This window comes from Ictalurus furcatus, chromosome 12 (genome assembly GCF_023375685.1).
Source record: "Ictalurus furcatus strain D&B chromosome 12, Billie_1.0, whole genome shotgun sequence".
NCBI classification, from domain to species: domain Eukaryota; kingdom Metazoa; phylum Chordata; class Actinopteri; order Siluriformes; family Ictaluridae; genus Ictalurus; species Ictalurus furcatus.
In genome coordinates this window covers 13,961,733-14,225,708 of record NC_071266.1, presented here as the reverse complement: position 1 = coordinate 14,225,708, position 263,976 = coordinate 13,961,733, and the positions used below count along the sequence as shown (strand labels likewise).

The following is a 263,976-nucleotide window of genomic DNA, read 5'->3' as shown; positions in this document are numbered from 1 at the left end:
AGCTCGAACCAGTCTGGCCATTCTCCGTTGACCCTATCTCGTCAACAAGGTGTTTCCATCTGTAGAACTGCCACTGACAATGTTTTTTCCTTATTGCACCATTCTGAGTAAATACTTGAGACCGTTTTGTGTGAACATCCCTGGACATCAGCAGTTATAGTTTTTTTTATTCAAATAGATACTCCTGACACTTTTTCCCCTTAGATTTAAATACTTATATTAGTGAAAAGTGAGTTCATATTGTATTTTTAAAAATGACAAAAGTTACATTTGTTGCTGATAATGGATAACATAAATGTGAAGTTGACTGTAGAAGATTATTCAGCTGGAGACATCCGTTGATCTTGGCTGACCTGGACTTAAATTTAGAAAAACTGCTGAAAGAGGAAGCTGTGTTTTTTTTTTTGTTTTGTTTTTTTACTTAAGGCTGGTGTTTCCAGTGAGGTAGACCAAGTGACCATGATTGCCATGGGTATGCCATTTGAACATAATTATTTTAGTTAATTATGCAGAATTTAACATATGGATTACAGGACCTTGATAGCATGCCATTACTGAGAGATGCACAAGCAGCTGCTTTTTGTGTCTTCAGAGAACAGTGTATGTGAATATAATTACAAATGGACAAGGTGATTTCACAACTCAAGGAGAAGTGTGATTTTCATAGTGTGGTGTGGGTCAGAATGTCATAGATTGGAAAATAAAAGAGGAAATAAAAGTTGTGGAAAGCCTGACAAAGGATTCTTCTTCCTGCAATCTTCTTCCTTACATGTTACATGTACAAGCTACTGAATATATAGTAGCACAGTCACATAGATGGTAGATAGTCCAATCATGGTTCAGTGCTGAGCTTGGGTTGCTATATATGGTGTTTTGCTATTTCTGTGCATTTTGGATGTGAAGTTAACTGCTACGCTAAGCTGAATGTTGGTAAAGAGAACTGTATAAAGAGTTTGGAAAAAGTGTACTCAGTACTGATAAATGTGTAACTAAATGTGCAAAACTGTAATTAGTGTATTTGGGATTTGCTGGAATAATCTTAAGGTTTGAGTCAGATCCCAACTGTGATATCACTAATAAACCTCTATGGTTATATATGGTACTTCAGTGTCAGGTATGTTACAAAATATCACTGCATTGTATAGTGTACCAGGAAAAGTGGAAGGAGAATGAATGAATGTGTGAATGAATATTTGTAAGATAGGACTACATAGTTTCATGGTAAAAATTCACATGGTCCAGGACAAAAGAAGAAAAAAGAATCTGTATGGGGATATTTTATACCTTTTGAAGGGTTTTGTTTTTTTTTGCAATGCCAACACCAGAAGAATAGAAAAAAAACGAGAAAACAACTGCTAAGTAATACAAAATGCAAGACACTGCATTTTTATTGCTTCAATATTTTTGTTTTCAGGCATGTAGAATCACTGAAGCAACAAAATGACCTCGATGGCACTGACATGCCTATTGATCTCTTGTTACATTTAGATGACTTAGACAAACACAAACAAACTCACATATAACATCATTTGAAAGTGCAGCAGTATATTATTGGTAAATTATGTGAAAGTCACTGTATTATGAAGACTTCTTTGAATGAATTTGTGATGGTGTAGTCACTGACATCACCCAGCAGTAATTCTCTCCATTAGGAAACCACAGTGCTGATGGCACCAATAAACTTGTGGTTCCTTTTCACAGCAACTGTAAAAAATTGTATGAATGCCTGTATGCAGGAAAAAAAAAGCAATATTTGTACACAAACAACAGTATGATTTTTGACATAATAAGGTTTCTCTATGGAATTTTTGCAAAGTAAATGGACATGTATCATTGTAATTAAAAAAGCCAAACAAGGCTAGTCAGCAGTTAGTATCAGACCCTTGTCTTTGTAGCAGAATAAAAAACATATTTGGTCTTAGAAAAAACCACAGTAATGATAGGAAAGTCCCAGTCTGGTCACCAGAGCACAGGGAACTCCAGTTTGCTGAAGCCGGGGTTTTCCCTCAAGTGCCAATAAGTGCCATTGCTGATCCATGAGTCATCTTCAGACCACCTAATAAAAAAAATTTTTAAAAAAGAGCGAGAGAAATGTATATGTTCTTTTGACACATACAGTCATGTGAAAAAATAAGTACACCTCATGGAAACTGTTGCTTTTTTTTGACATATTTGGACAAGCAAACATTTGATCATCTTTGAAACAGTGCCTATTAATAAAGCTGATATACCTGAACAAAACTATAAGGAAAATTAGCTTTTCAATCAATATTATAAATTTTTATATTATATTATATGTATATTATATATATATATAAATAAAATGTTTGTGTGTGTGTCAGTGACTTTGACTGTGGCATGATTGTTAGTGCCAGACGGGTTGGCTTGCGTATTTCTATAACCACTGATCTGGGATTCACACACACACACACGCACACACACACGCACGCACACACACACGCACACACACACGCACACACACACGCACACACACACGCACACACACACGCACACACACACGCACACACACACGCACACACACACGCACACACACACGCACACACACACGCACACACACACGCACACACACACACACACACACACACGCACACGCACACGCACACGCACACGCACACACCTCTACAGTTTACACAGAATGGTGCAATAAAAGTACATCATCCAGTGAGTGGCAGTTCTGTCCACAGAAACACCTCGTTGATGTGAGAAATCAACGTAGAATGTCTAAACTGGTTTGAGCTGACAGAAGGCTATAGTAACTTAGATGAGCACTCTGTACATCTGTGGTGAGCAGAAAAGCATCTCAGAATACACAACACATAAAACCTTGAGGTGGGTGGGCTACAACAGCAGAAGACCACGTCAGGTCCCAGTCACTGGATCTGAATCCAATAGAAGACATTTGGGATGTTGGTAGAACGGGAGGTTTTCGGGGCATGAAAGTGCACCAGAAAAATTGGCAGGAATTGCGTGATGCAATCATATCAACATGGACCAGAATATAAAAGGCATGTTTCCATCATCTTGTGGAATCCATGTCACAAAGTTTCGAGAGCAAAGCGAGGCCCTACCCAATATTAGTATACTGCTCCTAGTAAAGTGCTCAGTGAGTGTATATTCACCAATGGTGTGCTCACATTGTAACACCTTTTTTTTAAAAAAAAACAATAAAAACACTGTTAATATAAAAACTGCATTGGTTACATACTTGAAAAATCGGGGTGTGTGAGACGTGTTGTTCTCTTGTAGTAATCTCCTTCTCTCCCTCTGCAGTGACTCTATCCTTTCTTTCTGTTCTTCTGCTCCAGTAGCATCTCCTTCCTCCAGCAACCTGAAACGATGTCAGATGTGGTGTTTGTGCACTGGGCTAACACAGTAATTAATTTTCAACTGAACCCTCCCTGTAGATCACGGGCTCCAAAACTTGGGGTCTTTTCGCTTACAAATGGGGCCATGAGAGAAACTCACCCTCCATTGTTTTTCATTTATTTTATATATTAATATTAGAAATAACATTAATATTAGATTAAACTACAAAAATTAATTTTATATTTTGAAATGTCACTGTTAATCACATTCATCAAGCCTCATTTAAGTGGAGAAATGGACAAATGTTCTTGTCCAACTACCTCTGCTAAACAAACTGCCATTTCAAAACACACCTTACTTTTTCGAAAGCTGTATCAAGGCATGTAAGTTTACCCTTCAAACTAGACTGGTAAGCCAATGCAAGCATATTTATTTGGTTTTTAAACAGTTATGTTAACCACATGTTATTGCCAAAACAAAATGTTACAGGAGTTCTAAATTCTGTGCGTGTGTGTGTACCTCTGGTCTGGTCTGAAACGTGTATCTGTTGGAGGTAAGAATGGTCTTATGCTCTCATTCAACTCATTCAGTTCAATAGTAAATTGAGTAAAGCCATAGTATTGCTCATAGTCCTCGGGCATGGGGTCTGTTCACATCCACACACACACAAAAAAACAACAACGTGTTAATGTTATTGTACTCAGAATTTCAATAGATAAATCATTCTCTCAAATGATACCAGTACACATATTATTTTAAAACAGATTTATAATCAAACATCCCATTATTTACTTACTGGCTCTCCAGATGCAGATGGCTGAGGGTGGGTCCCCAAGGTACAAGGCCTCATTCCATTTACCAAAGAGTGAGTGAACCACATGCCCCTCTGAATCAGTAACCACCGCTTCTACATCATTAGTGTTTAAACTTCTAGACTTGGACTGAGAAACAACATACAAATAGATAACATCTAATAAATAAAATAAAAAGAGACTGTTGTGTGTGAAAAACAGGGAGATCAGCAGTTTCTGAAGAACTCAAATCACCCCATCTGGCACCAAAAAGCATGCCATGGTTAAAGTCACAGAGATCAACTAATGTTCACATCAACATCAGAATGTGGAAAAAGTGTGAAGCTCTTCTTGACCTATATCTGCAGGATTTTCTGCACTGCTCTGCTGCCACATGATGGGCAGATTAGAAAACTGCATGAATTTGAGGGTGTACGAATGTTCCTAATAAAGTGGATGGTGAGTGTATGTTTGACTACATACTACTACAGGTTCACTATATTTATTAAGGATGTCACCAATCAAAGTAACTCAAAAAGACTCCTTCAGTTTTCTGTTAATAGAGCAAAAACAAAGATTTGACCCAGAATGGTTCAATAACCAGACAACGAAGTGTCAAATCTAGCACTTTACAAATAACATTAATGGTGATGAGTGAGTCTAAGGGGGGGGGTCAGTATCGCACAAGCCTAATGTATACAAAGATAAATATTTGTTTTAATGTGCTCCACCAGAAAGGGTTAGGGTGTTGCTTTGGGGTTCTGATAATGCATTGTAGTAATAATAATAATAATAATACTACAATAATAATCCTTACGTTTATATAGCACTTTTTTTCTAGAAACTCAAAGTGCTTTACATATTATGGGGGAGAGACTCTCAGCAACCACCACTAAGCATGTAGCATCCACCTGGATGATGCGACGGCAGCCATAGTGCGCCAGAACGCCCAGAACACACCAGCTATTAGTGGAGAGGAGAGAGTGATGTAGCCAATTTAGACATGGGGATTATTAGGGGGCCATGATAGAGAAGGGTCAATTTTGCCAGGATACCGGGCTTATACCCCTACTCTTTTTTACGACAAGTGTCCTGGGATTTTTAACTACCACACAGAGTCAGGACCTCGGTTTAACGTCTCATCCAAAAGACAGTGCTGTTTTTACAGTATAGTGTCCCGGTCACTATACTGGGGCATTAGGCCCCACACAGACCACAGGGTGAGCACCACATGCTGGCCTCACCAATACCACTTCCAGCAGCAACCTTAGCTTTCCTCCATCCAGGTACTGGGCAGGCTCAACCCTGCTAAGCTTCAGTGAGAAACTGCAGGGAGATATGGCTCTTGCATAGTAATAGTCAAATTATTTAGACCAGTGTATACCATATACCATACACATACCATTGCTTCACTTTCAATATTTTTTGTATTTATGTTATTTCAAAGTAAATCCATTGTGGTGAAAGAACTTTAATTCATGAGTATTTCCACCCTATTCTACAAAAATTCTGGCCACAAAATAATTTATAATAATAAATAATAATAATTTGTAGTACAGCACCCCTACACTTAAACCACCTAAAGTTCAACCAGACCTTCTGGAATGAATGAATTTCTATGTAAGCATAGTAGGTCATTGTTGAGTAACAGATAAGAAGTTCAGTTTTACCTTAAGGAAGGTAACTTTGCAGATGCTGCTGTCTTCTATAGTCGCTGTGTTTTTGATGGTCATCTCACCATAGTGTTCTATCCAGCGCTGACCACTTAGGAGGTTATGGATACAGGAAGTAACCCTATTCAGCTCGTAATGATCCCCAAAACTAGACAGAGGGAGACAGAGAAATATGAAAATGAGGAAAACCCACAACTGAAAGAGGACTGATTAATAAGTAGGGGGAAACAGACTGATTACCATGGCAACACAATATGGGTGGTTCCCACTGGGACAATCTCCATGGACTTGCCCCAAAATTTGTTCTTCCAACGGACATCTAAGAAAGACCAAGCTGTATTTTACATCTAAACATATTTTACCGTAACATTTGTGTGTGTGTGTGTGTGTGTGTGTGTGTATAAATATATATTTTTTAAAAATCACACACAACAATCTTTTGTCATTCATAAATGCACGTTTTTGTTCTTCAGTGGAACAAACTGCTTATTTTACAAAGGTATTCTAAAATGAGCTAGACAATATTATTGATACCCCTTAGAAGCTTTAAGAAATATGAGACATAATACTGTTCTAAAATATCAGTGTACAAAATACTGGTGAGACAGTATTTTAATAGTCCTTTGCGACTCTTGCTTGTCAGACTGTATGAACATGATCCCCGCTGTAATCCATGTCACACTGTAGGATCTCAGTTGTCATTAATGTCAGACTGTACGACAGTCAAGACGTGAAAAACGGACACACACAAGAAGACTCATACAGAGTAGGAGAAGCCACACTACAGGACTCAAATCTTCTGACACTTCCAGAATTTAATCGGAGGAAAAAAGTGATCGCAACGGCCGTTAATCGGAGTATGTCAAACTAGTGATCAAAGACTACAGATTTTGGCCTAGGATTATAGGAATCTTTTAGGATTCTCTAAATTTGTCTCAGACGACCGAATTATGGCCAAAATCGTACAGTGTGAACTCTTCTTATACACTATCTCACAGCACCAGAGATAGTAGCATACAGAGCACAAAGTCTGCGAGTGGGAACCTAACTGCCTCCAAGTATGCTTATGTAACAGTCCAGATTTAAGCTAATCAGAAGGAAGCAAAATCTGGAAAAAATAATAATGAAATGGCCTATAGCACACTACTGCTCAACTGCACACTCTCATCTAAAAACAATTCAGAAGCACACGGTGTGTTGTGCTGGTAGTGGTGTAGCCAGAAACTAATTTCTGAGGGATGAGGAAATATACAGAAAAACCCACCATGATTGTTTTTCCTCATTTGTACAATTAAATTGGTAAGTGTGATGTGCTTGTGCACTTCAGGTGGATGACAGACAGAAGGAGCAGCGATGACACTAATTTGTTATTTGAAGCCCAATCTATTATCAATAATTCCATATTAAGTCCTGATGTACTTTGTCTTACAAAACAATGTATTCATATTGCATTGGTTTGATTTGTTCTAATTATAAAATAATTTTTTTTTGTCTATATTATCTCGTGTCAATATCCTCTCATCCCAAGATCATCTTGTGAAGCCTGTATTGGGATTTGTCTCTTATCGTGGCTTTGGTGTGTCGTCCCATGCCTAATAATGATATTTTAGCGAAACTTCAAGCACATACAGGTGTCTTCACTCTTATAAATAAACCAATCAGCCAGTTTGAAACTACTGTATAGAAGTACTCCTGCTGCTGCTTTGTGTCACTCTGTGCATCACATTAAACACAGAAAAGAGAAGGAAAAGCAGAGAGTTGTCATAGGTGGTTAGAAATAAGATAATAGCCAAGCATGGTCATCATAAAGACAAGACAATCTCCAAAGAGACTGATATTCCTGTGACTGCCCCACCTCTTTAGAGAAACTGGATTTTACCAAACTGCATACTGCAAAGACAGTCTTTTTGGTTAATCACACCAACCATATATTTACAGAATGAAATATGACAACACTTTCAAAGAACACTATCCCCACTGGGTACACTGAATCTGTGGAAGGCATGATGGAGTCAGAAGACTATCAAAAAGCTGTCTCTTAGTTGCAAATCATGGATCCTTCAGCAGGATAATGATCCAAAGCGTACCTCAAAAAGCACCCAAGAACTGATCATAAGAAAACGATGGACTATTCTGAAGTGGCATTCAGGAGTCCTAATCTCAGTCCCATGTGCTGAAACTCTCAGTTTTGAGAAGTAACCCAGCGAGCCTGAGAGAACTGGAGCAGTTTGCTCAAGGAGAGTAGGTCAAATAACCACTTGAGAAGTAGAGAAATCTTATTCAGATACAGAAAGTGCTTGACTGCAAATTTTGTTTCCAAAGGTTATACTACAAAGTATAAAGTTAAAAACGGTCCCAATATTTTACACCCACACCCGTTTTATTATTTGTAGTAATGTCTTCACTCATAAAACAAAAGCAATGTGAAATAATAAATTTTGAGGTTTTTTTTTTTTTGGAAGGGTATCAATAATTTGGCCGCGTATGTGTGTGTGTGTGTGTGTGTGTGTGTGTGTGTGTGTGTTTTCTTCTCACCCTGCCAAAGTGTGAAGCTTTTGGATTCGCAGTGGCATGCAGACACAGGAGGGTGGTGGCTTACCTGAGGAATGGGAAAACGTGTATGAGCAAGTACTTGTGACCTAGTAAATACTTGTAAGAAAAAAACCAAAAAACAATATGTGTGGGTAGGCTTGTGAGTGTTGTACCTGCTCAGAGATGAAGCGGAAGCCCTTTTCTGGACGCTCACACTCATATGTCTCTCCCAGTACAGGGTTGAAGGGTTTTTTCCCCGCTCTGGTGAAAGTACATGCATACGCAGACACTGCAAATGCTGCCACGTACACCTACACACACACACACACACACACACACACACACACACACACACACACACACAGACTTAAACACAATGTAATTTTTTATCTGTAATAACAGAGGTTAGAAATCAGTGTGTAATAGTCGACTCTGATCTCAGCTTTGTTTCGCACATCAATACTATTTTATCATATTTGAGGAACATTGCATTCTGAGATGCTTTTCTGCTCACTGTTATTATAAAGATTGCTGATTTGAATTACTATAGACTCCCTGTCAACTCAGATTAGTCTGGTCATTCTCCTCTGATCTCTCTCATCAACAAGGTATTTCATCCAGAATTGTCTTCAGGCCGTTGGCATGCTGAAAGGTTAACTTTGCCCCAGTCTAAAGTGGTGTACACTCTGGAGCAGGTTTTCTTCAAGGCCCTCTTTGTATCTGGCTGCATTCATCCATCCTTCAATTCTGGCTAGTCTCCCTGTCTCTACCGCTAAGAAGCACCCCCATAGACAACTGATTAATGCTGATTAATGGCTTATAATTAGCCTAATTAAATATATAATACAATAAAGTGTGAAAAAAGTGTACGGGCCGAAATACTTTCCAAAAACACTGTATATGAATGGTAAATTTTTTCCTGCCCATGCCCCTCGAAATGGGCACATATCTCACTGGCCACTTTATTAGGAACACCTGCATCCCTGCTCATTCAAACAGAAAATCATATTGCAGCAGTGCAATATATAAAATTATCCAGGCACAGATCAAGAGCAGATCAAGATCAGTTTATGCACACATCAAACAGGGGAAATTGAGAAAAACGTTATCTCAGTGACTTCAACTGTGGTGCCAGTTTGAAACTGCTTGAATTTTCATTCAATTTTCCTGGAATTTTCATTTACAACAATCTGCAGACTTTACATAAAACGGTGCAAAAAAAAAAAAAAAAAAATTTAAATCCAGTGAGCGGCAGTTCTGCAGGGGAAAAGCTGTGTTGTTGAGAAGAATGGACACACTGGTGTGAGTTGACCAGAAAGTAACTCAAATAACTCTGTACAATTGTGGTGAGCAGAAAACAACTCTGAATGCACAACACCTGAAACCTTGAGGCAGATGGACCCTAGACTGTATTAGTATGGTGTTCCTAAGAAAGTGACCAGTGAGTGAATATCTCAGTTTTGTTCTCACCATCCGCATATGTGGGTCCTGCGTGTGTGCAGCTGTGTCCAGAAGGTGACAGTACTCCATCTCCTCACAGAGTCTCTGCAGTGTGTTGACTGGCTCGTTGAGCTGCACTGGCATCGCCACCTTGGAGAGGTCCTTCCCAATGTTGGCTGAGAGAATGCTCCACACATTCACACCCCCACTGACACATGCACTTGGTAGCCTTATGCGCCGTTGTACCATGCTTCTGTCTGGACACACACACAAATAAATTAACAACATATTATATAGATCATAGAGAGATATTGATAACGCATGTATGTATGTGTGTGTGTGTGTGTGTGTGTGTGTGGTTGATTTACCCGTGTTGTCCTTCTCAATCCCTCCCTCGCTGCTGCAGAGCTCCACTGAAATAGTATCACTCACATCACTTAAGCAGGAGTCATTGTCTGAGACCTAATTGTGCACACGAAACACACACAAAATGAAGACACAGCAAGCAACATATTTTAGTCTGCCCTCTTATTGCATATTTATTATTGCAGATGTAATCACTCTACCACCCTCTGACCTCATTCTCAGAGGAGCTGGAAGAAAGCAGGTACTCTTTCGCATCAAAAAACTCCGACAGCGACTCAGGGATTGAGCCTCGCATTTCATTTGACACCTGTTGCAGGAGGTGCTGGGGCGGCCCATCAGTCATGTCCTGGAGGATCATATGAAACATGAAGGCAGGAAAAAAATCTGATTCAATACTCGACCCAGAAACTCATGTGTCACAAATCACTACCCACATTACACAATAGTTCTTTTATTACATTTACATTTATGGCATTTGGCAGATGCCCTTATCAGGAGCGACTTACATTTATCTCATTTACACAACTGAGCAATTGAGGGTTAAGGGCCTTGCCTAAGGGCCCGTCGGTGATAGCTTGTTCAACTCCTGACCTTCTGATAAGAACCCAGAGCCTTTAACCACTGAGCCACCACTGCAAATGGTGGCCCGTTTATACTGTGTTATTTAAATTTTGCTCATGGCTTATTTCAGTAAAAATCGACCAGTGGTGGTATTCTGCAGGTTTCTGTTATACTTCACTGTGTGTGAAAGCAAAGCTTTATAATATACATTTCATTATTATTGTCATACCAAAACACATACATCAGTCACATACCTTATCAGGAACGCTCTTTAATTCCAGAGTGCATCTAACTCTGTCTCTCTCTGTACACAGAGAAGTGTATGCAGATTTCAAGGTGGCACACACTAAAGGGAGAGACAAAGAATGTGGCAGAGGAAGAGATTGAGAGTGAAAGAAATGAAACATATACTTAACACCTCTAGTTGAATGCTAGTTTGATTAAATAGCAGGGGGGTACTGTAAAATGTTCTTGTTGCTGTTTTGTTCTTCACAGTAAAAAAACAAAACTGCAGGACTCACTAGTACTGGCCATCCTGCAGAAGTCCTCCTGTAACTGCGAGGCATCAATGGGTGAATCTGGCGTGTCTAGATGTGACTCTGGACAACAAGGCTCAGAATATGTCAGGTTTGGGTTTGAAACATGCAGATGAGCAGATGAAGGTGAGCCAGGAACCTGAGTCAATGAGACTCAGTTGGTCAGATTATTGTTGGATTCACAATTATGAATAAAAACCATGTCACACCCCTCTTCATTTCCCTCCACTGGCTTGCTGTAGCTGCCCGTATCAAATTCAAGAACTTGATATGCTCTCGTACAAGACCTTGTCCGGAACAGCACCCCTCTACCACAACACTCTCCTTGAGGTTTACGTTCCCTCATACAATCTGCGATCGATTAACGACTGGCGCTTAGTAGTGCCTACTCAGCGTGGCTTAAGGTCCCTTTCCAGAACCTTCAAACTAGCTGTTCCTCAGTGGTGGAATGAACTTCCAACCTCAATCCGGACCACAGAATCTGTCACTATCTTCAAAAAACAACTAAAGACCCACTTCTTCCATGAGCATTTAACTAACCCCTAACCTGACAACTCCAACATTATTTAAAAAAAGAAAAAAGAAAAAAAAAAAAAATACACTGGCTCTTACACCTCTACTCTGCACACTTTGCTTCTCTAGGACTTAATAAAAAATCTTGCATGGTAGCACTACTTGTATTGTTCTCCGCTTGATATTTCACTTTGTTTGTATTTCCTCATTTGTAAGTCACTTTGGAAAAAAGCGTCTGATAAATGAATAAATGTAAATGTAAGAACCCATCACACTGCTGCACCAGCTAATATAACTGTCTAGTTTACCTGTATGATGTTTTTGCTATTTTTTCTGTAATGTTTGGACCTCCATCTCCTTGTTCTTTTCTTTTCTTTCTTGGGACCTTCAGTCTGTCAGGGCAAAAGCACAGTGAGAATTAGACTGTATGCTAGACAGCATGCAAGCTGCTCAGGAGGAAACACCTATGAACAGATGTGAGGGAAGTAGGTATGCATACACAACCTGCAATGTGTTTATAGCAGGGGCAGAGAAAGTGCGATGCAATACTTCCATATTCTTCAACAGCAGATTTAGTTCTAGCAGAGATGATTCACACTCTGACAGATCTATGAAAGGAAATCAGAAAAGGTTTAAGGTATAGCAACATAAGAAAGGCTAATGAAAAGATGAAAAAGGTACAGTGAGGTACATGTTGCTTTGTGTTGCTCATACCTCTATAGCATTTCTTCATGTCTTCTGAGCTCTGTAGCCAACTGTTCTTTGATAGGACAGATGGTTGTTTAGAAAGAACAGCTCGCTGTGTAGAGAGAGAGAGAATGGTAGAGAGAAGTGAGGTGACTAAAGCTGTGATTTTAATGTCTTTACAATGATTATGGCACACTGTACGAGATAATCTATTCTATGACAGACTGCCAGTTCTCCATGTCAGATTATATGAAAAAGATCCTCTAACTATAGCCCTGCAATTAAAGAAATTAGGTCACAAACAGAAACAAGCCCTCAGTATAACAGCAATGTTGTGCCTAGAAGAAATGCATTTTCTTCAAATCCATTCAAAAGGGGTTTGTTACCTTTAATCATTTTTACTAATGTGAATCTACCACATTATCATCATTTATACCACAGCACTGTTGAATTCTCAAATCTAATTATTCAAAAAACAGCACAGTATTGACAGTAAAGCACTTGCTTTAATACATTACTGTTTTATGGTAACAGCTAAGTTATAGAGGACACTCGCATATTCTAAACTTAGTAATAAATGGATTTAAAATCCATGTTAATTAATAAAAAAAAAGGTGTAATCATTGATATGGTGAAGCTTTCTGTAGAAATTAGATCTCTAGAAGTTCACTAGGTGGAGTTCAACTACATTTAATTAATTTTTATTTTTAATTAATTCAGCTTGCCCCCCATTCCTGCCCATGTACACAAAGCTCTGCCCCTGTACCTATGGTGGCTCGTAGAGTTTAACTAGTGTTAGCATGCTAACTAAGGTTGGGTTTAGCAAGGATTTTCATGACATTAATTTCTAGTGCACTTGACCATTCACATGCTTGAAAGCCAAGTTATAATACTATACAAATGCAAAATTTGGCTCATACTGATTGTTGAGAATGGTCAAGAGTGCAGTTGCTTTCTTGTTTTTCTTTGTAATTAGCTCTCATGAGCATGTAAGCTTCAGTATTAGTATCATTATCTGCACAGGAGTTAGCTAGCATTAAATACATTTTTATGAAGGTTGTTCATCCAAAGCATTGCCTCATCTGGCTCTCTGAGTGATGAAAACACACCTACTTATTTATTATGTGAAGCTGAACATTCAAACATTAAAATCTTTACAAAGATTGCATACACACAGTGCCCTCCACTAATATTGGCACCCTTGGTATATATGAGCAAAGAAGGATGTGAAAAATTGTCTTTATTGTTTAACCTTTTGATCCTTTGTTCACAAAAAGACTCAGAGCTGTTATCTTGGCAAAGGGAGGTAGCACAAAGTATTGACTAAAAGGGTTCCAATAGCACACCTATATTGAACAAAGATCATTTTTATAAACCTGTGTTTTGTTTGCAGTTGTTTGATATCCATGAAAGCAGAGTATTTTTGTGAAAAAAAAGTAACAAAAGATCAAAAGGTTAAACAATAAGGACAATTTTTCACAGCCTTCTTTGCTCATATTATCAACGGTGCCAATATAAGTGGACGGCACTGTGCCTACTTACATACTTACATACATATCCAGGAGCAACGCCACTAATTAATGTAAACACAAACTAGCACTATGGCCTGCAACACTATTTCCCAAACGAGTTTAATCAGCCACATGGCCTTGTGCTGAGCTCATGGAGTAACATCTAGTTGTATCATGTTCTACATATTTTTCAGGGCATTTGTACACGTAAGAAGAAAAAAAATTAAATTATATATAAATTATAAAGTTTTCCACTCCAGGAAAATCTGTGTACAGAGGACTTCGTGCTATAAAAAAAATGCTTTTAAAAAATGCTTTAAAAAGTATGACAGTTTGTTCTTCAAAACTAAAACACTGTAATCCTGTAACACTGTAAACAGCATGAACCATCATGTTCTATACCTTACATATCAGTTATTTTGGTTATATATGGTAAACTAGTCCTAAGGCAGGCAATGACTGAACAGAGAGGACAAACAGCGGTACTGTGAGGAAGTAAGTACCCTTCTGAGTGAGGCAGAGTCTGAGTGTAGATGGTGCTCTTGAGGATCCATTACTATCTCATTCTGACGGAATATGCGGTGATTTCGTAGCTGTGACACCCATTCATCAAACTGATCCCGTGACTTTACCTACCAAAACAATATTAAAGAAGAGGATAGTCACTTTGTGTGCGCGCCATAAATATGGTGTTAGTAACAGTGTGTATGTGTGTGTGGCTACCTTTAGATGGTAAATGCTGTCCTCTGTGTCCAGATCAATACACATGGTCTTTTTCTTGATGGACATGACAGAGAGACCAACGTCAATGCGGCCGCGGAGTTTCCCCTTCTTCAGCTTAACATAAACAACAGACAGACAGAAAAGTGTTCAAAGTCTTAGAAATGTTTATTTAATCGATCCCTAGCTCCCCAGAACATTCTTTTTTGTACCCACTTCTAAAATGCTTGCATTAATACGGTAAAAATGTTGGCAATGTGCATGTTTGACACAGGCAGGTAAATCCATCATCAGTCAGTAAAACACAGTGTAGTTATGTTTAGATTGTATTGGTACTATTACACACTTTGACAGTTGGTTAATATAAAGACATAAAAACAGTGACAGAGGGAATAGTTTCATTTTCAATTTAAATGTAAGCTACATTACAAAAGTTTGGTTTTGTATTTGAATGCATACAGAGAGCCAGTTGAAATCAGCGAGACAGAAAAAAATCAGTAAGACAAATGTTTTCAAGACTCGTGTTCTACCTTCATCATATGAGCAAAATTTTCCTAAAGAGCTCCACACTTTCTTTCAGTAACCTGCGTTATATCCGGAACAAACCGACACTGAACAGAAACAGGATGTGGAACAGGACACGTTTCTGCACCTTAACAGCAGATCTACACCTTAGTAGAACCTTGAACATACAAAAACCTAAAACATATAAAACCTATATACCTACAGTACATTTAGACTGTTATGTACTCTTTATGTACTGTACGTGTCTGTGTGTGAGATACTCACATCAGCTAATGTTTTGCCGTACATTAGGATCCCCCCTTCCAAAATAAAATATCTCTGTCAGAAAATAAATACAGAGCAAGTGTGATTAACAAAACAGTCTCTCAATCTAAACTTCTAAACACATTTCTGCGATCAACGCTTGTAGCAGGAAGAGTTTCAGAATGTAAAATAGTATCATCATACAACCAATATAACTGAATAACCATGAAAAATGGCAGTGGTGGTAGTGGTGAAAAGCATTTTTTTAATTCTCTCATTATGACCAACGGATTAATGATTAATAATTTCTGCTCGTCTCATCTGGGGGGGGGGGAAAGTCCATAAATCATAGATTTAACACTCAGGCTAATGAGTGGTGCAGCTATCTAAGGTTTTATCCTATTGTTAAGAAATCCTAAGTTCAAATCATGATAGTGCCACATGCAGCTTTGTCTTTAGCAGAACTATCGCACTGCATGAGACCCTCCTTGGCTCTTAGCTGTTGTGACATTGACACTTATACACCTAGTGAGTGATAAAGGGCTATGTATAATTGAAAGAAAATTAAATAAACCTTGTGCCAGCCTTTCATCGGCCACTTTCTCTTCTTCAGCAGGAAGCTTTCTTGCTTGTTTGGTTTCTGCACATTGCCCTTTGGCTCTTGTAGGCTTTCCATTATCTCCCAGCCACCTTTCTGAGAGAGACACAGCCAAAAGACATGTCTAAATTTATGTCACTGGCACTACCAAAGATTCCCCAGGTTAAACTACTGAGGATTGAGGATAACATTGTCAGTCAGCCAGTTCAAGGCTGGGGTGGGAAAGATTTTTTCTTGGAAACTGTTAATATGTAGTTTGTCAATGTGTCATATTTAGAACTATAAACCAAAACTCTGACACACTGAACTGTAGTTTCAGCTATATAAATACCATAGCCATCGAGTGCCAAATTCAGTAAAGAAGGAGAGACTTCCACCTTACCTGTTCAGCATCTTGACTATTTTCATCTGATGTCACACTTGGTGATGTAGGCATGGGAGAGAGTTTAAGCGATGTCGTCTCTGTCGCTGATGGCACGTTTTGCTCCTCCAAGTCCATATTTGTACAGTAGAAAAGTCTCTAAACAGCCATTACCATAGCAAATGGTAGAAAGAGAAACAGAGAAGGACAGTAATCAGATGCCATGCCAGCAGGCAAAGATGGTTCAAAGATGGTTCCTGCAAGTGTGTGTTTTTGTGTGTGTGTGTGTGTGTGTGTGTGTGTTTCCCGAACTCCCAGTACAATCTTTTTCCTGTGCTCTACAGCTTTGCTTTCTACATCTAAAAATTACACGCATATCTAACTGGCTATATTAAACCCTACTTTAAACTAGCACCGATAATACGCTGTAAACGTTTATCTCTGCTTCTGAAGTCATCTGTATGTTCAGTGTTGCAATGTCTGTACTGATAGAGGGGACAGTCAGACAATTCCTCCACACTACTCAGAGTCATATTCAGGATGTGAATCATCAAACCAAAATATATGATGTGCTGTAAACTCTCACTCACACATACACACACAAAAGCATGTGCAAGATCCCCACAAGTATAAGAATCTGTTAACTCTGGTATAAACATGATCATGCTTAAGCCTTTCACAAATCCAAACACGGTAATGCTTAAACCGAACACAAATCAAATGTTCCCACTGCTATGCAAAAAAAATTTGTGTGTTGGCATGTGTAAGTGACTGTTTAACACGAAGTGAGAAAGTAAAGAAAAAAATATAGGACATTGAGCTATGTTGGTCAAAGTCCCTCACAAATTTCCTGCAACAAAGAATGTGTTGGACAAGTTGGACAAATGGCACGTGCTTTTACTGCAACACATTTTCATTTGGCAGATCATTAGAAAAAACAAAAACATTGTAAGGTTCTCTCATAAATGCAACTTGTCTACAGCTATACAAGATAAATGAACTGTAGGGAAAAAACAACAACAAAAATCAAGAAAATCAACCTTAAGTTGACACACACACACACACACACACACATACATGCCCAAATCTGAACCACGAGAGGTAATAGGTATATGATTTCATTATTTTACTGTGTGCTATTGACTTGAAATATAACATAATGGTTGCTGAAGGACTTGCTAACACCATGAGGTATGACAAAAAAAAAAATGTTAGACAGAGCATGTCTGATCTTAAATTACAGCACTCATTTATGGAAGTGTTGTTACCATGTAACTAAGCACTCCTTAATGAGATTCACTTTACTACAGTGCATGGGTGAGTGTGAGTTCAAGAAACTAGATCATGTAAACACAAAACAGTTTTGTATACAAGGATTTCTTAGAAACCAATTTCTGAAATGTGTATAAGAAGCGAGTGCGCAGGGCATAAGCCAAGAGTGCACTCCTACTTGGAGTTCTCACTGATATCCTATCCACTAAACAAACATGTGGGAAAGTGAATTCAGGTATGACCTGAACTTATTACATAACACTTCCCATGTGAAAACACATATTCAATGTCCAGCTTATATAACTGCTGTTAATCATTAATAAAAGCTTAAAGGAAGTTCCCTTGTGAACAAGACTTGTGTTCATTTGTAATTTGGTTTTATCTATACTAACTTACAAATGAGGCAGAATTACAATCCATACGCAAATCTCATCAGGTATGAGTTATGATACTACTCATTGCCCCAACAGTGGCTCGTGGCCATTCCTAATAAAATTCACAACCTTCCAGTCACTGGAAAAGAACTTTAACCACTCAGCTAGGCCTGTCACGATAACTACTTTTGTTGGACAATATATTGTCCCTGAAATAATTGTGATAAACGATTATTTTCATTTTAAGACCATTTTATGCCAATTATTATAATTGTCATTTATTTCCAAAATTCTAATTGAATTTGAATTCTAAAGACATTATTTCAGTTACAGGAAAATACTAGTGAACAACAGATTATTTATTTATTTATTTATATTTAAATCAACAGTCCACAAGAGGGCAAAACAAATAAATACAAACCAAACAGCACCGTGTTATATTGTTTATTGCAAAGAATAAACCTGGCTGTTAAAGTGCATTTATTTTTAAACTAAAGTGCATAAAATTATTAAATCTAAAAGATTTAACCTAGGCTCTCGGGCCACATGCAGTGTTTCGCATTGTTTTTTAATCATAAAAAACAATATTAGTCAACAGGACATCATGTGTGATGTCAATAGTACAAACCAGTGTTTTTAATTTGTAAAATAAATGAATGAAACAAAGGAGAAGATTATGACTTTTGGGGTCACGACTCCTAGTTTGGGAACCCCTGGGGTAGAAATTCCAGCTACTGCTTTTCTACCCATACAACATGGACTGATGAGGACTCAGCAGGCTAAACTGCATGATCCAGGACCATGGGAGCCAACCATGCCTCAGGTTCATGTTTAAAACACTGTTAAGTTAGCTTGCTATCCTATGAAGGTAAGCATAAGTATTATGGTGTGAGATATCAGGGGAAAAAAAGAAAAAAAACCATACCTTAAACATCAAGATGCCAGCTCAGGAAGACAAGGCTGTCTGGAGGGGTTTATTCCCCCCACTTTCCTCGTTCAGGCGCTAAGGGACAGGTGAACAAACGAGCTCCATTGATTGGCCAAAAGTTCTCTGATCTCTGAACAGTGCCCGCCCCCGGCTCTACAAATGCACAAATCACTTTTGCTCCATATTCCATAGAGATATGTGGTGTAAAAATGAGAGCTTGCGGAACTTGTCATTTGTGAGTGAAAAAAACAGTATCTGAGACTCATAGCAGCCAATTCAAGCAGTTGTAGTTACTGACTTGTGTTTGTGGTAGAAAAATATCCAGGAGAAAAAAAAGTAGTGTATTCGTGAGAAAAGATTCTACAAGTGTGCAACTGTCATTGCATGAATTCACATACTGATCTGTGGATGTGCAAAATTTGTCCATGACTTTTTTTGATGCACATGGGAATGTTTTACAACATATTCACTGCAGCAAAAATGTGAGTTTACAAGTTTCTTAATCTGTGATTCACAGAATAGTATTTGTGCATCTGCGACAAAGTATCTGAGAAGGTGTAACTGTTGTGATGCGTTTGTAGGAGAGAGAGAGAGAGAGAAAAAATCTACAAGTACAAATACCAGTCACAGGTGCTCGTTTGTTTTGCTCCAATAATACCTTCATAAAAACTTTGTTACAGAGCTGCACTCTTCTTTTCAGTAACCTGCATTATATCCAGCCATAAACCAGAGACCAAGCACCTTAAAAACTAAAAAGTAGATAGCTACCTGGTCTCCTACTGCATTAAACCTTTCTCTCTGAGCTCTGTAAAGATTTTAAATATTTGCCCAAAGTGACATGGCTGACAGATGTGATGGATGTTTCTACGACTGACCTCAGGCACATGTCTGTCTATGTTTCCTTAGAGGCATGCGGGAAAATGAGCAGAAGTTAGTAGCACCTGAAATTCACTGGTCCTGGACTGACCTGTGTGTGTCTCTCTATCCAGCTCTTCTGGAACAACCGAGAGAAAAACAAACACACCTCGACACAAATAACAGAGGCGTTTACAAGATTCCTTTGAACTATTCAAAGTAATTTTACAGGTAGTTTCGGTCAGCCTACGTGGCGCAGCCTACACCTTTAACACAGGCCACTACAACGGCATCCTCATCCAATTTTACACTAGTTTTTATTTATTTATTTCTATTTATTTCAGCAAAGTAGCCTACATGGCGTAACATCGGGGAGTTTACCCACATTTAAGTTCATTTTATTAACTCAATGTGTGAAAAGGATTACTCTAATTTCTTTGAAGCAGAACTGAAAGTTTCCCTGGGACTAGGTAAAGCTACATAAACATACCTGAAGCGCTTTTGTGTTAAAGTCTTCTTGTTATTTTTAACATCATCATCATCATCATCATCATTTACTCCTCCAAGGATATTCCATCTAGGATAGGTTTCATACTTCTACCTCGCCTTCAAATCAGTGTCGCCAGTGTCCTTGGCTACTTCCTAGTACTGACACACAAGTTTTTAAAATGGAATCTCTGCAGAACACAGTGGGCGGGGACAGGACCGAGTCGAATACCTAGCGACCAATAATACGCAAGCAAAGCCCGGTATGGCCCAATCAGAAGCCAAGAATGGACGCAGAGTCGGTATAACAGGTAGGAGTGATGACAATTCCGAGTCTTTTTAGTGAGTCAGATCATTTGGTTCAGCTCACCAATAAGAGCCGAGTCTTTCGGCTCCCAAACGGTTTACTGCCACTCTTTCTAAAGCTACGTTCACATATATACATACATACATACATACACACAACCATTTTTTTTCGCTGCAAGTCTCCCGTCGCTGTATTATGAAGTACCTGTATATGTGCCTACTACTGGTTGCCATAGTAACCTTTATCGGTGGGTGGCGCAAGTAGAATTCCACCTTTTGACAACAAACCGGTTTTCCTGCCGCTAAAATTAAACATTCAGGAAGGAGAGCGACTGTATATAAAATTCACCTGGGTATATATGCATCATATCCTACGAGATGAAGGAGCAGCAGTGTGTGCTCATAGCCTCTGCGGTGAAAGCACAAGCGCCGGACTGTGCGGGTCCACAGAACAGCTCGGACCCGCAGGCAGCATGGCGGATCACGGATCACGTGCGCTCCACTGTCTTCACTCCCATTGGTAGTTCGCTTAACCAAGTCGCTCCAATTTGCATAAAGTTAAACTTTCTCAACTTTGTCCAACATCTAGTCGCCCACGATCGCTCATGTCGCTCCGGAAGTCTCCAGCTCTCATTGAAAATGAATGATCTCCAATCGCTTCTGAAAAGCGATTAATTGCAGTTATCCAATCAGCCAATCATGTGGCAGGAGCACAATGCATAAACCCATACAGACACCTGTCAAGAGCTAGCTTCAGTTAATGTTCACATCAAACATAAGAATAAGGAAAATTGTGATCTCAGTTACTTTAACTGTAGCATCGTTGTTGGTGCCAGATGGGCTGGTTTAAGTATTTCAGAAGCTGCTGATCTCCTGGGAATTTCACATACAACCATCTCTAGAATTTACACAGAATGGTGTGGAAAAACAAACAAACAAACAAACAAAAAAACATGTGTGGAGGGTCTGTACTTTAGAGTCAGTGCCTTTTTGCTCTTGATACCAACCAACTCAGCCAAGTCCTAAGGAAATAAATGTGGACCTCTTCAAGTTCCGTTCCTCTTTAGTAGTAATGTAGGTACCATGAGCACCTTTACAAACAAGTATATGCAAATTTTAAAAAGTTTTGTAAGAGTATGTACATCCAAATTGGGTAAACGGAGTAGTAATCACAGTACTTTTTTTATATGTGGCCATTTTAAGGAAACAAAAGTAATCAGACAAACTAACATAATTATAAATTAAATTGTCATTTTTAATACTTGGTTGAAAATCCTTGGCAGTAAATGTCTGCCGGAAGTTTGGAACCCACAAACATCACCAGATGCTGGATTTCTTCCCTGGTGATGATCTGCCAGGCCATTGCTGTCTTCACTTCCTGCTTTTTCTTGGGGTGTTTTGTCTTCAGTTTTACCTTAAGCAAGTGAACTGCAGCACAGTTGGATTCAGATGACTGACTTGGCCATTGCTGAACATTCCACTTCTTTGCCTTGAAAAATTCTTAAGTTGCTTTTGAAGTATATCCTTCGGGTCATTGTCCATCTGTACTGTTTCGGGGGAACCACATATAAAAAGGTTTGGATTTGGATGTAAATACCCTCAAATTAAAACAAAAAGTTTGCACTTTGAGCTCTTATTCATTATTTAATTTCAACTCCATTATACTGTGGTGAAAATAATAACTTTTTTCAGTGTTCAACTATTTATGGATGTGACTGTATGTGTTAAAAATCTAGGGCAGCGCATACGTATCTAATTGGATTTACAACATCAAATTGGTGCATATAAAGGGATTTAATCTCTAGGTAATTTCAAAATCAGACTGAATTACTGTCTTTTGCATTAGGTGGAAACTGCAATTTCACACTGAAATTGGTGTGTAATGAGTATTTCTGAGATACTTGGCACATTTTGTAAATATTTGTTTGCATTAGCTTCCATTTTTAATGCAGATGATGTTTTCCTTTGTAAATGGTATAAAGCTGTGCAGTTCAGTTACTTTACATTTTTTAATTCTTTTATTTTTGTTTGCTTTCTGTTATTAATGATACCAAGATTTTGTTTTCTTGGTGACTGTGTAGGTCTGCAACAGCAACCACATTTACCCAGGTTTATATAATAATCTCTGCATGTAACAGACATAACCATTTGTGTTATATAGGGTCTTATATTAAACAGGTGCTCAATAATATATATATATATATATATATATATATATATATATATATATATATAATAGTATAATGTATTTGAAGCTCTGAATAAGCAGCTCTGAAGCTGCTTATTCTTCCAATATTAGCTTACTTTTATGGTTCTGATTTCCTGTAACAATGTAGAACTGATGACTGTAACAAATATTTTGCTATAGTCTGAGCTTTTCTGAGTAATATCACTATGTAGGAACATTTGGTGGTGAGTTTCGCTACTTGTAAGGATTACAGCATTTGTTGTTGCTTGCTTTGCATTAAACATTTACAAAATTAGAATTAAATGTAGGAAGAAAGTTTAATTAATTCATTCATTCATTCATTTATTCATTTTCAGTAATTTATTTTTCGTTCTGACACATTTTGGTATGTTGAAAAAGGCCCTTACTCATGTATGAAATTGTGAAAGTTGAGCAGTAGTCTAAGCTTTTGTTTCTTGAAAAACAGACATACATAAATACACAACTATCTCCATGGTTACAGAAGTGTGTACCAAGTGAGCAGAAAGCATCTCATCTGAAAGATGACATTTCAATGTCATTGGACTGTTTGATTTGATGTTATGTATGTAATTGCATCTCCGTGTATGTTATTGGGTTCAATTTATGTGAAGACTACTTCACCTGTCTCAAACAAACACACAATCAAATCACTTAACTCATTCCCTCTAGTAGTAAAAACCTTATGAGTCAGTAGGTCAGGCAGATCAAGTAGGATGAGGGAGAGGCAGAGATTTGATTTAGCATAATTGTACTCCTGTGGTTACTCCTGTTTTCTGTGGACAGGAATAACGGTGCTCTGCTCTCACCATGATGTAGTGTTTGACAGTTGATTCAGAGGCTATTATAATGGCACAAAGCTGTGCTCAGTGAGTGAATAAATCTGTCCAGTATTAAACACTTGCTTGACAATACATGCCTTCAAAATGCTGAATTTGGCATGTTGTTATGAAGGCATCTCAACAATTGGTTCCAGAATCATTGTACATAACTTTTATTTTTAATCTTCTCCATTGGTCTTTCAGTTGTATTTTAATGGATACTCAGTTAACTTCATTAATTAACACAATACACACACTGTAAGTGAAATTTAACATTCTGCTAAGAGTAAATTTGCATAGCCATTTGAAGGGATGTGATCTTATGAGTGTCTTTGTCATTTCAATATGTGAAAAACAAATGAACAAACCCATTCCCTCTCTAGTAAATCAATTTCAAAAGGAAAATAGAAATTTATGTTTAAGTCAATTATAATGATCTACAATTGAGCCCAAAGATTTGTATACACTTAGGCATAAGACATTCAAATTCAGTTTTTCACAACTATTTCCTGTTACCATTTCCTATGTTAAACCAATTACTTTATTTCCATGAGAGGTCATTTCAAAATAATAGCTACCTGACTTGAGCTTTTAATGATAAAAGCATTAAGTGACTTCTGAGCTGTAGTCACTCCTGTGATAAAATCATTAATTGACAACAGCTCAGAAGTCACTTACTGCTTTTATCACAGATGAAACAACACCACAGCTCTGTTTATAACACTGTTCATCATTAAAACACCCAACTGAACACTGTACTTCCATATTTGGATAAAATCTATGCACACATACCAATTGTACACCTGTACCAATCATGATAGAGCAGGGTTCTTTCAAATCTGGCCCTCGAGGTCCACTGTCCTGCAGAGTTTAGCTCCAACCCTAATCAAACTCACCTGAACAAGCTAACCCAGGTCTTCAGAATTACTAGAAAATCACAGGCAGGTAAATTTGGAGGTTGGTGCGAAACTCTGCAGATTTGAAGAAATCCTGTGAGAGATCATGCTTGGCAAGCATAAGATATTGTATGTCAATCATAAACATAATTACTGTAAAATACTGTTCATTTTAAAATCAAATATTATGTATCTGTATTGCGCTTCAAACATTTCCAGCATAACGGATTAATTATTCCCCTCTCCCAAACACAGCACAGATAGCAGTGTGGATGCACATTCATGACTCACAGTGAACATAGTCATATGACAATGGAAAGCACACACACACATTCACACAGTTACCCACAACAAAAGGCAGATTAGTACAGTATGTTTATGGACATAAAAATTGAAAATTGCACCGACAGTAACCTGAGCTCAGGATCGAACCCAGGAGCTGTGATCCAAGACACATTTGTGGGGACTATTCTATTACACATTCTTAATAAGGGAATATTCGAGTATAATAAAACGTGACAGGATATCTGACCTTATCTCTTAGCATGTAATTATAAAACTACTTTAAAGACACACCAACTGTATCTGTCCCATTGAAAGACACCTGTGTTTATCTGCTGACAAAGAAAGGCTTTTTATCCATAGTCTCCTCTGTTTCAGGAATAACTCGTCATCTTAAACAAAAGTTTTCTGTTTAGTATTTGGTTGCACAACTGCATGATATCTGTGACTCATTTGTGAACTGGATTCAAGGTATCTTTGCTTCACTTTTTGGTCCTCCATACTCGTGTCATGAGTGTTTATGGGTTTATTGTCTTGCTCTGTAATTCAGTAGGTTTCAGGGGAATTTGGTTAGATCTGAACAGTTCAGATGCTTGTGACTCATTGACAGCAGTTATATATCGATTAAAAACAAATTCCCAAACCCATGATACTGCCTTCATTATGGTTCACAGATGAGGTATTTCGCTTTGGAGTTTTGAGTATTTAAAAAAAAAAAAAACCTTTGTTTCTATTAGCATGGGCAAGTTATTCTCATAATCTACAGAGATTTATATACTTTAGGAAACTGTAATTTACCACTAATGTTAAATTTAAGTGTATTTTTAATGCAATAGAACTCTTCATATACATGTTCTTTTACATCTGAAAGTATTTTTTATATAATTGAAGCTGTTAATCATCCAATAATGTGGTATTCCATGGTGTTTCATGGTGTTTACGATGATTTGCTATTTCTAAACTGACTTGTGTGTTCCTGCGTCTTTAAAAATTCAAAGCAATATAAATTAGCATCATTCTGATCAATAAAAGTCAACGCTTGTGCATTTTGAATACGTTTGCTGAAAAAAAAGCTGAAACAAAATTAGTATAATGTATAGGCCTATCTATATTTATATTTATGTATGCTGTACAGGGTTCCCGACGCAAATGGTTTTAAACGAGCCTTTTTTTCCTGCATTCAGAGTAGCTATAAGAGTATAATCGGATCTGCGTCAAAGCTTATTCTTTCATGCGCTGCTTCAAATACAAGCTAGCTTGTTATTTAGTCTATCTGACTACATAAAAGCTTTGCAAAAAGTCTAATCCAAGTAGTAACCATTTCTAGAAGCTCGTCACACCGACGTAAACGACAAGTGACGTGTGCGCGCGCGTACTGATGGAGCGCGTTCTCGTCACCGCACGATCCGCGCTATACTATATAAACCCAGCACATACCATCAGCCCCCACGAGGCACGACTCCCAGCTTCACAGTGTTCAACTCTACACCCAGGAGCTGAAGAAGGGGAGAAGACAACCAGAACATCAACTAACTGTGAGTAACTGGATCCAACATTAAACAGGAGCCATATATATATATATATATATATATATATATATATATATATATATATATATGTGTATATGTGTGTGTGTGTGTGTGTGTGTGTGTGTGTATATGTATATATGTATGTATGTATGCAAAACGTATTCAAAACGTACAAGCGTTGACGTTTATTAATCAGAATGATGCTAACTTATATTACTTTGAATTTTTGAAAGACGCAAGAACATGCAAGTCAGTTTAGAAATAGAAAATCATCTTAAACACCATGAAACATCATGGAATACCACATTATTGGACGATTAATAGCTTCAATTACATAAAAATACTTTCAATTGTAAAACAAAATGTACATATATAAGAAAACATGATGGCTTCAAGAGCACTTTTTTTTGCTTGCGCAGAAGGTGAAATACTTTATTTCCCATTCCCAAAATGTTTCAGTGAAAAAGTTGTGCACTTCACTGCACTTTTTGCTATACACTCATCTACAGATATCCTCAGTGTCTTAAACGAAAAAGTGATTACAGTGCACGCATATTTTTTTTTTGTTCTTCACCCAAATCCCTTTAATGGTTTTATTTTCATTTGAATCCCATTTTCCTGTTGTAATCTCTTCAAAAGATTCTATTAAACTTTCACGAGAATGTTTGTGTGTGTGTGTGTGTGTGTGTGTGTGTGTGTGTGTGTGTGTGTGTGTGTGTGTTCCTTCTAAACCTGTTTACTGAGTTATTTCTACTGGCTTACTGAATGTTCTTTTTTATTAATTATTATTTCTCAGTTACTCTGACATCTGTGTTTCTCGTTATGGTTTGACTTTAGATGCGTCCTTGTGCAAACGTGTGTGTCGGCTGGGCCGCGTGCATTTTGCTTGTTGTGTGTTTGGGCGTGCTGGCTGAAGGATATCCAACAAAGCCGGAGAACCCAGGAGAGGACGCACCTGTTGAGGAACTAGCCAAGTATTACTCCGCATTGAGACATTACATCAACCTCATAACGAGGCAGAGGTGAGCTGTGCAGATTGTCTTTCCCTGACTTATGGACAAGGGAAAAGTATGGAAAAAGTCTAGTGTTGCATCTTGAGAAACAGGACGTTTTGCATGGAAGCCATCTGTGTTCTGTAAAATGTAATATAGACTTTAGATATAAGATGTTTAATATAGTCCTCTAAACCAACACATGCCCAGTGCACAATGTTTCCAGAAACACATACACACACAATATGTGCATAATTCCCAGGAACCTTTGGAACATATAAGCCTGCTATCCCATGCTAGCACAGTGTTTTGTATTCTGAATATGAATCACTCCTCCTACATCCTTTATCAAATGTTGTCATTTGAAGGACTGTAATCTACTGAATGAATTGCTGTCACTGTACTATGACTTATTATGCTGCAGGATAACCAACAGCGCTAAAAGAATTTTTATTGAATTTGGAGGAAGCAATGGAAAAGAAATTCTTTGCATAAGTGATTCTTGCTTCTGTAAAAAAATTAGGCTACTTGTCTTGCCAGTGTACTCTTCAAAGACTGGTATTAATCTATGAAGAATATGCCACTGATTGTGTAATTAAGAGCCTTCCACTCATTGCCTTACAGATTAGGTTCTGTCTGACGCAGTTCTTTCACAGTGCAAAGATGTGCCAGCTGTGATGTAAAGCTGCAGCGGATTTATTTTAATTGGGTTCCTTGACAGAAGAAAAAAATACTCTAATAATATTTGATTATGAAAAATACTTATGTTTTTTCAGTCTTCAAAAAACAGACACACAAGACACTGAAAAACCTTACAGAGAATGTGCCAAATGGCCATTTTTGTCATATTTACATTGAACAAAATCATGAATAAACTCAAATGGATGTAATAAATGCTGAATGGTGAATAATTGCATAAAAAGTGTTGGCCAGACAAAACATTCTTCATAGCTAAACTTCTTCTGTCACCTTCCATCTGTCAGGTATGGCAAAAGGTCCAACACTGATGTATTAACCCCAGACCTGCTGTTTGGAGAGGCAGAGATACGACTGCAGTCCAGGTAAAATGTAGAAACCGACTCCTGACCTGGTGACATACTACTTATGGATTCACAAATAATGTAATTTGACCCTTTATTTTCTCAGTTTTGTTATTTGGACCTTATAAAATAAACAGTAATAAAAAAGTGTTTTGCTACTGCATTAATTTATTAATTTGTATATATATAAAAGTATATGTGTGCTCTGACTTTTTTCCCATTCAGATATGATGACCCTTTGATGTGGTGATGTCAGTGTAGACAAATATGTCTATGCTTGTTCAGTCAACATTTCCATCACTCTTAGAGGCAATAACTTATGACATCAAAAATGGCTACTTCCACCACTCCATTGCATTGAACTTTTTTGTTCTCATATGTGGTAAATCTCTAGCAAGCACAAGGATACACCAAACTTGTTAGTTAAAGAGTTTGTAACAGTGTTAGGTCTGTTTAGAACATAACTGCATGGTTTCATCTACTGCTCATGAGATCATAAAACATCATTGATTTGCATGTAATCCCCAGCATCCCCTATGTATATATACAGTAGATATATAGACTTCCTGTATTTATGTTTGTTGTCTGCACTGTAGCACTAATAAAGAAAAAACATTACTGACTGGTGTGGTATAATTGTGATATTAAACCACTACATTTCGAAGAGGTGACTGATTTTTTTAAAAAATGTTTTATACACACTGAATTATTGGACATAGCACATGAGAGTTCACTTAATGTCTCTAATTATTTCAGAGTAAGCAGCTAAAGTCACCTTGATTATTCTGTTATTATTCTAATGGCTAAAATGACACCTGTTATTTTGTGTACAGAAATCTTCCTAATGAATAATGAAAGTTGAAGTATTGTTCATGCAATAGTTAAACTCACATTTGGTATTTGTCACCAAAAAGCACACAAATTATGTCTCTTCTATTCTTCTATGGTCAAACTGATTTATTATAATGAATATTTCTTCAGTGGGACATACATCAATAAAATCATTTTGACAGTTATATGCACAGATAGCTGTTATTTTCAACCAATATACTACTACACTATATGGCCAAAGTTTCTGGACACCTGGCCACTGGCCGACAGACGTGCTGAGGTGTGCAATTATTTTTCATAAATGCACAGCTAAAGTAGTTCCAGTCAGGTCTTGACCGCCTTACAGTTCCATATCACTTCGCCAAATTAACTGAAACAACGAAAAAGTTTAGCTTACTGTCCATTGCAGCACACACATTTAACAAACAAAATGACAGAACATTTCGACTTTCCAGAAATATGTAGGTAATAATTGACGGCGGGCCATTCAATTATTAGAAAAATAATGCGCACCCGAGGTGGTAATGCGGCCACGAAGAGAAGCGGCTTGAGCCATTGATATGTAGTTATTGGGAGAGAGAGTAAGAGAGAGCGTGAGAGAGCGGGCGCAGGTGTGATAAACCGGTGAACAAGTATCAATATTTGTTTATTTATTCGTTGTATTTTCTGCAGTAGGCTAATAAAAAACGAAAATCCCTGTGAACAAGTAGGCTTATCGATATTTCTTTCTTTATATGTTCTATTTTTATATCATCATAACATAAACAAAAACAAAAGTTCTAATAATAATAATAGTAATAATAATAATAATAATAATAATAATAATAATAATAATAATAATAAAACAAAGAAAAAAACTCTCTCTCTGACAAATGTCTTGCAATAAAACATCTGAACCATGTCCTGAGGTGTGGTAAGTGTGGTATAAGCGGAATAATTGACTCCGGTCCGTTGAATTATTAGAGTTATTGATATAATGGACTAGTCTGGTGAATGATTAACAGAATAAAAGGGGGGCTGATGGGAATGTAAAGGCAGTACTGGTTTGGGAGAGCTATGAAGCAAGAGGAAGCTCCTTTCTCAGAGGCAGGAGCATGGGCTTAATGAAACTGAAATATTCATTACACCTCGTGTAGCAATATCAGCGGTACTTTATGAAGAATAACCAACTTCATTATGCAGTCTGTTGAATGTATTGTTAGATACGCAGACATATCAAATCGAGAGCCTTGTACCGAACAAAACAATATGATATGTCGTATTATTATGACACTAGCAACTAAGTGTTTTTCATTGCTGTGACGCCATTGGAGGGGGCGTGGTGTATCTTTAATGGCTTTCTGTTCAAAGTAATTACAGTGAAAGTGTGGTCATTTGTTTGTGTGTGTGTGTGTGTGTGTGTGTGTACATACAGACACACAGTGCCCTCCACTAATACTGGCACCCTTGGTAAATAAGGCTGTGAAAAAAATGTATTTATTGTTTAACCTTTTGATCTTTTGTTCAAAAAATTTACAAAACTACTCTGCTCTCATGGATATCAAACAATTGCAAACTAAACACAGGTTTATAAGAAAAAATCTTGTTATTGGCAATTATTAGCACCCCTATGAATTCATATGAAAAAAATATCAATGTAATATACTTCAAATATATTTAAAATTTTTAGTACCCCTGGGTGACTAGGAACAGGAATTGTGACTTCCTGTTTCACAGGGGTATAAATATGAGGTAACACATAGGCCTAGGCCAAATTCCCTTAGTCATTCCCAACAATGGCTAAGACCAAGGAATATAGCTGTGATGTGCGTCAAAAGGTTGTTGAACTTCACAAAATGTGAAGTGGCTATAAGAAAATGCCCATTTCCACCATCAGGGCAATAATTAAGAATTTCCAATCAACTGGAAATGTTATGAATCAACCTGGAATTGGACGTGTGTCTATATTGTCTCAACGCACTGTGAAGAGGATGGTTCGAGTGGCCAAAAAATCTACAAGGATCACACTTGGAGATTTGCAGAATTTAGTAACATCTTGGGGTCAGAAAGTCTCCAAAACTACAATCTGAACTCACCTACATCACCAGAAGTTGTTTGGAAGGGTTTCAAGAAAAAAGCCTCTACTCTCGTCCAATAACAAACTCGAGCGTCTTCAGTTTGCCAGACATTACTGGAACTTCAAATGGGATCGGGTTCTATGTTCAGATGAAATCAAAGTAGAGCTTTTTGGCAATAAACACCAGAGGTGGTTTCGGCACACACAGAGGTAGCCATTTGGAAAAGTACCTCATGCCCACGGTTAAATATTGTGATGACTTTTTAATGTGTTGGGTCTGTTTTTCTGCCAGAGGACCTGGACATTTTGTTAGGATACACGGCATCATGGACTCTATCAAATATCAACAGATATCAATTGAACACCTAACTGCCTCTGCCAGAAAGCTTAAAATGGGCTGTGGTTGGATCTTCCAGCAGGACAATGATCCAAAACATACATCAAAATCAACACAAAAATGGTTTACTGTCCACAAAATCAAGGTCCTGCCATGACCATCCGAGTCCCCTGACTTGGAACTCATAGAAAATCTGTGGGGGTGAACTGAAGAGAAGAGCAAACTAGCGTGGACCTCAAAATTTTAAGGATCTGGAGAGATTCTGTATGGAGGAATGGTCTCAGATCTCTTGCCATGTATTGCCCAACCTCATCAGGCATTATAGGAGAAGACTCAGAGCTGTTATCTTGGTAAAGGGAGGTAGCACAAAATATTGACAAAGGGTGCCAGTAATTGTTGCTCACCTATATATAACAGATTTTTTTTTAGAAACCTGTGTTTTGTTTGCAATTGTTTGATATCCATGAGAGCAGAGTATTTTGTGAATGTTTTTAAAGAAAGGATAAAAAGGTTAAACAGGATAAAGGATAAAAAGGTTAAACAGTAAAGACTTTTCACAGCCTTCTTTGCTCATATTTACCAAGGGCAATATTAGTGGAGGGCACTGTGTTATATATATTATATATAGTTTTTTAATGTCATTTTTTTATATCTGGATCTGCAATTGTAAACATCTATACTACTTCAATTTCAAGTTTTCCATTACAATGTGAGCATGTCTGGCATTGCCTGTTGCTACCGGTAGGAGGCAGTGTTACTGGAGAATTCAGAGGCATTCGTGAACGCCAGCCACGTTTTGTCTCATCCTTTTAATCCTGTTTTCTCAGGTGAATTGATCTGTCCAAAGGGTCTCACGCCTGGGACCTGTAACATAAGTTTAATGACAAATAAAATGAAACTTTTAAAACATAAGGCTGTTGAAATTTAAATGATGAATATATTGTATCTGCCATCATACCATCTGACCATTCAGTAACATTTTATGTATTTGAAGTCTGTGAAACGGGGCAAAGCAAACAAAAACAAAATAAAAGTTCTAAATAAATAATAATAAAAAATATATATAATATAAAATAATGTTAGTATTGTTGCAGAACACAAATGTTCAATAGAATACCCCAAAGTGTGAAGGTGTGCATGTTCTAAATAATTATGTATTAATTTCAACATGAAGAAAATAATAAGGATTAATATTAATTATGTACACTGGTTAGCCAGAACATTAAAACCACCAACCTAATATTGTGTAGGTCCCCCTTGTGCCACTAAAACAGCTCTGACCCGTCAACCCATGGACTCAAGATCTCTGAAGGTGTGTCCTGGTATCCAAATGGTAAATGGCGCACTTATATAGCACTTTTATATAAAAAAAATTACACTGTGTCTCATTCAAACACACACACACAAGTGGTAGCAGAGCTGCCATGCAAGGCCCTAGCTTGCCATCAGGAGCAACTTGGGGTTCAGTGTCTTGCCCAAGGACACTTCAGAATGTGGAGTCATGTGGGCCGGGAATCAAACCGCCAACCCTACGATTAGTGGACAACCTCCTCTACCACCTGAGCCACAGCTGCCCCTGGCACCACGACTTTAGCAACAGATGCTTTAAGTCCTGTGCAAGGTGTTGCAAAGTGGGGCCTGCATGGATTGGACCACTACATGTTGTACAGTCATGTGAAGAAATAAGTACACACCATGGATTTTTTTTTTTTTTTACACATATTTGGACAAGCTTAAACATTTGATCCTCTTTGAAACAGTGCCTATTAACAAAGTTGATACACTATCAAATGACACATAAAATTGACTTTTTTGTACTAATTTTCATAATTTAAATGAACAAAAAACAGATCAGGCACAAGGAAAAAGGAAGTACACCCTACATTTATCACACCTTCAAATCTATAAAATTAGTATTAAGTGTTCAAGATTGGATGCCAATGATTAGAGCCTGCGTAAGGAGTTCAGGTGGAACCTGTCTTATTTATACCCCTCTCTATACACCTTGATTTGTTTTTCTCTGAAACCAATTGAGAGTTTCCTTTGCTGTATACTTTGGATCATTGTCCTGCTGGAAGGTCCACACACGTCTCATCTTCATCATCCTGGTGGATGGCAGCAGATTCTTCTCAAGAATCTCCCGCTAAAGGGCTCCATTCATCGTTCCTTCAATTATATGAAGTCTGCCAGTACCATGTGATGAAAAACAGCCCCACACCATGATACTTCCACCTCCAAACTTCACTGTTGCTATAGTGTTTTAGGGTGACGTGCAGTGCCATTTCTTCTCCAAACATTGTGTGTAGTATAAAAGCCAAATGTTCAATTTTGCTCTTGTCTGATCAGACTACACTCTCCCAGTATTACATAGGCTTGTCCATATGAGTTGTATCAAACTTTAAACGAGCTTCGACATGCCTTTTCTTTAGTAATGAAGTCTTGCGGGTGAGCGTGAGCGGTGAAGTACATTGCCTATTGTTTTTTCAATGGCACCTGCTGCCTCCGAGTGTTTCAGGAGCCCTTTCCAAGTGGTCACTGGCTCTTGGGCTACTCTTCTAACTATTCTTCTGACTCCCTGGTCAGAAATCTTGCAAGGAGCTCCTGTGCGTGGCCGGTTGATGATGGAGTGATGTTGCTTCCACTTGCGGATAATGGCCCCAACGGTGCTTACTGTAGGATTCAGAAGTTTTGAAATACGATTCCATCAATATGTTTCACAACAATAAGGTTGCAAAGGTCTTGGGAGAGCTCTTTGCTTTTACCCATCATGAGATGTTTCTTGTGTGACACCTTGGTAATGAAAAGCCACATTGAAAAGCTGAGATTTTTTAAAACTGGAAATAAACAGTACATTTTTTAATTTTGAAAAACAAAAAAAGGAAATCTGCAACATTTTTACTGTTCAATATTCAATATGTTGCGCAATTTCTAGGTCCTTATATAAATTTAAGCAAATTTGTAGTATTGACTATGTTAATTCCTTTGTACAAAAGTCCTTTCCCTTCCATTAAAGCACACATTCAGTTGACACACCTATGGATTTGATCTAACATGGACCGTCAAGCTTGTGGAGTCTGTGTCATTAAAGCAAAACCTTCCCTGTACCTGTCATAACACTTTGTAAAACTACGCTTTAGAGATGAAGTTGTGCAGTAAGAGCAAATTTCGACACGACACAGTTTCCGGTTATGAAACCTTTCACCACATATCCGTTGAACGCACCCCTGTTCCTGTGTGACTTCACAGTGGGAAAACTGCCAACCATAAAGTCCTGGAAACACAGCGCTGCTGCTCTTGTTTGCTGAACTGTTTGTCTGGATCAAGGTAACAACATCTACATCACCACAACAACTGAATACAATTAACAAAATGCACTTGTAACGAGCTGTGAAACGAGAAGACCTCTTGATTGTTGTGTCGCTGTTGTCTGCATGGTTAGCTGGTCTGGTGAGTAAACTACTAGATACTGTTCAAGTTAGCCAGTTAGCTAGCTAGCATAATGCTAAGCGTCACATTTTAACATATGAAAGAGTTACATGTATAAACACAAATGCCTTAGTAATGGTCTGAGGTGTTTTTTGCTTAGTGTTGCCACGCTGGATTAATAGAAACGATGCTAGCTAATGTAGATGTCATTTGGCGTGTGTGTATTGAATCAGCTGTAAGATCTCCCAGTGAGAAGCAAGTTTTACACAACCTCAGCAAAAAAAAAACAACACATGTGGTGTGAACAGCCTGACATCTCCTAACTCAAGAAGAATGAAGGCGATCATGTTTGATATTGTTTTTGACTGAGTTAAAGAAAGATGAATAGCATTAAAACTGGGACCCTGTTATGAACCAGATTCTTATTTAGTGCAGGAATGTATAATATAGAGCAGTGCTTCTCAAACCTGTCCTGGAGGACCCCCAGCACTTCACATTTTGTATGTCTCCCTCATCTTAATACACCTGATAACTCAGCAGCTCATTAGTACAGACTACAAGACCTGAATTGTGTGTGTCAGATAAGGGAGACATACAAAACGTGCAGTGCTGGGGGTCCTCCAGGACAGCTTGAAGAACCCCTGATATAGAGGGTATACATTGACGTCACGTCCCTACCAGAACACGCCCCCTCGACTGTACTGAGTGGCAAAACAACCAGCAAAATGGCTGGTTTTGATAGGGGAAGCTGCGAAAACACTAGTATAACTAACGATTATCAGCTTAAATTAAAGGCAGTTGGATTCAACAGTGACCCTAACAGCTTGCCCAAGAATCTGTGGTCCATGGACATTGGCATGTGACCAGAAATCAGTTTTCCCGACATTCATATGTACCTGATTTCGGGTAAATACACTAAGCAAAGCCTGAAGGCATACAAAAGCCTTGAAGCTTGGTCCTAGCTCAAGGCGGGATTTGTTGGAGTAATTAAAGTGACAAGAACACCAATAAACATTCTGGTTATATATGGACAGATACGTACAAATATTTTAATTTTATTCTATAATTTTATCTGGTAAACCGTAAGCTAGATAGTCCAAGTTTGTTTGTAACTAACACTGTCCGAGAATGAATGAGCCCCCATTATTCATCAATGGAAATAGGCAGCGTTTAGAAAGAAATATGTAGCAAATTATTCATTGTTGTACAACATGAATACAACATGAATACCACATGCCAAAAGAACTTACACTTACACTGCTCCACTTAGTAAAAAAGGAGTGAATGTTTTTTTGTTTTTTTTGGCACTCTGTAAAGAGAGAGCTCTTGTTGAATCTGTTAACACAATTGATCTCACAATAGCTTTTCCCATTTTAGATGTGTTTTTTTTCTGTGTTTTCATGGAATTCACGCTGCTTTTTGCAACTCAGTGGGCGTGACCATGGCGAGTTCCGGCTACCGTGACATCGCATGCATACCCTCTATACTATGAAGTCCTATATGTGAAGCTCAATTACAAATCACTAATGATCCGTTACTGTTCTTCTCCATACCCTGTAGCTCAAGGCTGTAGATTTGTGTGGTAGTTATTTTAAGCCTGTCCTCCTTCCTAACATGTAGGAGTCTAGATTTTTAACAGAATTACAGAATCAAAATGGCTGAAATTTGATTAATACCAAATAAACATGCTTAGCTAATATTTCACCAAACAGCAACCCAGGAAAGACACTAAGACACCAGCAACAGCTCAAACTAATGTGTAGTAAAGCGTGTTGTTGTTTTGGGTTTTTTTTTTAATCCATAGAATCCATTGAGATTTTGGTCCATTTTGACATCATTTATTTGCTGCAGATTTACCATTCATACTGTGAATCTCCCTTTCTACCACATCCCAGAGGTGCTCTATTGGATCTGTTGACTGTGGAGGCCACTGAAGTACACTGAATTCACCATTTTGTGTTCATGGAACCAGATTGAGACAACTTGTGCTTTGTGACATGGGGCATTATCATGCTGGAAGTAGCCATTATAAGGTGGTAAATTGTGGCCGTAATGGGATGCAATAATACTGAATGCATAATTGCATGAATGAACAGGTGTAATAAAGTGTCTGGTGAGTATATTTACTGTATCTTATTGTACACATTTAAATAATGAGCCTAATGCAGTCATGCTGAAAGTATTGAACAGTAAGGCCAATTCTGTTGTTTTCACTATACATTGAAGACATTTGGGTTTCAGATCAAAAGATGAAAACAAGACGATAGATCAGAATTTCATTGCCTTATATTTACATCTAGATGTGTTAGAAGACTTAAAACATAGCACCTTTGGTGGCAGACCATCTGATATTTAGGTGAGCAAAAGTAAGGAACAGATACTCTTAAAGTAAATAATACTTAATATTTGGTTGCATATCCCTTGCTTGCAATAACTGCATCAAGCCAATTTCATTTTTCTGTTGTGTTGCTTTTCCAGGCTTGTACTGCAGCTTCATTCAGTTATTTTGTTTGTTTGTTGTTTTTTTGGAGGGGGGGCGGCGGTTCTTCTCTTCGCGAGGTGAACTGCTGCTCAACTGGGTTAAGGTCTGGTGATTGACTTGGACAGTCTAAAACCTTCCACTTTTTCCCCCTAAAGAGATCCTTTGTTGTGTTGATAATGCTTTTTGTGTCTTGTTGCATGATGAAGTTCCTCCCAATTAGATTGGATACATTTCTGTGTAAATTAGAAGACAAAATGTAGACTTCTGAATTATTTCTTATTCCACCATCATGAGTTACATCATCAATAAAGGTTAGTGAGCCTCTTCCAGAAGCAGCCATGCAAGCCAAAGCCATGACACTACCTCCACCATGTTTCACAGATGAGCATGTATGTTTTGGACTTTGGCCTTTCCATCACTTTGATAGAGGTTGATTTTGGTTCCAGAACTTTTGTGGCTCATTTCTGTATTTGTTTTTTGTGAATTATAATCAGGCTTTCTGATTCTTACTGTTTCTGAGAGGTTTGCATCTTGTAGTATGGTCTCTATATTTCTGCACTTGAAGTCTTCTTCAAAAGGTGGATTTTGAAACCTTCACCCCTGCCCTGTCAAGGCTGTTGGTGATCTCACTGTTGTTTTGGGGTTTTTCTTCACAGCTGTCACAATGTTTCTACCATCAACTGTTGTTTTCCTTGGCTGACCTGTTCCATGTCTGGTTGTTAGTACAACAGTGTTTTTTTTTTTGTTGTTTTTTTTTTTTAGGGGGGGTTCTTTTTTTTCAGGAAATTCCAGATTGTTGTATTGGCTATGCCCAATGCTTGTGCAGTGAGTTTCCCCTCTTTTCTCAGCTTCAAAATGGCTTGCTTTTCTCCCATAGACAGCTCACTGGTCTTCATGTTGGTTTATCATTTTTAACAACAAATGCAGTCTTCATAGGTGAAACCTAGGGCGCAAAGCAAAAGTAGACATTCAGAGCTATTAATTGTTTAACCATTAATTTATCAGGCCACACCTGGGCAGCAAGAAACACCTATCAGTCACATGTTCCAATATTTTTGATCACTTGAAAAAAAAAAAATGGGTGAGTTCAAACAGAAGGTGCCATGTTCTAAGTTGTTTAACACATCTGGTTGTAAATATGAGGAAATTAAAGCCGAAATTGTTATCTGTCGTCTCATTAATTTTTTGATCTCAAACACAAATGTCTTCAATGTATAGTGAAAACAATAGAATTGGCCTTGGTGGTCCAGTACTTTCAGAGGGGCTGTATTTAAATATTATATGTATTTGAATTATGTTGATTAAAATACATGCGTATAAATCTGTTCTGATGGGGTCTATGTAAATTATATTATAGTTAAAGGCATTCCTGGCCGCAAACATTTTGAGAATCCCTGTTACAGATGATGCAGCAAGCCTCAACAGTCACTAATATAGCATCAGCTCAGCTCCTAAGTAGTCAGCAGTGCAAAGTGACAGAACACAAGGGAGAGTATTGTAGGAAAATATTCAGCAGTTTACTTGCCAATTAGGTGTGTAATTGTAATTAAAAAGAAGCATAAACAATATTTATCAGCCTTCATTTTTCAGCTAACAACATTCTTTTGGTGGTAATGTTTTTGCTTCATGTTTGTTAATCTTAATGTTTTTGGTAATGTGCTTTTGCTTGTTTAAAAAAGAAAAGAGAGAGAGAGATGTGCTAAGATCAGCCTAGCAGATGATGATGATGATTTCTTTTAAAAGATAAATGTGGTATCTTCACAGTCAAGCATGATCTCAACTTTACAGTAAAGGTACAGTTGGTAATATGAGCTAGTGTTTTGTGTAGACTGTTGGGAACATATCGGAGAGGTCACTATGGGGTCAGGCAGAGCAACATGGTCGTATTTCTCTCTGTTGCATAATTAAACCCAGGCCCTCCACCTGTGATTTTATTGCTCGATTAAAACACTTGTTCACTGACAAAAGATGATGATGATTGTCTCTGTGATAGCCAGTAATATATAGCTGCAATTTGTATATTATCCTTTTAGCTTGAAGCTCATGTGATTTAATCTGTACAGTACCTTTTCATGAATTTTGTGTAAATACTAGTGCCAAGTATTGTGCTTTATATGTATGTTTCTCTCTTAGGCAATTTGTCAAATGGATCAAACTGAGTATGAGATCCCAGGACTGATCAGGATACCAGAGGTTGGGAGTGGTTCAAACTCCAGCTGCCATTCAGTTTAGACCTACCCAAATGCCCTGATATTTCCCTGGTGGATTCAGTGGTGGTCACATTTAGATCTATTTTGGATATCTTTATTACCATCTGTAGTCATGCCCTGATCTGCAACAATTTCCTTTAGCTTTATGTTCTGCTTTTTCTGGTTCTGATTTTTGCCAGTCATCCTACTAATACTGGACTCGAACTTGGAGCTCCAGTCCACACAACACACTTACAGGTTTATCTTTAATCCTATCCTATCAGTCCATTCCACTGGCCTTGTGGTGGTAGCCAACATACCTGCTGGACTACAGCAATGCTTGGCTGTCTTCTGCGAGGTAGGAGCATGTCTCAAAGGCTGAGTGTTTTTCTCTTACTCTTTGGCCTGGCCTGGTGCCTGCTGCTGCTGCATTACACCATTACACAGCCACGACACCAAAGCAGCGCCGAACTCCGCCAGCAGATCCTGGAGCTGAGCCAGCGCTATGTCAAAGCTCTCAGTGCGGAGAACAATGAGCTTGCAAGGCCACACAACCCCTCAATGGCTGGATATGGTAAGGCTCAGATGCTTTACTGTTGGATACTTGACTTGTATTCTGACTGGCTTATAAGTTGCCTTTGATAAAAGCAAATTAGTGTGCAAAAGCACATGTGAGAAAGGACAACATTTCAGTCTTTTTATTAAATACTTTATCTGCAGAAAATATTGTGCTGTAGTACACAATTTTTCCAGATTTCAGGTCATCTCTCTTGCATTGTGTACTACAGCATAACTTAACCTCTGCAGTTATTATTAAGGTTGCACTGTGGTTATTCACTGTACTTGTGTATACATAAATCCTGACTTATACACTCACTGTCCATTTTAGAAGGAACACCTTTACACCTACACATTCAGTAAGTTAAGTAATAAGCCAATCATGAGGCAGCAGCACAATGCAACCAAACATGCAGATACAGCTCAAGAGCTTCAGTTAATGTTCATATCAAACATCCGAATTAAGAAAAAGTGTGATCTCTGTGACTTTGTGGCATGTTGGTACCAGTTGGATGTTGGTACCAGAATGGCTGGTTTGAGTTTTTGCGTATTGAGCATTGCTGTATTGGGTATTGCTGATCTCCTGGGATTTTCACACATAACAGTCTCTAGAGTTTGCATAGAATGGTGTGAAAAACAAAAAAAAACATTGTGAGCAACAGTTCTGTGGGTGGAAACACCATGTTGATAAGAGAGGTCAGAGGAAAATGGCCAGGTTTCCTCTGACCAGGTTCGAGCTGACCGGAAGGATATAGTAAGTCATATAATCACTCTTAGCAACCGTGGTGAGCAGAAAAGTATCTTGGCATGCACAAAATATTGAACTTTGAGGTGGATGGGCTACAACAGCAGAACAACACATCAGGTTCCACTCTTGTCAGCCAAGAACAAGAATCTCAATTCATGGGCACAGGTTCATTGAAACTAGACAGTTGAAGATTTGGGGGGTTTTGATTTGCTCACAGGATGTTTTTTTTGTTTGTTTTTGGCACCATTCTGTGTAAACTGTAGAGACTGTTGTGTGTGTGAAATTCCCAGGAGATCAGCAGTTTCTGAAATACTCAAACCAGCCCATCTTGTACCAACATCCATGCCTTTGTTAGTCACAGAGATCACATTTGTTCCCCATTTTGATGTTTGATGTGGACATTAACTGAAGCTCTTGTCCTGTGTCTGCATTATATTTTGCATGGGTCTGCTACCACATGATTGGCTGATTAGATAACTGCATGAATGTACAGCTGTTCCTATTAATGTGGATTGTGAATGTATCTTGGTCGAAAATGGGAATAAAGTCATTTGGTGTTAGGACTATTGGACATGGTGTTAATTTACTGCAATTGTACATACACTCAATGGAAAGGGACCGCCATTGCACCAACACTGACCAAATATTGTTTGTGTGGTGGACCATTCTCCGCAGTGCTGTGACACTAAATGACATTGTAGTGGCAGTTCAAAGGGTGTAGTGGTGACAGGAGTGTAACAGTTACAGCATAATTATTGGGATTTCTAAACACCTTACTATCACTGCTGGATTCAGAAATAGTCTTTCAGCCAAAAAAGCAGTTCCGTTGTCTAAAACGATTCACTGCTGGAGGGCTAAAAGATGGCTCACACATTGTGCATGGAAATGAATGCTCTATGGCCTTAAGTCTAGACAGTGTTTTAAAACACCAGCATTGCTGCTGCACCTGATACATTTGTGAAGTCAACCTATATAGTAAGCTTACAGTAGTAGAGTGCAACCAAGCAAAGTACTTATTAGCAAGATAGTTGTGCAAGTAAAACTGGTGAGACCTTACGTTTAGTGGCAGGGGTTTTGTTTCAATGTGCTTGGATTGTTTGGCAAAGAGTTACCCAGGTTGTGTAACATGTTTTAACTTGAACCCAGCAGCTGTGAGAGAAGCTGCACTTTGTAACTGATATTAATCAGTCAGTGTTCTGAGGACATCAAAACATGCATGAATTCAATTATGTGATTATTTAATTGATTTTCTAGCCAGAGTTTAAGTATTAATTTCTATATGAAATATTTTGTTTCCTTCTACCCCAGCTGATCTGAAAAGGACCATTGCCGTGCTATTGGATGACATCTTGAACCGTTTGGTCAAGCTGGAGAACAGGCTGGATGCTACAGTGAACACCTCAGTGCACAGCCCTTCTCACATGACAGGGACTGTCATACACAGATCCACTAAACAGAATGAATCAGGCACAAACACTCACAGCAGTCAGCTGCAGCCACAGCCACTGACGTAATCTGGGAGCTAGTGGCTTATGGGTGGCACCAATGACACTACGGTTGCACCATGACTCCAAGACTGATATGTTGTCTGTCGGTGTGTGTGTGTGTGTGTGTGTGTGTGTGTGTGTGTGTATAGTGTATATAATTTTTTCCTATTATGGATGTATCCAAATATGAATACATTATTCATATTGTTGACTTGAACAGATAATGCGTCCTAAATTAAATCTGTATACAGATCCAAATTGTAGGCATATTATTATTATTATTATTATTATTATTATTATTATTTGTTTTTTGTTTTGTTTTTTAAGAAAGGTTGCCAACTTGCTTCAGCCTCTGTGTATCCATTGGTACTGCGACTAGCCCAAAATTTTTAGGCATGTGAAAAGTGTCTGACTTTATCTTTCTTAGTCTTTTTGTGGAAAACAAGTTAACGGGTATGCTAATTTCTGATTTGCAGTACACAGCCATTATATGAGGAACCTGGCAACCATGCTCCAAGGACATAGTTCATTTATGTGAAACAAACAGAAGATGCAGTATTCATATTTTACCCAACCGCAAACCGGAAATAAATTTGATAAAATATTATTAGGTGGCTATTGTTGTCAAATGTAAACAAGAGTTTCTTGATTTGGGAAAGACATCACTGCTTTGAAATAGCTACTCGGCCACATTAGATAGAAGATATAAAGCTTGTTAGAAAGCTTATACAGGGTGTGCAGATCAGGAATTGAATAAAGTTATGTTCTGCAAATTGCTATTTGTTGTTAGAATTTGTGAATAAAAATGACTTCTTATTCCAGCAGCCCTGTTTTTTCCATGGTTCCAGGGCTTTGTGATAAAGGGCGTTCTTTTAATTTTAAAACTATTTTAATGCTTTTATGCATCAGCATTGCAATGCATGATTGGCTCATTGGATAATTTTCATAAATGAGTAGGAGCACAGTTCCTATTAAAGTAGTCAGTGAGTATGTTGAAGAGAAGAGAAGAGAAGATAATACTTTATTAATCCCCAGATGGAGAAATTAGGGTGTCACAGCAGCAGCCAAAAAAAAAGAAAAGAATATGATGTTAGATAAGCACATATTATGTGCTTTAAAAAAAGCACATGCAAATCAAGTGAATTTTATATTTGGATTAATGAAGGCTTGATGTGAGACAACAGTGTTCATTAGGAACTAGTTCAGGATATAAATAATACATTTACAAATTTATCCCTAATGAGCAAACCAGATGTGACCGCGGTGAGGAAAAACTCCCTGAGACGATATGATGATGAAACCTTGAGAGGAACCAGACTCAAAAGAGAACCCATCCTCTGCTGGGTGACAGTAGATAGTGTGATTATAAATTATTCCCTTCTAAAACTGTGTACTACATGGTCAAAAAGTGCAACTGTGTAACCAGGAAATTCATAAAAGTTTTGACATCAAGTCTATTTTCTTGAAGTTATCAACTGTTCACTGTTGGAGACTTGAGTGCAAAACTATTTGTAGCAATTGCAGTCCAAAATCTATCATAGCAATTGTGGTCCTAAGCTATATTCATGGTTTTAAGTGATACCATCCTCAGTATCCTCATTGATATTTGCTGTCCTTCTAGGGCCATCCTCAGCAATAGCGAGTGATTGCCATGGAAAACAGAAGGGGTCAGGATCACTGGTATCTCAGGAGTAGCATGTGTAGCTTGAGTGAGAGAGAGAGAGTTAGCGAGAGGTTATTAGGTATACTAATTGTCTCGTAATGGTTAAGGACAATGCACTTTGCATGAGTGCAAGTAAGGAATCTGGCAAGACTAGCTATGACAGCATAACTAAAAGGGAGAGCCAGAAGGTAAAACAGACATGAGGGCACCCTGTGACATAAGGCGGCCAGCCACTCCAGGTGAGGATTTCCAGGTTACACCATCCAAATATCCCAGTTCACCACAACATTCTATGCCTGTGAACCCTTTAGACCTGCTCCTTTACCTTTAAGAAAACAACTGTTAACAAAAGGCTTGACTAAACAAATATGTTTTCAGCCTAGACTTAACCACTTAGTCCCGAACACTAATTGTAAGGCTGTTCCATAATTGTGTTGCTAGGTAAGAAAAAGCTCTGCCCTCTGCTGTAGCCTTCACTATTTGAGGTACCAACAAATAACCTGCACCTTTTGATTGAAGTATGCATGGCATATCTTAAAACACCAAAAACTTTGCTCAGGTACTGTGGTGCAAGACCATTCAGTGCTTTATAGATCAATGGTAGTACTTTATAATCAATGCGAAATTTTACTGGGAGCCAGTGCAGTGTGGATAAGATGTGGGCATATCTTCTGGTGCTAGTAAGGACTTTTCCAGCTGCATTCTGGACTAACTGGAGCTTGTTTATTCACTTACTGGAACATCCAGAGAGTAAGGCATTACAATAACCTAGAGGTAACAAAAGCATAAACTAGTTTTTCTGCATCGTGTAGTGACATTATGTTTCTTATCTTAGCAACAATTTCTGAGATGAAAAAAGGCTATCCTTATCTACATGAGCTTCACATGAAAGACTTAAGTCAATAATCATACCAAGATCTTTTACTGCTGCACATGATAAAACTGTCTGGTGTTGAGAGAACAGGAGAGGTCCTGAATCATGTGCACACCAAGAAACTTGGAGCTTTTGACTCTCTCCACAATTGTTCCAGTGATGTGCAGTGGTGAGTGGTCCACCTGGGTTCTCCTGAAGTGGACAATCATCTCTTTAGTCTTATCAACATTAAGAGATGGGATTGTCTCTACACAATTCTGTGAGCTGGTTCACCTCCTCCCTGTATGCTGACTCATCAATGTTGCTGATGAGGCTCACAACTGTAGTGTCATCAGCAAACTTGATGATGTGATGAGAACTGAACTTTGCAGCACAGTTATGAGTTAGCAGGGTAAACAGAAGTAGACTGAGCATGCAGCCCTGCGGGGCACCAGTGTTCAGTGTGGTGGTGCTGGAGGTGGAGTTGCCGATCCTGACAGACTGGGGACTCTTGGTCAGAAAGTCCAGGATCCATTTGCAGAGTGAGGTGTTTTAACCCAACAGGCTCAGCTTTGTTGTCAGTTGTTGTGGGATGATTGTGTTGAATGCTGAACTGAAGTCTATGAACAGCATCCTTATGCAACTGTCCTTTTTGTCTAGTTGGGTCAGAGACAAATGGATGGTAGCTGTAATGAAGTTTTGACTCATAAATGTTGACATGTATTTATAATGCAGTTTAAGAAGACAGAAGAAGAAGACAGATTCATATCATGGAAAGCAGCATATTCATGCTTTTCTGAAAGAAAACGATTTAATATAAATGCAAAAATGGCTTGAGGTGCAGACATTTTAGATGGTTGTAGTCAGAATGATTAGCACATTAAAACCCTGGGACCCATGGTAGCAAAATTACAATGGTTTTTTTAAAGAAATATTATAATATCATATATTCATTAGGTATTAGTAAAGATGACATAACAATAGCTGACATAGTGTAACTTTTGAAAAAAATATTACAAGTATAGCTTTGTGTTCAATTGTAGTGTGAACTTCTACTTCATGTCTGAAAAACAGTTTGTTTGTTTGCAACACTAGTGCACATTTGCAACATTTCCCCAAAATTCACCCCCACAAAAAATATATTTAAATATATTTTTTTTTCACTAAAACATTCACGGAGATTTCCCCCCTCTTAATACCAGTGTTTGGGTCTCTGTGAGTTCAGATATGACCACCACTTGAAAATAAGTGGACTTCAGGTTAAAAAATAAAATAAAAATAGAATATATATATATATATATATATATATATATATATATATATATATATATATATATTTTCTTATATTTTTTCTTATGTTTTATATATATATATATATATATATATATATATATATATATATATATATATATATATAAGATATAAAAATGTAGAATATGGTCCTTATGTGCATTTTTATCATTGTTTTTAATAATTTTAAAATAATTTCCACTTTTCCAGGATGATGCTAAGCCTACATGCAGTGTAAACTCTGCAAATTCACCAGTTCAAGTCAAGATGTCCTTCTGAAGCACTATCAGCTTCATCACAGGACCGTTTTCAACTGGCCTTGCATTCACACGGAGTGTGTTTGTGTTTTCAGAACAGCAGGGGCTTTAAGATCCAAGCTTTCTAGATTGCACTGCATTTATATAGATACTACACATACTCACCAAAACTGGACAGTTTCTTCAATTTTCCACTTTGAGTGAGTCTGTGCTCATGATAGCCTCAGATTCCTGTTCTTGGCTGACAGGAGTGGAACACATAGAAATCACATTTCTCCCCATTCTGATGTTTGATGTGAACATTAATTGAAGCTCTTGATCTGTATCTGCATGAATTTATACATTGTGCTGCTGCCTCGTAAATGTCAACTAACTAAATTCCCAATTGGATTTAATGAGAGCCTTCTTAGCTATAGAAAGGCTCTTAGTGTTGCTAGATCAGCATATCTTTCCAGGTTAACAGAAGATAACAAAAATAAGACTAGATTCTTATTTAATTCAGTAGCAAAGTTAAATAATAGGAATAAGTTAAATAAAAGAATATTAGTCCACCACAGAAGCATACACACAAGTCAGTATGGTGTAGTGATGAAAATATTAGGCAAAAAACTCTATTAACTTAAGACTAAGTTAAAAGACTATTAACTTAAATTCAGGTAATTTGAGGTGACCATGTACATGACAATATAACCACATCAGATAAAAAATTTGAATGCTTTATTCCCCTCCAAAAGACCATTAATTTCACTAATTTCCTCTTCAAAATCAATTTCTGTACTAGATCCCTTACCTACACATTTCCTCAAACAGATTCTACCAGAAGCAATCAAAACTGTATTAAAATTAATCAGTTCTTCCCTTAGCTCTAGCTGTGTATGTAAATCTTTGCTTAAACTAGCAGTAATTAATCCCCTTATTAAAGATTCTGTCCTCAACCCCTGTCAGCTGTCCAACTATAGGCCAATATCAAACCTCCTCTTTATCTCCAACATCCTAGAAAAGGTTGTAGCACAGCAGTTAGGATGAATAGGAATAACATTCATGAGATCTATCTGTGAAGGCATAAGAGGTGGGGGGGTCACCCAGATGAGGATGTGTTCCCTTTTGAGTCTGGTTCCACTCAAGGTTTCTTCCTCATGCCATTTCAGGGAATTTTTCCTTGTCACCATCACCTCTGAATTCCTCATTAGGGATAAATTCAATTTGAACAATTATATCCAGATTTCTGTGAAGCTGCGTTGTGACCATTGTTAAAAGTGCTATATGTATTTAGTTGAATTGAATTGAATTGAACTGAATCTCAGCTCCATTTGCAAGCTACTGGTAGGAGAAAGGGCAACATCGCATTTCAGTTTAATCTGGTTTGGAAACTCCAGGATTCGATTATCAGTTATCAGTATGTGAAGTTGCACAGCAGTTATTGAGATTGATATTAAACTGTTAATTTTTACTCAGTAATTCAGGATGCGAGAAGTTAATAATATCTATAATATCTTATACTGTAGATAGCTTCCAGCTAGCTTCTACATTTTCTTTGCAATCATTGTTTAAAACCATAATAACGTAGGCTACAATAATCGAACAATTACGGAAGATAGCATGGGATTACAATCCATAAACGCGTGTGGAGGATCTATAGTTAGCACTTACCAAATGTATTTAGATTAGTAGTTTAGACTCAGTTGTGCATCCGACTGTATAGCCAAGCAATATGATTTTTTTTTTTTTGCTGTCTTCTTTGTATAAATGGCGTCATGGGTCTTGGATTCGGTCAGCTGTTACAAAATGAAACAGTTCACCTAAAAATGTGACATGAGGCAGTGAGACGACGAACAACCATTTATGTTTGTTTGCTAGACTATAATATATGCCTTTAACTCACCTGTGTCTCAGCCAGTGTGGATTTAAATGTTTGCTTGATTGATAAGCTTTTAGTTTGGGACTGCCATTTGAAATATATTCTTCTTAGAGGAGTGAAGTTTATTGTTGACAATACAGGACTGTAATTCATCCATCCATCCGTTTTCTGTACCACTTATCCTTACTGGGTCGTGGGGAACCTGGAGCCTATCCCAAGAGGCATGGGGCACAATCCCCCTGGAAGGGGTGCTATTCCATTGCAGGGCACAATCACACACACATTCACATACCCATTCATACAGTACAAACACTTTTGGACATGCCAATCAGCCTACAATGCATGTGTTTGGATTGGTTGTTCATTTGCCGTTTGTAAGGTATGTGATGTTTATGCACAGTAGCTTGTTTAATATAAGCCTGCCAAAATTCAAGTTTATATTCAATTCAACACTTGCCATGTTGAATTCCTGGATTGTACTACACCATAGAAAGTATATTGACTGATAAATGTATATCTTATTATTGTATACATTTTTGTCATTTAAATAAACTAGAGGTGTAGATGAGAGTGGTATTATTTTCATGTAAAGCTGTTTTGTTATATTTTTAATATGAAGAATGTGCATTAGTAGTGCAATCATAATACTTATAAAGCATATTTAGTATTAGACACTCTAAGCCCAGTTGGTATTGGATACTTTTTTGCTTCAATAAATACCATTATCATTTAAAAATTTTATTTTGTGTTTATTCAAGTTGCCTTTGTTTTATCTTAGATATTGTTTTAATTTCTGAAACAATTTACTATGATATACACAAAAACAGAAGAACTCAGGAAACCAAAGTGCTTTTTCTGTGAAAAATACTTTTTCACAGCACTGTATATTTTTAATGGTATAAATGTGACTCAAAATGACTTCTTCCTATGAGAAAGTCTTATTTGGTGTATTGTCATTTCAGTGTTGTGAACTTTGGATTTTATGGAGTTTTGTGGGGAACATCAAATGCAAATTAGCTGTAACCAAGAATTTGCATGTGACATTTGCACACAACTTTACTAGAAAACTGAGGTGTGATTTTTCTTAGCTGGAAACCAAAAGTTTTACTTTATAAGTTTTACTTTAATTGTGTGATTGTGTGGTGATGTGCTAGTAAGCTGCAGTAACACTTGTTTTCATGTTGCAGTAATGGGCAAGCAGGAGCAGCAGTGTTTGCCCCAGACAAGACTTTATTATTATCATGGCTATGATGGGTACAACAGATATCATGTGTATGACTACAGATACAGGTAAAAACTTGCTATATCATTAAATAATTGGACTTTAATTACTACTGCAGACTTTTTACATGAAGATTACATAATTGATCATACTAAAGCTATTGAGTTGGAATCCAACCCTAACACTTGTCCTATCTTAGCTAGCCAATGAGCCCAAGGACTTAGCATCTACAGGAAATGCATGGAATCTTATTTCCATATTACAATTTGCAGAATTAGCCAAAAGAGGCACATACTGGTGGAGTAAAGACCTTTTTCCTGTTGTTGGCAAGTCAGCTTTATCAGTTTAATGGTTAAAATGCTCATTCCAGTGTCACAATGGCGTAATAATAAACATCTCAGATTAAAAACAGCACTGATCCAGGAGTAGTAATGCACACACTAGTAATCCGAAAGTAAGAGAGCGCCATCTTGTGCAACAAGCCAAATTCACACCCTAACTGGTGCTGTATGTAGGCTACTTGAGACTTAGCTGAGAGTATACTCACCAATATTCATTCAGGTAGAACAGGAATAGCTGACAAGCTGTCAGGTAACGTCCTAACCTAATAATCTTTGCACAGAAGCCTTGTGATGCTAATTTATTTTATCCATGCTGATGATGGATTGTTTTGCAAATATGATGGGGGTTTTTTTGGTCTTGTTTAATATGTTGATGAGCAAAACAAAAAACGTATAGAAATATGACTTCCAGTATTTAATTATGAATACTGAGTGATTGTACTAATGTTTAATCATGACATTTTTTTTTCAGTAGTAGGCATTTGCCATCCTCACAACAGTCATAAATCTCTTTTAAGATCTTGTTTTTTTCTCTCTCTTTTTTTCTCAAGATAAGCATGTAAAAATTGAGACTACATTAATTTTTCTCAGGAACTATGACTGTATTTTGTCCAACATCTACATTGAAAATCTGTGTGCAGCTGATGTCAGGTTGTTTGTTCTTTTCTGCGGGATGATACCTCAATAATGAATCCTTATTTTCATTAGCCTGGTCTGTCTGTCTTTCTTGTACTGTGTTTGTTCTTCAACAAATGGAGTCTAGTTATTATGTTCAAAACAACAATATGTATCCCAAATCAAGAAATTGTTATTTGCAGATGACAACAATGTCCATCTAATAACATTTTATCAGATCCACTTCAGTTTTTGGGTTTGTTACATTCCAGAAAGAAGTTCACTGGGCATGATATCAGAATCTATTGTGAACCTGGACAAACTCAGATCTGGGGTCCTTGAAGCATCATTTCATTATAATGACGGTATGATTTTCCAACCACGAAAGAAAAAGAATAGTGCATCTCGGATTCATTTAATGATGTTTATTTCATGAGCAGGGTTGCCAAGTTCCACGTATTGCAGGTACAGACTGCAAATTAGAAATGGACACCATTGTTAACTTGCTTCCCCGAAAAGACTGAGAAAAAGTAGAATAATATGTCTACGTTTTTCTTTGCTTTAACATTTTGGGCTATTTCTGAGGTTATTGAGTTGTAGTTAGGGAACCCTCCTCTTGAGTTTCCAGATCAGCTGTTCTTTAAAACTGCACATTTAAGTAAAAATCTCCAAAAGTAAAAAGTTTTTTGTTTCATCCTGTGGGATTCTGATGCACACACACAGTCTGAAGCTGGCAAACTTTCTTTAAAAAAACCTAAACAAAATAAATAAATAAATACTCCAAAATCCACAGTACTATACTGTAATCTACAGTACCAATTTCTATACAGCACATATACCCTACATGGATATATTATTTTGTGTCCCATAACAGAAATTGGTTACCAAATATTTCAAAATAAATCAAAAACTTTACTGCTTGCAGAAGTATTCAGACCCTCAGGTTCCAGAAGCTCCAGATGAAATATATTGTCTTAACAAGGATACAGTTGAATTATAATTGGTCTCCACCTGTGAAATATTAATACAGCTCACATTTTCTGAACAAAAACAATCTCAGTTGGACTGTGAAAATTACTAAACAGCATTTGTAAGGAAGTTAAAGATAAGGTAATAGAATTTCATGACCTAGGAATAGAGTAAAATTATATCTAAGAGGTTGAACATCACAGAAAGCACTGTTGTATCAGTAGTGATGATATAGTAGAATATTGCAAGAGCATTGCTTAAGCCTGCTAAAAAAAATTAAGCTTGGGACACTTTACCTTTCAGCAGAACAATTGTACCAACCACATGGCCAAAGTAATGTATGAATGATGTGTGTGTGTGTGTGTGTGTGTGTGTGTGTGTGTGTGTGTACAGTATCTCACAAAAGTGAGTACACCTCTCACATTTTTGTAAATATTTGATTATATCTTTTAATGTGACAACACTGAAGAAATGACACTTTGCTACAATGTAAAGTAGTGAGTGCACAGCTTGTATAACAGTGTAAATTTGTTGTCCCCTCAAAATAACTTCTTCAAACGGAAGGTGGAGGAGCACAAGGACTCTAACATCCACCAGCTCCGTGATGTCGTCATGGAGGAGTGGAAGAGGACTCCAGTGGCAACCTGTGAAGCTCTGGTGAACTCCATGCCCAAGAGGGTTAAGGCAGTGCTGGAAAATAATGGTGGCCACAAAAAATATTGACACTTTGGGCCCAATTTGGACATTTTCACTTAGGGGTGTACTCACTTTTGTTGCCAGCGGTTTAGACATTAATGGCTGTGTGTTGAGTTATTTTGAGGGGACAGCAAATTTACACTGTTACACAAGCTGTACACTCACTACTTTACATTGTAGCAAAGTGTCATTTCTTCAGTGTTGTCACATGAAAAGATATAATCAAATATTTACAAAAATGTGAGGGGTGTACTCACTTTTGTGAGATACTGTATGTATACACACACACACACACACACACACACACACACATATATATATATATATATATATATATATATATATATATACACACACACACACACAGTATCTCACAAAAGTGAGTACATCTCTCACATTTTTGTAAATATTTGATTATATCTTTTCATGTGACAACTCTGAAGAAATGACACTTTGCTACAATGTAAAGTAGTGACCCAAAGTGTCAATATTTTTTGTGGCCACCATTATTTTCCAGCACTGCCTTAACCCTCTTGGGCATGGAGTTCACCAGAGCTTCACAGGTTGCCACTGGAGTCCTCTTCCACTCCTCCATGATGACATCACAGAGCTGGTGGATGTTAGAGACCTTGTGCTCCTCCACCTTCCGTTTGAGGATGCCCCACAGATGACATCTGTCCATGAACTGAATCTGAAGAGAAAGTGGGTCATGCAGCAAGACAACAACCCTAAGCACACAAGCGGTTCTACCCAAGAATGGTTAAAGAAGAGTAAAGTTAATGTTTTGGAATGGCCAAGTCAAAGTCCTGACCTTAATCCAATAGAAATGTTGTGGAAGGACCTAAAGCAAGCAGTTCATGTGAGGAAACCCACCAACATCCCAGAGTTGAAGCTGTTCTGTACTGAGGAATGGGCTAAAATTCCTCCAAGCCGATGTGCAGGACTGATCAACAGTTACCAGAAACGTTTAGTTGCAGTTATAGAGGCAAAAGAGGGCCAGATACTGAAAGCAAAGGCTGACATACTTTTGCCACTCACAGATATGTAATATTGAATAATTTTCCTTAATAAATGAATGACCAAGTATTATATTTTGTCTCATTTGTTTAACTGTGTTCTCGTTGTCTACTTTTAGGACTGGAAAAGGTGATGTTGTTTTAGGTCATATTTATGCAGAAACATAGAAAATTCTAACTTTCAATCACAGACTTTCAAGCACCACTGTATACAGTGCCCTCCACAATTATTGGCACCCTTGGTAAATATGAGCAAAGTAGGCTGTGGAAAATTGTCTTTATTGTTTAACCTTTTGATCTTTTGTTAAACAAAATTCACAAATATGCTCTGCTCTCATGGATGTCAAACAATTGCAAACAAAACAGAGGTTTATAAAAAAAAACAAAACTTTGCTAAATATAGGTGTGCAACAATTATTGGCACCCTTTTAGTTAATACTTTTTGCTATCTCCCTTTGCCAAGATAACAGTCTTCTCCTATAATGCCTTCTCCGGTTGGAGAATATATGGCAAGGGATCTGAGACCATTCCTCCATACAGAATCTCTCTAGAGCCTTCCAATTTTGAGGTCCATGCTGGTGGACTCTCCTCTTCAGTTCACCCCACAGATTTTCTATGAGTTTTCATGTTTTGCCCGTTTCAAATCCCCCCACAACATTTCAATGGGATTCAAATTCAGGTTTTGACTAGACCATTCCATAACCCTCCATTTCTTCTTTTTGAGCCATTCCTTGGTGGATTTGCTAGTGTGTTTAGGATCATTATCCTGTTGATAGGTCCACTTTCAGTTCAACTTCAACTTTCAGACAGATGGCCTCACATTATCTTCAGTCACTCTTTGATATGACGCAGAATTCATAGTTGAATCAATGACTGCAAGCTGTCCAGTCCCTGATGCAGTGAAATGACCCCAAACCATAACATTTCCACCACGCTTCCTAGTTGGTATGAGGTGCTTCTCCTGAAAAGCTGTCTTTGGTCTGGGCCAAACATGTCTGCTGTCACTGTGGCCAAAGAACTCTATCTTTAATTCATCTGTCCAGAGCACATTATTCCAAAAGGCCTGGACTTTGACTATATGCTCATTGGCAAACTGTAATCTTGCTCTAATGTTCTTTTTAGACAGCAAAGGCTTTTTCCTGGCACACCTCCCATGCAGGTCAAATCTCTTTCTGATTGTAGAAGAATGCACTTTGACACCAATAGTTGCAAGACTTACTATCAGATCCTGTGATGAGATTTGGGGATTCTTTGAGACTTCTTTTTGCATCAGATTATCTGCTCTTGGGCTGAATTTGCTGGTACGGCCAGTCCTGGAAAAATTTAAATAAGTCGTTTGAAATCTGCTCCATTTGTAGATTATTTTCCTTACAGTGGAATGATGTATTTCAAATAATTTGGGGATCTTTTTAAATCCCAGTCTCATAGGCATCCACAATATTTTTTAAGGCATTGCAGAACTCTTTAGATCTTGGCATAATGACACCACACACCTCAATAGCAAAGGGAACACCAAACACTAGATATGAGAGGGGTATAAATAAGACAGATTCCACCTGCACTCCCTAAGCAGGTTCTCATCTCTGGCATCCAATCTTCAACACCTGATTCTAATTTTATGGATTTAAAGATGTGATAACTGTAGGGGTGTACTTAATTTTTTGTTAAATTGTGGAAATTATTACAAAATGTACATTTTATGTGTCATTTGATAGTGTATCACCTTTATTAATAGGCACTGTTTCAATGAGGATCACGTTTGCTTGTCCAAATACAATCTCCTGAGATTTTCACACACAACAGTCTCTAGAATTTCCTGTGAGCAGAGGGTGTGTAGGCTGATACACCTTGCTGAAGAGAGAGCAATCAGACTAGAATGACCAGACTGATCTGAGCTGACAGGACTCAGATAGGCACTCTTTACAACCATGGTGAGCAGAAAAGCATTTCAGAACGCACAATCAAACCTTGCGAGGGATGGCCTACAACAACAGAAGCCCACATCAGGTTCCACTCCTGTCAGTCACAAACAAAAATCTGAGGCTATTATGGGCACAGGCATACCGAAACCTGAAAGAAGAAGACTGGAAAAATACCAGGTGATTTTTTTTCTAACCTTCAACTGTCCAGTTTCGATGAGCCTGTTTCCATTATAGCCTCAGATTCCTGTTCTTGGCTGAGAGGAGTGGAACCCTATGTGGTCTTCCACTGTTGCCCATTCACCTGAAGGTTTTGTGCATGTTGAGATGCTTTTCTGCTCACTGCAGTTGTAAAGAGTGATTATTTAAGTTTCTATATCATTTCTGGCAGCTTGAACCAATCTGGCTATTTTCCTCTGATCTCTTTCATCAAAAAGATGTTTCCACCCACAGAACTGTTGTGCACTCAATGTTTTTTTTTGTTTTTCGCACCATTCTGTGTAAACTCTAGAGACTGTTGTGTGTGAAATTCCTAGGAGATCAGCAGTTTCTGAAATACTCAAACCAGCCCATCTTGTATCAACAACCATGGAACATTAAAAGTTACACTTTTTTACTTCATTCTGATGTTTATTTTGAATATAAGTTCTTGACCTGTATCTGCATTATAATTTTTTTGCAGTGCACTGCTGCAACATGATTGGCTGATTAGATAATTCAGCTGTGTTGTTACGGTACTCTTGAATACTTTATTTCATACACTGAAATAATGGTGAGCTTATTAGAAACTGATTGAAATGCGTATTAGAAGGATTGGCAGCTTATAATAACAGTAATGAGATTTTTAACTATTACATCTTATCAATCAATTAATATTAATCTGTAAACCCTAGATAAAAAATTAGGTTTGGGCATTAGGTTGTTATTATTATTATAAGTCAATATTCAACACAAACATCTAGTTGAACACAGAAATACTGCCATAATAAATCTTTTAAAATGCATATAAAAAAAATCTACACACCCCTGCTAAAATGGCAGGTTTTTGTGATGTAAAATAAATCATGTCCACCCTCAGTGTGAAATTACAATGTATAAAAATTAAGCAAAAAACAATTAGAAACATTTGGGGATAAATAGGAAAAACATAAAAGTTACAATAACCTGCTCGCATAAGTGTGTACACCCTTTTATAATTGGGATGTGTCTGTGTTCAGAATGAACAAATCACATTCAATCTCATGTTCAAAAGTAATTATCATACCCATGTCATCAGTGAAATTATTCTGATTAACCCTAAATAAAGATCAGCTGTTTCTGTGGGATTTTCTTGACATCTCCTTGGTTTCATCTGACAGCTGAAGCCATGGTCCACAAAGAGCTTACAAACCCTGTATGGTATCTCAATTGTTGAAAGATATCGCTCAGGAGAGGGGTATAAAAGAATTTTCAAAACATTAGATGTACCATGGAACACTGTGAAGGCCATCATCAACAAATAGAGAGAATGGGCTACCACAGTGACATCACCAAGAACAGGATATCCCTCCACAATTTACAAAAGGACATGACAAGTAATTACCAGGGAGGCTGCCAAAAAGACCTACAGCAACATTAAAGGAGCTACAGGAATATCTGACAAGCACTGAATGCTCTCTGCATGTGACGACAACCTCTCGTACTCGTCACGTCTGGCTATAGGGCTGGGCAATATGACAAAAATATCATGATACTTGAGGACATCATGATACACATCGTGTATATGTAATTTAGCTAACAAACTGTCTGCAAAACAGTAGTAAAATAAATGAAAACATTAAACTGAGTTTGACGATAACTTTCTTTAATTCCTACAAAGACCAAGAAGATTAAGTTTTTCAAAAAAATTACGTCAACTCAACAGCATCCATTCATTTTGTAACAGCATACCATTTATTTTGTAATTATTAAAAATGTTTCCAAAAATACATAATCATACTAATGATATCTCAGAAGTGTATCGTGAAATCATTTATCACAACATTTATATTATATTGATATACCACCCAGCCCTACTGGGCTGTGGGGTAGGGTGGCTAGACAGGAGCCCTTTCTCACACAAAAAAAATCCAAGCTCAATTAAATCACCCCAAATCATGTGGCAAAATATTTTATGGGCTGATGAGACCAATTCCAAAAGATATAATAATTCCATATTTCCAAAAGGTATGTTTGGTTGAAAAAAAAAGCACATCATCCCCATTGTGCAGCATGGTGGTGGCAGCATAATGCTTTAGGGCTGCTTTTCTTCAGCCAGAACAGGGGCTGTTATCAAGGTGGAGGGAATCATGAATAGCTACAAATACCAGTCGATTTCAGTGCTAAACCTTCAGGTGCATGCTAGTAAGCTGACAATGAAAAGGCATGTCACCTTTCAGCACGACCAATATTAGTTTAGGGGTGTGCATACTTATGTAACTAGCTTATTGTACTTTTTTCTCCTAAACGGTTTTCTAGTTGTTTCTTTACTTTATTTGTATAATTTTCAATTTCGCATTGAAAGTGGGAAAACATCTTACATGATTTATCTCATGTGTCATAATCTTACGTCACAAAAACCTGTCATTTTAACAGGGGTGTGTAGACATTTATATCCAATGTGTGCCATTATGTGAATATACAGATCTGATCCCCTTCCAGCTACAATTATATCAGGATGCTTTTTAAAACATTGACAAAATAATATATTTGTGATTTTGTTATGTCACCACACAACTTAGTTTACAGGATTTTTTTCCCCCTTGGTTTACAGGATTTTTTTCCCCCTTGGTTTAACAACATTGATGGTTTGACTGAGTCAGTCATTAAACAAAAATAAAATAAATAAATAAAATAAACATTCTGGTTTAAACTTTTTGCTTCAGCTTTATCAAACATGTAAACAGTTAATACTATTGATCTCATTTCTATTGCATCTTAGCATATTCAGTCAACAGGCCAAAACAAAAATGTATGTATTTTTTTTATACAGATAAATATGTTTATTTGCAATTAATTTATTTACTAGATTTATTAATTTATTGTATAAAGCTCCTTAAAACAATAGGATTTGCTTGGACTCGTTTATAACATTTTTGTGCGGTAGAAATTCTAAAAAGTCATCTATATTTCAGTTTCCATTTGCAATTACCACCACACTAATTTTACCTATTCATTTATTATTGAAGCTTTTTTGAGAACAGAATGAAGTACAAGATGTACAAGGATTTGTTTAAGGTCTCAGGATTGATTACTGCAATGTAAAAAAAAGGATATAAGAATAAAGATTTGCATGGTATTTACATTTAAATTATGGTTACAGTTACAATTACAGTCAAAAGATGTCATTGTGTTTACCCACTATGTAAACAGAGAAATGTTGAAAGGGTAATAGATTATTAGTTATCATTAGTTTCATTCTTAAACCACAGTCTTATATTTAGTTAGGTTTTATGCATTTTATTTACAATTGAATTATATGTATTCACTTTTTAAAAACAAAGTCTCCGTCACTGCACAGTTTATTAACATTATTTCCAATATATACATCTATTGAATTCTTCATGCAGTTGTTTGTTATGCAAGATAAATATACTACTCAGAAAAGCTTCAATGCTCATATTCTCTGTGACCAAGTGAGGAATTATGGGGAAATGGTTTGTATAACCTGTTTTTAATCTCAACTGAATGTGAAGTGAACAACTAAAAAGTCCAACTATTTGTTTTTACAGTTTGCACCTTATACAACATGTGATTCTTCCTACAAACGATATTAATGACCTTCCTATAAATTAAATAGCCCTGGTAAGTTTTAGTTTTCAACATTTGTACCACATAATGTAACAAAACTAACACGTTTAAATTAAGATCTAACATAAGTGTACAGTATCGTTTGTAGTAAACATTTACAGTTTGAAGGATTCTGCACAATTCCAAGTGAAAGAACCAGACAATGTCTAAAATTAAACAGTCAAACTTTATTAGGCAGTTAAATTGTGTTGTTGCTTCTTACAAAAGGTAGTATTTTGCTGTATAGTTTAAACAAACAGAAATAGTCTGATCTGAATCTTTTATACAGTGTATCAGAGTTAAAAAGCGCCGCCATTTTCTGATTTTTAGCCTATGGATTAACTATACTGAAGAACTTCTGAAAAACTGACGAAAATATGGCAAACATCTACTCAAGGAGACAATTCGTGTAAAGAAATATGCAGATGGATTCCTTCAACTCAAATAAATAAATAAATAAATAAATAAATAAATAATCAGTGAAAGTAGGCAGTAGGTTTGCGAGCTACTGAACTTTTCAGCAACATTACCTTTCATTTGAATCAAACATGGCGCTTGCACAGAAAACATCCATCCATACATACATCCGAATGATCACGCCACTGGGAATCATATTACACGACTAAATCGGGGAGAGATCTTTCATTCCGATCATTTTCGAATTCAGATACAACAAGCAGTTATTACTAAAAGAGACGGTCGACTTACAAATGGGTTTACGTCCATATTCCTAAACGGACACGCAGGAGACATTATTTCTCTCCATGCCATCGGCAGCCTGTTGCTATAGAGTTCAAATCATATAGACAGTGCAAACTTAGCCCGAAGTGTACACGATTATAAATACCCTAAATTGACGTTCGAACCTTAAATATACTCAATTAATTACTGTGTGCATAACTGATAATTAGGTTTCAAACTGTTCTTCGGACAAGAATCCAATGAACAACACGAGTGCAGTCTATAGAAAATGTCAGATAACGGGCGGAGCAACGTCTACATTCCACACCCTCACACACAAACAACGAGGCACTGGCACTGCCTATATAAAAAGTCGTGTTAACGATATTTAAAAATACACACTGGATAAAATAATTTAATAATAATAATAATAATAATAATAATAATCGCACACCAAAACGCGCAAGTAAAGAGGTTTCACATTATGTAAGCACCTTATTGTAAGACAAGACATACTATTTGCCATTCGAATAGTTTATGGAGAGAAAACTGTATAGCGACGTAGTTATGGACTAGAGTAAGAATTTTATAACGTTAAAATACAAACTCATCTATAAGGGAATAGATGCCTTGTCTCCTGCCCGGATTCGTATCGAATAGCAAGTAGAGGAAACCAATGAATGAACACTGCTGTGCGCGCCAGTGGGCGTGGCAAGGGGCGAGACGCCCTTTTCTGATTGGTTTTTCATACCAACCAATCAGAGCGCTTCATATGTTTCCCACTCTGTCTGTGTGTGTGTGTGTGTGAGAGAGAGAGGCAACTAAACATTAGCCAGTAAACGTAACACCAAAGTCTACAAAGCAGCTGTTTTTACAGGGGCAAAGAGAAGAGCAAATACAAAACTGCAGTCACAAAGAAATTTTAATGGGACATAATGAGGGGGAAAACCCTGAAATATTAAACCCCCCACCAATCAGTGCCAACGTGGGGTATGGGACGAACTGACTAAAAAAAAACACCCCATAGAAATTAAATAGATTCTTATTATTGATACTTATTAGCTTGCTAACCTAGCTGGTTGAATTGTAAATATGGTGCTAAATATAATCATAAATATGTAAATCACCAGACTTTCCATGATTAGCCAGTTGGTCTTTTGGCACCTCACAAGAAGAACAAACTCTTTCCAGATGAAACAACAACAAAAAGCAAGAGATGCCCACCAAATACTTTCTGACACCAGTCTTGGCTCACACAGCTTTCTGTGTCATCCACGTTAGCAAACAACCAAAGAAGAAACAAAGCCAAACAACAACAACAACAAAAAAACACCCAACAAAACAAAAAAACATTATTTTATAAATACATAGGAAATAGGAAAATGTTGCACTTGGAACAGGATATGCTTCTAGAGAGGAGTGTCATTTCTGGGCTCAGGGAAATGTGTCTGTCCTTGGGGACTTGAACACTGTCTGATTTTAATAAGGGCAATGTGTACATTAAAATCAAAATGACAGGTAAATAACAACTTTCCCCCTTTTCTATACATATTTCTAGATATATAAAAACAGTGGCCCCTGCACTTCATTGTAAATCTCTGGAATACTAAGATCTAAGAAAAAGCAACAAACCAATACACCAATGTTCCCTATGCACATAACACCTCAGTCTCAGGACAAAACAACAGACTGGGTAAGAAGCATCCAAATTATGACACAGCAAATAATACATCACATAAATTCACTGAGACAATTCAGTGCTAGTGTTATGGTGTGTTATGATGATCCAATGGCACACTACCTAAGTTTCGAGATAGATAGTGACTTAGTTAACAGTGGTTGGCTAGAGAGAGGAGCAGAACCAAACAATCCTGCCTGTTTGAAGAACAACCGGATATGCCCGCAAAACACAGCTAAAACTGAAATGAACTTTCTCAAACAGCTGGAGAATTCTTCAATAACCTTAGCACTAAATATGTTGAATTCAACAGCAAATATTTACAAACACTGGGGGGAAAAAAGTAATTAGCAGTGTGCAAGGTGAGTTGTACATTTACAGCACAGCAGTCCTCCCTCGCCTGTGAGCAGATCCCACAGCAATACACTTTCGCAGGCCTTAAAATGTTCTCATTCTTATTTTATGACATTAATATTCAAATTTTTAACCCAAGCTTCGGTAATACAAATGTGCATTTGTCATAAAGCACCTTGAAATGTTTCTATTCGGTTTTCTGACTATGTATGAAAGCGTGGTGTGGAATGGTTCACTGTTTCCGTTGACCGCCGTGCTTTATTTTTTTTTTTCTTCCCAATTTTCTTTTAGGAAGTGTTATGTCTTAAAGGAACAGCATGGTTCATTGTTGGCGTACAAGAGCTGTTAGTCTACTATGTTGGGGGAAAAAAACATCATTTTCCATACAGGCTACAAACGTGCAGCGGGATAGTATAGTGGTTTTCATTGAAACCGTTACTATTTTAAACAATTAAACGATACAGGTTTTTAAAAAATTACAACTATTTGTATAAAACCTGAAGAAGCAGCTGCTATTCTTGTCTACTAGACTCAAATAACACGCACACGGGATACAAATATAGGCCAAGAAGCAAGGGGTAGTCTTACTACGTGTGTGGTAGCCTTTTTCACTCCATACATTTGAGAAAGAGTCACAAGTGCAAACCGTGTGCATTAACATACTATTTTAACTGTGTAAAATGTTAACATGAGTAAAGTAAAAGCCGTTTAGAGCCCGAACACGCAGGATGTGTTTTATGAATGTCAGACCCTCCCCCTCTGCCACTATACGACAGGCCTCCATAGGTTTGTCCCCCCACCCTTCCCGTTGTGTACTGTGTAGCGGGCGCGCGCCACGCCGCTTTACTACATCACTGACAGCCAATCACGAGCCAGGAAAAGAAAGTTCACCGAGATGAATACTACTGGAGTCTGCACGGAATCCCTCAGTCCACACAGCCAGGTTTTACCTCAAATCCAATCACTCCTTCATTACCCAGTCTCTACCCACACGCCAGTCTTTCTCAAAAGTCCTGCACTTATCCTAATTGATCAAGCGGCACTCCTCACTCATGTGGAGGAATTGATTTGCAGTTTGAACACGTGGCTCACTAAAAAAAAAAAAAACAAAAAAAAAAAAAAAACGGAATAACCGTGGGGTTTTTGGTCCCATTGTCTTCCCTCGATTTTATTTGGAGGCGGCGCCCGCATTAACGTGTGACTTTTTTTTTCTTCCCCTGTCGCGTTGGTTAAGAACTTCGGACGAAGACACACAAAAAAAGTAGTTATTTTTTCCTTTGAAGTCTGAAAACAAGAGAGGGAGGACATGCAGTAAGATATTGGAGGCAGCCAGTGCGCAGTTCCCGTCCATCATAATTCTCTTGTATCTATCCAGGCAGCTTTGGAGCGAGTGAGGAGAACACGCCCGCTCCGGCTGATAGACAGTGCGCCGCTCTCTCACAGCACTGCCCGTCCGAGGGACGCGATTAAAAAGGGCTGCTCTTTTGCAAAACACGGTCGCTTTTGCTTTCTTTTTCTCCCCTTAACCGCGCGGCAACATGAACAAGCTATACATCGGTAATGTAAGCGAGCAGACGAGCGCGCTCGACTTGGAAACTATCTTTGAGCAGTGGAAGATACCGTTCAGCGCGCCCTTTTTAGTCAAAAGTGGCTACGCGTTCGTGGACTGCCCGGACGACAAGATCGCGATGAAGGCCATTGACACACTTTCAGGTGAGAATGGAGACTTGTTTTAATTTCGGCACGTTGTGTCCCCTCTAATACGTGCACTTGTACACGAGACGTTCACGCGCTTTGCAGCTGAAATGCTGCGCGAGGAGGGAGCGATGGTGCCTAGGTAAGTGTGTGTCGATTTGACCGGTGGGGTTTTTTTTTTTTTTTTTTTAAACCACAGGTTTTCCGCGCCGAAGATACAAAGTGGCCACTCTCTGCTCGAACAGGCCACATACCATCCTTTCAATGAAATTCGCGGCGTCCTAGGAATAGGCTTTACACACAGGCAAATGAGTGTAAAATCAGTTTCAATTCAAACTCCTTTTTGGCAAAGCAGTTCCGCTGTGTGTATCTTCAATGCTCTGACTCACGTAGGCGTTCACATAGGCCTGTTTTCTTTGGTAATTGATGTATCTTTCGGATACTATGAATGTTACAAAGTATCCTCGTTGGGTTATAAACCCGGCTCCATTGTTAAAACCGCATTCACGTAATCGCCGTCCTGAACGCTGACCCGCCAGGTGGCTGGGTTTGGTGGCGTGGAGTCTACTCGTAAGGCGCCTTTGATTAACACTAAACATTTTAAGGCGTCATCAGATTTATACACCGACCCTTAATTAGCTTTTGTGTGTTCGTGTGTGTAGACTTTGCCAGACTCGAATGTAGTTTCCGTCCTATTTTCCTCAGCAAGTCAGTTTTTCGCTGTGCTCGATTGAGGCCTGCTCGTGGTGCAGGGGGCAACTTTGTCTTCCATGTTTAACCTCCAGGAACTAGCGAGGATCTCTCGCTCTCTCTCTTTCTGATTCAGCTAATTAATTAGCAACTATACGATGTAAATGCCTTCATTAAGTCACTTCCATTATACGTGGAGATATATATATATATATATATATATATATATATATATATATATATATATATATATATCCTATTTTAAAATGGGTATCGCTTGAAAACAATTAAAATTAAGAGTCTTGGCTTTGACTAATAAAATGTTTTTTCCCCCCCCCCAGGAAAAGTAGAACTTCACGGAAAACTTCTAGAGGTAGAGCATTCAGTCCCCAAGCGTCAAAGGTAAAAAAAAAAAAATAATAATTAATTAATAATAAAGAAGCACCACTTTACCCCTGGCCTAGCTTTCTCTCGTAATAGAAAATTGCGTCTATGGTCTCAAATATTGGTTGTAGTTAAATTATTTAGTACCGTGGGTCTATGGTAGCTAGTTTCAATGTTTTCATTATGTATGTAGCATTGTATTCTCAAATAGATTTCAACTTGGGTATTTCGGACTGAACACCACAATGAGCGAGAAATGTGTGTATGGGCTGATTTTAACCTGAAACCCGTTTTTCGCCTTAAACAAATGCACGGCTGTGTGCTTTAAATAAACAACTCACTCCAAGCTGTCGGCAAAGGCCGCAAGAAATCCGGCACATCAGCATGTTAGCACACAAGGCCACGGGTTTCTTTTTAATTATTTTTTTTTAATAAATAGTAAACAGTGGTGACCATTTAAGAAGGAATTGCTTTTTTCCTCGTGTCCCCTCTCGCTTCCGCTTGTTTGCTCATGCGCGGTGTGTGAACTCCCCATAGCCCCCACACACACACACACACAGAAGGGTTCGAGGCCTAGTTTACGAAAAGCGGCTTTAGCTTAGGCAGGGTCCGCATACTGCATTTCCGCGTACTTTGATAAAAGCACTGTTCATTTTAACAGTAACTTCCATGAGCGTGTGTAACTGTAAGAGAAATGCGAGCTTTATACTCGGTGTGAATTTGAATGAATCGCGTAACAGTATTGTCTTCACGTTAGGGGAGTTGGTTTTCAAACTACAAGCAATTGGACGAAATATTTTTTTAAAATAAGGCAGATAATAGTTCTACTACGTTCACAAAACAGCTGCATAATGGTGCTAAAACGATTTACACGTTTACAAAATGGTCCTGGGGTGAAATGTTTTGTGAAATCCGTACAAAGGCTAAACAGCCTTCAGTGCGAGCGCCTCCTATTAAAATGGCGAGTTCCGGGGAGATCTTGGTACAATTAAATCCAGCCACACCCTGAAAAGTGTCCCCTATATTTTGCTTGTATGGTTGAATAGGTTTTTGTATAGATGTGTAAAGCCGCTGGACACAGGTCTTCACCGGTGTTTGATATTAATTGTTTTAATTATTGCTACAATTTATTGAAATGTAACTTAACAGCGCAATGTGCCATTATCTGACTGGCCTAATTTATTTTTTTGAGTTTGTAGGAGAAATTTCAGCTTGTAGTGATGTTTAGACTGTGATGTGAAAATATATTGAGCCCAATACAGGCTAATGTGTGTGTCAGAGGTCATGTATGTAAAAGTGGGTTTGGATCGTTACCTAGTATGAACAAAGTAGAGCAAGATGAATGCTGGGAAATCTGCAGCATTCCACCCAGTGAGAGACGGTTTACCCACTTTGCCACACATGCTCACACAGCACATGATTCTTTGTGTGCACATTGGCTGTGATTTGTGTTTTAGTATGTAGGAGTGTGGATAGCCTCAATTTAAAAAAAATTGCCTTGCGTTTTTTTTCCAAATTGTGTTTTAAACTAATATATATTAGAATTGCCACTGTGGTTTGGGAAATGGTTGCCACTGGAGTCTAATTAATTTTAACATTTGAGCAGAATTCATAGTTCAGCCTGGATTGTGTTGTGCATAAGATGTGAGATTCTTTGTAACCTAACTATCGTGGGGGTTTTGTCTTCTTTCACTGGGTCCTCCTCGGTGGTTAAATGTCCATTTTCTGTGATCTTGTACTGTGTATTTGGGGGCAAGGTAGGAAAGGCTTCCAAAGTAGATACAAATTCTTGTCTTAAAAAAAGTCTCACTGTGTAGGCAAAAATTACATTGGAAACATATCTACTAATGAAATTGCAAGACATTATCAACATCTTTGTATAGTTGTAAAAGTTGCTGCTGTGCCTGTGTGGGTCTTTTTCCCGCTTCCTTTCCCAAATGTGCATTGGCTGAGATTTATTTATTTATTTATTTATTTATTTATTTATTTATTTAAGCTACGTTTGAGATTCTAAGAAGTGTCTTCGTGCAAGTTGCACAGAAGGTATGCAGGATTGCCTTTGATGAGCCATTTAAAGCTAAAACTGAATGATGGCCAAACATGGAACGTATTCTCTCATGACTTTAGTTGTTCTGACTTTTTCTCCAAATCATAAAGTCTGCACATACTTATACTGATTGACTGTAAAATTATATATGACTTAATGTGCCTTATTTTGGTTTTATTTGTTGCTTTTAATAGTGTAGTTAGGTTATGTGCATTTTTATTGTATAACTTTCTTGGTTTGGGAATTTACTGTGTAGAAATGCTTATTTCATAACATGCATAGCAACTAATCTTTGTGTGGGGGAAAAATCTGACAAGTCAAATTGGTGGAAAGTTTATCGTTTATTATTGTTAAATTTCATTATTTTGGGAGTGGTAGCTTTACTGTCAGGTGTATCATGTAAACCATTCCTGTAGTTGGGTGTCTTGAGTTAGTGCAGTTTTATGAATCATGTTAACACAAGGCTACACAGGCGTTTTTCATAGTTAAGAGAATTGCTCTTATGCTGGGTGACATCTTGAACTTGCACATAGGGTAGTATACTTATATGTACATACTTATATGTACATATAATATACTTATATGTACATATCTTCAACACACGCGCGCACACACACACACACACACACACACAATTAATTCATGTCTGTAGGCGAACCCGTCACTATAGTAACCATACCCCATCCCTGGGCAGAAGGGGGCTCTGTCGGCCTGAAATGGGGCACTGCGAGCTCGCCCATCCCCTACACACACACACACACACACACACACACACACACACTCACTCACTCGCTCCTATAAGTTAATGCACCAGAGAAGAATGGTCCATAATGCATTCCCACTGTAATGCGGGTCAGAGCTGGAAAAAACATAATTCCTACTAGTTTTGTAGGAAGAAGAAAAAGTTAGATATAAATGGAAGCATAGCTCTTGTGCTGGTGGATATTTAAGATCTGGATTATAGAGAGGTCCTTGCAAAAATTCATAGTGTTTATGGTCTAATTTTAGAGAATTTGGAAGTGTGCAGTTATTTTTAAGACTGTTATCAGGGGCAATGTTTTGTAATGACCAGTTACAATGCCACACGTTTCAGAAGAACAAGTGAGCAGCACTGGCGCTCATAATCTGGACTAAGTACACACTGCATTGTAATGGGGCTTTATCTATATAATATATCATAGGATTCCTCTCACAATCACATGCCCCCTCATATGAAAACAAAAGGAGTGTTTGTGCCATCTCTTGTAGTACAGATTTTTACAAAAATTATTTCATTTATCCCTTTGTGAGTTTAGGTGTAATAGAAAATAGGAATTCACTGACTAAACATAAAAGGAAATTTTCTTGGATAGCCAATACCTATATGGATTTTTTTTTTCTTTTTTTCCAAGTGCCCAGTTGAAACTATAATTATCTACAGATCATATGCAGGAAGTCATTTATTGCATCATTTGATTGATTTTGGTGTTTTTAACTGTATTCTATTTTTTGCTTTTAAACAAAAACGGGTCACTCTGCCCACTGTGGTAATTGTCTGCATGTGTGTATTCTAATTTAAAAAAAAAAAAAAAAAAAAAAAGTTTCACACTGCAAGAAAAATCAAAAGCATTTCCACTGTAACTGTATCAACACACATTTAGTTACTTTCCAACATTTGACCAGGGCCAATGAGCCTTTAGAGTAACTCTGGCCCTTTCAGGTTTCTGTCGATGCACTTCATTTATGGACACATTCCTGGACAAAATAGGAAATAATACTTAAAAGCAGTTAATGACCGCAATTTCACTGATTTATAACCCCCCCCCCCCCCCCATTTATTAAAATTATTCTCCTCTGCTGTCTGTAGTGTTTGCATAAGAAATGCACAGAAACTGTGTTCAAGGCAGGTTTCATTTGTACCCTATTTTGAACAATGCCCTGTTTGCATTCATTTATCAAATACAGACGGAAATGTGCAAACACGCATAGTGTTTGAACTTGGTAGTAATGTGGTGCTGACAAATTCAGACTGTTCAGATGTACACATTTGTGGATCCGGAGCCCGAGATACCACACACAACTGGGAAAACACTCTAGCCCAAAGCTTGAGACTATGCCACTCAAACAGCAGTTTATATAAAATTTTGCCCTGTTAACACAAATTTGTCAAAGTAAAAATGTAGCTAAATGTACACCCCCCCCCCCCCCCCCCCCCCAAAAAAAAAAAAAACCCTCTCTGCACTGTTGGCTCTGCCAATTGTGTCACCCTGTTAGATTTTGTCTAAAACCTTTTGACTATTAAACTGTTTGGACTTGACTGGCCAGCTACATGGTTTCATTTTACAGAAAAAACTTGTACTTTTTAGAAGCTTGTTTTTATTGAGTTTAAACTTTATCTAGCTAAGCTGGTTGTTCCTATTTACAGTAGAGGCTTTAGAAGGGGGAGTTTAATCTTAAAGCTTCCCAGAGACACAGTCACAAAAATGTATGAGTTTACTCCATCTCCATTGACACTAATAGCCTATAGTACACATTGTGATCATTGTCTATGTAAATGCTGAACACAGTATGTGGTGGGTACATGAAATCTGACAGAATGTGTGTGATGGAGTGACTGTTCATGTGCTTCAGACTTTTATTGTAGATCGTCAGGATTACAACTCTGTGTAAATCCACTGAATTTGCAAATAAATGGTGTATATACCGAGTTCATCTTTAGCATTTAGATGTTGTTGTGCTCCCTTATCCTCACTACAGGTGTTGACAACCAACCTTTGTCCTGTTTTGTACAGTAGTGGCAGAGTTGACCAGGTTATGTAAAGAGGCTGGGGAAAAAAAGCTATCTGTTGAATTCTCCTGTATTTTTATTTAAATGTTAAATTTAAGTTAAATGTTACTTAAATGTTTGTTTTATATGTATGAGCAAAAAAAAAAACAAAACAACAAACCCAAAAAGCCTGGGTATATTTTCCATCGGACTGCCTTCAGTTTGATCAGATGTCTTGTTTCAAATGCAGATAGTCATAAAATATCTGAATATATTTCTATTTGACAAGTTGGTGTATTTTAACATTTACTAATGTCCTATGGAAAATATACTCGTATTTTGTTTTTCCAGACAAAAACTTTGCCTTGGTCATCCATTCATGTGCTATTTTATACCTACTGATAGTGTCTCACATGAATCCCTCTTACAGCTTTCCATAACCTCACACCTTTTTGTTTTATTAGGTCATTAGGTAAAATATTTTAAATAATGCCTTTAACTAGTTTTAAATAAACAGAGGACCAGACTGTGTTACAGTTTTAGTTACTTTTAGGTTCATTTAATTGCTTTATTCTACAGTGTTACAAAACTAAATTTTTTCTAGACCTATTCAGAATGTATTTAAATCTGTTTAATCAAAACCTTTTTGATAAATGTTGATTACCATTATTTGATCATGACTTGCTCTCTTCCCTTAAGCTGCTCTAAAATATTTGTTTATGAAAACATAAGATGTTTCTTGGTCATTCATTTGAGGAATAAATGTGCTTGCTGTGATGTGGTAATGTCGTCATTACTTCCCTCCGAATTTACACCCTATATTCTTTCTTGGAAATTTTTCTTTCAGGAGCTGTAAACTGCAGATCAGGAATATCCCACCACACATGCAATGGGAGGTGAGTATGTTTGTAATTTGGAAGTATAATGAAAGTTGGAAATATGATTAACTTTGATAAAAAAAAAAAAAAAAGATGAATTTGCGCAGTGGATTTCATCACAAAACTACCTGGGTGTGACCTAGTCTTCAAATGCTGTCACTTGATGGACTTCCCTCTGTCCAAGACTCTTGGCTCGTTACACCGTTTAGATTATTGAAAGGTTTACCCAAGGTTAGGACTGGCCATTTTGCATTAAAAGGGGTTAAATTCTGGTACATGGTAGGGCTGCACCATTATGGTCAAAATTATAATCATAATTATTTGTCATGATTATTCATTGTTTTTAGGGACAACATATTTTTATTGCACTTTCACATTTAAGTAAACTGCTTTCACCTCCATGTTGTGCTACATTCCTGTTGATGTACAAATCTTTGCATCAAATTAGACTGGTCCTTAAAGTGCATCATCTCGTAGAAGCAAAAATATAAATAAAAATTGTACCCAAAATATAGGCTAAGTAAAAATAAATATTCCATCAACCAAATGAAAATATGCAATCCAATATAACAATATGCAACCAAATGAAAACAATTCAGGTGTATGCAGAAAAGGCAATAACAGTGTTTACAGGAGGAGAGACGCAGCCAAATCACCCAATAGAGTGGCACAGGGATGACGCCATTTTGTACCAGAACCCGGAAGTTAGCATCACACCGGTTCCCTCGACAAAAACCCAATACGGTTTTCCCATAGGCTTTTGGATTACTGCAAAAAAAAAAAAAAGCTCTGTGATCAACAAAAGTTTACAATACTGACACTATTTGTCCCTCAAGATAATTTTCACAAATGAACACAACTTTTATGGATTTTGGAGCCTAAATACAATCGCCAGAAATAAAAAGCTAACTGTATGCTATAAACAAACTACACCACAGTTGCTCGACTTCGTCACCATCAGACAGCTTCTGAGAACTTTTCCAAACTTGATTTAAAACATTTTCCATAATACGGATTTACTCTGTGAAGGAATCTTCATTTTCTTCACTTTACATTTTTTTTGGAATTGTGCACAGCATACCTGAACCAGTTTATTTTCAAAGACTTTTCCTATTCGGCATGATGTTAAATTGTCCCCGACAGCGTCTGTAGCCTCATTTAGCTACTTGTTGGTGTCATGATTTGCCCTCTGAAACCCGGAGCGAAGCTGGCAGCGAGAGCGCTAAAATGCTTCTCGTTTCCGGGTTTTGGCATTACACAATTGTCATCCCTGAGCCGCTCCTGATCATTGGATGTTAATCACCTGCATATTAATTTCACTACAGTATAGGGTTGGTGTGATATAGACAATCATTTGAATACATTAATATCTTGAAATGACTTATCATAATGTATTGTGTTCTCTTAAATTGATGGGAAAAAATTATCAATACAAAATAACCGCACATATTTCTGACTGATATTGTGGCATACCTTGCAAATGACTGTTTTCTGGTCAGTGTTTGATTTGTTATACCCAAATCACATCCAAACAACAAAACCTCCCTTTTTAGGCACAAGTTCCTCATCTTTTAGTTGGACTAATGCCTGTTCTGTGTTGGGGTGTTTTGCTCGGTCACATTCTTCAGTGGTTGTTTTGTTACAGCAAACCACTAGTAGCTCCTAGTGCCGACAATAGTGACTTAAATCGGCTGCCAAAAAGTACCTTTTGCGACAGTGGCGATAGACAATATAAGAAAATGTCTATTGATAGATACTGTATTGCTATATCGCACAGTCCTACTGTGATTTGTACTGGATCTGAAATATTGCATAACACATTCATAACAGAAGTCACTTCCATTCAGAAATGTTGATTGTTGCATCAACAGTTTTCAATTTCTGCAGTTTAGATTAGAGCATTTGTTAAAACTGAGAACCAAAAGGAGGCTATATATTGATACCTGTGGCATGTGTTTACTTCTGTGTACCAAGTAGTGCATAATTCTTATTGAGAAATTCATTATGGTCTGCTCTGAAAATATATACGCATTTCAAAATACTTGTAACCAGCAGCTTTTATTGTAGCGAAGTGACCACACTGGCTAACTAGTGCACTGTAAAATTACAAAGAGTTTTTGTTGTAGCCTTAGTAGGGCTAAGGTTTTATGTAGTGCATTCAGTTTTTATTTTTTACATACATAAAACTGCAGCTCCTTATTTTATATATTTGGTGTCCAAGCCTTATGTTTGTAAAAACTATTTGTGACACTGGAACTCTTGTGATGGCTGACAGTAGAGAAATTCTGGATTAAATTAAGACATGGTGCTGTATTTAATCTTATTCAGGTTTACATTAAAATATAGCCAATTTTGAGCTGCAGCATTGATAGCACTGTTTCCCAATTCTGCTGTGATACACCACTCACAGCACACCTATCTCAACGCTTACGCTAATTAAATAGATGTGCCAGGTGGGATGTTTGGCCAATTTATTTTGCAAAATTATTTACAATATTACATTAGTTCCTTTTACAATGGAAAGGAGGTAAAAAGGTGAACGAGTAATCCATTTCTTTTTGTGTGACTACTGATAAATTGTGATTTTTTTTTTTTTTTTTTTTTTTTTTAAATATTCACTCGTATAACAAAGCACTCGGCTCCATAAACACATCTGACCCACAGAGCCTAACCCTTATAGGACCACAGACTCTGTGTGCTGGCATTTTCTTACCCTATCTTCAGTTTCAGTTCATGAATGTAGTAATACTAACCAACACAATGCATTGTTTATCAGACCAGCTTGCATTTTCCTATTATTTGTTTTGTGATTCCAGGTCTTAAAAGACAAGCATTATTCCCAAAACTCTTATTCTCAATATCCAGATTGTTTCCTGATAAGATTTTAACCATGTGCAAACACACTTGTAGTCAAATTCATATCCAGTCGGCCAGACTGAATTCTGATTGCTCGGTTAAGTGTTAATATGCAAATCAGCTAATTAAATTTGAACTCAAGTGTTGGGGGTTATCTTTTAGGTGCTTTATTTATTTATTTATTTATTTAAGGTGGTTGCATCCAAAATCTTAGTTTTTGGGGCATTTTTAATATGTTTTAATATCTCCAACTTCTGCATTTAGAGAGCATGTTCAGCACTTTTTTTTCTTTTTTTGGGGGGGGTGTCGGTTATGAAATGTGGCATTTAGAAACCTGCATTTGCACTTATTACATGTAGCTACAATGTATCTCAGACCTCTTGAGGTGGTGAGCTCATTTAAATCCATCTTAAATGCATCTTGTGTGAATTTACAATTTTTACAATATTTGGTTAATTTGAATCAAATATAATCCTGATACTCGGGATACTGTGAGTGTTTATGAAATGTGTAAATAGTGTAGATTCATCGAAAACGCAGGGGGCAAAAGGGTTCATTTTACATTGCTGCAAGTGATTTGTCAGAGTACTGTAAATTTAGTATCCATTTTACTCCAAAGGCAGCCATGTTTCTGTGTGAAGAATTATTACTTGTGTCCAGTAAATGCAGGACTTCATTTGATCACCAGCAGAAATCACTAGAGATGAGTAATACACACCTAACTGTCTTGAGAGATTTGTGTATTTACTGAATATCTAAAAGATTTCCTGTTTGCAAATGAAGCAGTCTAAATATTTGCTTAGTCACTTTGTATTTTGTATCAGTTGTGTTCAAGTAAATGTCGTATGAATTCTTATAAATTTATTTCTACATTTTGGTGTTTTCAGCATATAAGCACTGGGGGTGGGATTCATAAATGGATCAAAAGGTTTTTGCTGTACTGTAAAACATTTGTGTGACCAGAGAGTTGTAGCGCTAGAAATATTTTATAATATGAATAATATTTTTAGAATGAGCTGACCAATAACTACCTGGTCCGCTAGTATTACAAATGGATCAGCTTTGAAGAGGAAAAGTGTTGAACATGACCACCAGGTATTCATTCCATTCATATGTTGTGTGATGTAAATGTCATTGACTTGAACAACTAATAAATATATATATATATAATATTTTAGATATATAAAATGATTTGATTCCTCCACTAGTCCCTTTGGCTGCTGGTGCATCACTTAACATGGTGGATTTATGCTGAATTTGAATTGCCTCAGAAGTGGGGAATCTGAGCTTGGTATGAATTTAACCTCCATTCAAGCTATAAATTGGGGGGAGTTCATGGACACCTCCATGTGTGTCTTTTTTTTTTTAACAAGAAGCTAGCTAGCTAACTGTGAACTGTATAATGTGTTGTAGTTTATACAAGTGAATATCACTGTATGCTGATTGACCAAAAGCAAATACTTGTGTTTACAGTATACCTCATTTAAAGGTAAGAAGTGCTACTTTGTTTACTGTTCATGCTTTGAGCAGTCATGTTGATTTGGCCAAGGTTGAATTATGAAGCATATACCTGAGTAATATAGAGACTTGACTTCAAACTTGTGTTTGTGCTTGAATTGTTAATTGGGTGTTTTTATATGAACAGAGATGGATAAAATGTTTGCAAATTTTTTCTCTAGTGATCATTAATGGTTGAAGTTAAACATGATCTAGCTGATTGTGTTTTATTTACAGGGTGTGGTATAAGTAGGATTCGCACTTATTTCTGTGCTAAATAAGCATAGCTCCAGATGTATTTATGCATATGCCACTAGGACTAGGCCTAGTTACTGTTAGTTGGAGTCTTGAGATTTTTGATCCCTTGTTGCTTAGTGTCTGAGAGATGGATTCAGAGTCGTGATTTGGTTCTATATCTTGACATGAGTCCTTTTCAAATGGGTTGTTCTAGCGGGGCATATCAAGTCTTTGTTTATTCCCATTTTAAAAATGCATTCAACTAGAGCTGCAACAGCTAATCAATAGTACTCGATTTTGAAAATTGTCAACGAATCTCGTTATCGATTAGTTGGTCTGTGCGTGGCACTGAGTACATGTACTCACTACGTTACTTCTGTTCCAAAAACATGCTTCGGACATTAAACACCGAAGTTGCTTCCAAAATGACGTATTGTACACTTGCACTATGCAGGCGTACTCTACCGTCTAGTGTGAATTTTATAAAGGTCACCATCTCTCATATCACTAGCGGTTTTTCACTAACCGGAAATATAAGCCGCTTCCTAGTTGATGGCACGTGATCTCATACGCACCGCCACTAGCTTTAGCCTAATACCCAGAGTCACAAACAATGACTTTCTTCAGTTTACTGTTTGTCAACATTACCTTTTGTTCCCAACATGACCTCAGTCACCATCAGACGGAGGCAAAGTCGTCAAATGACTGAGGAAGAAAGTCCTCTAAGGCAGGGGGACATGTTATATTAAACACCAGAGATCAAACAAGTGATTCACAAGCACAAACTTATGTTTATATCCAACATGCTCCACTATGTGTAAGGGGTTGGGGAAACGTGCAAATTGCTTAAAAGGTTTAGTTTAATTTAAGTTTGTCATATGTTGTATTTGTGCGCTTGCAGTGTAACTTCTGTAGTTTATTATAACTGAAGTGATCTATTAATAACAAGGCCGCGTTGCTCCTCATGCGCGGTGTAGACGTGGTGATTAGAGTGGGAGCACGAGCAAGATCTGTAATATCTAAAACACTATGATCAAAAGTAAACGCAAGTAAAGTAATATTCCTAAAGGCAGTGAGTAACAGAAACCACAAGGTGCAGTGAAAGTGAGTTTTATTGATTAATCTAGGATTGTAGTTTAATTCAGTGCTTTTTGTGCATTCATAAAATAATGCATAAAATACTATTTTATATATAATATAAACTAAAACCAATACATTTTATATATTTATTATATTAATATTATATATGAATTAATAATAATATATATTCTGGTGTGTGTATTTGGTCCTTTTCTGTTTTGGACAAACAGTTGTGTAAAGTTTTAGTCTGAAGTTTATATTTACCACTCAGATTGTGGATTTTATTTTAAATAAACAAAAAAGGTACTGAAGTTTGCCCCCCCCCCCAAAAAAAAATCTGATTAGCCGAAAAAATAATTGGCCAACTAATCGATTATGAAAAATTGTTAGTTGCAGCCATGCATTCAATCAGCAGTCACTCATGGTTGTTGAAGGGAGTTAAGGAATTGAAGCAAAACATCTGACTTCTCATGCCATAATAGCAAAATGTGTGCCTGGATCAGAACATGGTGAGAGAGCTGCTCTTTGACCATCAGAAGCCAGTAGCATCTGTGAAGATGGTCAAGACTGAGCACATTGCCAACATGGTCTTGGGCCTAAACTGTGACACACAAAATACAGATTTTATAAAATTGCTTTGGGTATTTTCTGTGTATAATTTGTAATTTAAACTATTGATTTTCAAGCCAAGACCTTCAGAACGATACATTTTTTTTTCATAGTGTTTTTTTTTTTTTTTGATCTGCTTATCTGTTTAGTGAAGTGCTTGAAGAGAGCAAATATTTAACTTCATGCAGTTTTAACTCTAAATTGGTCAAGTTTGAAAAATAATGCAGTTATTGAATAAACTACCCATCAATTTCACATGTAGGAATAAGTCCATGGCCACGCTGAGAGAATTTTAACCAGCAATGTGGTTATTCACTTTTTACAGCATGGGCTTGTGCTTTAGGATTTTGTCTGGAGTATGAGCTCTTGTTTAGGGTTTGTGCCATCTGTGGGTATCTGTATGTGGGATATACTGCAGTGTAGCAAAGAGGCCCCCTTTTCACTTCCAGTGTTTAGGCAAGATCAGTCTGGCTTGGATTATAACCCACTGCCCCTGTGCACTCGGAAGTCTCTGCTCTCCATGTGTGCACTACCCCACCCCCTATACACACAGCACCAACCAACCATTGGCATGCTTAAATAATTGACTGACTGCTCATGCAGCCAATGGCTGGAGCTTCTCGGTGGCAAGAGATTTCCATAGTATGGTTGGTGTCAGCCAGTAAGAGGATGTGAAGAGGAGACCGGAAGTGGGTGTGTATTGGTAGATGTATAGAGGGGTGTGTGCTTCTATGCCTGGAGGCACCGCTCCTCCTGCTCATTCTTTCACATAAAACTGCATGCTATTTTAGACTATGCTAAATAGCATACCAATACAGCACACCTCTATATAAAGTGTCACTGCTAAGAAATGTTCATTGTAAAAGTTGCTCAGTGCCATATAAGTGACTGTCAATTTGAGTGTGACATGTGCACCTAAAATCAGTGAGAGCTACAGACAAGCCTCCAGTCATTTCAGCAACTAATCACACTCGATGATCCAAACAAATTGGGTGCTTAAGGAAGAGCTGGCCACATCTTATTAAATGTGGGCTCAATAATTTGATGTGCTTAATACTGTAGGCCAGTTTGTCACTCACTTCCTTTTGACATTGCCTAATGCTCGGTTACACTCATGCGTTGTTTTTCTTGTTTCCTTGTGCAGGTGTTGGATGGATTATTAGCTCAGTATGGCACAGTGGAGAGTTGTGAACAAGGTATCTCTTGTTTGTTTTAAACCTAGTTTTACCCTTTTAGAACTTACTTTCAAGCTAACTCCTCTATTACAGAGGTTTAGATGGATGGTATTCTTTGACCCAGACCTATTTGTACTATCAGGATGTGTTTTGAGCACTTCTGTTATTCGCTCTGGATACGGCTATCTGCTAAATGATTTAAAACAAATGTTTTTCTGTCTGTAGTCAACACGGACACGGAGACAGCCGTAGTAAATGTGCGTTATGCAGTTAAGGAGCAGGCCAGACAGTGAGTACTCCCCTTTCTGAGTTTAGCTAGAGCACTCCATGTGTACAATGTGTGAAACTTGTAGCTGCTTCATTTTACTGCTGCCATCTAATGCCAGATCAGTGTCATTGCAGGACTCTTGGTGTTCACTGCTAAGGGTCTTGTTTATATAATATTTTAACCATATATTTACTCACCAGTCCTGCCTAGGTTACTGATTTTATGTTTATACCATGTTTGTTGCATTTATGCTGTTATTGTGTAGCTTTTTATGTTTTAACTTGCTGTCAAATCCTCATAACAAGAGGATGTAAGAGCTTCATTTTTTTCTCCCCAGTGGGCACAATCTTTAATTGCACATTCTATTTTTAATACAGTCTCAAATTGATATTGAGGTGTGCCAATAGCAGATTCTGATCTTCCCATTGACCAAGGCAACTACAAACTTGGAGCAGCCAAATGTCAGAAAGCATGATGGTGCTGTGCATTTAAGAAAAGTTGTGTTCAGCACGATGTCCTGTCCACCCACACACTCAATTCTTTCTTCCCTGTCTTTAGAGCAGTTGAGAAACTGAATGGTTTCATGATGGAAAGCTATGCACTGAAGGTATGCTACATACCAGATGAATCTGTGCTCTCCGATCCCCCGGCAGTGGGCAGCAGGAGAGGAGGGGCCCCACGTGGTGCACCACGCCAGCCCTCACCCTCTCTGGGTACCCGCCCTAAGCTGCAGTCTGACATTCCACTGCGCATGCTCGTGCCCACCCAGTTTGTGGGTGCCATCATTGGCAAAGAGGGTGCTACCATTCGCAATATTACCAAACAGACGCACTCAAAGTAAGTATGATTTTGGGTTTGTTTTTTTATAAATATTTGTGCATGCACAGGTGTTGCAAGCAAATTTATGTGGTTCATTGTCTATTTCGAGAGCCACTAGTGATTCTGTTGGTTCATGTAGGATGCTTTTTTTAAAAAAAAAAAAAAAAAAAAAAAAATTTCTTAATTATATCTATCTCTATATTAAAAAAAAAAAGGGATATTTGATTTGTTCATCTGCAGACATAAGTATTAAGTAATGAATAAAAGTAATAAGTTTTAGGACTAGAACATAGCTCTGCTTTTTGACAATGTCTGAATGTTGTGATTTTCCCCTCCCTATACAACCATGCAGAATTGACATCCATCGTAAGGAAAATGCAGGAGCAGCAGAGAAACCCATAACAGTCCATTCAACTCCAGAAGGCTGTAGCTCTGCCTGCAGGAGCATCATGGAGATCATGCAGAAGGAGGCCCTAGACACAAAAATGTTAGTTGCTCTTATATACTCCCACCCACAGACACTAGCTGAGAAGCTGACTAGCTTCATTTGATCAGTTGCCCTCTTGCAAATCTTTATGCATAATCTTTATGCATTTCCTCTCATCATGCATTTGCTGTCCCTCCATCTGCCTTGTTTGTATCTCCTGTACAGCGCTGAAGAGATTCCTCTGAAGATTTTGGCTCATAATAACTTTGTGGGGCGACTGATTGGAAAAGAGGGTCGCAATTTGAAAAAAATTGAGCAAGACACTGGGACCAAAATCACCATCTCACCGTGAGTGGATTTGTAAATAGTGCTGTTGTTTTTCATGATGTTGTAATTGACTGCCAAGCTGAGTATACATGATGCTGAATATCCATAAATAACAAGTAAACTTTCAAGCTCTTCTCCAGTCTCCAGGACCTGACTCTGTATAACCCAGAGCGAACAATCACAGTCAAGGGCTCAACAGAGGCATGTGCGAGAGCTGAAGAGGAGGTCATGAAGAAAATCAGAGAGGCCTATGAGAATGATGTGGCTTCCATGAATGTATGTTGGGAGCACAGTCTCTACTTTTACTTGTCAAGCAGAAAACAAAAAAGCAGCACTTTAAGATGTGTTTTTGCAACTGTCACTTTAAAAGGTTGCGCTAAATGATTAAGATGTTTATCACTTGTTTATTTGCCTTTTTGCATGTGTCGGCAGCTCCAATCTAATCTGATTCCTGGTTTGAATTTGAATGCTCTGGGTCTTTTCCCGGGTGGGACAGCAGGAGCAGTATCCCCCTCTATGGTGCCAGGACCCTTTTCTGGAGCACAAGCTGGATACCCATCCTTTGGGGTAAGTGTGAGTGGGTCAGTACATTTAAGTCTGATGAGCATTGCATGCTTTTACTTTGTTTTAGTCCACTGTTCTACTTTGATGAAGGAGCATATCCTAACAGTAGTAATGCCAATTTTCTAGTTTGACCAATTGGCATGTTACAATAATCTTAGTGAGCCTCACAAAAGGTGTGGAAATTGAAGCAAAAAGCCATACTCTCAATACTCCAGAGACCATGGAGTATTTGTGCTCATTTGTGATGGAGTGTTGTGGTTTGGTTGTGTTAATGTTTGCAGCAAGAATGCACAGGCTGGCAAGTGTGCCTGTGTTAATGCGTCTTTCTCCTGTAGTGCAGCGTGTTTCCGAGCGAGGTGCCGTTTTGGTCCTCCAGTGATAGCCCATCCCTCTCTGTAAGTCCCCCAAACCACAATGCGTTGCACGGCTGCTGGCCGTGCTCTACCTGATTGGCTGAAGGGTGCAGTTATTGGCCTTGGCTTCCTTTTGTTTCTGTGGCCTATGAACTGGCATAACTTCCCCAAGTAACATTGCATAAAATACAGCCTGTTAAATTGTATGCTTTTCAAGTGCTGTATTTGTTTATTTGACCTGTATGTAAATAAAGTTGGACCAGGTGATGGTTTAACATGGGCTACCTGCACCATCAGAATACCTTGAACTGGTGATCTGTGTGTGGGGTTTATCTTGGGCAGATGCTGGAGACTTTTGATTGCTTGAGGTGCTTATTAACATACTCCTTATAGCAATTTATGTATTTGAATATGAAAGTTTGGCTGCAAGTAAAACGTATGCAACCAGTCATGTGACTTTGCTTTGCCTGGCTTTATAGCTACAGCTGTGAATCAATGTTTCCAAGCAATCTGCATTATTGTTCTAGCTGGAAAGTGGACTAGAACAAGTAAACATTTTGCAAGTTGTCAAAAATATGCAGACACAATTGGCTGTTTTGTCTGCGAGAGTTGCCAAGAATGATCCTTGTTCACAGGCAAGATTCTGCTTGTGCCAGAATTTGTGCAATTAATTTCAAACCTCACTTTATTTTTTTTAAAGAAGAATATGAGGAAGGAACAAAATTACTTAAAATAAGAACATTTGTTTTGAAAAGTCAGGATAATGTATCCTGTGCACTTCAGTCACACCTGACCTTCTGCACCATGTTTACCTTACACAGCCGGGGTCCGTAAGTATTTGGACAGTGACATTTTTCGTAATTTTTTCACTCTACACTACTGGATTTGTAATTAAGCCATCATGTGATTGAAATGTAGACTTGCACCTTTAATTCAATGGGTTTAACCAAAATATTGCATTAACCATTTAGGAATTCCAGCCATGTATTACATAGTCCCATTTTCACAGGCTCAGAAGTAATTGGACAATTGACTGAGCAGTTTTATGCCCGTTTCCTTGTTCAGTTTGTTTATTTGCTATTTATGGACCCGATTGTAGGTGGTGAGGTGTTATCTTTTACATATAGAAGTATGTACAGTCACTTTCTGTGTCAGCAGCAGCCAGAGTCAGAGACTGTGCATCTCTTCATCCCTGCACTGGCAGTGGGCGCCATCATTGGGAAGCAGGGCCAGCATATAAAGCAGCTCAGCCGTTTTGCTGGTGCATCAATAAAAGTAGGTGACGGATTAAAATGAATGTTTAAGTGTAGTGGATGTTTGTTTGTTTGTTTATTTATTTATTTATTTATTTATTTAAAAGCACTTTCTAAATTCCTCTGTGTAGATTGCTCCAGCTGATGGGATGGATGCCAAGCAGAGGATGGTCATTATTTCAGGACCACCAGAAGCCCAGTTCAAGGTACTGGTCTTGTGAGCAGATGGAATATCCTGTAGCCTTCCGTCAGCCACCAAAATTCAGTTTAGTATGTCTAGGATCATCAAGGCTGTGTACTAAAATGAACTTGAATATACAGCTGGGTCCATAAGTATTTGGACAGCAACTTTTTACTTTTTTTTTCCCCTGATGAATTTTGTAACTTCAGCAATTGCAGCCATTTATTATGTCCATTTTCACAGGCTCAAAAGTAATTGGACAACTGATTGATTGGCAAGGTGTGGTTAACTCATTATTTCATGACAAAGGTGTAAAAGGTCTGGAGTTTAATTTGCATTTAGTAGCTTGGCTTCTCCATTTTAAAAAACTTTAAGCCCCTCTAAAGTGTTTCTTCACAAAACTTGGTACACACACAAACAAATTCTGGTCATGGCGATCTGGCAAAAAAATTGGACCAGAGCATCCAGTTTCACCAGCATGCATCAAATTTGTTAGGCATGTGGGTTTACTAAAGACAAATTTCACAATCATATCCATTAATGCCAACCAACAGAAGTGAATCATTTTGGGTTTTGTGCCTTTTAAAAAAAAAATTAACAGTTGTCAAGCTTTTAAATACTCCTCCCAGGGGATTCATCAGATTCAAACTAAATTGAGTCAATATGGTGTGAATGTCCACAATGCTAAATTGTGAAGAAATTTTTGAAGTCTGCCATTTTATTGTCATGGCAAGGCAATCAATTAACAGGTTATGCTGCACAAACAGGAAGTGGCATAAGTCCACTGCAAATCATGCAGTATGGCCTTTTCCTCCATGATTTTCAGTGATGGGCTTTAGTCACATACTCATGCCAATAGTGCCACCATCTGGCAACAAAAAGTGAGGCTTATGAACAAACCTTTTTAATACTTCTCTTCATCAGAATGTCAATATATCCATGATATTAAATTGGGAAGTAAATGTTACATCTGGAACAGCGTTGTCATGGCGAGGCAATCAATTAACATGTAGGGTAATGCAAACAGGAAGTGTGATTGAGCTACAGTGCACAATGTACAGTAGACTTGGCACAGTATATTCATTTTCAGACTGGTACAGTATCCCTTGTTCAAACCGGTAATGCCATGCTGGTTGGATGCTACATGGTGCTATGAGGTAATTTTCACTGTGCAATTGCTCCTACACTAACGCAGGGCGGCTTGATTTTCAAACTTAGATTGTTAGTTTGAAATTATTTACCATACCACTAACATGCCAAACAGCAAACATGGGCTTTGTTCAAAATGAATGTGACAAACAACAAATATAGCCTATGCACAGCCTATGGCTTCTACACATATTTGCTTGCAAAGATATGCTTTTCCACCATTTTAAGCTTGAGCAGTGATCTCTCGGGGGTCACTACATTTCCTGCCGTGCTGAACACTGATGCGGTGCTGGTTGTGCAAATGCACCCTTTTTTTGCCATGCTTGCCACTAGTAGGAAACACTGCTCATTAGCTTTTAGGAATCAAGTGTTCAGTCATTTCAATGATGGTCTTTGTTTTGTCTTTTAAATGCAGCTAGGTAGCGTTGGAGTTCTGTTTAATATTTTGCACACATTAGTGTTGACCTTGCACAGTTGATCCTGTCTGTTAAATGCAGCAACATCAGTTTGCATGCTACGCTGCCTGTGTAGTTTTGATACTTTCGTAAAGAACTTCCAATGCGTTCTTTTAATTTATCATGAGTTGCAAACTCGTTGCATTAATTAAGGCTGTTCTATTCGTTAAGATATTGATATAGGAACTGTGATTAACTTTTCATTCAAAACGTTTCCCCCTTTACACTGGTATAAAACTTCATACCGGTGTGTGTGTGTGTGTGTGTGTGTGTGTGTGTGTGTGTATATACCGTGGCAAGCCTAATGTACAGTGAAACTAAGTTCACATGTGTGTTCACATGCCAGTACTGGCTCTTGAAATACTCCACTAATTGCTGCTTGCAGCTATTTTGGTAATTAATTTTGCATGCAAGGATGCCTGAAAAATTCTACTTGGTTTTAATAATATTCATGACTTCTTTACATAACACCTCTCATAACTGATGACAGATGAAAAATCAAAATAGCTGGTCTGCTTGGAAAAGCAACTTCCAAATGGAACACACCCCAACTCTTTCTCTCTCTGTCTCTCAGGCTCAAGGACGTATCTTTGGAAAGCTGAAGGAAGAGAACTTTTTTGGCCCAAAGGAAGAGGTTAAACTAGAAGCTCACATTAAAGTGCCATCATTTGCTGCCGGCAGGGTCATTGGTAAAGGTGGCAAAACGGTAAAGGATAAATTTAGTGGTAGGATGTTTCTGAACTATATAAAACTTAACCTTTTTCCCCATGTTTTTTGATGTCCTATTGAATCAAAGCATAACATTTATTTTTTAAATGTGCTTCCTCAATAATGTAATGCATGCTTAACCTGTTATATTGAGTTTACAAATGAGGGTTGATCTCACAAGATCAGTCATCTGCATCAGGCATGGTTAAACCCGCCGGAAGTGAGCAAGGGAAGCGTGTTCCTGCACCTTATATACCAGCTTTAATTGTTGTGTAATATTCTATGATGTAAAACAGTGGCGACTGGTGGTTATTAAAATAGGGGAAGCACAACTTTCTAATAATACATGCACAATGGATATAAAGTCTGCACACCCCTGTTAAAATGGCAGATTTTTGTGATGTAAAAAAAATCAAACCAAGATAAATCGTCAAAGTTTTCCACCCTCAATATGAAATTACAACGTATCAAAATTTGCGTTTAAAAAATCAAACGTATTAGGGGTGGGGAATGGGAACAATTTAAAACAAAAAAACAAACAAACAAACAAAACACACAATAACCTGGTTGCATAAGTATGCACACCCTTTTAAAAATGTGGCTGTGTTTAGAATTAACTGATCACATTCAATCAAAAGTAATTGTTCATGTTCAGAATTAATTATCATCCAGCGGTCATCAATAAAAATTGATTAACCACACATAAAGATCAGCTGTTTCTGTAGGACTTTCTTCATATCTTGGTTTCATCTGACTGCTAAAGCCATGGAACACAGTGAAGGCCATCAACAAATCGAGAAAATGGAGTACCATGGTGACATTAGCGAGAACAGAACATCCCTCCAATATTTATAAAAGGACAAGAGACCTAAGGCAATATTTAAAGGAGCTGCAGGAATATGACAAGTAAATATTACTCTCTGCATGTGACTAGGCATGTCACGGTAGCTACTTTTGTTGGACGATCTATTGTCCCAGAAATAATTGTGATAAACAGTAGTCATTTTAAGACCATTTTTATGCCACTGATAATTAGAATTCTGGAATTTGTATGTTTAAATTCTAAAGACATTATTTCAGTCAGGGGAAAGTACTACTGAATGCCAAATTTTATCAATTTAACAGTCCACAAGAGGGCGCAAAGAATAAATACAAACCAAACAGCACTGTTATTGTTTATTGCAAAGAACCAACCAGGCTGTTAAAAGTGCATTAATTAATTAATTAAACTAATGTATAAAAATTTTTTTAAAAAAAGATTTAACATAGGTTCTCAGGCCAGTTCCAATGTGTCTGTTATAGTTTTGTCTTCTGACACAAATAACCTTTAAATTTAGTCAATATTTCGTCATGTGTGGTTTATAAATTTTTAGCCACTTTTACTGTAAGATGTCCATGTTTAATGCATTGTAACAGTGTATTCAACATGACTTATTACCTAGTGCCTTATTTCAAGTTCACTTGTGCATTTCTGTCATTTTCTGTAGCAGCAAGTTGTAACGTTTGCTTGTATATTTCTGATTAATCTCGTGTATTGCATGTGTTTAGGTGAGTTAATTAACCCGCTAGTAAAGCATTTTAATTTTCCGCTGTTCATTCACTGTTCGGCTTCAGCTCACTCCCCGTGTGGATTATTTGAAACACTAGAACTATTCTTTCTAGATTTTTCTTCTTGAAAAACATTTAGTGCATTAAAATCTTGTCATTTAATTTTTTTTTTCCAACAGCATGTTTTAAGTCGGTGCTAGTGCTTGCTACATATCTTAAATTCGAATGCACATAGTTTTTTCATTCAAATGTGCATGATCTTAAATTTGACGAGTATTCAAAATTTTAATTTGATGGCCCTAGAGCAGATGAGAGGACAAGCAGTGTGAATTGCTAAAATGTTGGTGACATTCATTCTTATGTAAACACAGTGGTCAATATCGAGGTCATGTCCATATATCTTACAAGAAGTAATTATTGTGATGGGCCTACATGTAAAAACAATCTCTTGGATGTGTGGGCTAGGGTGACTAAGATACAAACCCTTTCTCACAAAAATATCCAAGCTCAAATAAATCACCCAAAACCATGTGGCAAAATGTATTCTGGTCTGATGAGACCAATTCCAGAAGGGATGTTTGGTGCAAAAAAAAAAGCACACCACCAAAAGTACACCATTCCCATGGTGAAGCATAGAGGTGGCAGCATCATGCTTTAGGGCTGCTTTTCTTCAGCCAGAACAGGGGCTTTTATCAAGGTGGAGGGAATCATGAATAGCTAAAATAAAAATACCAGTTAATTTTAGTTTAAAACATTCAGGTGTCTGTTAGTAACCTGAAGATGAAAAGGTATTTCACCTTTCAGCAGGACACTGACTTAAACATACATATCAACAAAGGAATGGCTTAATCAAAAGTTTTTCAAAAGCACAGTCCTGAATCCAGCTGGGGTGACCTGAAGCGGGCTGTGCACAGGAGATGCCCTCACAATTTGATGACTCTAGAATGTTTTTGCAGGAAAGAGTGGGAAAATACTCCCAAGTCAAGATGTGGCATGCTGTAAGACTCTTACCAGAAAGACTGAGTTTCGAAACACCTTTTGATTTATTTTTTTATGCCACAAAAACATGCACCACAAAAACTGCCATTTTAACAGGGGTGTTTGTGACTTCTTTGTGTGTATGTGTGTGTATATATATGTGTATGTATATATGTGTGTGTGAGATAGATAGATATATATATATATATATATATATATATATATATATATATATATATATATATATATATATATATATATATATATATAATATATAATATCTCATACATATACACACACTGATCATCCATAACATTAAAACCACCAACCTAATATTGTGTAGGTCCCTCTGGTGCTGCCAAAAACAGCTCTGGCCTGTCGAGGCATGGATTCCACAAGACCTCTGAAGGTGTGCCGTGGTATGACACCAAGATGTTTGTAGCAGATCCTTTTAAGTCCTGTATGTTGTGAGGTGGGACCTCCATGGATTGGACTTGTTTGTCCAGCACCTCCCGCAGATGCTCGATCGAATTGAGATCTGGGGAATTTGGGGGCCAAGTCAACACCACCACCTAGCATGCTCCTTAAACCATTCCTGAGCAATTTGCAGTGTGGCAAGGCACATTGTCCAGCTGAAATAGGCCACAGTCTTTAGGGAATGTTGTTGCATTTAAGGGGTGTACTTGGTCTGCAACCATTTTTATTTAAGTGGTATGTGTCAAAGTAACATCCACATGAATGCCAGTATACAAGGTTTCCAGCAGAACCTTGCCCAGAGCAGCATGCTGCCTCTGCTGACTTGCCTTTTTCCCCCCACAGTGCATCTTGGTGCCATCTCTTCCCCAGGTAAGCGACACATGCACCCGGCTGTCCACATGATGTAAAAGAAAACGTGATCTCATCAGACCCTGTTGCCGATTCACAGGTTGTCCCTCCTTGGACCACTTTTGGTAGGTACTAACCACTGCATACCAGGAACACCCCACAAGACCAGTCATTTTGGAGATGCTCAGACTCTGTCGTCTAGCCATCAATTTAACCCTTCTCAAAGTCGCTCAGATCCTTATGCTTGCCCGTTTTTCCTGATTCCAACACAAACTTAAAGAATTGGCTGTTCACTTGCTGCCTAATGCATACCACCCCTTGACGGGTGCCACTGTAACTATATAGGTGAAAAAATAAGTACACCCCATAGAAATTTCTGTTTTTTATAAATACATATTCAGACAAGCAAACATTTGATCCTCTTTGAAACAGTGCCTATTAATGAAGTTGATGTACTTGAACAAAACCACAAGGGAAAAATGTATTTTTTAATCATTTATTCAACAGAAATATCAATAGATGTGATTATTTGTGGGGAAAAAGTAAGAACACTCTTGGTCTCAGAAGCTAGTATTGCCCCCTTTAGCACAAATAACTTCTTGTAGGCGTTGTGCATAGTTGTCCACTAGGCTTGCTGGAATTTTTGACCACTCTTCCATGCAGTATTCTTTCAGTTGCAAGATGTTTGGGGGTTTTCTTGCATGTACTGCCTTTTTCAAATTCCCTCCACCACCATTTACATGGGATTCAAATTCAGGCTTTGACTAGGCCATTCCATAACCCTCAATTTCTTCTTTTTGAGCCATTCCTTGGTGGATTTGCTAGTGTGCTTAGGATCATTATCCTGTTGATGGGTCCACTTTCAGTTCACCTTTTGGACAGATGGCCTCACACATTATCTTCAAGCACTCTTTGATATGATGCAGAATTCATAGTTGAATCAATGACTGCAAGCTGTCCAGTCCCTGAGGCAGCGAATTAACCCCAAACCATAACATTTCCACCACCGTGCTTGTTTGTATGTGCTTCTCCAAACATGGCACCAAACATGTCTGCTGATACTGTGGCCAAACAACTCCATCTTTGATTTGTTTGCCCAGAGCACATTATTCCAAAAGGGCCGGTCTTTGCCTATATGCTCATTGGCAAACTGTAGTTTTGCACGAACGTTCTTTTTAGACAACGTAGGCTTTTTCTTGACACGCCTCCCATGCAGTTCAAATTTGCAGAAGCATTGTAGAAGCATGCACTTTAACACCAACACTTGCGAGACTTGCTAGCAGATCCTGTGATGAAATTTTGGGATACTTTGAGACTTCTTTTTGCATCAGATGGTCAGCTCAGCTGAATTTGCTGGGACGGCCAGTCCTGGACAAATTGGCAGTCGTTTGAAATCTGCTCCATTGGTAGATTATTTTCCTTATAGTGGAATGACGTATTGAATTCCACCAACATTGATTAATAATGTAGATACTTTAAAATGTGTCAATGAAATTTTAGAAGGTGGGCTTCCTGTGTAGTCTTAAAGCAGTTGCCTGGCGTGACCTGTTGTGAAGTGATGCTTGAATAGCAATAACTGGAGATCCTAAGGCGCAATAGCCAACCCAGTATTTTTTTTCAACTTTCTGAGAAACTTTGTTTTCCATGATCAAAATTGTCATACTCCTGTATAGGTGAATGAACTACAGAACCTAACTAGTGCAGAGGTGGTTGTCCCCCGTGATCAGACACCGGATGAAACTGATCAAGTGGTAGTGAAAATTACTGGGCACTTCTATGCAAGCCAGGTAATTTAGCCCCTATTGCATCAGTTCAGTTATGCTTTCTGGTATTAAGTAATTACCATATTGATAAATTTTGACAGTTTCAGAAACTATATAACATGGCTGCCTTTTTTAGATTTGTTTGATCAACTGTGTATCATTCTGAGTTATTGATGTGTGCGCATCTCATTTCATAGCTGGCTCAGCGAAAGATTCAGGAGATCCTCTCACAGGTGAGGCGGCAGCAGCCCAAAGCGTCCCCTGCTGGGGCTCCAATACCACGGAGGAAATAATTCGCCAAGAGCGGGACATGGGACGTGCCCATCTCTGGAGTTCACCCCACCTATTCTTAAACCCCACCCACCTCCTGGAATTTCTACGAGAATCTATTTTGTTCTAAACATGAGAACGCGGCTATGAAAACTAGTCTCCCCTTCACTGCCGTAATGTGGTAACTGCACAATCTTCTTTTCTTTTTTTTTTTTTTCTTCTTGTTTTTCCCCTTTAACTCTATTTTGTGTATTGGTTTTGAGTTTCTCATGGAAAAGTCAAGGCATTGCTCTCCTATCCTGGCTAGGGGTGGGGTCATAAAAGCTCTGGGTATGGGATGGGACCGGAAGTGGTGTGTTCAGAAATATTTTGTCCCAGTATTGCTAATGGCATTTTATAAATTCAGATGCATTTTATAAAGAAAAGAATTATATATAGATACAAGATGAAATACGAAAGGTGGCAGAGCAACACTGCCACTAATGATTACAGGAAGTGTTGATTGGTGTTAACCAGGAAACCAAGTTAATATGCATTTTTACTGATCTACCTCAGGCTAGAGTACCTCAGAAAAAAAAGTAAATGATATATATATGGGAAAATGTTCCTTTCTTTTTTTATTTTGCTTTGTGGTATTTTGTATACTTTATAAAACCTAATAGTTCTTGAACATTTTTATTTTTTTAGAAAAAGTCTGTTAACACAAGACCCTCAAGCCCCACATTTGTTATGATGCAGACAGTTAATAACTGTACATAAGAATGTCTGCACATGTAGGTAGGTGTGAGGTTTAAGGGCTTGCTGTTCGCAGATAGGAATATTGTAAAGCGCCTCAGTGTTGCCGAGGAGCCACCTTCTTCTGGAAACATCAAAAAACAAGCTATAAATGCGAAAAAAATGCTGACCATACATATTGCAGCAATGCCATTTAGTTTAGCAATTATAACATTAACATTTTGGCATGTACATTTTCCCACAAACGTTAAGTTGGCATTCAGGGATTAGCTTCAGCGTTCAGGGATCGTGTTAAGTCCTGCTGTAAGACACTGATGCGCCTTCATCAGATTATCACATCCCAGCCCTTTGTGGAACATGTGCATTTTTCTTTTCCCAGCCTTTACTTTTGACATTTGTGAGTTGGCTTCCATCACACCAGGCTTTTCCACACTGCAAACATTTTTGTCAAGTGTCTGTCACTGCATGGTGAGGGTTGGGGGAGTTGCACTGGTTTCAAATGCTTTTGATGTTACAATGGATGCATCTTTATAGCCAGCAGTAATGTAGAAATGGATGTGATTTATTATTATTTTTTATTTTATTCAAAATTAGAAATGCAAGAGAAAAATAATGAATCTTTTAGATGTATGGAGGAAAACAATGTTTTGTGTTTTTTCTCACAAGAATGTAAATGATTGTGGTAAAAGAGCGTATTCATGCTTCCACACTAGTAATAATGTCTACCTCAGCTGAGTCAAGAGTGGGTGGCGTTGAAGCTTGTGCCTCTCACTACGTTATTAAAAATCTGTGCCGATACATTGAGTCCCTTGTGAGCACTTGTGTTCTGCTTTGGCTCAGTGTATTGTGCCTTCATTCACAGGAGGGGCACAAGTGATCTGTGAGGGTGTGGTGTTGTGTTTTTTTTTTTTTTTTTTTTTTTCTCTTCTCCCCCCCCCCCTTCTTTTTTGTTTTTTTTTCTGCCCCCCCCCCCCCCCCCCTTAACTATTGTTGATCTACCTCTTGGACACATTTGGATTAGAGACATATTATTTTTTAGAATTTAGGGTCAATTCTCAGTTCCTTTTCTGTACCAGGAAAAAAAATTGTTTAAAAAAAAAATCATGTATGGTTATATTTGACAAATGAGTGATTTTTAATATTTTCTTTTTGCCTGCATTGTGATCTGATTACTGATTTAAATCCTCCATATGTTGCTTTTTCTGTTTTTTGGTTTTGGTGGTGTGGCTTCCATGTATTGGGCTTTTTCATGCAGAGATATAGCAAGACATTGTTCATTTTGGATTTGATCAATAACCCAGAGGTTTTTCTTTTGATTTAGTTTTTTCTTTAAAATGGACTCGCCTTCTGATTTATGAACTACAGTTGAGTCAAGTTTTCCCTCAATACTTATGTAAAATGATGCTAGCATTTATTCTAATATACAGTTTCTTGGCTGTGTTGTGTGGTGAGTCATGTTTCAATGGGAATGTGATGTGGAGTTTACAGAAAGTGGTCCAATTTCAGCATGAGCCACAACCCCTCCGCCCGTGCTTGTGCCCTCATACACTTGTCAAATGCCTCTGAGAATTTAATTAAAGTCATGTTGGCTCCTAGAAACTGTGATTTTTTTTGTGCCTATATGCTATACTGGTTTTGATATACTGTATTAAATATAGGGATTTATTTTTAATACATTTAATATCCTAATATTCATATAATCCAAGGTTCTGAAACCCAATCTTGTATCTATGCTTCATGGACCCTGCGTTGAGAACCACTGTAATCAGGGGTGTCTGTCTAATCTTATCCAGAAAGGGATTGTGTGGATGCAGGTTTTCATTCCAAACAAGCAGAAGCCACTCCTGAGTCTATTGAAAGCCCAGCTCAATTGATTTAACAGGTGGAATCGGGTGTGGATCTTCCTGATTAGAATGAAACCTGTGACACCACACTGGCCCTGTGCACATAAGATTGGACACCCCTGATGTAGATAAAATACTTTGTACTTCTAATGTGATGTAGCTTTAGAACTGATCTTATTGAGACTTTAGTTTAATTCTGCATGCACCAGAAGATCAAGGCCTTGTAGCAAATAAATGCTAAAGGATTGAAAATAACACAAGTGAGAGAATAAAATCCAGTGTGTAGCATCTACCTGGATGATGCGATGGCAGCCATAGTGCATTTAGAACACCCACTACATATTCGCTATTGGTGGAAAGGAGAGTTGTTTAGCCAATGCAGAAAGGGAGATCATTATATGCTGTGAAGGACAAGGACCAATGGACACTGGAGTTATACCGTACTCTTTACGAGGAGTGTCCTGGGAGTTTTAATGACCACAGAGAGTCAGGACCTCGGTTTAACGTCTCAACTGAGAGACGGTGCTGTTTTTACAGTATAGTGTCCCAGTCACTACACTGGGGCATTAGGACCCACACAGACAACAGGGTGAGCACCACCTTCTGGCTGCACTAATATTACTTCCAGCAGCAATCTTAGTTTTCCCCAGAAGGTCTCCCATCCAGATACTGGCCAGGCTCAATCCTGATGCTAATCCAGGCGAGAACTGCAGGGTGATATGACTCTACCCACTACCTAATTCACCAGTATACTCTGATGGTTGCTGCCAACATGCAAAGATAAGTAAGTCTTCCGTTGGGCATTTCCACAGTTCTGGACCCCAGTTGGTTTGCACAAGCGTTTGTTCAAGAATGGACAGCTATACTTTAACTTGGGAATTGTCCCAACATTGACAATCCTCTTGAATATGGTTGTTTGGTTTTATTTCAAGTTCATTTTCACTGTGCTGTGTCCTGCACTGTACCTGTATGAGATAACTTTCTATGTCAAGTTCCATAATGGCAGGAAATTACCTCTCTCTCTCTATATATAGAGCCAATAAAGCAATGAAAAATGACATCTCAAAAACTGAAGAAAGGCTTCTCCCAAAACTTTTACGTGTGTCACATACAGGTTAAAACTCTTAAATACACTGATTTCAAGATGAGCAATAAAGAAGTGCAGTTTGCATGCAGCATAAGTGATGCAACATTTTTCAATCTGTGGTTTATACAGAATCTGAGGATAAGCAGTTCATATGAACAGATATGCTATGATAGCTTTAGAACTGCAGCAAACAGTTTTGCACTCAAGTCTCCATCAGTGAACAGTGGATAGGTTCAACAAAACAAGACTTCATGTAAAAACTGCAATGAATTTCCTGTGTATACAGTTGCACTATTTGACCATGTAGAATTAGCACATTTATAGAAGGGCTTTATTTATAATCGCACTATCTGTGGTTACCCAGATGAGTCTGGTTCCTCTCAAGGTTTCTTCCTCATATTGTCTCAGGGAGTTTTTCCTCGCCACTGTCACCTCTGGCTTGCTGATTAGGGATAAATTCATACATTTAAAATCTATATCCTGAATTTATATATTTCTGTAAAGCTGGTTTGGGACTATGTTTATTGTTAAAAGCGCTATACAAATAAAACTGAATTTAATTTATTTGAATAAGCCTGCAATAATGCATTCCACAAAAACAGTCCAGAATCCATATACATACTTAGACAGTCATTCCACAGAGCAGTGTGATGTATTGTGTCCAGAAACTTGGATCAGACCAAATGAGTATGCACCATTAAATGAAGGTAGTCCTCCCAGATACATGTACAGCTACACTATACGGCCAAAAGTATGTGGACCCCTGACTATCACACATATGTGAACCTTCCTGAAACTGTTACTACACATTTGGAAACACACAATTGTATTGGATGGCTTTGTATGTTGTGGTATTAATATTTCCTTTCAGTGGAATTTTGGAGTGGAAGAACTTGAGCGTCCTGCACCTTAACCCCACTGGACACCTTTGGGATGAACTGGAACACCAACTGTGCCCCAGGCCTCCTCACCTGATATCAATGCCTGATTTTGGTGTGGAAAATCTCTCCAACCTAAGTCAAAAAAATTTCCAGAGACCAGGGGTTATATATGTTAAAAGAAATCAAACTTTCAAGACAAATAAAGTTGAGACCTCTGCAGAAATCTTGCAATATAACATAGGCTTTTTATACCATTCTGAACAGTGAGCTCATCTTGGCAGGGTTTTTATCCTTTTCTTTAAAATCAACCCAAGTCCTTTACCACAATTAATTACTCCTGTCTATATGTTGCCTTACACAAGACCAGACCATAACTTTTGTTTTTAAAAAAAAGGTTTGTACGTTCACGCTGTACAAAGTTCACTCCTACTGCCTTAATAGTTTGTCTCTCCTTAGTTACCCTGAGGCCCCAAAAGTCTCCAACCTGTTCTTTCTAATTTACACAAGTATGCACACAATGACTACGTTTACATGGACAGCAGTAATCTAATTATTGACCTTAATCTGAGTAAGATAATAATGTGATTAAGGTGTTTACATGAGTCGCTTTTAGAATACTCCTGTCATGTTCCCGTTTTACATGTTTTAGAACATAATTAGATTAACAGCCCGCGTCATTACGTCACCGCGCCACGCCGTCCGACGTCCTTCCAGAATTTCACGTATCAACATACAGTTCGTCTTCGTTATGGTACCGTATACAGTTTTGCGTGGTTTTATTTATTTATTTATTTATTTATTTTAACGAACGCTTTAAGTGCAGTTAATTATTTGTCATGCTATACGTGCTAATAGACAACTGCTTGAAGCGGTGGGTGTGTCCCAAATCGCGTAGTTACCGTCTATATAGTAGCCGAGATACATGTATTTTTCCCCACTACAGGCCTATAGTAGGAAAGTATGCGATTTGGGACACAGCCGAGCTCTCTTGTTCGCCGTAAAACGTAAAACTGCCGTGTGTGATCGTGTCCTGTCGCAAAATGCGGTGAAAACTCCCACACGACGTTCATAATGTGATTAAGGTGTTTACATGTCACTACTACACGTCCATAATGCGACTAAAACAGGAGTACTCCACCTGTCTTAATTAGATTATTGCTTACTTCGAGTATGACCTTAATTAGATTAAGGTAAGTAAAAATTGCTGTTTACATGGTAGTTTCTTAATTAGAGTATGGTCTTAATCGGATTAAGAGTGGATTATTGTTGTCCATGTAAACGCAGCTAATGTGTCTAAATGCTGATTTATTGCTTAAGTGCACAAGGAGACACAGAATACCACAGGATTTTTCTAACTCAGTACACAGAATATAACATAATTAGAACATATTCTACAGTTTTTAATTATGCTTTTTAACACACACACACACACACACACACACACTATATATATATATATATATATATATATATATATATATATATATATATATATATATATATATATATATATCTTGAGTATGCTTTTTTAATATACTCTACAATCTTACTAATGATTATCCCAATCTGGAATGGGAAGTCCATATGAGTGTGATGGTCTGGTGTCCACATACTTTTGACCATACAGTGTATATACACTGCCCCGTGAAACTGGCAAAGGAGGAGACACTGCAGTTATTTATAACGATATTCTAGGGGTTACACTGCATGTGAATTTAACTTATTGTACTTATATCAGCGGCTTCAGAGGCAAATCCACCGTCACAGTAAAAGCTGACTCTTCTCTGGCCGATGAGCAAAAAACTTTCTATGTGCGCTTTGAGGCTAACTACGGTAGCATTAACCTACCAACTAGCGCTACAGAAGGAAGCAGCTCTGTTAGTGATTAGAGCGTGATCACCGTCTCAGAGGATGAGGTTCGGAGGGCTCTGGAACATGTGAACATCAGGAAAGCGGCCGGACCTGATGGCATTTCCGCCCATGTACTGAGATCCTGTGCTGATCAGCCAGCTGCTTTGTTCACTTCCATCTTTAATGAGTCCCTAGCTAAGCATGTGGTCCCCACCTGCTTTTAAAAAAAAACCTGTTGTCATTCCTGTACCAAAGCATAATAAGCCCTCTTGCCTAAATGACTATCATCCTGTAGTCTTATTGCTTGTCATGAAGGTTTTTGAGAGGCTTATCAAAAACTCCATCTGCTCCATGGACCCTGACATCATTGACCCACTCCAGTTCACCTACCGCCCCAATAGGTCTACTGAGGATGCAGTCTACTGAGGATGTGAGGCTGCTGTTTATAGGCTATAGCTCAGCCTTCAACACCATTATCCGACACAGGCTAGCCTCCAAGCTCAGGGACCTTGGCCTTACTGCTCCTCTCTGTGACTGGGTCCTGGACTTCCTCAAAGGTAGACCCCAGGTAGTGAGAGTGGGCCAGTTGACCTCCAACATCATCACCCTGAGCACTGGAGCATACAAGGTTGTGTCCTGAGTCCACTGCTCTACTCTGTCTACACACATGACTGTGTCCCCTCTCACAGCTGCACCTCTATTGTCAAGTTTGCTGACGACACTGTGGTTATGGGCCTCTCCATGTATCTTCAACAACGACAAAGCCACCTACCATGACGAGGTGGAGAAAATAGCTTGGTGGCTGGCTAACAATCTCTCTCGGAATGTCAGTAAAACCAAGGAGCTGGTTGTGGACTTCAGGAAGAGGCAACAGTGGAACTATACCCCACTCGAGATACAAGGGACCCCCATGGAGAGAGTGAGCAGCTTCAGGTACCTTGGAGTACACATCTCTGACGTCCTGACCTGTACTCATCACAATGAAGCTCAGGTGAACAAAGCCAGACAACGGTTGTACCTTCTGAGACTGCTGAGGAAATTCAGGGCCTCCTCAGCGATCCTGAAAACTTTCTATACTGGGGCCATAGAAAGTTTACTAACTCAGTGCATCTCAGCATGCTCAGCATGATATGGAAACTGCTCAATCCAGGACCACAAAGCCCTGCAGAGAGTGGTGTGCTTAGTGAATGCATCTCCGGATCTGCTCTCCCCTCTCTGCTTGACATGTACATCAGGCGATGCAGTACAAGAGCCACTAAAATCATCAGGGACTCCACCCACCCTGGTAATTGTCTGTTTAGCTTGCTGCAATCAGGCAAGCGCTTCCGTTGTCTGATGGCAAAAACTGAGAGGCTCAGGAGGAGCTTCTTCCCTCAGGCCATCAGACTCCTCAACACGCACATGTCCTCCATACAGATCCCTTAGGACTCCATAAGGACTCTACACTCACTCTGCACTCCACTGACACTCTGAATGACACACAACGTTTATGAAAATTGTACCCAGAGGTAGCATATATAGAGAAAAGAGCAGTGGGCCTAAAACAGATCCTTGTCAAACACCAAGCATTACTTTATTATGTGTAAAGAAGTCACCATTTACATCTACAAACTGATAATGATCAGTCAAATAACACTTGGTCCAGAAGAGGGATGTTCCCTGAACTCCAACAACATTTTTTAGGAGAATATTATGATCAGTGGTATAAAAAGCTGCACTAAGGTCAAGCAACACAAGCAAGGAGACAAAACCCTGATCATAGACTAGTAGTAGGTCAATTACCACTTTAACCAGCGCTGTCTCAGTACACTGTGATGAGGCTTAAATCCTGATTGATAGATTTCATTAATGTTATTCCTATGCAATTATAATCCTAACTAATATGCGACAACATTTTCTAGGCTCTTGGAAATAAAGGGGAGGGCAGGTTTTTTAATCAGGGGTTTGAGAACTGCTAGTTTAAAGGGTTTACATTAGGTACATAGCCAGTGCTACAGGAAGAAAGTATTAAAATTGTCCATTTTACCATTGAAAAAATCCTGAAAATCATCGCTATTACATCCTGATGGTATGTATGCTTCTGTGGTGGGCTCGTTCCTAGTTAACTTTGCTACAATATTAAATAAGAATCTGGGATTATTTATGTTATCATCTATTAGGGTGGAGAAATATGATGATCTAGCAGCACTAAGAGCCTTTCTTTAGCTAGGAAGGATATCCTTCTATGCAACTTGGAATACAACCAATTTAGTTTGATGCCATTTATGTTCTAAATTTTGAGTGGTAAGTAGAGATTTATATTAGATATATTATAGCAAGAGATATGGTATAGCAATTATAGAGATTGCTATACCAGGGTGCTAGGTTTTTCTCTCTAATTCAAAGTGAGGCTACATTCTTTAGAGATCAGCAGGTTGATAGATTGCATCTCATTTAAAATTACATTTAGGCTAGTAATTTTCAAAATTCTTTCTTACTGTTTCTGGTAGTAGGTATGGCAACATGATTGATTTATGAAATGCACCCACTGTCCAGCTGCTCTTGAATATACTACTATTACTTACAATAGTCACAGTTAGTGTTATATACCATTTTTATAGACACTCAAAGCATTTTACATAGCATGGGGGGTGGGGGAATCTCCTCAACCACCACTACTGTGTAACATCCACCTGGATGATGTGACTGCAGCCATAGTGCGCCAGAATGCCCACCACACACCAGCTATTAGTGGAGAGGAGAGAGTGATGTAGCCAATTCAGAGATGGAGATTATTGGGGGCCATGATAGAGAAAGGCCAATGGGGGAATTTCACCAGGACACCATTGTTATACCCCTACTCTTTTATCATAAGTGTCCTGGGATTTTTAATGACCACAAAGAGTCAGGACATAGCTTTAACAGTGCTGTTTTTACAGGGGGTCAGAAGGACCACAGGGTGAGCACCCCTTGCTGGCTTCACTAATACCACTTTGTTTTCCTCAGGAGGTCTCCTATCCAGGTACTGGCCAGGCTCAATGCTGCTTAGCTTCAGTGGGACACCAGGGGAAGAACTGCAGGGAGATATGGCTCTGGCATAGTGTAGTGTACAGGCCGCCCAGAGCACTGCTATCAGGTTGGCTCACTAGCTGGCTAGAAAGTTTTCATCAATCGGTAGCCAGTTCTTGTAGCGCCATTCACATAATTGTCCAACAGTCTCTGACATCGGTGTGCTGGAATTTTTGACCACCCTTGGATGAAGCTGAGGGTCCCGTGGGATCAATGGCTTCTTGTAGTGCTGCTAGATCTTCAGGGTTCAATAGGTTGTCAGCTGTGGGGACAATTACAATGACATGTTGTGGGTCAGTGGGTAGACCACAATCCTCCCAGTCAAGCTCTTGAAGGTACAGTTCCTAAACAGAAGCAGAACATTTAAAAATTGATTAATCATTTATTGTGCATCAAATCACACATGCTTCCAAAAAACTGTAAAAGCAGTGACAGTGACCTTCTGAGTTTCTGGTTTATAGTTGAGTTGACAAGAGACGTTCAATGCAGTGAAATGTTTTCATATTTCCATTCTGTCAACAAGTTATTTAAGATTTGGGTAGTAACTTGTAGAAAGCTTGGAATTACGCAATTGTGCAATTAAAGAGAATCTGAAAGCTTTAAATATAAAGTAAGCACAGCAAATTCAACTCAGAGAACAGCTGTCTCCCGCAGCAGAGAGAATTCTAGCCCAAACCCGCTCTGGGGGGGGAACCCATAATGAACTTTATGCATGCTCAGATTGTGTATAATTTAAGAAGGCACTATACACAACAGAGTGTTAAGATTATTACAGTTAATTAAAACGCAGCCTTGCTCTAGTTAGTAGTAACACTAGATTCCCCTATAGGCTCCAGCCTAATGATGGGGTAATGTGTCTGGATGTGGAATTAACATTTTTTTTGAGGGGGAAAAAAAAACCGGAAGGGGTTTAATTATTGCTTACCTGAGAAAGAAACTAACCTGTTCGCCGCTCCTTTCGACGGCTGTATCCCTGGTGTAATGTTATGTAACATTGTTGTAACGGTTCTCCCGGGAGACTAGTGTAAATTGGCCGACAGCGCCATCTGTTGGTTTGAAAGAAGAAGTTGCTCAGCTGCATTTGTGAGAAAGTCAAGATCGGGGGGAAACAGGTCACGTTTCTCACGAACATGACAGAGATATGCATTGGATTCTTTTATTCGCTCAAAGATCGGTAGTGTGAAATGGTTTTGTGAAATTTGATTTAGGCTCATATTTTCCATTTATTTGTTTACACCTCTTACACCGTTTTCTCTCAAATTGCCGTTTGTATTTGCAAATCGCTTTCGGTTTATTTGAGAGTCGAGTTTTCCTTTGCAAAGCAGATTGTATTTGTTTGTGAAATGGTTCATTTATTTGTTTAATTTCGGCACTTTTTTTAATCTCCATAGGTAGTTTCGCTTGTTTCCGACGTTTATTAGCACAGTGACAGTCCTCTTGTCTGCGCAATTCTTTTGCGGACTTGGTTATCTAAATCATGCCCATGAACTCGAGTTACCGTAACTACTTCCGGTTCACGTCTGCGTTTACTAAGAGCATGACAGAGGTTAAATAGCTATGTATTAACACAGTCATTGAAGAGTAGAACTGTATTGAATTACGTTGCGGATTACGTTGTGAGTAGATGTTTTCGGGTTTGGTATTATTTTTGAGATTACCCAGGGACTTTTTTTTAGATAGTAAAACGTAAGAAATTTAGAGCGCAAACTAGATTACCCAGTGCAGCCACTACACATGATCAGGCTGCAGAGAACCTGCTGGTCTGCTACATTAGTTCCCATATATTTTAGTTACACAGTAACTTCCCAGTGCAAACTTCAACTCCAGCGCAATGATTCTGCGGTGTGTTATAATTACTGCTCGGTGTTTTGTTGGGGCTGCGCGGTCACTACAAGCCCCGTCTAACCTGTTCTGTTCATCGAGGTTAGTTCTAAATGTCTCAGATGTTTGCAGGAAAATAAAACAAACAAGATTTGATAATCATGTTGTCGTACAGTCATTTGCGATACATGCGTATGTGACTTCTGTTTTACTGAGTATTGTTTTAAATACAATGAACTTGAGGTGTACAGAACTTGAATATTGGCATCCTGTCCTTTTTTTTTTTTGCCCAGAAACATATCACGACAAGCTGATCACCTTGAAAGGACAGCTAGTGTTTACAGACAAAAGGTGAGTCCTCATGTAATAAGACAGTAGATCAGGGAAGCAGAGGCAACATGCAGAACAGCATACCAGATGTTCAAACTGCATTTTGTTACCTGGCTCAGATCCTACAAGGTCACACATGTCCCTGCTGTCAGCCTCCTGTATCTCATGTGACAGACATTTTATATAATTATCAATTTCGGAATTATCAAGATGAAATGCTGTTTGTTCCAATCTGAGCAGTACAATAATGCAATAAAGCTGTGACTCTTAGCACCTGTCATGTTTGGATGATGATTATATAGTTGTTGTTTGTTAGCTCAACTAGGTGTGTTTGTGTTTGTAGGCCATGTTCTCGGCACGTGTTTGTGCCATTACAGATGAGTCAGACAAAGTGAAGAGGCTGCAGCTGGAGGTGCCGCATCCTGAATTTAGTTTCCATGCTGGCCAGTGGTAAGGACTGTGTGATTATGAAATATCATGTTAATACTTTGGCCAGATCACACTTTCTTAGGACTGATGTATACTTCTGAGTACATATGGTAGTGTGAAAAAATAAGTACACCCCATGGAAATTTTTTAAATTTCTATTCCTCCTTCATATTTTATCATATTTGGACAAGCAAACATTTGATCCTCTTTGAAACAGTGCCTATATATAAAAAAAAGGTAATACACTATCAAATGACACATAAAATTGACATTGACAGATCAGTCACATGGAAAAAGTAAGTTCACACCTTCAAATCCATAAATTTAGAATCAGGCGTTCAAGATTGGGTGCCATTGATTAGAACAGACTTTGAAACTGTATCATTTCAAGCTACAAGTTACTTACAGTATAGTTTGAAGTAGTTGAGCTACAGTCAAGCTACCCTTTTAAAAAAGTAGTTAGCTACACTACAAGTTACTAAGAAATAGTAGCTAATTACATTAAGCTACTTAAATGGGCAACATTTTAGTATGTCATGATTGTGAATCAGCTTATAAATAACTATAATTGTGCATAAAGAAATTAAACACAATTTAAAGATAATTTAGAACAATTATGATTTTATAGTCTTGTTTTATTTATAGACCATCAAAAGACAGTAGCGGCTGATGATAAAAAATTTTGCAGAGCATGCAAACAAAGTGTAAATAATAGTTATTAATGCCGGCCTGAATGTAATTGTTAAATAGCCATTTAACAGGTGCGGTAAAAATGTATCACCACTGCTTAGCTAAAAATAGAAAATGCAACTGTTAAAGCATGCAATAAGATACCACAAATCAATGAATTTGAATTTAATGTGGGTTTATTAATAAAGTAAGCAAGGTAATCACTCAAAAAAAAAAAATCACTGTAATGTTGCCTAAACAATGGCCAGTAGCACTACTTGAAAATAGATTTTGCCCTTGCCTTCTAATGCCAATCCTGTATCCTTCATCTAGTTGTTCAGCACAGTTTTTACAGTTTTTCAATAAACTGTAGCCTCATAGCATTGTCAGGATGGCTGTGGCAACTTTTAGGACCTACAGACACATTCATTTGGCCGAAATATGTGAACGAAATACAATGTTGATTTTTTTAAAATAAATGCTAACATGACTACCAGGCGAATAGTACGACTAAGTAATTTTATTTCATAATTATTTTGTAATATATATTTAACTTAACTTTAAAGGGGTCATGTCATATGATTTTTAAACGGTAATTATTTTGGTTATTGAATGTAATAGAATAGGTTAACATGCTTGAACATTCAAAAAACCGTCATATACGGTACATTATTGCAGTACCTCTATTCCCAGGCTGCCTGAAATGCTCAGATTTCTCCAAAGCCCCTCCGTCCAAACAGCCCAGAGTGCTCTGATTGGCCAGCTGTCCTGTTGCGTTGTGATTGGCCAAAAACCTCAAGCATGAGTCAGAAATGTAACGCCCCTTGGATTAATTTCAGCTTCCAAAGCTTCTAATGCTCCTAAGCTCCTAAGCAACATGTCGGTTTTACCATATCAGAAAAAGGCAACTTTGGAAACATTTTTAATCCTTATCACATCTCCAGAACAGTGTAGGTTTTTGTTATATCCTGTCCTAAATCAGCACAGCCCTGATTAACATTTGTTTGCCTGATCAGTGACACAACAAAAACTTTAACATATGCTCAAGAGGTTTAAACTTGTAATCCCTAAAATCTTGAGGGGAAGACACTATAAGAAAGAATCTACAATCTCTCTCTGTTGCAATTACACCTGCCTATGTTACACCTGCCTATTATAATACCTATGTGTATTATAAGTAAGGGCATACATATATAAGTTATAAAATGCTGAGATATTACATTTTCAACATTTAAGCTAAAAGTTTGTTGGTTGACGTGAGGTATAGTAAAGACGTAAATTGGAGTCAGATCATTTAGTTAGCTAATATTATAATATTTATGTAATAGATTAACACACGCATGCTGCTTTTCCCATCATTGATTTTAGGAAAGCAAAGGAGTAAGTCCTACAATTTGGACATGGTTCTACAACAGTCTGCTCTCTATTAAACATTTTCAGCAGTGAGACAAATATGATGGTCTAACTTTAATGGTTGTGTATTCATGTTGATTGACTGTGTGTTATGTTCAGGGTGGACTTTTTCATCCCAGGTATGGAGAAAGTGGGTGGCTTTTCCGTGTGCTCCAGCCCAGGCCTTCTGCACCGAGAACGAGTTATAGAGCTGGCAGTGAAATACACACAGCACCCACCTGCACACTGGATACACACTAAGGTGAGTGTGTGGTGGGCACAAGTAAACACAATTGTGGATTTCCTTTTCTTATAATTTCTTTAAAAGACATCGTTCCTTTTTTTATTACATTAAATATTAGAAATGATTGATGATCATTTCAGCTTGATGATCAACATGGCAAGAAGTAGTAATAATAATTTGCCTAATATCTGAAGGTAATGCTCAGATAAAATGAATACTTTGATAACTGTAGAGCTCCATGGTGACAGAAGATAGGGAGACACACACATGGGTAATACACACACCAGTTTAATAATTCTCTTTCCTGCAGTGCTTTGGCAATACTGTACTTTATTGGTCATGCCGATAAAGCATGTTGAATTGAATTGAATTAATAGTACTAAAAATGCAAAAAAAGGGATGTATGTAAACCAGTGGTGTACAAATGTGAATACTATACAAACAGAAAAGAATAGAAAAACAAAAGGGATAGAAAGCAACACTATGAACAAATCCAAATGGCAAGCATCATCATCAGAAAATATAGTATTCTGAATGACAAAAAACACCATAATTTCTGTGTCAGAATTTCAAACAAAACAAATCAGAATTCTATAGAGAGTGCCCTTGGTAAATATGAAGCCTGTGAAATATTGTCTTCATTGTTTAACCTTTTGATCTTTTGTTCAAAAAATTCACAAATACTCTGCTCTCATGGATATCAAACAATTCCAAACAAAACACATTTATCCAAAAATATCGTTTGTTATATATAGGTGTGCAACAATTGTTGGCACCCTTTTAGTGAATATTTTGTGCTACCTCCCTTTGCCAAGATAACAGCTCTGAGTCTTCTCCTATAATGCCTGATGAGGTGATATCTGTTGATATTTGATAGTCCATGATGGCATGTATCCTAACAAAATATCCAGGTCCTCTGGCAGAAAAACAATGACAAAAACATTGAAGATTCACTGCCATATTTAACCATGGGAATGAGGTACTTTTCCATATGGCTACCTCTCTGTGTGCAACAAAACCATCTCTGGTGTTTATTGCCAAAAAGCTCTGTTTTGGTTTCATCTGACCATAGAATCCAATCCCATTTGAAGTTCCAGTAGTGTCTGGCAAACTGAAGATGCTTGAGTTTGTTTTTGGATGAGAGTATAGGCCCTTCCAACAACTTGTGGTGATGTAGGTGAATTCAGATTGTAGTTTTGGAGACTTTCTGACCCCAAGACACAACTAACTTCTGCAATTCTCCAGCTGTGATACTTGGAGATTTTTTGGCCACTCAAACCATCCTCTTCCCAGTGTGTTGAGACAATATATACATGCATCCAATTCCAGGTTGATTCATAACGTTTCCAGTTGACTGGAACTTCTTAATTATTGCCCTGATGGTGGAAATGGACATTTTCAATGCTTTTGCTATTTTCTTATGGCCACTTCACATTTTGTGAAGCTCAACAACCTTTTGCCACACATCACGACTATATTCCTTGGTCTTACCCATTGCTGTGAATGACTAAGGGAATTTGGCCTATGTGTTACCTCATATTTATACCCATATGAAATAGGAAGTCATGGTTGAACATTTTTGCTGTTCCTACTCACCCAGTTGTGAATTTACTTCAAATATAGTCTCTCATATGAATTCATAGGGGTGCCAATAATTGTTGCACACCTATATTTAATAAAGATTTTTTTTCTATAAACCTGTGTTGTTTGCAATTGTTTGATATCCTGAGAGCAGAGTATTTTTGTGAACTGGTTTAACAAAATATCAAAAGGTTAAACAATAAAGACAATTTTTCACATCCTTCTTTGCTCATATTCAAAAAGGGTGCCAACATTAGTGGAGGGCAATGTAGCATCAAACTACCTTAGCAAGATACTTCTAGCCAATCCACCATGACAGCATCAGAAGGAAAAGCAGTATAAGGGAAATGGGTCTGTTTATACAGGATGCATTAGAAATGAAAGGTACATGCAGGCAATATTGGGTGCTTCACTGTAAATTTAATTAATCAGTCTCATTAAATCAGTCTTATTAGGTAATCAGTGTCATAGAAGATCCCCTTTTATTTTAGAACTTAGAAATGTTTAAAACAACAAATTATAAATTTTATCTAATAGCAATACTAACCGATGCCTTGGTTTCTGAAGTATTAGTTGTGAATAGTTTGGTTTCTTGCAACAGCAAATTAATGACCACAACAACAATAAAATGTCCAGTAAAATTGCATTTATGAAAAATAAATTGGTGGAGAGGAGAGTGATGTAGCCAATTAAGGGATGGAGGTTATTAGGGGGCGATAGATAAGGGTCAACTGGAGAATTTCTCTGACCACAGAGAGTCAGGACCTCGGTTTAACGTCTAATCCAAAAGACGGTGCTGTTTTTATAGTGTAATGTCCCTGTCACAATATGAGTCCCTCAGTTGTCCTAAGTGTGAAAAGATGGATCTTAACATCATATTTCCACTCTTGGAAAGGGGTCAAATTTACAGAAAATGCTGGAAAACCAAAGAATGTGCAGGACCTGGAGGATTTTTCTGAAGAATAGTTGGCAGTTTAACTGCTCAGGACAAACAAGGGACTCATAAAGAACTATCACAAAACAACTAACTACTTGAAAAATGTTATATACAGGAAAAACATTGAAATGGTTTTATGTTGTCTTTTGGATTATGTACAATAAATCTAGGCAGCGTGTTCTCTCTGAAGTCTATAGGAATGTCTACAGGAATAGAGCTCACTGAGCATTGAACTATTGAGATGTGACTCTGCCACCAACGGCTTCATGTCTTTGTATAGATTTGTATGTACTTTGACAGTCCAAGCTTGCAGTTTCCATTTAATGTCCTGAAAAACTGAATTGATTGAGCTGCCTTTTTCTCTCTCACACCATCAGTGCACATTAGGCTCGCATGTGGAAGTGCGAGTTGGGGGGGATTTTTATTTCGACCCCAAACCATCTGATCATACAGTGGACCTGCTACTGGTGGCTGGTGGCGTTGGTATCAACCCCCTTTACTCCATACTAATGCACACTGCAGATCTACTCCGACTGCCACACACATACAGACCAGGACACACACACCTCTGTTACAGTGCCAAGAACACAACGGAGCTGCTTTTCACAGTGAGTGTATATGAGAACAATCTACAGCCTCTTATTGACATCACATAATCAGCTATTCTTCACTGATCAGTGTATGTGCAGTGTATATAAAAAGTCTACGCACCCATATTAAAATTGCAGGTTTTTGTGATGTAAAAAATTAAACCAAGATAAATCATGTCAGATCATTTTCCACCTTTAATGTTATATACAGTGCCCTCCACTGATATTGGCACCCTTGGTAAACATGAGAAAAGAAGGCTGTGAAGAATTGTCTTTATTGTTTAACCTTTTGATCTATTGTTTAAAAAATCACTAAAATACTCTGCTGTCATGGATATCAAACAATTGCAAACAAAACAGGTTTATCAAAAAAAAATCTTTGTTAAATATAGGTGTGCAACAATTATTGGCACCCTTTTAGTCAATATTTGTGCTACCTCCCTTTGCCAAGATAACAGCTCTGGGCCTATAATGCCTGATGAGGTTGGAGAATACATGGCAAGAGATCTGAGACCATTCCTCCATACAGAATCTCTCCAGATGCTTCAAATTTCAAGGTCCATGCTGGTGGACTCTCCTCTTCAGTTCACCCCACAGATTTCCCTTCCCAACTTCCCATTTTGTAAAGCTCAACAACCATTTGCCACACATGACAGCTATATTCCTTGGTCTTACCCATTGTTATAAATGACTAAGGGAATTTGGCCCATGTGTTACCTCATATTTTTAGCCCTGTGAAACAGGAATTAAAGGTTGAACAATTTCCTGTTCCTAGTCTCCCAGATGTACTAAAAGAAATGTAAAACATCAATGGGAATATACTTCAAATATAATTTTCTAATATGAATTCATGGGGTGCCAATAATTGTTGCACACCTATATTTAACAAAGATTTTTTTTTTAGAAACCTGTGTTGTGTTTGCAATTGTTTGATATCCATGAGAGCAGAGTATTTTTGTGATTTTTTTTAAAAACAAAATATCAAAAGGTTAAACAATAAAAACAAATTTTCACAGCCGCCTTTGCTCATATTTACCACCCAATGACATTCAAGGGAAAACCAAACAGAAATGTTTTTTATATAAAGAAAAGTAAAAAATTTACAATGACTTGGTGTACACAGCCTTTTATAATGGGGCATGTGATTGTGCTCAGAATTACTTAATCACATTCAAACTCGTATTCAAAAGTAATTATGCTGCACCTGGCATTAGATGCGGCTTGGTGGCTTGGTGGTTAAGGCTCTGGGTTACTGATCGGAAGGTTGGGGGTTCAAGCCCCAGCACTGCCAAGCTGTTGGGCCCTTGAGCACGGCCCTTAACCCTCTCTGCTTCAGGGGTGCTGTATGATGGCTGACCCTGCGCTCTGACCCTAGTTTCCTGACATGCGAGGTATGCGAAGAAAAGAATTTCACTGTGCTGAAATGTATGTGAGACCAATAAAGACTCATTATTAGTGAAGTGATTCTTATTAAGCCAGAGTAAAGATCAGCTATTTCTATAGGATTTTCTTGACATCTACTTGATAGAGTGAATAGATAGCTCCACATGATAGATAGCTCCACATGATGGATAGCTCCACCTGTTTTGGTGCAATCCTTGCAGGCCTCTGTTAGACAGCTGAAGATGAAGGAATATTTAATCTTTCAGCACAATAAAGACCCAAAGCACAAATCAAGTTAACAAAGGAATTGCTTCAGAAGAAGAAGTGCTTTGGAATGGCCCAGTAAGAGTCCAGATCTAAATCCTATTGAAAAACTGTGGAATGACTTGAAGGCTGTGCTCAGGAGAGCTCATTGCTATATAATAGGTCTGGAGCATTTTTATTGAAAAGAGTGGAACAAAATTGACAAATCATGATGTCGTAAGCTGGTAGACAAAAAGACTGAGTGCTGTATTATAGGCAAAAGGTGCTTTAACAATGTATTTAGTTAAGGGGTTTTTTACACTTGTTCAAACAGCTTATTGTAAGTTGTTTTTTTTTTCTGTTCTCTGAAACATTTCTTTTTGTTTTCCACTTGAATTTTCTTGGTTACTATGGCACATTAAAGGTAGGAAAAGGTCTGACATGATTAATCTTGGTTTAAAATATTTTTTTACATCACAATACCTGCAATTTTAACAGGGGTGTGTAGCCTTTTTATACTGTATTGGTGTTTGAATCATCAGTGCTAATAATCAAATGCAGCTCAGTCTTACAAAAGTGTGTTAGACCTAATAATAATTTCAGGATGCTTCTCACAGCGATAATTTAATGTACTGTATGTTATTCTGAACCTGCAACTATAGGAACATACTGAACTTTTGTATTTGATTTGTAGACAAGAGGTTAATATTGAATTCTATTATTGTAAATCAAGGCTTAATACAATCTTAAATACGGGTCACTCCATGAAACCTGCAACTAAACTGTGACATGAGGCTAAAATTACAGAATAAGGACTTTTGAAGAACACTCACAACCTCATACTGACATTACCATCAGAAATAATGGCATATGGATCAAAAGCTAACATCTTCATTCAAACATGAGTTATGAGGCATCACATTTACTGTGATGCGCATGTAACAAGGACATGAAAATAACGTTGAATTTATCAACAAAATTTTTATTTTAAAAAAAGAAAACATTTGACAAGTCAATAAATAACAAACTTCAACAGTAGTTTGAAAATAATCAACAATTTAGACCAATCTCAAGATCTGTTATCTTGAATATTTCAAGATAACTCTTTAGTCTATTTTCGATCCAATCAAAAAGAAGGATTTAGAACACTTGGATACAAGTGTTGAGGGATTTTCTTGGGTACAGAGTGCATCACTAGGAAGTTAAGGTAAGACCATATCAGTTTTTATTTTAGTTTTTCATGCATTATATTCAATATATATTAATTGAGTGACTTCACTACACCTTGCATGAAACGTTGTGTGTGTGTGACCTTCTGTAACCTGGACGTGAACGTCCACAGATCTGGAAGTACTCTCGGGTGATGCACATCATGCCTGAATGTGGGGTCTGGTGGGAAATTCGAAGCTTGGGAATAAGGCTAGAGCAGTTTCAAGCACAACATACTCAGAACAGGACTTTAGTGGATTTTATCTATAATTTTAATTCTGGTAATTTTCCTCTGCCTTTTTTTTTTTTTAATACAATAAATTGTGCTTGACTGACTGACAGAGACATATTGTTGTTACTAATGAAAATGACTTTTAAAAGACATTGCACCTCTTTAATAAAATAAGAAGACTTTTATTACTAGGAAAGTGTTTTTATTAGGAAAGGGTAGGAATTAAAGCAAAAAATAATTACTTTATCGGATAAGGTAAGGAATGTCACATTTTCCAACACTAATTAATGGGGAGAATTTAGAAAGACATTTTTTTTATTATTTTTACAGTAGTTAGGAACAGGATGAAAGTGAAATTATCTTATGTATATCTCAAAGTCTAGCACCTTACATTAAACATGATATTTAACAATATTTATTGCAATGTTGAATTTTATTGCCAATGATTTATATACATTTGAATGGCTGCAGTTTTCACGGAGTGACCCTTTTGTTATTGTTGTACCAGAAATATGATTCAACAGCAGAATTTGTTACCACAATTCCTTATTTAAATGGCACACAGACATCAACACAACATTCACCCAATACTTTTAAATTGATTATAATTGTTTGAATGGAACTTGATACACCTATTATGTTTAATCGATCACTGTATTCATAGTTTTTGTGTGTATATAATTTGTTTCTTTCAGGATAGCATCATTGGTGTTTGTCGGGAATTTCCAGATAAATTCTCATGTGAGTTCCGAGTGACGCGGCAAGATTTTGAAATCAAGCCAGGCCTCCAGTCCTACACAACCAGTGAGTCCCACATAATCTCATTTAGCTTCATTTATGTTTTCAGTCAATTTGAATTAAAGTTGATTAACAATTCAGGATTACAGACTTACAACATAAGTCCTTGATTTAATATTATGAGATGTTTTGACTGTGTCTTCACTTAAAGGTGGAAAAATATCACAGGAGGTGCTGAGGCATCACGTTAACCCTGGGCGCACATTGTGTTATTTGTGTGGGCCGCCACCCATGATTGAGAGTGTGAGTAGGGACCTGCAAAATCTTGGCCTGCCTATGGACAGAATCCTATATGAGAAGTGGTGGTAGGTCTCCAGTCCATCAAGTGCCTCTGGGGCTTGAAAGAGGACCATCAGAACAGATATTTTATTTTTGAAATTCATAACTACACAACTGGACAACTTTACCTGTGCAATACAATGTTTCTTCCTCTACAAACAACAGCTTACTTAATACTATCACAGGTTATTATTCATTCATGGTCATATCAGGTTATATATAAAAATAATACATTTTTAAAAAAACCCTGATTTTTATTTCCTATTAAAACAGTGTTTTCATACTGGAATTTAAATATGTGTAAAACAAATTTTCTTCTTGTGTTAATGAATACAGTCACATAATACTGTTTTAACATGTGAACAAAAGATCTGTTTTTTTCCTCTTTTATAGTTTTTTGCAAAATTGCTTACAGATATTTCTGTGTCTCAGTGGCTAATGCATTAACATGTTTTTCAAAACGATACACACATTTCCCAAATCCCTGTACTGCTTTCAGACCTCAATTCCACAACAGTGGGCTGAATGATAGTAAGTCAAAATAAAACACTGACTCCAAAACCATAAACACATTTTCACAAAATATCATGCTCAATCAGCATTTGAATTTCTACATCAAACAGTTTTTTCCCCTGGACACTGATTTTTTTGAGGGGTGTGGAGTAGGAGCAGGTAGGCTTCTTGTGACCTGCTCCCTGTAGGTTATTCAGGTGTTGAATGTGGATGAAATAGGACATTTGGTTACGTACATTCACTTTCCACTTTAATAGGAAAACACCTGATCATTCATGCAGTTACCTAGTCAGCCATGTGGTAGCAGCACAATGTATAAAATCATGTAGATACAGGTAAAGAACTTCACTTAATGTTGACATCAAACATCAGAATGTAGAAAAAATGTGATCTCTGTGGCGTGGTTGTTGGTGCCAAATGGGCTGGTTTGAGTTTTTCAGAAACTGCTGATCTCCTGGGATTTTCACAAACAACAGTCTCTAGAGTTTACACAGAATGGTGGAAAAAAAACCCAACAACATTGAGTAAGCAGAAGTTCTGTGGGTGGAAATACCATGTTGATAAGAGAGGAAAATGGCCAAATCTGAGCTACAGTGGTTGCATAGAGTGACACAAAAGTGAGTACACCCCTCACATTTTTGTAAATATTTGATTATATCTTTTCATGTGACAACACTGAAGAAATGACACTTTGCTACAATGTAAAGTAGTGAGTGTACAGCTTGTATAACAGTGTAAATTTGCTGTCCCCTCAAAATAACTCAACACACAGCCATTAATGTCTAAACCACTGGCAACAAAAGTGAGTACACCCCTAAGTGAAAATGTCCAAATTGAGCCCAATTAGCCATTAAGCCAATAAGACCACTGGTTTTCAAAAGGGTTCAAAGCTGGAGATACAGTCATGTGAAAAATTAAGTACACCTCATGGAAATTGTTGGTTTTTCTGACATGTTCGGACAAGCAAACATTTGATCATCTTTGAAACAGTGCCTATTAATGAAGTTGATATACTTGAACATTTATTCAACAGAAATATCAATAGATACTTCAAAAAATAAATATACCCTTGGAAGTCATTTGAAATCTGTGCCATTTGTAGAGGATTTTCCTTACAGTGGAATGATGCATTTCAAATAATTTGGAGATATTTTCCTTGCCAGACTCATAGGCATCCACAACCTTTTTTCTGAAGGCCTTATAGAACTCTTTAGATCTTGGCATGATGATACCACACACCTCAATAGCAAAGGGAACACCAAACACTAGATATGAGAGGGGTATAAATAAGACCGGTTCCACCTGCACTCCCTAAGCAGGTTCTAATCACTGGCACCCAATATTGAACACCTGATTCTAATTTTATGGATTTAAAGGTGTGATAAATGTAGGGGTGTACTTACTTTTTTCATGTGACTGATCTGTTTTTTTGTTAATTTAAATAGTGAAAAATGTCAATGTTATCTGTCATTTGATAGAGTATATATATATATATATATATATATATGTGTGTGTGTGTGTGTGTGTGTGTATGTACACACACACACACACACACACACTATGACCTCTGGGGGCAGGTTCACTCCCATCAACTGCTGAAGTGCCTGCAACCTCAGTGTAAACCTGTAAGTCAAACTTGGTTTCACAAGCTCAAGGAAAAAAGCTCTAAAAATATCTGTGAGATGTACTGAAATGAAACAATTCTTCAAATAATTTTATTTATTTATTTATTTATTTTCATTTTAGCCACTCTCACTTATGTTTTGCCAAAAATATGTTTGCTGTTATTTATTTATTTTTCATTAATTTATTTATTAATTATAGAATCTTTATTTACTCATTTCTAATTATTGAGTGCATTATTTATTATATGACACTGTCCATGATGCTGACAGCTGCTGTACATATAGTCACTCAAGAAGACATTTCTAAATTTACTTTTCATCACATCACAAGTGGACACATATATGTGCAAATATATACAGACTTTAAGAAAAGAGATGAAACATGCACAGAATTTTGAAGACACATTTGTTTGTTTGTTAGAGATTTCTTTAGATTTCTAAGTCAATGTATGTTTTACTCTTTAAAGCTTTATCTTCCTTTTCAACCATTTCAGTCATGTAGTCATGGTCTGGTGTCCTGTGGGAGAAATTAGTTAAGACAGTTAGATACAGAACAACAATGGCAGTAAATTTCTAGAGAAATGATAGTAAATTTGAAATAAAAAGTATACCCAATTGAAGACTTTCAAATTCCTGTCCAAAACTGCTCTTTTTAAGAAATTATAATTTCTAGATAAAGTATTAAATACTGAATAAATATTTAAGTTTGTATTTTTATACCTTATTGTGAAACAATAATTTGTAATTTACGAACAAGCCAGAAGTTTGATCTGGCTCTTTTCAGTGAGAATTCAGAGCCTTTTTTTGAGCTATTAAGCTTTTGAGCATATGAGCATTTTTTTTTCCCCTGTAAGGATCCATTGCACTGCTGTTTGTTGAAGATATGCTGTACGTAGTCAGTGTATTTTAGGAGGCAATCACTTATGAGTACAAATGGAAATAAATCTTCCTAATGAAGCACGGACAGAACATGCAAAAAGGCTTTAGGGCAGAGATGCTTACAGTATTAGTCATTATTTAAATAGATTTCAGGTGATGCAATGCAAAAGTAATATTAAATTTGTAATATAGCCTATTGTATTTGTTTATTAGAAAGCAGAGTAAGCTTTCATGCGCCAATTTCAGCCATAGTTGATTGCGGTCTCATGGTCCTTATTTGCATGGACCGTCCACGTTCTTGGGCAAGGCCCAAGGTCCACAAGACCATAGGGTATACAGTATATGGCCAAAAATATGTGGACACCCAGCTAGGGGTTAAGTTCAGGGCTCTATGGAGGCAGCGTTCTTCAACACCAACTTTGGCAGATGATGTCTTCATGGAGCTTGCTTTGTGCACAGGGGCAATGTCATGCTGGAACAGGTTTGGGCCTCTTCGTTCCAGTGATTGGAAATCTTACTGTTACAGCATACAAAGACATTCTAGACAACTGTGTGTTTCCAACTTTGTGGCAACAGTTTAGGGAAGAAGCACGTATCAGGTGTCCACATACTTTTGGCCACTTTTGTAACATTTGACATTTGCTTTGAGTGCTCATGAGTGCCCTCTATGCATTCTTCAGTGTCTTTTGCTACTTTATTTAGCTGTTTATTATGATCAAATACCTCATTTAAATTATTACATAATTAATGACCGCAGTCTAAGTACAAATGATTTTATATGGAGGTACTCCTGGCAAATAGCTGAATTTACCAGTGTTTGGGGCGGCTGTGGCTCAGGTGGTAGTTGTCCATTTATTATAGGGTTGGCAGTTCAATTCCCAGCCCACATGTGTCCTTGGGCAAGATACTGAACCCCAAGTTGCTCCCGATTACAGGCTAGCGCCTTGCATGGTAGCTCTGCTGCCATTGGTGTGTGTGTGTGTGTGTGTATGAGTGACTGTGAAACAGTGTAAAGCACTTTGTAGAAGCACTAAGGTTAAAAAGTGCTATATAAGTACAGACCATTTACCATTTACGTCATTTGAATTTGCCAGTGTGATGTTGTGCATCATATTGTAACCAATTATTTCTGGCTTGGAGCTCACTGAAACAGTCATCTTGAGCGTTTGTGTGAGTAATGAGTGTGTAAGGCTCTGTTGGTATTGCTGAATAGTGATACATCATGAAAGCAGTGTGCTAAATAGAACAAGCAAAATACAGGAATGTGATGAAGTCTTGAGGACTTTAAGGTCCTAAAAGGTCCTTTTACACCCTCAAGCCCTTACCTGTGCACAGCAGGTAAGTACTAGGCTAAGTAGTATTAAGTACTAAGTAGTATTACTAGAACAAGGTCTTGGCAGAGGATTGCAGGGTGCCACTGAGATAGGGTTACTGTAAAACCAGAAATTTCATCAGTAAGTGCCACTGAGTTTGCATAATTGATTGCTTACAGGTCCAGAACTATAAACAGTCTTTGTAATTATATGCACTTGAATGTGAATTGGAAATAAATGAATATTTCCATAAATCTTTATTAAGTTATACTTTCAACCACTATTTTACCTTTTTTTTTCTAAATATATTAATATTTTTACATAGCCATGAAATTCCATAGAAATATTTGATTGCTAACAATTGAACCTTACCTAAGTGATGGCATCTTATGGGTGTGTACAAACACAGCTCCTGCGTGAAATGAATCACCAACCAAAAGGTTTCTCTTGCCAAATCTCTGTGGGAGTGTGGCTGAAGGTGGGCTCTCACTGCGGCGGCACATTGTACACTGCATACCAGAGGTAGGTTTGGTGCTTTCAGAGCGACCAAACCTTTGTGGTAGGTTGATAGAGGACTTGGGCATCCGTAGCATATGTGCAGAGCCACGGCCAAAGCGGAGAGGCAGGTTGGCATGCGTATGCACTGATTTTGACAAGAGTGGGTGTAGGCGAAGGATGGTAGGTGAGTTTACTCTGCTGCTGCTGGCTGGAGCCATGTTCAGTGTGGAGTCCTCCATTTCCAGACTCCGGGGAAGATCTTCATTGCTCTTTAAAGATGTGGACATACAAGGTGAGTATTGGGGGATAATAGATAACGGACATTTTTGTGTTTATTTAGTTTACCTTATTGGTGTAAATTGACCATGTTGGTCACTGATGAACAAAAGTGAACGAATAACACAACACAATACAACACAACATAACATAATAGTGACATGAAAGGCCAAAAGGTTTACATTTTACTACATAACAAGCATGTTTTACTTTTATATGTAAACAGTGTAAAATGTATGCCTTAAATTACATTTGACAATGCTGTAAAGAACACCACAAGCATCATTAAAACATTTGTACATTTCAGCGTTCTGGAGTAATTTCAATTATTCTATAATAGCAGTACCTTTATGCCACTGATGAACTAGGTCAGACAAAGCCAGTTGATAAATGAGTGTTTCTATTAGGTTATACAATTGTATAAGTATTTTTCAGTATTTAACCATTTTCTTCATTTTAAAATGACCAATTCCAATCATCGGTCATGGTGTAGGAGCAGGGTGTTTGAACTAGTGGTTAGACAGTCGAATCTATCTTGGCTTTTGACTTTTTCTACTATTCTAATGGATACTGAAAAACTTTGCACATAAATATCATCACACAACTGTTACGATAAAGATGCCAATGATGATAATGATTATTATTATTTTTTATTATTATTAGAATTTGTCATAAAATAACCAGGAAACAGGTCACACCTGGCCATGAAACTGCAAAATCAGCCAATTGTCCATTTACTGTGAAAATGTAGGGACAAAAAAAATGGCTGTAATTCCTAAACGGTTAATGCAATATTTTTTGTAAAACCCCTTAAATTAAAGCTGACGGTCTACACTTCAATCACATCTTGATTGCTTCATTTCAAATCCATTGTAGTGGTGTACAGAGGCAAAATTAAGAAAATTGTGTCACTGTCCAAAGACTTTCTTTCTTTCTTTCTTTCTTTCTTTCTTTCTTTCTTCATCTCTTAATCTTTTCTTAGACTAATCACTTAGTCTTTTTTATGTCTTTCACCTTGGTCTTTAAAATTCCTCTTTGTCTGACCTCTCCCCTTGCAGAACAGATCTGTTTGTAACTGTGTACACTCCTATAACTCTAGTTATGTGTTACGATTTACTATATAATAAACTGAAAGATTAAGGGGTTAATTCATTACCAAAGTACCAAATAAGCCATATTAATTGAACAAACTGTCTTGGTGCAAGATAGGGTCATGTTTGATTATATGGTTATATTTGATGGTGTGTATTTTGTGAACAATTATGAATGGCTGTTTTAGAAAATTTACATCAGACATATTACAAAGAGTGTGAAGAAGCTTTTTCTAAAGTTTCTGGAGCATTTATCAAATCTGTCCCACATTAATTAATTCTTTAAATTATTAATGAATTCACCCGGTATGAATATAGGTGTGGACTAACTATAAGTGAGAATGATTGAATTGGTTAAATAAAATGTGAAAGATGGCAACAGAAATGCTGAGTGTCTTTCAAGAAAAAAAGGTCTAGAGACATAACTTTCCAAGTGTTTGCGAAATGAAAAAGTAGAAAAAATATTTCAAAAACTGCTGATCTCTTGGGATTTTCACACAGAATAGTCTCTAGAGTTTAATAGTAATGGTTCAATAGTTTCTAGAGGTGCAAAAAACAAAAAACTTTGAATGAGCGACAGTTCTGTGGGTGGAAATGCCTTGTTGATGCGAAAGGTCAGAGGAAAATGGCCTGCTATAGTAGACAAAGAGAACCTAATTAAACAAATGAGACAATATTATACTTGGTCATTTATTTATAGAGGAAAATGATCCACTATTACATATCTGTGAGTGGCAAAAGTATGTGAACCTCTAGAAATAGCAATTAATTTGAAGGTGAAATTAGAGTCAGGTGTTTTCAATCAATGAGATGACAATCAGGTGTGAGTGAGCACCCTGTTATATTTAAAGAACATTGATCTATCAAAGTCTGCTCTTCACAACACATGTTTGTGGAAGTGTATCAAGGCATGAACAAAGGAAATTCCTGAGGACCTCAGAAAAAAAAAAATCCACAGTCAGACATGTTGAGTACAAGTGGAGGAAATTCAAGACCATTGTTACCCTCTTCAGGAGTGGTTGACCAACAAAGATCACTCCAAGAACAAGATGTCTTATAGTCTGCAAGATCACAAAGGAACCCTGAGTAACTTCTAAGCAACTAAAGGCCTCTCTCACATTGGCTAATGTAAATGTTCATGAGTCCACCATCAGGAGAACACTTAACAACAATGGTGTGCATGGCAGGGTTACAAGGAGAAAACCACTGCTCTTCAAAAAGAACATTGCTGCTTGTCTGTAGTTCGCTAAAGCTCACGTGGACAAGCCAGGATGCTAGTGGAAAAATATTTTGTGGGTGGATGAGACCAAAATAAAACATTTTGGTTTAAATGAGAAGCATTTTGGTTTAAATGAGAACCTGAACCATATGGTTTAATCCCTGGCATTTTCCCTCGCTCTCTTTTTGTCTGTATCAAAATTCTTTATCTGTTTACTCTGGTTTAATCTGATATATCTTATGTTTGGAATAAGTAACCTTATTAGTAAACTTCTTCAACTGTTTCATACACTTATTTTATAGCTTTTAAAGGCTTTAAACACCTTCAAAATCTATCGATGTTTCCTAAGACTGTTGTAAATAATTCTGACTTATTCTAATTACTCTGAACACTGCATTCTTCATCAAAACAAACCATTTCAACTTTTTCAAACATATAAGTCCACACACAGATGTTAGTGTTTAAGCCAAAATAGCAAATTTACTATACTAATATGAAATTAATCAATCAATAGAAATTATTTAAGAAGGTTCTATTACAAACATTAATATGATATATTTTAATCTTTGATAACTTTTTGGAGCATTCCAACAGCATTTGAGTCTAAAGTGCAAACAACTAGACCCACTTGTGTGTGTGTTTTTTAATACTTTTATATTATAATCTATGCAAAGATTTACTTACCTTTAAAAATATTCTTCTTGTAACTGTGTTGATGTTGTTGTTGCCAGCAAGTGGAAGTTTGACAGTAGTAACATCTTGAAAGACCAAACTACTTAGGATGCCTAGTGTTAGAGACAATGCAGAGCAAGACATCTTCCAATCTTTGTCAGGATCCAACATATTCCAGACTATTTATACACACACACACACACACACACACACAGATTCCATACAGGACACTTACACAATAGCCGGCTTAATACAGGAAATTTGTAAGCAGTACCATTTCTTGCATTCACTAATTGCATTTTTTGCTGCATCATAGCAACTAGAGACAGGAGGTAGGAATTGAAGGTTTTTTTTAGACTGCTTTATAATTCTTTAGGGGGGTAATTTTACTATACAGTATAGACAGGCAAAGAGTGATTTCCCTTTTTGAATCTCAGTTCCTCTTATGCTTTCTTCCTTCCTACAAGAGTTTTCCCCTTGCCATTATCACCTTCAACTTCGTCATTAATATTTCTGTAAAGTAGGGATGCACCGAAATGAAAATTCTTGGCCGAAGCCAAAACCGAATATAATGGAAAAATATTTCTGTAAAGTAGGGATGCACCGAAATGAAAATTCTTGGCCGAAGCCAAAACCAAATATAATGGAAAACTTGGCCGAAAGCCGAAGGCCGAATACCGAACACGTTTTTTCGCGTTTTTTCTTTATTTTGCCATTTTTTCACCATTGCATAAATTAAATTATGAAAATGTGCTTTTTACTATTTTGTCTTGCTTTTCAAAGAAAAAAAATCAATTACAAAAACTACAATTTCAAAATATTTATTTAACACTGAACATTTTTTTTTATTCCAGCAGGCATAGGCTACCAACAAGGCACAATATAACTTTAAATAAATAAATGAGTAAAATAAAAATATTTTTATGTGGTCATCTTTGAGCCCCCTCTACGGGAACCGTCACCTTATCGTGGTGGAGAGGTTTGTGTGTCCCTATGAACCTGAGGGCTGTGTTGTCTGGAGCCTTGTGCTCCTGGTATAGTCTCTCAAGGCAAAGTGGTCTCAGAGGAGGGGCCAGACTAAGAATGGTTCCAAAACCCCTCATGGAAAAGATAAAGAGAGGAGGAGTTACCCTGCCCGGAGGAAGCCCGGGGCCACCGTCTGGAGCCAGGCCCAGAGGGAGGGCCCGACTGCGAGCGCCTGGTGGCTGGGTTTGCCACGGAGCCCAGCCGGGCAAAGCCCGAAAAAGCAATGTGGCATCCATCCTATGGGCCCACCACTCAGGGGGTGAACCGTGGGGGTCGGGTGCGCTGCTACATGGGTGGCAGTGAAGGTCAGGAGCCTCGATGGACCACACTCGGGTGGCAGAGGCTGGCTCTGGGGATGTGGAACGTCAACTCTCTGTGGGGGAAGGAACTGGCACTTGTGCGGGAGGTGGAGCGCTACCGGCTAGATCTGGTGGGGCTTACATCTACTCACAGTCTTGGGTCTGGAACCGTACTCCTGGATAGGGGATGGACTTTATTCTACTCTGGAGTTGACCAGGGTGCGAGGCGCCAGGTGGGTGTGGGGATACTCACAAGTCCTCCGGCTGAGCGCTGTTATGTTGGAGTTTACACCGGTGGATGAGAGGGTCGCCTCCTTACGCCTACGAGTTGTGGGGGGGGGGAACTCTGACTGTTGTATGTGCATATGCACCGAACACCAGTTCAGAGTACTCTGCCTTCTTGGAGACCCCGAACAGAGTCCTGTATGGGGAACCAGTAGGGGACTCCATAGTTCTGCTGGGGGACTTCAACACGCGCGTAGGCAATGATGGAGATGGAGAGGCGTGATTGGGAGGAATGGCCTCCCTGATCTAAACCCGAGCAGGCATTTGTTATTGGACTTCTGTGCTAGTCATGGACTGTCTATAACGAATACCATGTTTGAACATAAGGAGGCTCATAAGTATATGTGGTACCAGAGCACCCTAGGCCGAAGGTCTATGATCGATTTTGTAATCGTATCATCTGATCTGAGGCCGCATGTTCTGGACACTCGGGTGAAGAGAGGGGCGGAGCTGTCAACTGATCACCATCTGGTGGTGAGTTGGATCAAGGGGTGGGGGAAGACTCTGGACAGACCTGGAAAGCCCAAACGGGTAGTGCGGGTGAACTGGGAACGTCTGGAGGAGGCCCCTGTCTGTGAGATCTTCAACTCACACCTCCGGCGGAATTTTTCTGGCATCCCTGTGGAGGTTGGGGGCATTGAACCCGAGTGGGCAATGTTCAAAGCCTCCATTGCTGAAGCTGTGGCGGAGAGCTGTGGTCTCAAGGTCTTAGGTGCCTCAAGGGGCGGTAACCCTCGAACACCATGGTGGACACCGGTGGTCAGGGAAGCCGTCCGACTGAAGAAGGAGGCCTTCCGGGATGTGTTATCCCGGGGGACTCCAGAGGCAGTTGCAAGGTACCGACAGGCCTGAAGGGCTGCAGCTTCTGCCGTGAAAGAAGCAAAGCAGTGGGTGTGGGAGAAGTTCGGAGAGGACATGGAGAAGGACTTTCGTTTGGCACCAAGGTGTTTCTGGAAAACCATCCGCCACCTCAGGAAGGGGAAACGGGGAACCATCCAAGCTGTGTACAGTAAGGATGGGACGCTGTTGACCTCAACTGAGGAAGTAATTGCACGGTGGAAGGAACACTTTGAGGAACTCCTGAATCTGACTAACACACCCTCTCTGGTAGAGGCAGAGGTGGAGGCTGATGGGGGATCATCGTCAATTTCCGTGGTGGAGGTTACTGAGGTAGTCAATCAACTACACAGTGGAAAAGCCCCGGGGATTGATGAGATCCATCCAGAAATGCTGAAAGCTCTGGGTGTGGAGGGGATGTCTTGGATTACATGCCTCTTTAACATTGCGTGGAAGTCAGGGACAGTGCCCAAGGAGTGGCAGACCGGGGTGGTGGTTCCCCTGTTTAAAAAGGGGGACCAGAGAGTGTGCGCCAATTATAGGGGTATCACACTTCTCAGCCTCCCTGGTAAAGTCTACTCCAAGGTGCTGGAATGGAGGGTTCGGCCGATAGTCAAACCTCGGATTGAGGAGGAACAATGCAGATTCTGTCCCGGTCGTGGAACAACAGACCAGCTCTTTACTCTCGCAAGGATCTTGGAGGGGGCCTGGGAGTATGCCCATCCGGTCTACATGTGTTTTGTGGATCTGGAGAAGGCGTATGACCGGGTCCCCAGGGGTCTACTGTGGGAGGTGCTGAGGGAGTATGGGGTGAAGGGTTCCCTTTTTAGGGCTATCCAATTGCTGTACGCCCAAAGCGAGAGTTGTGTCCGGATGCTCGGCAAAAAGTCAGACTTGTTCCAGGTGGGGGTTGGTCTCAGCCAGGGCTGCGCTTTGTCACCAATCCTGTTTGCAATATTCATGGACAGGATATAGAGGCATAGTCGTGGTGGGGAGGGGTTGCGGTTTGGTGACCTGAGGATCTCATCATTGCTTTTTGCAGATGATGTGGTCCTGATGGCATCATTGGTCCGTGACCTCCAGCACTTACTGGATCGGTTTGCAGCCGAGTGCGAAGCGGCTGGGATGAGGATTAGCACCTCTAAATCTGAGGCCATGGCTCTCAGCAGGAAACCGATGGAGTGCCTAATCCGGGTAGGGAGTGAGAACATAACCCAAGTGAAGGAGTTCAAGTACCTTGGGGTCTTGTTCACGAGTGAGGGGACATTGGAGCGGGAGATTGGCCGAAGAATCGGAGCAGCGGGAGCGGTATTGCAATAGCTTCACCGCACCATTGTGACGAAAAGAGAGCTGAGCTGGAAGGCAAAACTCTCGATCTACCGGGCAATTTCCATTCCTACACTCACCTATGGTCATGAAGGTTGGGTAGTGACCGAAAGAACTAGATCGCGGGTACAAGCGGCCGAAATGGGTTTTCTCAGGAGGGTGGCTGGCCTCTCCCTTAGAGATAGGGTGAGAAGCTCGGCTATCCGAGAGGAACTCAGAGTAGAGCCGCTGCTCCTTTGCGTTGAAAGAAGCCAGTTGAGGTGGTTCGGGCACCTGGTAAGGATGTCCCCTGGGCGCCTCCCTAGGGAGGTGTTCCAGGCACGTCCAGCCGGGAGGAGACCTCAGGGAAGACCCAGGACTAGGTGGAGAGACTATATTTCCACACTGGCCTGGGAACGCCTCGGGATCCCCCAGTCAGAGCTGGTTAATGTGGCTTGGGAAAGGGAAGTTTGGGGTCCCTTGCTGGAGCTGCTACCCCCGCGACCCGATTACGGATAAGCGGATGAGGATGGATGGATGGATGGATCTTTGAGCCCCCCTTGAATAGCCTATGTTAGGCCTATAACTGACTGCTGAAAGAATGTAACAGTCTGTAGCCTACAACTAAAAAGTGCATTAAAAAGTGCATTGACAAGAGTGCAAAAAATGGTTCTATTCGGTTATCTACGACTGATTATATTTCGGATATATACCACTCGCGTCCCTGTACACCTCGCGGAGTATTATAGTAGATATAGTATAGTTAGATACGTTGCTAATGTTATGTTCCTTGATAGATTTAGTTAGTTTAAACTATAGATTAGTTCATTTAGTCCCCGCTGGTTTTTCCGCTCACAGTCCATAGTACTAGTTCATGTTTCTTGTTTTGACGCTGTTTTCTGTGATCGCAACTTTGATTCCTGCTTTGCCCCGTTTATGCCTGTTTGAAGATCGCCTGACCCTTTGCCTGTCTTGACTACGTTTTTTGGATTACGATTTTGATTTGTCTGCCTGCCCTTAAATAAATACGTCTTTACCTGCTTCCGTACTCTACTCCCTTACGTCTCGCGACATGACAGAAACATGCTCTGGAACAGAAACAAAACAAACGCACGTGTCCACAGTAAACATCCGAAGAGTAGGTAGCTCGTGCACGTAGCTCGTGCATGCGGGCGCCCCCTCATCGAGGTCGTGACATTTGTGTGTCTCACTCTGGTTGCTAGGCTATTTGGTCGCGTCATCAAACACGTCATTGTTCGGCAACCGAAATTATTCAGACGAAATAGCAAAAAAAGCACTTTCGTTGTTCGGCCGAATAATTTCGGTTGCTGAACATTCGGTGCATCCCTACTGTAAAGCCATTCCAAAACATAGATCTTCTACTTTTGAAGCCAATCATTTGTTGACTTGGACTTGTTATTTGGGACATTATTTTGCTGGAAGTTGGAATTTTTCTTCATTTTCAGGTGTCTAACAGAGGCTTGCAAGTTTTGTGTCAAAATATATTTGTATTTGGAGCTATCCATGATTCACTCTATCTTGACTAGTGTCCCAGTCCCAGCTGAAGAGAAGCAGCCCCACATGCAGCTACCACCATGCTTTACTGTTCGTATGATATCCTTTGGGTGACAAGCTGTTTTGTTTTTGTGACCTTTTGAGACACTCCTTTAATGGTGCTGTAGGTCTCTTATGGCAGTCGCCCTGATTTTTCTAACATTACTCCGTGTCCTTTCATCAATTTTGAATGGACATCCTGTTCTTGGCAATATCATTGTGGAGCCCCATTTTCTCCACTTGTTGATGATAGCCTTCACAGTATTCCACGGTTCATATAATGTTTTGGAAATTCTTTGTACCCCTCTCCCAATTGATACCTTTCGACAATAAGATCCCATATATGCTTTGAGAGCTCTTTGCTGAAAATGGCTTCAGAAGTCAGATGAAACCAAGATTTCCAGAAAGAAACAGCTGATCTTTATTTGGGGCAGAGTTTGCGTTAGCTGGTAATTGTTGGACACTGTCTGGTAAAAATATTAACACAAAGTATCTGCAACTCCTTTAGTTGATGCCACAATTATATAGCATGATGCCATTCCAGTGATGACAGCACTTTGCTGCCATGGAGCTTTAACTTTTCTGACAGTTTTCAAAGTCTTAATCCATGACTGCAGTGAGTTATATTCCGAGTGGGCCACATTGGCAAAAGTTGTCTGCATCATTCCAGTCTCTAGCATGACCACAGAGCAAGGCTTCTCACTGCGGAATCTCATTAAAACAGCCTTGCGTAGCCACTGCCAGAAGGAGAAGGTCACCAGGCTGATGCGCATCTCAAGCTACAGAGAAACACTGGACACATTTGATTTCACTTTGGCAGCAGAACGCTTCTATGGCATGAAAATAGTCATAAAAACAAAGAGAAACAAATTTCTCTTGGTTTTTTCTTTTTCTTTTTTGTTCCATTAAACGTTTCTGAAAAAACATTAATTGCAAGCACTGAGTATACTGCTTTAGGCCTAAAAACCTAACAAAGGCTTACATTTTTTTTTTCCATGTTTGTCCTTCAGGTTATTGTAACCTAAATTAAATTCTGCTATTAGGACAATTGCCTTTGGGATATCTATATACAGTATATCTATAAAATTAGCACTTAAATAAGTGAACCCAGAAAGGCTAAATATAAGTGGCCAGAATATTGCACAAGAGATTACAACAAATAAATGGAAGCACACCAAGAACGAGGGTTAGATAGGTATTAGGCTAATTAAGACAGCTATTGACTCAAGTCTTCTCTATCATGCACACACAGAATAAACAATTATTAATGAGGGTAGATGATGGTGTTTGATCTGCAGCTGTAATCCAATGAAAGAAGAAGACACCCACATTATTGGACTAATTAACACACCAGCATTCAGAATAATATAGGTGAATATGCTCTGATGTTTGTTCACCAAATGGAGTACCTCTCTGACGCAGTGGAGGACACTGAGTCAACCCTATCAACAGAGTGGTATTTTGATTCAACTATTTTCTAATTGCAGTTTGTGCTATGTAAATATTGGCCCTTGCATTCTCCAGATATCATTTGAGTCAATGGACAGCAAGCTTACTTGGTTACTTGATTAATTAGCTGTCCTTTTATATTTCATTTACAAATATCATAATACATTTTTAAATACATAGTTATGGTTAACTAATGAAATAAAATGTATATTTATAATGAAATTGCTCATTTATAATTAGCGATTGTATTACACTTTTTCAGGTTACCTGCACTACTCTATGATGCTCTGCATCACTATAAAGCAATATATTAACTTTGAAAATAAAATATTTAAACATTTAATTTTACCATTTATATTATATATTATTTTATCTATTATATATTATTTTGTTATTTATTTTAGCTATCTATGTTGTAACACAATAGCAATTAGAAGTAATACTAAATGATAATGCTAATAAATGCCAGAAAATTATGACTACTAATACAAGAAAGCAGAGTTAACGAGATCCAGGTGCAAATGATCAGAGGACAATGCCAAAACCAAGCCTGAAGCAGGACTACCTTGATGGCATACATTACATTATATTACATTTAGTCATTTGGCAATGCATTTATTTATTGCAATTTACTGGTTAGAAAAACAAATGGTCTGCAATGGCAAACCAGAAACTATTCCTGATACAATGTTTCTTAAAAACACAATGTTTCTTTAAACTATTACTGTATCTGTACATGTTTAGAACTCAATTGATTCTTATTTTGTAAAAGTAAACTACAATAAATTTGTGTAATATATTGGTAAAAATATTTATTTTATCAACATATGAAAAATATAGCCAAAGCATATATAATTTTTTTTCTGCACAAGATATTTGGGGTCAGCTTGTATGATCACCAGTTGTAGCTGGTGGTGGTTAGATGGGAGATCTATCAATAGTTCGACAAGTAAACTATTATATCCTGAGGTCTCACTGATAACAACAACAACAATAATAATAATAAACACTAAACTTATGGTTCCTATCGTGTAGTTTGTACTTTAATTACACACACACTCTATATCCCTTACAGAGTGACAATGTCAAGATGTGGCATAAAAATGTAAAACCAGAGATATACATTATTCCTCTGCAGACAGTGTTAATGCTTTCGGTATTTGGTGTTTTGAGCAGCCTTTGTGTAAAGGCTATGTAAAGTCTTTGAAGAGCCAAAATGCTTTTAAATTGCTTCAGTTATTCTGCACCTTAGACAGGTTTGTTGTCAAGGTTTTGTGCTTGTACTTGAATGTGATCCAGCAACCCAGTTTGAGTTCACTTTCACTGTGTGAATGCTGCAAGACCGAAGTGAAAAGTTTTATTTATTTTATGCCCATTACCCATGTGTACATAATGCACCTTTTGATTTTAGTTATTACATTGTTGCCATTCCTCATACTCTCAAGAGCTCTAATATTTTAAAGAGCTACTTGTAATTGCTCACAGTTATGGATTCAGCTGTACATGACTGGCTTTATTTGCTAGCTTAAATTGTTCTTTCAGTCTACACTCATTCATAAGCCATCCTTTCTTCTAAAAAGTGCAGGGGTGTATCCCATAGTTGTGAATATAAAATACATGATTTAGCTTGACTTGGTTGTGGGAAGGCAGACAAGCACACTCAAAGCAAGAGTACACTGAGGGGATTGCCCAACATCGTCCCAGAATGACAAGTGTTCTGAACCCTTTAGATACCTTATGTTAAACAATTGTTAATGTGAATGCTGATTTATGATAAACAGTTGAGTTTGTTTTAGCTTTAACTTTAAAACAATTGCAGATAATAGTTAGATTTTTATACCATTTAACAGGTTATGTTATGGCTTCAACAACTACTGATTTTTGAGACAATACAATAGACAGGTGTAATCTGGCAGAGCAATTTATTATTCATTTGTCACCATATTAAGAGTGTCTTAAATATAATATACATCCTTTTATTAATCTCATAGGAGTGGGATGTGCTGGGGGGGGGGGGGGGATTTTGGATGATTGAGGTAGAAGGATACTTGCTGGAGTTACTTTTGAACAGGTATGAGGTCATCAATGGCCTGGCCTTTCTCCAATCGCTTCTCCATCTCCACCAGCAGCTTGACTCCATCTACCACTATCTGAACGAGCTCCACCTCAGAGAAGCCCAGCCGGTCAGCAGTAGAGATATCAAACACACCGCCCACTGCAGCAGTGTCCACACCACCTGACACATTGAATACAACATTAGTGCCAGAACAGTCAGCTTATATTCACCGCCAACAGCCTATAGAGGGCAGCACTATGCTTCAGACAAACAGCTTGCAGTCTTGTATTGGTCATTTGTAACATTTACCTGTTCCACACTTCTGCAGGCGTAATCTCTTGACCACCTCCTCAAGTTTGTTGTGCTTGCTCATTTTCGGGAGTTTGACATGCACACCTCCACGCAGCCCTGTACCCAGGTTAGACAGGCAGGTGAGGATATAGCCCAGGTGCTCGTTCCACATGAACGCATGTCTCTTGCTCTTGAACAGCACCTCAATCTGAACAGGGTACGAGTCAATAAGCAGCATTAATTTACAGCACAGTTCATTAGACTCACAGTTTCTCCTGAACAACTTTAAATCACTCTTGAATGTTGATGAACAGATTACCTTGGTGAGGCCTGTGCAGAAACGAGTAAACACTTCTGTCATGTTGCCACCTTTCTGCATGGAGATGACACACAAGTGATCCTCCTTATTCACCCACACGAGGAATGTTTTGTTGACATTGTGCCTGACAAACATTAAAAGGGATGATTAGTTAATGGAACTGTTTGGTCCCAAATTTCTTTACATTTTAAAAAAAAATTTTAATGCCAGGATTATCAAAAACGATCCAAGTCATGCGGTGTGAATAGTTCTCTGAATAGAGAAATGATATGAACATGACCACTAAACTGGGACAACAAGTTAGCACACAGTCTCCAGTGTATAAGGGGCTACCAGAAGGCCAAGTAGTATTGCTAAGAACTTGAACAACTTTACTCAATTCATAAACGTAGCTCTAAAACTGTCAGCATGGCTCAAATGTCACTCCTGTGAACATAATTACTGAATTGAAACCACCATCAGGGCAATAATTAAGAAGTTGCAGTCAACTGGAAATGTTATGAATCAATCTGGAAAGAAAACAAAAGGAAGGACAGCACATTTGAGCTAAGTATAACATCATTGGTTAGAGCAGGGGATACTGATTTAACGGCCATTGATTTAATGATAATTATTGGTACTAGCTGTGTAATAGATAGTCACACTGTAAAAGACGTTCTACTAAAAGACTAAATCCAAATAGACATGCATATCTGTCATTTGAAAACTCTGGTCCTTGACTCAGTAACTGACTCACACAGGACACTGGTGAGTTTAAGTGAACCTCACACTGTGGTGCTCGCTAGGAAAAAGCCATTTGAAATGTAAAAATGGCTCACATGTCAACATACCAAAGACGTACCTTCTTCAAATGATGCCAAAAGTGGCGGTGTTACCTGAAAACGTCCAAACGATTTTCGCAAAGCTAATGCTCACCTTTACTGTTTCAGAAGTCCAACGCACTCACATAGAAAGGAGTGCTGTTATTTTGGGGATGACTCATTCTAACTAAAACCATCACAAACATAGCTGCTATGTCTACACGGCTGGTAATAAAGTCATCTAATTAATTAGCCCCAGGTTAATGGCTGTCTAATACTAATTAACTTTAGGAGCCCTGACATCCTACTTATTACAATATGCACTCACCGACCACTTTATTAGGAACACCTGTACACATGCTCATTTATATAATTATCCAGTTTAGCTGTTGCCAGGTAACTGCCTAACTCCAAAAAATTTAGCACATTTACATGACCAGTAAACGTTTTAGCCTTTAAGGTGTATCAATCATGACTATCAGAGGAATCAGAGGAAGTCCTGTACAGTTCAAAAAGAAAAAAAAGAAGAAAAAAAGGTTCTTAATCATTTACTATCAACAGGGGAACAAAATAAATAAATATAAAACAAAAAAAATCAATCAAAAAGCCGATAGCTCATATGATTGCAACTTTACTGATCCATGACCATTTCATGACCAGCTCGACTAGGTGTCAAGTATGACGCACACCTCTTAAATTTTTGATATTTATTAAAATAAGCTATTAAATCATATGTAAATTTGATATGAATATCACTACAGAATGGGCCCATACACAAAATATACCATAAATTAAAGCTCAATAGCATTTGAAGGGAATGACTTACAGTCACACAACCAACTGTAAAGTGTTCAACTAGGTGTCAGGTATGTCGCAGACCTTTTAGATTTTTGATATTTAACCCTACAATGCACGGAATGACAGGGAAGATGAGGCTGGAGACAGGAACACTGCAGATGAAGATGAGGATGAAGATGAAAGTTCAGGGCACAATAAGCAGAATGGTACAGAATGGTATAAGCAGGATTATTCTTGTGACAGGGAAGTTGAGGGCTCAAAAGGTTGACTGGAAGTGCTGCCTACGTAAATAATTTTTAATTCCTTTGGCTCCCATCCACAATCTAAACATGTACATGAATAAATTAAAAGAAAACAAATAAAAATGTTTGAAATATTAAAACATTTGTGTATTATCAGTTCTTTTAATTATTTCACTTATAGGACATATATTTTTTTAAGAAAACCATTCAATCCAGTACAGGTCATTTTGACCCCCTTTATGCATTCATGAAGGTTTTTTAGGTTCATGCATTGTAGGGTTAAATATCAAAAATCTAAAAGGTCTGCCTCATACCTGATACCTAGTCAAATACTTTACAGTTGGTTGTGTGACTGTAAGTCATTCCCTTCAAATGTTATTGAGCTTTAAATTATGGCATATTTTGTGTATGGGCCCACTCGGTAGTGAAATTCATATCTAATTTACATATGACTTAATAGCTGATTTTAATAAATATCAAAAACCTAAGAGGTGTGGGTTATAGCTGACACCTAGATGAACACTTTACAGTTAGTTGTGACTGTAAGTCATTCCCTTCAAATGCTATTGAAGTTAGAAACCTGTTTAATAATGTCGTATGTGACATTAGAGATGGTCCCTTAATTTAGGCATATCTGTGAATATCGAACATCCCACGTCAAGCCTACTTTATTCCAGTCAGCACACAAGGTTTCCCAGCAGAAACCTCCAGAGCATCACATTGCATCTGCCAGCTTGTCTTCTTCACACAGTGCATCCTGGTGCCATCTCTTCCCCAGGCGAGCTATCAGTTTCTGTTAAAGCAATAAATGAATTTCTCAACGTTCCAGACCATGAGGTTTTATTTCTTATTCTGGTTTATTTATATGGCAAAAAAATATAAGGCACATAATTCCCTTCAAATGCTATTGAGCTTTAAAGATGCATCATAGATGACACCTAGATGAACACTTTACAGTTGGTTTTGTGACTTTAAGTCATTCCCTTCAAATGGTTTTGAGCTCTAAATTATGGTATATTTTGTGCATGAGTCCAGTTGGTAGTGAAATACATGGCAATATTCACACATGACTTCATAGTTTATTTTATTAAATATCAAAAATGAAAAATGGTTTGCGTTATAGCTGACACCTAGATGAACACTTTACAGTTGGTTTTATGACTGTAAGTCATTCCCTTCAAATGCTATTGATGTTAGAAAAGTGTATACCAATGTCGTATGTAACTTTAGAGACGGTCCCTTAATTTGTGAATATGTGCGAATATCGACCGTCAAGCCAACTTTATGCCAGTTGAGTGATACACCTTTGCATAGCGAGCCAGAGCCCTGATCTATGTTTCAAAAAAGAAAGCATTGTGTTTCTACATGGATCCGCTGAACTGTACAGCCAAGCTGCAATCTCACACATACACACTACTCTGGTAGAAAACTCAAAAAGGCCTGTACACACATTGACATTTGAGCATTATACACACACAAGGAGCCAGAAGGACTTGATTCGAAGGTTTTGATTCATCCACTTCACATACAACTAGGGACTCTATCAAATCATTCTTCCACTTTATGGTGTTGAGTTGGAACAAGACAACTGTGTTGCATTTCTTTCTTGTGTAACTGAAATAAATGTGCCGGCTGCTAATGGATTAAATATAATTTGGCCCAAACATTAATCTTTAATCCTCCTAGAGTCAAACCTAATCCATGTTATCCCTATTCATTGTAATACGCTGAATACTTATTATGGTGTTGGCGTCTTACAACTGCACATACATAGCCTACATGATCATGTATGCGTGCACACACACAGATACATACTGTACACCCTGAACCATCAACTACAGTACGTGCCCATTCATTAAATACAGTGCCCTCGACTAAAATTGGCACGCTTGGTGAGCAAAGTAGGCTGTGAAAAATTGTTTTATTGTTTAACATTTTGTTTAAACAAGATAATAAAAATACTCTACTCTCATAGATATCAAACAATTGCAAACAAGACAGGTTTATCCAAAAAATTATCTTTGTTAAAAATAGGTGTGCAACAATTATGGGCACCATTTTAGTCAATACTTTGTGCTCCCTCCCTTTGCCAAGGTAACAGCTCATAGTCTTCTCCTACAATGCCTTATAAGGTTGAAGAATATATGGCAAGGGATCTGAGACCATTCCTCCATACAGAATCTCTCCAGATCCTTCAAATTTCAAGGTCCACACTGGTGGACTCTCCTCTTCAGTTCACCTCACAGCTTTTCTATAGGTTTCAAGTCAGGGGACTGGGATAGCCATGGCAGGATCTTGATTTTGTGGTCAGGAAACCATTTTTGTGAAGTTTTTGAACAAAAAGTTAAACAATACAGTCTAAACCTAAAAACAGACCCTTTACACTTGTCTTCTGGAGTACTATATAATGCTGCCATCTATTTATTTATTTATTTATTTATTTATTTATTTGGTTAAACCAGTGGTTGATGCATAAAATGATGGACACAGACTTCCTTTGAATTGCCAATGCAATTTGTGGGACAGAACCTGCTATAATTGGATAATGCATCAAACTGACACTGTCTCTTCCTACTTCTCACAGCCACTGGTTCTCCAGGCTGTAGCTTGATGTACTTGATCTCCTCTGAGAGTCCATTAGATGGAAAAAAAAAATGTGAACCAAAGTATGTGATTTGTCATGGCTGCAACTTCAAAATGCATTGGTATAAGCATGTCAACATGTGACGCTGTCCTGTGCATTTCAGTGTCAGCAGCTGTAGCCTTTCTAACTGGGTGGCAAAGTTGAATTTTAATTGTCACATTGATATTTCTGGACAGCAGGTTTCAAAACTCCACTAAATTAAGAAACTTTTATCACTGCAGGAATGCACATAATTTAATTGTACAGGACATATTAGTATTAGTATTATCTCTTGTCCCACAAGCCACATATCTAACTGCCTGTACGAGCATAAAACCCGCCCACTACTAAGGCTTTCAATAATCACAACTGTGCAGCTCTTCGTATCAAAATACTGCCAAATGTGGCTTTACATTTGTATGTTATTTATTGACTTCATGTGAATTTGGGGTACAAATACCTGAGAATAGTGATTTTGGTATTTGAAGACCCATGCACATCCCTGCTGACAGGGTTCCTTTCACTGCAGCTCTAAACACTATTTCTAGCAAACATTCAGCACAAGACCCAAGTCTACAAGAACTGTGTAAAAGTGGGACAAAGGTTTTTATTACTCTTTTATTTTCGGTCCCAAAAACCATCATAATAACATTATATCAATAATATTAATAAAGAAGAAATAAGAAATAAAAAAAGAAAATAAAATAGCTTCAGATTCCACAAACTCCATATTTTTGCCTACAGACTCGTGTCCATCTGTAGGTAAAGGGGTGTGGCTTCAAGCTAAGGCGAGATGTCATCTGAGGTGTCAGTCGGGAATGTAGAGGTGGTGGGTGGTGCTTGAGTGGTGGGCTTAAGCCCAGTGCAGGCTACTGCTGAGACACCTGGAACAATTTAAATATTTAAAAAATAATAATAATTAAAAAAAAAGTTTAATGGTTTAGAAAAAAAAAAAAACAACAACAACAACAACAACAACAACAAAACACCACCACAATACAGTAAAAGGCACTTCTCTAGGCTGCATGCCAGTTACACGACAGCACTATAATGAAGAGGGATAAGTCAGTACCTGCTGGGACTGTGTCTCTGGGCCTCTGCTGGCCAAACGGCTGAGAATGTTTCTTTCGGACATTTGCAGCCGCACAGCAACAGGAGGTATTCTGGCAATGGTTGCTGGGAGACGGGTGACATCTGCCTTCATGTCACTCAGCAACTCCTCAAGCTGTTTCAGCACTATTAGGGAAAAAAAAGTGAAACTGGGAAAGAATAAAGTGCCTATAAAAGCTGGTTTCACAGTCTTTTATTCAGTCATTTTATTTATCTGCATCTACAATGCACACAAGAAATCTGAATGAAAACAATTCACAGAATGAACAAACCTAAACAGACAAACTGAGTTTAGATGCTAGATTGAAATAGCCATAGTTTCTGCTGCTGCAGCCCACCTTTGTGCAGGACGGCATTGGCAGGCTTGTTGCCAGACATGGACTCCTTGCTGAGGTGCTGATGTGACTCAGCCAGGCACTCCACCTCACTGAAGCGCGTGTTCAGAGCCATGGAGGGATGAGAAGGATCCTCAGTCATGTTTAAATATGCTGCCCTTCGTAGCTGTTCCTCGATCACCAGCGCCTGCTCCAGCAGCTAACAGGGAGTGAGGAAGTAAGAGGTCAGAAAAGTAATAAAAATAATAAAATAAAATAATTTTTTAAAAATAAATAAATAAATAAAAACAAAACGCTCTGTACCTTGAATCTCCGGGCCAGGAACTTGTTTTTGATCTCCAGAAAGTTTCCTCTGTTCATTTCACCCTTAAAGGGCTCATTGAGGATTGCAAATTTTACGTCATTCTGAATATCCTGCCACCGAGCGTAACCATGTCTGAGAACAAGGAGTTAAAGATATGCATACAGTGCAACAGGCACTTGTAAGGGATTAGGGATAAGTATGGCTGCCAGTACTACCACCACATTCTGGTATTTCATCAGTTTAATTATTATTATTTTGTTTTTTTAATTTGTAGGGTTCAGTCCCAGGTCCACAGTTCAAGTCTGAGATCAGGTTACTATCTGTGTGGAGTTTGTGAATGTTCTCTGGTTTCTACCAAGTTTTCCTGTTTTCTCCCACCTCAGTGAACTGGCTACACTAAATTAGCCCTAGGTGTAAAGAAGTGTGTGAATGCGTGTGCGTTGTGCCCTGCAATGGACACGTGTCCTGCCTCGTGCACATTGCTTGTGGGCTCACCTTCAGATCCACCACCACCCTGAACAGGATAAAGCAGTTACTGAAGATGAACAAATTAATTAATTTATCAGGTCTATAAAAATATGTACGAAATTTGTTTAGATTTTTTTTTAGCTTGTGTGTGATTATTAACCTAACAAAATGATTTTTCATGTGACAGCCTGTTTGTAAACCCTTTATTAGCCTAGAGAATGCCATATATGACTGTTGGGTATAGATGCCTTAGACAATGTAGCATTTTTGAATCACCTTGGTCACCAAGTGTTTTGCTAAACTTGTTTTATGTGTTTTACCCAATACCCTTCCCTGCAAAACCAATCAGCATTTACTTGACAGACAGCATGGTGACTTGAAATGATGCACAGTAGAGATTTTGGAGTGGCATCAGTGTTACTGATATTCCATGTTTTATTACTTAATTTGGTACTAAAACTGATTCCTTCCTTGGTTCAAGAGGAAATCTCAACTAAGGATCACGTGTACACTTCAGGCACATGGAACTAGAAACAGCACAAAGGATACTGTATAATGCCAGCAAGAAGCCAGTAGTCATGCCGGCGATGCCAGATCTCATTGGTTTTCTTAGTTACAGTGGCTGCTCGCTCTTCATTCTGCCACAGGGAGTGCAACTCTGCAAAACATAATCATGTAACAAATAAACCAACAAAAAACAAAACAAAAAAAGTCACACAAACCAAAGAAATTATTTGGTCGTCTTTCTTACCGGTAAACCCTCCATCTGCAATATTGAACATGAAACGGGTCTTTGCTTTTTTCTTCTCTTCACTTGCTCCTGCTGCCACGCCATCTTTGCCACCATCACCATTTTGTAACTTGGCTGGTTCTTCTATCTTACCAGACTCCTTTTCATCCTTTTGTTCTACAAGAAGGATAAAGGTAGTGAATTTCCTTAAATAGAATTCAGTGTAGAAGTGAAAAAGTATGCATATATTGCTACCTACCTTTCTTCTCATCTGGAACAGGAATGGTGTCCATCTTCTCGGTCTTATCTTCTTTTTCATCTTATGACACAGGTGGAAATAAACATGAATTTTGGATTTCACAAAACACAACTTGCCTTAGCTGCTTTCTATCTTGCATACATATCAACATGTCTGCCTTCTAAGAAAAATATTTATTAGAGAGAGGGGCCGTCACCTAAATCAGGTGTGGACAAATCATTAGCCCGTGACCAGTTTTTTAAAATTTTATTTGTAGTTGCCCTGCTGAAATGTAGGTTTATTAGGCTGCTTGATACATCAGTTATGAGTATTTTGTTTTTGTTACATCCACCAACAAGGGAAAAAATAGCATATTGACTTATTTAAGATTCATTTAAATGCATCACACACTAAAGCCCTTACCTATATTTCCTGTTGAAGTGGCAATACTACTGTGTGCACCACACATAAATTAACTGTTAGCTTGGACATGTCAGTTTTACAACCTCAATAACGCAACAAAATACAGAACATTCCAGCTGAAACATGCAAGTATCCCCCCCCCCCCCCAAAAAAAGTAGCCAAACCTCAACCTGTTATCTGTGGCTTCTTATATCACATGACTACCACTGATATGGGCCAACGTGCTCCCTCCCAGACTAACACTATATGACCAACAGTTTATTAAAACATTCAAATCAACACTTTCCCAATGACACTGTGAAACCTTAGACAGTTTTGCTACTCAGGAGCCAATACACTTTAATCACCTTTGTTTGTGGACTCCTCCTTTATTGTTTCAGAATCTTCGGTCTTTGCCTCATCAGAAGACTTGCTTTGCTCAGCAGCTTCTCCAGTTTTCTTCTCTTTCTCCTCTTCTCCACTACCTGTTATTTTCTCGGTCTCTGTAGTGGATGCAGAGACAGGGTCTTTCTCTCCTTTTTCTTTCTGTTCAGCAGGGGAGGGTATTTTCTCGTCGTCATCAGGAATATCAATGACCTAAAGAAAGGATTTGCTTTTAACTATAATTTTAAAACTTCATAGCCAACATGGAAAGAAAAAACAAAAACAAACAAACAAAAAAACCCTATTCGAGCCATCACTCACCTCTGCTTCTGACTTCTTGCTCTGCTGTTCAGTCTCACCATCCTTCTTCCCTTCCTTCTCTTTTTCAGTCTCTTTACTTCCATTTTCTGTCTTGGAGGTATCTTCTGTAGAATGTAGAAGGAAGGTTTCATTAATAAACCCTATGTGGCTGGTCATTTATTCACAGTGGCTGATATTAAAGTAAAGAGTGTGCAGAAATAAGTCTTGATAAAAATAAAATGGGCATCCCTGGTTCTCATTGACTCATTGTTTCAAGTATCTAAGACTGAATTATGTGCTGTCTCGTACAGGATTATATTAATTGGATTTATATTTAGGGTGTATAGGGTATGGGGTTCTGTTTGTATTATCTTCATAAAACTATATGGTCTGTCGTGTTTTATTCCTTACTTGTTAAATTGAATACAAAAGTGCTCAGATCATAGGCCTTTAATGCGTGTAGCACTTACAGCTGTTTCACTTCTGTAGAAATTGCTTTTTTATTTTGTATTCAAACTGGATTTTAGCTGTAAGCCATAGAAAAGCTTGTAAGATGAAGCAAACCTGGAACTGGTGTGTTGGGCTGTATGTCCGCTGGAGTGCCAGTGGAAGGAGTTTTCCCTGGTGAGTCAGGGTGGCCAGCAGCCGCGAGGTTTTTATTTTCTTCCAGCTCCATCATCCAGGGCATGGACCACTGACCATTCACATGCTCAAATTCTTGCACCTGGAAACAGACAGCGTGCACAACCATGAGTTGCAAAAGCTCGAAAATTAACTGAACAAAACACAGCTATGACAGTAGTAGACAGAAGACACTTTACAAGCTGTCAAACAAACATTTATTTAAGTAAAATCTGATCTTTTAACCAAATGAATGATCAAATACAGCCTGTGCAGCAGAACAGAACTACGAACGAGCAGGCGAACATTACTTCAAAAGGTTTTACCTTCTTTCGGATGAGTGACATCACCCCAATTCGAGTAAGAACATGCTGCCGTGACAGCCCTTCTCGTGGCACACCATCAGCAAAGGTTTCAGCACCGTCAGCACCAGGCTCACACAAGTGCCTCATAAAAAGTGACACATATGCCCTGTGGAGGGGGGGCAGGGGTGGGGTTCAAGATTACATAACGCCTAGCCAAAGATTCCTGATACAAGTCACGAATGGAACAATGAACAAGGTTGATGCATACTTGAACTCCTTTTCAGATTTCCCTCGTAGGTCTCTAACCAGCCACTGGGTGGTGAAAGCATCCTGAGGTGGCATTCCATACCGCATTACAGCATTTAAGAAGGCCTTCCGTTGGCGTGCATTGAAACCCAACACCTAAAACATAAATGCACATGTTAAAGGGGGGAAGCCCCTACTGATACTGTAAGGTTATTTCATTGGTGATTAAATTTACATTAACAAGCAAGCTTGAATAAGCTCACCTCAATGTTGCCTCCAACTCTGGCCAGCAGGGGGGGCAAAGGCTTATCCTTGTCATTTCTGAGCCCTTTTCGGTTAGGTCTACGGGAGTTTGCTAAATTTAAAAAAATAATATAACAGATTAGCACAGTCAAAATAGCCGCATTTCAGGTCGAGCAAATGTTTCACAGACGCCTTGCCACAGATGAAGCAGTTACCTTCTGCCCGCTCATCAAAGTCCTCATCTCCTTCTTCTGAGGCAACGGAGTAGTCTGACTGACCATCAGACTGGTCATCCTGCCAGTCTGTTGTGAAAAGAAAAACAAAAGTAATACGGCCAAAATTAAAGGACAAAATTTAAAATATTTCAATTACTGCAATATGTGGTACTGCATCACATATAAAGGCTGGCCTTCGTTTAGTTCATTCTCTGATCGCACCAATTCCATAACTTCAAAACGCAAAAGTTTGTAATTTAAACTTGAACACCATGTGAATTTGTGCTTAAACACTCCGTCTGATACCTCTGTCCTCCTGGGAGCCGTCATTGTAGTTGACTTGTTTACGGATGCGCTTGCCCTTGCCAAGGTTGCGTGCCAAATCTTCCTGCTGCTGCTCATAGTGGTGCCGAAGCAACTTCTCCCAATAATCTGGATCCACACTCTCCTCCTGCTTAATGATCTCTCTCTGCACCTCCTCCTCCTGTTACAGGAAATTAGAGGAGACAGTTTAACCTCAGGATTCAACACATCATCTTGCAGTTCAACACAAAGATGCTTTTGTTCTACAATATAGGTTGTCATAAAAGATCTGCTACACACTAACCTCATCTTCCTCATCCTTGACCACATACTGAGCCACTTTGAAGGAACTAAGATACTCGTTCATACTCTGAAGCTCTGTGTCATCTGTAGCATCCTGGTTACGGTCCAGCAGCCGGTCTATGGCCTTATCGTCATAGTGAATCACACTGCTGTCCTCCTCTTTGTTCTCCCCTAATAAAAGGTGGTCAGAAAAAAACATTGCTGGTATTTAACTATGGTTATTTTTATATAATAGGTCCAAGTGTGTGATCCACAGATTTGATCAAGAAAAATCCTGCTCATCTTCCTCCCTTACAAAACAGAGCAAATTAAGGCAAAAACAAACAGGTTAGAATGTCAAGTTCTCATAAGGCAATGTAACGCAATCACCTTCGCCATCGTCCTTGAACAGTTCCTCTGTGCCGAATTTGAGAATGTCATCAAGCTCTTGCTTAGACATGGACCCAGTTTTGGAGCCCAAGCCAGGTCGTACCACCAAGTGGGTCAGCATCATCTTCTTCTTGGCCACCTATGTAAAAGAAAAGAGAGGCATAGAAGTAAATGTAAAGGATGCGTAAAATAGCTCTCAGAGGTTCAGTAAAATATTCTAAAAACAGGCAATACCTGAGTAATTCTTTCCTCAACAGAGGCTTTGGTGACAAAGCGGTAGATCATGACCTTTCTGTTCTGACCAATTCGGTGAGCTCTGCTGAAGGCCTGCATGAGAAATAAAAAATAATTTATATATATATATATATATATATATATATATATATATATTTATATATTTTTTTTAATTACAAACAACTCGAAAGAAGGCCAAAATACTGTTTAGGTGTATACAAGGAAGGCTGTGATGTTGCAAATAAACTTGCCTGAATGTCATTGTGAGGGTTCCAGTCTGAGTCATAGATGATAACCGTGTCAGCTGTGGCCAGGTTAATACCCAAGCCTCCAGCTCTAGTAGATAGAAGGAAAACAAACTGAACAGCACCAGGAGCTGAGGGACAAATGAGAATAGTTCAGCCTTCCTTAGACAACAAGACACATTTATTGCTAGAGAATGTCACTAAATTTTTGGAATAGTAATTTTTGTGCACACAAGGTTTCAGTGCTTGAATTAACAGTGCTGACCATCAGCTCTCACAGTAGCATTTACTTGCCAGTGAAAAAAACAATATACAGGTTCACAGTTAATTTACAGAGTTGTCTCACACCACAAGTGGAAAAGTGCTATTAGAGGATTGTTAACATCTGTTATTCTGCCTAGTAGTGTCTTGGTCAGTACAATTTAATCTATAAACAAATACTTACCATTGAAGCGGTCAATGGCTTCCTGTCTCATTGCCCCAGTGATACCTCCATCAATACGTTCATACTTGTAGCCCTCATTCTCCAGGAAGTCTTCCAGCAGGTCCAACATTTTAGTCATCTACATCAAGTAACACATGAATAAACCATTTCCCCTCTTATGGATAGAGCTTGGCTTGTGACTGCTTGTGTATATATGCACGTGTATGTACCTGAGAAAAGATAAGCACTCTGTGCCCTCCCTCTTTCAGCTTGCGAAGCATTTTATGAAGCAACAGCAGTTTCCCAGAAGACTTTGTGAGGGCACTGCCATCATACATCCCATTTGGCATCTTGGGTGCTTCCTATTTCAACCCACCAGGAATCAGTTTATAAACAGTTAACAGTCCCAAACTCTACATCAACTATATTCAGACCTGCTCAGACCTGAGAGGAATACCGCATATACAAATCACTTGTCTAAGGTAAAAACTGGTGTGTATATCTGGAGTTTGCATACACTTTCTTCCTATTCTGGAACCAATACACAGAGAAATTAATTTTATTTATTTATTTATTATTATTATTTTTTTTTAGATATTTGCAAACATTTGATCATCTTTGAAACTGTGATGTTTGAGGGTTTTCTTGCATGTACTGACTATTTCAAATCCACCCACAACTTCTGAATGGGATTCAAAACCAGGCTTTGAATAGGTCATTCCATAACCCTCAATTTCTTTTTGAGACATTCCTTGATGGATTTGCTAGTGTGCTTATGATTGTTATTGTTGTGGATAAAAATGTCATAAAATAAACATGAGGGAGACCTAGTATCCAGTAAAGGGGAGAAGAAGAAAAGACAGGCACCAAGACACACAGAAGCGGTGTGAGGCGGATATTGACTGATATTGAATATTGAATTGGATTCACACTTTAAAGATCTTAGGTCTTTAAGAGTAATACACTATGGTTTATTAGTCAAGAAGTCAAAAAGAAGTATACGAGCTGAGGAGTGCTAACACACACACACACACACACACACACACGTACAGTCAAGGGCGGGCAAGTAGACACAACATACACACACATGAATAACTTTATAAGAATAATGAAAAAGGAGTAATAAGATATTATAATATCTTATAGTAATAGAGAAACTCTCTATAAAAAACAATAGTAGGATATGCAGGACAGTAGAACTGTAATGATATTAAGGAGTAGGAAGTACAGTAAACCGCTTTTCAAGTAGTATAAATATATATAAAATAAGAAATATAGAGCAAACATGTAAATAAATTATAAGCTAGAAATACAGAGAAATGTAACTTACTCATAATTCAGATGGTGAAGATTCTTGTCTCACAAGGAAGGTCTTAATTTTAAGAGAGAACCATGAGGAGCCATTTATAAAAGTGGCTGAGTCAAGCTGCCCCCCGCGAGATAATAGTAAGACCGAGGTCACCCTAGATTGTTTTGTCTCTCCACTTTTGATTTTACGGGTTATTCAAATCCCTTGGTTTCGATTCTCTGGGTTATTCAAATCCCTTGGTTTTGATTCTCTGGGTTATTAGAATCCCTTGGTTTTGATTTTCTGGGTTATCAGAAATCCCTTGGTTTTGATTTTCTGGGTTATTAGAAATCCCTTGGTTCTGATTTTATGTGTAATTTGAGAACCCCTGGTTTTGATTCTATGTGTAAGTGGAATAGCCCTTTTCTGGAACATAAGAGTAAGGTAGATGAGCTCTTTTTTAATCCTATTGGTAGTGATATCAGTTTTCTTGAAACATATGGGTTATTTACTGTGTAAGTACAGTATAAATACTGGAGCTTAAGCTCAGGGTATCAGATCACTTCTGAGAATTCTCATCGGTGTGGATCTCGTGTGGTGGAACAGAACAATAAAGCTGGACCCTTGCTTCTTCTCACTCACGGCTGGTGTTTTTTTATATCTCCAACTGGGCTCGGAGGTAGATGTGAGTATTGGCTTCTAAGTTGAATTTTAAATGTTTTTGGGTAATAGGCTAAATTTGAGCCAACATTATCCTGTTGAAAGGTCCACATTCAGTTCCACTTCAACTTTTGGACAGATGGCCTCAGATCATCTTCACACACTCTCTTTGATATGATGCAGAATTCATAGCTGAATCAATGAATGCAAGCTGTCCGGTCCCTGAGGCAGTGAAGCAACCCCAATCCATAACATTTCCACCACCGTGTTTCACAGTCAGTATGAGGTGCTTCTCTTGAAAAGCAGTCTATGGTCTGCGCCAAACATGTCTGCTGTTACTGTGGCCAAACAACTCCATCTTTGATTTGTCTGTCGAGAGCACATTATTCCAAAAGGCCAGGTCTTTGCCTATATATGGTTCTTGGAGTCTTCTTGTTGCATCAGACCGTCAGCTCTTGGGTTGAACTTGCTGGGATGGCCAGTCCTAAACTAATTGGCAGTCATTTGAAATCTGCGCCACTTGTAGATGATTTTCCTTAGAGTGAAATGATGTATTTCAAATAAATGGCGATCTTTTTAAACCCCTTGCCAGACTCATCAGCACCCACACCCTTTTTTTTCCCTGAAGGCCTTACAGAACTCTTTAGATCTTGGCATGATGTCACCACACACCTCAATAGCAAAGGGGACAACAGACACTGGATATGTGAGGGGTATAAATAAGACAGGTTCAACCTGCACTCCCTAAGCAGGTTCCCCAATCTTCAACACCTGATTCTAATTTTATGGATTTGAAGGTGTATATGTGGATTAAAATGTAGGGGTGTACTTACTTTTTCCATTTGAGTGATCATTTTTTTGTTCATTTAAATTGTGAAAATTACTACAAAATGTATATGTGTCAGTTAATAGAGTGGATCACCTTTATTAATAGGCACTGTTTCAAAGATGATCAAATGTTTGCTTGTCCAAAAAGCATTTTTTTTTTCCACATGACTATTTGTTAATGTTAGTCAGGTCAAACATAAATTTATAGTTTTTATGGCATGTTAACAAACATTCCCATGTGCCTTCAGAGAACGCGAGGGTGCGGCATCTTTCAAGTGTAAAATCAAGTTTAGACAAGAGCCAAAAGGTTACTAATGTGAGAAAGGGAATGGGTGATGGAGCAGGGCTCCCAGGGGACCAGTTAACACAACTGTCAATCATTCCATACTTTTAAGCAATAATTCATAGCAGCATTCTCTGATGTTAAAATGCAGAATTCCTACATGAAATCTGCGAAGGTTTGCAGGTCTGAATATTAATTTAATATATTAATATTAAATATTAATTTAACCAAATTATTAATATCATCCAAGTTGAACAAATCTTTAAATAGCTTACCATAGCAGCTACAGGGAAAAGGTAGGGGTGATTGCAACATTTCTTGAGATCCATTACCACATTAAGCAAGGACACTTGATTTCCACCTCCTCGAGTGTTCAGAGCCTCAAAGTTGCGAGTAAGGATGAACTTGTAATATTTCCTACAAAGTATAAAGACTGTACTTCAGAAGATTTCTTTAAGACATTGAAAAATAAGAGTCAGGTAAAAGATGAAATCTGGTCTCTTAATAAAACTACTTTTCATCCCAACTGCTCAGAATTATTTTCCCTTTTCTCTAATCCCACTCATTCCATCTTTCCTCACTCACTTCTGCATGGGACTGAGTTCTACTCGTACGATGAGCTCAGTCTTGGAGGGCATGTGCTTGAACACATCAGCTTTGAGTCTTCTGAGCATGTGTGGTCCCAGCATGTCATGGAGTTTCTTTATCTGGTCTTCTTTAGCAATATCAGCAAATTCTTCCAGGAAGCCCTCCAGGTTGCTAAAGGAGATGGTGAACACGTCAGGGTTGTGTTGGATGATCAAATGGGGTACTAGTCTTGCTCTGCCCCCCCCCCCCCACACACACACACACACACACACACACACACACACACACACACACCCCTACCTAAATCTCTCTGGCGTGAGGAAGTTGAGCAGGTGGAAGAGCTCTTCCAGGTTGTTTTGGAGAGGAGTTCCCGTAAGCAGCAGTTTGTGTTGAAGGGGGTAATTATTCAACACTCTGAAAAACTGCACAGCGCACACAGGAATAGCCACAGCATTAGAACACAAATGCACACTCATTCATACAAGCAGCCTACAGCCTGCTCCAAGTGCAAAGATAGCGTTTAATTATACAACCAGTTCATTTTGACATTTGTGTTACATTACTACCTGCAAAAAAATGCTTATAATTTTGTTACACTTACATACACAGACAGGTGACAAATTAAAGGTAAATACAACAGTGTCTTAGGAAGGTGCTGTGCCACCACAAGAAACCAGCTCAGCTTCAGTGTGCCTTGGCATAGATTCTACAAGTCTCTGGAACTGTACTGGAGAGATGGACATTTCCAAATGATAATACATCCCTGCATGGAGCAAATGTCCATCATACACATTAGAGTTTAGACCTTTAGAGGCAATTTAGAGTAGACACTCAACCTACCAGCATGTTTTTGGTAGATGGGAGAAAATCTGGAGAACCCAAATAGACACAGGGAGTGCATGAGAAACTCTGCACAGACAATAACCCAAGCTCAGGACCGAAGCAAGGTCAGGACCTCAGGACCACTGCCATTAGGGAATACCCTTACCATGAAGGGGTGTACTTGGTCTGCAACAATGTTTAGGTAGGTGGTACATGTCAAAGTAACATCCACATGAAGCCAGGACCCAAGGTTTCCCAGCAGAATATTGTCCCGAGCATCACACTGCCTCCGCCAGCTTGTCTTCTTCCCATAGTGCATCCTGGTGCCATCTCTTCCCCAGGTAAATGACGCACACGCACCTGGCCGTCCACATGATGTAAAAAAATGGGTCATTCATCAGACCTGGCGACCTTCTTCCAATGCTGCATGGTTCAGATCTGATGCTCAGGTGCCCACTGTAGGTGCTTTCGACTGTTGACGGGAACCAGCATGGGTACTCTTACCGGTCTGTGGCTGCGCGGCAAGCTGTGATGCACTGTGTGTTCTGACACCTTTCTATAATAAGCCAACATTAACTCTTTCAGCAATAAGTGCTAAAATAGCTCTTCTGACAGGCTAGCCTTCACGCCCGACTTGCTGCCTAATATATCAGACTCCTTGAAAGGTGCCATTGTAATGAGATAATCAATGTTATTCAGTTCACCAGTCAGTGGTTTTAGTGTTATAGCTGATCGGTGTACAAAGAAAGCTTAACGATGCTTGGGTCAGAATACCACTGAAATGGTTCCTCTCCTTGCACAGAATCACAGGGACCAACAGCGGAAGAGGCTAATTCTGGTCATCTGAAGAACAGTGGCGCTTCTGTTTTTCCTTACAGTTCAGACTAATGCAGCATGCTTCATTGAAGGTGCACCTTTCATCCATAATTTCCAACCCCTTCACTGAAGTCTTTACTTAAGATTTCAATACATAGGTCACTTTAGTCACTGTTCTTACTAAAGCACAGCCAGTTGCACAATCTTTGTGGTAACATTATGAAAAACAAAAATATTGGTTTGTATTCAAACAAATATGAAGTATTTCTCTAAGAAATATACTTATTCTGCTTAGGTTGTTGATGTAGGGTTTTGCCATTTTCGGTTCAAGTGTAAATCAAAGCTTGTAAAGAATGGTAGAGGGCCTTTCTTTCTTTGAGATGCATACTGAATTTCCAATTTGTTTTGAAGGCTTAAAGGGCTGTTCAATTTTCAGTTTTTAATGGAAAAAAAATGGGTGGGTCTTGGGAGACCTCTTTTTACCATCCATCCTCTCCTTTTCAAATGTTCCCTCAATTAGCTTATTGCTACTACTAATGTGACAAGCTAGATCAGTCACTCGCAACCACACGAGCACAAACAAAGCACCGATTTTGGGCATTTTAGATGAAATGGGGTAAAGAGTGACCAAACACCGGATCAGCACAAACGTTCATTTTTGTGGCACAAATCGGCAAAAACGCAGGGCATAGTTTTGGTGATTATTTAATTTCATGGGGTGCCAATTTCACCTGCCTCTTCCCGCACCCTAACACACCAGGTTCTACAATTATATAAAAGTGTGAGGCTGTAGTTCATAATAATGGCCAGTTTAATCCTGCAGGATCACACACTTTACTTCCTCTTTCTTCTAACAGACCCCCCCCCCCCAAACACACAGTGTAGGTGATATGAAAACCACAGCAACTCTAACAATAAAAACTAAAGCACTGTCAATCACTGTGGATTGTGGAAACGGTAGTTACATTGATGTGCTTCAATACAAGTGGCACTCAGACTGTTGAATACAGAGGAGATAAAAACCTTGAAGTCACTTCCTTTGAATTAATCACACAAGATTCCTTTTTTCCCCTCAGTACTTTACAAAACATCATTATGTCCACGTTATCTTCTGTTCGTTATTCCCACAGCAGAACACAGAACTCGCATAGTTTTTCGCCTCTTCTTCGCTGTAATTCAGTCAGTCCCTAAATGTCCTAGAGGACACGCACACGTTACATGCTAGTATGAATACTTCATCCTGTGCATGCATCCATGCACGAAGTCCTGACATGCAAACAGATTAGTACACAGACGTACAAGTCAGCCATAACGAACCCTCACTCAGATCTTTTCTTCCGGCCATCTCGATCCAAAACTGAGTTCAAGTGGGCATGTTCAGCATTTTTATACAGGCAGGGGAGGATGTAAAACTATCAGGCAGTACACTTGTCTGGAAGCTTTGGCAACAATAGCTTTCTCTATTCACTGAATCTGCTTTTTGTTTGCATTTCAATCTGGGTAAATTTTCAGTACACCTTGGTAATAAAGCTTAGTGGACACCGTTCTCTGGCTATTTAAATTTGTCTTGATGTCTTTGGACTCACCTTGGACTGGTTATTTTTGAGTCTGTGTGCCTCATCCACCACCAGACAGGCCCAGTCAATTGATCCCAGGATGGCCATGTCAATAGTGATTAGCTCATAGGAAGTCAGCAGCACATGAAACTTTACTGAAGCCTCTTTCTGTGTGAAGGAATGAGTGGGTAAATAAATATATATATATATAAATAAATAAATAAAAATCATGAGACACCAACAGAGTACAAAATATAGCTGAAGACAGACTGCTGATCTTTTTAAACAATACTGTCCAATGATTAATCAAATAACTTGCTCACACTCGTAACAAAAAGGAATATACCTTAGAACCAAAAGCACAATATTTAATCAGAAATCTAACTGATAATTGTACACAAATGCGGTCATATCCAGATTTAGCAAAAGGGCTGAGCGCATGTGCAGCTCTTCTTTCTTTCTTTTTTTTTTTTAAAAAAACACAACCAAAAAAAAAAAAAAAGTAACCTGAAATTTACATTGTAGTACTTGTTAGGAAATAACTAGTTGATGAGGTTGAACCCACCTTCATTCTGGAAGCCTTTTTGCCTCCGCGGATGGCATTGTCCTCAAACGAGAACTCGTTCTCTCGGATGACAGCTCTGCTGTCCTTGTCACCTACGTAGGTGACAACGTACATGTCAGGAGCCCACATCTCAAACTCTCTCTCCCAGTTAATAATGGTAGAGAGAGGAGCACTGACCAGGAATGGCCCTTTAGAGTGACCCTAAAAAGAAAGAAAATGAAATATTACATGAATACCATTGAAATCCATGCCCTGATCAAGTACACATTTATTTGTAATTGGGGCTCATGTATTTTGATAGATAGACACACTTTTTAAAAAAAACAAAAAAAAAACCAAACCTTTATAAATTAAATGTCTATGATGAGGTGCAATGCTTTCACCCATCAAACTACTTAATAGTGAGACAACATACTGTAACCTGAAATAAGACCGTATAACTAGATTCACAGGCAATGCAATATCACCAATTTTACAAAATCATTTCTGTGCATTCAGCCATTTATCTAGTCTGACATGTTCTTTTATTCCTTTTAGGCCAGGACCAAAAAAAGTGAGACAATACAATTAAGCACTTTTGGGTACTGGGTATAGAGATGACAACCACAGCGATCGCCAGTGTGTGGTCTGAACAAATGCTTGCACACTGCACTTGAGCCAGCAGATGGCAGACATCACTTTCTAGACCCAATCCATATGCGGAATGGCCATCCATGTTGATTAAATTTGTACAGCCATTGATGGGTTCTTGATTCAAAATGGCAACCCCTCACTTCTATAAGGCTCACCATAAACCCTCCCTCCCCTCACACACCTCTTTGTAGAGTGAGTAAAGGAAGACAGCAGTCTGCACAGTCTTTCCTAAGCCCATCTCATCGGCCAGGATTGTGTCAGTACCCTGAGCCCAGGAAAAGCGCAGCCAGTTCAGCCCTTCCAGCTGGTAAGGATGCAACGTGCCACCTGTCGTGTCGAGATATTCTGGCTGACGGTCAAACTTTATGGTGGGCTGAAAAAAGGAAAATAAAAGGTCAGCATCAACCGAACACCATTATAATGCCTGTTTTTGTTGTATATGTGACTGATATCTAGGACTAGGTATTGTATATGCACACATCAGGACTCACATCAACAACTGGGTTGTCTGGAGGTCTGTCCAGTCTCTTCATTTTTCCTTTGATCTTCAATTTTTTACTTGGTCTACCATCATCTCCCATCATGAGCTCCCTTATCAGGGAGAAGTACCCAAATACAATGATGCAGTTAAAAGTGTGTGGATATCAGCAAGCATGGCGTGAAGTTTAAAACCGAGCAGTTTGTAAATTTGTATTACAGCCATCGTTATTCTAAAACACACAATACCCACTTTCCTAAGAACATCTTTTTTTTTTAAATCACAGAAATGAAGAACTTGCATGTTTACGTTTTGAAATCAAGCTTTTTAAAGATTATGATTCATTATAGATTTTCTAAAGAGCACCTGCCAATTGGTTAAATACAATTGTGTGAAATTCACAGAGAAAAGGGTGTGTGTGTGTTAGTTATACCTGTGGTTCCAGTACTGTAGTTTGTAAGCATCATATTCTGGGATCTCCATGTCTTCTAACTCCCAAGTGGCCTGGTCATATGGCAGGTCTCTCCACTTGATGAGGTAGTGACAGTTATTTTTCTTATCAACACTGAAAAGGAGAAAGAGATTTAGAAAATTTGAGCTTAAAACTTCATTACCTGTGATTTAACTTCATCTGCACTCACTAATTTGAAACAAAACCGTTCTCCTTAAAGTGCACAGTAGCATAACTATAATACTTTAATGTTATTGATAGAACACCACATCAAACCAACGATGTGCTTAATATTTCACTGTTAAGCAGTGGCCTCCCAAGGCCGGGGATGGGCATTCTAGAGAACAAAACAAAAAAGAAAATAGTGTCACTACACACTTCTCTGGCCAAATTGATATTACAGGGCACAAAGATACAGTATTTATGCACAAGTTACTCACTTAATCAGACACCTCAAACATCAGCAGGACTTTCTGGACACGCTATACAGTAAATGCCACTTTTTTAAAAAAAAAAAAAAAATCATCTTTTAAAAGTGCAGGCTGAAGGAAACGAGACATTGGGACATTGAGTTTAGCCCACGGGCCTCAAGTTTTAGGACACCTGTGTTTTAGTACACCTCAAAACATGAGCTCTCAGACTTCAGGCAAAGCAGCCACATACTTAAGCTAAAGGACTTCGTGTCAGAAGTCGCAGTCTTGTGGCCATGGGGGTCAGACTGACCAGACCTGCTGCTAGGCTATTGTTTACGAGTTGCTATGTAGCTAGTTATGATTTCAGTCGGCTTAAAATTGGCTATTAGAACAGAGAGAGAAATACACCATGTCATTAAAGTTTGTTGAGTATTTAAAGTTGCACACAGGGCACACAAAATGAGAATTCATACTCAGCATTTTCATTTCAAGCACTTTTAAAACACATTGAACAAAAATGCTGATTTTCCAGGTATTCCCGGCCTTAAATTTCAATTAGCTAAAAAGCACTTTTAAGCGCTTCCCGGACCTGTTCAACATTATAAATATTTAAATGTACCTTTATTTTTACCTGAAAAATATATACATACAGAAAACTAATAGTTCACACTGAACTAACATCTATGACCTTTAAAAAGTGTTCTATAAAAGGTCTACTGAAAGCTAATGGCCAGTGGCAGTTGTGTTTAATAACGTCAGCTATGGCAGGTCAATTAAAGACAAATTGATTTCAACTCTATCCGACTAATGGTTCCAGAAGCAGTTTGCAGTCTTTCAAATCTTCTTAAGACCTGACCCCCACCACACGCATACTAAAATGTGTCTCTCTTTTGCACACATCTCAAGCAGAAGTAAACATCTAGCATTTTAAACTACAACAAAGGGGAAACAAAGAATCGTAATCCGACTTGAATCCAACTGGGATGTCTTTTGAGACGCTTTGCATCTAACCTCAAAAACAATTGCATGTTGGTACCAACTACTCTTCATCCTCTAACCATTTTCATGGAGTTTTTTTGCACTTCCCCATTTTCCCAGAGGAAATGAGAAGCAGGGTTAAAATAAACAAATAAGTACATAAATAAAATAAATATAAAAAAAATGAAAAGTTACATGACCCAGCGCTGGGTATGTAAGAACATAGGGACAGAGAAAATATAAAACAGGAAGCACATAAAAGTTAAATACTCAAAGATGTAATAGTACATCAAACAGTAATTTCTAAATCGGCCATAAATAGTAAGCTTAGAATTTAATACCACATAGTTAAAAGCAACATTTTTATGAACTTGCATTTCAAAAATCTATTGATACGAGATATTTTAAGACTTTTTAAGGATTTGTAGGAACCCTATTCAAACGACCCTGTTATAGCACTCCTACTGAGCTACATGTATCAAAAGTTTTAGGCTACCTCAAAACCAGGTACTTTATATGAGTAACAGATTAGGTATGTGTAAGGCAGAAGCAGAGGTGAATGTGTTATGGGTACCTTTTGTGAGGCTTACACTGTAAATCATCTGTCAAGTTTGATAAACTTTGATTAAATTTGTAGGCGGAACAAAAAAACAGTTTAGCACATCATTCGAATGACTTTAAACTCTAAGTGCACAGAGCTTAATGGATCTTGAGACGTTTTTGTTTGGTGTGAGTCAAGGAGTAAACTGAAAAAGTTGTCTACATGCCTCATAGTTCCCAAAATACAACCCAAAAAAATTAAAAACATCTTTTTTTGGAGTGTTCAAGTTAATTTGCACAATATTAGAAACATTTTATAGTATGAAAATTAGCTTAAAATCTCCATAACAGACAGAAAAACAACACGGGGATCATTCATTCAGTACAACTCAAGAAATTCTGTTTAAAAATTTCTTTCTATATTACTTTGCTCTACAAATTAAAGGCCAGAAGAGTTTTTTTAAATTAAAAAAAATAATAATAATTTTAAAAAAAGTTCTTATTTCCTGTAGAAACCCCATCAGGTCGACCGTGGAAAATCTTATTTTATATATGCAGAGAGTCAGGATCTTGACCAGTACTATCACAGATTAGGCTCTACATAAACTTTTGTGATTATCTAAATGGCAAGCACTATTATAGCCATAAGTGGCAATCAGCTGGGTCATAAAGACATAAACAAAAAAAAAACCCCCAACATCTAGTTCACAAAAGTAGGTTTTGCATATTTACACAAATTATCTTTAATCTGAATGGGCAGGGCCAGCTACAAATGCCCAATTTACTGATGGTTGTATTTTGTACAAAGTGAATGAATGTTTGTTTTTGAGGCCTGTGCCATTCCAAGAGCAAAAGAAAATGGAGAACTTGGAGCCTCACCTGTGGTTGAGGATGCGGTGAATCATCATCCACTCCATCTTGATGCCAAAGCGGTAATATTTCTCCTCCATCTGGGCATAGATGGGGTCTTTGTTCTTCCTTTTTTCACTCTTATCTTCATCACCTTCACCTCCAAAGTCTATGGGTGGGGGTTCATCCATATCATTCTTGCGCTGGTAATTTCTGAACATCACCTGACAATGCAGTTCCAGCTGAGGAAAGAAGAGAACCTTAGACTGGTGGTATTTGTGCAATTTGACTCATTCATAGAAGACAGAACTATTTTTCAATTTTTTGTTTTTTAATTTTGAGGAGATCTTAAACTAAGCCAATAGTGTTCAAGACATGTGAAAGATGTGTGTACAGACCTGCAGCTCAGACACCCAGGAACAATGCCAATAAGACATGTTCTGCCATTTTGCAAAGAATTCCCTCTCAGGCCGGCCAGCCAGTGGAGTAGGGTCTGGGGAATTGGCTGGGAGGTTGGGTGGGCGGGGAACTGGGGTGGGTGGAGGTGGGTCTCCCCAACGCCAGGTAAGGATCTTCTGCACTTTCCCCTTTAAAGGAGGACACTGACAGAAGAAACAAATAAAGTAAAGCTCCAAATCAAAAATAATTATAATAAGTTAACAAGCCAAATTATTTTACTACTCCGACAATGGGCCACTTGCACTTAGGGCTACTATGTTCTGAAATGGCTCTGGTTTTCTCGTCTCTGGCAGCGTTGTTTACGTTAGTCAGTACTGGGTTTTTTTCCATTCATAACAGGATCAAAATGAGTGTTGGGAGGTATTTAAGACTGAATATTTTCAAAGACAACTGAAGAAATATAAGTACTACTATGTCCCTGTCTGCACAGCTTCTTCAGAATTTAACAGGTGATCTCAGGAGACAATGGTAAATGAACCTAGGTCATGACCATGTCACAGTTTCCACCTACACGGTCTGTAGTAGACATCTTTACACTAGATCAGCTAGTTAAACCAAAGCCAGCGAGGGTCAGAGAATTCCGTAAAAAAGAAAAGAAAAAAAAAAAAAAAAGTGTAGGGTCATTGAACAAAATTACTATTACTAAACATGATTTTACATGATAATGACCGGCTAACATGCTTTAACTATTTTACTTTTATAGTGCAGAAGTTATCATGGGGAAAAAAATATACAGACCTCATGCGATACACTGGCAGTGAAAATGATTTAACGTGTGTCTTGAAACTAAAGTCGTGAGCAGTATTCTTTCAAGTGAAGACACCCTGTTAGTAACAGAACAAGCTACTTTGCAGTGAACAGTGTAGACTGTTAGCTTATTTGTTCATTTCTGTTAACAGCTATTTTCTTACATTCAAATGAGTATATACATGATTACACATTACAGTTTGAAGCCTTTCTCTGGCTTACTAGAAAGGAAAAAAGGGAAATGCAGAAACTGCCAAAAATAAAATATGGAAGTGTTTGTGCAAGTAGCCCTTTGGGAAAATAAATTAGATGCCTATACTCAGAAAATTCTGGTAAATCACAAGGTACTAATTTAAAAACTGTTCACTATCCTCTACTCTGAAGCTGACGAGCTGCCCTGCTTGTCAGTTAACCCTCTCCACTGGAGCTGAATGGGTCACTCACAGTGCAACGAGGACAGATCCACTCTCCATTAGGAATTTCAGGCAGGGGCGGGTTAAGGCAGTGGATGTGGTATGAAGAGGGGCAGGTGTCACAGCACAGCAGCTCTCCTCCATCCTTACACACTCTACAGAACTCCATGTGGTGGTCATCTTCTTCTGCCTCACCTCCACCTGCATCGATCTCCTCTTCCCCGTCTGAAGCCTCCTCACGTGCTTCCCACTGAATACCCTCCTTCTCCTGAGAGACATTTTATACACAACTTTATAAAGTACCTTGTAGGAACACTCGAAATGGCATTTATTTGTTGCTTTAAAAAAAAAAAAAAAGTTGTATTCAATGCTAAAAAGATAAAGCTCTAATAAAGAACAACTTTGTTATATTCCCTTTTTACCTTTCGCAGTTATCGCAGTAATAGATAGTAGATGAAATTCAAATCACTCGATGCAAAGCCAGATCTGATGAAGGTGTAGGATATTAACATTTATTTAGTGCCTAATAGCCTCTCTGGCTGCATGGAACAATAATTGAATAGTTTAATTATTTGGCAACCCTAATTTTAGTATGTCTGACTGACATACTAGCAGGAATCCTACATGTGGCATATAACCTCCAACTAGGGAAACTACACAAAAACACCTACACAACTCGGAGTTCCTATTTGGGACTCCACAGAGTTCAGCAAGTGACGTCAAATCAAACACGGCCGCAACTGTTACCTACAAATGAGTGCAGCGCTATATACACAAGTATTAGTTTTAGATCTATCAACATACAACAGTCAACAACATGACAAATATACCCAATAATCTGTGTTTTTCTCTCTCTCGGTCAAGCTACACATGCTACTCCTGAGACACCAATGATCCTGACCACTTCTCTCTGGACCTGCCTGATCCATCCTGATGCCCTACTTCTGGTTGGAGTTCTCTTCAATTGTAAATCACTCGCTGTTGCTTGGGCTGGTCATGTGGGGCCATCCTCAAAAACCCATGAAGATGTTTTGGATTGCATTTGATATGCATAGTTATACTATAAAGGTTTACAACTACAATTGCTATGAACATTTTTGCACTCAAGTCTCCATCAGTGAACAGTAGATAAGTTCAACAAAAGAGACTTCATATTAAAACTATAATGAATTTCCTGGTTACACAAATGTAGTACACATTTATAGAAGGGATTTATTTATAATTGCACTATCCGGTGTCACCAACATATGGATGGGTTCCCGTTTGTGTCTGGTTCCTCTCAAGGTTTCTTCCTTATATCGTCTCACTGAGTTAGGGATAATTTTATACATTTAAAATTTTAGATCTGGAATTTATATATTTATGTAAAGCTGCTTTGTGACAATGTCCACTGTTAAAAGTGCCATACAAATAAAATTGAATTGAATACAGACATTCACTTGTTAAATCTAGAACACAGACTATACAGGTACTGATTTGAGGAGGAAAATATACAATCACTTATCACAGCTGGCTAGCTTCTTGCTTACAAAAAAAAAACAAAAAACATGGAGATGTTAGTGGTTAGGCATGGAGGTTGAAAACAAGGTAAAAAATGGCATAACCTTTCCTGATAAAACTTGCTGTGAACTATATAAATAAAACTAGTCAGATAAACAAAAATGGTTATGCACCATTGATCAAACGTCCACGGAATCTGATGCGTGATCCATCATCAATCAGGAATTATGGCATTAAGATAACATGAGCACATTTACAGAGTCACTTACACAGTGTGGACAGCTCCATGTGCCTTCAGGGGCTTTCTCCATATCAGGATCCAAACAGACCATGTGATAAGCTCTGGGACAGGTATCACACAAGATAATTTCTCCTCCCTGCTGACACACCTCACAGTAGTCTTGGTGGTCAGTCTCATAGCCATCAGCATCATCATCCACTGAATTAGACATGACAGAGAGAGAGAGAGAGAGAGAGAGAGAGAGAGAGAGAGAGAGAGAGAGAGAGAAGGGAGGTCTAAGACACTGTAGACAGTGTGATCATACTTGAGTAAGCCTTCCCTGTAGGAGTCATCAAAATATATTACATCTAGATTTATTGGGTTTATTCAGTGAAACATTGCAAAGTTCAGTTTTCCCCACCTTTCTTCTTCTTCTTGGGCTTAGGTTTCTTTTTCGAACGGCTGCTGCGGCTATTGGAGCTATCCGACACGGAGACGCTGTTAATACTGCCATCGTCAAAGTCACTGTCTACGTCCATATCATCATCTTCACTCTTAACAAGCAAGCAACAAAATTAACAAATCGTCTGTCAGCTGTGGTGCCCATTACAGTGGGGAGCAACATGCAAGTAACAATGCAAACAAACATACAAAAACAAAAGATCACATACAGAGGAGCGTTTTCTCTTGCTGTTGAAGCCACCCAACTTGATCTTTAGAGGAGCAACTTTCTTAGTCTTGACCTTCTTCTCCTGAGGTTTGGGAGTAGGTTTGGACTTCCTGCGGGCATTAGGACCTGTGAAAAGAACATGCCAGCTGGTCAGAGATTTCAATTTCTCCAAGAGATTTATAGTGCAACATTTTAGTTACTGAAGCACTCATAAGAGCTCGGTCAGCTCTCTCATTCTCCTTGACCCAATCCATGTGTGGCATTTGTTACCTCTGGAAGCTATTTTGCACCCTGATGTTCTACAGTGTTCACTGAAATAATACACCAGCAAGCTACACGAGGAAAACGTATTCATCCAAAAAAAGTCATATAAAATGCAGATTACTGACTAAAAAAATTTATATTTTGGCTTTTGGTAGTAATCAATGGAAGGGTACAATCAGTGTATTACATTAGCAAACCACTGCACAACGCTGAAGTTTAAAACACACTCTGCTCACGCTTGCCAGATTCATATCATATTATCAAAGCAAGGAAGTCTCAGCTCACCCTTTCCCTCTTTAGTCTTGGCCTTGCGGAGTGGAGGAGCCGGAGGGGGCTGGGGCTCAGCAAGTGCAGTGGCTGCAGGGGCAGTGGCTGGAGTCTCAGCTGCCACCATACTCTCCACAGCCGCAGCCACATTGGCAGCTGCCAGGGCAGCGTTGGCGCTGGCAGAGCCACGCAGGGGGTTGTTGGTGCTGAATTCACGCCACTTTGCCCCAAGTACCATCATCATTTTGGAGACCGCAATCTTTGGGTTCTTTGCTGCAATAAGAGGCCTGGGAAAAGGCAGGAAAGTGAAGAGATTGAGAATCTTCCAGTAAATAAATAAATAAATAAAAATAGATAGATAGACATACACACACACGGAAGACATTTGCGATTAAAAAATTAATGAGACAACGGATCAGAATTTCAGCTTTCATTTCCTTATACTTAACGGCGCACTTATATAGCGCTTTTATCCAAAGCGCTTTACAGTGTCTCATTCACCCATTCACACACACACCAATGGGAATCACCAATGATAATCGCCAAATTGCATTTTTTTGTGATGCTTTTCCAGGCTTGTTCTATAGCCTGGAGGGGACTGTGTGTGTGTGCGATATACATATATATGTGTGTGTGTACGTATGTGTAATATATATATATATATATATATATATATATATATATATATATATATATATATATATATATATATATATATAAAAACACATACACACAGTGATATAGTCAGCCAAATGTGCCAGCAGCACAATGCAATACAATACTGACCAATCAGATTTGACAATTCAACCACACTGAGGTATAATATATATTTTCCTTTTATATAAAATAAATATATTTATTTATTTTTAAAACTTAGTATTTCATGTATATCCAAAGGGTGACTGATCTCTGAGCATACTGCACCTTACAAACTGACTAAAGGCCTTGTAGTTGGTAAGAGATCTGTAGTCCTCTTCAGTAAAGACATGATCAATGTCCTCCATGCCCCAGGTATCCAGCAGCTGCGAGGAGGTCTTCGGCTCCTGGAAAATGTTTTACAAAACCAAATGCATGTTTATTTTCATAAATTTGGCATTTATAAAGCTTTCTCTCTCACACACACACACACACACACACACACACACACACACACACACACACACACACACACACACACACACACACACACACACACACACACACACACACACACACACACACACACACACACACACACACACACACACACACACACACACACACACACACACACACACACACACACACACACACACACACACACACGATCTGGTCCAAGAGAGTTCTACGAACGTATGCATGCAGTTAACTGTTAGCAAATAATATTCTGCCACAGACCTTCTATGGGCATTAAAAACAGATGAACCCTGTTCTATGTACATCTCTATACCAAACATGGCTCTACAATTATAAATTGAACCAACAGCGTCAAGTGCAGTATACTCACAGAGCTATCGTCATCATCTTCATCCTCTTCTTCCTCAGGCTCCTTCCTCTTAGAAACAGCCAAGCTGGAGCTCCTGTCAGCAACTGCACTGTTCCGCTTTTTGTCTCTGGAGGTACTGGGTCTCTTCTTCTTCTTCCTGCCAGGCGTGTAATCACTGCCCTCGCTGTCAGAACGCCCTACGGGCCCATCTTCCTCCACCTCATCCACATCATGACCCTCTATAGGCTCAGGGGAACTAATTGGGATATCCTGGAGGGGAAAAGCACTTAGGTATTGTAATACATCAAAATATTCAACAAAAGGAAGATGTCCTATATTAATAGGAGTGTTTGAGTGCAGCAAGGCCTCAGGAAAGCGTTACAGTACAGTAAATTGGGACCAAAAAAAAGAACCACTAAAAAGTGTACAAAAAATGAAAGCAAGATTTTCATTAAAGGTGAGGCATCTGTTAGGCCTACCTCTCTACGAGAGCGCTGCCTCTTGCTGCTTTTGCTCTCACGACTGCTCTTCTTGGCTTTTTTCTTCTTTTTCACTTTAGGGGCTTCATTCTCTGACAAGTCTTCATCCAGGTCATCATCTGTAGGATAGACATAAGCTAAGAGCTTAGATTTCATTCATTCAACACAAACAACTTTACATCCCATGTTAGATTGTGGGCCAACCTTCAGCAGCTCAATTCAGTGGCCCTGTACAGTGTCAAAACTAAAATGTCAGGATCTACCTTTAAATGTAAAAGTCCATTAAGTCTGCTCATCTCTCAGATTGCCTTCACATGCGCCATCTGGCCATCGAACCAGTTGCAAGTGAACTCTAATGCAGTTTGATTGCAGTATGAAAGCAAGTCAACCCTGAATAAACCCAAATGCAGGAAGTGAACCAAATATTCTGCGTATTTTAAGAATGTTGGTACCGACTTGGTACTGAAGTATCGGTTCTCATGACATCCCTAACATGCATATACATCCATTTCTAGGTTTAAGTAAACTATAGCAGTGTAAATTTCTATAGAGGTATATGGGAGACTATAGCAAATAAACTTTTTGCATTATTATTTGCTTAAACAGTGAAAGAAAAAAAAAATCCAGTATTTCCTTTCCATATTATGAGAAACCCCCTTGCAGCAGTGTTTTAGTGTTTTTGTCATTTAATTCCAGGGTAATGTAACAAGCAGTGTTATAAAATGTACAGATTTTTTTTGTGAAGAAGGGAAAAAAATATATTTTAAAAACCTGTACTATTTTGTGATATTACTATTGCACTGCATAATACTTAATTAGAGAAAACTGGATATAAATTCCACAGCTTAAATTTATCCACACTGAGCTCAAGGAAAAAAAAAAAAAACTGTTGCAGAATATGTTCCAGATGTTTGGCCAGATGAACAAAAAGAGAAGATAAAATGTCATTTATATAGTTATCTAATCATTTATTTAGTGCTGGCTCTGCACTCTTCACGCTCAGGTGAGTTTTGTTATTTCTACAGTGCCCCATATGATTTCTTCTGCTTTTTTGTATCTCATACTACATTGTTTCAGAAATTAAAACAAAACAAAATCTAAGATAAATCAAAGGCAACCTGAGTAAAACACAAAATACAGTTTTTAAATGATAATGTTATTTATTCATGAAGAAAAAAAAGTTATCCAATAACAACTGGGTCTGTGTGAAAATTTATTTGCCCCCATAGGTACTAAATCCCCAAATCTATGAAACAGCATTCATAATGGGGTTGAGCTGGACTAGACACAAACAGGCCTGATTACTGCAAACCCTGTTCAATCAAATCAACACTTAAATAGAACTTTTCAACAACATGAAGTTACTTAAAATGTCTTACCCAGTAATACACAATGCCAAAGTTGAAAGAAATTCCAGAAATGATGAGGAAGAAGGTGATTGAAATACATCAGTCTGGGAAGATTACAAAACTATTTCAAAGGCTCTGAGAATTCAAAGGACCTCAGTGAGAGCCATTATCTCCAAATGGAAAAAGTTGGCACAGTAGTGAACCTTGCCAGAAGTGGCCGACCTTCAATTCCTCCAAGAGCACAGCAACAACTTATCCAGGAAGTCACAAAAGAGCCAAGGACAGCATCAAAGGACCTACAGGCCTCTATTACATCAATAAAGGTCACTGTTCATGACTCCACTATCAGAAAGACACTAGGCAAAAATGGCATCCATGGAAGAGTGGCAAGGTGAAAACCACTGCTAACCCAGAAGAACATTAAGGCTCATCTGAATTTTGCCAAAACACACTTTGATGATCCTCAAACCTTTTGGGAGAATGTTCTGTGGAACACAGGGGTCCCGTTACATCTGGAGTAAACCAAACACCGAAACCCACAAAAAGAACATCATGCCTACGGTCAAGCATGGTGGTGGGAGTGTGATGGTGTGGGGATGCTTTGCTAGTTCAGGGCCTGGGCAACTTGCAGTAATTGAAAGAAACATGAATTCTGCTCTCTACCAGAAAATCCTAAAGAAGAATGTCCGGTCTTCAGTCCATAAATTGAAATTCAATCGCAACTGGATTATGCAGCAAGACAAAGCACAGGAGTAAATCCTAGTCCTAGAAGTAAGTGAAAGACTGATTGCCATTTATCAAATTTGTCATTGCTGCTAAAAGTGGCACAACCAGATTTTAAGTTTAAGGGGGCAATTAGTTTTTCACATTGGTGATCGGTCTTGGACAACTTTTTTTTGCTTCAATAAAAAAATAAGAACTATTGTGTATTAACTCAGGATGTGTTTGTTTTATGGTGCATTTCGTTTGAATATCTAAAACTATTTAGTATAAAATATGCACAAAAACAGAAGAAATTACTTTTTCACAGCACTGTAAGTGCACGCGGTAAATGTGTGTTTAGCTTTTATGTAGCTTTAATTCTGACAATAAATGAAAGTGTTTATGAGCACACTTTCAGCCCTACAGGCCCATCATCCAACATTTCTTTTGCTTTTGGGTTTGTTTAATTATGTGCAGTGTGAAACACAAACAGCAAATAACCAATAGTATCAATCTGGCTCTGATTCGGACTCGGCAAACGGTTTAAATATGTGTGAAAATATCATCAATAACAGTACACAGGCTGGTTCAGCAATAAGACCTGTGCTCTGGGTCTGTAACTGTGTGTAGGGCCTCTCTGAGAAATGGCATATAGAAACACTACTTCGTAAAGTGACTGTCTCCTACTCACTAAATATTTCAGTAACATAACCGGGAATCATCCTAGGTAAGCATCACACCTAGGGCTGCTGTGTTCAATCAAGTGCATTCACTATTAATTGATATAATGGACTACTGGAACAAAGCTATAATGCTACAAGAAGTTTGCACATACAGTTTTCTTATGATAAATCTTATAAAATCACTTAGATTGAAGTAAGAACAAAAAAATAAAGAAATAAATAATGTAGTCCCCAGCAGTGTGGCTTCCTAAAAAGCTGAATCTGTGTGTGTGTAGGGGGGAACCCCCATTACGAACAACTGATAACCATGACGTCCTTAAATCTTTGTCATGCCAAAAAAAAAGTCCACAACAGGCAGAAGAGACAAAATAAACAACTCGTAATACTTCAGTTTATCGGAAAACTGACTAGTAGCTCGACAGACTGTTCGGTAAACGGAGCTTTCTGGGGGAAAAAAGGCATCTCAAAAAAGCGTGGATTCGTCACCAACTCTCACACACGAGAAAGAGAGGAGGAGAGAGAGAAAGAGAGCGAGGGAATACCGGTAGGCCGCAAAGCCAGCCATGCCGGGAAACACTAGATCTGCAAAGGCTAACTGAAAAGCTCAAATACAGTTCAATGAATGAGTTTTAGTAAGCATTAATGTTTAATGAATTATTCATATCAACCGACCGAGACTTAACTGCACGAGCTTGTGTTTGAACCAGTTAAAGAAATTAGCAAGTTAGCTAAACTAATAATGGTTGGCAAAATATCAACTATGTGACTGAGAATCGACTGAACTGCGAGACAATGTACAACAAGAAAACATATACTTATTACAAAAATAGACGCGTTCATTGCCCCCAACAAGATTGTTTCAGAAAAGTGTAGGTGTTTGTAAACATCGTTTGGAAAAAGGGTTAGACTTAACATTTGCACTGTAACACAACTTTCTGAACAATATTTTATATATATATATATATATATATATATATATATATATATATATATATATATATATATATAAATAAAATAAAACACACATAGAATCAGAAACGTTCATCTGTGAGCCACCAGAAACCGTCAAAAGCCAGCAAGCCTATTTAGAGATGGTGTGTAAATGTGATCTACCTTGTATCATTGACAGGTCTTCTGTCGGTCCGAAATCATCTCTGTCGTCTTCACTTCCAGACATAGTATTTGTGTATTTTCACCGTCTGGTTTGGCTAAATACACGACTCCCTCACTCCTCTTATTCAGGCTTGTGACTTCCGAGACAGGGCGGGAGAGGAGCCGGTTTCGAAGAGGATGAAATTAAAAGCACATTAAGAAAACGGAAGTTAGTATCAGTAGCCGATATATATACATACACACATATATATCCCTCATATTTTTCACAAGCTTCTTCATTTCCGGGTTTTTAAACCATTTCGAATCCTCAAATATGTCAATATAAGAACACAGGCACAATAAAAAAAACCGGTGAAACTTACACCCGGCAAATGTTTCACAAGCTAGCGAGGCTACACTATAGCTAACTGTTAGCTCTTTCACTAACTAGCATGCAACGCAGGCTAACGCGCACAAGCGTGTGTGTGTGTGTGTGTGTGTGTGTGTGTGTGTGTGTGTGTGTAAGCTAGCTGCACCGGCTAAATCTGTTAGCGCGATGGATTCATCTTTTGATGTTTCGGGAAAACTTCGCTTTCTTTTTGTATTCGATGGATTTACAATTACTGGTGTCCGGTGACTGATATTCCTCTGAGAGACACCGGCGGACAGTGTAACGCTGGTGTACTCACACAACTTGAGTAGAGCCGCTGGTTGAAACAGAGAGGAAAATGTGAGGCGGTCTCCAAGTGCACGGTTTCCACGCGCTATTATCTCTCCGTCCAGCAACAGTTAAATGCAGCTCAAAGTGGTTCCTTTCGTGTGGATTGTAAAGCTATAGGATTTCCTGCGGTATAGGGTCCGTACAACGTCGCCGTCTCTCCCTCTCCCACTAACACCCCTTGCATACACACAAAGAGATCAGGGGGCAGACATCCCATAATAACCCCCTACACATATACACACACAGACTCACCCCTCCCCCCACTCTGCATAGTTACCTTGCAACATACAGACCATAATAATCCACCCCCCCCTACACACACATACACACACTCTTCCCCATTCCACCATGGCCCTTAGCAACCGTTACCATAGGGACATTCACCCCTCCCATACCCATAAACATCCCATAATAATAATGAGCACAGTCACTGACATCCCACAATAAGCATAACTCCAAAAAAGAGAGAGCCCACAGGAGACAGGGAGAAAAAAAAAATCAAGTCACATGGCAACTCAAGGCCACATGACTGCATCCTTTCAGTCCAGATCATTGATTTGTTATTCATGTGTCCTGAGCCACTGTAGGTACAGTAGGTACAGGCATAGTACATGACAGATTACAAAAATGATATAAATAGAGCAAATAGGTCACATAATAGACTGTGTTGGTTTTATTAAAAATGCTAAATCCACATGTGATGCAGTGGCTGCTTCTTCTTGAGCCCAAGACAAATTTCCCTTTGGGACAATAAAGTATACCTTACCTTACCTTACCTTACCATACATAACTGCACTTCTAAAGGCCTACTACATACTACTATATTATACTGCTGTATCTCTTTTGCATTTGGATCACAACCAGAGCCAATATCACAGCTAAAGCATGTAATGTAAGCAATTCTGTCCTTTCGCTCCTCGCATTTACTAGTGTACCAGTTTTGTGTAAAAGGGCCTACAAGCTTCAGAATAATGCACCTACTAAAATGGTACATGGTTTTGGAGTTAAAGAGCCACTATGATGCTAGCTCAGCTAGTGCTTTATGGTCTGAATTGAAGAGGAAGCATGTTAACCTTTATGTCCAGTACTCAGCCATTTAATCCAGTTTGCATAAATAGTCAACACAATGATGCACTGCATGTGCAGTATGAGGAAGAAGCCTGTGCTCATAGCAGCACAACAGATTTAGTGGACTCTAATGTATTTGTGCTTGTGCTGTCACAGGGCACAATGTAAAGCTGAAAGGGTGATGCTCAATGATGTAGCACTTTAACAATTTCCTTTTTCTATAGTAATTTATCACAATAGTTATCATCCAAAGTCTCTTCAGAGGCCACATTCATGGTAGCATCAACTGTCTCTTCTAAAAGCCACAACTCACTGTAGTGGTTTTAGTTAGGCATTGGGATTCTGTAGCCTTTCTTCCTTGGACAAATCTCACAGGGTTTTCTTTAATACTAAGCAAACTGCTTTAAAATTTTCCCCTGCTTGCTCTCTCTCTCTCTCTCTCTCTCTCTCTCTCTCTCTCTCTCTCTCTCTCTCTCTCACACACACACACACACACACACAAACACACACACATATTCTTTCTCTCCTTTGCCTCATTCGCACCATGTATAATTTCCTCTGACTCAGCAAACTCCCTCTCTGATAGAACTTTATTTTGTTCCCTGTCTATCTATCTTTTGCCTCCCTCCAACCCTCTCTCCTCTGTTAATTTTCTAATATTTTTTCTTTGTTTTTACTGGGTTTTACAGGCTCTCTTCCAAAAGAGGTAAAGCACAGGCACAAAGAGCAGCGGAAATGAGGCACATGTACATTTGAAAGTTCTGTCAACCCTCTCCACCCCCAAACACTGAATACCAAACGTTAACACTAACATCCCATAATTCTAGATATAGAGGTGGTAGCTGAGACGCACCCATCCCCCATGCCATGCTCAACTAGCACCAAACATCCCATAATATAATTTCTGAGTCAAAATAAAGTACAGACCATAATAATCTTCCTGTGCTGACAGTTACCATGGAGATAAGCAGACAAGATGGGTGGGGGTTGGGGGGTCAGATTACTGCATATGCCAAAATGCAGACCATAATATTCTTTATGCTAGCATCCCCCACCACACACGCGCGCACGCACACACACACACACACATATCTCCAATCTACAAACATCGCTTAACATTATTGAGTCACTAAGCAAAAGAATTACATATGGATTTCATTGCTGAGCCTCACTGATAAACAGGCAGAAAAACACAAAGGACAATGGAGAGAAAGGTAAATGAAGATGTCTACTCATTGATAAATGATTAGACAGACAAATGGGCCAATAGTCTGCAGATCAGACAGGCATGACAGACTCAGAGATGGAACATGAAACAACTAAGAGGAAAAACAACAAAGAGGGCTACATTTCCTGTTGCTGTCACCATTTTCCAGTGCATGTAGAAGGACTCTTTGATCGTTTTCTTCCTACACTTAATTCTAGCTATTGGACCATGGTTGCAGTTTGTCTCTCAGCTTTTTGCAACTGCCATGCACTTGACAAATGCTGAAATGTATAAAGAGTATTGATTTTACTGAGTAAATATCAGCGCTTCTGATGGGAACAGTGAAAAAAAATTGCTATAGGAAAGAACTTTGGAGTGTGAGGTTCAGCAAGGAATGTCAGCTTCATATCTCTCAGCACATGACTTCTGAAAACTGCACCTGAATACAAATGCCCCAAAATATACACACTCAGTAACCCAATCTCTGTGCTAGATCCAGGATCCCTGCCACGTGAACATTTTGTTGTAGGTTAAAACCATGAAAGGTGAGAAGGGAAAAGCAAGGAAAGAACATAAGAAACAGGCCAGATTCAAACCATAATATTCACCCCCTCCACCCTTTACTCACCGATTTCACCCCTCCCCCACATAACAACACAGACATCCCATAATATGCTGGGTGACAAGAACACCCTGCCCCTCCCCCGTCTCACTGCCACCCCATAATAATCAAAGAACAGGAGTACTAATTCACCGCGTGGATTCTGCTGTACTCTCACAGTCTGTTGAAGCCAGGCTGGCTGTGACGTCTGCAGTAGATTTTCTCATCCACCAGCTTTTTTGTTAAAATCATTATGCTGTATAACCCCAAATCACCCCAGGCATATATGTTTACATAAATTCTAGACAACCATTTTGAATGTAAACAAAAAACACACTGTGCTGATTTGATGTAAAACTCCTACCTGTATTAAGCCTGTCCCTTTTTGACTACTAGACCCTGAATAGTAAACAGTGGCAGCGTTATGTGAATCTTCTGCTGAGTTGTGTAGTGGTTTAGAATCAAGACCATGAATGAAATATATGCATCAATTTCAATGTTTATATCTTCAGTTTTTATATCTTCACCCCTACTGAAAAAAAGGAACAAAAATAGCACACACACATTTTAGTGGCCACCCTCCCCACCCCTCCCTCTCCTATATGAGGCCACAATGTGACAAAACAAAGAACATCCCATAATATCAAAATCAGCCTCACCGCTGCAGTAAGCATGGCAACTGACTATAGTGTAAAGCCTCAGACTTGTTGAATAAATGTGACTGTCTGGGACATAACGACAAGAAAATATAAAATGGGATTTAATGTCACTATAGGTAAAAATCATTCAAATGTGTGATCTCTTATGTCAAACAGTCATTTTTAATTTTGATCTAACATCTTGCATCATGCAAAGAATAGGTGGTTTGGAAAAACTTCACTCTACAAACCAACTGCCAATAAGAATGCTCTTATAATTAGGTGAAATAGGCATCCAATAATAATGGACTCCTTGCATTCAGTCTTATGATGCATTTCCATTTTGAAATTGTGCGGCTCTCGTGTTTCTGGCCAGGCCCAGTTTGACCACTGAAAGATTCAGGAGAAATCCCGGTGACCTGATCCGTCTTGCAACTGATTTGGCCTGTTCATTTTAGTTTCAGCCTGGCAAATCCTGCAGTTCAGATCAATTTTGATCCATATAGTCAAATGCGATTAATCAATCATGAACCTGCTAGTCTAGCAATGCTATTGGTCATCATTTCCATCTGGCTTCTGTAAATAAATGTAACGTGAAACAGAAAGCAATGCAGATGCACTGAAGAATGTACAAGAAGTGGCCAAGTGGAGCAGAGAGGGAAGGAGCATGACCAAGAAAAGCCCTCAGAAATGGTGCTGTAAAAAGGAGAAAAATAACAGACATTTCTAAAGTGACTTCACGTGCAAGTCAGTTTGATCTGAAAGCATGTAGCTAACATTATCTAATTAGACTGTATTAACTGTAATATCACTATCTAGCAAGTAAAAAAAAATTGAAAATAATTTTGTTACAATTCTTTGGATTATAAGTGGATATTTTTCGTCTCTAAAACAAACAATAGCAATGAAGCCCTTTATAAGCAGTAAAAGTGCAATCATGTCTCTATATAGCCTAGGGCTATCTAGCTAGCAGCTATAGCTTAACGCAAACTGAAAGTAATAGCCATCATTGATAGTCAGAGACTAGTTAGCATGTTATCTGTTAACTAGCTGTGACAGAAGGTAGGCCTACATTTACAGGTAAAGGGCAGACAGAAGTAAAAAATTATGTTGTAGGTTATTGGTCACAAAGGGCAATCTCAATATTTTAATACTAAAACAGTGATCTTGCACTAAATAAATTCCATAATTTGATAAAAATATAATACTGTACCTTATTTGTGTGTTGCTGTGATGTCTGTAAACTGCAGTCCTAATGTTACAGTTTATATATAAGAGCATGTGTATATTTATACACAAGAGTAAATGTACAAATTACACTTTTATTTTGTTATTGTTAATAGTCATTTATTTTGAGATACACTTCTCAGGCAAATTATTAGGAACCCCATTCTAAAACTGGATAAAACTGTGCATTCTAGGTTGCTTTTCTGCTCACAACTGTTGTAAGGTGTGTTTATTATTATTATTATTATTATTATTATTATTAATAATAATAATAATAATCATAATAATAATAATAGGAAGAGGAAGAAGAAGAAGTTTATTTTATATAATGCCTTTCTCAGACCCAAGGTCACTTTACACAGTATATACATACTGTCGCGACGGACCAACAGCCGGCGCGCATGAGAAGAAAGGCGCTCCTTCCCCAACTGCCGCACAGGCACGAAGCAGACAGCCTCGTGCCAAACACACCAGCAGCTGGAAGGACCGTCACGGCGGGGCGGGGCTGCTGACGCTACGCTGGCTGGTGATTCGGGAGTCAGGCGGGAAAAATCCACCACTCAGGCGACAGAGGAGGAGGATAAAAGGGCGCGCTTCCGGCCATACAGAAGGAGAAAGACCGGCGGTGATGAGACAGAATCTGTGCGTGCTCTCCAGCGGCCTACAGACGCGCAACGCGGAGCACCCCGGTAATATTGATCCACGCCGACCACTAACCTCTCTCTCTCTCTCTCTCTCTCTCTCTCTCTCTCTGTCTCTCTCTCTCTCCGAAGGTGTGAGCGCGGACGAGGCCACCGGGCGGTGAAAACACACACACCGGTAGATGACGGCACGGAAGGACACGCCCTCAAGAAGGTCACGCGACAGCCACACCCCCACGGACCCCCCACGCACTCACACACACACTGAGTTAAAATAAAACACCCTTAACCCCTGCATTCCGTCTCTTGTAGGTCTGTGCTCTGCCCTCCCCCTGAGCTAACGCCCTACACTGGTGGAGGATGCGGGCATAGGAGCCCAGACTCGCCTGCAAACAAAAAACAAAAAACAAAAACAAAACAAAAAAAAAGGGACCCTGAGAGAGAGAGAGAGAGAGAGAGAGAGAGGAAAAAAAAAAAAAAAAAAAAAAAGAGGGAAATAAAGGAGACAACCATGGATCCCACACTGAAGCACCTGCTGGAGGCCAGCCAGCAGCAAGCAGTGACCCAGCAGCTCGCCGAGAGCCTTCAGGTCGCCACCCAGGCGCTGCTTGGCCTGAGGACGGAGACCCCCGCAGCCACCATGCCCCTCCCCAACCCGGGCCGTGAGATCCGCCACCTGCTCCCCCCCCCCTCGGCCCCGATGAAGATCTTGAGGCGTACTTTGAGATCTTCGAGGGTATTGTCCGCCGGGAAGGGTGGGATCGTGATGACTGGCCTCATGCCCTCGGCCCCCTGCTCACGGGAGAGGCGCGGACGGCCTACTACGCCCTCGAGCCAGAAGAGGCTGCCGATTACGCCACCATGAAGGAGGGGGTCCTGGCATGGTGTGGGCGAACCCCCTACCAGGCGGTGACAGACTTCCATCGCTGGACGTATCGGCCGGGGGCCCGACCACGCGGCCAGCTGAACACTCTCCTCCGGATCACCAAGAGATGGCTCCGGCCGGATCAGCATACCGCCGCGGAGGTGACAGAAAAAGTGGTGGTCGACCGCTTCCTGAGGGCGTTACCCTGGGCAGAGCACCAGGCAGTGGGGGCACAAGCCCCGACCACGCCCCAGGAGCTCCTGACAGCCCTCGAACGAGCCATGGCCACCCTGGAGCTCGGCCAAGGTGAGCAGCCGCCCCTCGACCAGCCCGGCGGTGCCCCTGGCCCCCGGCCCAACCGCCAGTCTCGTCCCTGCGCCTGGAGGGCTCGCCAAAGTTCGTCCGTTCCTGGAACCCCCCCCGGACGAGCCCATGCCTACGGAGCCGGAGAGGATCAGGGCCCGGCAGGCCTTCCTGGCCCAGGACCGCGGAGAGACCTCCACAGAAGGTAAGACCCCCCAACCCACTAACCCTCTGTGGTCTGTCTTTTCCCAGGTGAACTGGGAGGGGAAGTTCGGATGGGAGCAGAAGGAGGACGACCATCTGAAGCACTGCTGGGCCCAGGTGCGGCTGATGGAGGGGGTCGACCAGAGCCCCGACCTGAGACTCCCCGCTTCGTACTTCCTCGTCCGGAATGGGCTCCTCTACCAACGGGCCTGCCGCCGCGGGAAGCAGGTGGACCTACTGGTGGTGCCAAAACCCAGGACACCCACCGTCATGCACCTGGCTCATACACATCCACTTGGCGGCCACCTGGGGCCACGAAACACCCTGGAGAAGCTGAGAGATCGTTTTGTGTGGCCCGGGATGGACGCGGATGTCTGGGCCTTCTGCCAGCAATGCCCGCAGTGCCAGCACACGGCTCCACGGCAGCCCCCCCCGGCTCCCCTTATCCCTCTACCTATCATCAGCGTCCCCTTCGAGCGAGTGGGCATGGACCTCGTGGGCCCCCTACCCAAGTCTGCCCGGGGCCACGAGTACATCCTCGTTATCGTGGACTACGCCACTCGGTACCCCAAGGCGGTGCCGCTGCGCAAGGCCACCTCCCAGAACATCGCCAGGGAGCTGGTACTCCTGTTCAGTCGGGTGGGGATTCCAAAGGACGTCTTGACCGACCAAGGTACGCCTTTTGTATCTAAACTAATGGCCAACCTGTGTCGATTGTTGCAGGTGAAGCACCTCAAGACGTCGGTCTACCACCCCCAAACCGACGGGCTAGTTGAGAGGTTTAACCAAACTCTCAAGCGGATGCTGCGCCGGGTGGTGGACGAGGAGGGGAGGAACTGGGACCTCCTCCTCCCCTACGTGCTTTTCGCCGTCCGAGAGTGCCCCCAGGCGTCCACAGGCTTCACCCCCTTTGAGCTCCTGCTCGGCCGGCGCCCGCGGGGACTGTTGGACGTGGCACGCGAAGCTTGGGAGGAGCAACCGTCCCCCTTCCGCTCGGTCGTCAAATATGTGCAGGAGATGCAAGCGAGGATCGACCGGGTAGCTCCCATAGTCCGGGAGCACATGCTCGCTGCGCAGGAGGAGCAAAGGAAAGTGTACAACCGCCCAGCACAGCCCCGAGAATTCCGGCCAGGGGACCGGGTCCTCCTGTTAGTGCCCAACAGCGCCTGTAAGTTCCTGGCCCGGTGGCAAGGCCCATATACAGTCCTCGAGCGCCGGGGCCCGGTCAACTACCGCCTGCAACAGCCCGGTAAGCGTGCGGATGGGAAGCTCTACCATGTGAACCTCTTGAAGAAGTGGATAGAACCGGCCCCAGTAGTATCGGCGTACGCAACCCGGGACTTGGACCCTGGCCAGCGTGCCTTGGTCGGGTTAGGGGAGGACCTCACCCCCGCCCAGAGACAGGAGCTCACCGAGCTGACCGACCAGTTCTCGGATGTGTTCTCGGCCTCCCCGGGGATGACCCAGCTGGTCCAGCACGAGATCAAAACTCCCCCTGGCGTAGTGGTGAGACAACGGCCCTACCGTGTCCCAGAGGCCCGACGCAAAGCCATTGAGGAGGAAATTAGTTGGATGCTATGGGACCACATCATAGAGGAGTCCAGCAGCCCCTGGTCCAGCCCCATCGTTGTCGTGCCAAAGCCGGACGGAAGCATGCGGCTGTGCAACGACTTCCGGAGATTGAACCAGGTGTCAGAGTTCGACAGCTACCCCCTCCCCAGAGTGGACGACCTCGTCGAAAGGCTAGGGAGGGCCCGGTTCATATCCACCTTGGACTTGACCAAGGGCTACTGGCAAGTTGCGCTAGCGCCGGAGGCCAGACCCAAGACGGCCTTCAGCACGGCCACCGGCCACTGGCAGTACCGGGTTCTCCCTTTTGGGCTACACGGGGCCCCCGCCACGTTCCAGCGGTTGATGGACATCCTCCTGCGGCCCCACCGCACGTTTGCCGCTGCCTACCTGGACGACGTAGTCATCCACTCCTCCACATGGGCCGACCACCTGTTCCATCTTAGGGAGGTCCTGAGGGCGCTCCGGGAGGCCGGCCTGACGGCCAACCCCAAGAAGTGCCACCTAGGGCTGACTGAGGCCCAGTACCTGGGGTACCGCATTGGCCGGGGAATGCTGAAGCCACAGGCGAAGAAAATCGAGGCCGTAAAGGATTATCCTCGTCCCACGTCAAAGAAACAGGTACTGGCCTTTTTGGGGTTGGCGGGGTACTACCGGAGATTCGTGCCTAACTTCTCTGCTGTAGCTTCCCCCCTCTCAGATCTCACGAAGAAGGGTCAGCCAGATCGGGTCAGGTGGTCAGCCGATGCAGAGAGGGCCTTCCAGGCCTTGAAAGGGGCCCTCACCAGCGCGCCGGTACTGCGTAATCCGGACTTCGACCTCCCATTCACCGTGCACACTGATGCGTCCGAGACCGGGCTTGGCGCCATCCTCTCGCAAACCTTCGACGGGGAAGAACACCCGGTCCTCTACATCAGCCGGAAGTTATCCCCTGCGGAGAAGTACGCAGCCGTCGAGCAAGAGGCCCTGGCGATAAAATGGGCCATCGAGGAGCTGCGGTACTACCTGGCTGGCCGGCACTTCGTCCTCGTAACGGACCACGCCCCCCTGCAGTGGATGGCCAAAGCCAAGGACACGAACGCCCGGGTAACACGCTGGTTTCTCGCCTTACAAGACTTCTCGTTCCAGGTTAAGCACCGGGCAGGGGCCCAGCATGGCAACGCAGATGGGCTCTCGCGACGAGATGCACTCTGGGCCCACCACCGAGCGGCAGTAGGCTCGGAGCTGAGGGGGGGGTACTGTCGCGACGGACCAACAGCCGGCGCGCATGAGAAGAAAGGTGCTCCTTCCCCAACTGCCGCACCGGCACGAAGCAGACAGCCTCGTGCCAAACACACCAGCAGCCGGAAGGACCGTCACGGCGGGGCGGGGCTGCTGACGTTACGCCGGCCGGTGACTGGGGAGTCAGGCGGGAAAAATCCACCACTCAGGCGACAGAGGAGGAGGATAAAAGGGCGCGCTTCCGGCCATACAGGAGGAGAAAGACCGGCGGTGATGAGACAGAATCTGTGCGTGCTCTCCAGCGGCCTACAGACGCGCAACGTGGAGCACCCCGGTAATATTGATCCACGCCGACCACTAACCTCTCTCTCTCTCTCTCTCTCTCTCTCTCTCGTCTCTCTCTCCCTCCAAAGGTGTGAGCGCGGACGAGGCCACCGGGCGGTGAAAACACACACACCGGTAGATGACTGCACGGAAGGACACGCCCTCAAGAAGGTCACGTGACAGCCACACCCCCACGGACCCCCCACGCACTCACACACACTGAGTTAAAATAAAACACCCTTAACCCCTGCATTCCGTCTCTTGTAGGTCTGTGCTCTGCCCTCCCCCTGAGCTAACTCCCTACAATATACACACACACACACACACATCACATATATACACATATACATACATACATACATACATACATACATACATACATACAGTATCTCACAAAAGTGAGGACACCCCTCACATTTTTGTAAATATTTGATTATATCTTTTCATGTGACAACACTGAAGAAATGACACTTTGCTACAATGTAAAGTAGTGAGTGTACAGCTTGTGTAACAGTGTAAATTTGCTGTCCCCTCAAAATAACTCAACACACAGACATTAATGTCTAAACCGCTGGCAACAAAAGTGAGTACACCTCTAAGTGAAAATGTCCAAATTGGGCCCAAAGTGTCAATATTTTGTGTGGCCACCATTATTTTCCAGCACTGCCTTAACCCTCTTGGCATGGAGTTCACCAGAGCTTCATAGGTTGCCACTGGAGTCCTCTTCCACTCCTCCATGAAGATATCACGGAGCTGGTGGATGTTAGAGTCCTTGTGCTCCTCAGATGCTCAATAGGGTTTAGTCCATCACCTTCACCCTCAGCTTCTTTAGCAAGGCAGTGGTCATCTTGGAGGTGTGATTGGGGTCGTTATCATGCTGGAATACTGCCCTGCGGCCCAGTCTCCGAAGGGAGGGGATCATGCTCTGCTTCAGTATGTCACAGTACATGTTGGCATTCATGGTTCCCTCAATGAACTGTAGCTCCCCAGTGCCGGCAGCACTCATGTAGCCCCAGATCATGACACTCCCAACACCATGTTTGACTGTAGGCAAGGCACACTTGTCTTTGTAATCCTCACCTGGTTGCCACCACACACGCTTGACACCATCTGAACCAAATAAGTTTATCTTGGTCTCATCAGACCACAGGACATGGTTCCAGTAATTCATGTCCTTAGTCTGCTTGTCTTCAGCAAACTGTTTGCAGGCTTTCTTGTGCATCATCTTTAGAAGAGGCTTCCTTCTGGGATGACAGCCATGCAGACCAATTTGATGCAGTGTGCGGCATATGGTCTGAGCACTGACAGGCTGACCCCCCCACCCCTTCAACCTCTGCAGCAATGCTGGCAGCACTCATATGTCTATATCCCAAAGACAACCTCTGGATATGATGCTGAGCACGTGCACTCAGCTTCTTTGGTCGACCATGGCGAGGCCTGTTCTGAGTGGAACCTGTTCTGTTAAACCGCTGTATGGTCTTGGCCACCGTGCTGTAGCCCAGTGTCAGGGTCTTGGCAATCTTCTTATAGCCTAGGCCATCTTTATGTAGAGCAACAATTCTTTTTTTCAGATCCTCAGAGAGTTCTTTGCCATAAGGTGCCATGTTGAACTTCCAGTGACCAGTATGAGGGAATGTGAGAGCGATGACACCAAATTTAACACACCTGCTCCCCATTCACACCTGAGACCTTGTAACACTAACAAGTCACATGACACCAGGGAGGGAAAATGGCTAATTGGGCCCTTTTCACTTAGGGGTGTACTCACTTTTGTTGCCAGCGGTTTGGACATTAATGGCTGTGTGTTGAGTTATTTTGAGGGAACAGCAAATTTACACTGTTATACAAGCTGTACACTCACTATTTTACATTGTAGCAAAGTGTCATTTCTCCAGTGTTGTCACATGAAAAGATATAATCAATATTTACAAAAATGTGAGGGGTGTACTCACTTTTGTGAGAGACTGTATGTATGAGGTAACAAATAGGCCAAATTCCCTTAGTCATTCATAACAGTGGGTAAGACCAAGGAATATAGTTGTGATGTGCGGCAAAAGGTTGTTGAGCTTCACAAAATGGGAAGTGGCTATAAGAATATAGCAAAAGCATTGAAAATGCCCATTTCCACCATCAGGGCAATAATTAAGAAGTTAAAGTCAACTAGAAATGTTATGAATCAACCTGGAATTGGACATGTGTCTATACTGTCTCAATGCACTGTGAAGAGGATGGTCGAGTGGCCAAAAAATCTCCAAGGATCACAGCTGGAGAATTGCGGAAGTTGGGGTCAGAAAGTCTCCAAAACTACAAGTTGTTTGGAAGGGTTTCAAGAAAAAAGTCTCTACTCTCATCCAAGAACAAACTCAAGCATCTTCAGTTTGCCAAACACTACAAGCACTTCAAATGGGATCAGGTTCTATGGTCAGATGAAACCAAATTAGAGCTTTTTGGCAATAAACACCAGAGGTGGTTTTGGCGCATGCACCGAACGGTAGCCATATGGAAAATTACCTTATGCCTATGGTTAAATATGATGGTGGCTCTTTAATGTTTTGGAGCTGTTTTTCTGCCAGAGGACCTGGACATTTTGTTAGGATACATGGCATCATGGACTCTATCAAATATCAACAGATATTAAATGAACACCTGACTGCCTCTGCCAGAAAGCTTAAAATGGGCCGTGGTTGGATCTTCCAGCAGGACAATGATCCAAAACATACATCTAAACCAACACAAAAATGCTTTACTGACCACAAAATCAAGGTCCTGCCATGGCCATCCCAGTCCTCTGACTAACCCATAGAAAACCTGAGGGATGAACTGAAGAGGAGAGTCCACCAACGTGGACCTTGAAATTTGGAGGTCTGGAGAGATTCTGTGTGGAGGAATGGTCTCAGTTCCCTTGCCATGTATTCTCCAACCTCATCGGGCATAATAGGGAAAGACTCAGAGCTGTTATCTTGGCTGTAGCACAAAGTATTGACTAAAAGGGTGTCAATAATTGTTGCACACCTATATTTAAAAGTGTTTTTTTGATAAACCTGTTTTGCTTGAAGTTGTTTGAGATTCATGAGTTTTTTGTGAATTTTTTAAACAAGCGTGAACAAATCTGTCCATTCTACTTTGACCTTTCTTATTAACAATGTATTGCCACTCACAGAACTACTGCCCACAGGGTGTTTTTTGTTTGTTGTTTTCACACAATTCTGTGTGAACTCTAGAGTATATTATCCATGAAAATCTCAGAAGATCAGCAGTTTCTGAAATACTGAAAACCAGCCTATTGGGCACCAACAACCATGCCATGGTCAAAGTCACTTAGATCACATTGTTTTCCTATTCTGATGTTTGAGCTAAACATTAACTGAAGCTCTTGACCTGTGTTTTCATGATTTTATTCACTGAGCTGCTGCAGTATGATAGTCTGATTAAACATTTGAATGAATGGGCAGATGTGCCAGGGTTCCTAATAAATTGGCAAGTGGGTGTACATTACAGTAAGTGGTCAGCTGACTCAAAATTTGCTGTGGGTGTATGGGGAGGGCTGGGTGGGTATGAGATCCCTGGCTCTTATTAAACTCTTATTTATTGAAAAACTCTTTGAGACAAAGATGAGGAAGAAACTTTCAAAAAACCAGACTGAAAAAGGAACCCATCATCTTCTACAGGACACCGGATAGTGGGATTACAAATCACTACAGGTGTAGAAGAGAAAAGCCAGAGAGAGAGAGAGAGAGAGAGAGAGAGAGAGAGAACAGATTATTAGCATGTTCCTATTCTGCAGGGTGTACATTGTGATCAGATGTACTGTAAGGAATCGTCCCTTGAGCTTTTCCATATTGTGTTCTGTAGTGTTGGAAACTGGAACTGAAACTGATGTATTTGGGATTATATGTCATGAATACACACAAAATACTGTAAGCCATAATACTGAAGTTGGGGGCCATTCAATATACACTCACTGTCCACTTTATTAGTACACCTGCACAATCATGCTAATCAGCCAATCATGTGGCAGCAGATCAATGCATACAATCATGCAGATACAGGCCAAGAACTTCAGTTAATTTTCACATCAAACATCAGAATGAAGAAAAAGTGTAATCGCTGTGACTTTAACCGTGCGGTCGTTGGTATCAGATGGGCTGGTTTGAATGTTTCAGAAACTGCTTATCTCCTGGGATTTTCACACTCAACAGTCTTTAGAGTTTACACAGAATGGTGTGAAAAACAAAAAACATTGAGTGAGCGACAGTTCTGTGAGGAGAAATGCCTTGTTGATACGAGAGGTCAGAGGAAAATCTGATCCAGATCTGCCAGTAAGGATATAGTAAGTCATATTATCACTTTTTACAACTGTGGTGAGCAGAAAAATATCTCAGCATGCACAAAACATTGACCCTTGAGGTGGATGGGCTACAACAGCAGAAGACCACATCAGGTTCCTCTCCTGTCAGCCAAGAACAAGAATCTGAGGCTATCATGGGCACAGGCTCACCCAAACTGGACAGTTGAAGATTAGAAAAAAATCTGGGGGTTTTTTCCCCAGCCTTCAACTGTCCAGTCAATCACAAAGATCATACTTTTAGACAGTGAGTGCAGTTTGCAAAATTATTTACAAATTACTAAACTATTAAACTACTATTAACTATTAAAAAACTATTGAGTAGACAGACATCCTTTTACTGTAAAACCCCTAAATGAAGTCTGGTGCATCATAAGTTGCCATCATGTGTCACAAAATTAGTTGAATGGGGTCTATCTGCGTTCAGTCAATGTCATGTGATCTCACTATAAATACACCAGTTCCAACAAAGCAGCCAGAGTTTATTAGAGAATATATCTAAATAAAGAGCTATCAAAAAGTTCAAACAAAAAATATCAATCAAGGTTTGCTTTGAACATCCTGTGGAGCACCACTAAATCCATTAATTAAAAAATGGAAAGAATATGGAAACTGTAACTCCAAAAAGTCACCGAAAGTCAGTGACCAGGTAAAGAGGGTGTTAGTCAGAGAAGTGCTAGAGAGTATACACAGTTCAGATGGAAGAAGCTGTTTACAGGAAAAACATTGACCAGACACTTCACAAAGCTGGGAAGAGCAGCTGATTAGTGAAAATAAAGTCATTATTAAAAAAACATGAACATGAAATCCAGTGCTGGAGACACAGCAAACGTGCGGAAAATGGTTCCATTGTCTAATAAGACCAGAATTGAATTTATTGGTCTTGGAGCAAAGTGTAACATTTGGCTGAATCCCAACACTGCTCATGACCCTGAGAAGTCCCTGAGATGTGCACGGAGAAGCATGTTGGTGGTGGCCTAAAGTGGTTAGCCTACATAGTGGTTCAAAACCAAGAACCTGAATATATTAGAATGGCCCCGTCAAAACATAGAACTCAAGCTGCCTGAGAATCTGTAGCAAGAAAATCTGTGTTCACCAATATTAGAGTCCCACTACTCCACCTTCAATAAACCTAAGTGCTCACAGGGGCCAAAGAAGCCACAGTTCTGCACCTACAACCCCTGGCAAAAAGTATGGAATCACCACACTTAGAGGATTTTCACCCAGGTTTTTTACTTCGTAACAAATAAAAAAATCACAGATACGACACAAAAGAATTTTTGTTTAATAGCTGAACATTCTGGCTTCATGAAATACCGCAAACAAGTTAAATTAAATTGTTTTAATTAATGGAGTTTTTTTTAGATCATGTAGAGGAAAAATTATGGAATCACTCAGTGTTGAGGAACAAATCACAATTGGTACTTTGTTGCTTCTCCTCAGGCTTTTATGATGGCCTGAATTCTTTGAGATGTGGATTTCACTAATGAACAGTGTTGGGTAAGTTACTCAAAAAAAGTAATCCACTACAGATTACTAATTACTACTTTAAAATTGTAATCTGGTTACACTACTGATTACAGCATGTAAAAAGTAATCAGATTACTAATTACTTTACTTTCACGTTACTTTCAAAATCTATCAAACCTACAAAAATACACTACAAAGTGAAACTAATAGTCCTTCAATGTCATACATTATATGTCATTACATATATTATGTCATTACATGTATGACATGATCAAAAAAGGTTGGATTTATCATTAAATTTGCCTCGGGTGTTGTCCAGGGGTGTTAGCTGGACTGTTAATCATCCAGGGCTGAGCCAAGATTCTTCTCCATCAAGAAATATTTAAAAACCTACTTCTAAATAGACTGATTCCATGCATTTTTTCTTGCATTTTTTCCAGCTCAGCTAGTAGCATAGAGTTTTGTTTTATGGAGGTAACTTAGCTGTCAGTGTATGATATGATCAGAATAAGTTTCATTCATCAAAAATCTTGCCTCGGGTGTTATAACTGTTTGTAGAACTACCAGACTGATCAAATATAAAACTTTTCTAACTAGGCTAGTTTGGAGTCGCTAGCCAAGGGGAGGCACAAGGGGAGACAGTGGACTCCTGATTGGAAGGACATGAGTTCAAATCTTAGCACTACCAATCTGCCACTCCTGGGCCCTTGAGCAAGGCCCTTAACCCTCAACTGCTCACTGTATAAAATGGGAAAAATGTAAGTCACTCTGGATAAGGGCATCTGCCAATTGCCACAAATGTAAATGTAAATGCCATGCAAAGTACATTATCTTTCCTTATGCTCTGCTCATATCATGTTCATGTAAACTGGAACTCATATAGACATTTACACACCTTGTCATATATGCATTTTTCCTCACACAGACTGTGAGCTAGCGTTTGGCAGAATTGAGAGCTGTCAGCCAGTAAGACGCGAGTGTTTTAACGTATTTTCCTGTAAACCCTGTCTGATTGGTCTCGCCTCTGTTCACTGAAGATATAAAATTACAGGCGGTCTTCTTTTACTGATGTTCAGTTATGTAGAGACAAACCGCTCCAAGTGGAGAATTATTCAGGGCTAAAGAAAAAAATCTTCCAGACAAAACTTGATTTATGTTAAAAATACATTTTACTTAATATTGTTTTCTTAACAATAAATTTGTAATGCAAGTAACATAGTTTTATTGACATCAGTAACTGTAATCAAATTACATAAATTTAAAATGTAATGCATTACATCACTGAGTTATCAGAAAAAGTAATTAGATCACAGTAACACATTACACCTAATTCTGCTGTACAACAGTACCACCAATCAAGTGTAGGTGAAGTAGGGATAATGGTCTGGGGCTGTTTTTCAGGGTTTGGGCCCCTTAGTTCCAGTGAAGGGTAATGTTACTGTTAATGCTACAGCATATAAAGACATTTTAGACAATTGTACATTTCCAGCTTTGTGGCAACAATTTGGGAAAGAACCTTTCCTTTTAAAGCATGGCAATGCAGCAAGGTCCATAGAGATATGGAAACATAGAGAGCTGCACTTCCTCACTGAATGCACTAAATATAACCACATTCAAACTGAATTTTTCACCAAAATGAACAAAATCATCCATAACTTTAGTTGCCTCTCAGACCCGGACAAACTGCCCCACCTGCTGGGGGAGCATAGAGAGAGCTACAAACCAGCAGCACAGTACACATACACCTGCCACCAGGTGAGGGACAGTGCATGACCACAACACACATACATACACACACACACACACACACACATGCGCACACACATGCATGCATAGATACACACACACACACTTTTTTTTTTTTTTTTAGAACTTTTTCAACAGCAAGTTGGTTAAAATGTCTTACCCAGTAACACACTATGCCAAAGTTGAAAAAAAAATCCAGAAATGATGAGGAAGGTGATTGAAATACATCAGTTTGGGAAGGGTTACAAAGCAATTGACATGAAGCATTGTAGCACCCCCATTACAGGCTAATTTATAAAGTCCTCTCACAATATCCAGTTGTACAACTCTTTCAAATTTGGTCACAGTCATTATGTCTGAATTGAGATGTAGCTATTTTATCCCACCAAGACCGATCGAGTATCCTGTTTTACCCCCTTATTTTATTACTATAAAATAATTACATAATTTTTTTTATAGGGTCACAATTTTGATCGTTATGTACATTGATTTTATTTTATGATTGTGAATTTGACCTAATATTCTTCCATACACCAGTGGAAGATATTCATATCCTTTGGGGCAGTATGCTGATTATAGCTGTTATACAACTGCTGAGTAGTGGGGCTCCAAATCCTCATGTATATAGACGACTTAATAGCAGCTCATTCCAGACTTTCAATACATGCAACAAATGCTCAATCACTTACCATCTCTCAGTTTCAGAATGAATCAGATGAAAAGCAATTTCACTTAGTATATTATGTTACTCCATGCACACATGTCCGTCACATTCAGTCTCTGTCTCAAGCTGCCATGCAGCAAGTCAGAAAGTGCAGCATGTCAAATGCCTAAGACTACAGGGACTAATGATATCATCTGAGAATGATTGGCTTCATGAAGTGGATTTTATATCTACACCTCAGCTCTGGTCAACCTTGGCAGTAATTGTGAATAAATAAATAAACCTCTGATCAGTTGTATCACAGCAAGAGGAACAGCTATATATTATATTAATTACATTTATAGAATTATGAGTTGGCTGGCCGATCAAGCACAGTAATACCATGGTCAGTAAACCAGTTACTAGTAGTTTTGGCACTGTGGGCAGGTGCCAAATCTTGCTGGAAAAGGAAATCAGCATCTCCATAAAGCTTGTCAGCAGATGGAAGCATGAAGTGCTCTAAAATCTCCTGTTAGACGCTGCATTGACTTTCGACTTGAGAAAACACAGTGGGCCAACGCCAACAGATGACATGGTACCCAAATCATCACTGACTGTGGAAACTTCACACTGGACTTCAAGCACCTTGGATTCTGTTCCTCTCCACTCTTCCTCCAGACTCTGGAACCTTGATTTCCAAACAAAATGCAAAATTTACTTTCATCTTTCCCATGATTGTGGTTGTGTACTGAACCAGACAGAGATTAAAGGCTCAGGAAACCTTTGCAGGTGTTTTGATTAGCAGGTTCATTTGCTGATTAGAGCTCTTCTCAGGTCGACATTTCTGTATTATAAATTCTTTATTCTAATATTTTGAGATACTGGATTTTTGATTTCCATGAACTATAAGTCATAATCAAGATTAAAACAAAACAAAAAAACAAAAAGGTTTGAAATATTTCCCTTTCTGTGTAATGAATCTAGAATATATGAAAGTTCCACTTTTTGAATTAAATTACGGAAATTCCCCCCCCACCATATTCAGATTTTCTTTTAGATGCACCTGTAGACCAAATTCCCTTTTCCAGATTTTCTGTTAATGAGAAAGAAATTTAATCACTCCAGAGAGAGATGTTGTGTTTGTACACCAACTTCAAATAAAGTAATGCCTGATTATGGAAAGAAGATAAGTGCAATGCAAATAAGATGGTTCACAATCACGTTTAAGAGGATCTTAATACACATCTTTAATCTAGATCACTTAGTAATAATGAAAGAATGCCTCTTGATTTTTTTTTCCATTTTTGATACAAAATGAATATTTGTATATTGCTGGTAAAAATGTGAATCCGAGTCCTATTGACTGTCTGTGCAATTCAGAATAAACTAACATTTATCAAAACAAGGGTTTGCAAGGCAGTTTGCAATAAATGACTACTTTCTGTTGATTCGGAAACATACAAGTTTTAAACAAATTCTTTTCAGAAATTGATTGAGTTTAACCATTTCTACTATAATCGAACCAGGTCAAAATACTATGGACATCAAGGTAAATTCCCTGAGTAATAAAGACCACTTCTGTATTTGATTTGGAACAAAATGCATAAATGCAGAAAATATGACAAAGGTCTGTTTACAATTCAGGTTTTTTTTTTTTTTTTTTTAATTACAGTTACACATAAAATCTACTCCCACATCAGTTCCACATCCTGCATTTTTATTACTTGTAATTATTGCTTTAATTACTATGGCTACCAATGTAATAGATTATAATGCAATAGATTATAATGCATTTAATATTCCTTAAAATTAAAAAAGACCAACCAAGGTGATGAAGTGGCACCTAAAAAAAAAACAGCACAAAAGAAATCAAACAATATTAAAAAATTGTACTAAAATCTCCAAGTCCTAACTGTTATACACCCATTCACCAAAATAAAAATGATAAATCATACAATACTTGTGTCATTATTAATACACCACAATCATTAAAAAAAAAAAAAAAAAAAAAAGTTTAAGTCCTGCAGAGAGCAGAGGTGGTAAGAAACACTTGGAGTTCCAATTGCCTCAATGCAAAGGAATGAAAGGAGGAAAACAAGTGATCACTTTAGCATGGTCATCTTCTCTCTCTCTTTTTTTTCTTTTTCTTTTAAAGACTGCTGAGGCTAAACAAAGTCAAAAGGGATGAGAAAAACACATTTAAGTGGTTGTATGTTTAAGTAATGGCAAACTTGTTAAACCAAATAACAAGAAAGAAAAAAAGCATGCCAGTCATCCATTTCCATGGTTTGAAGGCATCAATTTTTTTGTGGTCATTAGTCAGGAAGAGAGATGTCAGCATATTACCACACAAACCACTCTTAATTTTGTAAAACTAAAGGCACTGTCTGAATGCCTCACATTTTTCTCCCCAAATTTCTTTTATAAGAGAATGCAGCGTTTCTTGGGTTTGGTCTCAGGAGGCTCCAAGGCAGCCAAGATGGCTTCATCAAAGACATTCTTTAATCCTCTCTGTAGGGAGCAACAGAAGGGATAGAACATGTATGTTATGATATAGTGATAAAGGTGAATCTCTGTTACTATAACAAGACATTTATTCGAATAATACAGTTTCCTGTTGCCAGTTGGTGCTGTTGACAGCTTCTTAACTGCAGCTGCTCTCTCCCATGGCAAATGCACAAATTTAACAGACTATAAAGGACTGATTGCAAAGTGAATCAGGTTTAAATGTTGACAGGATGAATATTCCTCTATTTCACAGATTATTAAAAGAATTGTGCAGCTTGCATGACTGCACTGGCCTCAATCTTTTTCGATGTAGGTACAGTAGATTGAAAAAGTCTACACACCCCTGTTAAAATGGCAGCTGTGATGTAAAAAAAAAAAAAAAAAAAAAATGAAACTAAGATAAATCATGTCAGAACTTTTTCCACCCTCAATGTGAAATGACAATGTATAAATATTAAGTGAAAAACAATAAAACATTTTTAAGGCTACAACTAACGATTATTTTCATAATCGATTAGTTGGCTGATTATTTTTTTGATTATCGGATGGGGGGGGGGCAAACTTTGAGTACAATTTTTTAGTTTATTTAAAATAAAATCCACAAACTGAGTGTTAAAAATATAAACTTTAGAATAAAACTTTACACAACTGTTTGTCCAATTATATAAGACTGAAAAGAACCCAATACACACAGACACACACCAGAATGTATATTATTAATTCAGGACTGTTGTTTAATTCAGTGCTTTTTGTGCATCCATAAAAATAATGCATAAATACTTATATATAATATAAACTAATATAAGTTTATATTATATAATAGTATTTATGCATTACTTTTTATAAAAGGTAACGTTGACAAACAGTAAATTGAAGAAAGTCTGTGACTCTGGGTGTCTAATAAAGCTAGCGGCGTCACATCACGTGCGTATGATGTCATGCGCCGTCACCTAGGAAGTGGCTTATACTTCCGGTTAGTAAAAAGAAACCAGCTAGTGTTATATTTGAGATGATATTACCTTTCTAAAATCCACACACTAGACGGTAGTGCAGAGTGCATAGTGTAAGTGTACAGTACTTCATCTGGGACAAAGCTTTAGTATTTACTCTCCGAAGCGTGTTTTCAGAACAGAAGTAACGTAATGAGTAAATCTCCCCGTGCCGCACGCAGACCAACTATATAATAAGAATGAGATTCGTTGACAACGATTTTCATAATCGATTATTATCGATTTTATCGATTAGTTGTTGCAGCTCTAGTATACTTTAATTGCACCTTAAAGTTGGGAAACGTTCTGACGTTTATCTTAGTCATTCTTTTTCTTTACAAAAACCTGCTATTTCACAAGGGTGTGTAGACTTTTAATATCCTTTTACATACAGTTGCAATCAAAATTATGCAACCCTCCATTGCAAATCAGGTTTATTGTCCAAATGTACAGATTTTCAGCTCTTTGCAATGAACAAATCAAACAAAGCAACAAAACAGTTCAATACAATGAATTGTATTATCTCTCTCTCTCTCATATTTTATAAATATATATATATATAAATAAATTTATTTATAAATGCAACTTATAATGATTTCTACAGTTTAAAAATTATTCAACCCCTTCATGGAAAGCATATTTAGTACTTATTAGAGAACCCTTTTGCTGTTATGACCTGTTGCAAACAAGATGCATAGCTTCTGGCAGCATTCCTAAGGAATCTTAGCCCATTCTTCATGAGCAATGGCTTCCAGTTCAGTAATATTCTTGGATTTGCGTGCTGCAACCGCCTTCTTCAAATCCCACCAGAGATTTTCTATGGCGTTCAAGTTAGGTGACCGTGATGGCCCTGTAGAATCTTCCAGGACGACTTCTGCAACCACGCCTTGGTGGAATTTGAGGTATGCTTGGGATTATTGGAAGGTCCAATGACGCCCAAGCTTCAGCTTCCTCACAGATGGCATGACGTGTTTTCCTAGGATTTCCTGATACTTACATGGATCCATCATGCCTTCCACACACTGCAGGTTTCCAGTGCCAGAGGATGCAAAGCAGCCCCAGAGCATCACCGAGCCACCACCATGCTTGACTGTGGACAGAGTGTTCTTTATTCATTCTTCTTCCGCCAGACATACTGCTGATCCATCGTGCTGAAAAGTTCCAGTTTTGTTTCATCGCTCCACAGAACCCCAAAATTTCTGTGGATTATTTATATATGATTTTGAGCTGACTTTTTGTGCTTTTGGGTTAGTAGTGGTTTACGTCCGAGTTCTGACATGAAAACCTTCTGCGTTTAGTTTGCGCCTTACTGTTCTCACTGAAACCTCAGTGTCTGTTGCCACCAACTCTTGCTGCAGGTCTTTTGCAGTCACTCGAGGGTTTTTCACAACCTGTCTTCTCAGAAATCTGGTTGCAGCCATTGAGAGCTTCCTTTGTCTGCCCTGTGCAGGTATTTCATGAATTTTCTACCCCTAGCCGGTTCAGGTATTTCATGTGTTCCAGCTCAAGCACACCTGGTGCAACTAATGAAGCCCTTGATTAGTTGCATCAGGTGTGCTTGAGACAACACTTGCTTTGCATAATTGTGCTGTTGTGAGGGATTCTATCCAGGGGGTTGAAAATTTTTGAAACTGGAGAAATCATGTTGGATTTTCAGTTGAATTTGGGGAAACCACTTGAAACGTTTGTTGTGTTGAACCATTTCAATTGCTTTTGTTTGATTTGTTCATTGCAAACAGCTGAAAGTCTGTCAATTTTGATAAACTTGATTTGCAATGGGGGTTGAATAATTTTGATCACAACTGAATGAAGATATTTCTCTTTAAATCAAGCTACATGTCAGACCCTTAAAGGGTTATGTGGCAAGTAAATGTAGCCTCGTGTCAGTGTAGTGCTTAATACGTGCACATATCAGGTACACATACATATCTAGGCATCACTCATTTACAAAAAAAACTACATGAACAAATAAATCGTGCTGTTTTCAAACTATACTGTAGGAAGAAAAATCACAACAGGACAAAGCTGGAGAAAGTGGTTCTGCTGTAGGTTTGTACCTGTGTAAGAGCAGAACACTCCACATATTTCACTGCTCGGAGGTCTCTGGCCAGTTTATCTCCACTCTCGGGCGACAGTGGGCGCTGTTTGTTCTTAGCGAGTTTCTCCACTGTGTTACTGTCATCTCTCAAATCCACCTGAGTACCAACCAGCAGGAATGGAGTTCGAGGACAGTGGTGGGAGATCTCTGGTACCCACTGAAGGCGAGAGAGTGAAAGAACACAGAGAGAGAGAGAGAGAGAGAGAGAGAGAGAGAAAGGACACAGAGAGAGTGAAAGACAGAGAATGAAATAAATGAGGAAGAGAGGAGATCTACATGAAAAATGGTGGTTGAAAAATGTGGAGAAGTAGATCCTTTACAAATACTCATAACCACAACTAACCATTTGCAAATTCTGTGTCTCTAACATCATACACTTGCTGTCGGGATGTCACGATACCAAAAATCTAGTAGTCAGTACCGATACCACCAAAAGTACACGATACTCGATACCAAAGTCGATACCACGGTGTGGTTTAAATAAATAAATAAATAAAACAATTTTTTTTAAATTCCTGGAGGACATCCTACTCTGGCAGAGTGAGAGAATTTTAGTTATCAAACACTGTCTGACAATGACCAATAGAACAGTACTAATAATGAGTACTAAGGTGCACGCACACACACACACACACACACACACCTTATACTCTGAATGCATTAGTTTAAACTCAATGATATGGTGGCAGGCCAAAAAGATTTATTAAAAGCATGAACATTTAAATAATTATTAGTGACATTAGGCTACATTTTGCTCACAGGACACGGGCTGAATGGCGATGCATGGTGGCCCATTAGGAGGTAGTTTATAACATTGCAATGCATTAGGGTCATTAACAAATAACTGGCTATCGCAAACATTACATGGAGCATAACATTAGCTGGTTTCACGGCTACAATGCCAGCTGTCTTAAACATAATATAGGATCGTCTTTCAGGTGCTTTGCCAAATTCCAGGTGTTTCCTCGCTTTGTCTGAAATGGGCGATAGCATCGGTTGCACACAGGCAACCAATGCTACCTTTCCTCTCAACGAGTTGGGCGGAGCTAATCTTCTGTAGTTTTTCCTGTGTGCTTGTAGGCGTTCTTCTTCTTCTTTAGCACTTGTGGACCGACTAAAACACTTACGCGTATTTGCTGCCCCCTTCCCTTCCGGAAGAATTGCAACATCAGTACCCACGCTACTGCCGACAAGCAAGTACCTTCACCTTTTAAGAATGTTGGTACCGACATGGTACCGAAGTATCGGTTCTCGTGACATCGCTAACTTGCTGTACTTGCTTTTAATGCTCATACATAGACCATGTAAAAGTAAATGGCCTAATCAAGGTGATCGAAAATATTAATTCTAAATATCTACAATCTCTCTGTGGGCTTTTAAGACAGATAAAAATATACATAAACATCTCATTTGCACATCACACACTAACCTTTTCTCTGACATTCTCAAAAGAGGAAGGTGAGACAACGGAGAAGCAGACAAGAAAAACGTCTGTCTGAGGGTAACTCAGCGGCCGTAGCCTGTCATAATCCTCTTGACCTAAATGGCAAATGAGTTAATGACAAAAGAGTTAATCAAGCATTTTGAAGGTCCTTGGGACTGTAGATGCCTACTTTAACCACTGTAGTTTTTAAATTAGAGGTAAACAGAGTAGAGGCACAGGTTTAAAACGAACATGGAACCGACTGCCATAATGGTGATCAACCTGAAAAGCACCAGTTAAGTATAACCTGGGGCCATATTAGAGAAACATCAGAAATTGAAAATTCTGTCTTCTCTGTTTAGTAACAGTTACACTCTTATTTAGGACAGCAACTATTATAGAACAACTCCCAATTTAAATAAATCTTATCTTAACTCTAGGTAGAAAAAAAGGAATACAGAAACCTGTCCTGAAATGTCCTAACTTTAAGATAACCCTAATGCTGCCACATGTTTGGCTGACTGGATAATTGCATGAATGATCAGGGGTAGAGGTGATCCTATTAAAGTGTAATACCTAAATTACGTCATTTTTAGCCGAATAGTTAAATGCATACACGATTTAATTTAAACCAAATTTTAAAGCCTTGGTCTAATTGTTCTGGACAGAAAGTTTGCATTGATTTGGTGAACCATATGATGTATCTACCAAGAGAACAAACAACCGCAGAGCTCACTGGGCTAACTCTGTTACATAAGATGTTTGTCCACAAAGACTGATTTCAGCACTCATTCATACCAGCCAAAACAAAACCACAAAAAGTAGGTGAGCTTGTAAGTTTAAAGGTGGTTTCTGCAATTTTTGAGGCCTTCAGCCATACACATCTTTGCCCCTTTTCAGAGTAACCAGTAGTCAAGTTCTGGGATTAATTATGCGCAGTTATTTATCTTTAACCTGATTCATTGTACCTGCTGTGTCAAAGAGTCCAAGTGTGTATGGCTCTCCTCCAATCATCACAGTGACTGCATAGTTATCAAATACCTTGAATAAGAGAAAAAGAGAACAGTCATGCATTCAGTACAGTCACTTTGCTACAGCGGGACGATGTTATCGTTCTAAACAGAACGATAACATCCTTTCATCCCTTCCTTTGTTCAAAATATCCAGACATTTTTATATTAACACAAAGTGTAATTAGGACACGATTTAAAAAATTTTCTTGTTTGTCTACTGCACAAAATTTATGAATGCCTCTTCTACAATTTCTGACTAAATGTTTTATATTTTAAAAAATATTCTACCCATATTTCTCACTCAAGTTAATCATCTAATTCCCAGTTCCTGACACACTGAAGCCACACGTTATCTCTTCAATAAATGATGGCGGCAATACGCTAGCATCACTGTAAATGACAGGGGAGAGAGGACGTCCAGCCTTCACTGCCAGTGAGCAAGTCCAACAAATGTACTCCTGAGCGCCTGGTTATGAATAAATGTGGCACTGTTACAAAACCTTAGTTTAGAAACGTGTGTTTCAAAATCCATTTATCCGTTGATTATGCACTCGATTTTTACATAATCTGCTCTTGTGTTTAATAGCCATGAATCAGCTGTGAAGTCACAGAGGGCCAAACAGACAGTGGTCGGAGCTTCCACAAGGCTCAAACATCCTCTGGCAATGCTGTGCCACTGTGAATGATGAGAAAACCACTGCTTCAGGAGTGGTGCGCGAGTTGAGGGTTTTTGTTTTTTTACCCATGAGTGAAGTGCAGCCCCTCTGAATTTAAGAACTTAATCTGGCCAGCCTAAGGAGTAAGGAGGTAGCCATCTATTTTATATTTCCCAGCATTTACGAGTGTCCTTTTGTAGGGGGGCCCACCATAAGTGCAAAAATGTTATACGTGAGTCACCTGCAATACTAGTAGTGGGTAATTGGCTCACTAAATATATATTTGTGTTTGTTATTGAGTAATTTTTGGGTTGGAAAATTTATGTAATAATGACATGTGAATGTAAATACACTTTATTTTATTATTTGAATAAGAAACTATTTTGTGATTCAAGTGGTTTCCTTTGTGGTGTTTCGTATTGATTATTTAAGTAGACATGATTTTCTGTGCCATGTCCTCTCAGGTCCAGAATCAGCTTATTTCAATTGGGCCTCTAGGTCTTAAATATTTAAGAATTGGTTCATCATTAAATAGTATAATATAATGTGTAGACTGCTTATTTTGTCCATTCATTCCATTGATTTATTTATTTTTGTTTTAAAAACATAGCTGTTAAACAGGGGTTTTGATTTCTTTGTTGCTTCACTGTACTACTACAAATATCCCCAGTTTTTTTATTAGGGAAAAGACGACTAGTTGACTATTTATTTTATTTCCTTTTTTGGTCGACTAATAAAAATTAATAGTCATGCAACCTCTTATGAGGCCCAAGGATAACCATTTTGAATAGATAAGAATTTTTCAACAGCACACACACACAATCAGTCTTTCTGTGACTTTGCCGGTCCCTGCCTTACTTGATCCCACTCTAACTGTGCTAATACGCTCCACGTATAACACCGGCTACCGCAGGACTCAAATGAAAGACCCTGGGTAAGTGCTTCTGCACATATCAGGTAGGTGTGAAAATTGCTGGTTAAATTGTACTCTAGGTCAAAGACTAGAGTACAATCAGCTTCAATTGTGTTTTAGAAGTTGTCCCTCTGTAGCCAAACTGAGGAAGACTCTCCACTAGTTTTTGACAACAAAAAGGTAATATAATCCACTATCCACTCCTATAATGAAACAATACATTTACTAACTAAAGACACGTTACTGGGCGTGCCTGAATTCTGTGCTGTTTTTATCAGTGCAGCTTTGCTTTTATCTTTTATTTAATAAGGACATGTCCACTGAACTTACTGAATAGTAAACTAAATAATAATATAACAGTCATCCCTCTCTGAAAGTTAGTACCTTCCCTCATGACACTTCCACAGTTGTAAAATGGTATATCATCCAATTAATGAGTACTTTAATAAGCAAGAGTTATTTTTAGGAATATTTATGCTTCTGTCATTTTCAACCTCTGTGTGTTCGAGCTACAAAGCAGGTAAAACCACACATGCCTCCATGTTGGTCTTTTGTCATCAACAAGCTACCCATCTAACTATGATGAGTGATGTATATTTATCTCCTCAAATAAGTCAGTGTTATAGATTTAACAAGCAAATATTTCTGTATGTTGATTGATCTAGAGCTATCTATATACAGTAGAACTCATTTAAAGGCAAGAAGTGCTGCTGGGTTTACTGCTCATGCCGTGAGCCGTGATTTTTACATCACTTGCTAAACTCTCGAGTTCCCGAGCAGGAACTCCAAGTTGAGGGCATTTTCATTGTTTTTTCCTGGCTGGAGGCCGGGAATTATGAATTACGACTTCTAGTTGAATGCAGCATTATTCTATCTGCAGTTATAAGAGCTTATTGTGTATTTTTGCCTGCAATTATGAAAATACAAATAAAATACAAACATCATTAAGAAAATGATGAAGCTATTTTTCAACATGAAATTAATTCACTGTAAAGAGTTTCCAATTGTCTGCAGATATTACAGATCTGTTAAGATCAAAGTTATTGTATAGATTTGATTATTGCCAAATTAATCTTAACACAAGCAAATCAAATATAAAACAGTAAATAACTTGTATACACTTTCCTGAAATCCTACACAAGCCCAATTTTGCCAATTTAAACACAGATATTCACCAGTTTACTTATGGTAAAGCCAAAAACACTGGAATATTCTAGGAGCTCTTTGAGCACTTGTTATAAGCCATTATGCAAATTTAGAAGAGATTTGTGGGACAGTTTAGCTTATTATAGTTATAACAAGTCAGCTAGTGTTCCAATTAGTGTTCCAAGAGTCTGTATGCTACATAATAATGAAAAAAGGACATGAACTTTGTTGGTCATAAGTGTACAGAAATAAAAGGGAACACCATAAGTGAAGACCAAATATAACCAATTGTTAAACAATTTTATTTTCTGTTTGGCCTTTTTTCTCTCTACCAAAATTGTTGATAAAACTTCCAACTGCTCATCCTACTTTTTTAAAATTACGAGCATTATAAAAGTACCGACATACAGGAAGAATGGGATTACAAGGAACACAGTGGAGATTCTTATCCATACAGATTCATTTGAAAACTGGGTGTTGTACTCGTACACATAAACAACACAATGTGCCAGGACATGACAAAAGACAGGCAAGCTCAGTCACATCAGGTACATGTGGAAACTAATTTCTTGGGCTTAACAGCTGGATCCTACTGTTAATAACACCACCAGAGGCACTGTTGGTGCATTAGGACGTCCAACTCACAGTACTCATTTCAACTCCATTTTTAAAGGTCTACTTCCTCTCTTTAATTCCTCTGTTCCTTTTCGCTTTTGTTTTCGCATCTCAGTGCCGCTTTCTTTGCGTGTTTCAATGTAGGTTTTCATCTGCTAAGGTAAACTGATTAATTTCATACACTCACCGTAGGCACATATTCTGAAGGGAACTTGTTGGTTGTGTAGGAGATCAATAAACAGGTCTTTCCCACTGCACCGTCTCCCACCACCACACATTTTATAGTCTGCATCTGAGGGAAACCGAAAAAGTGCATATGGGACAGAACACATAATGAAAAGAAACTGTTTAAGAATTAATCTGTTTATGGTTTTTATTCATACAAAACTTTGGTACAAATGTGGTTAGACTGCTGCATATGTTAACGGCTGAAGAATGGAGACTAGAGAATGAATTAAATAGATGAACAGCGTTACTGTGTTTACGCGTCCTGTGACCAGTGAGGACATGAACACAACACATGCCAATGAAGCCTGCTATACACCCGGGCCTATTGTTGACCACTCCACTGCCATGAATCATGATGTTTAGAATATAAATTCTGCCAGGTTGATACCAAGTTCATCTGAAACACAACCACCCAGTCTAACTTCAATCTCCTTCTCTCTCTCAGCTCAGTTCTAGCATCATATATAAATATATACACACACTATATATCTATATATCTAATATATATATCTAATATATATATATATATATATCTAATATATATATATATATATATATATATATATATATATATATACCTGCCAAAATAGATGGACCTTAAATCGAGTTCAAAAGAACAAATCTAGCTGTCTCTTTCTTCACAAAACACCATGAGACGACAGAAACTAATGAGATGTGGTGGATCCATAGAATGTTACAGCTCTCTGCTGTGACTTGATGGTGTCAGACACACAGTCCATTCTGCACTTCCGCATAACTAGCGAGGCTCCTTCAGAGTCAGTAGGAAAGATACGGCAAACTTATTGGTTTACATAACATCTGGAATAAAACTGCCCACAAATTCAGGTGACAGGATTTCTGTGAAATGCGGAATTCTTTTGTCTTAGAACAATTCTCCGGAGTCAAAACAAACTCCTGATCAAGTGAGAGCGCTAGGCAGCTTCCCCCCTCTCTCTCACTCCACATTAGCTGTCTCCCGAAATTAATTAACACCAGCACAGGATAACAGTCAGATTCAAAATAATGCACAGTGCCTTTTCATTTCTTCGAAGTAAATCTGAAAGAAAAAAAAAATATTAAAAACCGTGTTTTACGGGGAGTAACAGATGTAGTTCCATTAGCGTGGTGTTAGCTGTTAGACAGGAAGTAAGGCAGGCCAATACATAACTTATCATTAGCTAAGCGTGAAATCCTAACTAACCAACCAACGCGTATTTGACTTTTCCCAGAGTGGTCATGTAACGTGTGTGTTAGTGTTGATTAATTCCTATGGTCAGCTTTAGACTTTTCAGTGCTTCAGGGGTTGACAACGAGCGCAAAACAAGTGGTCAGACTCAACAAGAGCGAGTTAGCATGCTAGCTAATCCGAAAGGAAAAGGAAACAAGCCAACTAAACTGACTAATCCGACCCACTAAATGAAGCACACCATTAGACTAAGTCAAACTAATTACTACGCTAAAATATTCTTATTACAGTTTTTTTCCCATTACAAAGTAGGTATGATGTGTCTAACTAAATGAAGCGATTTAAATCTCAGCAGCTCACCTTTGATTCTCGGCTGCTATCGCTGTAGCTCACATCCGGGTCCTCTGGCTGTAGCGCTGTACTCAATGGGCGTGTTCAAGCCCAGCCCTTCCTAGTGCTCTTAAACTACAGAGAGAAACTAGTATTCACAACTAGTAAGCAACACACGCACGGATTTTTTATATGTGATTTTATTAAATACATGTATGTATTCATATCAATCCCTCATATTTCTACTGTTTATACCTGGCTGGCTCCTATTGGTCTGTTTTGTCCAGTTTGCCTTGCTTCATTATGTTTTTGAAATTTATTCTGCTTCACCTAAATAGTTTGTCGTGTATTTTTTGTTTTGTTAATATAACATAACAAAAAGGAAAGAAATTTGTACTGTGCTTGTTAAAAATAAAATACAAAGAGAGCTGCGAGCAGCAATTAGTAGGGCCAAGCACTTTTTGGCCCCACCCCTGAGAGAGTAAGTCCAAGTCCTTAATGGCCGAGTCCGAGTTGAGTCTGGCGGAGTCCAGAAGGTAATTACATTTAAATTAAAAAAAATTAAATTAATATTTTAACCTTCACAAACCAATGGTAACAAAAATACACACACACACACACACACTTATATATACAATATCTCACAAAAGTGAGTACACCCCTCACATTTTTGTAAATATTTGATTATATCTTTTCATGTGACAACACTAAAGAAATGACACTTTGCTAAATCTGCTGTCCCCTCAAAATAACTTAACACACAGCCATTAATGTCTAAACCACTGGCAACAAACGTGAGTACACCCCTAAGTGAAAATGTCCAAATTGGGCCAATTAGCCATTTTCCCTGCCCGGTGTCATGTGACTTGTTAGCGTTACAAGGTCTCAGGTGTGAATGGGGAGCAGGTGTGTTAAATTGGGTGTCATTGCTCTCACACTCCCTTACACTGGTCACTGGAAGTTCAACATGGCACCTCATGGCAAAGGACTCTCTGAGGATCTGAAAAAAAGAATTGTATATATATATATATATATATATATATATGTATGGATATATATATATATATATATATATATGTATGGATATATGTATATCCATCCATCTTCAACCGCTTACTCCCTTTCAGGGTCATGGGGAACCTGGAGCCTATCCTAGGGAGCATTGGGCACAAGGCTGGGTACACCCTGGACAGGGTGCCAATCCATCGCAGGGCACACAATCACACATACACTCACACACCCATTCATACACTACGGACACTTTGGACATGCCAGTCAGCCTACCATGCATGTCTTTGGACTGGGGGAGGAAACCGGAGTACCCGGAGGAAACCCCCACAGCACGGGGAGAACATGCAAACTCCGCACACACATGGCCCCGGGGGGACTCAAACCCCGGACCCTGGAGGTGTGAGGCGAACGTGCTACACTACACACACACACACACACACACACATATATACATCCACATATATTAGGCAATGAATACACTATGCTGCATCTCTCCCAGTCAACAAATGGGAAAAAGATCTCAACAATAAAACAGACAACAATTTTTGGACTCAGATATACAGGCTATATCCTTTTTTTGGTACACAATGGCAAAAGAAATGGACAATACAACCGGTTAAGCAAACACAAGATAAACTACTGATTTTATACACTTTATATGTCTTATTTGATCAATTTGCAAAGTGAATGGTTTTAAATGAGACTGCTTTCACCTTGTTTGAATAGATATTGGTCAAATGATTCAAATAAGCAGTTACATATGATACATATGATATGTTCTTTATTTAACAGCACATCCTGTTAAATAAAGACCAAATTAACATTTTAACAGACTTTTTAACAATATTTAACCAGCATCCATGAGAAAATAACAGTATAATCTGTAGTCTGTGTAGTCTAACTACAACCTCTATTTCCTGATAGAAAACTCACATAGTACTACTACATTATATTTCACTAGGGGGCGCAAAACCACAACCACAATATTCACTGAAACTGTATGTGTCTGTTGCTTTCCGGGTGTGGTGCTGGTGCCGCCTTGTGGCTTTCTTTTTAAATCGTTGCTACGTCCCGACAGAAAGTCAATTACTAACAGCCTTTTATCTTATACTGCACTAGATGATCTAGAATCTAGATGGACAGAAGAGATTCATTTAACTACTGCTCTCCATTAGTCAAGGAATGCAAATACTGATATCACAGCAGTGGACTACTGCATTATTCTTGTATGATCAAGTCAAAGTTAAAGCGCTTTGCATAACTATTTACCCCCTCATGAATATTTTGTATTACAACTTGGAACCGAAATGGATTATGTATCATGAAGGTACACATAATAGTCGAAATAATACTGAAGTTTGGAGAAAAATCTATATAGTCTGCAAAATTATTTAGACCTACAAATAATAAACGTAATAGTTTAATTTTCACTGTGATTGCATAAGTATTTACCACCGTTACTGTGATACTACTAAATTAGTTCTTGTGAAACCAATTGACAACCATCAAAAAGTCTCATAATTAGTTGAATAGAGTCCAGCTGTGTGTAATTAAAGTGTCTTTTTATAGAGCATACCTAATCATGAAGCCCGTTTAGGTGGCTAGCCAGGTGAGTTTCAGTTTAGTTTGTGTCAGTCCTGGGTTTTAAGCATGGACTGTACCCACCATAGACACTGAGGTGGACACGTCCCCCCAATAATCAGATATGGCCAAATTGGCCCCCCGCCCAATATTTGATATCTTTTATGCTGCTCTGCTGCACTCAATTATGCACCACTATGTATGTTGTTAGGATGACAAAAAAAAAAATTAGGCTGGTCTGCTTCTGCCTATGCTTCTCAATGTCAAAATGTTTGAAATGGCCAATCAAATCAAAGAGGATGGGGCTTTACTGTTCACAGAAGCCACGGTGAAAGTGTGAGGTAAAATGTAAGCTAAGTAGCTAAAGTTTAGTCTTTGACAACTGTTTTATGACAGAAACGTTAAACTACAGACAGTAATATCCAGGGATGCAAACATTTAGGATTATCACATTGAATTTGAGTCAAGCAGCCACAAAAACGTCACATTACAATTAACATGAATCCAAAATTGAAGGCACAGACTCTATCTGTTAGTTGTCTGTGACCACAAATCACAGATCCCACCAGCATTCGCAGAAGAAAAGTGCATGCAAAATGGCCAGGAAAGGAGTTAATGTGGTCAGTGGAAAGCAGAGGGATGGAAGGTCAGTTAAGCTCGAGATCTAATAGAGCAGTAAATGAATTCATTATAAAGCCATCTCTTTGTTTGTAATTATGGATGGGGTGTGTGTGTGTGTGTGTGTGTGTGTGTGTGTGCATCCAGCTGCCTGTCTGGTGTCAAGGGCATTGTGGGTTCTGCTCCTTCAAATGGTAATGTCATTACTGCATGCAGTTTAATTACAGATTCTCTAACATTCATTGTTATGTGCTGTATAACAGGGAGGTCACTAGAGATTTATGAACGGGGGTTCAAATTTTTTAAAGCCACCAAAACATCTTCCTAGTCATGTATACTTTAGCGTGATAATGGATGTAAAATCTATAGAAATAAGGTTATTTTTGGTCAAGGTATACCTGTCTCATAATTTGTGTTAGAGACTGATCTAATATGACTGAATTTATATCAAAATAAATAAATTAAAGTCAACTTTGTCCCCATCCATCCAGCACCAAAATAAGGCAATAATGGCTGTACTATTTAGCCAAAAAAAAAAACACAAACAGTAAACTGTGTAGTATGTGGATCCTTACAAAACGGCTCGATTAACGTGTATTCATGCTGGACTGAGTCGAGCTACAAATCCGATTTCAGTCAGACTAAAGCGTTTACATGATATTTTAAAAAGTCGAATTATTGCTTTAGCTCGATTGAATTCAAATTCTTAAACGGGCTTACTGTCTGCAGGTCCGCCGACAGGAGGTACAGTACCCACGGTAAAGCAGCTGGACATGTGTCTGTCAACCGAATAACGCGCGGATAAATAGGTGTGTAGCCACTGTGTGTGTAGTGCGTACAGCAGCTTCCCCAATGTCCTAGTGCCCGCCCAAGCATGTTTGGAGTCGAACCGTTGATGAAAAAAGAATCAAAAAGAAAATATATTGGCTGATATATTTATTTTCGGGGGGGGGGGGGTCTGACGACGTCCCTGCTGTATAACAATTCTCACATGTTCTCATAGACTATGTTTACATGGACAGCAGTAATCTAATTATTGACCTTATTCTGAATAAGACAATATTGTGATTAAGGTGTTTGCATGAGTCACTTTTAGAATACTCCTTTCATGTTCCCGTTTTACATGTTATAGAACATAGAACAATTAACAACACACGTCATTACGTCACTGCGTCACACCGTCCGACGTTCCCACCAGAATTTCACGTATTAACATACAGATGGTCTTCGTTATGGTACCGTATACAGTTTTGGGTGTTTTTATTTTTATTTTTTTATGAACGCTTCAATTGCAGTTAATTATTTGTCATGCTGTACGTGCAAATAAACGACTGCTTGAAGCCTTGGGCTGCGTCCCAAACCGCATTCTTACCTGCTATATAGTAGCTGAGATACATGTATTTCGCCTACTATATAGTAGGAAAGTACGCGGTTTCGGACTTAGCCGTGCTCTCTTGTTTGCCGTAAAACGATTGAGCACTGCTGTGTGTATACATGTCCTTTCACAAAATGTGGTGAAAACTCCCACACGACGTTAATAGTGTGATTAAGGTGTTTACATGTCTTTTAACACACGATGATAATGCAACTAAAATAGGAGTACTCCATCCATCCATCCATCTTCTACCACTTACTCCTTCTTCAGGGTCGCCAGGGAACCTGGAGCCTAGGCGGGGTACACCCTGGACAGGGTGCCAGTCCATCACAGGGCACAATCACATACACACTCACACACCCATTCATACACTACAGACACTTTAGACACACCAATCCACGTCTTTGGACTGGGAGAGGAAACCCCTCACAGCATGGGGAGACCATGTAAACTCCGGCAGGAATCAAACCCCGGACCCTGAAGGCGTGAGGCGAACATGCTAACCACTAAGCCACCGTGCACCCCATAGGAGTACTCCACATGTCTTAATTCGACTTGGGTTTCCTACGAGTATGACTAAGGTAATAAAAAAATTGCTGTTTACATGGTAGTTTCTTAATCAGAGTATTGTCTTAATCGGGTTAATATTGGATTATTGTTGTCCATGTAAACGTACTGATATAGTAAGGTATAAATGGTGTGATGCTTTAATATCAGTTTAGTTTGTGATGATGCAATATTAATGCAAATACACTATTTAAATATGCAGTTATGTGGGAAGCACAGGTGTGTAAAAAATGTAACGCTAGAGCTCTTCATGGCTGTGTATCATGTTTTGTTAGACTATAACGGTGCACCAGTTATCCATGTTTGACTGGTCTTTCTTCATGAAAAGGTCAAAACCATCAGTATCGCAAAATGAAAAAAGAGGATGAGAAAAAATAAAGAGAAATATAGGCTAAAGGTATGCGACTAGTCTACGGAAGTTAAAGACCTGTTTTGCCACCTATTGGCGCCTATTAGCGCTCCATCATGACGAGCACACCTTCACAAATGACCTGCTGTCCTAGCAAGGATTCCCCATGTGTTAAAATACATTTAAGCAGCTGAATATTAGCATAATAAAGATTGATTAAAAAATGCTATTAGAAAGAAGGTGATCAGAAATTAATTTTTTAGTGTATATTGAAGATAGTGTTGTTACTATGGCAACCAGTGTATACCTGCCAAACAACTGCAGTCTGAACAGAAAAAAAAAGTATAAAATTTATTGTACATGAATAATTTCAATATGCAGTACATGTTTTCATTCTCTGCTGCATAATGTTAATAATGTTATTTCTAAAATAAAAAAAAGTGTTTCCCCACATTCTATGGTGTTAGAAGGTGCGGATGGCGGCCCTGCCTCCATCTATTTTAATTGCTAATCCCCAGGTTATAATGCAGTATCCTGTCTTCATCTCCCCCTCTTCTTCCTCCTGAATCCCTTGGTCCGTGTCTTTATTTTCCTCCTCTCCTCTGTTTTTCAGTAGCTTCCTCTGACTCATCCTTTCATCCCCTCCCTATTGTATCACACTTTGTCTCCCCTATCCTCCTCCTCTCTCTCTCTCTCTCTCTCTCTCACCCATTGGCTCATTCTCTCTCTATCCTTTTTTTTTCTCAGCCCGTCTCTTTGCTTAGGGTTTTCCGGCTTGCCTTTGGTGAGGTTACAAACGCACAGACGGCAGGTAAAGACACGACTGATTCTTTCTTCCTTTCTGCCTAGCCTCTGTCATCCTTTGCATCATTTTCTACAGTCGCTGTTGCTTGTGCAAAGTAAGGAAGTAAGCAGGCAGTTGTGTGAGTGATGCTGCACTGTGCAGGCTGATGAAATACTGGAATTGTCATGTTTGTGCCTGTGTGGTTGAGATTCTTGGGCTTTTGCATTGATTTCTTTGAAAGTGTTTGTGGATGCGCATATGGACATAAGTGAGAGGGAGGAGAGAAAGAAAAACAGGAAATAAGGAAACAGGAGTGTGTGTGTGTGTGTGTGTGTGTGTGTGTGTGTGTGAGAGAGAGAGAGAACTGGACAAGCCGTGCGTCCGTATTTTTAAGACATGCTAAGCCTCAGTATTTGCGCATATCACGGGGGTTTGTGGGAGTGGGGTGGATGGATGTTCTGTCTAATTCTGTTCTCATTTCCTGATAGTTATTACTCTCTCAGATCAAATTGTCTTATCTGTGTTTTTCGCTGCACCACCTCAACCTCTTCTTGCCTCCTATATCAGAATCCGTCAAGCGAAGTGCCGCAGCTTTGCGCACTCCCTGCCCCAAGCATTAGGGCCGTGCTGCAGCACGCACGCGCGCACACACACACACACAGAAATGTCGTGCATCATTTCCATTACGTAACTCCCGACGACTCCACTCGAAGTGGTCAGGAACTGAAATTTGCATACAAATCTTTCTGATTACAGAAGCCGTTGTACTGTCCGACGGGTTCTCTGTTAATATAACATTGCACATGCAGTGCACATGCGGTTATGTCGTCCCCTATGCAGTGCACTTAAACAGGAGGAAGGGCGCCATTTGTGGTTCAGTCACTCAGATCGCTGAAATTGAAGCACAACCCTGTTTGGTCTGAAGCAGTGGCAATGTGATGTATACCAAGATGTTATGTTCAGCCATTTTGGTTGCGGCATGTAGATCGTACATCCTCGTCATATGTATTTGGCGGTTGGATGTTATGAGAATTGGCGGAGTCAGTCATTAATGAATGCCAATGCATCACTTCTTTCGGGTGGTCTTTGTGTTTCCAAAGCTCTGGAGACGCCTGCCAAAGCTGCTTGCTGATCAGTGCTGCAGTTCCTCTCTCCTCTCTAGTCTGCGACATATGATCTGCACCACTGTGAGAAGATAACACATTTATCATACAACGACTCAATATTTCCACACTGATCTGAGATCGTAACCCTAATTTTAATGCTTGTTTAAAAACCTTCTTAGTTTTAGAATATTTAGAACCTTCTACACTTAAAATCTACAGTGCTCTCCATACATTATACACTGCCAGTCAAAAGTTTTTCAACACCTAGCGTTTCTTACCATTATTATTATCACCATTATTGCCACAGACCAAACAAAGTGATACAAAATGATGTGGAGTGCTACATCAGTGCCTGGGTGATAAAGATTTTGGCCTTTTGGCCTAGAGTTAATCTAAATTGTTCCAATAGTTGACACTATAATGTGGGGTCCAAAAGTCTGAGACCACACTCAAAACTCAAAATCTGGGATTGATTTTTTCATTTAAAATTGGAAAAACACAGAAGGTTTTAGAATTCTGAAATATTTAGAACAAGAAATATATGTAATATTCAAGATTATGCACTATTTCTAGGTCCCTATTTAAATGTAAGTAAATATGTGATATTGAGCATGTTAACTGCTTTGTAAAAAAAAAAGGGTCAGATTTCACTCATGCATGACAATTTCTTATATTGAACCGCGTGTTCAAACAACACTCAGATGGATTGATCATAAATAGTTCAGAAGGTTTTGCACAAACTTGGAGTCCGTGCCAGCTCGAGTGCACACTGCCGTTAAGGCAGAAAGGGGACGAACCAAATACTAAGAAACTCTGAAATGAATATAAATATTTCAAAGATTCTTCTTTACACTCAAGTTGTTGTCAATAATATCATTTGTAATGAAAATTGTTGTAATAAATTAGAAAAGAATGCAAAATAGAAACATTTTCACTAATGTGCTCAGATTTTTGGACCCCACTGTACATTTTCTGATGCACTTGGACGCACCGTCGGTGATGTAACTTGGGGTCATTGGGTGTTTCAGGTCGTTCAAATCTTTTCAATCTTTCATCAGACACCCTCTCCTAGGTGACCCAGCAGGGTTGATCAGACACAGACTTCTGTTCAAGTAGTGCTTGCAATCTGTGGTTTGCCACAGTCTTTGTTTTTTTTCATAATAAAAATAGCAAATGAGTAACACATTTGAACATCTGTTTAGAATTTTCCGATATTAAGTGATACCTTCTGGAAGCCCCATCCTTCCCCAATCTCACACTAGTAATTTTTTTGTAGTTCTTGTAGTGCTTGAAAGATGCACTGATGCAGCACTCTCACTTTCTGTCAAGGTAAATGGAAAATGTTTTGAGTTCACCAAAATCTTTTGATTGAAAATAGTCATACACAGCCCTGTTTGACCAAGGCCGAAGTGGGCTTTATGGGGAAAAGCTTGAATACATCTGCTCTACACCTTCAACCGGCATGCACTGAGCATGCCAACCCTGTCTGTGGCATTCTAGACCCAAGTCTGTATAATTTTCCCTTTTCTGCTTGTTGGTGTCCTCCATCCTTTCTTCCCATAGGACAATCAGCTCTAGCATGACCACCTCAATGTTTCAGACACCAGAATGGTTGTCTATGGTTGGTCATAGCAAAATCTTCTGGTAACTTGACTTGTTTTCCCAGGTCCACTATCCAGTCTTTTGCTATTACTAGCATACCAGCTGCCGACTCTCACTGAGTACTAGCTTTTTCCTTTGGTCTGATGAAGTCAGTGGTCTGTCTAGCTGGATGGAGGTGTTTGCTAAGGTTATAGGAGATGCTGGAGATGATTTCAGCTACCACCTGGCTGTGATGCTGGTGGTAGCTCCCCTCTCCCAGGTCACTCAGGTAGCAGCTGAATATGTAGTCCAACATCCCCAGCAGATGGGGTTGGATGGGCTTAGTAAGAAATTAAAGCGCTGGATATTAACCAACCAGAGCTGTGATCCTCTTGTCCAACACATGCTCCACATCTCTTTCATGCCTGCTGCTGCCACATCCCTGTTATCCTGCAGCCTAGTCGACTGTGGAAACTGAGACGTTGTGGCAGGATGCCATGCTGGTAAATCCATGCTTTGAACTTCCCTAGTAGACTCCAGCTCCTGGATAGAACATTGGACAGGTGCAGTGTATCTAGCGGAGCAGTTATAAGTCTTCTCCAGGCTCTTAACTGGTTTCTCAGAGCTGGGAATTGAAGTTTCTCCTACACAGAAGTAGAACTTGTCAACCAGCTCTCCTCCCTTCATTGCCAGAGACCTTGAATTGGCAGGCTTGAAGCACATTTGTGCCCACACACTACACATTTGTTTCCTGTCATGGATGTAGTTGTTACAGTCAAGTAATCCATGAAGGATGTAATGGGGGTTGTTGAATGCCAGTCTTGGTAATTGGTCCTCTACACTCTGCACTCTCAACACTTCTGCTGATTTGACTAGCATGGGCATAGCCAGGGTGAAAAGAGCACTGAAATGGTGCATCCAGTGATAATCCCATTCTCTGACCAGTGGCCTTTGGAATTCTCCACCTTTGGGATCCAGACACCCTCTATGCATCTCTAATGTTCAGCGACCTTTCCTCTCCTCCAGATAGCTCTTTTGCCCCTTGGTCCTGGTGCAGAGCCAGAATGTGTCCTGGACCTCCTTCCAGCTGGGCACCCTGCTGTGGAATAGTCAACTGTCAGTCCTGGCAGATGAATTAAGGTGCTGCAGTTGCCCAAGACATGCTCTCTCTCTCTGGGTCACTGTAGGAGTTATGGAGATTGTGGTCTATTGCCTCTTTAAAGCTGGCTAGTCTTCCACTGCCCTTTTGTCCAATCAGTTGGCTGGTAAGCTTGAATGGATTTGAAATTAACGCAACCCGCTTCTTTTACAGAGTTTTTTAATCTAACATAAACATTTCTTGATTAACCAAGGAATAGGTATATTATTAAATCTTTAGACAAATGTTTAGCAATTACTTTATTTTATATTACTTTATTTTACTCTATAAAATAAAGTAATTGCTAAACATTTGTCTAAAGATTTAATAATATACCTATTCCTTGGTTAATCAAGAAATGTTTATGTTAGATTAAAAAAACTCTGCCTGTCTTTGTGTTGGTCTAATCTGTTTCTATAGGATGTCCATTGTAAGTATCATTGCCAGGGAGATCCTGGACTCTCGAGGAAACCCCACAGTTGAGGTGGACCTGAGGACTGAAAAAGGTGATTGTTAGTATTTCTTAATACAGTAATAAAATTTTTCAACATATTGGTGCTGTGGCATAATAACTCTCATCCATTTGATCTCTATCTCTCGTGCTCTCTGTATCTTCCTCTTTCTCACTAAAGGATTGTTCAGGGCTGCTGTTCCTAGTGGAGCGTCTACTGGCATATATGAAGCGCTAGAACTCAGAGATGGAGACAAGAGTCGGTTCAAGGGCAAAGGTGAGTTCAAGAAAAAGACCAGGTATTTTGGCTAAAATACTTGCAAGTACATTTCATTTATTATATTTTTTATTTCCATCATGTGTTCTTGATATTTTCTTAGGTGTACTCAAAGCTCTTGGCCACATCAATGACACTCTTGGACCTGCTCTAATTGAATCTGTAAGTGCACATCCATTGTGGATCAGACAATTATATTAACTTGAAAAACAATTATAAAGAACCTATAGAGAGCAGTGTGTGTTCTGTGTCTGTGTGTGTTGCAGTTGGAGGAACCACATGAGAGTTTTAAAGCTGTGTGTGTTAAGTGGTCTGGAATAGAGAGGCATACATTGTAGAACAGAAGATAACAGTTACAATTAAAGATTAATTTTTATTTTGAAAAATGTTTCTAAATTGAAAATCATTTTCACTGACATATTCTGAGCCAGGCTTTTAAGTGTACTTTTAAAGAGTATACTTAATATGAAAAGTACACACATTTATTGTTAACACTTTATGCCTAACCTATGTTAATTTAAATTATAATTAAGCTTATAATTTATTATGTTTCAATAAATCTTAAACAACATTCAAATTTAGTTGCACTCACATAAATCTAAGAATGTAAATGTAATTTGTAGACACAATTGATATTACTCTTGAAGTACATTTATAAATATATTACTTGGTGTACAGATCACACATCACATATACTTCAGTGTTACTTACAGTATACTGCATCTAAAGTCCACTTAAGTACATTTTAAGTTATATTTTTAAAAAATGCATTTAAGTGTACCTTTATAAACATTTACAGTATGCAATTATATAGAAAAACCTAAGCCCAGCCTTCAGCTCAGTAGTCCAGTACCTAATCCACCAAGCTCCACTTCCCTAAGCGAAACTGTATGTTGATTGGGAACTGAACCCAGTACTGTAAACTATAACAGTGTATGTTGCAATTAAGTTAACTTAAACATTGCTAAGGCACATATGCTTTTAAATATACAGTACTGTGCAATAGTCTTTGGCACATGCAGAGATGCTGTACAGCAAAGGTGCCTTCAAACATAATGTTATTTTTGTTATTAATTAAATGTTTCTACATAAAAAAATACTATAAAGAGCAGTAAACAGAAATAAATCAAACAAAGTCAATATTTGGTGTGACAGTCATTTGCTTAAAAAAAATTATTATTAGTCTCAGGTACAATTAGTGCAGTTTTCTAAGGAAATGAGCTCTATGTTTTACTGAGCATCTTGCAGAACCAGCCACAGTTCTTCTGGAACCTTTGACTTTCGCACTTGCTTCTTATTTTTGCAGCAATACCCAGCAGCCTTCATTGTGTTTTATTTCTGAAAAGTGTCTCTTACATAATATGCTGCTTTCTTTACTGACATATAAAAAACTGTTATTTTTGTTCCAAATGTTATTGCTGGATAACTAACATGTGGAAATCTAACATGTTTTTTGTACTGACTCGATAATGTAGAAGTCATAAAATAAAAAATCTATAACAAAGTTTGTACAAAAAAAATAGGGTGCCTAAGACAGTACTGTACTTTTGGGCTCATTGCTACACATAATACCTGATATTAAAGTTATATTGCAACTACTGTTATGGTACCATAGATGGAAGCAAGCGCAGGTGAGATTGACTCCGAAATGCAAGGATCAGGCAGAAGGCGTAGTCACAAGGCAGGCAGTGGTCAGACGATCAGGTGAACAGATAGTATGAGGCTTAGGCAGAGAATCCTTGTCAAAAAACAAAGCGCAATATCCAAATACCAGTTAAACTAACACGAATACTAAGGCTTGGTTAACGACAGAGACGAGGCTGCTGAGCGCTTACTTCGTGAGCTAGTACTCCTCTAATCATTATCTAAATACTGTGTGTGTGATTGGGTGCAGGTGTCCATGATCAGAACTCGGGAAAACGTGAGTGTGTATGGGAAGTGTAGTCCTCGTCGGCCATGTTTGTAGTTTGCGTTGCACTCTGGGAATTGTAGTCGCTGGTTCACTGCGACGTGACAACTATAATGCACTGATGTACATTTTGATGATATTTATTTATATTTTGTGTATCTCCAGAAAGTACATGAAAAATAAACTGTACTTTTAATATTCTTTACATACTATAAGTGCATAAACAGTATATTTTATGTAAGTATGCTTCTTTTTCACAAGGGAGATCATCAAGCTACAAAATATTGTCCAAAATGAAGACAATACAGATACAAAATGTAGTTTTGCCACAAGTTCATTATGCACTAACCACTGATATTTATGTATTATATAAGACATTAAATTTAATCAGGAATATTACTTTTATGGTGTGATCTGCAGGGGCTCAGTGTGGTGGAACAGGAGAAACTGGACAACATGATGATTGAGATGGATGGCACAGAGAATAAATGTGAGCCATTGCACTCACCTCATGAACATTATAAGAGAAGACAAGACAATACCTCTAAGTGCACAGTAACATCAAATCCAACCATATAAAAATGTGTGGAATTGTTAATATGATTATGTTTTTAGTGCGGTCATGTCTATTCAGAATTTTGGAGGGAGTTTCTAGTGTCAGTGTTTGTAACAGTGTTTGTTACAGACACAGAAAATTGTTCAGGACAGTTTTCCTTAACATGTTTTTTGTCTTATTAACTTAAAAAAAAGAGAGGTTGGCAAGGGAATGACTGCTGCTATAATGTATGTAATAACAGGCACTAACCTGTTTAGTGGATACATACAGGTGTTAAGGTCAGGTGACCACATACTTTTTGCCATATTGTGCATGACTTGCCATTCTCTAATAAATAATATTTTGTCATTGTTGGCATATTGCTGTTGTATAAGAGGAATAAAATACTTTGGGATGTGCTGTTATTGCAAGTATCCAATTATAGGGTGGTAATAGACCTCTACTTCATGTTGGGTTGTTTATTTGATGATTGTCCTGTAACTGCACCCTTCTTGGTTTTATTCCTTACATGGCAAACATTAACACTCTATTCAAGTCTATTCAAGAGACTCAAATGTATATGTCTGTATCATTTACATTTACATTATTTGAAGTAATAAGAGTGAAGTCAGTTGTATTCATTATCTGTGTAATGATAATAAGAGCAATAGTTCAATCTCTCCACAGCTCAATTTGGTGCCAATGCCATTCTGGGGGTGTCCCTGGCTATTTGCAAAGCTGGAGCAGCAGAAAAAGAAATTCCCCTGTATCGCCATATTGCCGACCTGGCTGGAAACACAGAACTAGTGCTGCCAGTTCCTGTAAGATATTTAAAATTTACCTCATTATTCAATTAACTCAGTTATTTATTTAATTTATTCATGTATATTGTATACGAGTACCTAACTGTTTTCAAGGACTAGTTGTGAACAAAGTTGAACACATAGCACATTGTTACACTTGAGTCCTAAGCCCTTTTCCCCACCTCTACTACTTCTTTTTATTTTATTAGTCTTTGTCTGTGTGCCTGGTTGCAGGCCTTTAATGTGATAAATGGTGGATCCCATGCTGGAAATAAGCTGGCCATGCAGGAATTCATGGTGCTTCCTGTTGGGGCAGAGTCATTTCGTGATGCTCTGCGTGTTGGGGCTGAGCTCTATCAGACTCTGAGAGGCGTGATCAAGGAGAAGTATGGACAGGATGCCACTAATGTGGGTGATGAAGGCGGTTTTGCCCCAAATATCCTAGAGAACAGTGAAGGTGTGTTATGTAGTTTTTTTTTTTTAGTCTATATTTTATTTCAACATTGAATAAGCAAAGATATAAGAAACACTGCATTAGTTTTACCTGAATTTCTCTCACTTCCTTTGTCCTTCTCAGCTCTTGAATTGATTAAGACTGCCATAGACAAGGCAGGTTTCACAGACAAGGTTGTGATTGGGATGGATGTAGCAGCTTCTGAATTCTACCGTGATGGGAAGTATGACCTTGACTTCAAATCGCCTCCAGATCCTGAAAGAAACATCACTAGTGAGAAGCTCCTAGAGATCTACCAGAGTTTTGTCAATGACTTTCCAGGTACTGAATAATTAGCAAATGGAGTTTGTTTTGATTTATATTTCATCACTTCTTTGCTAGATAATAACTAGACTATCAATTTAAATGAAATCAAGATATCTCTGTTAATTTTATTTTTTATTTATATACAGGTTAGCACTTGCCATCATCTTCAAAAGCACATTATTTAGTAGGTTTAATCATTTTAAAAATTATTGCATATCTTTTTTTTAATGTTGATACTTTTTTGTTTTCTAATGAATTAAAGAAACCAAATTTTCATACTCCAGGTTAATAAAATATTCAATACTCCAGTTTGCTCCAACTGGAATTGGAATAGTCCAAATTGATAATCAGAGTTGGAAAAAACAGTTAATACTTTGCAGTTAGGATCATGTTATCCACTCCTCATTAACTTTCATTTATTTTATTTTTGGTAATATTCCTTTAGCATTACCATTCTTTTCAACCTACAGTGGTATCTATTGAGGACCCCTTTGATCAGGACGACTGGGCAGCATGGACTCGGATGACTGGTTCTGTGGGGATCCAGATAGTGGGTGACGACTTAACAGTAACAAACCCAAAGAGGATAGAGAAAGCAGCAGAAGAACGTGCTTGCAACTGCCTGCTTCTGAAGGTCAACCAAATCGGCACAGTCACAGAGGCCATCCATGCGTAAGTCACAGTTGTCATCATATGGCTTCACAACATAGGCCAGACATTCAGCTTGCTTCAGTGTGGAGATTTTACCTTTGGCACTTTGTAGAAATTTCTCAATATGGTTTGGTGTTGAGTCAGTTTTCTGTGTTCCCTTCACTAAATGTCTTCAGTTAGGTCGGTTACTGGCATTCAGACCGGATAAGAAATTTTTTCACTGTCTGTACATGCCCTGACTGACTGATCCCCACTGTTAAAATGAAGCTTTGTGGGAGTCCCTCAAAACATTTTTACACTGTGTGGTGGTATATGCACTTAAAATATGGACCAACAATTAGTGCTAACCTCTATAAATTTTCTGTGTCACAGTTCAAAGTGGTGCAACTGTCTAAGCTCTCACCCGCCTGGATTTCTTTGGCATGTCATTCATTCATTCATCTTCAGTAACCGTTTTATTTTACACTCATTTCATACAGTCCCCTCCAAAAGTATTGGAACAGCAAGGCAAATTCTATTCCGTTTTCACTACACATTAAAGACATTTGGGTTTGAGATCAAAAGATGAATATGAGACGATAGATTAGAATTTCAGCTTTCATTTCCTGATATTTACATCTATATGTGTTAAACAACTTAGAAAGTGGCATTTGTTTGAACCCTCCTATTTTTTCAAGTGAACATGTGACTGATAGGTGTTTCTTGCAGCCCTGTGTGACCTGTTAAATTGAATGTTTAAATAATTAATAACTCTGAATGTCTACTCTTGGTTTGAGCCCTAGATTTTGCCTGTGAAGACTGCATTTGTTGTTAAAAAGGATAAACCAACATGAAGATCAGAGAGCTGTCTATGGGAGAAAAGCAAGCCATTTTGAAGCTGAGAAAAGAGGGAAAATCAATTTAACTCAAGATGGTGGCAGCAGAATGAATTCAGAAGTTTACAGGAACAATCTGTTTTCCAATTTATAGAGAAATACACCCAATCTAATTGGAAGGAACTTTATCATGCAGCAAGACAATGACCTAAAACACACTGCCAACTCAACAAAATACTTTATCAGGGGGAAAAGTGAAAGGTTTTAGACTGGCCAAGTCAATCACCAGACCTTAACCCAGTTGAGCAGAATTTCACCTCCTGAAGAGGAGACTGAAGGGAGAAACCCCCCGAAACAAACAACAACTGAAAGAAGCTGCGCTACAAGCCTGGAAAAGCATCACAAAATAAAAATTTGACAGTTTGGTGATGTCAGTGAGTCACCTACTTGTTTTAAGTTAACACATCTAGATGTAAATGCCAGGAAATGAAAGCTGATCTATCGTCTCATTCATCTTTTGATCTCAAACCCAAATGTCTTCAATGTGTAGCAAAAACTGAATAGAATTGCCCTTGTTGTTCCAATACTTTCAGAGAGGATGGTAGGTATCCCTAATACTCCAGTTCCCTCATGTTGTCTCTGTCCCTTTCTTTCTCAGGTGTAAGCTGGCCCAGGCCAATGGCTGGGGTGTGATGGTCAGCCATCGCTCTGGAGAGACAGAGGACACATTCATTGCAGATCTGGTAGTTGGACTCTGCACTGGACAGGTGGTGCTATTTCTAGACAATTATGACTTTTTAAATGTCAATTTTCTTCTATTTGACACCAGATAGTATAGAAGTATAGAGTACAACTGACAAACAATGGTGTAAAAACTCTATGATAAATCTGTCATAAAAATGTTTGACAATGAGGCTCCCGAATCGCGCAACAGAGAAGCATTTGCCCGACTGTGGCTGGGGGTTGTAGAATGTAATATTGGCTGTAGAGTGCAGGGATGGCTTAACTCTTTCCCCTGTCTGTCAGTGCAACACTAACCAATAATTGATGTCTGTGAACTTATGTATGTGGAAGAGGGATGATAGCACTTTCCTCTGAGTGTGTTGCCCTGTTATGTAGCACGAGCAGCAGCCTGAAAAGATGCAGTAGCTGGCTTCACATGTATTGGAGAATGCACGTATTTGTCCTCACCCTCACTGGTTTATAGCTGTCATGTGGTGGGAAGAGCTGGCTAATGGCTGGGAGTTTTAGTTTTTTTAGTTCTCCACATAATAAAGGCCCAAATATTTATATATACATTATTTATATATACAATACAAGACCTATATATTTAGGACCAAATAACTACAGTAAGGTCAGTGTGTATTACAATACAAAAACAAGTTAGATTAGATGGTTTATTATATTTCAGATTTACTCACCCTTTACCCTCAGGCAGGCCTTTCATCTTATTATACACAGATATAGAGAATAATATGTTCCAAACAGTAGAGCAGACCAAATATGAATTACAAAACTTCCACTCTGTACATACTGCTAACTTGGTCCTGTTCCTGTCAGCTTACTCTTTTTTCTGCTGTCCCAAAGAAAAAATTACAATCATTTGATTATAATGTCTTTTCATTATTGTCTTTTCATTATTGTCATAATGTCTCTGTAAAACGACATGACTGTGTCAGCTAGCCAGACAAAATTACTCAGACAAAATTATTTACTCACCCTCAAGCTGTTCCAAACTTGTATGCTGTTTTCAATGTAACACAAAAGGAGAATTTTGAAGAATGTTTACACAGCTATACAGAAAAGCAGTCCATATGACACAAAGCTCTCATATGGCCACTTGGAGTATAGTTTTTATGGTGCCTTAATAGTGCACATTTAAAGCTCATGATCACTATGTTCTGCCATGGTATGTAATAGAGCTGTAATTGAGTGGAAAAGAGTGGGGGATCCTCTTTTATGTGATGAAAAGTAAGAGTATTTGGGTTTGGAATTACATAAGGGGAAGTAAATGATAACAGAATTTTCATTTTTAGGTAAACTATCCCTTTAACTTTTTGAGCACAGACCTGACCAGGACGTACAGACTAGCATTAAAATACAATGGTTGCAGACACTTGGGGGGGTTTACTGTCCAGAAAAGATAATTAAAGGAATAAAAAAATAGTTAAAGAACCAGATTCGTAAATAATGTATTTTTATTTTAATAAATTACTTTGTCCTAACCACAACCTAAAAACACATTTGAGTCATATCCACGTTTTACCATTTAGTTTAGGTCTGAGGATGAACTCTCCCACAGTTTATTGAAAGGCTATCAGTAAAAACCACATTCATTACATTCATTCACAATATGCACACATTCATTGTCCATCTTCTGCCTAATATACTGAAAACGGCTCCGTTAATGTTTCTCTGTCTCATCACATTGACAATAACACATTACATTACATGAATCACTTAAATGTTTGCATCCCTGGATATTACTGTCGGTCTTTTAATGTTTCTGACCTAAAACAGTTGTCAAATATTAAACTTTAGCTACTTACTGTAGCTTACATTATACCTCGCAACTTCACCGTTAAAACCGAAGCGTCACGCGGCTTCCGTGAACAGTAAAGCCCCATCCTCTTTGATTTGATTGGGACCTGTCCCCCTCAATGTCTATGGTGGTTATGACCCTCATACATTGTAACATGTAAGATATGGTAAGCTAATGTGCAGATAATTACAAATCATAACTTGCAAGGAGTTTCAAAGATTTTAAAAGGACGGTGCATTCTCCTGGTAGCCAGCCTGGTGAATGGCACATGCAACTGGCTCAGTATATCTGGCACACAACTAAAGTAGGAACAGTAGCTCAAGATTGGCATGACAGTGTAATGGAAATGCATGTGCAGCTTGCCATAAAGACACACCAGATTGTTAATTCAGTTTGAAGCACCCAGTATTTGACATATGGTGTATAGGATAATCATAGTGCAAGCTGAGGCTCTGGCACACCTAGTTGAAATAATGTAGCTAAAAAGGGAGAGCCAGATGGCAGCAGTTATTACATCACCCTGAGACTGCGCCATGAACAACAGCACCAACCCCTCTGCACTTCCTATAAGAAGGAAGACTCATACCAAAAATTTTATTCCATAGATATGTGGCATTGTAAGCGAAGCTCTGCCATGTACTACAGTTTTTACAATCTTTACTACTTGATTGAAGTAGGTGCTTACATTAAAGGTGATGTATTCACTGAGATACAGTGTCTTGGATAAGTATTAATTTGAAATTTTCTACATTTTCTAGTGTCTTATATTGAGGTGATACTTTAATTGAAGCTAATAATGTGATTTCTGATGGCAACTGGTTATATCATAACTAATTTTGATGTTTCAAAGCAATGGGGGTGAATACTTATGCCATGCCAACAAATTTTATGTTTTTAGTAAATAATTTTTCAACTATATTGATTTCCCCCACTTCAATGTTAAAAGCTATTTTTTGTAGATTCATGACATACAATCTCTGGCCTCTTTGATTTGAAGATTAGGCAAAGATCAGACTGAATATTTCCCATCTTCAGTGTTCAGTTTCAGTAAGTCTGTGCCCACTGCAGCCACAGATTCCTGTTCTTGGATGGCAACCTTTTACCATGTGGCTTGATATGTTGTGCACAACAGAAGAGGTCTTATTTGAGTTATTGTAGCCTTTCTATTTAAACCAAACCAAGCCATTCTCCTCTGAGCTTTCTCATCAAGAAGGCATATCTGCTCACAGAATGCTGCTCACTGTCACGTATCAAGAAACTCTGGACTCCATTTCCCATCAGCCACTGCACTGCACTAGTTGTCACATGACCACCTGCACCTGATTCACGTTTTGGTTAATGAGCACTCCTGTGTATATATAGTCCGTGTCTGCACGGTTTGTTTGTCTTTCGTTGTCTTAGACCGCTGTGTTCCATGTTTCTTGATCTTGTTAGTTTATGTTTCAGTGTTTTGTTTCATGCCACAGTGTTTTGTCAAGTTGTCTTAGTGTCTTTGTTTCTTAGTACGTTGTTTCAATAAATGTTATTATCTGCACCTGCTTCTGGCTCAACCTCGATCTGTGACAGAACGAAAGACCTACTATCAGAAGCAGCTGATCGCCTCCACGATGGAAGCAGCAGGAGAACGGAGGAGACGCAGAACCCGGAAGTCGACGCCAACCGTCCCCGCTATAGACTCCGTCCACTTCCCACAATGGACATCTATGGAGCTTCTGGACCCATTTGACGGATTTTTCGGTGCCCCAGAGTATTTCCTGGTAGACTGTCAATACTATTTCACCAGCCTGTTAGACCCTAAGCCAGAGGAGAAGCAATGGCTCCGATTTATGTGGTCCCGGTTCTTTGGACCGGCCCGTCAATGGGTGCAGCTAAAACTGGAGAAGCACTGTAGGAACCTGGACGGTGTAGAACAGTTTGTGGGGGATTTCATGTTGCGATTCGGGAGTCCGGAGGCGAAGGAGGAGCTAGAACAACTTCTCAGGGGGGTAAGTCTGGAAGGCGAACCTGCCCTGCCGTTTACCCACTACTACAGGCAACGTCATACAGAGCTCAACCCTGAGATCCAAGCCAAGCCTCCAGTCCCTGAGATCCAAGCCAAGCTTCCAGTCAGGAAAGTCCAAGTCCCAGTCAAGTCTCAGGTCCCTGATATCCAAGTCCCAGTCAAGTCTCAAGTCCCTAAGGTCCAAGTCAAGTCTCACGTCCCTGAGCTCCAGGTCCAGCCTCCAGTGCCTGAGCTCCAGGTCCAGCCTCCAGTCCCTGAGCTCCAGGTCCAGCCTCCAGTCCCTGAGCTCCAGGTCCAGCCTCCAGTCAGGAAGGGCCAAGCCTCACGTCCCTGAGCTCACGTTCAAGCCTACTGACCCAAATGACCAAATGCCGCTCACGCCCAGCCAAGTTCCGCTCACGCCACAGTCCGCGGACACGCACAGCCAAGCTCCGCTCACGCCACAGTCCGCCGACACGCACCGCCAAGCTCCGCTCACGCCACAGTCCGCCTTGCAACACAGCCAGGAGAGTACCCTGAGCATCTGGGGCTTTCCACTGCAGGGGAGGCACACCTTGCTGCGCAATCCAGAGGTGAAGGCTGGCCCAGAAATTTTTTTGGGGGGGGCAATGAGGACAGCAGGGCTCCAGCCTGAGGCCTACGGGGAGGTCTCAGCTGTGGAGCTCTCACCTGAGGTCAACATGGCGACCTCAGAGGGACAGGCTGAGGAGGCTGTCCCGCTGCCATGCACAGCCGAGGAGGCTGTCCCGCTGCCCTGCACAGCCGAGGAGGCTGTCCCGCTGCCCTGTTCAGCTGCGGACGTCGCTCAGCCTCCCCGTTCAGCTGCGGACGTCGCTCAGCCTCCCCGTTCAGCTGCGGACGTCGCTCAGCCTCCCCGTTCAGCTGCGGACGTCGCTCAGCCTCCCCGTTCAGCTGCGGACGTCGCTCAGCCTCCCCGTTCAGCTGCGGACGTCGCTCAGCCTCCCCGTTCAGCTGCGGACGTCGCTCAGCCTCCCCGTTCAGCTGCGGACGTCGCTCAGCCTCCCCGTTCAGCTGCGGACGTCGCTCAGCCACCCCGTTCAGCTGCGGACGTCGCTCAGTCCCCCTGCTCCTTGGCAACTAGTGTTCCCCCCTTTTGCTTCGAGGAGACCCACGCTCCTCTCCCTGGCCGCACGGAGACCCACGCTCCTCTCCCCTGCCTTCCTGCTCGGCCGGGGACGTCGCCCTGCCTTCCTGCTCGGCCGGGGACGTCGCCCTGCCTTCCTGCTCGGCCGGGGACGTCGCCCTGCCTTCCTGCTCGGCCGGGGTCGTCGCCCTGCCTCCATGTTCCGCTAAAGACGTCGCTCCTCTCCCTGGCCTCGCGGAGAACCTCGCTCCTCTCCCTGGCCTCGCGGAGAACCTCGCTCCTCTCCCTGGCCTCGCGGAGAACATCGCTCCCCTCCCTGGCCTCGCGGAGAACATCGCTCCCCCCTTGAGTCTCATGGAGAACATCGCTCCCCTCTCCTGTCCCGTGGAGGATGTTGCCCCGCTTTCATGCTCTGCCGAGGACATCGCCCCACTTTCATGTTCAGCTGAGGAAATATCTCAGCCTCCCTATGCCATTGTGGAAGCTGCCCGGCCTCCTGGTTTTGCTGGGGACATTTATCCCAGGGGACCAGGACCACCAGAGGGAGGACGTATAATTTTGGGCGCTCCGGGAGTAGCGCCCTTGGGGGAGGGTTCTGTCACGTATCAAGAAACTCTGGACTCCATTTCCCATCAGCCACTGCACTGCACTAGTTGTCACATGACCACCTGCACCTGATTTACGTTTTGGTTAACGAGCACTCCTGTGTGTATATATAGTCCGTGTCTGCACGGTTTGTTTGTCTTTCGTTGTCTTAGACCGCTGTGTTCCATGTTTCTTGATCTTGTTAGGTTATGTTTCAGTGTTTTGTTTCATGCCACAGTGTTTTGTCAAGTTGTCTTAGTGTCTTTGTTTCTTAGTACGTTGTTTCAATAAATGTTATTATCTGCACCTGCTTCTGGCTCAACCTCGATCTGTGACACTCACTGGATTTTGTTTTTGTTTTTCTGTGCAAACTTTATAGCCTGTGTATAGACAAAATTTTCCTATATCCCAGGGGATCAGCAGTTTCTAATATATTCAAATCAGCCTGTCTGGCACCAACAACAGAGTCAAAGTCCATGAGCTCAAATTTCAATCTTTCTTTGATGTGAATATTAACTGAAGCGCTTGACGTGTATCAGCTTGATTTTCTGCATTGCTTTGCTGCCACATGATTGGCTGATTGGATCGTTGCATGGATGAGCAAGTGTACTGTTCTTCCTATTAAAATGGCCTATAATCCCAAGTAAGTCAATAGCAGTTCCATGTTGTAACTATACAAAACATGGAAAAGGTCAATGGAGTGAACATTTATGCAAGATACTGTACTTTGGGGCAAGATCATTTAGAACTTTTTAGCTCAGTAGCAGTGTTTTGTAATGGCGGACATTGAAGTGTTGATAAAATAGAAGTAATACTGTCAGTGTTATTTTGTTCTTGTAAATACTGTAAATGGTTGATTCTGCTATTTGTGTCTAAAGAGTATATTATACAGTGGGGTCCTAATGTCTGAGACACTGTTATTAAAGCAAAAACAGGACATACCACATACTAAGAAAATCTGAAATTCATGTAAATATTTAAAAGATTTACTTTACACTCAAGTTGTTGTCAATAACATAATCTGTAATGAAAATTGTTGTATTAAATTTGAAAAGAATGCAAATATAAGCATTTTCACTAGTGCTCTCAGACTTTTTGGACCCCAATGTATGTACATTAGATGTCTGAGGCTGATACAAAAGGAAGACTACACTAGTAATTTTGGCTATATGTGCAGCACAAGACAAACTGTAATTAACAGTGATGCTAGGGTATTTCACTCCTGCATTTGGAGCAATTGGACAGCCAACAAGATTTAACATATAATCAGGCAGTTAGTGTCAAGCAGCTTTGGGACCAAGTAAGAGGAATTTAGCAGGAGAAAGTGACTTAAGACTAATATTAGAGATGCACCGATGCTAAATTTCTCAGCCGATACCAATAACCGATTATTCAGAGTGATATTGTCGTGGAAAACAAACTTTCCAGCCTAAGTCAAAAAACTTCAGAGACAAAGGGTTAGTAGATGTAAAAAGTAAATAAACTTTATTGAAACAATAGAGACAGTCTGCAGAAAGTCTCAATTATGCAAACACACAGACCTTTTTATACCTTTCTCTACAGCGTGCTCATCGTAGAGGGGGTTTTTCCTTTCCTCATTAAAACAGACCAATCTTTTTTGCCACAATTAAATATTAATGTCTATATGTTATCTTAAATTTGTGGTGCATGCGCAGTTAGTTGTTTTTCTTGAAAAGGTTTCATGAGGACAAGGTTTCTTTTTTTTACAAAAAGGTTTCACTCAAAGTCCTGACCTTGACCAACACTCCCTTCTTAGGCCTCAATGAGCATCTGTCTGTCTCTATCTGCTGTTCTTAGCTGAAACCTACCTCCCTTCCTAAGGCCTAATCCTAACTCGTTAATTGGTATCTGGCCTCAAAGTTATTTGCTTCTGTGGAGGAAGATATAGGCTGGTACAGAAAAACAATTATTGTTCAGTAAGGCACAAAATTCATCTAACTCAATACACACTTAGAATATAACTTGATCAAACATTGTTCTGTGGATTTAGATTATGCTTCTAAATATTGATTATAGATATAGATTATGCTTAGGTAATAAATCTAAATGTTCGTCATACATATTGATTACACTTTATTAGCATATCCAAACGTTATTTACACATATTGATTACACTTCATAGATATTTTCTATAATATCGGCCGATACAGATAACTGATACCGATAGTTCTGCCTTTTATGCCTTCTTTTAAATTAATAATAATTAATTCCACAATTCTGAAGGAAATGCAAATAAAAACTTAATTCTCTCCATTTCAACAAGTTGTTTCACAGTAACTGGTCTCATAAACAGAAAACACATTACTCTAATTAACATTAACACATGAACTAAATTCTGAAGATTAAAGTAAGATTTCTTAAGTTATTGAATGTTATTACTTCATATTAACATTGACTGAATTCTAAAAAACCTCCTGATAGGCTTCACATTCACTCACCATAAACAGAAGCATTATTGCTCCATCATTGAATATCAAACTGGTAATATATAAGCCTAATATAAACCTTTTGGGGACTCGTTTCACTGCTGCAGCGTGCGGTGAGAAATTTTTAGCAGTGCAGATCTTACAGAGCTTACAAACTGCAGTTTTGTCATCATTCCACACAAGAGACATCATCTTTATGAAATTGATGTGTTTTCCTGCCCTCTTTTGATTGACAGGATACAATCGGCCCTGATCACCGGATGTTTTTAAACTATTGGCCGATAGCCGATAGCGGGATACCGATTATTGGCTGATACATTGGTGCATCTCTAATATCTATCTATCTATCTATCTATCTATCTATCTATCTATCTATATCTATATCTATATATATATATATATATATATATATATATATATATATATATATACACGTGTATATATATATATATATACACATATATATACACGTGTGTATATATATATAAACAAGCGGACAGACAGACTATATGAACAAAAGTATCACAACCATATGTGGTTCTGGTTCCTGTGATCTGCTGAAAATTTTTTAGGGTGTGCTACTTTTTTTTTGGCCAGGCAGTGTATATGAATGAATTCTAGCCTGTTATTGATTAATTCTCGGAGGCTAGAGATATGTTCTGCTACAGAGAGGCATTGTGGAGTCTGATGAAGATTTCATAGCAGTTCCTAGAGTGCCATGGTTGAATGAGCTGAGAGCTCAATGTGCTCCTAGAAAAAGTGCTGCTCATAGCTTTGATGCTTTCATGTATAGTGCATTGATGATGTCTGTACAATCCAGTCTGCAATTCATGTAGACCCCCAGGTCCCTGTAGGACTGCACCTCCTCCCCATGGATGGTTACTGGTCTTACAGGAAATCCACCACCTGTTCCTTTGTCTTACTGATGTTAAGCTGCAGTTTGTTTTATTTGCACCATGACACAAAGCTTCAGTAAGGAAAATCTCTCCCACCAATCCTTTGCACTCCAATAAATTTTTATTTTGAATGCGCCACATAGTAGAGGAGTCATCAGAGATCATCTCCAGGTGGCTGAGCTGGTGTTGTACTGAAAATCTGTTTGTAGAGCATGAAGAGTAGGGGCAGTGGTAGCTTGGTGTTTAAGATGTTGGCCTACTAATCACAATGTTGTGAGTTCAAATCTCAGCACCACCAAGCTGTCACTGCTGGGCACTTGAGCAAATGCCCTTAACCCTCAACTGCTTACTTGTATAAATGAGATAAATGGAAGTTGCTCTGGATAAGGGTGTCTGCTAAATGCCAGAAGAGTAAAAGTGATTTTACAGTGTCCTGTTGGTCAGGTACTCCATGATCCAGTTAACTCTAGGGACCTATGTTGCCCTATGTTTGTTTCCCATTACATTGAAATACTATATATTGAAGAACATGATCCTCACTTTAGTGCCAGTCTTGCCCAGGTGTGAGTGGGATCATCTAAGCTTTCATTTACACAATCCACAATCTTATTAGGTTGGTGTATTATTGGTGTATTATCAGGTTTGGGCAAAAAGTACAGCTCTGTGCCATTGGAGTACCACTAAAATCTAATGATTAGAATTGAACCCAACCTAAGTTAACCAACCTGACATACATGGTAAAGCTATATAAAACTAAGAAATTATTAAAACCATGTAAAATGATGACATTGTCTAAAATATGAACTTTGTATTAAAACAGAACAATGTACTCATTTTCTCTCTCTTCTTCTCAGATCAAGACTGGAGCTCCATGTAGATCTGAGCGTCTGGCCAAATACAATCAGTTGATGAGGTGAGAGCTCAGTGATATTCTTGCCAGGTGTGGAAAAAGTATTTTTGCTTACCTGAAGGTATAAATAGTGTTAAAATGTTACTCAGCTTAAAGTGGTAGTATCCAGGCATTTTCTCAAGTGAAAGTAAAAAGTTGCTACTTTTAAATCAGGGTGTCCGAGGGTCCTAAAAAATTCTCAAAATATCTTAAATTCCTTAATGTAAAAATAAGGCCTTAATTACAATTCAAATGTCTTAAATTCATGTTTCAAACATCTTAAAAATGCAACCGATCCGACACCGTAAAGAAGATTTAGATTTTATTTTCGCTCGTTGCTGTTTGAAATGGTAAAGCCATGTCACTGTGTTGTACTCAGAGTGTGTGCGGCTCATCAGTGTTTTAGAGCGGCTCGGTTCACAGTAAATGCAGTTCCACACCAACTACATCTCTGTCTGTGCTATGATTTTGAGTGGCTTTTAATGTGCATTTAGACACAACATGTGCCAGATTCACTTTGGTTTACATTAGCAGAATCTCAAACATTTTTTGTGGGCAGAGGTTTACAGCATTTCACCTGATTGGTAATGAGAATTGAATTTTAAAAAACTGTTGCCAACTAAAAGGAGGTCTTCCTGCGGTTTTATGCCAAAATAAAAGTCACAAGGTCTAGTGCATAAAAGTGAACTAAAAGACATATATTATAATTGTTATATTACTATTTGTACCCCAAATAAAAAATAATAATTATTATTAAGTATTATTCAGTGCACTATTAATATTACAAAATAGCAATGTTTTTTAATATATATTTTCTTATTTACAAAAATTTATGTATATTTATAACACTACTTGTTACATTACCCTGGCATTGAATTACAAAGAAAACTAGTAATCACTGCTTCGAGGGGGTTTCTAATACAGCTGCTTGACATCTTTTTGTCTTCTAACTGCTGTATTCCATCTCTATATATTTTTTCCTCTCTTGGAAAGTCATGGGAAGGAAATACTGGATTTTTTTCATTACTGGTAGTGCAAATGATAATGCAAAAAAGACATTTGCTATGGTCTCCCATATACCTCTATAGAAGTTTACCCTGCAATAGTTTACTTAAACCCAGAAATGGATGTATATGCATGAACACAATCCATTATAGCTGATGTAACATGTAGCACGATTGAAGTGACGTGCAGTGAAGTGAAGTTAAAATTTTTTGGAAATGTCTTGAATATGGTATTAAAAAGTATTACATTTGAAGTGCTGATACCTGCAGATACCCTGTAAATTGCTAGTAACTTGCGGATTTTAAATGTTTTTTTTGTTGTTTTTTTTTTAACGTGGGTTGTACTTCAGCACTGCTTCTCTGTGGGGATGAATCGGATGGTTTGAGGTATTCGTATGTGTTGCAATATATTAGTTCCAATACTTGACAATGGAGGTGGAGGTGGATATGGTTTTCTTGGAGTAGAAGTGAATTGTTACCTCTCATAGCTAGCAGAAAACAAGTGCAGTTTACCACATTCACCATAGCAAAAAAAACCCAATATAGTAAACTCAATACCTTTCTGAATCAAGCAAACAAGTGCGCTAATGTTAGCTAGCTAACTTTTGAGCCACTGAAATGTCTTACCTGCTCAGCGGAAAAAAAGCTATTTCTTTGTCAGTATCGAATCCCTTCAGATCTCTGAGTTGTCGCCTCCTCTCAAAAGCCATGCTGATATTTATTCTCGTTTTAGCACAGGCTCTGTCGCTTTCCCTTTTTGACTGCAGGCTCTCCGCATTTTGAGGCTTCTTGGTTTTGACAACAGGTGATTCCCCAGCTGTCAATGATGAGTCCTTTTAGAACTTTCCAGATTAAAAGCAGCCATGTAGATAAGAAGTTTCAATTCTCAACTCTTGTAAGGACAAGTTGCAAACACTCCACCATCCTCAGCCCCCACACATGCGATATAGTGGCCGACTCTTCTTCTTTCTCTTTATGGACGTAAGGCCATACAAAGGATGTCAAACCGATGTTTCCTGTGAAATCTGACCAGACAGCTCAAATTATATATCATTATTATAAGCTTAACCGTTGTGAATCGGGGTAAGGAGACAGATTTGAAGACTGATTTTTATGCCCTTGCTCAATAATTGATTTTTGTTCATTTTCAACCAAAAAAAGGTCAGTACTGCAGCTTTAATTAATCAGACGTAAAAGGGCCTGGACTGCTGGACATGCAATATGTTAAACTTTGCTAGTCTAACCCCTGGGGCATGACGGTTTAGTGGTTAGAACGTTTGTCTTGCACCTCCAGGGTTGGGGGTTTGAATTTCACCTCTGCCCTGTGTGCATGGAGCTTGCATGATGTCCCCATGCTTTGGGGGTTTCACCTCCCACTCCAAAGACATGCATATGGCATCTATAAATTATCTGTAGTGTGTGAGACTCATTGACATCAGCAAATGTTTAGTTTCTTCTTTTTCTATTGCTTTTCCAGGCTTTTACCACAGCCTCTTTCAGTTGTTGTTTGCTTTGGGGGGTTTTCCCTTCAGTTTCCTCTTCAGGAGGTTAAATGCTACTCAAATGGGGTAAAGTCTGGTGATTGACTTGGCCAGTATAAAACCTTCCACACAGCATGTGGTATGGCCTCTATATTTCCGCTCTCAAAGTCTTCTTCAAATGGTGGCTTGAGATACCTTCACTTCTGCCCTGTGGAGGTTGTAGGTAATGTCACTGACTGTGGTTTTTGGGTTTTTCTTCACAGCTCTCTCAATGTTTCTGTCATCAGCTGTTGTTGTTTTCCTTGACCAACCCATTCGGTGTCTGGTTGTTACAACCCAAATTCCGAAAAAGTTGGGACAGTATGGAAAATGCTAATAAAAACAATGAGGAATGATTTGTAAATGTACTTTGACTTGTATTTAAACAAAACACATATAAAGACAAGGTATTTGATGTTTTACCTAATTACCTGAATAGTTTTTTGAAGATAAACGTTTATTTTGAAATTGATGCATGCAACACATTCCAAAAAAGTTGGGACAGGGGCAATTTAGGACTAATAGCGAAGTGACAAGTTGAAATAAGAAGGTGATGTGAAACAGGTGAAGCAATCGTCTAATCATAGTATATTAACTAGTCCTTCAAGAGCAAGGATGGGTCGAAGCTTTCCAATCTGCCAACAGATTTGTCAGCAAATAATCCAACACTCTAAGAACAACATTCCCCAAAGACAAATTGCTAGGATTTTGGGCATTTCACCTTCTTCAGTGCACAATATAATTAAAAGATTCAAGGAATCCGGTCAAATCTCAGTGCGTAAAGGGTAAGGTCTGAAAACCACTTCTGAATGCGCGTGATCTCCGATCCCTCAGACGTCACTGTCTTAAAAACTGTCATGAGTCTGTAATGGATATCCTGACATGGGCTAGGGAATACTTTGGTAAACCTTTGTCAGTCAACAGCTGCTGCATCCACAGATGCAAGTTAAGGCTTTACTATGCAAAGCAGAAACCATACAACAACACTGTCCAGAAGCGCTGCTGACTTCTCTGGGCGCTTCATCTGAGATGGACAGTAGCACAGTGGAATTGTGTTTCGTGGTCCGATGAGTCAACATTTGAAATTTGTTTTTGGACAAAACAGCCGTGATGTTCAACGGCCAAAGAGGAAAAGGACTGTCCAAGCTGTTATCAGCGTCAGGTCCAAAAGCCAGCATCTGTCATGGTATAAGGGTGTGTGAGTGGGGTGAGAGGGGTGTGTAACTTGCACATCTGTGAGGGCACCATTAATGCAGAAACATATGTACACATTTTGGAGCAACATATGCTGCCATCCAGAGCAGGACAATGCCAAGTAATAGGTTACTGTCCGTAACCAAAGTTCTCTGAAGCATTGAGTGAAGAGATCCATCTATGGGAAGAGCATCCGTACCTGCCTTCTGCAGAAGCATCCAATTACACTAAGTCTGGCTATGACAGGAGCACGTGTCCAATGCCAGGTAAGGGCATTAGCTAAGTGCATAAATGACCTGTGCATGCTCCTCTTCCTCAGTGAGCAAATTTGCTTCTAGTGCGGCAATCGGGACAAGCTTGGTGGATCTCTCCACTATGTTTCAGAGAACCGGGGTTATGGACAGTAATCAGGAGTATGTAAACTTTTGAACGGGGTAATTTTTATAAAGTCAGCTATTATCTTGTCTTCTGGACTATATGTAAACATCTGTTATGTGAAATAGATTATTCAGGACAGTACGAAATAAAAAACACCATGGGATTTTTATGATCCCTCTTATTTTGTTAAGATTTAGCAGATTCTGCAAGGGGTATGCAAACTTTTCGGCACAACTGTAAATGAAAATGATACGGTTTATCTCACACTACAATGTGGTCTAACAAACATATTGGTTACTATCTTTTTCCCATATTGTGTAGCCCTGTGATACTGTCTGCTGTTGCCTTTTCCTTATGCCCTTTCCTTAATACGGTCATTAAAGTTATGCAAAAATGGTGAATCAAAGCCAGAATGTTTTGAGAGTTTTAAGAGCGTGTATTGATCATTTTCCAGTTATGAGTAGTGAACCAACAATGATAAGATAGTATTTTGGTGTTAGGCTATTCTCAGCAAAGCAGTGGCTCTGACATGGTGGTATAGGCACGCAGTGTATTGTGCAGAGTAATGCTGCTGGGGTTTTTAAGCATTGTGCACATTTATTGACCACATTATCAGAGATGCCTGTGTTATTAGTCCACCTATAGGTGTACATGTGCAAGTTGTGTTAGTCATTATCTAGCCCTTTATAACTGTTAGCAACAGTTGTAAATAAATTCAAAGAATCACAAATTGTATTTTAAGTCATACGCTCCTTTAAACTACTGCACTGTCATTTCATTTTCTCTGTCTCACATTTTCTGTTCCACAGGATTGAGGAAGAGTTGGGCGATCAAGCCAGATTTGCTGGCCACAACTTCAGAAATCCAAGTGCTCTGTGAAATGTCCTGTGGCTAAAAAGTCCACACACCAACCACCACCAGACAATATGCACTGACTAAGACAGATACAGTACAGATACAACAAAAGACCGAAAAGACATCATGCACTGTAACAGACACCCAAGATTTATTTGCACTGAACACATACTAACAATAAATCTTATTTGACAGAAGCCCATGCACTGAACCAAGGGGACATCATGCACTTAAATTGGACTGACCACAAAGAACTTAGCTACTAATATGCATGGCAGAACCAACACAGACAAGTTTACACACAAGACATGTCCGACAAAGACAGCTAAGTAGTAGGTACAGAATGTGGGACAGACATACACTGACAAAATGACTAAAGACAATGGAGAGCGATGGAGTAAAAGGGAACAAACTATGTATTATTAAGTATAGAGTAAAATATTCCAATTTATCTTGGTGCAACAGGTTAGTGGATATTGGTTGTAATAACAGAATTATTTACTAGGTTGAGTGGACTTTAAGGAATAGTTTTCTTTATACCTTGGGTATTGCTGAACAACCTTGTCTGAAGTGCAGTTGAAAATTAAATTATTCTTAAATTAACAAATATGAAGATTCACAGAAGCTGTAGATGCATGTAGAGAAAGAAATCAAGAAAGAGAAGAGCATGAAATGAAAAAAGAAAAAAAACTGAAAAAACAAAACAGCCTGCACTCTCCTGTCAAAGAGATGGACCCTCAGTTTATACACACACACACACACACACACACACACACAGACACACGCACACACACACACGCACACATGCTCTCTCTCTCTCTCTCTCTCTCATACACACACACACACACACACATACACATACACATTTGTGTAGACGTCTATCAGTCTCTCAACCTTTCATTCTCTGACACTTCACTCCCGTCATCGCTTTCCCTTTCTTCCTTCGCTTGCATTCCCTAATCCTTTACTTTCTTGTTGTTTCAATGTCACCCCACTGGCCTCCTTTCTTCCACTCTTGGTCCACCATGCTTGAATTTCTTCTCTATGTGTCAAATAACTGTGGTCAAAATAAAGAAGAAAATGAGGGAATAAACAACATGCTTGCCATTAAATAATGTTATGTATTAAAATTATAATTTACTCCCACCATGTGTTGTTTGTTGCTAGAAATCAGGAGACTGGTGTGTGGTTGAGTGAGAGTGAGAGAGAGAGAGACAGAGAGAGAGACAATAAAGAGAGAAAAAAATCTATAAAAATCCTTTGGACAGACAGTTATTCAATAGGACACACACTTGTATTGCATTATTTAAATATTTAAATCATACTCCAAACATACTGCACACACCGTCCCCCTTTCCACTCACTCACCACGGTTGTAAAGAGTGATTACATGAGTTATTCATATAATCTATATGTAATCTATAATATAGACTTTCTGGCAGCATGAATCTATCTGGACATTTTCTTCTGATCTCTTTTATCAATAAGTTGTTTCCACCCACAGAACTATTGCTCACTTAGTGTTTTTTGTTTTTTGCACCATTCTGTGTAAACTCTGGAGACTGTAGTGTGTGTGAAAATCCCAGGAGATCAGCAGTTTCTGAAATACTCAAACCAGCCCATCTACCAAGATCCAGGCCATGGTTAAAGTCACAGAGATCACACTTTTCCCCCATTCTGATGTTTGATATGATCATTAACTGACCTGTATCTGCATGATTTTTGCATTGTGCTGCTGCCACATAATTGACTGATTAGATAACGGCATGGATGTGCAGGTGTTCCTATTAAAGTGGACAGTGAGTGTATATTTAATATTTTACAATTTCGGTCTTAGATGTTTATTTTATGACTTCTGGATTATTGGGTGAGTAAATAAAAATATTTTAGATTTCCAAACATTACTTTTCCAACAAAAATTAAATGTTATGGAAAAAATGTTTGTATGTCAGGTGCAAAAACAGAAGCAAGTCTCCAGATTCTGTGGCAGATTCTCCATTATGCTTTGAACAACTTTCCAGCCAATTTCCTTATTAACCTGTATAAAGTGTACCTGATACATTTTTAAAGGCAAAGTGTTGTTGCACCTTTTTAAATGTATTAACATTTAATTTCATGAATACTTTTGCATACTATTGTATATCTGATCATTTTGGAGAATCCAATTTATTTCAGTTTAGAATTTCAAGAAAAAGAACAATAATCTGGTGACATAGCATGGTTCAGATTATGTTGTCTGAAAAAGTATGCACTTTCTGCCGTCATTCTCACTATCACAGATACCCTGATGGACAAAACAATTGCATTCACATCACAGCAGAATTACTGTAATTATGTGCTTCGATCTGGCAAAAACAAACTGTTACAGTGTCTGCAGTAAATATCAGTTAGAAAACCCACACTGGAAAATTGAACAAATAAATGTTAGACTTTTGAGTTTTAATCATTATCTCTCACTGCTTTGGGATCAGCTTCCTGGAGAGCTATGTGCTTTTCATCTTATGCCACTTCCAATTTAGAGAAATATTTAATTATATAAAAAGATATACAACCCCTGGCAAAAAATTATGGAATCACCATGCAGGATGTTCATCAGGCTTTTTTTTACTTCATAGCAAATAAAAAAATCACAGATATGACACAAAACAATTTTTGTTTAATAACTGAAAATACTGGCTTTGTGAAACATACCATGAAACATCAAACAAGTTAAATGAAATTATTTTAATTAATGGCATATTTTTCATCCACCCATCCACCTTCTATACCGCTTTATCCTTTTCAGGGTCACGGGGAAACCTGGGGCCAATCTCAGGGAGCATCAGGCACAAGGCAGGGTGCACTCTGGACAGGGTGCCAATCCATCACAGGGCACAATCACATACACGTCTTTAGACTGGGGGAGGAAACTGAAGTACCAAGAGGGTACCCCCACAGCACAGGGAGAACATGCAAACTCTGCACACACAGGGCCACAGTGGGACTTGAACCCGCAAGCCTGGAGGTGTGAGGCGAACATGCTAACCACTAAGCCACCGTGCGCCCACATGGCATATTTTTTTCCAGATCAAATAGAAGAAAAAAGTATGCAATCACCTTGTAATTTGCATTTCTAAAACAAATACCAGCACAAGTGTAAAAATGCAAATTAGTCTGCAGTTAAAAGAGATTGCTTACAGACCTTAACCTTGGACTTTTTGAAAGGAAACATGGCCCCAACAAGTGAGCTGTCAGTTGAAACAATTCCTTCAAGAACAAAATCCAACACTGAGTGTGGAAAAAGATGTTGGTTGTTCCCAGTCAGCTGAGTCTAAAATTTGGTGCAGGTATAAACAAAATGTGAAGGTTATAAAAGGAAAACATACAGGCAGACCAAGGAAGATGTCAAGCATTAGGATAGAAAACTCAAAGCAATATGCCTTGAAAATAGAAAATGCACAACAAAACAAGTGAAAAACAAATAGGTGGAAACATGAGTCAATGTTTGTGACAGAACTGTAAGAAATTGGCTGAATTAAAAGGGATTTACATATAGAAAACCCAAATGAAAACCAGTACTAACACTGAAACAGAAGAAAACAGTGGGCTAAAGAGGAGCAATCATGGAGTGTGGATGATTGGATGAAAGTGATAGTCAGTGAAGGAACATGAATCTGCATTGGCCAAGGAGATGATGCTGAAACTTTTGTCTGGTGCCGCTCTAATGAAAAATATAAAGATGACGGCCTGAAATAAAACAATCAAATTTCTCCACTCATTTATGATATGGGGTTTCATGTCAGGTAAAGGACCGAGGGAGACCTCAAAAGTCAGTGCACAGGTGTACACTGTACTTCTCTCATTCCATTGATAGAAAATAGGTTTGGTGATGATTAAGTCATTTTTCAGGATAATAATGCATCTTGCCACAAAGCAAAGAGTGCCTCAAAGAATTCAGGCCGTCATAAAAGGCTGAGGAGGTGCAACAAAGTACTAATTGTGATGATTCCATAATGTTTTTCCTCAACATTGAGTGATTCCATAATTTTTTCCTCTAATTGATCTGGAAAAAAATATGCCATTAATTAAAACAATTTAATTTAACTTGTTTGAGGTATGTTTCACAAAGCCAGAATGCTCAGCTATTAAACAAAAATTGTTTTGTGTCATATCTGTGATATGTTTATTTGTTACGAAGTAAAAAAACAGGTGAGCATCCTCTAAATGTGGTGATTCTATCATTTTTGCCAGGGGTTGTACAGTACCATGCAACATCTTGAAGGCCATCATCAACAAGTGGAGAAAATCAAACACATACAACACCAACATTAAAGAAACTGCAGGAATATCTGGCAAGTACTGATTACTCCCTGCATGTGACAACAATCTCTCATATTCTTCACATGTCTGGGCTATGGGATAGGGGGGCTAGACCGATGCAATTTCTCATGTAAAAAAAGAAGACACACACATTCAGAAACATTTGACTTCTTGACTGTCCTTTTCAGAGGCAGAAACATGCTTGTAAAATGCCGATGTAAGTTTTCTCTCATACGAAGGAAACTTGCAATTACATCACCCTGCCCCCCAATATTTATACCATGATCAACTGAAATATATGTATAATTATTTTAAATTCCAAAAATAAACAACAACAACAACAACAACAACAATAATAATAATAATAAGATAATAATAATAATAATAATAATGATAATAATAATAATAATAATCATAATAAAACCAATATATTTTTCTGTTGTCAGACAAGAGGATGAGTATGAAAAGTGACTGAAACATGTTAACCAGCAGTCACTTCCAAGCCATTTCCAAGCTGCTGCTCTCCATTGCTAAAATCCTGATTTTATAATGATGACGTCGTCTGACAAAATCATCATACACAAAAGTTAAAGACAACAGCTGTGCTGTGATGTCGGCTATATTTACATGAAAAATGATCACTCAGAGAGAAAGTTAGAAGTGAATGAATGTGCTGTTCCTCTCTGCCTCTCACTGAACAGAGCAGCCACAGAGTGAGGTGTGTCTCCAGGGGGGAAAGCAGGACCTCATGCTCCCGGGGCAGTACTGGCCACTCAGTACTTAAATTTCAAAAAGCCAAATTCAAGCACTTAAAGTACCTTGTATGGTACCCTGATTTTAGTATTTACACACAGCAGCTAGAATAACGTTAGCTAGTTTTCTAGCAAACAGGAAATCTTTAAAGATTAAGGTAAAAAAAAATATATGTTAAATGAACATTTGTGTGTTTTGCAAAAGCAGTGAGATGTGTCATTTTAGCGAAGATAGTATTAACTGCCGCACATACAACATTACTGACTGTGTTGAGGATACTACTGTTTAAAAAGTACAGTGGCATTGGCTGTATTTTGAAGCTTTAGTATCGCTTGCAACCCTAACTGTAATGGTACACACACACACACACACACACACATACATATATATATATATACATACATATATATATATATATATATATATATATATATATATATATATATATATATATATATATATATATATATATATTTAAAAAAAACTTACCTAATTAAAAAACCTAATTAAAACATGATCCTTTACAAGTTGTGTACTATTAAGCTGACTCCCATGTGTTCATACTGAATTTCTGTCACAAAATAAACTTGATAGAGGTTAGGACGGATGCAAGTTCAATAAAAGATGTTTATTAGAGAGAGAGAGAGGCAGGCAGACAAATCCAAAACGGTAATCCAAAGCGTGGTCTAATAACAAGCAAAAGTTCAGGTGATATACAAACAGGCATAAACTGGGCGAGGCTAGAATTGAAAACGAGAAACCAGGTCAATAAACATGCATCAAGATGAGAAACAATGAACAACCGCTTGGTAATGAGCTAAACTCAATACTACGCAATGTGCCACACAAGGGGTTTATATAATGAACGTAATCATGGGTTAAACACAGCACAGCTGAAAACAATGCTAACAGACATTTGGGAAACAACCAATGACAAAACACGGGTGGATACAGAACATAACCATAACAAAGCAAGTGATCAACGTTAACAAAGTCAATGTCATTGAAGAACGAAAAGCATGGTTTTGCTAAGAGCTCGCACACTGCGCTCGTGCACGAGCTTGCGCTTTGGTTTTCCGAGCACGCTGCAATACTGCAGCACTGGCTGGAGGGGAAATCGTGACAATTTCGAGCTGGTATTAAGAAAGAAAATCTCGTTGAAAAAAAGTTATTGGATTGGTTTGACATTTACATAGAAATTCTGTATATCATATAATCTGCTTGTTTCTCAGAGATTTGTTATTAAACATTTTAATTATAGAGTTTAGCATCAATGGTGTAAGCAGATTATATGATACCAAATCTTTTTTTCTTACCCTTGAAACTTGCATGCAAATTTAATTTATACTTACAATCTTATGTAGGCCTACACTTTCACAAATCTTACCCCACGCATTCAAATCTTTTTGGCATCATTTTAACTTCATAGAAAACTACCTTGTGTTATATTAGCTAAATTTTATTTTAATGGCTCCCATTATAATGAGCAACTAAATGTGTGTGTAAGTTTTAATCAGTTACAGTGTGCATTAATTTGGACTGTTATTATGCCCTGTGTAATTTGTTTTAATGAAACAATCATTTAGATCATAACTGTTTGTGGATGATAAATAGATTAAACAGATGAATGGATGGGTATAGGTAGCAGAGGATAATTATGTAATGATGCTGCAGATATAAGTAGAGTTGGGTAACATGCTACATTTACTTCGTTACATTTACTTGAGTAACTTTTTTAAAAAAAAAAACTTTTAAGAGTAGGTTTAACTGGCCATACTTAGATTCTTACTCAGGCTCCTTTTTAATCACAGAAATGTACTTTGACTTCACTACATTCGGTGGTGTTCCTCCGTTACTGTAAATGTTAATGAATATATGTAGTTTTAATAATTGCTTTATATCACATATAATGAGGTCGCGAGTCTCGCGATACGCTGCAATCGTCTGAATGCATCAACAATAACCGCTCGACAGGGCTCTCTCTCTCTCTCTCTCTCTCCATAGTCTGTTCTTTTGCTCTCTCTTGTTTAAATGCAGATGCTCACAAGTTGTCTGTTGTTAACATGTTTTGAAAATAAAGACAGTCAACTGTTGGGAAAATGTTGTGGGTTTTTTTTTTGGTGGGGGGGGGCAGATTTTGTGTTGAAAATGACAGGTTCTTTGTTATTGTAAATATCACAGGACTGGAATCTGCTGCTTCCTCTTGAACTCAGGTTATATATCATAAAATTGTGCGTGTGCATCCATGAGTGAGAAAACACTGAAAAGCAGTCACAGAAAAATTTTAAATAAAAGAAGCACAAAGCCGTGTACAAAAAATGGCCTGTCTCCTACCTACAACATCTTTGTGCTGATCTGGGTTTCTTATGACATCTAGGTTCCTTAATAAACGTGGCTGGCATTAGTCGATTAGATTTTAGCAGGCATTTCACAGTGTGGGGTAAAAAAAAACAAACAACTTGAACAGTATATTAGTCTATGTGTGAGGAAACTGTTAATAAGAAGACACCCCCCCCCCCGCCCATATTATTTTGGCTATTGGTATTGACAGTAATCAGTAAGATTGGAGGCCTGTAATTTTTGTTGTTATACCTATTGAACAATTACCGTTGAAATATTAGTCGTGATGAGAGACAGAAAGAATACTTGGTACTTATACCATTAGAGGGCGCTGATGACCAGTGGTAGGGGAAAAACACCCGCGAACGCACAGAGCTAGAACATCACTGCTTGGGGTGTTGAGCTGCTCTGTCGCAGCGTGTGTTTGTTCTCTAACAATTAATATGTGCTGTAATTAATTGCAGGTAAGCAAATGAATATGAATCGAATGAAATAGTGAGTTTCGTGTTTTAGATGAGTCGTGGGTTACGTGGGGAAGTTGGCCGTAAGCCCCAGTGATAAGAGATTTTTGGTTGTAGCATTCACTAGTTAGCCGCTGTGCTAAATAGGCTAAAGCTAGCATGTGTGAAGTATGCAAAGCTAAAAGCGTTAGAAGTACGGCTCAGACTGTTGGGTTTTGTATTAATCTGTGTTGAAATGTGGCATGGTCACAAATCATAAAGACAACGGTATTGTTTTGTATCTGTATTAATCTGTACATACTGTTTGGGTTGATTTTGTCACAGAGCTAGAACATCACTGCTCGAGGTGTTGAGCTGCACTGTGGCAGCATGTGTTATGTTCTCTTATGTTAATATGTCTTGTAATTAATTGCAGAACATAAAGACAATGGTGAGCAAATAAAGAAGTTACATTACCCCAAACATGCATAACTCGTTTTAATGTGTGCAACATATGGCCTCTTTTGTGTTCTATGTAATAAAAGTTGCTTGGACTCCAGAGATAGCCACATGCTGCTTTTTTCCTCTTAGTTTTTTTGTAAACAGAATTGTTTACACAAAATAATACATTTATAACACCATATATTGGCACAGGAAGTTACTCGAGTTGACCCTAAGTTTATAATTTTTTCTATTTTTGATCAATCATAAAAAACCTACCATACTTAACTATTATAACGTATGAACATATTATAATACTATTTTTCACAACATTGTGATATTGCTAGTTTTTATCGGATTTCACGAATATCTGCCACCAGCTTGTAGTCTGCTAGCATCATTCTTGCCAGCTACTGCTAGTCTTGATTACAATGGCAAATGTATCAGATGTTTGTCTACCTTTGAGTGCAGGTGAGGACACGTTCGACTTGCACACGGTGCAGTTGGAGTTGGAGGCCATGGAGAAGCAGAACCGCAACCCACTAGAAAAGCAGGCCCAGCGGCATGAGTGGAGAGCCATGATTGAGACATCTTGTGCTGATACTCACAAGTCCAAGATAAGTTTGTGGCATGATACAATTACTCCCACCACCTGTACTCTGTGTGCTTCTCTGCACAGGGGCCATACACCCAGGGTGTAACCAGCCCAGGTCTCCTTCCCTCCGGCGCCGACACACCACGGACCCTGGATGCACCAGCAGTGGAAGGCGCGAGCCAGACATCGGGCAAGGACCTCTACCCCTCCACCACCCCCAGTCTTCGAGATCTCCTCGAGATAACCTTTGAATTCTCCAAAAAGCCAACTTTAAGAACTGCATGAGCCATAGTAGGCGCAGTGACATCATGATGGTAAAATCTGATAAATGTATGAGGGGAAGCCCAGCTTGCCAATGCACAAATATCTCCCACTGAAATTCCCTTCAACAATGCCCATGAAGTAACCATACCCCTTGTAGAATGAGGCCTCAAGCCCACCGGGGAATGAAGACCCATAGATGTATAGGTCAATTCAATCGCCTCTACCATCCAATGGGAAAGGCTCTGCGAGGAGATCGGCTTACCCTTACATTGAGTAGCCCATGAAACAAATAACTGATCGTTCCTCCTGAACGATCGTGTACTGTTTACATAATACCGTAATGCTCTTACAGGACGCAAAGTGTGCAAGTTCCTCTCCTCCTCTGAAGAAAAAGGAGGGGGGTAAAAGCAAAGCAGTTATAAGATGAATCACTGTTTTGGGGAACGAAAGCTGGGTTAAGCAGCAGCGCAACCTTGCTGTAATCCGGACTAAAATTCAGGCATGCTTGATGACCCACAAAGCATGTAACTCACCCACTCACTTAGCTGAGACTAAAGCAAGTATTAAGACTGTTTTCAGAGATAGGAGCTTAATATGAACACTCTCCAGAGTTTTAAACAGAGCCCGATTTAAAGCATACAGAAACATGGACAAGTCCCATGATGTGTCCAGCCACTTAGATACTGGTCTCAAATGCTTCACTCCCTTCATAAAATGGCATATAAGAGGTTAAAACTGAAACTCCTTCGAAGCCTACATAACACGTCGAAATAGCAGCCAGGTAAACTTTAATAGTAGAAAATGCCCTCCCATTGTTCATTAAGCTTTGCAAAAAGAAAGTACCTCACTCGCCGCACAGTGAAAAGGAATAACTGCACCTTTAATATCTGTATACCATGTTGATATTTCTGTAAAGCTGCTTTGAGACAATGTCTATTGTAAAAAGTGCTATACAAATAAAATTGAATTGAAATTGAATTGAATTGAATAACTCCTTCATGAGTACACCAGTCCTCAAACACACGCCATTTAAGATCAAACAGTTAGCGCATTGGCACATGCAGAGCATTTAAGTATGTGTGGCATAGAAACTATGGCTCACAGCAGAGAGAATTGGCTGAGCAAGACAGCCGTGTGGCTTTCATACAGTCATACCTAATGGGAAAACAGACTCGCCGTCAAGGAATCGAACCCCAGTCTCAGGGTTCTATACCTACGTGTGACTGGCTGGGACCATGAAGCAATAAGAAGGTGGCTTGGTCTGTGAATCACGTTTTCTTTTACATCATGTGTGGCTTAGGGTTACAAAACGCTTGAAAAGGCTTGAAAAGACGCTTGGGCAAGGAGTTACTCTTAAGGCTTGTCTTATGCTCCATTCCTCTGATGGCCAAGAGAATATGGCACTGGACTTGAACTGCACTGGGGTTTTACCTGTGCAAGTTGAAGCCTGCTATGAACCTGTGTCTTAATGCAGAGAAAACTCTATTCAGACGAGCAAGAAAGCATTTTGGCATTCATCAATAAAGCTCGTGCCAAACAAATCTTCCATCCTAGGAAATTGCTTTGACGTACAGGAAATCCTCCGAATGTGTACATGTAAACTTGTAAACGCTCTATTTACCTAATTGAAGTAAATGTATTGAGCAGGTGCAGAAACATGAGAATCTACAGATGGACAAACACGTTTATAGGCTCCAGAAAAAATAGTCTAGTGTTTCCTTAAATCACTTTGCAGCGGTGCTCGTAAAGAGCAAATTCGAATGGAAAACTGGCCTCGTTTGCTAGCGCTCGGTCGCTGCAGCATCACCTTCGATAGCTCAGTTGGTAGAACGGAGGACTGTAGGTACTTATGGTGATCATCCTTAGGCCACTGGGTCGAATCCGGCTCGAAGGACGGTTATCTCTATGCCAGTTGGCTTTTTTTTAAATGTTAATTTGGCCAAACGTGAGTAAAACGTTTTTCCCTGGCCGGGAATCAAACCCTGGCCGCGGCGGTTAGAGCGCCAAATCCTGACCACTAGACAACCAGGGACAAAGTTCAAGAGAGGGGTGGCCTCTACACTGGCGATGCTGGCCCCTGTCAACCACCAAAAGCTCCTACAAAGGGCACGTGAGTGTCAGTGCTGCACCAGGGAGCAATAAGAAGGTGGTTTGGTCTGATGAATCACATTTTCTTTTACATCATGGGTGGCTTAGGGTTAGAAAAGGCTTGAAAAGACGCTTGGGCAAGGAGTTACTCTTAAGCCTTGTCTTATGCGCCATTCCGGCTAAGGCTTGTGAAGACGGTTGGCACTTTGGAAATGATCAAAACATAAACGATCAAACCATAAATGAGCCAAGAAATTGCACTTAAGCCTGGTCTCATGTTCCATTCCTCTGATGGCCAAGAGAATATGGCACTGGACTTGAACCGCACTGGGGTTTTACCTGTGCAAGTTGAAGCCTGCTATGAACCTGTGTCTTAATGCAGAGAAAACTCTATTCAGACGAGCAAGAAAGCATTTTGGCATTCATCAATAAAGCTCGTGCCAAACAAATCTTCCATCCTAGGAAATTGCTTTGACGTAAAGGAAGTCCTCCGAATGTGTACATGTAAACTTGTAAACGCTCTATTTACTTAATTGAAGTAAATGTATTGAGCTGGTGCAGAAACATGAGAATCTACAGATGGACAAACACGTTTATAGGCTCCAGAAAAAATAGTCTAGTGTTTCCTTAAATCACTTTGCCGCGGTGCTTGTAAAGAGCAAATTCGAACGGAAAACTGGTCTCGTTTGCTAGCTCTCGGTGGCTGACGCATCACCTTCGATAGCTCAGTTGGTAGAGCGGAGGACTGTAGGTACTTATAGTGGTCATCCTTAGGTTGCTGGTTTGAATCCGGCTCGAAGGACGGTTATCTCTATGCCAGTTGGCTTTTTTTAAATGTTAATTTGGCCAGACGTGAGTAAAACATTTTTCCCTGACCAGGAACCGCACACTGGCCGCGGCGGTTAGAGCGCCAAATCCTGACCACTAGACAACCAGGGACAAAGTTCAAGAGAGGGGTGGCCTCTACACTGGCTATGCTGGCCCCTGTCAACCACCAAAAGCTCCTACAAAGGGCACGTGAGTGTCAGCGCTGCACCAGGGAGCAATAAGAAGGTGGTTTGGTCTGATGAATCACATTTTCTTTTACATCATGGGTGGCTTAGGGTTAGAAAAGGCTTGAAAAGACGCTTGGGCAAGGAGTTACTCTTAAGCCTTGTCTTATGCGCCATTCCGGCTAAGGCTTGTGAAGACGGTTGGCACTTTGGAAATGATCAAAACATAAACGATCAAACCATAAATGAGCCAAGAAATTGCACTTAAGCCTGGTCTCATGTTCCATTCCTCTGATGGCCAAGAGAATATGGCACTGGACTTGAACCGCACTGGGGTTTTACCTGTGCAAGTTGAAGCCTGCTATGAACCTGTGTCTTAATGCAGAGAAAACTCTATTCAGACGAGCAAGAAAGCATTTTGGCATTCATCAATAAAGCTCGTGCCAAACAAATCTTCCATCCTAGGAAATTGCTTTGACGTAAAGGAAGTCCTCCGAATGTGTACATGTAAACTTGTAAACGCTCTATTTACTTAATTGAAGTAAATGTATTGAGCTGGTGCAGAAACATGAGAATCTACAGATGGACAAACACGTTTATAGGCTCCAGAAAAAATAGTCTAGTGTTTCCTTAAATCACTTTGCCGCGGTGCTTGTAAAGAGCAAATTCGAACGGAAAACTGGTCTCGTTTGCTAGCTCTCGGTGGCTGACGCATCACCTTCGATAGCTCAGTTGGTAGAGCGGAGGACTGTAGGTACTTATAGTGGTCATCCTTAGGTCGCTGGTTCGAATCCGGCTCGAAGGACGGTTATCTCTATGCCAGTTGGCTTTTTTTTTAAATGTTAATTTGGCCAGACGTGAGTAAAACATTTTTCCCTGACCAGGAACCGCACACTGGCCCCGGCGGTGAGAGCGCCGAATCCTGACCACTAGACAACCAGGGACACAGTTCAAGAGAGGGGTGGCCTCTACACTGGCTATGCTGGCCCCTGTCAACCACCAAAAGCTCCTACAAAGGGCACGTGAGCGTCAGCGCTGCACCAGGGAGCAATAAGAAGGTGGCTTGGTCTGATGAATCACGTTTTCTTTTACATCATGGGTGGCTTAGGGTTAGAAAAGGCTTGAAAAGACGCTTGGGCAAGGAGTTACTCTTAAGCCTTGTGGGTCTCCTGCTGGATCTCTGGGAATGAGACCGCCTCGTGGGTCTCATGATATAGCTCTGCAGGTGAGACTATCTCGTCAGTCTCAGGTTGGAGCTCTGGAGGCAAGGTCGCCACGTTGACCTCCAGCTGGAGCCCTGCAGGTGAGACTACTTCGTGGGTCTCGTGCTGGAGCTCTGGGGAGGAGGTCATCACGTTCACCTCAGGCTCGGCAGCTGAGTCCACCTCATGGGCCTCAGGTTGGAGCTCTGGAGATGAGGTCACCACGTTGACCCACGTGGACCAGTGTGGGTCTCAGGCAGGAGCTTGGAGGAGGAGGTCACCCAGTTTGCCTGCTCATAATAGGTGGGGAATGGCATGGCAGGTGTTTCTGTGAAGCAGGCCTCCTCCAAAAGATCCTACAGGACGGCCCTGGATTCTGGACTGCCGAACACCATCACGAATAATCCCACAAACTGAGTTGCATTCTCCAGTCCCCTGGATCCCATGGCTACTAGACACTGCGCCCACTGGCGGGCCGGGCCAAAAAACCGTGACAACATGAACCTTAGCCATTGCTTCTCACCGAGTTTGGGGTCTGCTAGGCATGAAAAATAGAGCTGACAGTCAACAAGAAAATATTCAGGGTAGCCATAAAACCCATTATACCGATCTGGGAGATCTACAAAAGTCCACTGAGGAAACTGGATCGAATCCAAAGCTGGGATGGTTCGCTTGGTTTCCTTAGTGTGACGTCTCCTCCATCTTCCTGCTGCATCCATTGTAAGGCGAAGTATTCTGTCACGTATTCCACGTAATGAAGGTTAATACTTTTGTGGAGAATCAGTATGCTTAAATCGTTGGATGTTACTGTCTGTAAAGAACTCCGAGTGTTAAGCGGAATCTGACTGCCGGTTTCCCATGCTTTTGGGTTCACGAACTCCCGTATACCTAAATCACCGCCATTGAAGTGCTGCTTTTAAAGTGAACAACTTTTTTTGTTTTGGTTAAGAATTATTTTGGGGTTAAATGTTTTTTTTTCTGCCTTTTGTGTGTGAAAATGTTCTTTTATGAATAGAGGCTTGTTTCCTTATGGGTTCGTCTATTAATCCCACGTATGGGAACTTTTTGGTTTTTATTATTTCGGTTTCTATGACTGAAACGATCTGTATTTTCTTACGTTTATTGTAAGAATTGAGTAGCCTACTGAATTTTTTCTTCTGAGTGATGTCAAATTATAAGTTATAAGTGACGGTTAATTTGAACTGTCTGGTGCCCAAACCCCATAAGTAAGGTACCACGCTACAATGTTGCCAGGTTAAAATATTAATTTAACAGCTCAGTGTTGAGTTTACAATTGCAATTTCAAATCTTTCAATTTAATTATGTTCTGGACTCAGCCGGACTCAGACTTGAGTCTGACTCGGCCCCTTTTGGACTCGGACTCGATTGGTTAAGGACTTGGTCTAGACTCGGAACTCGACAAAGGTGGACTCAGACCCAATACTAGTTATTGGTACATGTAAGAAGTAAAAACAGTCCACTGTTGCACCTTTGAACAAGTTATTTAAATAAGGTTAATAGTCTGAACGTTGGGTGTCGCTATAACATAAAGAAGAACCTGAAACACTCTCCATTTACCCCTCCCCCCTTCTCACAACGTTAATGATATTAATTTTACACATAATGTTGCCAAGCTACTGATGGCACCAAAGACACAAAAAATAGAAAGCAGGCAAAAAATTTTAGAAAGCAGAAAGGCAAGTGGGCAAAATGAGTGGTTTTACACTAAGATCAGAGAGAAGTATCTGTTTAGTTTGTCAAGAAAAAGTTGCTATAATGAAGCTTAATGCAAAAATGAAAATTAACCAAAAATATTATTTTGATTACTTAATGCCCAAGAAAACGTTTTCATCCTAATTCTAACTGCTTTCTCAAAACCAATTTTTATAATACAGCATGTGTGTTTTAACTAATCCAAGGGAGGTGGATGCAAGTACAGATAAGCTTTATTAAATAACCAACTAACAAACACAGTCATGGAAAGAACCAAAAACTAGAAAAACTATAACAAAAAAAATAACAAAAAAAAAACAAAACAGACCAAGACAAGGCTAGGAAAACTCAATATAAATGCCAGCTACTCACAATGCAAACACAACAACATAACAGTAAAACAATCACCATACTCAGCAAATGACTAGGGAAAACACAACTTTTATAGGGTAACTAATCAGAGGAACACAAAGCAGGTATGCACAAACACAGGAGGTGATTACAGTTAACAGTAGAAGTCATTCAAAAATGTGAGTGAGGGTATTTTCTGATGGTCTGGGGGAGAATTGCCCCCCTTAAGGCATGGCTCCTGAAGCACCCAAAACTTAGGAGGGCCTGGGCCAAGCAATATACCTACTGGTGCCAGAGGGCAGAGCGACTACCATGGCAAGGCCAGAGTGGGGAGGAACGACCACATCGAGGCAAGAGGAGGAAACGACAGGGGCGTGGTCGAGCATCAGCTGTGGATGGACTCCAGACAGGAATAGCAGAGTGGGTCCAGTGCCACTGGCCCACGACCCTGGACGAAGCCATGCAGCTGGTGGAGAATCACACGATGGTGAGCACTGGTCCAGGTGTCCCCCCTTTCCCTTGCTCTCACTCTCTCTTACTCCTTTCCCCAGTCTCAGCTCCTTAGAACCAAGGTGCAGGGGCCCCAAAACTGGCCCCCCAAACCCGTTTTCCTCCCTGCTGTTCCTCCCCTTTTCTCCTTCACCTCTGATGTCTCCTCTAACTCCCTCTCTCTACACTTTCTATCTGCTTGTGCCAGTAATGATTAAATTCCAGTAGCAAAAGCACAAAGTGGAGGCGGTGGTTAATCAAGAGAGTGCAAATTCTCATGATTGGCCATAAGACCTACAGGCTGCAGCCAATGGGAACACTTCTCTGTCAGCGGGCTTCCTCACAGGACCGATCAGACCACCTTAGGTAAGGTAATGGAGCCAAAAGTCTTAACAGAAACAGTTACTTTAACAGATGCGATAGTAGAAATTTTTATATGGATAAAGCTGCGTGCACAAACCTGAAATCAATTTTTGAACGCCATTATTCATCTGAGCTTGCTAAGTATTGTATCCCAGTTGATTTACCTTGTAGTGAACTATCTATAAATCGGTGTTTTTAGGTGGCTTAGCGGTTAGCACAGTCGCCTCACAACTCTAGGTTTGAGGGTTCGATTCCTGCCACAGCCGTCTGTGTGGAGCACGTTCTCTTGGGGTTTTCCTCCGGTTTCCTCCCCCAGTCCAAAGACATGATTGGTATGGATTGTGCCCTGTGATGGATTGACACCCTGTGGAGGGTATACCCTGCCTTGTGCCCCATGCTCCTGTGGATAGGCTCCAGGTTCCCCATGACCCTGAAGGTTAAGTGGTATAGAAAAGGGATTGATAGATGGATAGTACTTTAAGTAAATGAAAATAAGGCTGTGCAGATTTGTGCTTTGGTAGTGCTGTTATATCAACTTGAGATATTACTATAGTGTATAAAGTTTTGCTTGTACTTATGTTTAATACCTTTCCATATGCTGGTTGCAGATTATAAAGTTTTGAATTACATTTAGTGTGTAGACTTTTACTGTAGCTAATCAAGTTTTTCCAATGTCATGTTACTCTGCTAATTGAAATGGTATGAATTTGTTATATTCGAATATCTTATATTCGAATAAGTGTAAAGCTATGCATCTTGTGGATTTTGCTCATGGTTCTTGTCCTGGGGGTTGGAAGGCTCAGTGAGTACTACTGTGCTTAACTGACAAGCCTCACAAATAAGGTGTCCAATTTATCAAAACATATTTTTATGCCCAAGAACTGCCAGTACGCCCTACAGAACTGAGATTGTACACGTGTACGCACTAATGAATGTGATGGAAAATCCTACACATTCTAAATTGCTCTGCATATCCAGGTTTATATAAAGGAACATGCCCAAATTGTCATATGTGGAAAAACTTCCTTTTAAACAAGTGAATTTATGGCTACTTTTGTGCATTTTAGTGACCTAATTACATGCGGGAAGCCTGAGGTAGCATGAAAATCCCTCATAATGCATTGTTCCACTGCTGCATAAGGAAATGTGATGTACTGCAGTGTGAGCGATACAAGTTCATGTAAGATGCGTCATAATTTGGCTCAAAGATGGTAGTGAAATGCCAAACCAACTCCAATTTCTTGCCGAAATGTTTCCTGCTTATTAAAAAACAAGTTCCTCCCTGCAAAAATCTCTGTATGCTGAATCTTCAATCTTGAAAGGTCAATCTGTGCCATCCAGATCAATCTTTGCACTTGCGATTTATATTATTTTTACTCATGACCAGTGCATCAACCCACTTGACTGGGTTGAATAACACTTACACTGGGTGTTTAGGGGTTGCGTTCTAACCGGCCACCCCCTACTCACCCTCAACCACGTCTGCAACATCAGAAAACACCTCACTGCTCTGTGATCTTCATTAATGAATGAATATGTCTGTATTTCACAGGTCATGATGGTGGCGTCTGTTCACACCCCTGGGTGCAGGAATGCGGGCCAGAATAAAGCTCCTTCACCAGTCCCTGGTATTTTTCATAATATTAAATGTATATTAATTAGCCTATAGTTTTATACAGCCACAGAATGAATCTAAACTACTTTTAAAATCTTAAAGATTACAAATGCAATCACTCTAAGCTCCCCAATGAGCCTTTTACACAGGTGGTCCTGGCCTGTGGTTGGATGATGCTGATGATGAAGCACAAACCACAACCACTCATGAAAACCAATACAGCTTGTGTGCTGTATTTCACATAAACACAATCAAGGAAATGGTGGATGCCAATGGTCGATCTCCTTCTGATTGTTCTTCACTGAACGCATACAAATCACCATAAAAAGCAATGCAGTGAAGGTTGTGCTTTTCAGTGGGATGCGTTGTCCTTGTGTCGTACACGAAATGCAGTAATGCCTGTGTATTGTATTTCACTCTTCTCCATAAAATGAGAAATTTACACAAAAATAAGCTTTTTTTTTATTGAGTTTGTAAGGGAACTCAACAGAAAAATAAATAGGCCTTCCCTGTTTAATTAAATTTAATTACACAGAGATAAAGACCTTTTATCTGCTTTCAACAAAACAAAACAAAAAAAAGAATATTTAAATACAATAGATCATTACAATGAAATTTTGTTTTATATTTTCCTAAAAAAATACCCCATTGACATACCCTGAAATTGTGCTGCTGAGCCAAATGGGCAGTGCAGCTAGCTGTTTTAGAGTTTAAAAAGGTAACTGCGTGGTAGAGATGATTCAATTCAATGCAAAAGAGCTTCTCTAGTCAGCTTTGTTTCTCACTAAAAAAAAATAAGAAAGAAAGAAAAAGAAAAAAATGAAGACGGCACACGACTTTCAGTATTTTACATGGACAAGCACCGGCAGATTTGGAGCAAGGACGTTTATGGAAACAAGGCTCAGTGTCCAGTTCCACCACAGTGGGACAGCTCAGTCCGAATCAGAGAGAACGATCACCTCATCTGGGTCACACTGGGTTGCAACGTTCACCTGAGAAATATAATAGACACATTCATTAGAAAATCTCATTTTCCAAATAACAGATACAAAGAAATAAAAATAACATTATGAGATTACAAAGCTTAGCATCGGTGAGATGTACCTGCCTCAATTATTGGCACCCTTCATGAAAAAGAAACAAATGCTTATATAAACACATACCACACAATGATTCAACAGGAGAAACTGTTTCTTTGTTCCAAGAAAAATATATATATTTTTTAAAGAATTATTATTATTCTCCAATATGTGCCAAAATTACTACTCACAATAAAATCATTTTAATGCAAACCCTCTCATGACGTATTGTTTTATAACTGGGGTGACAATGCTGAAAGAGTCGTCTAATGACTTCACCGAGGATGTACAGTGGATTTAAAAAAAAAAATAAATAAATCTACACACCCCTGATAAAATGGCAGGTTTTTGTGATGTGATAAAATAAAACCAAGATAAATCATGTCAGAACTTTTTCCACCTTTAATGTGGACAATTCAATGGGGGGAGAAGAAAAAAAAAAGTTACAGTAACCTGGTTGCATAAGTGTACACACCCTTTTATAATGGGTCGCGTGACTCTGCTCAGAATGAATTGATCACTTTCAATCTCATGTTCAAAAGTAATTATCATGCAGCAGTCATAAGTGAAGTGATTTTGATTAACCCCAAGTAAAGCTCAACTGTTTCTGTAGGATTTTGGTCTTGGTGTCGTCGGACTGCTGAAGCTAAGGGGCTTACAAAGCATGCACAGGATCTCAAAGTGGAAAGGTATCACTCAGGAGAGGGGTATAAAAGAATTTCCAAAACATTCAAATGTACCATGGAGCACCGTGAAAGACATCAACAAGTGGAGAAAACGGAGCACCACAGTGACATCAACAAGAGCAGCACGTCCGTCCAAAACTGATGTAATGACCAGAAGAAAACTTCTCAGGGAGGCTGCTGAGGGACCTACAGCAATATTAAAGGAGCTGCAGGAACATCTGGGAAGTACTGGTCACTCCCTGCATGTGACAACAATCTCTTCTATTCTTCACATAAACTGGGCTACGGGGTAGGGGGGCTTGACTCGCTTTCTCACAAAAGAAACAAACTAACAAACAAACAAACAAAAACATCTAAACCATAAATAACCCAAAACCAAGTGTTTTGACAAATATGTTTTAATCTGATGAAACCAAGAAGTTCCTGGGTAAAATTCTAAAAAGATATGTATGGTACAAAAACAAGACAGTTCATCCCCCAAAGAACTCCATATCCATGGTGAAGCATGGTAGTGGCAGCATCATGCAATGTAGCTGCTTCTCTTCAGCTGGAACTGAGGTGCTAATCAGGATATTCTATCAGGATAGAATCATTTATGGAGCCAGGTAATTACAAGGTTTTTTTTTTCCACTTTTTTTTCCTTCCATTAAACATTTTTTCCGCCCATTTGAATGTTGTTGGATGTTATGTCACATTAAAGGTGGAAAAAGATCTGAAATGGTGTATCTTGGTTTTTGCAGTTTTAACGGGGTGTGTGAACTTTTTATATCCACGGTAAAAAAAATTTAAACATCAAGCTAATTTACTGCACAAGATAGCCAGTTTCTAGACAACTTGGAGACCTACAACTTTAGGAGAGTAGTAGTGTAGTCCTCTCCCTCGAAACGTTTGAGTGACTTCAGTATACAACTGACAAGTATTTATGCCTTTTACAATGTTGAACGATGTACACTTGGCTTGTGCGATATAACGATATCCAGTCACGTTTACGCCGATTATATTATATTACCAGCCCTACCAACCTTTTTGCATTTTGCGTAGCCAAACAAACATCGGAGTACACTTGTACACAAAAATACACTAAAGAGCAATTTGTATCACTCCTATAAAACGAGACATGAACTAATCAACATGTGAATCTGGAATGAGCTGCGCTGGTGTTTTGAGCTTACCGATATGAACTGACATTGACTGGAAGCCCCGCCCCCTTCCAGCAAATCATAAAAAATTTTGACCTAAAAAGATTAAACAGATGTACAACAAAGTGTCAAATCGAACATCTTACAAATTGTGTTAGTCAGACGGTGGTTAAAAATCTCGTTTTATAGTGTTTTCTTCGCTCTGCTCATGCTACTGGTTACTGTTGTGAGCAGAACAGTGAAAATGTTAGCCATGTGGACGTTAGATTACTAATGTGTAATAGGATTATATAGATAACGTGCAGTAAACAGTGAAAACAACATTACAGTACGTTACTGCAGAATCATTTAAACATCCACCATCCAGCAGAGTTTTTTTTTCACGACTGCCACTGCGAACAAGCAGCTCCCGACTGCACAGCTGGTACTGTTTTACGCCCTACCATACACTTCTTTAAACCTAAAATGGTGGAAATGCTTGTGTTCCTGTTGTATTTTAGTTTGTCAGTTCCCAGCATTTGTTAAACTGAAAATCATGAGGTGAAGGAAAAAAAAAATCAATATCGCACAAGCCTAGTGTACAGTTAATATATGACTAAACTATATTTTTAATTAACATCTGTCTCCCTCTTCCTCACACACATACGAACACACTTGCCTTTTGCTTTTTAGGGGGTGGTGTGTAGCGAGAGCTGCTGACCATATCCTGAGTGGGCGTGTCCGCCCGTGTGGAGTCCACTTGTACAGGGCTACAGGCCACATTTACGTCTGGAGAGACATCGCTGTCGCTAAACACAACATTTACATTCAGTTCGGTGAAGTTTCAGGTTATAGTACAGACATCATCATCATCATCATAATCATTACACAACTGCAAAAAAGAAACACAAATCAGTAACTTAACTAGCACAGAGCTGAGCAGAGAGGTCTACAACACACTATTACTTAAAATAAGAATCACAATTGAAGATTTTAAGGCACAGGCAAAGAAAGTAGAAATGAACATGTGATTTTCAGTGATCGATCAATACACACTCCTAATTGTGATAACTCTCCCTGTAGGCCATTTCAATGAGGTGATCGAGAACATGCGCGTGTCCGCTCCTAAAGTGCTTCCGGTGGCGCCATTTTCAAATATAAAGCCGTCAAAACACAATAACCAAGTCTCTCAAAAACACAAGAGACAAGATATATACAAAAATTACTATTATTGATTGTCTGAAAGAAAATCAATAATGGCCTTGAATGTTTAACATCACTGTAGAAAACCAGGGTTTTTTTTAGTAGAATATAAAAACATTTTGTTTGTTAGATCACTCAAAGTGTTTCCCTGGAAATCATTCACCTTTGGGCTAATTTATAATCTAAACGTTTTTTTATTCTGTTTTTTTCCCCCTTCACTCAGATTTCCTTCAATCAGAATTACAGGTTATAGTTATGTTTTTGTAGTCAAATATTACCCCCAAGCAATATCAAAAAAGAAAAACAGTGGCAAACAGTTTACATTTATTAAATAGACCATATACTACTACTAAACATATTTCATGTGATGTGTATCCAATCCAGTATAATTCGTATATATACAAAATTCATAATGAAATACTTTTATAGATGTTACCGTATTAATCTGAACAAGTCAAGCGTAAAGAGTCTAAAGTTAACCTCTTATTAAACTATAAAGCATTTACACTAGTGTTTCACATATTTTACTGATGTTACTTAAGTAACCGTTTCTTCCCTTATTATTATAATTTGAGCGAGCAGCCTTTGAACTGCAAGTTAAATACGTCAGTCTGATTCTAGAGATCATTTATTTAAAAAAAAAAAAAATATATATATATATATATATATATATATATATATATATATATATATATATATATATATAAAGTATTTAATGAGATTTCTTTATATTCTGTATGATGCTATATGTGCAACGAAACAACAAAAGCAGTCACTTCAGCAGCGTATTACGTTCGACACACGTTAGATTATGACTTGATGTGCTGTTCAGATGGAAGCACACATAGTGTGTGTGTGTGTGTGTGTGTGTGTGTGTGTGACGTGTGTGTGTGTGTGTGTGTGTGTGTGAAGACTCCATCTTCCTCACCTACTTTCCGCATGCGATACTGTTTTGGTCAGAAAAAGCATCTCCCTTTACCAATGCTGAAGTGTTTCAGGTCGTTTGTTTGGATTTTAAGATGTAGTTGAGGAAATTTTGAGGAAGCGTGGCTATTAGCTCTATTGTGTTCGTCTCGCACACAGAAAACACGCCTGCCGTATCGAACACAGCTGAACACAGGTAGAGCTAAAAACCGAGCTGCTGGACTGTACGCTGGATGACTGCATGTTAATGACGCTTGAAACATTCACTAGAGAGTAGCATTAGTGCAATGTGATAGCCTCTCCATTTCTTTTTGTTTCGAGGTGATATCATCATTACACTCATCGTTACGATAATCACTTTGCTGAAGTTTTTACCTCGCATCGCTCCGTCTGATGTTGCCATTTTGGACAACCGTGTGATTCTTCTTTGATTCTCGTTTCCTCTTCTTGCGGTTACACGTCTCGGGATGACTTGCGGATATCGTCAGTGGGGTGGAGACACAGTTCTCAGGGGTGGATGGAATCTCTGTGGCTTCACTGATGCCGTTAGAGTCAGCTGAGGGACTGTTGTGAGTAACGAGCAGCGCCTCCTCCCCAAGCTGAGGGTTCGGGACATCTGACTGGCTGCGACTGTTAGAAGAGAAGGGACTGTCGGTGGAACGCTTGTCTTCCAGTTGTTTTTCGGTGATAACGCTGCCACATGTCCTGCTGTCATCCTGTGGAACTTTGTCACCGCTTTCACCTGCATCGCCACAGCCAGGCGATTTAACTGATGGACAAGACCCATCGTCATGGCTGCTCGGCTGTTGTACGACGTCGTCATTGATGCTCAGATGGTCCTCCTCATTATCTTCCTCATCTGAAATAAATATTTAAAAAATTAATACTCCTTCCAAAGGCAATCAGCAATGAACTCTCTCTGTGCGTCTCTCTCTCACAGACACACACTGCATTTACGTACACCTTACATTATTCGTAAGTGAACAAAGTTCACAACCTAAATTTCTGCCACGACAAGCTACACTCATCACTCCCAGAACACTGTCCCCACTGGGAAGCATGGTGGTGGTAGCATTCCATTATGGCAGATGCTTTTCTTAAGCAGGGATTGGAAAACTGGTCAGGGTTGACAGCAAGATAAACCTAAGTCATGCAGACATGTTTGACACTAAGCGTGATGGGAGCTCTTTCTAACCTGATTACCAGTCATCATCCTTTTTCTACAAATATGGCTTCCTGCACATGCACAAGAACTTGATCAATCATCAGAGAAACGTGCATAAGCACTTTACAAACAGAACCGGTTGATAAATGAGCCCCAGGTTAAACCTTGGTGATGTAGTACACACAGACATTTGGAGAGAAACACATCCCCCCACTCCACGACACTGTGGTTTGACTTGGTACAACGTGGTGGGCACGAGCTTGCAAACAGCTTTCATAAAGAGGAAGTTCAATTTCCGGTTCCTTGTGGTTGTGAAAGCAGCAGGCTAAACACAGATGAGGGGAAACTGCTGAACCTACCCACCTCCTTCTCTGCATCTTCTTTTCTCTTTCTTTACATAATAAACCAGTACTACAGTCAACTTCACATTTTTCACCACCACCGCTGTGGCCGCTACAGGAAAAGTATAACCTTTAGTGTTTCCTTCATCGTCCGTCAACGCGAGGAAGATTAGATTAGAGAATACACAAATGAAAATTAGATTAGAGAATACACAAATGAAATGAGACGGGGAAAAGGCTCTGGAGATGCAGTGTATCAGCTCAGGTGATAAAGTGTCAGAGAAAGATGTACAGAACCTGTTTTGCTCATAGCGACACCTGCACATTCAGCTGTGGTTCTTCGTCTTCTTTGTTTGAAGCAGGGATGTCACGAGAACCGATACTTCGGTATCAACATACTTAAACCGTGACGGTACTTGTTTTCAGGCATTTCCGTTGGTATCGACTGTAACGAAATTACCGATGTTGCGATTCTTCCGGACCTGATGGGGCAGCAAATACGCGCAAGTGTTTTAGTCGGTTCACAAGTGAAGAAGAAGAGGAACGCCTACAAGCACACGGAAAAACTACAAAAGATTAGCTTAGCTTAACAAGTTTAGCTCCGCCCCGACTCGTTGAGAGGAAAGCAAATATCGGTTTCCGGTGTGCAACCAATGCTATCGTTCATTTCAAACAAAGCAAAGAAACACCTGGAATTTGGCGAAGCACCTGAAAGACGGTCATATATTATGTTTGTTTGAGGCAGCTGGCATTGTGGCTGTGAAACCAGCTAATGTTATGCTCCATGTAATGTTTGCGATAGTCAGTTGTGTGTTAACAATGCTAACGCATTGCAATGTTATAAACTACCTCCTAATGGGCCACCATGCATCACCATTCAGCCCATGTCCTGTCAGCAACATGTATCATAATGTCACTAATAATTATTCAAATGTTCATGCTTTTAATAAATCTTTTTGGTCTGCCATCATATCAGTGAATTTAAACAAATGCTTGCATTCAGAGTATAAGGTGTGTGTGTGTGTGTGTGTGCGCGCACGCACGCGTCTGTGCGCATGCGTGTGCAGGCGCACACGCGTCTGTGTGCATGCGTGTGCACGTTTAGGAGTGCACGTCCACTCATTATCAGACAGTGTTTGATAACTAAAATACCCCCCCCATTTGCCAGTATCAGCCAGAGGAGGATATCCTCCAGGAGAGTTTTTTTATTTTATTTTTATACCACACCGTGGTATCGACTTTGGTATCGAGTATTGTGTACTTATGGTGGTATCGTTACCGACTACTAGATTTTTGGTATCGCGACATCCCTAGTTTGAAGTATACATCCGGGTTTAAACAGCATATGAAAATGTTGAGGAAAAACATGGGTCTCTGTAAGGATTAATAATAAATCGTTTGGTTGTCATAACTATGTCACACCTGGTCTGACTTGGGCTGCACTGGCCTGGATCTCCTCCTCAATATCCGGATCTGAAGAAACATCGTCTTCCTCCTCCTCCTCCTCCTCCTCCTCTTCGTCCTCCTCCTCCACCTCCTCATTTTCATCTCCACTCTTGTCACTGTTCTCTGCTTTTATGGATTCCTCTTGGCCATTCTGTGCCAAAGGTGCAAACAGTAAAAGAGAGGAAAGAAGAAGAAGCAGCCTTCGTTACAGATACATTACAGCACAGTGAAATTCTTTTCTTCGCATATCCCGGGTTGTTAGGAAGCTGGGATCAGAGTACAGCGTCAGACATGATTTGGCGCCCCTGGAGCAGAGCGGGTTAAAGGCTCAAGGGCCCAACACTGGAAGCTTGGCAGTGCTGGGGCTTGAACCCATGACCTTCTGACCACTGCCCAACAGTTTAATTCTGTATAATTGTTTTAATAAGAACTTTTTCCTCAAGATCTCAGTGCAGAAAGAATAGGGACAATACAAACACAAAGACTGCCTTGTCCAGTCAAGCCATTTACAACGGTTTTTAAAAACAAACAAATGAATGAATGAATAAATAAATAAATTTGGTTCTTCGATCAGTTCTTATTCAGGGTTTATACTTGCTTTTCACTGTGTGTGTGTGTGTGTGTGTGTGTGTGTGTGTGTATGTTCAGTATAACCCCAGCCTTACACACCAGATGCATGTTCACAGACTCACCAGTGCTCATAGCTCATTTCCTCACCTCTTTTTTCGGTTTTTCTTTCTCCAGACGCTTTCTCCTTTCCTCTTCCTCTGTGTCATCCTGTTTGTTGGCGAATTTGTTGATGACCTCCTCTAGGGAGCTGAGAGCCCGCTTTCGGTTAGAGCGTAGCTTCTGGGATAACAGTGGGTCAACAAGGGCAGGATCTGAAGCTACATTTATAACAAAAGGTTCAGAATTAAAAAAAAAAAAAAGGTCAAGCAGATTTTATTTCGATTCAGAAATGTCTCAGGAATGGGTGCTACAGCGCAAAACAAGGACGTTAACATCTAAACAGCAGCAGGATGGCAAGCTATATGTTTAGCATTGCACTATGCATTACGCTCAACGCTTCCATCCACTTTATACGCATAATGCAACAGACACCCTGTGCAAAGGCCAACTCGTATGGATTACTGGGTTTGTAGAAGTCCGTGAGGTGAGAGCCGAAGTTGTAAACCATGTCGAGGTGGCGCCTCTCCTGCAGCCTATTGCCCGTCTCGCGGAACGCCTCCTGCGCAATCTGCGCCTCCTGCTTACGGCTCAGCATCAGCTGGTTACGCTCGTTGGCGCGCTTCACCACTTGCAAGATGTCCCTGTAATCCGGAGGGTTCTGACGGATCTCGGGTTGGTTTATAAATCGCTCAATCTAATGCAAGTGTGAGAAAAGGAAAAATGTGGAAAAAACAGAGACAGGAGAGATACAACACAGACTGACATGCCATCACAACCATACGCTGTTTTTTTTTCCCCACTTCCAGATTTATAATAGAGGACTAGTGTTAAAATTTAAACATTATGCAACTATTACAGTGGGGGAAATAAGTATTGAACACATCAACATTTTTTTCAGTAAATATATTTCCAATGAGGCTATTCACATGAAATTTCCACCAGCCTTTTTATAGACCATCAATTTACTAACCAAGCTGATATTAATTTTAACAGATAGGAGGTATAACTACTTACAGATTTCAGCTGGTTCCTTGCCGTACCTTGCCTTCGAGAACTGTTTTTTCTTAGCATGTTCAATACTTTTTTCTCGTGTCATTCCGCTTTATTACACATAACTTTATTTATAGACTTTAAAGTTGTGAATGCTTTATATTTCCAGATTTCTTGAGTTTACACTGATGTCTGGTGAAAATTTGATGTGAATAGCCTCATTGTAAATATATTTACTGAAAAAAGGAAATGTTGACACGTTCAATACTTATTTCCCCCACTGTATAAAGGAATATTCCTTACACTGTCTCACCAGTCTAGTAGGAAGTTTCCTCCAGTGACATTTGCTAACTCGCTAGAAAACTTTCTACTTTTGTTGTGACTGTTGTCAATAACAAGTACCTTCTTGTTGATCTCTGGGTAACGGGTGCCTCTGTAATGAATCCTCTGCTCCATGACTCTGCCAGTGAGTGTGCTACAGTTCTTTAGCTCACACAGTTTATCATAGATCTTCATCATCTGAAACAGTCATCCAATCACAGCAGAAGATTAAACATTTTATACAAGTGTACGTTACTGATTACTCATGTCATAATAGCAGTTGTAATGAAATGTAAACATGCAGGAAATTAATGTAAAGAGGTTTCCTCTACTCCTAATCAGTCCTAATCAGATTTGGGTAAAGACGTGTCATGTGATGTCATCATGACCCGCATTCAGCCAAAGCTCTCTTCAATTCATGTGTGTGGAACATGAGTAAAGCTAAAAGCTCTCATTTACCAACAAACATCACTGCGAAAGACCTCCAAAAGTCTTTCGTGAGATCACGATTTCGCCGATTCAAGTAGCTTGTGGAAAAAAATTAATAAAAATGCTGCAAGTTGCATCGCAAAGTTTTGGAAAAAAAAGCCGCAGCAAAATCAAGCATTTCAGTCTGCAACAATCACAAAAAAACTCTCTGTAATCCTGTATGGACCACTTTTAACACTATTAGCTGATCAGGGAGACAATCCGTGCCAGCAGTAAGGCTTTCAAAACAAATAGACCTTTCCATGTTATACTCACTCAATCTATGCAGCGCTTATAACAACTGTCAAATATTTACATTGAACACACTAATGTTTTAAAACCACGTCCTACTTTCACTTGCTCAACACAAGTCTATCAGAACACGTCAAATGCTTTATTTAGACAACTTCTGACTTATGATGGACGGCATCGTCTAACCTCTAAATGAGATTCGTCTCAGTTTTTTTTTTTATATAATAATGGATTTAATGTCACTATGCAGCATGTTCATCATTTGGGATTGTTTATTTTTAACTAAACCCTGATTGATATTTCCAGAAGGACTTGTTTTGATAGCTCCTTGCTCCTCACATGATGCTATGTGTTTAGGTGTGTTCTCTAAGAAACCGGATTCTTCTGGGAACTGGTGTATTTATATTGAGATCATGTGACACTGTTTGCTCACAGATGGACAAATTATGTGACTTCTGGTGGCAGGTGAACTGATTTCGGGGTTTCACAGCAACGGGAGTGAATACTTATCCCATCACAACTTATATATTTTTTGTAAATTATTTTGGAAACTATATTGGTCCTCCTCACACACTTCAATATTGTGGGTTATTTTGGTTTTTATATTCATGACACACAATCCCAATGAAATCCGTTTCCGCTCTAGGCTGTGACACTACACACTGTGGAGGAGGCAAAGGGGAGGGACAGTACACATAGCTGGGTGGACAGATCACTGGCCCCATTTCCATGAAGCAATTTCCAGCTCTATTTTCAAAAAAATCCATAAAAGCGCATTCAAATGCTCTCGTGTGTATTCATATATTTTATACTGTATACACGTTTATTATGTTATAATAATAAATCAATATCAAAAGAGCTATAGAAAGGCTGTGGCAGTGTGGCAAGAGCCTATCGTATTCTATTCCAGGATAAATGTTAAGATCTGTCAGTATAAGCTCCCAGCTTCAGCTCCTGTAAAGCCGGGTTCACGCTGTACGAGCTTGGCCATGATTTGGTCATGTGAGACAAATTTTGAGAATCCTAAAAGATTCCTATTATCCTAGGACAAAATCTGTACTCCCTGATGGGTAGTTGGACGTGTTCCCCGACAGCTGATTAACGGCCGTTGTGCTATTTTTCCCCCGATTAAATTCTGGCTGTGTGAGAAGATTTGAGGCACAGTCCTGCAGTGTGGCTTCTCCTACTCCGTACGAGTCTTCCTGTGTGCGTCTGTTTTTCTCGACTTGACATTAATGACAACAGATCCTACAATGTAACATGGCTTACAGCGCAGATCATGTTCGTACAGTCTGAAGCAACAGTAGCAAAAGACTATTCAAAATCGCACAGTGTGCACCCGGCTTAACACTCACTTTGCGTTTGAGTTTATGCTCCTGGATGTAGCTCGAGTCCTCCTTCTCCAGATCCTCCAAACTCAAATCTCTCTCCTGCAGCCGTCTGATCTCATCACTATAAACCTTCAGCAGGTTCTCCAGGTATGCTATCTGAGAGAGAGGTGGGAAAGTTAGAGAGAGAGGGAAAAAGAGAGTGGGTGAGAGAGGGGAAGAGGGCGAGGGGGATGGGAGGGAAAGAGGGCGAGATAAAGAGAGAGGATGAGAGAGAGGGGGTTAGGAGGGAAAGAGGGAAAGGGGGTTAGGAGGGAAAGAGGGAAAAAGAGAGAGGGTGAGAGAGCAGGAAAGAGGGAGAGGGGGTTAGGAGGGAAAGAGGGAAAAAGAGAGCGTGAGAGAGAGGGAAAAAGAGAGAGGGAGAGAGAATGGGAAAGAGGGAGAGAGAGATGTACTTTCTCAAAGCTGTAATCAAATCAGTAGCAGCATCTTCTAACATGGTAGTTATAACTTCTAGCTACACCTAACTCACATTCATGCACTCATGCGCACTTGCTCTCGTACACTCACCCACATACACACGTACATTTACAGGCACACGCACACACCCTCACTCACGTTCACTGTGTGTTCTCTCACGCACACACTTACATTCTCACACGCACGTACGCGGTTCTCGCAAGTTCACTCACACAGATACACTCTCGCTCATACACACACTCATACAATCTCTCGCTCACACACACTCCTGCAAGTCCACCTACCTGTATTCAGTTCACCTGCGTTTACCTTTAACTATATCACATCCATATAATGGACATTTCTCCACACAAAAAAACAGTGTGATCGCTTCTGTAATAGTTTTGTGTTTTGTCTCTGTACAGCCGCATCCATATTTTTATTAATAAAGCAAAACCTGAGAAAGTGAAATTCTAAACATGTACAGATTCGGTAGCTCATCTGTGTGTGAGTGTGTGTGTGTGTGTGAGCGCGCTGTACAGCAGGAATGATCAAGGTGTCTGGGGAAAACGTAAACGAAACCCTACCTGTCTCCTGGAAGCTCGTTTAGTTTTCCTTTCCTCCTCTTCCTCTCCAACTTCTGGCTGCCTCGAGGCAGATTCCTCTTTTACGTCCGTATTCCCCTTCGCCTCGTCCCAGCTCTCGGTTTGCTGCTGCTTTTTGGCAGTGGAAGGCTGGATCACGGCCCTCCTTTTGGTCGAGTGCTGTTTCAGCAGGGTACAGAGTTCGTTTATGTAAACAAATGTTTTGGTAGTTTGCGCCTGGGCTCGTGTCAGGCAGCGACCCACGGCGTTCCGGAACTCCACAGACATCAGGAAGTCGGGCAAGGCCTTGGAATATTTCATCTTCAGGAAGTTCACCACCTCCGGGTGCTCTTGGGTGTGTTCTACGCAGTGATCCACGAACTGGGCGGGGTCAGCAATAAAGAGAAACACGTAGAAAACAGGAAAATGATTGAGTGTCATGCTCCTCGGTCCTGAACAAAACACCACTGACCACAACTGCTTAAGTTCACATGACACTGCAAATCCTTTCTAACTAATGCGTTAAACTAGAAACCAATCCACCATCCTGAAATACAGAAATCAAACCTAACACTTTCAGCTCATTAGCCTATAGCGAACACAACTTATAAGAATAAATCAATTATAAATCCAGATTCCTGTTTTCCTGTCATTTAAGAAAAATGAAATAATGCCTTTTGTGCCTCCAAACATCTTCTGACTCCTGATTACTAAGCACACGAGTGCAGGGAACAATACAATATAACCTGTTGTCCACGAGCAGAACACTGCGCTGCTAAAGACGCTTAATTTTTAACGCCATGCCAGCATTTATGGCTATAGGAGACATTTTAAATAGTCAAAACAATAGAAAAGTATCAAATATTCCATACTGAGCAAGTTATAAATCTATACGAGTTGATTCAAATTAATGTGGGATAAAAAACTCGTCATCACATGCAGTGGTGTCTTGATGGTTAAGGCTCTGGGTTACCACTTAACCCTCTCTGCTCCAGGAGCGCTGCATCATGGCCGACCCTGCACTCTGACCCCAACTTCCTAACATGCTGGGGTATGTGAAGAAAAGAATTTCACTGTGCTGTAATGTATATGTAACTAATAAAGACTCATTATCATCACGACATACGTTCAGCCGAAGCCCTTGTCGATTTCACGTGCGTCGAACACGAGTACAGCTAAAAGCTCCTGTTTACCAACAAACACCACTGCAAAACAATTCCGTGCGAATGCAATTTTGCCGATGCAAGTTTTCTGCCAAAAAAAAAATTCTGCAACCTGCGTCATAAATTTTGGAGAGAAAAAAAAAAATCAGCCACAAAATCAAGCATTTTTGGCCATAATAATCGCAATACCTGTACGGACTGATTATCGTATAACAGCGATTATAGTGTTTCATTTATTAATGAACATTTTAAAGGTCTATAGTTAGGTTTAATGTTGTGGAATGTCTCCCTCCCCTGTTTTTAACCCAACACCTGTTCCTACTGTACTCTATTTTATCTAGTGTTTGGTGTTCATCCTTCCTCCAGACTAATGTCAGCACATGTAACACTGTACTAGTCAAATATCTGCCCATTTTATCACCATAATTCATATGTGAAAAATATACTACATTTTGTATATATACACTCTCTCTACAGCATATAGACTGTTAACCTTCTTAAATAAAGGACCACGGAAACCTACTTGTCACTCACTAACTCACTCACACTCTCTCTCACACACACACACACACACACTCCAACCTCGCCAAAGAGCTTCTCATTCTCCAGTTTGAGGACATGGCTCTCCTTCCTAGCCGAAGCAAAAGGAGACCCCAGGATGTGTGTTGCTGGTGGCTGTGGGACAGGAGACGTACTGGACACACAGGATGTCTGCAGAAGCGATGAAGATGACAAAGGTTCTTCAGCATCATCATCGAGGATTACAATATCCATCACCTTTGTAACATCTGCCATCAGTGACAGGAGCTGAGGAAAGTCTACAGAGACACAGTTAGTAATTATGTTCGTACTTAAACTTAATTACACCAATACTATTAACTCACGTTTCCAAAACACACTAATGAGCTCGTTCGTTGCTTCCACTATTTGCGTGATGTATTTTTTGATCAGGTGGCTAACTTACGCTTGAGGAAGGCAGCTGGTGGTGTTCAGACATGCAGCGGCATCTGGAGGAGTTAAAGGGACATTAGGATGAACAAACAGCTGCTGTATTTATTTCACCGCCGTTTCCTACCTGCGCATCCAAGAATACAAACAAGTTATGGTTATCTGCCTTAATCGCTGAACTGTTAGTTACCTTCAGCCTTACACAGTGGAGACAAAACCTTTACACCGCCCTGTTAAAACTGCAGGGGTTTCTGGGAAGTTAATAATGAACCCAAGATAAATCCTGTCCGATCTTTTTTTCCACCTTTAAACAGGCCGCTTTATTCCGGTCTTCCTTACAAAAAATGCTACAGATCTATCGGATAGCAAGTGGATCTTCTTTGAGTCGTTCCGCAGGTTTCTAATAGGATTTAGATCTGGGTTCTGACTGGGCTGCTCAAAAACGCTGATCATCATCTTCTGAAGCCGTTCCTTTGTTAACTTGGATTTATGCTCCAGGTTGTTATCGTGCTGGAAGGTTACGTCTTTCTTCATATTCGGCTGCAGGTTTTGTGCCAAAATTGATTCGGTATACGGAGCTACATCTTGACTAGAGCCCTTGCTGTCTTGTTTTGGTTCCAAACATATCTTTTAGAATTATGCACAAAAGTTCTACCTTGCTCTCATCAGCCCTTAACACATTTTGCCACATGGTTTGGGGTGACTGAGTTGAGCTTGGATGTTTTTTCGTTTTGTTTGTTTGTTTTTTCTTCATGGGAGTGTGTTCCGTCTAGCCTCCCTACCCCATAGCTCAGTCGTGTGAAGAATGCGAGAGTGTTATCACATGCAGAGAGAAATCAGTACTTGTCAGATGTTCCTTCAGCTCTTTTAACAGTGCCGTGAGGAGTTCTTGGCAGCCTCCCTGGTAAGTGTTTGTCTTGTCCTTTCATCGGTTTTTGAGGGACAATCCTGTTCCTATGCTTTGTCAGCTCTTCAGCAGTCGGATGAAACCGAGAAACTCGGATCTGGAGATTTATTTGGGGTTAATCTGAATCACTTCCCTGATGACAGGAGACGTGTGATTGTTTCACTCTGAGCATGGGCCACGTGACCCATTATAACAGGGTGTGTACAAGTTACTGTACCTTTCACTTTTCTTTTCCACCCCAACATAAAACATTCCTAATGGTTGTTTTTTTTTCCATTTGAATTGTGTTGGCTGCGATTTCACATTAAAGCTGGGAAAAGATCCGACACGATTTATATGGTGTTTTGTTTTTTTATTTTGTAATCATAACAGGAGTGTGTATACTTTATATCTAGTGTAGATATCTAACCAAGAGTGCTGCCTTTGAAAGCTGCAGGCGCTAAATGAACTTCTACGTTTTAATAACTGCTGTTAGCTAGGTTAGGTTCGCCCAGGGAAATGTTGAATTTAATTTGATTTAAAAGTATTTCGGTAGCTAGCGCTGTATTTTTGGTGCAACTTGCTCCTCGGTTAGCCTGCTAGCTTACCAGATACTGTTAGCCTGCCTTTCAGCGTTTATATTGCCGTGTGTAAAGAATACAGCAGGCTGTGTGGGTTCTCCTCATAAACTCCACTAACATTATAACACATTTTGTACACCATCTCCACTTTACATCTCTACACAAAGCCCCGAGGAACAATACACTTACACGCGCCACTCCGGAACACAAACGCTCACGTTAATAAGTCCAAGTTGCCAAGTCTTTGTGTGAAAATCCACGCGTTTCACTAAACCCTCCTTTAAATACCGCGGTGTAAGAACACAAAACGTCATATAAAGCAGTACTACAAACTAAAGTATTTTTAAAACAGTTACGTTATTTAAAATACAGCGAGGAGAATAAAACATCGTCCAAAAAACTACATCGACACATCCGTTAAAGAACCCAGGATCATGGCAACAACCAGACTCCACAACAACGAGCTCTCTGATTGGATGCGTCCAAGTAGCGAGAAACTCATTGGACAACACGTCGTCTTCTTCTTTTGCTTTGTTTTTAAATCCCAGTTTAGTGTTACTTGTCGCTCTCTGCTGCCACCTGGAGTCCTCAAGTAGTAACTGATGCATCCGAGAACGAAAAGACCTAGGGTTAGCAAGATGTCCGATCACGCTCAACAATTAAATCATTTACAGAATGAATTCATCAGCATTTAACATAGCATATTTAAGGAAGTGGCAACGATACAACTATATATATGAATAAAAGTTAAAGAAAGTTGATGCATTTGTGAATATAAAGTAATAATTTAATCCGCCTGCAGGATCTCACTTTTCTTAATATATTTTTTTTTCTTTTTCCTCCTGAAAATGCTTTCCTTGGTAGCGTGTGTAGTCAAGGCTTTACATCACAGTTAGGCTTGCTGTCATAGTCGGTGTTACCAGTGTTACACGGCGTTCGTTCGCACAGTGTTCGTTCGTTTTGCCTTTTTATAGTAATAATCTGCTCAATTCAGCATGAACCGAATGAGTCGCAGCTCAGATCAGCGGGAGTCAGATTTCATTTAGCATGTGACGAGAGTGAGGTGAGCTGACTGACAAGATGATGCCGGAAGATTTGGTTTCAGAAGTTCTGTGTTTAATATAAGCCAGTTTGTCATTGTACTGTTTTGTTATTGCTGTGTTTTTCATTAAGAATAATAATAAACCCACCATTCAAGCAATTGCCGCCACCGAATTGCCACTAATTCTAAAGTGAAATGCACACGGCGGCACAGGCATTCATAAGCCCGGTGATATTGGTATTACTGGTGTTGTCACATGTCGATTAACCAGTGGGAAAATATCCTCACCGTCACGTCCCTACTCACAGACCAAGTATACGGCTGAGTGCCTTTTCTAAAGCATCGGCTTTTCGTTTCTCAACTTGGGAAACGTTTAATATCTCAGGGAGGGTAGCAAGTAGCAGCAGTCAAACATGGTTTTTCAAATGTGAGAGGACAATCTGCAGAGAAAATCCAGACTAAACTGATGAGACGAGCGGCGAGTTTGGTGGAAAACAGTTCGGCCTGTAATTTTCTCAGAGCAGGATAGAGAAAAACAAACACCGACATGGCCGAGCCAGACGGAAATAAAATCACAGAGGAACTCCTGTACTATAAGAAATGACCCCAGGACCCCATGTGCATTTAATCCCGTGTGAGCTCAAAACAACACCCTGAACAGCAGCGCAGTCCCTCCGATCCTCTAGCACTGCTCAACTGGTCCCACCATCTCTCAGGGTACCAGGAAAGGCTAGTTCACACTACATGATTTTCGACATCGGCAGATCGCTGCACTGTTCACGCTACAAGACTTGCTGTCTTGTAATCGGGAGTCTTGAAGTTGTTGTGGTGTTCACACACGACAGGGGGTCACACGCTACATGATCTGACAATGACTCTGTCACCCGATGACTCTATCTGGTGTCCAAACTACGTTTTGTCACGAAAACACATGGGAGAAGTGACACGGATATATGACGTCAGCCAGCACACCACGCGCGAAACAGGAGTTGTTTATTTGAAAATCTTCGTAGGACAGAAACAAGCGGTGTGAGCTGTTCGCGCGATGATTTGTGCTGAAGAAACATTAAAAAATGTTTTGCGATGTCAAGCCTGTTCGCCAGGTTTCGCGGGTTTCTGTTCCTCGTGGTGACCTCACCCCATGCCTTGCTCTCTCAAGCCTAGTTCACACTACACGATTTCAAGCCCGATTTGCAAGTCACCGAGCTGTCGGCGCTCATCAGTTAGCAGTCGATCATTATGAGTGAACTACTCAACGAGTGATTGCGGAGACAATCAGCCAATGAGAGAGCAAGGCATGGAGTGAGGTCACCGTGAGGAAGGGAAACCGTGAAACCTGACGAACAGGCTTGTCATTACAAAACATTATTTACTCACCTCCAACTCTTTCTGTAGCACACACAATCCCTGCTACCCGTGTGTGCTAATCCATTCTTTCACCCACTTTGTTTGTCTTTCCCTTTTTTAATGTTTCTTCAGCACAAATCATCACACAAACAGCTCACACCACTTGTTTCTGTCCTATGTCCATCTTCAAATAAACGACTCCTGTTTCGCGCATGGTTTTCGCGTCATATATCGGTGTCACTTCTCGCGTGTGTTTTCATGACAAAACGTAGTTTGAACACCAGATAGAGTCATCGGGTGACAGAGTCGTTGTCAGATCATGTAGCTTGTGACCACCTGTCGCGTGTGAACACCACATCGTCTTCAAAACTCCCAATTACAAGATAGCAAGTCATGTAGCGTGAACAGCGCAGTGATCTGCCGACGTCGAAAGTTGTGTAGTGTGAACTAGCCTTCATTGGCTGTAGCTTGTCTCCCTGGTCACTGCGAGTGATGACGTTTTTCACACCAGAGGATGTGGAGTCGCCCG

The 263,976-nt window shown here is 39.4% G+C and overlaps 10 protein-coding genes and 3 non-coding genes across 30 annotated transcripts; 8 read left to right on the top strand and 5 right to left on the bottom strand.

Annotated features, from left to right (window-relative positions):
* Positions 1-1,356: 1,356 nt before the first annotated feature.
* Positions 1,357-19,268, bottom strand: osbpl3a (oxysterol binding protein-like 3a). The gene is made up of 23 exons (XM_053637580.1): positions 18,956-19,268; positions 16,406-16,543; positions 16,000-16,119; positions 15,447-15,500; positions 14,661-14,774; positions 14,441-14,569; positions 12,454-12,538; positions 12,244-12,347; positions 12,048-12,131; positions 11,212-11,365; positions 10,945-11,036; positions 10,341-10,475; positions 10,132-10,225; positions 9,794-10,020; positions 8,497-8,634; positions 8,327-8,390; positions 6,032-6,110; positions 5,789-5,939; positions 4,124-4,268; positions 3,847-3,973; positions 3,227-3,349; positions 1,964-2,056; positions 1,357-1,726 (listed from the first exon to the last, which is right to left on the bottom strand). Exons 1-23 carry the CDS (start codon positions 18,962-18,964, stop codon positions 1,696-1,698), a joined length of 2,490 nt encoding a protein of 829 aa, XP_053493555.1. The 5' UTR covers positions 18,965-19,268; the 3' UTR covers positions 1,357-1,695.
* A 1,306-nt stretch (positions 19,269-20,574) lies between these two features.
* On the top strand, positions 20,575-29,175 carry npy (neuropeptide Y). 3 transcript variants are annotated; one of them, XM_053637583.1, is made up of 4 exons: positions 20,575-20,610; positions 27,177-27,361; positions 28,315-28,392; positions 28,597-29,175. In XM_053637583.1, exons 2-4 carry the CDS (start codon positions 27,177-27,179, stop codon positions 28,619-28,621), a joined length of 288 nt encoding a protein of 95 aa, XP_053493558.1. In that variant the 5' UTR covers positions 20,575-20,610; the 3' UTR covers positions 28,622-29,175. The 3 variants fall into 3 exon arrangements, 2 of the variants coding, with proteins under 2 accessions (XP_053493558.1, XP_053493557.1); XR_008387206.1 differs by lacking the exon at positions 20,575-20,610 and adding an exon at positions 25,919-26,345 and having other exon boundaries at positions 28,315-28,452; XM_053637582.1 differs by lacking the exon at positions 20,575-20,610 and adding an exon at positions 25,920-26,345.
* A 5,624-nt stretch (positions 29,176-34,799) lies between these two features.
* Positions 34,800-43,570, top strand: ccdc126 (coiled-coil domain containing 126). Of its 3 annotated transcripts, none has more exons than XM_053638648.1 (4): positions 34,800-34,919; positions 36,917-37,134; positions 39,637-40,266; positions 42,307-43,570. In XM_053638648.1, exons 3-4 carry the CDS (start codon positions 40,029-40,031, stop codon positions 42,510-42,512), a joined length of 444 nt encoding a protein of 147 aa, XP_053494623.1. In that variant the 5' UTR covers positions 34,800-34,919; positions 36,917-37,134; positions 39,637-40,028; the 3' UTR covers positions 42,513-43,570. The 3 variants fall into 3 exon arrangements, with proteins under 3 accessions (XP_053494623.1, XP_053494625.1, XP_053494624.1); XM_053638650.1 differs by having other exon boundaries at positions 36,873-37,134; XM_053638649.1 differs by having other exon boundaries at positions 34,800-35,042.
* An 18,995-nt stretch (positions 43,571-62,565) lies between these two features.
* igf2bp3 (insulin-like growth factor 2 mRNA binding protein 3) lies at positions 62,566-91,137 on the top strand. Of its 4 annotated transcripts, XM_053637532.1 has the most exons (16): positions 62,568-63,417; positions 64,431-64,491; positions 70,114-70,162; positions 77,568-77,619; positions 77,824-77,887; positions 78,425-78,703; positions 79,038-79,172; positions 79,338-79,460; positions 79,580-79,715; positions 79,872-80,006; positions 80,339-80,398; positions 81,515-81,631; positions 81,741-81,815; positions 83,969-84,100; positions 89,127-89,240; positions 89,414-91,137. In XM_053637532.1, the coding sequence occupies exons 1-16, from the start codon at positions 63,243-63,245 to the stop codon at positions 89,507-89,509; spliced, it is 1,803 nt and encodes a 600-aa protein (XP_053493507.1). In that variant the 5' UTR covers positions 62,568-63,242; the 3' UTR covers positions 89,510-91,137. The 4 variants fall into 4 exon arrangements, with proteins under 4 accessions (XP_053493509.1, XP_053493507.1, XP_053493508.1 ...); XM_053637534.1 differs by lacking the exons at positions 89,127-89,240; positions 89,414-91,137 and adding an exon at positions 87,448-88,156 and having other exon boundaries at positions 62,566-63,417; XM_053637533.1 differs by lacking the exon at positions 80,339-80,398 and having other exon boundaries at positions 62,569-63,417.
* A 3,628-nt stretch (positions 91,138-94,765) lies between these two features.
* On the top strand, positions 94,766-113,005 carry oxnad1 (oxidoreductase NAD-binding domain containing 1). Of its 6 annotated transcripts, none has more exons than XM_053637541.1 (7): positions 94,766-94,784; positions 101,047-101,104; positions 101,427-101,533; positions 103,694-103,835; positions 106,713-106,943; positions 110,688-110,796; positions 110,942-113,005. In XM_053637541.1, exons 3-7 carry the CDS (start codon positions 101,430-101,432, stop codon positions 111,097-111,099), a joined length of 744 nt encoding a protein of 247 aa, XP_053493516.1. In that variant the 5' UTR covers positions 94,766-94,784; positions 101,047-101,104; positions 101,427-101,429; the 3' UTR covers positions 111,100-113,005. The 6 variants fall into 6 exon arrangements, with proteins under 6 accessions (XP_053493516.1, XP_053493513.1, XP_053493514.1 ...); XM_053637538.1 differs by lacking the exon at positions 94,766-94,784 and adding an exon at positions 94,812-95,223; XM_053637539.1 differs by lacking the exon at positions 94,766-94,784 and adding an exon at positions 98,942-98,999.
* A 631-nt stretch (positions 113,006-113,636) lies between these two features.
* npvf (neuropeptide VF precursor) lies at positions 113,637-119,556 on the bottom strand. The gene is made up of 3 exons (XM_053638954.1): positions 119,168-119,556; positions 115,772-116,166; positions 113,637-113,724 (listed from the first exon to the last, which is right to left on the bottom strand). The coding sequence occupies exons 1-3, from the start codon at positions 119,324-119,326 to the stop codon at positions 113,637-113,639; spliced, it is 642 nt and encodes a 213-aa protein (XP_053494929.1). The 5' UTR covers positions 119,327-119,556.
* Positions 119,557-133,643: 14,087 nt separating this feature from the next.
* On the bottom strand, positions 133,644-164,033 carry chd4a (chromodomain helicase DNA binding protein 4a). Its single transcript, XM_053638002.1, has 41 exons — positions 163,566-164,033; positions 162,898-163,034; positions 159,051-159,169; positions 158,593-158,841; positions 158,031-158,149; positions 157,125-157,393; positions 156,577-156,701; positions 156,327-156,459; positions 155,955-156,124; positions 154,217-154,453; positions 152,965-153,168; positions 152,597-152,808; positions 149,769-149,900; positions 149,349-149,448; positions 149,039-149,230; positions 148,225-148,425; positions 147,690-147,827; positions 144,766-144,887; positions 144,463-144,636; positions 144,153-144,294; positions 141,049-141,180; positions 140,840-140,957; positions 140,401-140,525; positions 140,150-140,242; positions 139,916-140,054; positions 139,548-139,717; positions 139,247-139,424; positions 138,941-139,027; positions 138,746-138,837; positions 138,505-138,638; positions 138,258-138,402; positions 137,875-138,034; positions 137,332-137,435; positions 136,995-137,223; positions 136,246-136,305; positions 136,008-136,163; positions 135,806-135,914; positions 134,788-134,920; positions 134,488-134,683; positions 134,112-134,275; positions 133,644-133,923 (listed from the first exon to the last, which is right to left on the bottom strand). The coding sequence occupies exons 2-41, from the start codon at positions 162,959-162,961 to the stop codon at positions 133,909-133,911; spliced, it is 5,841 nt and encodes a 1,946-aa protein (XP_053493977.1). The 5' UTR covers positions 162,962-163,034; positions 163,566-164,033; the 3' UTR covers positions 133,644-133,908.
* Positions 164,034-183,365: 19,332 nt separating this feature from the next.
* LOC128615861 (cell division control protein 42 homolog) lies at positions 183,366-194,927 on the bottom strand. Of its 2 annotated transcripts, none has more exons than XM_053638226.1 (6): positions 194,805-194,927; positions 193,218-193,322; positions 189,656-189,728; positions 188,694-188,803; positions 187,224-187,421; positions 183,366-184,180 (listed from the first exon to the last, which is right to left on the bottom strand). In XM_053638226.1, exons 2-6 carry the CDS (start codon positions 193,320-193,322, stop codon positions 184,091-184,093), a joined length of 576 nt encoding a protein of 191 aa, XP_053494201.1. In that variant the 5' UTR covers positions 194,805-194,927; the 3' UTR covers positions 183,366-184,090. The 2 variants fall into 2 exon arrangements, with proteins under 2 accessions (XP_053494201.1, XP_053494202.1); XM_053638227.1 differs by lacking the exon at positions 194,805-194,927 and adding an exon at positions 194,293-194,314.
* A 4,182-nt stretch (positions 194,928-199,109) lies between these two features.
* eno2 (enolase 2) lies at positions 199,110-226,541 on the top strand. Of its 3 annotated transcripts, XM_053638342.1 has the most exons (13): positions 199,180-199,219; positions 199,630-199,940; positions 205,305-205,390; positions 205,517-205,612; positions 205,716-205,774; positions 207,942-208,011; positions 208,744-208,877; positions 209,094-209,316; positions 209,437-209,634; positions 210,090-210,291; positions 211,744-211,852; positions 221,517-221,575; positions 226,457-226,541. In XM_053638342.1, exons 3-13 carry the CDS (start codon positions 205,306-205,308, stop codon positions 226,524-226,526), a joined length of 1,305 nt encoding a protein of 434 aa, XP_053494317.1. In that variant the 5' UTR covers positions 199,180-199,219; positions 199,630-199,940; position 205,305; the 3' UTR covers positions 226,527-226,541. The 3 variants fall into 3 exon arrangements, with proteins under 3 accessions (XP_053494316.1, XP_053494317.1, XP_053494318.1); XM_053638341.1 differs by having other exon boundaries at positions 199,110-199,940; XM_053638343.1 differs by lacking the exons at positions 199,180-199,219; positions 199,630-199,940 and adding an exon at positions 201,022-201,086.
* A 10,899-nt stretch (positions 226,542-237,440) lies between these two features.
* Positions 237,441-237,528, top strand: trnay-gua (transfer RNA tyrosine (anticodon GUA)). Its single transcript is given in 2 exon segments — positions 237,441-237,477; positions 237,493-237,528. It is a non-coding gene; the product is annotated as a tRNA-Tyr (tRNA).
* Positions 237,529-238,436: 908 nt separating this feature from the next.
* trnay-gua (transfer RNA tyrosine (anticodon GUA)) lies at positions 238,437-238,524 on the top strand. Its single transcript is given in 2 exon segments — positions 238,437-238,473; positions 238,489-238,524. It is a non-coding gene; the product is annotated as a tRNA-Tyr (tRNA).
* Positions 238,525-239,431: 907 nt separating this feature from the next.
* Positions 239,432-239,519, top strand: trnay-gua (transfer RNA tyrosine (anticodon GUA)). The gene is given in 2 exon segments: positions 239,432-239,468; positions 239,484-239,519. It is a non-coding gene; the product is annotated as a tRNA-Tyr (tRNA).
* Positions 239,520-243,627: 4,108 nt separating this feature from the next.
* On the bottom strand, positions 243,628-261,586 carry daxx (death-domain associated protein). Of its 3 annotated transcripts, none has more exons than XM_053638037.1 (13): positions 261,248-261,586; positions 259,608-259,650; positions 259,226-259,461; positions 257,484-257,861; positions 256,465-256,596; positions 254,471-254,587; positions 253,541-253,772; positions 253,127-253,296; positions 252,386-252,560; positions 249,833-250,316; positions 248,010-248,139; positions 247,385-247,447; positions 243,628-245,439 (listed from the first exon to the last, which is right to left on the bottom strand). In XM_053638037.1, the coding sequence occupies exons 3-13, from the start codon at positions 259,436-259,438 to the stop codon at positions 245,380-245,382; spliced, it is 2,154 nt and encodes a 717-aa protein (XP_053494012.1). In that variant the 5' UTR covers positions 259,439-259,461; positions 259,608-259,650; positions 261,248-261,586; the 3' UTR covers positions 243,628-245,379. The 3 variants fall into 3 exon arrangements, with proteins under 3 accessions (XP_053494012.1, XP_053494011.1, XP_053494013.1); XM_053638036.1 differs by having other exon boundaries at positions 243,629-245,439; positions 259,608-259,718; XM_053638038.1 differs by lacking the exon at positions 247,385-247,447 and having other exon boundaries at positions 243,629-245,439; positions 259,608-259,718; positions 261,248-261,584.
* Positions 261,587-263,976: the final 2,390 nt, after the last annotated feature.

Excerpts from the sequence above, each read along its gene's own strand:
- osbpl3a (XM_053637580.1), bottom strand. Across the intron at positions 12,132-12,243 it reads CTGCTATAAACACATTGCAG|ACTGAAGGTCCCAAGAAAGA; the intron begins GTTGTGTATGCA and ends TTGCCCTGACAG. Across the intron at positions 1,727-1,963 it reads CTGGAGTTCCCTGTGCTCTG|GCATTCATACAATTTTTTAC; the intron begins GTGACCAGACTG and ends TCCTGCATACAG.
- npy (XM_053637583.1), top strand. The coding sequence starts at position 27,177 with ATGCGTCCTTGTGCAAACGTGTGTGTCGGCTGGGCCGCGTGCATTTTG. Across the intron at positions 27,362-28,314 it reads AACCTCATAACGAGGCAGAG|GTATGGCAAAAGGTCCAACA; the intron begins GTGAGCTGTGCA and ends TCCATCTGTCAG. Across the intron at positions 28,393-28,596 it reads GAGATACGACTGCAGTCCAG|ATATGATGACCCTTTGATGT; the intron begins GTAAAATGTAGA and ends TTTCCCATTCAG.
- ccdc126 (XM_053638648.1), top strand. The coding sequence starts at position 40,029 with ATGCTTGGCTGTCTTCTGCGAGGTAGGAGCATGTCTCAAAGGCTGAGT. Across the intron at positions 40,267-42,306 it reads CCCCTCAATGGCTGGATATG|CTGATCTGAAAAGGACCATT; the intron begins GTAAGGCTCAGA and ends CTTCTACCCCAG.
- igf2bp3 (XM_053637532.1), top strand. The coding sequence starts at position 63,243 with ATGAACAAGCTATACATCGGTAATGTAAGCGAGCAGACGAGCGCGCTC. Across the intron at positions 78,704-79,037 it reads ACCAAACAGACGCACTCAAA|AATTGACATCCATCGTAAGG; the intron begins GTAAGTATGATT and ends ACAACCATGCAG. Across the intron at positions 79,716-79,871 it reads ATGATGTGGCTTCCATGAAT|CTCCAATCTAATCTGATTCC; the intron begins GTATGTTGGGAG and ends ATGTGTCGGCAG.
- oxnad1 (XM_053637536.1), top strand. The coding sequence starts at position 100,764 with ATGATTCTGCGGTGTGTTATAATTACTGCTCGGTGTTTTGTTGGGGCT. Across the intron at positions 100,856-101,046 it reads AACCTGTTCTGTTCATCGAG|AAACATATCACGACAAGCTG; the intron begins GTTAGTTCTAAA and ends TTTTTTGCCCAG. Across the intron at positions 110,797-110,941 it reads CCTCCAGTCCTACACAACCA|GTGGAAAAATATCACAGGAG; the intron begins GTGAGTCCCACA and ends CTTCACTTAAAG.
- npvf (XM_053638954.1), bottom strand. The coding sequence starts at position 119,326 with ATGTTGGATCCTGACAAAGATTGGAAGATGTCTTGCTCTGCATTGTCT. Across the intron at positions 116,167-119,167 it reads CAAGAAGAATATTTTTAAAG|AGCAATGAAGATCTTCCCCG; the intron begins GTAAGTAAATCT and ends ACATCTTTAAAG. Across the intron at positions 113,725-115,771 it reads CATAAGATGCCATCACTTAG|GACACCAGACCATGACTACA; the intron begins GTAAGGTTCAAT and ends TTTCTCCCACAG.
- chd4a (XM_053638002.1), bottom strand. The coding sequence starts at position 162,961 with ATGTCTGGAAGTGAAGACGACAGAGATGATTTCGGACCGACAGAAGAC. Across the intron at positions 149,449-149,768 it reads CTACAGTACTGGAACCACAG|GGAGCTCATGATGGGAGATG; the intron begins GTATAACTAACA and ends CTCCCTGATAAG. Across the intron at positions 137,436-137,874 it reads GCCCAACACACCAGTTCCAG|AAGATACCTCCAAGACAGAA; the intron begins GTTTGCTTCATC and ends TACATTCTACAG.
- LOC128615861 (XM_053638226.1), bottom strand. The coding sequence starts at position 193,322 with ATGCAGACTATAAAATGTGTGGTGGTGGGAGACGGTGCAGTGGGAAAG. Across the intron at positions 189,729-193,217 it reads CTTCAGAATATGTGCCTACG|GTATTTGATAACTATGCAGT; the intron begins GTGAGTGTATGA and ends CTCTTATTCAAG. Across the intron at positions 188,804-189,655 it reads TGGACTCTTTGACACAGCAG|GTCAAGAGGATTATGACAGG; the intron begins GTACAATGAATC and ends TTTGCCATTTAG.
- eno2 (XM_053638341.1), top strand. The coding sequence starts at position 205,306 with ATGTCCATTGTAAGTATCATTGCCAGGGAGATCCTGGACTCTCGAGGA. Across the intron at positions 205,613-205,715 it reads GAGTCGGTTCAAGGGCAAAG|GTGTACTCAAAGCTCTTGGC; the intron begins GTGAGTTCAAGA and ends ATATTTTCTTAG. Across the intron at positions 208,878-209,093 it reads AACTAGTGCTGCCAGTTCCT|GCCTTTAATGTGATAAATGG; the intron begins GTAAGATATTTA and ends GCCTGGTTGCAG.
- daxx (XM_053638037.1), bottom strand. The coding sequence starts at position 259,438 with ATGGCAGATGTTACAAAGGTGATGGATATTGTAATCCTCGATGATGAT. Across the intron at positions 257,862-259,225 it reads ATGAGAAGCTCTTTGGCGAG|TTCGTGGATCACTGCGTAGA; the intron begins GTTGGAGTGTGT and ends GACCCCGCCCAG. Across the intron at positions 254,588-256,464 it reads AGCATAAACTCAAACGCAAA|ATGATGAAGATCTATGATAA; the intron begins GTGAGTGTTAAG and ends TGACTGTTTCAG.